The 265,818-nt window shown below is 44.2% G+C and overlaps 4 protein-coding genes across 8 annotated transcripts; 1 reads left to right on the forward strand and 3 right to left on the reverse strand.

The window, feature by feature from the left end:
* Positions 1–11,406: 11,406 nt before the first annotated feature.
* On the reverse strand, positions 11,407–24,438 carry MSMO1 (methylsterol monooxygenase 1). The gene is made up of 6 exons (XM_074991873.1): positions 24,341–24,438; positions 20,930–21,228; positions 18,807–18,955; positions 17,354–17,480; positions 14,776–14,930; positions 11,407–12,563 (listed from the first exon to the last, which is right to left on the reverse strand). Exons 2-6 carry the CDS (start codon positions 21,182–21,184, stop codon positions 12,362–12,364), a joined length of 888 nt encoding a protein of 295 aa, XP_074847974.1. The 5' UTR covers positions 21,185–21,228; positions 24,341–24,438; the 3' UTR covers positions 11,407–12,361.
* Positions 24,439–34,580: 10,142 nt separating this feature from the next.
* KLHL2 (kelch like family member 2) lies at positions 34,581–175,441 on the reverse strand. Of its 5 annotated transcripts, none has more exons than XM_074993068.1 (15): positions 175,269–175,441; positions 169,775–169,900; positions 161,322–161,428; positions 146,469–146,590; positions 101,893–102,055; positions 58,848–58,957; positions 57,128–57,244; positions 55,476–55,610; positions 52,912–53,029; positions 52,083–52,280; positions 51,249–51,350; positions 49,446–49,574; positions 42,520–42,660; positions 42,167–42,310; positions 34,581–35,640 (listed from the first exon to the last, which is right to left on the reverse strand). In XM_074993068.1, the coding sequence occupies exons 1-15, from the start codon at positions 175,289–175,291 to the stop codon at positions 35,612–35,614; spliced, it is 1,764 nt and encodes a 587-aa protein (XP_074849169.1). In that variant the 5' UTR covers positions 175,292–175,441; the 3' UTR covers positions 34,581–35,611. The 5 variants fall into 5 exon arrangements, with proteins under 5 accessions (XP_074849169.1, XP_074849168.1, XP_074849170.1 ...); XM_074993067.1 differs by having other exon boundaries at positions 55,461–55,610; XM_074993069.1 differs by lacking the exon at positions 49,446–49,574 and having other exon boundaries at positions 55,461–55,610.
* Positions 175,442–189,411: 13,970 nt separating this feature from the next.
* On the reverse strand, positions 189,412–190,229 carry LOC142012914 (endosome-associated-trafficking regulator 1-like). The gene is given in 2 exon segments (XM_074993963.1): positions 189,412–189,904; positions 190,144–190,229. Coding segments are annotated over 2 exon segments (579 nt in total).
* Positions 190,230–218,440: 28,211 nt separating this feature from the next.
* Positions 218,441–261,994, forward strand: TMEM192 (transmembrane protein 192). The gene is made up of 6 exons (XM_074991874.1): positions 218,441–218,537; positions 234,230–234,376; positions 239,537–239,801; positions 242,767–242,901; positions 251,699–251,801; positions 260,270–261,994. The coding sequence occupies exons 1-6, from the start codon at positions 218,505–218,507 to the stop codon at positions 260,391–260,393; spliced, it is 807 nt and encodes a 268-aa protein (XP_074847975.1). The 5' UTR covers positions 218,441–218,504; the 3' UTR covers positions 260,394–261,994.
* The last annotated feature ends 3,824 nt before the right edge of the window (positions 261,995–265,818 follow it).

Raw genomic sequence — 265,818 nt, forward strand, 5'->3', positions numbered from 1 at the left:
GTTAGTCTTTAAAGTGCTACTTGACTGCTTTTTTGTTTTGATAGAATACAGACTGACACAGCTATCTCTCTATCACTATTTAAGAAAAGGAGGTTTTTCTTCATGGCAGGCCTGCGGAATTCCTTGCTAGGAGATGTTGTGAAGACCAGGACTTTAACAGGGTTCAAGAAAGAACTAAATCATTGCATGGAGGATAGGTCCCTTGCCTCTGTTTGTCAGAGGTTGGAAATGGATGACAGGCGAGGGATCGCTTTGGTGATTTCATTATTACCTATCAAGTATAGCCTCATGGAGGATGTTCCAAATCTGGCCATGATGTCGCTGAGGCTATGTCTACACTAGGCAAAGAAAGTCAAGTGCATATACGCAATCCCAGCTATGGCAGTTGCTTAGGTAAAATTGATGTATCTGTGCTCAGCTAACTTGGCTGTCTATAGTCAGGAAGGTCGACCTCCCTTTGTGTCTCCTCAGAAGTATAACGATTGATTTCTCATGTCTCTGCTAGACGCATGAAACTGAACCCTGGAAGTTTGACCTTGAGCTGTTCTATCTTCCAGAATAGGGTAGATCTGCCCTAAGTGACACTCCTTGGGAGAGCTGCATTGACAGCGTAAGGCCAGTCAGGTACCAAGTGACAGAGGTTTACAATGCCTTGATTGAACTGGCACTGTCGAGTAAAGCCAAAACTGGAATTGGATCCAAAAGCATGAAGCCTGACAAACCAGTTAACTGACCGCAACTTTCTCATCTCTGTTGTGTTTGGCACAATATCCCATTCCAAGAGACCACCATAAACAAAGTATTACAAACTCAGGCAATGGACATTGCAACTGCTCCTGTTTTGATGAGAAGCTGCTGTGGTTTCATTGTGGCCTATAGTGATAATGGATTTGAAGAAGTCATCATTCTGTCCAAAGATGTGACAGAAAACTGAGGAGTTGAGCCTATCCTCAGGGAATCTCATATTCAATGGCAGAAGAGACAGTTTGTTTATGGGGGCAAACATCAGATATATGAGACATAGGACGCTCTGAAGAAAAGTGCAAGAGGAGGGCATTTTGCCTGCTTGTGTCTATCAAAGAAAGATTTGGACAAACAAAGGTCTATGAAAAAAACGTTGGGGCTTTTTGTATGACCTTAGTAAGCTGCTAGAGGACAGCAAGACACTTGAACAATTATATGGACATTCACTGGACTCGCTCCTGGAATATAATTATACATCAATGATAAAGATGTCAAACAGGAGAACAGCCATCACATTTTGTCATACAGGAAGCACTCTCCACTCTAAGTTCTCCAGGTCATTCATGATGCAGAGCCAAAGGACACTTTTGCCTAATTTCTGTGAATAGCTTTGAAGATTCTGTTCATTCTGCCCATCGCGGTCATGAGTGGTAAGTTCATGTTTTCAAAGCTCAGGCTCATTAAAACATATCTTTGATGAACAAGGGCTGAAGAGATACTGTCATCACTTGCTAGTTTATTGCTTGAAATGGCAATTGTCCAGTTTTTGGATTCTCTGACTCCGTGCTTTCATTTGAGAGGAAAAAGGGTAGAAAAGCAATCTATAAGAACTGAAGGACTAGATTTAACATGTGAAGAGTGTCACCTACTGTAACACTATTTAATACTGGTCTATCCAACATTGGTACACAGTTCAATTTATTGATGTTAGTACACTTCAGTTATTCTTAAAAAGTTTCTATAAGGTTAGAGAAAATTAATTTTATTTGCTTACAGTTGGTATGAATAAATGCAGATTTATAGATCCTAGTGTGCCAATTTATCATCTTACATGACAGAGGTGAATCATGCATGCAAATTGTGCATCAAAATGGTGAAATAAACAGAGTGTTCAAAAGTTTAACGAAATGGGAAGGGTAACAGAAGACACTCCTCACCTGGGTTGCCTTTTGTCTAAGGCCAACCCAGGGGACATCCTGGCTCAATTATTCTGCTCCACAGTTAAGGTTTACAATTTCATTATAAAAATTTATTTGAGATCAAATTTTTCCATACAATATTTTGACGTTGAAATCGACGTTAGGCGGCGAGACGTCGAAGTCACTATTCCCATCCTCAGATGGGAATAGCACCCTACATCGATGTTCAACGTCGATGTAGGGTGTGTGTAGACGATCCGCGTCTGGTTACTTCGAAATTGCGGGGTCCTCCATGGCGGCCATCAGCTGAGGGGCTGAGAGACGCTCTCTCCAGCCCCTGCGGGGCTCCATGGTCGCCACGCAGCAGCCTTAAAGGCACCAAGGACCTGGATTTCCTGTGGCAGGAAGCTGAGAGCATGTAGGCAGCAGCACAGGCACGTGCTAGCCCTGCACGCTTCTCAGAGGCCCCAATCCCCGCTGCCTTCATCCATGGCCTCAAGGCAGCCCCCCGAGCACCTCCAGGGCTCCCCTCCTGAGGGGACCCAGGCACCCCCAGCAGCCAGGCGGGAGGCCAAAAGGACGCAGGGCCCCTTCTGGTCGGAGGCCGAGCTCTGAGGCCTGCTGGGGCTTTGGGGCGAGGAGGGGGTGCTCCACGTGATGGGGAGCAAGCGGCGAAACGCAGAAGTGTTCGCCCGACTGGCTGAGGGCCTGGCCACCCAGGGTCACCCTGCCCGCACTCTGGATCATGTCCAGAGTAAAGTGAAGGAGCTGCGGCAGGGGTACACCCGGGCCCGGGACTCGGCCAGCCGGTCTGCGGTTGCCCCCCGCCACTTACCCCTATTACATGGAGCTCAGGGCCATCCTGGGCCCCTGGGACACCTCCTCCCCCCCGACCCCCGGCCACCCTTGACACCATGGCCAACGAGCCCCAGCAGGCCTTGGAGCCAGAGTCCAGCCCGGAGGCAAGCCCTGCACCCCAGGGCCCACCCGAGGAGCCCCCCTCCTCAGGACAGCAGAGGAGGGGGTCCAGCAGTGAGGGGGGGGGGGGCTCCTCATCAACCTCCCCTCCCAGAGCACCAGCCGGGCATCCACCCACCGGGCTTCCCCCGACTGCGGCAACGGACGGTCAGGTACGTACCCCACAGAGCACACACCCATGGGCCACAGAGCGGGGGCACCAGCCACAACTGGGAGCCTCACACAACCCCAGCGGACCCCAGCCTGTGAATGCCCAGACACAGTACAGTCCCAGGACGGCGGCACGGCCATCAGCGCCCGTCAGCACCCGTACCCATGGACAGAACTCAGTCCTGATCCCAGGGGCGAGGGGGACAATGCCATGGCGACAGCCAACAGGGACATAAACCCACTGACGGGGATGGAGACCCAGCACCCAAGAGGGGGTGGGGAGAACGGGCCACGGGCCAGGGCACTGTACTAACAGCCTTCCCCTCCTTCTTTCCCTCTCTCCAGCTGCAGCATGCGACACCCCAGCCAGCCAGGCACCCTCTGTTGTCCCCGACAGCCCGCTGGAGGCCAGCCACCGCCAGCACCCAGAGACACCCCCAAGGCCAGCGGGATGGTCCCGCCACTGCCAGACTCTGGGGATGGCCCCAGTGGACCCTCAGCTCCTGGCAGCTCTCTGGCAGCAGACGGAGGTGGTGGAGGAAAGGCTGCATTTTGAGCAGGAGTCCACCTGGCGGTGGGCAGCATGGGAGGACTTTATGGGGGTTTTCAGGGACATAGCCAGGTCGATTTGGGAGGCCGTCGCCCGGCTCCCACCCCCCGCTGCCCCACAGGCCACCCTCCCCGCCGTTCCACCCGCCTCACCGCCAGCTGCTCCACCTACCGCTCTACCTGCCTCGCTGCCTGCTGCCCCACCTGCCGCCCCACCCGCCTCACCACCGCCAAGCTCCACAGAGCCCACTGGGGCTGAAGACCAGCCAGCGGAGGCATCTTGTCCCTACCTGCCGGTCCTCCCAGCCCCCAGCCGGCCACACTGGGGACCACGGACACGGGGGGCGGGGGCGGTGTGAGCTGTACCCGCCAGGGCTCACGCCCCTCTACCCCCACCCCAGACTGATGGGGGCCTGGCAGACGGCTTGGCTGTTGGCCCCCTTTTTGTATATAGTTGGCCCCCTTTTTTATATATAGTTGTCCCCCGTTTTGTAGATTAGTTGTAGTTTCTTTGTTGATTCACACAAGTTATCCAGTTTAAAAAAAAAAGGTTTTATTTCCAAAAAGCTGGAGGCGTGTGCTTGTTGGGGGGGTGGTGTGCAGGTGTTGGGGGCGGTGTGCAGGCACTGCAGGCTGTGTGTGGGGGGGTCTTCTGGGGAAGGCCAGGGAGGTGCTCGGGGGTCTCCCTGATCGAAGGGGGCCCGCAGGGCCTTAGAGACCCGTACCCCCTCATGGTGGCCCTGGCAGCTGGGTGCGGTGGCCAGCTGGGGGAAGCCCGTGCTGGCGTCGAACGCCCACCCCTGGACGAAAGCCTCCCCCTTGCTCTCAACAATGTTGTGGAGCGTGCAGCATGCACCCACAAGCTGGGGGATGTTTTGGAGGCTGACGTCCAGTCGGGCAAGGAGGCACCTCCAGCGGCCCTTCAGACGGCCAAATGTTCTCTCCACCACCTGGCGGGCATTGAACCGCTCCTGTCTGGCGTTGAGGTGGCCGGTGTATGGGCGCATGAGCCAGGGCTGAAGGGGGTAGGCCGTGTCCGCCATGAGGCAGAGGGCATGGTGGTGTCCCACAGAGGGAGATGTAAGTCCCCGCCTCCAGCCAGTGGCACAGGCCTGAGTTCCTAAAAACATGGGCATAGTGTGTGCAGCCGGGACAGCCCACATACATGTCCTGGAAGCAGCCCCGACTGTCCACCATGGCCTGCAGGACCACGGAGTGGTAGCCCCTGCGGTTTATGTATCTTCGCTGTGGTCCAGGGCACGGATGGGGATATGGGTCCCATGCAGGGCCCTGCAGCAGTTGGGGAACCCCATGGAGGCGAATCCGGCGACGGCTGCGTCCAGGTCCCCGAGTCAGATGACCCTCTGAAGCAACATGGCGTTAAGCGCACGGACCACTTGTTGGGAGGGAACACAGGTGCCTGTGAGGCTGTGCAGGGTGCCCCGCGGCCCTTCCCCTAGGCCCCCCTCCCAGACACCTCCCCTGGTACCCCACTTGCCCAGCCCATCCCTCCCCGGTACCCATCCCTTTCCAGCCCCACACCCGGCCCCTCCCTCCCTTCCTCCCTCCCCAAGCCCACAGCCGGCCCCCTTGCCCCACAGTGGGTGCGTGCCTGGGCCTCCTTACCTCCATGACGACGATCCCGACCGTGGCCTTTCCCACTCCAAACTGGTGTCCCACGGAGCGATAGCTGTCTGGAGTGGCCAGCTTCCAGACAGCTATTGCGACCCTCCTCTCGATGGGGAGGGCGCACCACATCCGGGTGTCCTGGTGCCTCAGTGCTGGGGTGAGCCACTGGCAGAGCTCGAGAAAGGTCTGCCAGCGCATGCGGAAGTTCCAGAGCCACATATCGTCGTCCCACTCCCGCATGACGAGCTGCTCCCACCACTCGGAGCTGGTGGGGTAGCTCCAGAGGCGGGGGAGCAGCCGGTGAGGGAGGAAGAGGGGAGCCCAGTGGTCAGGGGTGTCCCCGTCTGCCTCCGGGGTGGGCTCCTCTGGCAGGAGCCACTGGGCGGCCTCCCGGGCAGCACCTAGCAGGGCGCTTGCCCCCTGGATGACTACCTGGAGGGCCTCTGCTTCCTGCTGCTGCTGCTGGGCGTCCATATCTGCTGTGACTTGGTCTGCAACAGAATGGCTACTGCTCTGCAGACCTTGTGCTGTGCAGGCTCGGTGTGTCTGAGAGGGGCCCTTTAAAGGAGCGGCTTGCAGCTGCCCTGGAAGGGCTAGTGTGCTCTGTGACCCAGTCCGCAGTCTGTCCTGGCCCCTTATTTTGAAAGAGGGTGCTTGTGTGTGTGGACGCTCTGCATTTCCTTCCAGGGCGGCTCCTTTCGACGTTCCCCGTCGCTACTTTGACGTTGAACGTTGACGTTGCCAGCCCTGGGGGACGTGTAGACGATATTTGTCGAAGTAGCCTATTTTGATGTTCTTACTTCGAAATAGGCTACTTCGACATAATGTGCTAGTGTAGATGTAGCCTTAGTGACCTGCAGGCAGTCTGTGGCAAAGCCATGAATGATATCCAGGTCTCTTACTCCCATTCTTGTGCATTATGCACTAAACCAGTATTTCTTGAACTTTTTGAGACCACAGAACACCAAACAATAATGAGGAATACCTGTGAAAATTTTCTTAAAAAAATTGTAAGACCAAAAGCAAAAACAAACACATATATACAGCAAAACCAAAATGAAGTAACTTAATTAGGTATCATAGCAACGATGTAGTAACCTTGTATTTGGTTTTAATAACAGCAGACATACACCAGAAGTGCATGATATCAAAAAAGTGTCAGATGCTTGCAGCACACCTGTGAGTTGTTCAGGGAACGCCAGTGTTCCCTGGAATATAGTTTAAGAAACATTGCTCTAAACCATGGGTGTGCAACCTTTTGGCTTGCCTGGGCCACATTGAGTGAAGATAGTCTTGGGCCGCGTACAAAATATATAATATAGTTAATGTATATAAATCACATAATAATGTTAAAAGTTTACAATCTTGTGGGGCCGCATTACTATCTGTCCAGGGCCGCATGCAGCCTGCAGGTTGGACACGCCTGCTCTAAACTATACTTCCTTTGTGTCCATTTTCTTTATGTCAAATATAGATACCATTGCTGAATATTTTATTTTAGCTGAAAAGATCGCCAATAATAAAAAGCGGAATCAGTGGCCACCGTGCCTACTCATGGATTAGGACTTCTAGGCAGACAAAAATGAAGGTCAGACTTTAAACTTAAACACTAATCCTTAACTCCTATTGCAGTACACATTGCAGGAGACTCTAAATAGTTTATTTTACATAACCACATTGTATGTGCAGTAGCAACTAGTTCCACAGGGTGAGCTAAAGCATTTCATCCCTGTGATGCTGAATTTCCATATATTGTGGGTTTGTCTGACCCATAATGTTCTTTAAACATACACAGTAGTTTGTGGCTTAATATGTTAGAACTGCAATTATGTAAGTGATCACACACCCATCTTGATTTCAGATTAGAACTATCCAGCACCAAGTCTCTCTCAGAACTGTACTGTATTTGCTTTACTAGCATCTAGCACTCAGCACAGTGTAAACGTCTAGCTTTACACTTAAGAAGCAAGCATTAAAAAATGTAAAGAAAGATTTCTTAACTTATTTGCATGTATAAATTTACATTGGGGGTGTATTTTAATCTCTCCTGTAAAATGCAAAGCTCTTAGGATAGCAAAAACACACAGCCTCCTTCCCTTATCCTGAGAACATACTATTAAGGCAATGTCCCAAGAACATGTAATATGGCAATGTTAGTATGTGATGACAGCCATATTTGTTTCTTATAGAAAAAAGTCATTTAAAGGATCTCAGAGTACTTTACACTCATTAAACTTCCTGGGATCCAGTGCAATAAGAACATGTGCTTATCCTCATTTAACACAATTATCACTATATTTAGTACCGTTAGTGTGGCGTAATACACTTTCGTAGTTCGAAGGACACCTGCTTTCCTTTATCCAAAGAACAGAGTAGGTCATTGAACACTTACAATCCTAATAGCATGTTACATTACAGTTTAAAATAGCTTACTTTTTTCCATTTTTTAAAAGTATTCACTATGTTTCTTAGTGTTAATTATGGCACAGGTACCTTGCCTGGCCAAGAGGATGAACTGATTTTTTTCCTCCCTCTCAAGGGGATTTGTTATTTGCTACATATACCAAAATTGCATGAGATTTTAGCTCCCACGCCAAGGCTTTATTGAAGAAGGCCTGTAACAAAAAGGCTTGGGCCACGGGCCGTGTCCACACATGCCCCTGCCTTTTGGAAAGGGCATTTAAATGACATGGATTGCAGCTGGTTAATGAAGTGCTGAAATGAATATTCAGTGCCTCGTTAGCATAATAGCAGCCAGCCGTGCGTCAAAAGTGCTGCTTTTGAAACGGAAACTGGCCATGTAGACACGGGCACTTCAAAATTAACTCCAGACATCAAAATTCCCTTATTCCAAATCCATTTTGGGAATAAGGGAATTTCAAAGTCTGGGGTTTATTTCAAAGCGCTTGAGTCTACACAGCCAGTTTGCATTTCGAAAGCAGCACTTTGGAAGCACAGCTAGCTGCCATCATGCTAATGAGGCACTGAATATCAGCACCTCATTAACCAGTTCCAATCTGTGTCATTTAAATGCCCCTCCCGAAAGGGGCACAGCCAGGAAGAACTGTGAATCTTGGGGAAAGAGGTGGGGCAACATTCTGCCTAGATCCCATTCACGTGCGGCAGGTGTAAGCAGCAAGGAAAGGCAATGCATCCCCTGTGTAATAGTGCTCAGGTGCACCTTTCTTCACCCCTCTTCCTCTCCCTGCATGCTCCAACACCGAGCTGTTGCAGCCTGGTGAGTCTTCCTCCAGGTGGAATCTCACAACTGAAAGGTGAAAAGGCTTCCCGTTTGCAAGACCTATTAGCATAATGCTGAAGCCCTGAAAGAGCCATTATGCGGTAATGAAGCTGTTTAACAGGCATGTGCCAACCCAGAAGTATATATTTCTGAATTTACTAATAAAAACAACTGTGCATTACTGTAATATATATACAGGAACTTAGTTTAAAATTTGCTTTAAGTATTGAATTAATTTGTTGCCAAAGATAATAAAAATCACATCTAAAATAATCCTTGAATACATTTTAGATGCACAATCTGCATATTCATTTTTAGCTTTAAACTCTTGGATCTTCACACCTAGTTTTTTAAATGAATTCATCAGAAGACTGCCCCTATCTAAAATACTGTAGGCTGGAAAACTAGTTTCTGAAGTCTTCCTGTCTTTTGTCCATCTCTGACACAATTTCTCCCTTCATACCCCGTTGAAGAGAGCCCTTAAAAGGATAACATTCCTTTTCTTGCAGATAAATGGACAAATGAGTTTCCCTTTCTTTATTTCTATTTGAGGAATTAATTTTAAGAAAACCCTCCACCAAAATCAGTACGTTAGTAAGATATAAAATTTTTGCAAATATATTTCAAACACACACGGGCTGCATCTATATTAGCAAGCTCTTTTGAAAGAGTTTTCGAAAGAAGGGGGCTCTTTCAAAATATCCTGTGGAGTGTCCACACCCAAAAAGTGTTCTTTTGAAAGTAAATTGAAAGAACATGGTACTCCTTTTGAAATCGCTCTTTCTTTCCCATTTCAGGAAGAGTGCCTCTTTTTGATAGCTTCCTTTGAAAGAAAATGTGTGTAGATGCTACACAGCCCCCCTCCTTTTTTTTTTTTGTTGTTGAAAGAGCAGTTCTCATAGTACCTGCTTTTTTGATCCCTGCCTCATTCTTTCGAAAGAGCAGAGGGCTGTGTGGATAGTCTTTCAAAAGTGCAGATCCCACTCTTTTGATCCACTTTTTTGTGTATGGATGCTCTCTTTCGAAAGAAGTGACTTCTGAAGAGATCTTCCAGAAGGGCTTCTTTTGAAAGATCTCTGTAGCATAGAAGTAGCCATGGTAAAATTTCATAAATATATCTATTGTTGTACAGACCACACAAAATAAGTTAGTGCTCACTTTTTCTAAAAGCAATGAACTTTATGAACACATTAAAGTGATCTGACTGATTAATAATGTCTTTGTTTCAGTGTTAAATACATAATCCAGAATTACTACTTTATGAAGGCTTAACAGAATATTTAAAATATAGCATCAGTGTAGAAATACCGATTAAGAAAACGTAAAACAAAGCAAAGCTGTATCCTGAATTCCATAATATTTAATGTTGAATTCAGCAGGACAGCTCACTCGCCCTTACTACAAACCTTTTGCAAATCTCTGACAAAGGTCAGAGTAGATATGTAAAAAAAAACATGATGTTTTTATTCCCAGATTCAGTGCTTATAATTAGGTACATTGTGCATGTTCTTTTTTCACAATCTGGCATACAATTGGCAACAGACCGCTCAATCATCCCCAAAGGGTCCTGCACTTCCAAGTGGCTCCTTGTGGGCCTCAGATATTCAGGGAGCCCCCCGCCCCCGCCATTGTCCTGGGACTTTCCAAAGGCAAGTCTCCCATCTTTATCATACACCAGGCCAAATTTGGGGTGGAGGGAACCTCCTCCTCCTGCCTCAAGCCGTTCCAGTCCTACCCCAGTTGGTCAGCCCTACCAGGGAGAGTGGTTTGGGGGAGTCCACTGCCACCTACTGCCCTGGACTCCAGGACCCTAGGCAGGGAGGTAAGTGGAGCTTTTTGCCCGTGCCCCATGACAGCTGTCTTTCCCTTGGCCTTTTCACCCCACCACTACCTTCTGTGATCTTTCCCCAGTACCGGGCTGCTGTGCTGAGGTCTGGTCTCCACATCTCCAGCCTTATTCTCACTGGGCACCATGCCTCCCTCCCCTCCTGCTGCGAGGGGGGAAAACCTTTTTTAGAAAGCCAGAAGGACTTCATTGGTCCCAGGCGCTTCCACTACAGCCTGATGCTGGCTGACCCTTGATGAGCCCCAGCTGCCTATGCAGCCTGCAGGACTGATGAAGTGAGGCTGTGCTCACGAAAGCTCATGCTCAAAACTTTTCTGTTAGTCTGTAAGGTGCCACAGGACCCTTCGTTGCTGTTACAGATCCAGACTAACACGGCTACCCCTCCGATACTTGAAACTCAGGACAAAACATTATGATTTTTCTTTCAAATATTTACATCTGAATATTGACTTATACAGCTCCAAAACTAAGTAGTTTACATTTAATTAAAAAAAGCAAATACAGTCAAGTCTCTTGATGTAAACCCGTGTACTCCAAGTGGAGCATAGATCATCTACAAGTCTCCTCCACTTTGGTCTCTGTTGCTGCTCAATTGTGCACTTCCAGTTCCAAACGATGAGAGTGGTTGGCCCGTCAGTTTGTAGCTCTGGGTGTTCTGAACTGAGAGGTTTAACGGCAGATTTAACCATGTTCTGTTCCTGAATCAAGTAACAGCCTCAGCTTGCCAAAAGTTGTAGCTTCATTTGTCAAAGTGTAATGAAGTGTGGTTTAAACTATGTTGGGGGACAATAATATTGAGCAAGTCCCAAGTTCCCCAGTTGTTATATATGGACAGTTCCTCAGATGTATTGTAGAAATGCTACTTTATACTCCAGGTTGAACCGCTCTAATGCGGCACCCTTGGGACCTGATAAGTGCCAAATGTGAAGATTTGCTGAACCACAAGAGGTCAATATTGTCTAGCAGCACTATCAAAACTTCCACTGCTTACTGGGCTCTTGGGGGTAAATTAGAGCTAAACAAACAGCACAGAACACAGAGCCAGGACAGGTGGCTGGAAACAAACTTTATGGAACCATGGGAAACTTGGCCACATCCATGATAAGTGCCTATCCAGCTAACTAAAATGATGTCACTAGACAAAAAAGAGTTCCAGACTAGCGAAGTTCAACTTTACTTGAATTAAGTAATTTAACAATAATTCTCCTCATATTAAAAAAGTGCATGGAAATCCCCATTGGAGATGGAAATTTCTCATTTGCTTTACATTAAAGATGGAAGACATGACACACATTATCTCAAATCTACACATTTATTGTAGTTTGTAATCCACAAGTGCAAACCTAGCAACCAGTCAGTTTAGCAAATTACAACACACAGAAGGAAATGTAATGTAAAACACTAAGAACACTGACAAAGTAACTTGAAAAGCAGCAAGAGAAAAGTTCCTCAAAAACAAAAATCCATTTCTAACTTTCTCTAAAGTGATATATTCACTCATGTCAGGAATGTTTCTGAACGTATATCCAGCTCTTATGGAATTAATAGCTTGCATTATTTAGTGTGCAAATGGCCGATCCAAACTTCTTTTCAATTTGAGGTCAATTTTGGTTTCAAAAAATCAAATTCTTTCCATTTGCCTAAGGCTTAAATATAGGGTCAGTACCACAGTTTTAATGGGGATACTGTATATATATTCTTAAATTTGAAATACATATATACAGTTAAAAACCAAGTCCAATTTCAGCATATTCTAATGTACATAATTCTACCTGAATCCAAACAGGACAGCACTGTACTTTTTAAAAAGTTTTATTAAACTCTTGAAAGATTTTTTCTCATCTACTGCAAGTCACCAATGTAATTTTTACACTCATCTTACAGTACCCTAGATACTTATGCATAAACGTAGAAAAGTATTCCATTAGAAAGATACTGCAATGGAATTAAGGAAGTAGCTAAAAGACAAGCTTAATTTGTGCTTCACTTAGACACAAAACATAGCTATAATTTTTATCAGGAGTTCATTACCAGTTTGAGCCCAAATGAAAGATGGAAGCATGTTGTGGGAGGCTAAATGGAAAATTATTTGGACTTCTTGTCTGTCAACAGTTCTCGATTCTTCTCTTGATATGAAATATACTGAGAATCTGTACCAAAGATTCTGTCCCACCATGTGAAGGTTGAAGCATAGTTGCCAATGAAGTTCATGTGATGGAAATCATGAAAACGACTGCCGGCATAGAAGGGCACTAAATGCAGGGGGTTCAGAGGAATATCATAGCCACTAGAAGGGGGGGAAAAAAAAAAAAAAAAGAAAACAAAATTAAAATACTGAGCCAAAAAGTGCTTTTAACATTTTGTTTAGAAACAATGCTAAGCACTATAGGATTACCTTTTGGTCTTCAGTGGAGTGCTGAAATTAAAATATTGACTGTCAATGGCAGATTAATTTCTTCATTTAACTGCTTGAGCAAGTTTATTCCACAACACCCCAGAGACACCCCTCTATAGAGCCAGAAACTGTAGAATACCTGTGGACGTGGAATGCTTAAGAGTCTGTATTGTTGGATGCTATCATCTGCCTATACTATTTCCAAAATCAATGCTAATATAAAAAGACACTAAAAGGGAAGGGAAAAAAAAAAAAACCCTAGAAAACTAACATTACACTAAGCATACAAGCAAGTCTTGTGTGCCATCCCAGTACTGGGATGAAAAACAAAATGTTATATGTAGCTAAAATATGAACATTCAAGAAAGGGAAATGACAAGAAAGCAACAAGTTCTTAGGTTGTCAGTGCTAGAATGCATCTTACACCACCTAGTGGCAAAACAAAAAGGTGTCATGTAGCACTTTAAAGACAGACAATAATTTGTGAAGTGATGAAGCTTTCGGGAGGCTGACCCACTTCTTCAGATTTGGAAATAGTAAACTGGCACTATTTTGGTTTTTTTGTGAGGTTTATTTTTTGTTTGTTGTCTATCTTTGCTATATATTTGTAGTGCCAGTTTGCTGACCCATGAAAATTCACCATCTCAGATTATTTTGTTAGTCTTCAAAGTGCTACACGACTGCTTTGTGTTTTGTGAAGATACAGAAACACAGCTACCTCTCTGTGACCTAGTGGCAAGATCAAATCTAGATACGGTGATCCCATACCTCTGGTAGCATGACCACTTTGGGGTAAGTATCCACTGACATTTAAGGTTTCTATCTGCTATTCGCATTCGAGTATACTACTTAGACATTTTTAATTTTATTTACACTGCTGGAGTTTTGCTCCCCTCAGTTCATAAGATGTGGAACAGCTACCTCAAACATAATTGACGTAAAAGGAGAGGAAATGTTAAAATTGGTACCATGAAGCTGTTTGAGCCCCCAAGAATGGGAGCTCACCTGTTCTAAACCAACAGTATTTTATACCATTCTTAATCTTTTAGTTTCTTGCCCATAAATATGTTATTACTACCCTGAGATTAGTATAAAAAACAAACACACACACAGACTGTCATTACGGAACATCACATATATGCAGTTTTTTCTTGGGAGCGGACCTGGGCCCCCTTAAGATGAGTGAGCATTGGCTCCTTAAGACAATCCTTCTTGCACAGGAAAGCCTATTGACAGAGAAGATTAAGATACCTTACCTGAAGGTCCTTCCGTTTTAGTAAAATAAAACCCCACTTTTTGCTTATGCTAAGTAATTCGTGCCATGAATATCCAATATTGACTCTTGGGCTTTAAGTTCACCAAACTGACATGTAAGAGCTTGACTGGTATCAAGAGATACCTTTCTTAAAAACTGAGCTCACAAAACATGTAGTCTCGCCACTGATACCATAAGCTGTGTCTCTAGAAGATACATTATGAATTTATTTTAGTGCATGCCCCATTCTCGGAAGTTTGCTAATAACATTGCCAAAACAGAACAGCTGTTATTGTGAAAGATATAAATTGCCAACCAAAATACAGTAGACCCTAACTTATGCATAGATTGCACTCCTGGGCAAGCACATGGATATCAAATTCTGCACAACTTGAGACTTGAGCGGGGGAGGAGCCCTGCCACTTTTGGGTACCCCCGTCCTGGCTGCACCTAGCTCCCGAGTTGCGGTGAGCCAGGAACCAGGCTGGCTCCTGGCTTCCCTCTGCTTGCAGGAGCTGGGAAACTGTGCTGTGCTGGTCAGTTTCAAGGGGTGCCTGGTTCCCAGATCCCTGTCACTCCCAGGAGCCAGAAGCCAGACTGACACTTGGTTCCCAGCTGCCTGCCACTCATGTTTTCAACTCGTGTTATTACAAAAAAAATCACGTAGGAGTCAAAATGGTGTAAGTTGGGGGTCTAATGTACTGAAATGAAAGAAGTACCACAATCTCTCTCTGGTTGGCCTGCACTACATGTAGACTTCTATCTGTAGCATAGGGAAGAGTCTTCCAACATCATATGTATTAGCACAAACCTAGAACAAGGTACGAGGGGGAGGGGGAAGTACTTTACCTGTGTACATCAATGGTTTCCATTAATCGACATATTACCCAGGCCCACAGAAGAATCACATGGTTACAGAAAACCATAATGCCAATGAAAAAACCAGCTCCAAGGATAAGCGTTTCCAGAGGATGTGCATACTCTGCTTGCATTCCAAATGGAGACTAGGAGGAAAACAAAAAGCAAATATGCACAGTAAACATGTTTCTGTAGTACATCTAAATACCACAAGAGTCAGATGAGTCTACAACAGTGTAAACAGAAGGATCTCAAGAGACCTGGGTTCAACTTCTGCTTCATCCACTGGCTTTAAGTGACTTACCCAAGGAGGAACGTGATCTTAAGTTCCCCAGGAATGCTCCCTGATGACAAAGGCTGTGGCCACACTAACCCCTTACTTCCAGAGGGGGCATGGTAATGAGCCACTTCGATAGATGCTAATGAGGTGCTGCCATGAATATGCAGCACCTCATTAGCATACTGGCCATACCATGCATGCATGCTTTGAAAGTACTGCTTTCTAAACACACACCCCTCCCCTGCACTCCCCAGTGTAGCCAGGTGCCTTTCAAAACAACCCCCTGATTTCAAAAGCCCCTTGTTCCTATTTGATCTTGGGATGCAGAACCTGGTCTGGCTATGGTCTGAAGAAGTGGGTCTGTCCCACGAAAGCTCACCTAATAAACTATTTTGCTAGTCTTTAAAGCGCTACTTGACTGCTTTTTGTTTTGATAGTGTATAGACTAGCACGGCTTACTCTGTGTTACTATGCAGTATAACTCATGTTATCCAGCACCCTCATAACTGGAAAGCTTGGTTAACTGGCATCTGCCAGGGCCAGTGGTTGTGGGCCCAGTAGCCTGAGCAAGACAGGTGAGCGGCAGCTAGGAGCCAACCAGAGCCAGAAGATGAGGGGCTGACAGCCTGGCCAGGACTGGGAGCAGCATAGCTAGCAGCCTGAGCTCAAGTGACCAGTGAATTTGGTTAACCAGCAACTCCCATTCCCTCTGCATGCCAGATAAAGCTTGTACTGTAATATGCATACAAAAGTACAAGCTGGATAGGATTGTTTTTTGTTCTGTGTTTGTGGTGGTGGATGTGGGCCGAGCAGAGAAGTTAAGCTTGTCTTAAGACACAGGGACAATGTATAGGAAAGGATAGAAACAGCATAGAAAGAGTGGACTGGAAAGAAAAAGAGGAGACGTTAGTCAAAAAGCACATAGCTTCCTTTATTCCACCACACCTATCTCAAAGAAAAAAATCTGTCATCGCTGGGTCATGTCTGGGTGCAAGACAGACCCAATCTGGGAATATTTTGAAGAAATCCGTTACTTGGGTTTAAAAAAAAGGAAAACATGTCAGCTACATCTACACTAGCTCCCTCCTTTCTGAAGGGGCATGGTAATGAGGCAGTTTGGAAGATGCTAATGAGGTGTTGACATGAATATGCAGCCCTTCATTAGCATAATGGCAGCCACTCGCAATTCAGAAGTGCCACTTTCTGAACCCACGCTACCCATGTAGACGAGGGCTTTTGAAAGGACCCCCCTGGACTTCGAAAGCCCCTTCTTCCTAAAACCAAATGCTACATCAATTATTTAAATCACCTTGATTAAAATCAATCCACCCTTCAACTAAGTCATTGGCCTGTCATCCCAAATTGGTCACAGGTACAGAATGTCCTGCCCAATGCCGAAATAAACCCGTTTCTTGAATCTGAACCTGGAGTTCAGAAATGGTGGTTGTATCCTACATCAAGTAGTGTTTGTTAGTTTGCTAGACTCACAAGGTGACTATGGACCTGCTTGTCTGCTTCCCCTAAATCATCCTTACACAAGGATAATATATAAAATATCCTAGCTCACTGCATCTAACTTCAGGAAACTGTTTTAAAGAGGAACACTGAACTTGAATTCAAGACTACTTTTGGGATTTCAACTTTTGTCCTGATTTTTTAACTCCTCAGAGCATATATGGTCTTTGCTGCCATACTATTGCTTATTATAAAAGGGTCTTTTCAAGACTACTCAAGACCAGCTATTTCAGTGACCACACTTAGAAACTTACTTGTCCAAACCAACCTTGCAGCTACAGTAATCTTATCTGAAAGTTTATAATAATCCAAGTTTAATAAAGATTACATGGTGAGTATGATGACTACTGTAAGCTTTGTAGATAAAAATCTTCCAACAAACGTGACTGTCAAATTAACAGTGAGCCATTAAATACAAACAAATGAATAAATTAAGTAGATACCACCCAGACCATCTGATATTAAGGTGGTCCCATGATGTGGCTATCTTTGAGTGAAAGAGAGGCAAGAGACAGTTATTGCAAGACAATTTCTTTTATATCTATGATATTTGGGTTGTCTGAAACACTGCTACGAGCTATCAAGACTGTTACAAACATTGATGTAATTAACACAAAAAAAAGCAAGGTGTAAAAATATTTTGCAAGATTGGCTGTTCTTATTTCCAAATGGAAGTAAAATCTATTTAACTATGCAGTATTCATGCAGAATTTCTTGTTAGCATCCTGGTTATATTAAAACACGTAAGGCTGAAATCGTTAAAATAGTACATACTATGAACTCATGATGAACTTTATGGATATACTTGTATATTCTCTTGTGATGCAAGAGTCTATGTAGGAAATAGTGCCAGGCATCCTCAATCACTGCACATCCAAAACATTGGGCAAGCAGCATGTACCTTTAAGAAAATAAAACAGTTAGCTACAGCAAGATTACAATATATGAAAGAATGTAAGTTTGTTTGTTTTTTGCTAACAGGTCAAATCCAGAAACTGTAATAAGTAACACATTCTTTCACCAGTATATTTGTGCACAGGGAGGTCCTGGAAACTTGGGATATACATTTACCTTTACACAGTTTTATTAACCAGACAGCAGCACATGCATTTGTTCACACTGCACAGTAATAAATACCATTGAATGTAGTACAGTACTTACTACTGAACAGACATCTTTGCTAACAAAAAGTTATATAACACACACCCACACAAATTTTAAGTACTATACTCAGTGGTATTTGTAAGAGCCAAGAAAGTAATACAACAAGCTTATTAGTTTGGCCCTTGATGCACACTCGCTTGGTGTCTCACACACAAAATACTGTATACCAATACAATACAGGAAGACAGATAAAGCAGCATTAGCACTAGAGACAACTTAGTACTTGACAACAATTTGGCTACACTGATGGTTGTTAAATGTATAAAATTGCTGTGTGCGATATTTCTTCCCAATACTAAAACTAGGAAAAAGGCATTTAAATAGCATACAGGTTGAGATTTTAAAATGTATTGGTTTGCAGACATATGGGTAACACTTCATGTTGTTTCTGGACATGAGCCAGATGGCTCAAAAACGTTGGATTCTTGAATCTAAAATGTGCTCATGAGCCCATAGATGGTGTATTAACTTCCAGCCACACTGTACCTCCTTCTGGACTAGCAAAAACAGCTTCTTAAAGACTAAAAATTTTATTGTGGCATTAGCTTTCATGAGCCACAACTCACTTCATCAGATGCATAAAATGAAATACAAAGGAAACAGTCATCTCTGTATCACTTATCTGTCTCCTTAATATTTCACTTCATGCAGCTGATAAGCTGTCCTGAGCCACAGCTCACTTCATGCCATAATAAAATTGTTAGTCTTTAAAGTATCACTAGACTCCTTGTTTTTGCTAAAACAGACTAACATGGCTACCTCTCTGAAACCTGTTCCTGGATTTAGCTTTTCAAATCCTGCTCCTCTGGGACTTGAACAATTTTGCAGGCATTAGGCACCATATTAAATACGGATATCCAGACTGGTTTCATTGCTGCAACTGGATGAACTTCAGTAAGAACAGGAGCAAGTCTATGAACTGCCTTCATTCAAAAGAATCACATGACCGTGCAGCATTCAAGGCCCCGGCAGCTGGAAACATTTCACAGACATGGTCATCTGCTTTTCCACTAGGCCACTAAAGCAGAACTACACACACAATATTTCAGTGGTTTTTACCCACCATCTCGGCATCCTTTCCCAATCATAAGGGATATTGAAGAACTCTGTGAAATAGTATGTGCCACATATCAAAGGCAACTGAATACAGAATTGATTGAAGATAAGTGTTTTTAAACACTTCCACTGCTTCTCCCATGTTTCTGGTTTATCCTAGGGAAAAAAAGAGTTCCAATAATTAGTCTTAGTATGCAATTTAGTTTCAGAAATATTAAAGTAAAAAGTAATTCTGAAGTGAGGCACACAAGTAATCCTTAAATGCCTCTCTTACAGTTCTTCACAGCACATATTAAATGTTATTAGCCAGTCAGGATGATTTTACTATAAACCAATTAAGTTATCAACTTGAACTAAATATTTTCTCTCATACCATTTAAATCTATGAACACTAACACTATAGCAAATGAAAATCAATTTATGCTATTACAGCTCTTTTGGTTAACGCTGACTGCTGTTTTGGCTCCTGAATCATTGAGGTCCGAGTATCACTGTGCTACAGGATTCAGATGTATATTTAGCTAAGATCCCAAATCAGGAAAACAGTGGCTGCATAGAGACAAGGCTCTTCACCATGCTTTGAGAGGTAGATACCCCTCTACCCCAACCTGTCCTGGTGCTAGGCCACAGAATCACATGGGGGGAGCCCTGCTGCCCCTGTACAACTCCCCCCCAAAAATTAGCACCCCCTGAGAAGTTGTGGACACAAGCCCTGGACCTACCCCCCCACTCCAGCTCATGCTGGGGCCAGGCAAACTGACCCAGCCCCAGGCCTGTCCCCACCCATGCTCCCCAGGGCCAGGGAAACCTCCATGGCCCTGCCCCCAAGCTGCCTCTGTGTCAGGGCTGTGGCTCTTTCCCAAGAAAAAACACTACAGCCCTGGCTTCATTGCCGGCACAGAAGCTGGCCCGGCACAGCCCAGTCCTCCCACTTCCCCCTGGATATTTTGGGGCCAGGAACTATGACCTGGCCCTCCGTGAAGAAATGCTAGGGATGGGCAGTACAGCCCCTCCCCTCCCCCCACAGACCAGCTTCACCTTCACCGCTGTGGCCACCCCAGGGAAGACCAGAAACTTTCTAACTGCTGTGTGTAAGTCCCCTGCGCTGCAGTTCCCCACCTCCTACACTGATCCCTGCAAACACACACCCAGCTTTCTGCCCTCCTGCCCACTGCCCTGACTCGATTACCATCCACCTCCTGCCCTGACCCCACCCCCAAAACTCCTACTTGGAGGTCTGCACCCCAACCTGTGCCCTGCTCCTTGCATACACCAAACCCTCTGCGCTCACCCTCAACACCTACCCCTCACCACGCTAACTTCATTTCTTCCACTAAGCCCCCACCATCCCAGTCCCTGCACTCCTCAACCCACAGCCCATCGCCAGGCCCCACCACTGCTTCTAAGCCTCCCACCCCCAACAAACCCTCAGCATTTAGTCCCCGGTCCCTGCCCTCATTCTACCACACTCCAGTCCTGCTCTAAGCAGCTTCCACACCAAAACCCCACCTGTGGCATCTACAACCCCATCCCCAACCCAGGCTGCCCCCCACTCCCACCAAACACTGTTCTTCAAGTCCCTACCACTCTGAACTCGCCCCAGCACCCTCTGACTCCCTGTCTTGAGCCCCCCCAAACCCAACCCCACCCTTATCCCACCACCCTCATCCCATACCCTCTGCTCCACCACATAATCTCTCTGCCCTTACCCCCATCCTCACTGCAGTACCCTCCACCCACTGACCTGCCACCCCAATTCTCCCAGCCCTATGCTACCATCCCTACCGCCAGCCTTCCCACACCCCAAACATTCTCCTATCCCTCTATTCGAGCAAAAGCTGTCTGCCAACAAGCTCTAAGTAATCTCTGAATCACTCTCAGACTTCCAGTAATACACATTTTTTTTTCTTTCCTTCATTTTCCAAAAACACGATCATGGGCAAAAACCATATACGTTGTCCTTTTGTTTTCTAAAGGGAAGGAAAGGAGAAAAAAAAAAAAAAGCACACACACACACACACCACACCTCTTTACTTCACCTCAATGCCCAAACAACATCAGGTCAATTGCTCATGCTTACATCAAACAAAGCAACCAGCAACTTGTGCAATTCACAATTCTTGGTCTTACCTGCTGAATTTTATACTTTTGCATATAAGGTATAAACTGAAATAGAAATCCAGGTAGACAGAGCAAAAAGTATGCAAGTTCATGAACTAGAAGTGACCCCCAGGTTGCAATCTGGAACTTGGTGTAATTGTCCAGCATGTAGTTCCAAGCATTTTTAAATGGTTGCTGCAGTGGATTTTCAGGCAAGAAAGAGTCAATGTATTCCACAGCCAGGTAAGCTGAGCTCAGGATGTCAACACTCTCATTCGCTGCCATTATTCAAATATGAAACTTCACAATTGTAGTTTTGCTGCAGAATTCTAAAAAACAGCCCATACGTATTAAAAGGTAAAACTAAATTAGTCACTGGAAAATTGATGCTAAACAAACAGCCATCTGCTTAAACTTTTTTTTTATTGAGGTTTAAATTCAAGGTTTAAAGAGGACACAGTAAAAGTATCTTATGCTTCAGAAAATGCACAAAGCTAGGATATGAACTGAACCACTGTCCTACAGTTAATTTGAAATCACTGCAAGTGAACAGATAGCTGGAGGATAAAGCCAAATGGGAGCACACAAGAGAGGACAAGCAGGGCCACAGGGCCAATAATTCGCAGGATGATAGAGCTCTGCCACATTCTCCAAAAGTGGTCACATTTTAATTCCTGCACACACCCATGAATCCAAATGTTTCTAATAACTGGTTTATTTGCAGTCCACTTCAGAGAATCTGTACCTAAACTGTTATCATCATGAACTCTTAATTCCTTTAGAGCAGGGGTGGCCAATAAGTTTTGATGCAGGGGGGACACCAAGAATTTGAAAAGTGGTCAAGGGCCACACTCCATGATATTAATGGAGAAGGTGTGGGGTCTGGGAGGGAGCCTGAGTGCAGAAGGGAGCCTGGAGTAAGAGATTATGGTACAGGGCAGAGTGTGGAATCTGGGACGGAATTTGGGTGCAGGAGGTGGTTGTGACCTGGGGCAGAAGTCTTGGGTGCTGGGTTTGGGAAGGTGTATGGTTGCAGGAGGAGGGGCAGAAGCTTGGGGATAGGGAGGAGCTGGGTGCCATAGGCAGGTGCTGGCTGGGAGACTTACCTGGGTGACTCCCAGCCAGCAGCCCAGTAAGTTTCTTAGGGAGTGGCCATGTGCTCTCTGAATAGCCATGGGCTTCAGGCAAACAGGAGGGGTGCTTTGTGAGATGCCTTTTCTTCAAACAGGAAGCGCCCCCCAACCTCCCATTGTCTGGTTTCTGGCCAGATGGGATTATGCTGGGGGATAGAAGTAGCACATGAAAAACTTCCATACCCACCCCACAACTACTGCAAAACAAGAAGGGTCTCATGATCATTTTTCTGAGGGTTGTGCAATGTTGTGGCAGACAAGTAGCCAGTTTGAGGCTCGCTGCTCCGTTCACAGGCCAGATCTGGTAGCTTAGCAGACTGGATTTGGTCCGTGGGCATATTTTTGCCTAGCACTGTTTTAGAAGCATAATACTGATCAGCATCATAAAACTATATTCATTCACTGATCAAGGAGGCTTCTTTTCAAATGTCGAGTAAGGCAACTCTGATTATGTCAGCCTTTAATTCCTTCTAAACATCCCACTAAATAAAATGGCAGTTAGGGTTGTGGATATTTAAAAAAAAAAAAAAGTTCAATAGCCACCCTTTTTTTTGGGCTAAGTAGAGGTGAATTTCTTCAAACTATTCAGCTGAGTTGTTCAACAATGTTCCACCATATCACCTGACTCTCCACCAGGCTTTGCTTCTTCTGCCCTGGTTTGCTGCTGAGCTGGAATTCTTGCAGGGGTTGGAGCCTGAATAAAATAGGGGTTTCTCCTCCCCTCAACAGGCTCCAGTGCTCGAGGTTCCCAGCTGTGTGGCTCTAGCAGTTATCAAAGGTGTCTCAAAAATCATTAAAGATTTTACAGATTGGGGAAATGGAGGCAGAAAAGTGGAACTGCCTCAGTTACTTGCTAGTAATGGGATTTGCACATAACTTCACCCACTCAGCCATGCTGTCACCATCGCCACTAGAACCAAAAGGGTCCTACTAATGAAGTCCAGTCTCAGCAACATCTACATGGCTCAGTTCTACACCTGAATGCAGCTGGTGCTGTGCTGTATTCAAGGTCACACTCAGTGCATAAGCTCAGTTGAATAAAGTGGGAGCAGAGGAAGAAAGTTGCCAGAAAAGTGCCTTCTAATGGAATGGGTGATAGTGGCTGGATCACTTGATGATTACCTGCTCTGTTCATTACCTCTGGGGCACCGGGCAGTGGCTGCTGTTGGAAGACAGGCTACTGGGCTACATGGACCTTTGCACCAAATCAGTATGGCTATTCTTACATGTATTATTGGGGGGGGGGGGGGGGAAAACCAAAGAGGGAGTGGATTAAATGAGAATTTTCATAAGCTTCATCAAGAGTGCTTCAATTTTGTCGAAAAACTTTCTCCTTCCCTGATTTTTGGCCAAACATTAATAACAATTGTGTATTTTAAACTAAGAAAAGTAATGGCAAAAATCTCACCCAGCTCCAGCAGCAGGAGAAACATTGCTTAAATTTAAGTATAGCTTGTAATGGAATATTTACACATTTGAATCTGTAATTATTTAGGCTTCTACAGACAAGGATCTTAATGTTTTACTGCAAACTGGTCATTGCCACACAGCAGACCAAAACGATTCAAACTTCAAGATTATTTGCGAACTATAGGTCTAAGAACAGACACAGTTTAGAACCCAAAAGCAAAACAAGCCTTATATTAAGTTAGGCTACACTCACTAGATCCCAAGGCATAACTGCTTTTGCAGTTGAAGAACAGAATAGTATAGGGCTGGTACTTGAACTTCAGTAGTTCAAGAACCAAATTAACTATCCACATGCCCCGAGAGAGTGTGGCTCAGTCACTCATTGCCATTATCTACTTTTAGAGTAAGTGACCAGGGAAACATCTAGTGAGGTTATTCTCACAGCAAAATGACTAGCCAAGTATTATTGCAATTTTAGTTAAGTACATGGCAAAGACACCCTGAGTGATTCGCAGCGAAAGTCACCGCGTTTTCACATCATGGCTGGACAGTGCCTTGCACCGGGGGGACACGGGGGCTGATGCCGGGGTTACTTGTAAGAAGACGCGTCTCTCGCTCGTTCTCTCCCCGCAGTGCCGCTCCAGTGCCAGCCGGCCGGAGCGGGAGGCGGCACTAGCACTCGCTGTGTTCGCAATGACGCCTGTTCCGACTCTTGGGGGCCAGAGACAAACCCCTGCCAGGTGCAGGGCAGGGCAGCCCCGCCGGGCTGCGACCAGCGACCAGCCCCGGGAAAGGGGGGCTGGGCAGAGCAGACTCCTGCAGGGCGGTACTGCCAGGAAGCCGAGGCAGAGATTCCTCCCCAGCCGAAACCTCCAACCGCCCCCGGCCCCTCACTCACCTGCACCCGCTCCTCGCCCAGCGGCGGCGGCAGCGACAGCTGGCAACTAACATACCAGGCGTACTGTGGCCTATTAGCCGCCCAATGGCGCTGCGCCGCTTTGATTGGCTAGCGGGCGAGAGCAGACCCCGGTAAGGCGTGGTGGGTGCGCTGAACAGAGCGGTCCCACCCCGGGCTGATTGGCTGAAGGGATGGAGTGAGCCTAGTGAGATCGCGGGGCGCAGCCAATGGTGGCGAGCGAGGCCGGCTGACGCAGCAGACACGCGGCGTGTGGTTGCTGCAGGTGGGGCCGTTGCTGCGGGGAGTGGCTGGGTCCCGGCCGCGAGCGGAGACTGCCGCATAGCCGCTGCGCGCGCGGAGGAGGACTGAGGAGGGGAGCGCAGAAACAAAGATAAACGGGCGTGCTCCGCCCACCCCTTCCAGCGCTTGGCGTCGCTGTCAGCTACGCGGGCTGGAGGGGGCTGGGCTCGTGCGATGGTGCTGCGCTGCTTGGGCTGGGGCTCGGAGAAGCTCCGGGTAATCAGCGTCCGGTCCCTCGAAGCGATTCCCAGCGAGGGCCCGCTCCCAGGGGAGTCAGTGCTCCCCGCAGGCAGAGAGCGCTCAGGGGTGTGCGCGTTGGCCTGCTAAAACCCAGGGCTGTCAGCTCAGTCCTTGAGGAGGCCACTTAGGGATCTGGGGCCAATAGATCTTTTTTAAAAAAAACCACCCTGTGCGGGATGGCGCTGGGTCTTGCGAAGAGGGCAGGGCACTGGACTCGATGACCTCCCAGGGTTCCTTCCCGTTCTATGAGATGTAGACCTACCCCGGTGGTGGGGTGGGTGCAGCAGAGGTGACGCGGGGGAGATGTAGGTTGCTGTTTTGTGGGCTGGTAGCATGAGGGGGACCTGCCCTGCTCTGGCCTATCACATTTCTGACTTGGGTAGCTAATTCCATTCACAGGGTGAATCCATTTGGATTTCCTGCCTGTGAGGGTGGAGGGTTGTTGCTCCTGCTTTAAATCATATGCCATGGGTCACAGCATGAGTAGGTGGAAAACAGGCCAGCTGCCTTTGGATTACCTTGCAGATGGTTGCCAGTGTGGGAAGTTGTACTAGGTGTTGTTTATTCTTGGCATTTGCCATAAACAAGGATAATATACAAAATAAGTTTTCCTCTTCCTATGGTAGAGATTGGCAATTAATCCTAACTATCCACAGGGTCTAAGGTAAATTAACAAAGGAAATACTACAAAGAATTGAGGACTGGCTGGGCCATGCCCTGGGTCTGGGGCATGACAGGGTGCTTGTCTGGCCCATAGTGACATGGCTATGTGGATGCCTCTGCTCAAGCATAAGAGCTACAGGGGCACCAAGAATGGAATATAGGAAGAAAAACCACACCAGCATTTGAACTGTGTTCTCCAAGTTAAATAATGCAGTTTAAATCATGCTACGTCTGTTGCGGTGTGCAAAGTGTGGGCATTCCACTTTGGAAGGCATGAAATTTCATAAGGTGGGGGGGTGCAGTACCTGACTACTGGGTCTAAGGCTCATCCATCTCATTAAATATGTTGAAATGAAAGTTTTTATATATGTGTTTTCACATATAGTGAAAGCTATTACATTTTACATGCTTACAGTAACCCCTTCATTTAACAGAGCATGATATAAGAGGTTTGGAAATAATGGACACTGTCTGCTAGCTCCCCTCTGCCTCAGCAGCCTTCCCAAATAAATGCAGGAGACTCACCAGAGCCGCTGCTGGGGCTGCAGAGGCCACCACAGCAGCTGAGGCCACCAGGGACCAGAAGAACTGGTGGGGGGAAGGCCACAGTGGGGGCCCAGGAGCTCCCCTTCCTGTGTGTGGAGCATGTTGGCACCCAGCCGCCTCTGCCTTCATGGGCTCTGGGCAGCAGCCATGGTGTCAGAGGTGGCCATGCTCTACCATTGTGCAGGTGGCTCAGAGCTGGGGGCTGGAGGAGCCACAGCACTGAGAGCAGCAGGAGGTGGAAAGAGCCAGGCCGGCATTCAGCTCCTCTCCTGGTAATTGGAAGAAAGTGATGGAGGTGTGAGGGGAAGAACAGGGGTAGAGGACAGGAGTGGGAAGGTCAGTGCATCATCATACAGTATAACCATTTGGATATAACAGACTTTTGGCACTAATAGACACCCCTTCCCCTCACCCCATTAGTCCATTAAATTGAGGGCTTGCTGTACTTTCTTACCTGTGCCAGAAGGGATATTTCTTCCTTCCTAAGAACTTAACCAGCATTTCCTAAGAACGTAACCAGTTTGACAGGTTGGGGTGGGAGCGCTGCTAATTGAAAGGATGAGTAGTAGGGTCCAGTGTAAAAAGCTTGCTCACCCTTAACTAAGAGCACTGAGACACAATACAGACAAAGACAGGTTACTCGCTGTAGTAACGGTGGTTCTTCGAGATGTGTCCCCGTGGGTGCTCCACAATAGGTGTCGGGCTCGCCCGGCGCCACAGATCGGATCTTCCAAGCAGTTTCTGCCGGACCGCGCATGTGCCGGCGCACGACGCTCCCTTGCGCGCTCCTGGCCACGTGCGCGATCCGGTCCCCGCCAGTTCCTTGACCAACCGCCTCGGATGCTCCTGCAAAACACTAACAGAGATCCGAAGCGGGGAGGATGGGCGAGTAGTGGAGCACCCACGGGGACACATCTCGAAGAACCACCGTTACTACGGTGAGTAACCTGTCTTTCTTCTTCGAGTGTCCCCGTGGGTGCTCCACAATAGGTGACTATCCAGCAGTAACCCAAGATAGGAGGTGGGTAATCGGATTATGTGCAGCTTGTCCCCAAGAGGACCGCTGTCGAGAGACGGGTATCCTCTTGGAATACTGTGAAGGGCGTAATGTTTGGCGAAGGTGTCATAGGATGACCAGGTCGCCGCTCTGCAAATGTCTTTTAGCGCAACGCCCTTGAAAAAGGCTGTTGATGCCGCCACCGCCCTAGTGGAATGAGCCCTGCGAGTGGCCAGTAAAGGAGTCTTTTTGAGTTCGTAGCACATTTTTATGCAGGATACGATGTGCTTCGAGATTCTCTGCGAAGAGAGACCTTCTCCTTTCGATTTGGGAGTGAGAGAGACTAGGAGTCTATCCGTTTTCCGGAAGGACTTGGTCCTGTCTATATAGAAGGCTAGCGCCCTCCTCACGTCCAGGAGGTGTAGGCGCGCCTCTTTGTTAGAGTTATGAGGCTTTGGATAAAACGAGGGTAAAACAATAGGTTCGTTAATGTGAAACTCGGAAGAAACTTTGGGAACAAAGGCTGGATGCAGCCGTATGGTTACCGCCTCCTTGGAAAAAACAACGAAGGGTCCTGTGGCACCTTATAGACTAACAGAAAAGTTTAGAGCATGAGCTTTCGTGAGTTAACTCACTTCTTCAGATGCTGCACTCATGAAAGCTCATGCTCTAAACTTTTCTGTTAGTCTATAAGGTGCCACAGGACCCTTCGTTGCTCTACAGATCCAGACTAACACGGCTACCCCTCTGATACTTGGAAAAAACAGTGCAGGGTGGCATTGCCATGACTGCTGCAAGCTCACTCACCCTGCGAGCTGACGTGATTGCGAGAAGAAAGGTCGTCTTTACCGTAAGGAGGCAGAGGGAAACCGTGGCCAAGGGCTCGAACAGTGGTCCCGTTAGCACATTAAGCACCAGGTCCAAGTTCCACGAAGGTGGAAGCGGTTTCCGAGGGGGGTATAGGTTTACCAACCCTTTGAGGAACCTGGTAACCATGGGATGGGCGAACACCGTGTGCCCTTCCTCTTCGTGTCTGAGCGCCGAAATGGCGGCAAGGTGGACCTTAAACAAGGATAGTGAGAGTCCTCCTCTCTTGAGGTCCAGTAAATACTCTAATATCACAGGTATAGGCACCGAAAGGGGGGCTAGCCGTTTGTTAGAACACCATGCCGTGAAGCGAGTCCATTTCTGCTTGTAGGTCTTCCTGGTGGAAGTCCTCCTGCTACTTTCTAGGACTTGCTGCACTTCCTCCGTACATGTGCTCTCTAGGGAGCTGAGCCATGGATTAACCACGCTTGTAGTCGCAGGCCTTGGGGGTGCGGATGCACTATGGACCCCTGGGCTTGCGTGAGCAGATCCGGCGCCACCGGAAGGGGCATCGGTGGACGGTCCGACATGCGCAGGAGTAGGGGGAACCATTGCTGTCGATCCCACGTTGGGACTATCAGGATCATTCGGGCTCCTTCCCTCCTGGCTTTCTGCAAGACTTTGTGGATCAGCACTGTCAGAGGAAAAGCGTAAAGCAGGGGGCCCCTCCACGAGATCGCGAACACGTCCCTCAGGGACCCCCGTCCCAGTCCTGCCCTGGAGCAGAATCGTGGGCACTTCTTGTTGTGTTGAGTGGCAAACAGGTCTATCTGGGGAAAACCCCATGCGTGGAAAATCGGTCGTAGCAGATCGGGATGGATCTGCCACTCGTGCTTGAGTGCAAAACGCCTGCTCAGCTGGTCTGCCTTCACATTGTGAGCGCCTGGTAAGTACGAGGCTTTCAAGATTATATTGTTGGCGATGCACGAGTTCCATAACCGGACTGCTTCCGCACATAAGGCACGGGACCGAGCTCCTCCTTGCCGATTTATATAAAACATGGTGGAGGTATTGTCTGTACTGATCCCGACAACTTTGCCTTGTATATGGTCTCGAAAGTGTCTGCAGGCGTTGAACACTGCTCTGAGCTCCAGTATATTTATGTACAGTGACTGCTCCGTGGAGGACCACAGCCCTTGAGTCACCTCTTCGCCCATGTGTGCTCCCCACCCTATGAGGGAGGCATCTGTAGTGAGAAAAACCGATATTTGTGGTTGGTGGAAGGGTACCCCTGTTAGCAAGTTCTTGGGGTTTACCCACCATTGCAGGGATTTGCGCACCTCTGCTGTGGGCGACACCACCCTGCAAACGGTGTGTGCTGCCGGTTTGTAAACGCTTGCCAGCCAGTGCTGCATGCTGCACATGTGTAACCTGGCGTGCTGTACTACGAACGTCGCCGCTGCCATGTGGCCCAGCAGCTGTAAGCACGTCAGGACCGGCACCGTAGGGCTGAAGGTGATGACCTGCACGAGGGAGCCGATGGCCCGAAAGCGAGTCTCTGGTAGATACACTCTCACTGTAATAGAATTTATGCGTGCCCCTATGAACTCTGTGTCCTGTGTGGGGTCTATCTTTGATTTTGCCAGATTGATAACCAGGCCGAGCGAAGAGAACGTGCCTGCTGTGACGCGTATCATGCGTAGTACCTCCTCCTTCGAGGCCCCTTTGAGTCGGCAGTCGTCCAGATACGGGAATATAAATACCCCGTCTGTGCAGGTAGGCTGACACCACTGCCAAGGTCTTGGTGAAGACTCTGGGGGCCGAGGAAAGGCCAAACGGTAGGACCTTGTATTGAAAATGTTCTTTGCCTACCATGAACCAGAGGAAATCGCCGGTGAGCCGGATGGATAGTTATGTGAAAATACGCGTCTTGTAAATCGAGGGCTGCGAACCAATCTCCATCGTCCAGTGCCGTAAGGATGGAGGCGATTGTGATCATCCGAAAGCGTTGCTTGCACAGGTACCAGTTGAGGCCTCGAAGATCTAAGATGGGCCTCCAGCCTCCTGTCTTTTTCTCCGTGAGGAAGTACCTCGAGTAGAACCCTTTTCCTTACAGTTGCTCTGGCACTCTTTCCACTGCCCCTATGAGCATGAGATGGTCTACCTCCTGCTTGAGCCTCGCTACATGGGAGGCCTCCTGGAGGTGGGGCCTGGGTGGAGGTCGTGGTGGTGGGAGCGACTGGAAGGGGATGGCGTACCCCGTGGCTATGATCTCCAGCACCCATTTGTCTGTGGTGATCCTTTGCCACTGGTCGTAGAATGGTCGGAGGCGATGGTGGAATAGCCGGTTCGGATGACCTTGTGCGATGGTAGTGATGGCGCAGCCCTGGATCTGTGTGTCAAACTTGTGGCCTTTGGCCCCGCCCCGAGGACGCACGGCTCTGTTGGGAACGTCGCCTGGGAGTTCTGTACTGCTGGTGCTGTTGATGTTGCCCTTGCTCGTAACCCCAGTGGTACTGGGGACGCTGTTGCTGGTACTGGTACCGTCTTTGTTGAGGGTAGTACTTTTTCTTTCTGTATGGAGGGGTGTAAATCCCCAGGGTCCTAAGTGTGGCTCTTGAATCTTTACTGGAATGAAGGACCGAGTCAGTTGATTCAGCAAACAGCTTCTGTGAGTCGAAGGGAAGATCGACTATCTTTGCTTGCAGATCCCTCGGTATACCCGAAGTCTGGAGCCAGGACTCCCTTCGCATCACCACTGCTGTAGCTGTGGAACGTGCTGCTGTGTCCGCAACATCCAGGGCGATCTGAACTCCCGTCCTCGAGGCCGCGTAGCCGCCTTGCACGATGGCCTTGAGCACCGGTTTCTTGTCCTCTGGAAGCGAGTCCATGAGGGAGGTTAACCTAGTGTAGTTGTCGAAATTATGGTTCGCTAAATGCGCTGCGTAATTTGCCATTCGCAACAGTAGAGTGGAGGAGGAGTAGACCTTTCTGCCGAACATCTCTAGCTTCTTGGCATCTTTGTCTGTTCCCCCTGTCTTGAATTGAGATGTCTTTGATCTTTGTTGCGACGACTCCACCACCAAGGAATTTGGTTGTGGGTGGCTGAACAGGAACTCCATGCCCTTCGCCGGCACGAAGTATTTCTTATCCGCTCTCTTGTGGACAGGCGGAATAGTTGCAGGGGTCTGCCATATCACAGTGGCGGACTCCAAGATTGCTTCGTCAAGCGGTATTGCTATTTTGGAGGAGGCCGGAGGTCTCAGATTTTTGAGGAGCTTATGGTGTTTCTCTTGCACCTCTGCTGTCTGGATGCCTTGCGTGAAGGCCACCCTCTTAAACAGCTCTTGAAACTGTTTGAGATCGTCCGGAGGATGGACGTCCCCCGGGGCCGTAGCCTCGTCCAGGGAAGAGAGTGAGGAACCACTAGGATACGCCTCTCTGGACCCTTCGGGTTCCTGTTGGTGATGGTACATCCTCTCACTGGAAGCTTGCAAGGGAAAATCTCGGGGTTGCATAACCAGTTCCCCCTGAGATACTTGAGTCTCTGTCCCCGTTCGCGATTGCCCTCGGGGATACGGGACCGTCTGTGGGGATCTTTCCGTGGTAGATTGCCAGTGGTGTCTATGCCCCGCGTGATAGGGGCGACCATGGCAGTATAGACACTGTTCTTGGGAAGGTGACCTAGACCACTCCCTTGGTGCATACCCTCTGCTTCTGGGGGAGCGAGATCGTCAAGAGATCTGGGACACTGGAGAGAGCGATTTGTGATAGTACTCCAGCGGCTCAAACCCCAGGAAGGGTGAAGGTGGTCCCAGCCAGGGCGAGGCTGGTTGTAAAAATGGAGACGGGGGCTCCGGGTAGGCTAGGGGGGACCCCTGCCTTCTGGTTGGAGTCTGCAGCATAAGCAGAGGGCTGAGAGAAAGCAACTCTGCAGCCCTGTCTGGAGAGGGGCTGCGGTGCCTCGTTTTGTGTGCAGCCTTCCCCCTCCCTTGAGGAGGAAACTCCGCCCCCTGACATGTAGGGGATCTCGGCCCCGTCCGCGCCGTGCTTGGCACACTCATGGGCGGTGCCGCACGGGCGGTGTCCTCCGGTGCCTGCAGGCTGCGTGCCTGCGCGCTCTGCACCACCGGTTCCCCAGGGGTCGGTGCCGCTGCTTGCGGTGCTGCCGGTACCGGCGCTTGTTTAGCCGCCGCCCTGCCTGCGGTGTGGGGCGGCTGTTTGATTATCGGAGGCTGAGCCGCCTCCACGTGGCTCTCCGTGCCGCCGCCGATCAGCTGTTGCTGCGGCTGCGGGCTGCGCGCTCCTCCCGTCCCCCTCACTGTTGCTGCCGGCAGGGATCGGGCTGGGGAGGCTTTCCTCCGTTTTTGCGCTGATGGGGTGAGGGAGGCAGCTTTCCTCTTATTGGCCCCGGAGAGTCACTCCTGCTGTGGCTGCTCCGGCACGTCTGGCTGGAGGGCCTTGTCGAAGAGCAGCATTTTAAGTCGCATCTCCCTGTCCTTCCTTGCTCTGGCTGTTAATTTTGCACAGAAGGAGCATTTCTGCGTGACATGGGACTCCCCCAGGCACCTTATGCAGAGTCTGTGCCCATCAGACGCTGGCACTGCCTCTCGGCAGGACTCACATTTCCTAAATCCTGAAGAGGACATTGTTGGTGAGTCTTTCAGTTGTTAATGGGTACTTAGCACCTTCTCTGTGCTGTTTTCCCCTTCTCCGATGGCCTGCCACGGCAGGAGGGCTAATGGCCCTAGGCTCCTGGCCTCCGGTGTTCCGCTTGTTACTAGGACTGGACTGAATGCCGTCCCGCTTGTTGTATTTTTTTTTTTTTGAAAATAACAACTGGCTAACTTAATAGTAGCCTAAGAACTTGAAAACTTTAAAGAAAAACAGTTAAAACCATTGAATACGCTAACTTGGCTGCAGCTGACGGCGGTTAAGAGGAACTGGCGGGGACCGGATTGCGCACGTGGCCAGGAGCGCACAAGGGAGCGGCGCGCGCCGGCGCATGCGCGGTCCAGCAGAAACTGCTTGGAAGTTCCGATCTGCGGCGCCGGGCGAGCCCGACACCTATTGTGGAGCACCCACGGGGACACTCGAAGAAGAAGCATTTTTATCAGGGGCAGAGGTGAATTAACAGCAGACAAGGTCCTCAGAGAAACAAATTGGAGGGTTGGTGAGAATCAGAGCAGCAATAACTGATGCCAGAGTTAGATGCATTAGCAGTTGGAAGACTCCTGACTGCAGTCAAGGAGGAACCAGCTGTAAGATTTTAAGTGCTGAGTTTGTGGTAGTTGGTAGCACCTGCTGAATGGAAATGTAGGTCTTACATTCTGGCTGCCACTAGAACTGATTTAAAAGTTCTTTCAGCTAGCTGGATTTAAATCTGCCTGAAGATTAGTGAGAACTTTGCTAGTTTCAATGAAGAAGTCATTTTGCAGGTAAAAGTAGTATCCCATTGTATCAGGTTATTCCTTAAATTGCTTTTATTGTATTATGAGATGCTTCTATTCTATTATAAAAAAGGAAAATATTTAAACATTTAAAGTGAAGGAAATTTGAGTGTGGTGAAGACTGAAATCCTCAACTTCTATAACACATACAGCACAGAAAGCAGCTTTTTTCCATGACTTCACTAGTGTGTCTCAACTATAATAATAAAACAAAAAAGCAGCAAAGTAGCACTTTAAAGACTAACAAAATAATTTATTAGGTGAGCTTTCGTGGGACAGACCCACTTCTTCAGACCATAGCCATGAAGAAGTGGGTCTGTCCCACGAAAGCTCACCTAATAAATTATTTTGTTAGTCTTTAAAGTGCTCCTTGACTGCTTTTTTGTTTTGATAGTACATAGACTACCATGGCTTTCTCTCTCTTACTATAATAATAACTTGTAGCTCTTAGGAGGCCTAGTTATTGACCTGGAAAAAACACTGTGCAGACACAAAGAATATGGACTTGACTCCCAAGATTATTTAGGTCCCAGTTATAAGGCATTTCTCAGAATGAAAGGGTGAAATTCTCTCCATAGTGGGTTAAATCTTTGGCACCTCTGACCTTACCAAAAAGCAGACTAACTACTTCCAACTTTGGCTGTGGTTTTGTAACATGGGTACTCCTTCACTAAGAACTGGACAGAGACTAGGGCTTGTCTACATGGATAGTCAGTTCACAGTAAGATGGTATGTAACTGTGATTGACACCAGCTTGCCTTGGACTGTGCTGATGTGTGTTAAACAGTTAATCGGTTCACTTTGATCTACTCTTTGATATTGGACTAGATCAATCCCTGTTACCCAACTGTTAATACATGTCTTCAAAAACCACAAGTAAAATATACAGGAGGCTAATATAAGGTAGATTTGCAACCCAGCTTGCTGCAAACAAATTGTTTAGAAAAGCCTTTAGATGATTTATTGGCCCATAATAGATCTATCAAATGGTAATTTTCACTTACTTACCTTGGCTAGATTTGAATTGGTAATCTAGGAATGACAGGTTCTGTATTCCAGTACCTGTCTCCTGAACCTGGACTCCCTTCTTCAAATCACTTACATTTTATCTTTGCATCTATTGAGGTTAATGCATTTTTCCAATCAACTTTTAACTGTTGATCACAAGGAAGTATCTGTTATGTAGCTTGTGTTTCTCAAAATAAGTTTAACCAATCTATTATAATTATGAAACAAATATACAAACTTTTATTATTTAAAGAAAATAGATCAAAGATTACAATAATTTTAGTCATTTAAAAGGTTGTCCATGAATAAAAATGGTAGTTGCTCTACAAATATGGCCACATAAAGTTTTCGTACTTGTTAATAGTAGCTAAGTTACGCACACAGTTCTTCACATGCAAGCTCACTTGAGTTCCATACATTCATTATGCACTTGAAGTTATGTTCATGCCAAATAATTACCTTTTGATTAAAAAGGTATTGAGAAATACACCTAAAGATGACAAAGATTAAACAGAAAAAATACAGGCAACTAAACTTTAATAAAAGATTTTGGCATTACACCATTCAAGAAATGCTGTACCTTCTCCATTCTCTTCAAGTGGCATTTGGTAACATTAAGCATAGTTATAAAAATACAATTCTGTTTTACAACATAGTACTGGCATAATTCAAAATACTTTGCCAATTATAAATAATAAAATTCTGAGGAATGTCAATGGAAAGCAATTTACATACACACATGCACACTGTATTTATGTAATGATAACTGTTACAAAAACAAACATGGTCACTCCCATGCCAGCTTGTACTACTGGGGTGGGATTCAATACCCATCCTAAAGAATTACAGTTCATGGATAAACAGTTTCTGGAAAAAAATAAGACAAAAATTTACTTTCACCAGAATACACATCACTTTCTTCACTGGATAATCCATTTGTCAGTCACAACTGACATGAACTGGTCCTTTTGAATGTGTGTGTCAGGTTTTTTTTTCCGGAAGGCCTTTCAAATAAAAGTTGCGTTTTACCAGCCTTTATAAAAATCAGTCAGCTGCTGCTCAGTGCAGAATAATCTTACACATTTCTTCTACCTAGAGTAATCTTCATTATCTGTCATATGTAATTGCAGACTGTCACATCTTGCACTGTGACTCATTGTGCAGCTACAAGTAGAGAAGTGCTTTGATTCTCAGTCACTTCAAAAACACTTGTTGAAGCTGGCCCTCAGTACATAAGTAAGTTGAAAACTTTTTCACTATTCATAATGGTTTGTCAATAACGGTAACACCTGCAGAATAAGAGAATCACAAGATTAAAGTGCTACTTATTTGACAATCTCTTTTCAAAACAAGAAATACTCCATACAATAATTTGCAGCTATTAAAAATGTTATCTATGTGTGCATCAATTTAAGCCAAATGACCAAAAATGTTCAAATCTGTGTTACTTTACACAAAATTCTGGAAATTCCAAGGTCTGATTAACCAAAAACATGTGACAAGATCTTTAAAGGCGTCTGATTTTCAGTGGGTGGATACCCAGCGCATCTAAAGATCAAGCTAATTTGAGTGTCTTCTTCCCTGCAAAGTCAGATCATAGAGTGTGTTTCCAGCTGCTTTAACATAAACTGTACTTTTTAGTGAATACTGAGGAGAAAATCATAGAATCATAGAAGACTAGGACTGGAAGGGACCTCGAGAGGCCATTGAGTCCAGCCCCCTGCCCTCATGGCAGGACCAAGCACTTTCTAGACCATCCCTGAAAGCCATCTATCTAACCTCTTCTTAAATATCTCCAGTGATGGAGATTCTGCCACCTCCCTTGGCAATTCGTTCCAGTGTTTGATCACCCTGACAGGAACTTTTTCCTAATGTCCAACCTGAACCTCCCCTGCTGCAATTTAAGTCCATTGCCTCTTGTTCTATCCTCAGAGGCAAGGAAGAGCAAGATCCCTCCCTCTGCCTTATGACACCCTTTTAGATACCTGAAAACTGCTATCATGTCCCCCCTCAGTCTTCTCTTTTCCAAACTAAACCAGCCCAATTCTTTCAGCCTTTCTTCACAGGTCAATTTCTCTAGACCTTTGATCATTCTCTTTGCTCTCCTCTGGACCCTCTCCAATTTCTCCACATCCTTCGTGAACTGCGGTGCCCAGAACTGGACACAATACTCCAGCTGAGGCCTAACCAGCACAGAGTAGAGCGGGAGAATGACTTATTGTGTCTTGTTCACAACATACCTGTTAATGCATCCTAGAATCATGTTTGCTTTTTTTGCAACAGCATCACACTGTGGACTCATATTTAGCTTGTGGTCCACTATAACCCCTAGATCCCTTTCTGCTGTACTCATTTGCAGGCAGTCCTTTCCCATTCTGTATGTGTGACACTGATTGTTCCTTCCTAAGTGGAGCACTTTGCATTTGTCCTTATTAAACTTCATCTTGTTTACCTCAGCCCATTTCTCCAGTTTATCCAGATCCTTTTGAATTATGACCCTATCCTCCAAAGTAGTTGCAACCCCTCCCAGCTTCGTGTCATCTGCAAACTTAATAAGTGTACTTTCTATGTCAATATCTAAATCGTTAATGAAGATATTGAACAGAACCGGTCCTAAAACAGACCCCTGCAGAACCCCACTAGTTATACTTTTCCAGCAGGATTGAAAACCATTAATAACTACTCTCTGGGTACAGTTATCCAGCCAGTTGTTCACCCACCTTATAGTAGCCCCATCTAAGTTGTATTTGCGTAGTTTATTGATAAGTATATTATGTGAGACCGTGTCAAATGCTTTACTGAAGTCTAGGTATACCACATCCACCGCTTCTCCCTTATCCACAAGGCTTGTTATTCTATCAAAGAAAGCTATTAGATTGGTTTGACATGATCTGTTTTTAACAAAACCATGCTGGCTGTTCCCTATCACCTTACCACCTTCCAAATGCTTGCAGATGATTTCTTTAATTACCTGCTCCGTTATCTTTCCTGACACAGAAGTTAAGCTGACTGGCCCGTAGTTTCCCGGGTTATTCTTGTTCCCCTTTTTATAAATGGGTACTATATTTGCCCTTTTCCAGTCTTCTGGAATCTCTCCCGTCTCCCATGATTTTCCAAAAATGATTGCTAAAGGCTCAGATACCTCTTCTATCAGCTCCTTGAGGATTCTAGAATGCATTTCATCAGGCCCTGGTGATTTGCCGACATCTAATTTTTCTAAGTAAATTTTAATTTGTTCTTTTCTTATTTCAACTTCTAAACCTACCCCTTTTTCACTAGCATTCTCTATGTCAGGCATTCCTTCAGATTTCTGAGTGAAGACTGAAACAAAGAAATCATTAAACATCTCTGCCATTTCCAAATTCCATGTTACTGTTCCTCCCTCCTCACTGACCAATGGCCCTACCCTCTCCTTGGTCTTTCTCTTGTTACCAATGTATTTGTAAAAAGCCTTCTTGTTTCCCTTTATGCTTGTAGCTAGTTTGAGCTCATTTTGTGCCTTAGCCTTTCTAATCTTCCTCCTGCATGCTCGTGTTGTTTGCCTACATTCGTCCTTTGTAATTTGTCCTAGTTTCCATTTCTTATACGACTCCTTTTTTAGTTTGAGATCATGCAAGATCTCCTGGTTAAACCAAGGCAGTCTTTTGCCATGTTTTCTGTCTTTCCTATGCAGCGGGATAGCTTGCTTTTGGGCCCTTAATAATGTCCCTTTGAAAAACTGCCAACTCTCCTCAGCTGTTTTCCCCCTCAGTTTAGCTTCCCATGGGACCTCACCTACCAGCTGTCTGAGTTTACCAAAATCTGCCTTCCTGAAATCCATTATCTCTATTGTACTGTTTTCCCTTCTACCCTTCCTTAGAATTGTGAATTCTATGATTTCATGATCACTTTCACCCAAGCATCCTTCCACTTTCAAAATCTCAATAATTTCCTCCCTATTTGTTAAAATTAAGTCTAGAACAGCTTCCCCCCGGTAGCTTTTTCAAACTTTTGGAATACAAAGTTGTCTGCAATGCAATCCAAGAATTTATTGGACAGTCTGTCCCCTGCTGTATTAGTTTCCCAACATATACCTGGATAGTTGAAGTCCCCCATCACCACCAAATTCTGGGGCCTGGATGATTTTGTTAGCTGTTTAAAGAAAGCCTCACCCACCTCTTGCACCTGGCTAGGGCGCCTGTAGTAGACTCCTAGTAGGACCTCATCCTTGTTTTTTACTCCTCTGAGTCTAACCCAGAGACTTTCAACCTGTCCATCTCCACCTCTGTCCAAGTGTGTACATTTTTAATATACAAGGCAACACCTCCTCCCTTCTTTCCCTGTCTGTCCTTCCTAAGCAGGCTGTACCCTTCAATACCAACATTCCAATCATGAGTATTATCCCACCAAGTTTCTGTGATGCCAACGATATCATAGTTGTATTCATTTATTAGTACTTCCAATTCTTCTTGTTTGTTTCCCATACTTCTTGCATTTGTATATAGGCATCTCAGACATTGATTTGGTCTTCCCTCCCAGTTTTGTCCTGGCCCTCTTTTTACTCTCCCAGTGTAGCCCATACTCCCTCCTATTTCAAGTTCATCTCCCAGGTATCCATGCTCTCCACTTACCTGCAGGCTTTGCTCCCGTGCCCCCGTCAAACCTAGTTTAAAGCCCTCCTCACTAGGTTAGCCAGCCTGTGTCCGAATATGGTCTTCCCCCTCCTCGAAAGGTGAACGCCATCTCTGCCTAGCAGTCCTTCCCGGAAAAGGATCCCGTGTGTCAGGGATTTGTTACCCCTTTGGGCATTATCATCCCCGTGGGCCAGGGGAAACAAGCCTTTGGCCTATTTAATATCATTGCAGGGGCAGGTAGACTCTAAAGATACATAGGCTGCCATTTAGCAGCCCCCTGTAACGGTCACTCTGTGTCGGTTGGTTTCCCCGGTAACCCAAACTCACAAACACCTCAGAACCATGGATTTGAAATCCAGGCTCCTCATTGGGCGCAGGTGAGCAGCTTCTAGAAGCTTCCCTGGCCCGGAGGACCTGTTTGAAAACATATGCTTAGAACCTTCATATGGAAATTAGCTTATGAATCATGTATGAACTCTACCTATATAAGCCAGGCTGGTCTGGGCATTCGGGGCCGTTGGGTACTGCAGGCAAGGATCCTGCTGACCTTACATGGAACAGCGAGGCCACTAGGCGACCGCTGAGAGTTCCAAGGCCAGGCTTAAAAGCCGAAGAGAGCTGAATCACAGCCACGTTTGTGGCTTAGAGCTAAAATCACCTCAGCACTCACCTTTGAGCGGTGCTGAACAGAGCTAAATCACTGCCTGGCTAGTTACACCTAGCCACCTCAGCCATTGCTGACAGGACTCTGAGCCGCCCTGCGGCCTGAAGCGGCATCTTCGTGCCATCGCGCCTCACCGCTCTCTAGCGTCGAGGAGCAGCAAGCAGCCCTGAGGTGGATTGGGCGGGTGGCAACCTGGCCTCACCACTAGGGTGAGGTACTGCGTGCTCGCCTGCTGAAACCCAGGGCCTGCCATCACACAGCGGCACCATCGCTCCCGCCGCCAGCCATCTTGCTGCATCGACGCTTCACCACCACCGGACTGGACTCTTACTGGACTAGACCTTATCTAACCGGACTGGACACGTAAAATTGCCTTAACATAGCTATATACATATACTATATTCACTCCCACCTGGGAAATCGGGACCCTCTGAGAGGGAACAGGGGGCTGCTCCTCTGTTGTTCCTTCTTCTGACGAGGGGAGGGAAGCGGCCGGGCCTGGACACCCCAGGCAGGGTTCACTATATTAACTAGACCTCAGCACATTTAATTAATAATTAACGTTTGTTAGTAAGTTTAAGTGATTATAGTTTGGCTAGCTCTTAACGGTTTAACAATAAGGCAAAAGTTCTAACTTCCCTTTTCCCTTCTATCCTTTTCCCCTATCCTTACTCACCTGCTCTAAATAGATTGCAGGAGAAGGCATTGCCCCCCTGCCTCCCTCAGTTGTCAAGTCCTACCACAGTGACCTGAGGAAGAGCATAAGCCTCCCAGGTACACTTAGTTGGACCCACTAAGTGAGTACCATGGGCCCCCCAAAAAAAAGGGACAGCCCAGACTGGCTCTCGGGTACCAACCCCTTGGGTCAGGCTAGCAACCTGACCCTGCACGGAGGTGGGGCTTAGCACCCCACCCCGGCTTTGGAAGGAGACAGTGGGGATTTCTCAAACTCCCAACACCCCTCATTCCTAAACTCCTCTGTCCTTTACCTTTTGTTCCTATAACCAAGTCATTTGCCTTGCGGTACAATAAAACCAGCTCAAGGTCCAAAAGAAAGCCACCAAATGGATACAATTTCAAACATAAGTGTACCTATCATTAGAGCATAAATAAGTTTACATCTTAGAACTGCTACTTGTTATAAGTCAACCTTGTTGTGTCCTTTAATAAAATCCTAGTTACTTTGTTGTTTTTTAACCTTATAACCCTTGTCCTTGTCTCATTGTTCCTGCCAGCCTCTCCTTTCCAGGAGGCTCTAGTGGAGACCCAAAAGATTCACCTGGGTGGTGTCAACCGGTTTGGGGTTTGTAGCGGGGATTTGATCTGGGTTCCGACATCAAAGAAACAGGGGGTTCACGTACTCTCTTATTCAGGGACTCATTTCAATATTTTAATTACCTGTCCATCCAGAGAGTCCCGTCACCGTGGTCAAAGAAACCAAAGCCTTCCTGGCGACACCATCTATGCAACCAAGCATTCACCTCCAGGATACACCTGTCTCTGCCTGGGCCCCCACCTCTGACAGGCAGGATTGAAGAGAATACCACCTGCGCCCCAAACTCCCTGACCCATGCCCCCAGAGCCCTGAAGTCACTCGACCTGCTCAGCGTCACACCTTGCAGTATCATTAGTGCCCACATGGATGAGAAGCATTGGATAGTAGTCAGAGGGCCGGATAATCCTCGACAATGCCTGCATAACGTCTCGGGTACGGGCCCCCGGCAGGCAGCACACCTCCCGAGAGGATATGTCAGGGCGACAGATGGGCGCCTCTGTCCCCCTCAGAAGAGAGTCTCCAACCACCACTACTCTCTGTTTCCTTCTTGCAGGGCTGGAAGTAGACTTCCCAGCCTTGGGGGAACGAGGCTTCTCCTCTTCTGTACGGGGTAATTCTTGGTCTCCTGTATCGAGTACAGCATAACGGTTTTCCAGTACCACGGTGGGAGGGTTCTGAGCAGGGGTGGGACACTGCCCGCTGCGAGAAGTAACCAGCTGCCAGTGTCCACCCTGGTCCACCTCCTCCAGTGGTTTATCAGCCGTCCTGTGCACTGGGACAGTTACCTCCACAGTCTCCACCTGAATACTATCCAGGAACTGCTCATGGACTAGGATACTCCTCAGCCTGGCAACCTCCTCCTGTAGCTCCCCCACCTGCCGCCTGAGAGATTCCACCAGCAGGCACCTTTCACACTGAATATTCCCCTCAGCCTGGGTCTCAGTAAGTGGGAATGGCATGCTATCCAAAACAAATAAAATAAAGCATGCTATCCAAAACAACCAGATTTTTTTCATATAACTTTTGTAAAAGATTTTGCTTTTTAATTCATTTAAGAAAATATTTATTATTTCTACTATGTTTTTGCCTAGGACTCCTAATCCTTGACTCAAACCAGGCACTGTACAAAAATAAAGTTTAAAAAAAATAGGTCTCCGAGTACCATAGATTTTACACCTTGGAAATTTTACTCTATCACTCACCTCACTTGAGGTGCTACTTTCAAATCAATTTGAGTAGTTTAAAAATCATTTACCCATTACCTGCATAGCTCCTTCCAGTACTCATACAAGACGATATAACTGTCCATTTATCAGTTGTTGGGTTATAATACTCCACTGTTGACAAATTACAGGAACCATCGTCCCCTCCAACTACATACAACAGACCATTTACAGCACAGACACCTATTAAAAATGAAAATAGCTGCAATAAGACTAAAGTTTACAGCAAGTGCACATCTATCTGCTTCCTTACACAGGGAAGTCATGCCAGCCACTTTGAGGCTTTACTAAAGAAGCAGAAATATTAAAGAGAGACAGAAGCCTTTATATTAAGATACCAAGCCAAATTCTTAGTATTTTCAAGAATGGTATTTCAAAACTACAGTATATACCTGCATTCCTTCTGCACATGTTCATATCTGCAACCTGCTTCCATGTACTGGTGGCAGGATCATATACTTCAACACTTTTTCTAACCAAAGGACCATCATGACCACCTACTGCATACAATAAATTGTTTAACACACCAACCCCTGCAAAAATACAAAAACACTCAAAATTAGATGGAAGAATGTCTATAAGTGGATACCAGGGAGAGCCAGTACATTGTGTATATAATTGCAAAAATATAAAACCTTATTTCACAATTGGAGTTTAAAACCCTCAAAAGAAATTTGGACCAGAACCAGTGTTCCCTGCAAGTCGTAAGCTTGTACAGCTGCTCAGGAGAGATTCAGATGCCACCCATCTGATTAGCAGAGCACCCACTGCTCAGGGGAAATTCAGATGCCTCCCATCTGCTTAGCAGAGCACCCACAGCCAGGTTTTTTGTTTCTACTGGTGGTGCACATTCACACATGCCTCAGTGGATAAAACAATTTATTCTGCACATGAATGGAAAAGATTAAAGGGAACATTGGTCCAAATACATTAAGCTAAAGAAATTGTCACATATCGCTAGAAAGCAAGACATTGGCCTTGAATGACTGCATATATCAAAGCATACAGAGATGAGAGTTATTCTGCAACAGAAGATTTAGAATAAGCAAGGAATAAATATACTGAACATCTATGCAAATGAAGAGTACTGGAAGTAAGCACCAGTTACAATTTGTACTAAATCATGGGCTATAATCCAGTGGGCAAAATGGCAACATGTGCCACATCACCAGGCAAGATGTTCTATATAAATGAATATAACAAGAACTGGGTACAATCTTTACAGCAGGGGAAAAATAAAAAGATGGAAGAGTGACACAACATACTTATCAGAAGTATGTCGAAACAAACTAACAATGAAGTTACGGAATACTTTACTTGGCATGAACATATAACAAATGGAAAAAAAAACCTCAGTAAACTATAGTGGGTATTGCTACAAACCATCAGGACTGGTGGATAACACTGAAAATTCTTCAAAACAACCCCAGAATATGCTCAGAAACACATAAGGTTCAGAACCTAAACATCTTAGTGTCTATTTAGTTTATGTTAAGAACAACTTGATCAATCTATAAGGAGGGAATCAAGCACCAGGTAAAGCCAGACTGGATCTACTTCTTACTGGTAAGTATAAAAGCTGAAAACGTGAGAATCCTAGGAAAGCCTGGAACCAGTGACAACCACTGTTCATTCACCAATACATTAAGAAATGGGATAACAGAATGCACCAGTACTAGCTTAGGAGATTTCAGAAAGGTATTTCGGAGGCACCATCCTAGTGAGTAATGTATGATGAACAGAAACATTAAAATTTACCAGTATGGAAGTAGGCTGGGGAATCCCAGAAGACAAATATGACAGACTGCTAAACAAAAGACTGCTACGAAATAAGATTTGGCCAAATGTAGTTTCATAAAGGGCTTCACAAAATATTGAAGTTTAAAATAAAACTTATTTTGGAGATATAAACACGGAGGGAGTACATAGGATAAATTATGGCATTTAGAGAAATATATGGTTAGAAAAAGTTAATGCTAGCCAAAAGAGTGAGGTGACTACCAAGGACTTTCAAAAATATATTTTTGGGGAAAATACATAATAAGACCATCAATATAGGAGGAGGAACATGACTTCTGAAATACACTTGAACCTCCATAGTCTGAGTGTCCCTATTCTGGGAATACCCGTGGTACGGAGGAGGCTGCAGCTCTGCATGCTGCAGCTTCCCCTCTCTCCAGCTGGGGGAATGGCAGCACGGCAATATGCTTCCCCTGCATCTTTTCACAGACACTCCCATAGTAACGGAGAGCGATAACAGGGGGTGGCGGTAGGCACTGAGCCATGTGTTCCTAGGAGCAGGGTACCAAATTAGAACCTCACACCCACCCCTTTTACAATCAGACCCCATAGCACCCTCCCTGGCCTAGCAAGAGCTTTAATCTGGCACACCCCATTTCCTAGGGTTGCTGGATTAAAGAGGTTCAAGTGTACTTAAGTTTTCAAGTTTATATTCAAAACTAAAACTAAAATATAGAGGGCAACTAGAGTAATAAGGAAGTAATGAAAGTCACTATACCACATTATAAAATCATGTTATCTGTTGCTTTATCATTAATAATCAGTATGGAATATCATTCAGTACGGCTAATGGGATTGTGGTTGCTATTGCTTATGATTTTAACATTGATCATAATGCAGTGTAGTGTCACTTTTCTTTCTTTGTCGTGTGATCTCATTTTACAGTATCATTTGTACCATTACATGGCTTTCATTATGAGGGGGCTTGCAGAAAGACTTTTTTTAGCACAAATTTGCGGTGCAGTCATGTGTCCAAACAAAAAGACAGAGTTTGCCATTTTGTTCCATCTCTCCTCCCTATCTCCATTCAGCTGCAGGCACTCATCTTTTCTGTTTTGTAGACGAATTTCTCAAAATTTAACATATAATTTTCAAATAATGACTCCCACTCCCCTTTGATTTATCCGTTATGACCCCTTTCCACCACCCCATTTCCAAGTCGTACCTCATTTCTTGGTCCTTCCACGTGTATCTTCTTGTTGTCCTCTTGCCTTTTCTGTTCTTTTGTTTTCTTCTCCTGCCCATTTTCCTGGTCCTTGTCTTACCCTTTACCCTGCCCCTTCCCTGCCTCCACCAAAAAAAAAAAAAAAAAATGGCCTGGAGGAATTGGGGTTTAAGATACATGGCCCTGAATGGTGCAGCACACTCCTCAGCTTTAGCCAGGAGCAGGTTTGACTTCTGTCTCTGTGCTGATCAGCTGAGAGGCATTGGCTCTAAAGGGGCCAGGCAGGGCAGCTGAAAGTCCACCTTTGTGTGAAATCATCGCAAATATACAGTGGGAATGAATTAAATGGGCAGAAGTGCTTAGGAGTGAGCATATATCCAGGAGGCTTAACTAAAACAAGAACAACCTCCTACTTTAATACTGTGACAATAGGACAAAGTCCAAAATGGAAACTTTCTGGTAAGTTAGGGTATCAGGTCAGTGTTATCACATTAAAATACAGCACAATAATGCAACCAAAATACTGATATACTTTTACATGTATGTAACACTTCGGCTACATCTACACTAGCCCCAAACTTCGAAATGGCCACGCAAATGGCCATTTCGAAGTTTACTAATGAAGCGCTGAAATGCATATTCAGCGCTTCATTAGCATGCGGGCGGCCGCAGCACTTCGAAATTGACGCGGCTCGTCCCAACAGGGCTCCTTTTCGAAAGGACCCCGCCTACTTCGAAGTCCCCTTATTCCTATCTGCTCATGGGAATAAGGGGACTTCGAAGTAGGCGGGGTCCTTTTGAAAAGGAGCCCTGTTGGGATGAGCTGCGCGGCAGCGAGCCGCATCAATTTCGAAGCGCTGCGGCCGCCCGCATGCTAATGAAGCACTGAATATGCATTTCAGTGCTTCATTAGTAAACTTCGAAATGGCCATTTGCATGGCCATTTTGAAGTTTGGGGCTAGTGTAGACACGGTCTTCTTTATATACAACCCACTGAATTATGTTTGTGAAGTTTTACTTGAAGGGAACTAAGTAAAACCCTGAACTCCTGACTATTTCTAGAAGTCACGGAGAACCCAAAAGGAAAGAGGAGATCAGTAAAAAAGACAAACTAAGATAAAACTGATCCTGGCAATTACCATCTGGTAAACCTTGAATTTCAGTCCTTGGCAAAATAACGTGTCATAAGAAGAAAAATGAAAATTGCTAGTGCTAGATTCACAAAAGAATTCTGGTATCTAGCTAAACTTTAGGTGCCTAAATCTTAGAACCCAGGTCCCCCTGGGATTCACAAAACCCGAACTCCACAGCTGCCAATTTGTGCACATGTCTAAACTAGCTCAGCAACTGAATATTTGCAGTAAAAGTTTCCCAGGTCCCTTATGCATCTGCCTCTGCACATGAACAATGCAAGTCACTCTGGACATCTGGATACCTAGCTCCCAGAGCAAATGCATTAATCAGAGAAGAGATCTGATAGCTCCAAGCCTGTCTGCCAAATGGGGCTCCTATAAATGAGCTTCCTCACAACAGCTGGGGAGAGCAAGGAAGAAGGAACACTGTCATAACTTCTACTCTAGTGGTTAGGATACTCAACTGGGAAGTAGCAGGCTCCTTGGTTCAAGTCCCCCCGCAACGCCTGAAGGGAAGAAGGGATTTGCCACACTCAATTAAGTGCCCTAACTGATGGACACTGGGATATTTTGATGTGAGCTCACAGTCTCTCCTGTTGAATAAATAATTTAAAAAAGTAATTGGAACAAGGGTCTCCTACATCACGAGAGTGCTCTATCCACCAGGCTACAGCATCACTCTCAGACATGCTCACTCACTCACTCAGGCTTAATTTCTTTATGTGTTTATCCACAGCAGACATGTTTCAACAGAAGACATTCAGGAAACAGTCCTCTTCTCCATATCACCCATTGGGTAGCACAGAAAATTCAACTGCCTTTTGGAAATCCCATTCGGAGGTGCCTCTATCCATTCATTGTAAATGGCGCTGAATTCAGGCTTTTGTGAATCCCAGTAACTTTCCAAGCACCTAATAAAGTTTGGAGTGACAACGCTCACTGTCAGCGTGCCTTAGGATTCAAGCAATGTTAGTCTGTAAAAACAAACTCAGACTCCTCTTTGTACCACAGGATAAAAGAGATACGGCAGCAGACAGAAAGATGAAGTTTTGCTGCAATTAATTATGACTATTCTTGGTAGTGACTCAAATAATTAGCCAGTTTATATTTTCAGTCATAAAATTTGGTCATAAACTAATGTTAAATATAACTAATACTTATTAGTCCCTTTTTATAACCCTTTGACTTGTTTTAAATCTACTTCTAACCTCAAAGCTAACAGAAGTTCAGTTAGTAGTACTTTGTGACGCCAGCAAATGCTTCACTAAGAATAGTGATTCCTTAATGCACTAATTTTGTAATTTTAGATAAAAAGGAATGTAGTTACTTTTTGTTTTGTTTTGTTTTGTTTTTAGCTAGAATTACAACATAGATGTGTGAACTCTGTAGATGACATATTTGGATTTTAGTAAATATTTTAATACAGTGTCATTAATTACTACTCAAAAATAATTCTTTTGGACTGGATTTATCTACTTCTACATAGACTAAAAACTTGATAAAAGTTCAATAACTAAAGATAAAATAAACAATAGAGAAGAGAGCAAGGTGGGGAAGTGTTGGAAAATTTACTGGGCTGGACCTGGAATCCAAGTTCTGTTAGGCATTATTTACAACAATATTTCGACTGAGCGTCAGGAGGAAAGGAGAAAGTAGGACATTAAAGGAACTCGTACTGTGTACAATACTGGGAATGTCTAGGAACACCATAGAAGATATCCACAGTGAAGAGGCTAGAAATATAGGCAGAAAAATACCAAAATTAAACTTGATTTGGAAAAGTCCAATTAAAAGTATCTGGAGAAATAATCTACTGTTCAATGAGTTGGGAAAGCCTAGAATACCAAAAGACCAAATGGTCAGCAAACTAGACTTCAATTCCCAATATAACAAGACCTTAGGAAATACTTCTCCAGCCCCCAGAATGGCTTTAGTATCATCTCAATGAAGAAGTGGGATCTCACACTGCCAATTGCAAATTGTATTTAAAAACAAAAATGCATACATAGCCCTCAGTGAAATTACATAAAGGCTGTATCTACACTAGAGAGTTTTGTCGACAAAATTTGCATTACAAATGTGTTCTGTTGACAGTATACTGACAGAATGCAGCACTTTTCTCAACAGCGTTCTGCCATTCCCGCAGGAGGCACAACACCGCTGTTGACAGAAACCAAGTGTGGACACTCTGAGAGACTCTCTGTTGACAGACAGATGAATGGGAAGCCCTGTCCACTGTGCTTCCTGTGGGCCGTTCTGTCGACAGAGCAGCTGGGCAGTCCAGCTGCTCTGTGTTGACAGAGTGGATCACTATTTTGATCCACTTTGCTGTCTGGCCGCAATCTGCTGACAGAAGTTTAGCTGGAAGATAACCTCTGACAGTAACTTCTGTTGACAGATCGCTGTAGTGTAGACATAACCTTAGATTACTGTTTTAGATTCTGGGAACTTCAATACCAGAAAGAAAAAAAATGAATGGAGTTCAAAGACAGACAGAAGAGATTTACTTATGAAGACACCCTAGAGGAAATAAGTGTGTACAGCTTGACTAAAGGATAGGAGGTGGCAGCACATGATAGCCTTTACATATTTGAAGAGCGTAAACAACAGTAATTAAGGGATCATTCAAGATGAAATAAAGGTTGCATAAATAGAAGTAACGGGATTAAACTAAGGAATGGACACTTAGGGACAAACAGAAGAACACTTTCTAACAGCGCGATCAGTTAGACTGCAGAACAGATCGTCCAGAGGAGGTGGTGGAAGCCCAGACTCTTGCACAGTTCAAGTTAGACTGAAATCCCATGTATATAAAAGCAATCCTCAACCAGCAAAGGGATGACTTAGATGACGTAGGTTGGTCTCTCATCTGATTTCTGTGAATCAGTGAGCGGCTTAATGGAGTTTAACTGAAAATGAAAAAGCACGGATGTGATGTTCCATGTATATTACTCTATATGATACCAAGAAGCCCATACTGTCTTGTAGCTAAGTAAGAAAAGGTGCAAAAAGGGGGAAGAACCCCTCTCCCCCTGCATATTTAACATCCTTCTAATCTTACTGTACAGGAGAGTTTTGCATTTGTAATGAGTGTGCCTGTCACGCAAACCATACAATAAAAGGAATACATGTCAGACTCTGTTTTATATTTTAAGGAATAAAGTTTCTATGGTTGTAATACAATAATTTGCTTTCATTTTGTTAATTCTTGTTCACTCACCTGCTCCACTCCGTCTAGTGCTCATTTCTGCCACATAGGTCCACTCATTTGTACTAGAATTATAGCATTCTACCGTACTAAGGCACTGACGTGACGCCCCATCATAGCCGCCAACAGCGTACAGCATACCTAGAAGGGCAATCACCAACACCCCCCAACACAGTATATGCAGATTAATTTAAATATTTTGACACACACACGCGCTGGTATGTAGGTTCTGATGTTCTATAAATGCACACAGGGAAAACATCAACTCAGTTACACACACTCCCCTGTTTTTCACAGTCTGATTTAGAGAGCTATGGGGAGGTTCTACGCAAACACACAAAACTAGTCTCTGGTCCCTTTTATTAGTGATTCTGCAACCCTGATTTTAACATAAAATTGCACACAGACCAATCGTTTCAGGCATGCACAGCCCTAAAAGCTAGCCAATTCCTTTCTTGGAAAATTACATGGTGGAGAATGCTTTTAAAGCTTACATTTTCATAACAGAGACTGCAGGTGGCTCCCATACCAATAAAATCACACCTCTAACTGTAGCTCAAAGTGCTACGTTACAACAGCAAAGATTTATCAGAGAGAGATGACTATCTTTTTGCATCAAAATTTGCTACCTTTATTTGTAAGCATCTAAACATAAACTTACAGAAGTTTTTCAGTTTGCCTTAGGTTTACCAGACTAACTATACGATACATGACTTCCTCATTACTTTGTGCACAGTTCTGCAGGCTTGCTTAAGTACAATCACTTGTGAACACAATCATGGTTTGTGTATTCATTTTTCTACTGACGTCCAAATGTGACTGCTTGAAGAAGCTGGTGTGTGTGAACAGAACTAGAGTTGAGTTAAATTCCCTTAGAAAATATGGTCTACAGTCTACTTTTTTATCAGCTTCAATGCATAGAGCTTCTGGATGGCTCGCTGCTTCTGACTTGTAGCCCTGCTAATTCCTCAATAGACAGGGTATAAATCTGAGTTCATCTCAGGCCTCGTCAACACTATTTTTAAAATAATTAGAAAGGTATCCATGTTAGTTTGTATCTTCACAAAACAAACAGTCCTGAAGCACTTTAAAGACTAACAAAATAACTTATTATCAGAAGAAAAAAATTATTTATTTATCTGAAGAAGAAGAAGAAGAAGGTGGTATTTATCAGAAGAAGTGGGTCTGTCCCATGAAAGCACATCAAGCAGTTTCTGCTAACAGTCTGCTAGTGATAGCGGATGGATACAATTATTTACATGTTTTTTACATGCTTTTAAAGTGAGTTAATAAACTAATCTCCATGTTTAATGACCCAAGTATTTCCCTGTTCTCACATGGGTTTTCAAAACATTCAGAACACTTATGTCCTATCCGCACAAGCTGAAGAATAATGTCCACAGAGGAGTTTTGAAAAAAAAATTAAAGTTTAAAGTCCGCTCCCCAATGTGGCAGAAAATAGCATAGCTGGGCTGTGCTAAATTTTCCCTATTTGGAGACATCACCTTTTTCTCTACTTTGCCACTGACGGATCATGCCACTAATCCATTCTTTTAGTTGACAATGTCCTATTCTCTATCCCAATTTTTGAACACCAGCAAATAGAAAAGGCAGACTTTCAGAACTGTACTCGTCTCATCCCCAGTTAACAAAAGGACATTTGGATGTTTGAAATCAGTACGCATCTGCTTTGCAAAAATTCTTCCATTTTACATATTTGATATACATGTAGGATTTGATCATGAAAAAAATCTCACAAATGTACCAACAATGACAGACGGAGAGCTAAGATTATCAGTTAACACAAAAACTTACCTCCAACAACACCTACACCAACGCTACTCCTTCTCGTGTTCATTGGAGCTACATGAAACCATTCATTTGTCTTCATATTATAAGCTTCTACAGATGATAAGCCTGTTAAAATAGAACAAAATCTGTGACTGGCATCTTCATAGTATCCAGTCTTCAGTAATTCTCCGTTAAGATTTCCAGTCAGATTTTTTTCCGAAAACAATTCACTGATATATATGTGGCCTTAACGTCATTTGGATACTCTGTAACATACTGTTGTATTTGACGAAAGTCTAGTCACAGTCTTTGTAGGGAATCAAAACATTTTCTCCTCTTATTTGAATTATAAGCTATCTGGTACAGTCTTCCACTCACCATCGTGTACGTACACACACATGGACACATGCTCATGCACACACATGCATGCTTGAACAGTCACTAACAGGAATACGTGTGCGTATTTACACTACAGAAAACATACAGAGATTCTATGCTACATGCACACAGAAAGGGGGCTCCTTGCCTATTCTTGTCATATCTTTCACGAGGGAGTTTTGCAAGTACTGTAGCAGGACACTACGGTAGGGATTTGGCTCTGCAGTTGCTCAGGTGCTAAGTTCTTTTGGACCTGCAGTCTTGCAAGTGGGAATGCAGATCACTGCCCCACCTCAATACATGGTTTGTGCTACACCATGCAGAGAATGTTCAGCTACGCAAAAGGATACTAAACTTTCCTGACTTTTTAATTTGAAATGCCAGGAATAATATCAAGATATATGAGTAAATCTGACAGGATAATTTCAACAGTAGCTAAAACTCTAATAACCAACAAAGTAGTATTTAAAGATAAAATACCTGTACTCCCATCAAATCCTCCTACGGCATATAAGAGCCCATTTAATACAGCAGCTCCTAAGGTGCTTCTCCTATCTTGCATATTAGCAACACTGGTCCATTGGTCCTTCACTGGATCATAGGAATCTACTGTGCGAACTCTCAAGGAGCCATTGAAACCACCAACAGCAAAAACCAGTCCACCCATGTACACCATGCCTGAAAAAACAATAATTTACTTTCACTTACCACTGACTTTTCTTTCATACTATGCTCCTCCATCAGTGTTTAGTAAGTAATAATTTATAATATAGATTACTTTAGTTTTTTAAATTTTTAGTGACACTTTATTCAGTATCAGTGTTAACTTTTACGTAACATTGACAATCATAAAACGTTGTGCAAGCCAGACTTGTGCTTACAGTATCTCACGCCTATTACATTAAATGCCATCTCAAAAAAATATTTTTACATAAGGTTTCTCTTCATATTCTTGAACTTACTTAAACATAAAACAATGATGCTCATCACTATATCTCAACATCTCATATACATTAATGTATTTATCCTCAGTATCACTGCAAATTCTGTTTTACAAGATTGGGAACTGAAGCACAAAGAGACAAAAAACAAATTTTCAAACTTGAGTGATGCAAAGTTAGGCACCTAAATCCATATTTGAAAATAATTTAAGTAAGTGATCTGAATTTTAGGGGTGATGAGCACTTACAGCTCCCACTGAAGTCTACGAGCAGCACTTCTCAGGGCATGAAGAATAAATGGTAAAGAAAAATTAAGCCCAGTTTTAAATATTGCTATAGCCAGAATCTTTAGGTTACACATCACATACCTGCTCTACATCTTCTGGAAGGCAGTTCAGCTACCTGATGCCAACGCTCTTCTTTAAAGTCATAGCATTCCACACTGCGGATGGCCTTTGGCGCCTGTCCTCCAACCACCATCATCAACTGCAAAGGAATCAACAACATTCATTACTTATTTGAACATATGGAAGAACATGTGAAAGGCTTTAAAGCGCTAAAGAAAAAAAATCTCTGTATTGTCCATAATCAAAAGATATTTCATCCAAACAGATGCCTAATATCTTAGAAATTCAGAAAAAAGACAAAGACTTCTCGAACAAACAGTTTGTGATCTTTCAGCAAAGGCAGTGTTTGAGGTCAGATCACAAAGGAATTTGGGCCTTTTAATACTTTCTGTATGTGAAAGATTCAGAGTCTCCTGGCCACACAGGAATAAAGACAAGATGCAATGGATGTAGTTAATTAGGTCACAGCTTTAGTCAATTAATATATCTTCAAATAAATCACACAGTGCAGGTCATCATTCTTTCCTTAATAATTCCACCTCTTTGTGAGGTCTGCTATCAACCCTTCTACTTTCCAAGTTGTTTCCAAATTCATTGCTGAGACTCTGCCACGTCCACCTCAGATGATGGTTCAGCCAATGTGAGAGGGTCGAAAAAGGTAGAGTTGTCTCCCCATTACACCTGGTATTAGGAGGCCCCATTTTCTTTTTCCCAGTTTCCCTGGGCGATGCCTTCTTCTAAATCCACTGTCAACTCATACTTATCAGTGAATAAGAATGGCCATACTGGGTCAGATCAAAGGTCCATCTAACCCAATATCCTGTCTTCTGCTGATGGGCAATGCCAGGTGCCAGAGGGAATGAACAGAACAGATGATCATCAGTTGAGCCATCCCCTGTCACCATTCCCAGCTTTTGGCAAATAGATGTTTGGGTCACCATCCCTGCCCATTCTAGCTAATAGCCACTGATGGACTATCCTTTATTAATTTATCTAACCGTTTTATGAGCCCTCTGTTACTAAACCTGCACAGGACTCCTGCCACATCTGCTAGTATGAAATTCCAACAGCCTGACCCTTCCTTACCTATCCCACCCAGTCCCTGACATGCTGCAGGGAAACTGATAAAAATCCACCCCGTATCTTCCCATCTGGAAGCGAGGGCAAAATTCCTTACCAATCCCCCCCAAAAAAACTTCATTAAAGCAATGCTGATGATAAAAATCTGGTTAGAATCTGAGCTCATGGGTCAGAGGGTGAATGATGTGAATTGGTGACATGTGAGAGGAGTTCCTTCCAGAATGCGTGGGATATACATACCTATTCTCCCTCCACTGCACAGGGAAGGCTACCTGATGCCAGTGGTCTTCTTTAAAATCATAGGACTCCACACTGCGGATGGCCTTTGGTGCTCCTACTTGGTCTGGCCACTTCCCATTTCTTCCCATGGCTCTGCTTAAGGATGGCCCCTTTCTCCCTCCCTCATAAGCCAAATGGAGTCCATACTATGAAACGACCCATGTCTCCTTTTCTTCCTCCCAGCCAGCCACCACATTCAGTTGTGGTAAGCACATTCTGCAGGAAGCTCAAGATATAGATACTCTGGGAACTTCTGGGGACTGATTCTGTCCCAGGTGTGAGAATCCAGCTGCTAGATCAAGTCAATGAGGATTGTGAATGTGCACCTGACAACAGAATTGAGCCTTCAGTTTGGTCCTCTGGAAGGAACACTAGTTCTAAAGCTTCAATGAATGGGCAAAACTCAGAGGAATGGCGTTGATAGCTAGCTCCTATTCTGCCACGACAAAGTTGGAATACCGGTACTGTGATCAAACGTTTATGTTTGGGTGAAAAAGGAGAGGAGGCTAGGTATTTAACAAACGTATTGTTAGTTGAAAGCAAATGAGTATCTAAAATACTCCAGACCTAGACATGACCATACAATTTTAACCAGGCTTACACTCCCTACCCTAACCCCAGGCCCAGAACTTCAGTTCCTATAATGCTAAAGCAGCATCATAATGTCTATGGGCTCAAAATGGTATTCCATAATAAGACTGTCAGTCAGTCTAGGACAGGGGTGGGCAATAAGCAGCCCACAGGATGGACACAGTTTGCCAGGTTTAGCCCCTGGTGGGCCGCCGGACAATTTATTAACCTAAGAGTCTGCAGACACAGCTGCTTTCAAGTCCCATTTGCTGAAGTTCACCATTCCCAGCCAATGGGAGCTGCAGGAAGAGGTGGTCCAGCCTGAGCCGCTTCTCACAGCTACCACTGGCTGGGCATAGAGAACCACAGCCACGGGAGCTGCAAGCTATTGTACCTGCACACACTCAGGCAAAGAAAGGGTTTGGCAACACTACAGGTGCTAATCCTGGAGAACGGCGTCTGGCCTGCAGGACACCTGTTACCCACCCCTGGTTTAGGACCTAAGCAGCTGCTATGTTGCACACTTTTTAATGTAAAGAGTTCCAACAGGAAGACTGTATAATCAAAAACATCAGTTACAGCCCAGTCCAGTGTTACACCTTCATCCCAGACTTCAGGAAAACAGAACACAGAGATTTTACCTTTGGGAGGCTTACAGGTGTTCTGAGTCTGGTTCGAGTACTTTTCATTAACGCTCGTTGCTCAGTTGGCAGTAAATGATACTTCATAGCTTCAATGAGATAATCTTTACATGCACTGCTATTCTTTACCAGTGTCTCCTCTTCAACCCTCTGTGCATTAATGAAAGTTTGACAAGGTCTCAGCACTTTAAAGTAAAACACAAATCACAATCTGAAGTGAAATAGATCTCCATTACAGGAAAAATTAAAGCACTGAATTAGCAACTCATGCTCCAGCCTTTCACTGGCTGGGAACATCCTGATTTTGATATGCCATGTTCCCGGAGAAAATATGGAAGTTATAGACCCTTCTAATATTAAAAGATATATTTTGGGGCAATGACAAGTGCTTTTAGTCATTTTCCTGATGGTCAAGCAGATTTCTAGCTTTTCCAAATCACAGTGTGAGATGTTCAGTTAAAATGAGCTATTTCAACAAGAAAATCCTATCAAACAAACTTACTACAGAAAAATAGCAAGAAACAGTGAAGAAATTTAGCCCATATTTCCAACATAAGCAACTTTTAATTTACCAAGACGTCAATTAACTGTGATAAGCATACTGACACTAATCAGCCCTTATTGAAAAAGTGGTCACCTTACAAAATTTGCAAAACTATGGATTATCTAATACAGTGTTTCTTAAACTAAATTCTGTGGAACACTGGTGTTCCACGAACAACCCTCAGTTGTGCTGCAAGTGTTTGGAAAAATAATTCAAAGTTTTACAATAAATAACTATTTCATGATGACAAAAGTAATGGAAAATACTAAAACATAATTTTATTTCGACATCTCACAAGAGTGGTATTAGTCCAGCAACACAGCAAAGTTGACTAATACTGTACTAGCCTCCCCTCTCCTCTAATCTTCTTCACCTACCTATATGGCATCATAGCAATTATCAACAATGAACGATGCATGTGCTATGCTGCCATGGCGGCTACACTGTCAGTCAGCTGCTTGATCTCAGCTAACACATGCGTATGGCATTTGATGAATTATTGAATTTATTATTTGTACTGATATGAGTAAAAAGAGTAAGTTACATTTCTTTTTAAAAAAGGCAGAAGTGTGTGATAATACTACTGCTGAGGACCATCAACAAGTGAAGTAAATTTTCATAGGGGGTCCACATAAAAATATTATTGTTTGGTGTTCTGTGGTCTCAAAAAGTTTAAGAAACACTTATCTTAAACCAGGCTCCTTTTGACACTGTATTCTACATATTTAAAAATGATAGCACATTAGATATCATGTATTAAAATGTAAACATAACTTTTATCCATTAGAATCATGAAAAGAATCACTAACAAAAGATATGCTATATAAGAGATTACATTAGGAAAGGGAGCCCAAACCTAAACTCAGATTAATAATCACATAGTTACAATGTGTTAAGAAAGCATTTGTTTGAAATTATTACAATTAGACTAAAACACAATTATATTACTCTGATATGTCAAATTTTGCTATCCTTCATTTGATTCAGTGACAGTTTATTTCTAATTATTTGTTGATTGCATAATTACACAGTCTTCATAATTTAGAACAAGGCTTCTTGCAGACAGGATCAAAGTAAAACCAGCATGTAAATTCTTGCAAGAATTTCTATTCCTTTTGCTTACCTGCACTAAATATTCTCGGGAAAGCAAAGGCAGCCGAACGTGTTCCATCAAGCGTGCCATTAGCTCCTGCCTCACATCTTTGTCGTGGTTTACCCATGCAATTACTGCTTCAAAAACCTTCCAGAAAACATATGTATGCCTTGAGTATCTACATGTTTTACAAATTCATCAGTATGAAAATAAAAGCATGTCTCCAAAGCCAATTTTTAATTGAACTAAAGTTCCTGAGGCATAACAATAGGCGCTCACATAAACTTTCCATTCCAATCCTTTCAGCATATTTATCCTAGATAATATTTCCTAGATATGTGTGCCTTTTTGAATACATACTCTACTGCTCCTCAGTGAGAGGCCCTGAGTGGATTATGACAGTGTCAAATAACTATTAGAAAAGTTGTCAACAAATTTAATCTAACCCCTTCCTGTAGGAACAAGTTTAGTTAGTGCTGTAAGCTCAATAAAAGTCTGCATCTAAGTAGACCTATTTCCCCACCCTGCCTTTTCTTAGTGTGCTGAAGTCCAGAACGACCATCTGTAGTTAATTCCTCTGCATCTTTGTTGATGTTACCAAACTAGACTCTCACTAAAGTCTAGAAGCAACAAACAAGGACAAGGCAAATGTGACTTATCCCCCACTGCACAATACTTTACAGTATAAAATCAAAGAATTAAACTTAAAGTCTCTTCCTAGAAACAGATATTTATGTATTAAAGTCAAGCACTTCTGTGTTGTGGAGAACTAGATTCACTGCTGTGGGAACAGCAGCATGGCTTCAGGTCTAGAAGGTGGTTGTGCCGCCGATGCTCAGCAGAGCTTTTATTTATTTATTTATTTATTTATTTAAAAACTTTATGTATGTGTGGCCACTCGGCCATGCATCTTGCGTTCTGATATGCTCGTGTGTATTAAATGCATCTGAACATAGGGATTCAGCCGCTTCATGCAACAAATTTTATGGCTCTCCTATGAAAGATCAGCACATTTTAATGGGGCACTGTATATATGTTCAAAATGAAAATATCTACAAATCAAATTAGTTAGGTGTTCAAGGGCCAGTGTTGTTTCCATAGAAATTAGGGGGAGGTCTGCCTTTGACTCCACGGGGATCAAGATCTGGCTGCAGGGAAACATACAAAGGTGATTTAAAATTGTTTTGGTTGTATGCAGCTATCGAGCAATCTCTTTTGCAGCCCCTCCCCACTTTTTTTTTTTAAATGGGGACAATTATACCTTATATCTAATGACAATAGCTTGACAGCTGTTCAGTTTGGTACCTTGTGCTTTAAACGTATCAGGTATACACAGACTCTTCAAAACTACTATTTTGAACAGCTAAATTAAAGCAAATTCCAATTTTATATGTCCCTTGTTAGCCAATTACTATGTAAACACTCCTGAATTAACAGTACACCTGCACTGATTTGTTTATCCCAACACTGAAAGCTTTAACTTTTTAATTGTGAGTCAACCAGTTATAAATGCATTCTCAGAATCCTTAAAAGCTCAAATCTGTCAAGGGATTAATTTAAAGGTTTAATACGTTGACAGCATTTCTGTAAAACCTCCATAAGCGCAAAGATCATCATATTTGTGTAAACTAGTGAATCATTTTATTGAGGGATTAACAAAACAATCCAACCAAAAAAATTATGTGAGATCTGTGAAGAACGGACTCTTTTTTGTCTAGCCAAAGGAAGAAATTGAATAGATTTCTCTTACCTTCTCCTCTGATGCAATTGTAAGTTTGTCACTGGATATTAAACTGCACACTTGTTCTACCCCAAGGTTGAGGAATTCTTCACTAAGTACGACATCAGAAAAATGCTGTTCTATTTAGGAAAAAAAAATTCTTTTAGCACACACTCTTGAGTACTCTTGAGCACAGTTTATAATTAGAGATAAAACAATAGTATGAAAAACAATACTGATTTAGCATATCATACATGAATTTGGTTAAGTCCATAAACAATACGTTATTTTACAATATTTTCTAGAAGTTCAAGATTTGATCACTGCCTTTATGCAAGTAGAGCAGGCAATTTTTATTATATTTTCAAACAGGCTAAAGTTAAGTTTAAAAGTTTCATAAAAACCACTTTACACATTTGCCATAATGAAACTAAAAACCTGAATTAAAAGAAATTTTTATGGAAATTAAACAGGGTTTTTTCAGTATCACTTTAAGGCATTCTTTGGAAGTCAGTAGTCTCAGTAGACTACTGTTAGTTTGTAATGTCACAAAACCAAGCAGTCCTTTAGCACCTTAAAAAACAAATTTATTTATTAGGTAACAAGCTCTAATAGGTAAGACCCACTTCAGATTCAAGTAGAAGATAAGAATGCAGAGGGTGGGAGGAAAAGGGGGTGCGGGAGGAAGTCTCCTGTCATTATTTGGATCAATGGAAGAAGTAAATCAAGTTATTTTAAAACACATCCCATTTAATTTACTTATTCCATTGGTCTTATTAATGACAGATGATTTCCCCGCACCCTTTTCTTCCTCCTTCCTTGCCCTCACTCCCTGCTACTTAAACCCTGGATTCTTATTATCTACTCCAATCTGAAGAAAACACAAAAGCAGCCATGTAGCACTTTAAGAACTAACAAAATAATTTATTAGGTAATGACCTTTTGGGGGACAGACCCACTTCTTCTGATCAGAGCCATACTAGAACAGACTCAATGTATATAGCATATAGGCCCAAAAATTGCTGTCGAGGATGACAAATCAGAAAAATTGTTATCCAGGTTGGCAAATCAGAAGAGCAGAGGGGAGGAAGGAGGGGGGTGTGGGATGGGGAAGCTAAGAGTTAGATAAAACAAAATATGTAAGAGTCCTTATAATGGACCAGGTAATTGCTGTCCCCATTCAAACCACATGTTAATGTGTCAAATTTGAATATAAATGACAGTTCTGACCACTCCCTCTGTAAACGATTGTTAAAGTTCCTTTTCAGTAAAACACAACTTTCAGGTCATGAACAGAATGGCCCATGCCATTGAAGTGCTGACTGACAGGTGTGCGTGTTTGGAGTTTTTGGATGTCTGTTTTGTGTCCATTAATTCTGTCATGAATCAGTCTGAAGAAGTGAGTCTTACCCATGAAAGCTCATTACCTAGTATTCAATATTTCTTCGTCCTTAAGGTGCTACAAGACTGCTTGTTTTTTTTGGAAAATCAAGTTAGTGCACACTTGCTCATGGGGAATGCCTTATTTTAAGATCCCTTGTTCATATTTTACTTATTTTATATTGGAAGGTGTACACCAATACACCTTGGCTGTGTCTACACTACCTCTCTACTTCAAAGGGAGGAAGGTAAGCAGGGTGCTGGAAGTTTATTAATGAAGTGCTGTGGTGCATATGCAGCACTTCATTAAGCAAATCCCCGCCCCCCACCCACAGCAACTTCGAAGTGCCGGCTCATGTCTAGCCGTGGCTAACCTGCTGGTACTTCGAAGTGCTAGGGCAACTTTGAAGTCCTTTTACTCCTCAAAGGAGTAAAGGGACTAGACACAAGCTGGCACTTCGAAGTTTAACACTTCAAAGTTGCCACCGGGGGGGGGGGCGGGGGGGAATTTGCTTAAAAGTGCTGCAAATGCACCGCAGCACTCATTAATAAACTCCCAACACCCTACTTGCCATGCTCCCTTCGAAGTAGGGAGGTAGCTTAGACGAGCCCCTTGACGATGCACCTTAAAATACAACATGACTGTGCATTTATAGATGGTTCAGAGAAAGGTGCAAGAAACCACACACACTTAGCAGATGTCTGCTTTTCCATTCTCTCCCCGACCTCCGCCACTCGCCACTTTTGAAGGGGTCATCTAATCCCCTATGGTTAGAGACTGGTTTAAATCCAGAAGCATGAGATTTTATTTCCCTTCTATACTCTTAACATTAACTGTAACAAGACTATCTAGAGTTAACATCAACGCAGTAAGAGAATCCCTCTTGGAACTTTCCTACATTCGTCTCATCAGTGACATCCTGGAAAATGAATTCTGCAGCTTACGAGTTGAGTAAAAAGTATTATCTTTCATCATTTCTGAATTTGCCATCGCTCCATGTCATTGACTGTCACCTAGTTCTCGTGGTATGAGACAAGGACAATGGACATTCATTATTTTATGTATGTTTTTCATACACATCTCATAGAGCTAGCAGGTACCTCCAGAGGTCATCAAGTCCACTCTACTGCTTTCTTGGCAGGACCAAGAACCATCCCTGACAGATTCCCCCCACCCCCCTGTTTGTTTGCAGCAGACCTCTAATGGCTCCCTGAAGGGCTGAACTCACATCTTTGGGTTTAGCAGGTCAATGCTCAAACCACTGAGCTATCCCTCTCCCTGTCTCCTTTTATTTTTTCCCTGTTCCAGGTAACCAATCTAGTCTTCTCAAAGGCTACAACTACATTACTAGATAAATTCAAATTCATTCATATCAATTTTGTAATGCTGGATTACATAAATACAAATTTGACTCTCTTTACCTCACTACATACTCCTCACAAAGTCGACTTATTGCTGCCACACTCAATTGGCAAACAGTAACTGTTGCAGTAGTGCATTGTGGAACCTATCCCACAGTTCCCTCATTCCCGTAGCATTCTAGGTATTTTTGCTGGTATTTGACATTATCTTCCCACATTGCATTGCCCTCATTCCCCTCCTCTGGTAAGAAAACATCCATTTTTTCCAGTCTGAAGAAAGGAAAAGCAGGACATCAACAAACATGGCAAAATTAACAGAAATCATTTTCTTCTGCAACTGAATTATTGAGGATTTTATAAAAATCAGCAAGTGTGTGTCTTCTCAACTGGCCATCCACTAACTGCTCCCCCTCCCTTGATTGCATCTGATCCCTGAAAATAACCCAGGGACAATAAAAAGCATGAAGAAAGAGTAGATAGTACAGGTTTGGAAAACAGAATGTTGCTGAAGAGAGGGTATTTGGCTTCCCGGTTCATTGTACACCTTCTGTGCACAGTCTGTATTCTCAACTGGCCCCCCACCCACTCTCCCATTTGTGAAGGGTACAAAGTTAGAAGAAAGAGGATAGAGAAGTTTAGGAAAAAAGAATTTTGTCTTTCCTCTTCACTACACAGAAATTGCTAACACAGAGGATGGCAGCAATGCCCTGAAAATCTTAGCCACCAAGGAAGACTTCCCCCTGGTGGCAGCTAGCCCCCTGGGTCCTTGTTGGAGTGGGGGGGGGGGGGTTGCAGTGGGGGAACAGTTAAAGTACACCCCCTGTGCAGCAGCAAGCCAATAAAAATCTTGGCCACTGGGGAAGACTTCCTCCCGGTGGCAGAAGGGCCCAGAAAATATTTTTGATGGGGGCCAGCTGAAGTAGTCCCCGTGTAGTAGCAAGCCCCAGAAAATCTTGGCCACTGGGGGAGACTTCCCTCTGGTGACAGGAAGGCCCCAAAAATATTTTGGTGGGGGACCAGTAGAAGTGATCTCCCTGTGAGACATAAAGGTCCCGAATATCTTAGCCACTGGAGGAGACTTCTCTCGGTGACTGCAAGACCTGGAAATTCTTTCCTGCCCTTGAAGCCCTAACTACACGCAAGCCAGGACATGGTACTGCCTGACAGCATGGTCAGCACCGAACAGCAGGCACGTTCTTGTATCATATCTGGGACTACCCATGTGATGTGTCTGAGTGCGGGAAAGGCCCCGACTGTGTGGTGCTTCCGTGGGAAGGAGGGGGGCACACACAAATGTAAATCACTGAGAAGTTTCTCCACCTCTTATGCAAGCATGACCCCCACAACAGCCTTGTTGCCACATGGTGCAGTGGCTGGAGCCAGGCAGCACAGAAAATAAAGAGCAAGTGCACAGACAGAATCACAAACTCCATGATGGGGCTATTTGCAATGGGTAGATGCACTCACAGAGTTAATAGCAAAGAAGGGAAGACATTTCACAGGCTCTCATACAAACACGACCCCACAGCCAAAGCCATTGCTGCTCCCGCTTTGAAATTCACGGCCTTCTTGTTACCTAATTCCTGTGCCATGGAGAGCAGTGGCCACAGCAGAGCACTGAGGGGCACTGTAGGTTACGTACAGGACACACTGGAGGCTAACACATTTGATTTTAAGATGTAGTGCTTCCACACTGGCCTTTAATCGAACTTTTAAATGCGAACTTGACACTACACCCAGCAGGTTCTGACAATTATATGATACCGATGTAAGTGCCCCCTAAATCAAGCTAATAGTATTTACAAGTGAAGACAGTCATGGTAATATTGAGCTAACTGCCTTTAATTTGAATTTTTCTCATAGTGTAGACGTAGCCAATGTCTCATCATGCAAGTGTTTACATTCCCTTCATCATTCTTGCCCCCCTCCTCTGAACTGAACTGCCTCTAATTCTGGAATATATTTCTGAGATCGGATGATCAGTCACATAATATAGCTCTACAAAGGGCAGTAACATCAATTTATATCAATTTACAGTGTTAACTCTATTATTCTCCATTCTATATTCGATTAGCCTAACACTGTTTGCTTTGTTGATGGCACCCATATTTCGAGCAGAAGTTTTTCTTGAGGTGCCCAAAATGATGCCCAAATCCCTTTTCTGAGTTGATACAGTCAATTCAGAATCCTGTAAGATGAATGAGTACTGAAATAAGTGCCTGTTGTCTACATACAACTACTAAATAAGATGAATCAAAATAATTCCATGAGTTACCCTGTATAAACAATACCTGTGTCATTTAAAGCAAAAAGAATGAGTAGGCTATTTGAGATGGATTCTTTGCTTGCATAATATTTTTCTGCTGCCCCCAAAAAAATCTAGCATACAAAACCAGGAGTAGATTCAAAAGCAAATTGACAGATTTAACTTCAAAGTAAAATCAGGGAATGAAAGAATCCTCTTTTAACCCATGTAGGGATATGCACAAAGTTTACAGAATATTAAGACTTCCTAGAGAGTGAGAAGGGTTGGCAGCCAAGGCCTATGGAATGAACTGCTGCATAGGCCAGTCATAGAGATGTCCATTTAAAAAGGTAGATGAGAGGCACTGGGGTGTCAAGGAAGAGGAAGGAAGCAGAACAAGAGAAGCGACTCTCTTTAAATGAATCTAGTCCAACACAGACTCGCCAACTGTCAGTAAATTTATGGACAGACCGTAAAAAATTAGCCAAAATTGGATGTGTCCAGAAAGTCTATAAAAAATGTAGGTGTCTAAATTTCATAGAAGCACAACAAAATTTCAAAAAACAGCAATTATAATGTAGCAATGAAATTTCTTTTGTGCTACTTCCGCCATTTTACTGCAGAGAAGCAGAAATTGCATGTTTTAGTTGTTTGTTTAGCTCAATGGTTAAGGTGACGTAACCTGAATCAAGTGATCCACGTGATGTTATCATCTACATTATCCCGCTGAGTTAGCGTAAGCACATTGGAAACATGACTGACTAAAAGCAAGTTAAACAGCATATTGTTATTGTGATGTATGAACGATAACGATTACTTTTTGCTTTTGGCCATTTACGTCATCTTAATAGAATATAAAAATTATGTAAAAAAAATTATCTGTTTGTAAATGTTTCCCATGTTGTCTGTAAATGAAATTTCTGTGGGTTGGCAACCCTGGTCCAACACTTAAAGAAAGCTTAGGTACAGAATTCAGGAAATGTTACCTATGAAAAAATCAATGTAGGAAGGAAGACACAGATTTTTAAAAGGAGCTGGACAAAAAGTAAGCAGGTGTTTGAAGAAGTAGAAGACTGTTGTAAGCAAAGGGACATACAGTAATGAACAGAACAAAACTAAACTAAACTAAAAATGAGCAGATGAAAGATATAGTAACAAAGGAGAAGAAAGATAGTCAATAGCTACAAGGATTTGGGTATTTTAGTGCTACTGGTACCAGAGAAAACTTAAGAACCTGCAGCCTGACCCACTAACAACGAAGGAGAATTTCAGCACAGCAGATGGATGTTTGAATAATTCTAGTTACCAAAAAAGGCTAAGATGTTACCTGCTGCCACTTTAGACTTAGATGGTTACCAAGGAGATCCTAACTGTTTGATACATATACTGTTAGCAGATGCTAAGTGAAATTGTAGCTAAACGAATTATTGTAGTGAAGAAATCAAAATAGAGTAGGTGAACAGGTTCACTATTAATAGCTAAAGGTGGTATACTATTTAAGGTAGAAGACTTAATTGGCTGCATACATTATATAATACTTGAGAAATCTCTTGGGTACTACTACAGCCAGTTGGTATGTTTCATATAAACAGAACCACACAAAGGAGAGCAGAATCTTAATTTCCAATCAAGTGGACATGTAATTCCAACCCCCTTCATTAGAAAAAGTAAAATATGATTGGATTAAATTTGTGATTTTTTAAAAAAACGTTAAAGATTGGGGTCTTTTGATTTGCACTCTGGCCTTTGAGCCTCTATGGCTCACATTTTCAAACTTCTCTCTGCAGCCATGAGAGTTAGAAAAGCACTTTGTTAACATTTAAAAAACAGGTTCTCACCTGACCATATAATTCTACATCTCTTTTTAAACACCCAATATCAAAAAGCAGGCAATGCAACTGCAAGGGTCAGCATCCCTACAGCCCTACTCTGACTTCAAAATGATATTCTATGTTACTTGTACCTCTATTGCATGCAACTACAATTTGGATTGGTTTTAACTGTTTGCTATTTTGCTGTCTAGTTTATCTCAATTTTCCTCTTATTCTAGATAGAATGGCAGATATGAATGGCCAGAAATTTTCCAATGGAATGTGGCTTCATTTGAAAATGCTGATTGGCTGAAATTTATATGCTCCATAGAGATGCACTGATCTCAATGAATTTCCATTCAAAAATGGCTCTAGTTTCCTTCCAGCTTCCCAAATTACCTGCCAGCTGGATGGGAGTTGATGGGCCAAGCTCCTCAGCAGCCTGTTTGGTGGCCTGCCAAAGAGCCAGAGCTGTTAGCTGTCAGGCAGAATTTTGTCTTCAAGCTATTACAATTAAATGTTTCCCCTTTTAAAATGAAGTTTCTTCAAATGTATGGTTGAGAATTTTGAAATTTTTGGTTTTCAGTCCAAAGCAGAGCAAAACCAAAATCTAAAATCTGCAAAATGGAATTGTTATCCTCCATCCAGCTCCAGTGGTAGGTATTCTAGCGATATTCAAAAGAGCCCAGCCTTCTTCCAAGTATTCCTCTTAAGTGGGACTCTTTAGCTATGCCTACACAGAAGTGTTATTTCTCAATAAGCTATTTTGGAAGAGATTTTCTTGAATACCTTATTTCGAAGTAATGCTGCTACACACAAAATGCATTTTGAAATAGCCCTCGTCTGTTTTGAAATATGCACTATTGTGTGTAGATGCTCTATTTCGAATAGAGTCACTGGATGCACGATGGCTTATTTTGAAATAGGTTCTATTCCCTGTCTACACAGTCCCTAATTTCAAATAGCTATGGAATGAGGTTTACCTATTTTGAAATAAACCAACCACTATTTCAAAATAAATTCAAAATAGCAGTTGCATTGAAAACGGTAGTTATTTCAGAATAACTTTGTTGTGTAGACATACCCTTCAAGAGCTGCCTAAGAATCAAGGAAGACTTGAAGCTGACCAGGTTCAGGGAGGCACCAAGAGGAAGGGGAAGAACAAGGAGTTTCTGTGACAGAATGCGGGGGAGGCAGGTAACAGCTTAATGACAGAAGTATAGAAGCTGAGGCTAGAGGAACTAGAGTGATGAACTAGGATAAGAAAAGCAAAGATACAGAGGACGGGAAGCTGCTACTAGGCTTCCCCATCTTCCTCACATTATCTGCTAGAGATACCACCATTTGCCCTGCATATTTCACATCCAAAGGCAGCCAACAATCGTCATGTTCCTTGTTCCAGCCAAAAGCCAGGTGGCAATGTCTGGGCTGCTGGCCTTAGGAATATGGATAGCAGCAGTCCAATTTCCCATGAGAAACTATGCATTTAAAATCTAAACAAGAAACAGACTACACTACAAATATCTGTATGCATTCACTGAGTATTAATAATGTATTCAGTGTAAATATAAAATCTTGATTTTGTCATACCTGGATATGTTTGTTTTTGTTATGATTTTACCAGTTACTTCTGTGTGTGTATATTTCATTTAGTAAAGAATTACTGAAGGTCTCTTGGATGAAAACTGATTTGCAGAATTTCTGTGGGAAGAGGAGTTTGGAGGCTATCATAGCCCATCTGCTGCTAGTTTATGACAATTGTTTGTCCCCTAAATCTGTCTGTGTGTGAGATCTGCTGTTCAGGACAGCATAGCTACATGTTCTGCCATTAATAGAGCAAACCTCTTATCGGTATTTTATATAAATCTGTAGTTGTGTCATGAAAATCTCTGTCAGAAATTGAAAGGATCAAGTTTATTTAAAATTTCCAAATACCTCACACAATGGTTCTTCCTTCAACTCCCATCCCACACCCTCAGAAACTTCTCAAAAGAGGACTCCTCATGTAGCTCGTCGATATCACTACACACAGAATGTCTGAGGAACCCCTTACGGTTTCTCCCTACCCCCTATAGCATTGTATACCCTCAGTCCCCTGTTGGCCTGTGGAGCAAGACACAGCAACCAAAATCTGAACCTCACATATTTTTGACCATTTTTGTATAGTATTTCCGATCAAGCAGAAAGAGAAGTTAGTCACCTGTAGTAACGATGGTTCTTCGAGATGTGTCCCCGTGGGTGCTCCACAATAGGTGTCGGGCTCGCCCGGCGCCGCAGATCGGAAATCTTCCAGCAGTTTCTCCTGGATCACACATGCGCCGGCGCACGCCGCCCCCCTGCGCGCCCCTGGCCGCGTGCCCGACCCGGTCCCCGCCAGTTCCTTGACCAACCGCCTCGGATGCTCCTGAAAAACACTAGACAGAGATCCAAAGCGGGGAGGATGGGCGGGTGGTGGAGCACCCACGGAGACACATCTCAAAGAACCATCGTTACCACAGGTGAGTAACTTCTTTTTCTTCTTCGAGTGGTCCCCGTGGGTGCTCCACAATAGGTGACCACCCAGCAGTAACCCAAGTAAGGAGGTGGGTAATCAGTTTATGTGCAGCTTGCCCCCGAGAGGACTGCTGTCGACAGACGGGTATCCTCTCAGAATACCCGAGGCAGAGCATAATGCTTGGCGAAGGTGTCATAGGATGACCAGGTCGCCGTTCTACAGATGTCTGTTAACGCGATGCCCTTGAAGAAGGCTGTTGACGCCGCCACCGCCCTGGTGGAGTGAGCCCTGGGCGGGGCCAGCAAAGGAGTCTTTCGAAGTTCAAAGCACATTTTTATACAGGACACAATGTGCTTTGAGATTCTCCAGGAAGAGAGACCTTCTCTTTTTGACCCAGGAGCGAGAGAGACTAGAAGCCTGTCCATTTTCCAGAAGGACTTAGTTCTGTCTGTGTAGAAGGCCAACGCCCTCCTCACATCTAGGAGATGCAGGCGTGCCTCCTTGCCGGAGCTGTGAGGCTTCGGGTAAAAACGAGGGTAAAACTATTGGCTCGTTAAGATTGGACTCCGGAGAGACTTTTGGAACAAAGGCTGGGTGCAGCCTTAAGGTTACCGCCTCCTTTGAGAATACTGTGCAGTGCGGCTTTGCCATCACTGCCGCGAGCTCGCTCACCTTGCGGGCTGACGGAGTTGCAAGGAGGAAGGTTGTTTTTATTGTAAGGAGACGTATGGGAACTGTGGCTAATGGTTGAAAGGGTGGAGCCGATAACATGCTGAGCACCAAGTCCAAATTCCACGATGGTGGAAGCGGTTTCCGAGGGGAGGTGCAGGTTTACCAGCCCCTTCAAGAACCTGGTAATGATAGGATGGGCGAATACCGTGGGCCCTTCCTCTGTATGCCGAAAAGGCTGATATAGCAGCGAGGTGGACCTTTAGCGAGGACAGAGAAAAGCCCACATCTCTTGAGGTCCAATAAGTATTCTAGTATTACAGGTATAGGAACGTCAAGGGGAGCTAACTGCTTGGCGGAACACCAGGCTGTGAAACGAGTCCATTTGTGCTTGCAAGTCCTCCTGGTGGAGGTCCTTTGGCTACATTCCAGGACTTGTTGTGCTCCCTCTGTACATGTGCTCTTTAAGGAGCTGAGCCATGGATTAGCCATGCTTGTGGGTGTAGACCTTAAGGGTGCAGGTGCACTATGGACCCTTGAGCCCGCGGGAGTAAGTCCGGCGCCACCGGTAGAGGGAGTGGTGGGTGGTCCGACATGCGCAGAAGCAAGGGAAACCATTGCTGCCGATCCCAAGCAGGACTATGAGTATCATGCGAGCTCTCTCCCTTCTGGCTTTGTGCAAGACCTTGCGGATAAGCACTGCGGGGGAAACGCGTAAAGTAGGGAGCCCTTCCATGAAAAACATGAATGCGTCCCCCAGGGACTCCCGCCCCACTCCTGCCCTGGAGCAGGGCTGGGGACACTTTTTTTTTTTTTTTTGTACTGGGTGGCAAACAGATTGATCTGGGGGAACCCCCATGTACGAAAAATGTGCTGTAGCAGATCGGAGCGGATCTGCCATTCGTGTGTGATTGCGAAGCGCCTGCTCAGCTGATCTGCATTCACGTTGTGAGCGCCCAGCAAGTGTGAGGCTTTCAACGTTATGTTGTTGGCGATGCACCGATTCCACGACCGGAGTGCTTCCGCACATACGGCACAGGATCGTGCTCCTCCTTATCGATTGATGTAGAACATAGTGGAGGTATTGTCGGTATTGAATCCCGACTACTTTGCCATGTAGGTAATCTCGAAAATGTTTGCAGGCGTTGAACGCTGCTCTGAGCTCCAGTATGGATACGTGCAGTGTCTGTTCCGCAGGGAACCATAGCCCTTGCGCTACCTTGTCGCTGATGTGCACTCCCCATCCCATGTGGGAGGCGTCGGTAGCAAGAAAAATAGAAATTTGTGGTTGGTGAAAAGGCACCCCCACTAGCAGATTCTCGGGGTTTTCCCACCACGCCAGGGATCTGCGCACCTCTGTTGTGGGCGACATCACGCTGTGGACAGTGCGGGATGGCAGTTTGTAAACGCTCGCCAGCCAATGCTACAGGCTTGACATGTGCAACCTGGCATTCTGTACCACAAACGTCGCTGCCACCATATGGCCCAGCAGCTGTAGGCACGGTAAGATTGACACCGTGGGGCTGTATGTAATGACTTGCACCAGCGAACTGATTGCGCGGAAGTGGGCGTCGGGTAGGTACACCCTTGCTGTGATAGAGTTTATGCATGCCCCTATGAACTCTATATGTCGTGTGGGTTCGGACTTTGACTTTGCGAGGTTGATGACTAGGCCCAGCGAAGAAACATGTCCACTGTGACGCGTATCATGCGTAAGACCTCTGCCTTCGAGGCCCCTTTCAGCAGGCAGTCGCCCAGATATGGGAGAAATAAACACCCCCTGTCTGTGTAGGTAGGCTGACACCACTGCCAGGGTTTTGGTAAAGACTCTGGGGGCCGAGGAGAGGCCAAACGGAAGAACCCTGTGCTGGAAGCGCTCCTGGCCGACCGTGAAGCGGAGGAAGCGTCTGTGTGCTGGGTGGATTATTGTATGAAAGTAAGCATCTCATAAGTCGAGTGCTGCAACCCCGTCTCCATCGTCCAGTGCCATGAGTATCAAGGCAACTGTGACCATCCGAAACCATTGCTTGCGCAAGTAACAGTTGAGGCCCCGAAGATCTAAGATGGGCCTCCAGTGTCCTGTTTTCTTCTCCGGTAGGAAGTAGTATGAATAACAACCTTCCCCTGGAATTATTCCAGCACTCTTTCCACCGCCCTTGTGAACATAAGGTGAGTCACCTTCTGCTTGAGCCTCGCCTCGTGGCAGCGCCCCTGAGGGGAGGCCTGGTGGGACGCTTCGTCGGTGGAAGCGACTGGGAGGGGATTGCATAACCCGTGGCTATGATCTCCAGCACCCATATGTCTGTGGTGATCTTTTGCCATTGGGAGTGGAACGGTCTGAGGCGATGATGGAACATGAGATGAGAGTGGCATTGAGCGAGGGTATAGATAGTGCAGCCCCTGACATACCCATCAAACTTGTTGCCTTTGAGGCCTGACCCGAGGGCGTACAGCTTTGTTGAGAACGTCGCCTAGGGTTCTGTACTGTTGCTGCTATTGATAGCGCCCGTGGCCGTAGCCCCGTTGATATTGAGCATGCTGTGGTTGTAAACGTAGTGTCTTTGCTGACGATAAAATTTTTCCCTCCTGTATGGGGGAGTATAAATGCCCGAGGTTCTAAGTGTAGCTCTCAAGTCCTTACTGGAGTGAGGGACCGAGTCGGTTGAGTCTGCAAAACAGCTTTTGTGTATCAAAGGGAAGGTCCACGATCTTCGCCTGTAGGTCCCTCGAGATACCCGACGTCTAGGGCCAGGATTCTCTATGCATGACCACTGCTGTAGCCGTTGAACATACCGCCATGTCCGCCACGTCCAGGGCAATCTGGACTCCCGTCTGTGATGCTGCATAGCCCTCTTGAACAATCGCCTTTAACACCGGCTTTTTTTGTCTTCCGGGAGTGAATCCATGAGGGGAGTAAGCCCGGAGTAATTATCAAAATTATGGTTTGCTAGGTGTGCCCATAATTTGCCATTCTCAATAGAGAGGCCCATAGGAGAGGAATATACCTTCCTGCCAAACAGCTCTAGCTTCTTAGCATCTGTGTCCGATCCCCCGATTTGTACTGAGAAGCCTTTGACCTCTGATGGGACGACCCGACCACCAAAGAATTTGGTTGTGGGTGACTGAAGAGGAACTCCATGCTCTTAGCCGGGACAAAGTATTTGTTATCCGCTCTCTTGTTCGTAGGTGGAACAGAGGCCGGAGTCTGCCATATAGTAGTGGCTGACTCCAGAATGGACTCATCCAGTGGAATAGCAATTTTGGATGAAGCCGGGGGTCTCAAATTTTTCAGGAGTTTGTGATGTTTCTCCTGCCCCTCTGCCATTTGAATGTCTTGCGTGAAAGCCACCCTTCTAAACGGCCCCTGAAAGTGTTTAAGGTCATCGGGGGGAGAGACATCCCCGGGGGCCATGGCCTCATCTGGGGAGGATGAGGAGGAACCACTAAGGTAAACCTCCCTCGAACCCTCGGGTTCCTGTGGTCGATGATACACTTGCTCGCCAGAGGACTGTGAAGGAAAGTCTCGGGGTTCTAAAATTAACTCCCCTTGAGACAACTGTGTTTCCGTCCCGATCGGGAGTGCCTGCACGGGTATTGAGTGGCCGGGGGACCTGCCCCTGGGTGTAGGCCTGTGGTTTGTCTGCGTCCAGCATAAGGATGACCATGGCAGCATGGGCAAAGGTCTGGGGATGGAGACCTGGACCACTCACGGGGTGTGTACCCCCGATGTCTGGGAGAGCGAGACCTCCGCGACGACACAGATAGAGGTGAAACTGGCTTGTGATAGTACACCAGGGGATCCAATCCCAGAAATGGTGAGGGTGGCCCAAAGCCATGGTGACATTGGTTGGAGGAACGGAGAAGGAAGTTTTTTGTTTTTTTTTTTTTCCCCCGGATGGGCCGGTGGAGACACAGGCCTTCGGTGCGGCGTGTGTATCACAGGGGGAGGGCTTGGTGCTAACAGCAGTGCAGCCCTGTCCAGCGATGGACTGCGGTGCCGGGTTTTTGATGTTGCCTTGCCCCTCTGCTGCGGGGCTGGCACCGCCCCCTTCCGTGCCGGGGATCTCGGCCCCGCTGTCAGCGCAGCGCTCGGCACCGTTAGCTGCGGTGCCGTGTGTGTATCCCCCTCTGGTGCCTGCAGGCTCCGTGCCTGGCAGCCCTGCACTGCTGGTGCCGCGGGGGTCTGTGCTGCTGGTTCCGGCGCTTGCCTGGCTCACGCTCTAGGCGCCGCGCGTGCCGGCTGTGGTATAACCGGAGGCTCAGCCTCTGCCACGTGCGCTGCCGTGCTGCCGCTTGCCCGAGTATGCGGCTGGTGGCTGAGTGCTCCGCTCGTCCTGCTCGCTGCAAACGCACGGCAAGGATCGAGCCAGGGAGAGTTTCCTCCGTTTCTGCACTGAGGGGGTCAGAGAGCATTTTGCGCCTCATCGCTCTGTCCTTCCTGGCCCTGGCTGTGAGCCTAGCACAGTGAGAACGCGTCTGGGTAAGCTGTAATTTCCCCAGGCGTCGGATGCCTTCGCTATGCCCCACGGAGGCCAGCATAGCTTCACGGCATGACTCCCGCTTTTTAAAACCTGAAGAGGCCATTGCGGTGAGTCCTTTATTGTTAATAGGGTACTTAGCACTTAATCCGTGCCTTTCCACCCCAAATAGTGATCACCGGCCTGCGGCAGCGGGCGGCCTAAATGGCCTTCACATCCGCTCTTCTCTCCTCCGCTCCTCTCTTTTTCCTTTCTTTTTTTTTTTTTGCTGATATTCTCTTTGTCTTTGCCTTCTCTCTCTCTTTTTTTTTTTTTAAATAACCAAAACCAACAAATTGCACGTGGAACAAAACCACTAAGTAATCTGACTCTGGCCTTAGCCTGAGTGGATTCCGTCTGCAGCCAACGGCAGTTGAAAAGGAACTGGTGGGGACTGGATCGTGCACGCGGCTGGGGGCACGCAGGGGGGCGGCGCGCGCCGGTGCATGCGTGATCCAGGAGAAACTGCTGGAAGATTTCCCATCTGCGGCGCCGGGTGAGCCCGACACCCATTGTGGAGCACCCACGGGGACCACTTGAAGAAGAATATTGCAAATCTATCTGTAGTGCTTTTTTCAGAGCCATTGCTCTGAAACGCTAGCATGACATACTTCAGGTCTTCCAGAAGCATCACATCTTACTTCACCAATAACAGTTCACTTTATACAGATTTGCATTAAGAGTTTAAGACAATGCTACATTAATACTTCTCAAACTGTGGGTAGAGATCTAAAAAATTGATCAAGTGTTGATAACTGATATCATGGTGTCTCACTGTGTGTGTAGAGAATGTGAAAAAATTGCTCAGAGGTCTGAATTTTTCATTTCAATAGGTGCTACCTAAGATGCCAGTGATTACAGTTAACAATGTCAATGTTTAAAATATTTAACTGCTTATAGCATGCAGGAAAACACACAAGCGTTGCTGACAGAGCGCACGTATGGGTGAGAGGTGTGCTACTTTCCTATATAGTAAGATTGTACAGGAAGATGCACATTTGTTTCAACTCCCTGATGGAAAACATGATTACCTGATCTATAACAGGTGTTCTCTGGGGTGTGTTGCTCACATCTATTCCACATTAGGTGTGTGTGCTTGCCACAATCATTGCTGCTGGAATTTTTTTCCTCAGCAGTATCTGTCGGGGAGCCGCTCTAGCTAACCCAAGAGTAGCACCTCCAGGGCATAGTATAAAGAATGCTACACGCTCTCCCCCACATCCTCAGTCCCTCTTGCTGAAAACTCCAACAGTGGGGAAGGGTGGTGGCTTTGGACATAAGCAACACATCTTGAAGAACAACAGTTACAGAACAAGTAAAAACCAATTACTCACCTTGTGTAACTGGTGTTCAACATGTGTTGTTAATGCCCATTCCAGCGTGCACACGTGTGTACAGCAGATGGAAGGTTTCTTCCCCTAGTAGGTAGCCGTAGGGTTCCTCTGGGTGTCCCCCGGCATGGTGCTGTCCTGGAAAGCAATATAGGACCCTGCTAACCTGGCCTCTCCTCAGTTCCTTTTTGCCAGCTAATTTGACAGAGGGGAAGAGAGATGGGTGTTGGAATGGAGATGAACACCACATATGGAAGAACAAGAGTTGCAAAACGTAACCGTTTTTTCTTCTTTGAGCACTTGTTCATGTGCAGTTCAATCAGGTTCAGAAAGCCATGTTCAGAAGATGGGGCCAAAGTTCTGTACTGACTGGAGCGCCGTCCACCCAAATGCTTTGACATCTCTTGTCTCATACATAATTGCATAGTGCACAGTCAAAGTGCATATTGAAGACCAGGCTGCAGTTCTACCGATCCCCTGGGAAGAGATCTGAGCCAGGAATGCTGTTGAAGAAGCCTGAGCTCTGGCAGAATATGCGGTGAGAGGAAATAGTGTGATAATATGTAAGGATATAGCGTTCCCCAATACATTATTCCCACCATTCAAGACAAGATGTGTTGAAACAATACGGGCTTGCCTTTCATTCTATCAGCCACCACTATAAAGACTTTTGGGCAACTTCATGAATGGCCTTGTTCTATCAATAATCAAGGCCAGTGCCCTATGCACGCTGTAGTCTTCACTCCTCTCTGGCGCTAAAGGTTTGGGGTAAAACATTGGAAGGAAGATGTGTTGGCACATATGAAAATGAGACTACCTTTGGAAGGAAGACCAGATGCGGACGGAGTTGAACCTTGCCCTTATAGAAAACAGTATAAGAGGTGAGGGCCCTAAGCTTGGACACCTTCCTGGTGGAAATTATTGCAACCAAGAAAGGCAACTTGTAAGAGAGGTAGAGCAGGGAGCAATTAGCCAATTGTTCAAATGCAAGACCCATCAGTTGAAGAAGAACTTAGCTAAGATCCTGAGGTCAGCTGATTGGTGGACCTGAGGGTAAAGCTCTTTCGGACTAGCCAGGGCTCCTTTGGAAGAACACGTGCTTCCATCCACACACAAAAAGCATTCTTTCCAATTCCTCTCAAGCACCTTCTTCCGAAAAAAAATCCTTCAGAAAAAAAAAAAAAGTATGTGTAGATGCTTCGAAAAAGCAGCCCTCCATGGCACTGGCCAGCTGGAGCACGGAGATGCCCCTGCCAGCACCATTGGGGCTCTCTGGTCTCTGCTTCTGGCTTCTCTTCAAGCTGCAAGGACCCAGAAACCCCATGGCAGGAAGCTGAGAGAGTGGATGCAGTGAGCATGTACTCTGCTGCACCGCACACCCTCCAGCCACCCCTGCAGTGTCCAGAGTCACCATGGCTACCACCCAGCAAGGCCTGTGTCCCCCAGGGACCCTCTCAGGAGCCTTTGGAGGGGTTCCAGGAGACTGCCTGGGTCACAAAATGGAGAACCCCCTCGTGGACTGAGCCAGAGCTCCAGGAACTCCTGGGACTCTTGCAACATGAAGAGATCCTAGGGGATACAATGGGCCACCAGCAGAATGCCTAATTGGCCAGCAGCTTGGCCACCGGAGGGCACCCTGCCCAGTCCACCAACCAGGTCTGCTGCAAGGTAAAAGAACTCAGGCAGGCATAAATGCAAGTCTGGGACTGCAACAAATATCCAGGGCAGGCTCTGGCCACCCATCCCATACTACTGGGAGCTGTGGGAGCTCCTCATCGGCAAGGACAGCTCCCCACCCTACAGCACCCTGGACACCATAGTCCCAGGGCCTCCGGCCACACTGGAGGGCAAGCCAGGTCCAGGTGAATACCAGCCAAAACCCACCATCCAGGACAGCGCAACAGTCTCGGAGCTGGAGGTCCCATCCAGGGACAAATCCTTGGACGGGTTGCTGATCATCAAGGTGCCCTCAGCCTCCTCCAGCTGCGCCACCTCAACCCGGGCATCCCCCAACCTCTTTGAGAGACCCTCCAGTGAATGCATGTCATGTCACATACTGTGGAGTGGGGGGACGACCCACCCCCAGGCACGAGGGTGACGGCCCAACCCCAGACATCCTACCCTGGAATGCACCCCTGACAGCACCACAAGCTGCATGTGTGTGGCTGGGGGGGTGGGACTGGAAAGAGCCAAGATGTATCCAGCTCACCCGCCACCAAAGCAGGTAACTCCCCCTTGCCCATTCCCTGGAGGGTAGGACAGGTGGCCCCATCACGGCCAGCACCATTCCCAAGACGTCATGAAGGCCACACATGCAGGGAACACATGCCACTGCTACAGGAACATCTCTGGGGCATGCCCATCTTCCGGATCAGGGGTGGGGGCAGCTGCCCAAGTGGGGGATGGGGGCAGCTGCCCAAGTGGGGGATGGGGGCATGGCAACCAGGGCCAGGATGGGAGACTGACCCCGTCCCATCCCTTACAGCTGCACCATCTGAGGGCTGGCAGAGCTCTGGCACATCCCTGGGGCTGGCTAGTCCTGTCCAGGCCAGCGGCTGCACAGCCCATGAGTGAGGGCCAATAGGGCTGGATCAATGGTGTCCTGGTGGGCCTGATGCCACAGCTTGGACGTTGAGGTCATTGCACACACAGCCACCCTCTGCCACCAGAACACCCTGGTGGAGTGGCAGCTGCCACTGGATGAGGCTGACATGGCCTTGAGGCACAACACGTGGGTGCAGGTGGTGGGCATGCACCACACTGTGTGCAGGGCGCTCTTGGAGCTGCTGGCCCAGCCTCCCACCCCACCAACCTCCCTTGGGCCTGCCCACTCTGAAGCCCATGAGGCCCTCACAATCTAGCTGCTGGCAGACCGCCCACCTGCCACCCTCCAGGGCCTTATGGCCTAGCTCATGGCTAGAGTGGACCCCACCAAGGCAGCCCCCTCAAAAGGCTGAGACAGCAGCCCCCACTTCCACCCCTACCTCCCTGTGCTCCTGGCCCCTCCATACCCAGATAGAGACCCTGCACCCAGGGCGCAATGGGCTTCCACAGCCCTCCACCCCCTCCCTGGAACAGTGCCCCTATTCCTCCCATCCATGTGGAAATGCCTCCCCATCACAGGCCCTCCCCAATGTTTATAGTTACCTCTGTTTACTGATGTATATAACTCAATGCACAGCTTTTATTTTTCTAACGTTCTTATGTTTGAGTAAAGTTTAATAGTTGCAACACCCCCTTGTGACCCATTATTGGGAGGGGGAACAGTGAGGGGTAGATAGGCAGGAGGGGCCTGTGGGGGGTGCTCAGGTAGGGGGTCACTCTGGCCTGAAGGCAAAAGCCTGTCACAGTGGACCTGGCAGTCAGGGGCTATGGCAGGTTGCTCAAACCCAGGGCCAGCCTTGGCCATCCAGCCCTTGGGGAAGATCTCCTCTCTGGCCTCAACCAGGTTGTGGAAGCACAGCATGTCCCCATGACCTGGGGGGTGTTCTCCACCCCGACACTGAGACATGTGAGGAAGTGCCTAAATCTTGCTGTCAAGCGGCCGAAGGCACACTCAGTGAGGTAGCGTGTCCATGTGAGCTAGCTGTTGAAGACCTCCTGGGATGGGGGCGAGGTGACCTATGGAAAACCACATAAACCAAGGCTGCAGGGCGTAGGCCAGGTTGCCCACCATGCAGAGAGGCACGGCAACATCCCCGACAGCACACTCCCACTGGGGGGTATAAGTCCTGGTCTCCTTCCTGTGGTACAAGGCCTAGTTCCTGAAAATGCACATTGTGCACCTGGCCTCGTCAGCCCACATAAATATCTATAAACTGATGCTTGGAGCACAGCAGAGTGGTGTCCTTTCCTGTTAATACAGCCGCTGGCTTTGTGGACCGGGGCCCTGATGGCAATATACTCAATCGCTCCAAACGATGGGGGGAAGCCGAGGGTGGTGAACCCCACAATGGCCATATCCAAGTCTGCAATCCACATTAGCCTCCGGCGCAGCAGCCAGTTGATGGCTCTTATGACCTGCAGGGAAGAGAGAGCAGGCAAGCTCAAGGGTGTACGCACCTCTGTCCCGCCTGCAGCTGACACCCCTTCCCCCAGACTCCTCTACAGCTCCCAGCCCCTGAGGGTGCCCCATGACCGGCAGCCCTCTCCCCACTCCCCAGGCCAGGCCGGTGAGCAGAGCATATATTACCTTGAGGACAACAGCCCCGATGGTGGACTTGCCCATCCCGAACTGCAGCCTGATGGAACGGTAGCTGGCTGGGGTGGCAAACTTCCATATGGTGATGGTTACGCACTTAACATTTAGGAAAATTAGATGTCTGCAAGTCACCAGGGCCTGATGGAATGCATCCTAGAATACTCAAGGAGCTGACAGAGGAAGTATCTGAGCCTTTATCTATCATCTTTGGAAAATCATGGGGGACAGGAGAGATTCCAGAAGACTGGAAAAGGGCAACTATAGTGCCCATCTATAAAAAGGGAAATAAGAATGACCAAGGAAACTACAGGCCAGTCAGCTTAACTTCAGTGCCAGGAAAGATAATGGAGCAGGTAATTAAAGAAATCATCTGCAAGCACTTGGAAGGTGGTGAGGTGATAGGGAACAGCCAGCATGGGTTTGTAAAGAACAAATCATGTCAAACTAACATGACAGCTTTCTTTGATAGGATAATGAGCCTTGTGGATAGGGGAGAAGAGGTAGATGTGATATACCGATACTTTAGTAAAGCATTTGATACAGTCTCACAGGATATTCTTATAAAAAAAACTAGGCAAATACAATTTAGATGAGGCTACTATAAGGTGGATGCACAACTGGCTGGATAACCATACCCAGAGAATAGTTCTTAACGGTTCTCAATCCTGATAGAAAAGCATAACTAGTGGGGTTCCACAGGGGTCTGTGGTAGGACCGGTTCTGTTCAATATCTTCATCAATGACTTACATATTGGCATAGAAAGTACACTTATTAAGTTTGCAGATGATACCAAGCTGGGACAGGTTGCAACTACTTTGGAGGATAGGGTCATAATTCAAAATGATCTGGATAAATTGGAATAATGGTCTGAGGTAAACAGGATGAAGTTTAATGACAAATGCAAAGTGCTCCACTTGGGAAGGAACAATCAGTTTCACACATAGAGAATGGGGAGAGACTGCCTAGGAATGAGTACAGCAGAAAGGGATTTAGGGGTTATAGCGGACCACAAGCTAAATATAAGTCAACAGCGTGGTGCTGTTGCAAAAAAAGCAAACATGATTCTGGGATGCATTAACAGGTGTGTTGTGAATAAGACACAAGAAGTCATTCTTCCGCTCCACTCTGCGCTGGTTAGGCCTCAGCTGGAGTATTGTGTCCAGTTCTGGGCACTGCAGATCAAGAAAGATGTGGAGAAACTAGAGAGGGTCCAGAAAAGAGCAACAAGAATGATTAAAGACAATGTGACCTATGAAGAAAGGCTGAAAGAATTGGGCTTGTTTAGTTTGGGAAAGAGAAGAGTGAGGGGAGACATGATAGCGGTTTTCAGGTATCTAAAAGGGTGTCATAAGGAGAAGGCAGAAAACTTGTTTTTCTTGGCTTCTGAGGATAGAACAAGAGGCAATGGACTTAAACTGCAGCAAGGGAGATTTAGGTTGGACATTAGGAAAAAGTTCCCAACTGTCAGGGCGGTCAAACAGTGGAATAAATTGCCAAGGGAGGTTGTGGAATCTCCATCGCTGGAGATATTTAAGAACAGGTTAGATAGACGTCTATCAGGGATGGTTTAGACAGTAGTTGGTCCTGCCATTGGGGCAGGGGGCTGGACTCGATGGCCTCTCGAGGTCCCTTCCAGTCCTAGTGCTCTATGGTTCTATGATTCTCCATAGACAATCCACAAGACAATCTTCCGGAAGATCTCGACCTCTAGGGAAGGGAGAGCAGGCAAGCTCATGGTTGTGTGCCCCCGCCCTTTCCCTGCCCCCCTCCCCGCATCTTCCTTGCCCCCTCCCAGCCCCTTAGGGTGCCCCATGCTCAGATCTCTTCTGGAGGATCATATGTTGAAAGATCATCTTTCAAAAGATTGTTGTAGTGTAGACGTGGCGCCAAGAGGTTTCCAGAGCTGCTCCCTTACAGATAGCACTGCTGAGGAAAAAAATCTTCCAGTACTGGTGCAAGTGGTGAGCATGAACACCTAATGTAGAATGGACAGGAGCAAGCACTCGGAAAAGAAATGCTACTTTCAGAAGTTTGGGATATAATGAGATTGATGATTTGGGGAAATTAAATTATGCCAGTGCCTCAATCTTAAACCAGCAGAGGATGAGCAGCTCATAAAAGCAGGTACATGAATGCATGGATAAGGAAACAACCTACATCATTCCTTAGCAATTCTGTATATCAGCTCAAGAGCCCTGGGGACGGGCTTTGTTGGAAGTCATATCCAGACCACCTCAACAGCCAGTCAGATACAGAAAGAGGAGAGCTTGCTAAAAAAATAATGGTAATGCTCTGGCTTCTCTATGACCCCAGGAAAGAAAACAGACAATTTTACGTAAGTGCAAGTTTGAAGAATTACATGTGAATGACAATAAGAGAACCAAAGAAATAAAAGGACTCTGAAGAGGTTATCAAGTCCAGCCCCCTACACTCATGGCAGGACCAAACACTATCTAATACCATGATACAGATCATGAATTAAATCAACTGAATCATACTTCTCTTTAGCAAGCATATGATACACCAATGGACTCCTTGAAGTTACAGGACTCATCTTGTAAAGTGTGTGCAATATCATGGTTTTGGCACCTCTGCCTTTTTCGCTGTGATAGAAGACCTTTTTTAAAAAAAATCCATAATTAAAAGATTAAGCAGTATCTTCAGTTCTTAGCATCAGTCATAGCAGATGAAGGCTGCATACCCCTTTGGGAAAAAAATCCCATCTTCGAAAGAAACCTTCTTCCTATTTAGCTTCAGGAAGAAGGGTTCTTTTGAAAGCAGGGCTTTTTTTCTGAAGGAACCCCATCTACATGGCTGTTTTTGCTTTCGGAAAAGTCTCTTCCGGAAATGGGCTTGTGCAAGATTATGCAAATAAGGTGTGAGATTTGTAAATCAGAGCTTCACTTGCAATTTCAATTTCCCTCACTTGCATTCCTCTTCCAAAGGGGAACGTACTGTAGCTGTAGCCGAAGAACGCTAAGGTTGGTGAAATTTAGTCTTTGAAATAATCATCTGAAGGTTAGGCTGTTACCGTAAAGGGAATAATGCCATTACCATTAAGGTCAAAATGATAGCCTACCTGATGGTCATAATGCATCCAACTGATGTAAGGGGTCTTACTCTGCCAACCTGAAAACTCATATGTTAAATACTCCAGGTGAATTAAAAGCAACCTAATTTACTTGATTTTTTATGCTTAAACATGGCATTCTGGAACACATTACAAAACCATAGCAACAAGAACAAAAGAAGCACAGCAATGGAAATTACTGCTCAAAATAGATTAGAAAAATGTTTTTGCTGATGTGTCCTTTTAGCGACCTGTACCAGATTTTTACATGGGAATGCTCTATCCAGAAATACATATTTTCAGGTCTCTTCACAGTGAACACGAGAAATGGCAGATTGAGAGCACCAGAATCTGAAGTGATTTGACCTACAGAACTGGCATCCTATAGCGTTAGTACATGCTGCAACAATACAACCGTCTCACATTGCCCTAACGAACCACTTAATCCACAACCTGGAATAGCCATTCTCTCGGTGAGAAAATCTTTCAATATGAATGCCCATTAACTCCTTGATGTCCACTAGCTTCAGGAGAACATCAACTGAAAGCGCTCATCAGTGACTTTATCTGATTAGCCAATAAGACCACTGAAATACATTCTTCACAAAGAAGAGTTTGAATTGTTTCCACGCTATTTACTCCCTAGTCCAATGATGGTTATGAGAGTCTGAGGAGGAATGTATTTTGGATGTCAAGTGTGGAAGTATAACATTGTATAAGTATAACGTTGTATAAGGGGACATGCTGGATACATTGTATATGAGAGGGCATGCCAGAACATGTTACAAAGTATCTGAGGGAGCACACGTAGGGACAGTTAGCTTTTGAATGGAGAAGCAATTAAGATGGAGCCAGCACGTCTAAGAAGCAGGCATCAGAATGGAAGGTGTGAAGGGCAATTAGTTAAGTTAACTGGAAGCTGTTAAAGGAGATTGTTAAGGGTGGCAGGTAATTGAAGATAGGTGACTGGTCTCAGGGATCTCGAAGGGTGGTGACTAAAATCTTTTTCTTCTTTTGTCTGTAACTTCTCTGTAACTTGTTCTCCAAAAAAACTGTATAAATTAAGAGACACAAGCCCCACTCGGGGGGCTCACTTCTAAATGTATTAGCAGAGCGGCTTTGCTAATAAAACAGAGTGGTCTGATAAATTGTGAGTCTGAGTCAAACTTTGACACAAGCATGGCTGTGGCCAACTGATTCGAGAAACAATTTTGGTGCATGTTAACTTCAAGTGGTTTATATTTATGTCAATTATTTTAAAAAGAGGCCTCACCATATATTTTGTTGTGTGAATAAAGCAATTTCCTGGGGGTTTCACTAATTTTAATCTTATTGTTAATGTTGAAAATTTCTAAAACGGTTCTACTTTTCAACCTCATACCTCCACTGTATTCAATCAGGCAGCATAAAGACATTAAATCTTAGTGTCTGTAAGTTGTAATAGGTTATAAACCATGATAACTATTAAGCATGTTTAGGAGCTTGATATTTCCCACTGCAATAAAGCTCCATTTTACTTTCAATCTGAATACTGGCTCCATTTCCTGTTAGGTGTTTTAAAGAAAGGAATATTAAAAATCTAGAATAGTCAAAGGACATAAAATGAACTGTATTTGCAATTTCACTGCTGCCAGTGCCGAGTTTTTTCAGGCTCATAATACATGAATCTTCATCTGTTAAGACTAAACTTTTGAGTTTTATTAATGTTTATTCTAATGAACAATGAGAGTAAGAATGGAACTATTACAATGCACAGTTCTGCCACAAATACTCAATAGCTAACACAATTAAACATTATTCTGGCATTTAAACAATTGTAAAACCGACAGGCACAGACAGGATTGAACCTGCAACCTTAGGTGTTATGAACCCGCAAACTTAGCTGTTAAAGTCATGTGCCTCTACCACATAAGCTAAAATCCAACTGACTCGCAGCGACGGCTGCAAAGCAAACTTCACTCTCCCTCGTCAGTGATCTCAGTGCCTTTCAGTTACACAATAAGCAACTTTTCTTTCAAAATGGTAAAGGTCTGGACTATCGCAACTCATTGTCAATGACCAGCCCATACATGAAATGGATCATCGCTTCCAAAAGTGACTCTTCACTCTACCTTCCCTATCTAATCCCCACTCCATGCTTCCTTAGAAAAGCGCCACAGACCTGCAATCTCTGTAAGGGTGTAAGAACAGGCAGCATCTTTCAAAACTGCAAATTAGCTCTGTCCCTTGTTTTTGACAAAACCAAGGCAAGTGCACTTTACTTCACTTCATTCTGAATTCTAAGGCTTTTCACTTCAACAGTTAGCCTGTCACAAAAGGAGAACTGAGGGTGGACTCAAGTTTACTGCTAAGCCTGTGCCAAAACACTGTATTATCCATGTCAGGAATAAAATTAGTGTAGGAACATCCAAAGAACTTTTACAGAATTACAATTATTAAGTATAAAGGTACTAAATTTTGAACCACTCGCCATTTTAACAGGGTAGTCTTTTAGCTAATTAGCCTGTTGCTTATTGTTATGTTGTAGTATTACAACCCAATAGTTGTGACCAAGGATGAAGGGCATAAAGTCATCTAAATGCTGCATAGTGGGAGCTTGGATAGACAAAAAAATGAATGACCTACTCCATGTCCTGGGAAGACAAGATACATAAACAGCTCACACCAGTTTTACACATCTGTAATAGTTCAGTAACTTCACTACAAGCTCAAATTATTTTAAGTGCCCTTACCTAGAGAAAGGGTTTTTGGTATCCTGGAAAATTCATTGACCAAGGCTAATTTTATTAATTCCAAAGCCCCATGCTAACGTAAGCACTCCGAAAGCTATGCATGACCAGTTTTCTCAATGTTCTGACATTCATAGAAAGACTAATACAATAAACTGCAATGTGATTAACAATGTGAAATCTCTGCTCACAGCTGGACAAACACGGACAAATATGCTAATTACCCAGGAATAAGTGGATAGATGAAAATGGATGAAAAGAAATTGAAATGCGTGAGGATCATTGACTTATGGTGAAGATGTGTGCAGGCAAAAATGAAATGAGTGGAAATGTAAATTTTAACTAAATCATCATACATATCAAAACCCTGCCATGAAAATTCAAAATATTTCTAGTCTGAAGATACTCTTTCATAGGTCAATACAATAGGATTAAAAATGCTCACTAAAATTTGAACCATTTGAAACAAAGTAATAGACTGCTTAACATATAAAGCACCTAAATATTTTAACCATATTGTTCAACAGCTGGTAGTTCTTCCGGCTGCAGTGCACAAGAGGTGAAAACAGGGCAGAAGAGAGCTTTCAGAAAAAAAAAAATACAAAACTCGTATGCAAGACAAAAACAGATGTAAGTTAATGGGCACTGAACTTTTTGCAAAAAGGCATTCTCGAAGCAATGCTTTTCTTACAGTAACCTCTCTAGGCAACCAGAGCTATAATTTGTTTTCTTCAGTGAAATGCATATGATCAAATCCCAGAACTTTTTGGAAGACAACCCCAAATACTGTGGAGTGGAGCCAGAGTCCATTCTTTTAAAGGCTATATACAAATATATGAGTGTGTGATATGACGATAAAAACAAAAAATACTATTTTAATGAAATAAAATTAGTTTTAAATTTTAATATTAAAGAGTAGTAGCTAGGAGCTACAATTTTGCTAAGCCTAAAAACCTAGTGGTAGAAGCTGGATTCTCCCCTGCTCCACCCCCAATTTTTTGGATGAATTATAATAATTGGTAAGAGAATTACACTGCTTTGATAATGAAGGAGTGATATTTATCTGAGAAACAGGGTCAACTTCATTTCTGCTTATTAATGAATTAAAATTAAATATATCAACAGCTTCTTTTGAGGATGTCTCATGAGAGAAAGTGCGGTGCTAGTCTCTGAGCAATTTGTTTACTAGAGGTGGAAAATACAGGTATGTGTACATCTGGCTCAGGCACTTATAGTGCTCACCATTTTAGTAAATTCTCCACTTCACACACTGCCTGGATCATGCATGTGTCTCTGTACATTCTAATCAAGTCATGACAAGTGATAAAATGTTGTTTGAGATCAATTTTTGTCTGATGCTGAGTCCGCCTGGCAGAATTCCAAGGGCAGAACACATACACAAAAACCAGAATGAAGTAGCTCTGTTGTCAGTTCCATGTCCTTCAGTCCATTTCTAGTTGAGCTGAAGAATAAAATAAAGACATAACAATCATTTAGAGTAGGCCTCAGAGCTAGTGGAAGAGCTCCAAGAGATTCCAAGAATGAGATGCCAAAAAGGAATCTGAGCCTTTAGCAATCATTTTTGGAAAATCGTGGGAGACGGGAGAGATTCCAGAAGACTGGAAAAGGGCAAATATAGTACCCATTTATAAAAAGGGAAACAAGAATAACCCGGGAACTACAGGCCAGTCAGCTTAACTTCTGTGTCAGGAAAGATAACGGAGCAGGTAATTAAAGAAATCATCTGCAAACATTTGGAAGGTGGTAAGGTGATAGGGAACAGCCAGCATGGTTTTGTTAAAAACAGATCATGTCAAACCAATCTAATAGCTTTCTTTGATAGAATAACAAGCCTTGTGGATAAGGGAGAAGCGGTGGATGTGGTATACCTAGACTTCAGTAAAGCATTTGACACGGTCTCACATAATACACTTATCAATAAACTACGCAAATACAACTTAGATGGGGCTACTATAAGGTGGGTGAACAACTGGCTGGATAACCGTACCCAGAGAGTAGTTATTAATGGTTTTCAATCCTGCTGGAAAAGTATAACTAGTGGGGTTCTGCAGGGGTCTGTTTTAGGACTGGTTCTGTTCAATATCATCATTAACGATTTAGATATTGACATAGAAAGTACACTTATTAAGTTTGCACATGATACCAAGCTGGGAGGTGTTGCAACTTCTTTGGAGGATAGGGTCATAATTCAAAAGGATCTGGATAAACTGGAGAAATGGGCTGAGGTAAACAGGATGAAGTTTAATAAGGACAAATGCAAAATGCTCCACTTAGGAAGGAACAATCAGTGTCACACATACAGAATGGAAAAGGACTGCCTAGGAATGAGTACAGCAGAAAGGGATCTAGGGGTTATAGCGGACCACAAGCTAAATATGAGTCCACAGTGTGATGCTGTTGCAAAAAAAGCAAACACGATTCTAGGATGCATTAACAGGTGTGTTGTGAACAAGACACAAGAAGTCATTCTCCTGCTCTACTCTGTGCTGGTTAGGCCTCAGCTGGAGTATTGTGTCCAGTTCTGGGCACCGCAGTTCAGGAAGGATGTGGAGAAATTGGAGAGGGTCCAGAGGAGAGCAATGAGAATGATCAAAGGTCTAGAGAACATGACCTATGAAGAAAGGCTGAAAGAATTGGGCTTGTTTAGTTCGGAAAAGAGAAGATTGAGGGGGGACATGATAAAAGTTTTCAGGTATCTAAAAGGGTGTCATAAGGCAGAGGGAGGGATCTTGCTCTTCCTTGCCTCTGAGGATAGAACAAGAGGCAATGGACTGAAATTGCAGCAGGGGAGGTTCAGGTTGGACCTTAGGAAAAAGTTCCTAACTGTCAGGGTGATCAAACACTGGAACGAATTGCCAAGGGAGGTGGTAGAATCTCCATCACTGGAGATATTTAAGAAGAGGTTAGATAGATGGCTTTCAGGGATGGTCTAGAAAGTGCTTGGTCCTGCCATTGGGGCAGGGGGCTGGACTCGATGGCCTCTCGAGGTCCCTTCCAGTCCTAGTGTTCTATGATTCTATGATTTACGAAATAAGTGGATTTTAACAAGAAACTGAAAGGAAATGGAGATGTTTGGATTAGGAAGAATGGGAGGATGTTCCAAGCACAAAACCAAGACGAAAAGCGTAATTAGAGAGGATATGAAAGAAAAGATGAGGCCAGAGGTTTTCTGAACCTTAAAGGTAAGGGTGAGATGACTGAACTCGATTCAGAAGGAGAAGACAGTGAAAGCAGTGATGTGATCTGAGCAGTAAGAGTTTCAATACAACAGACAAGTGACATAAGAGGAGCAGAGAAGGGGAAGACATCAGGGAGAGAAAAAAGTCAATTTATAATAAAAAGCAACAAAAAAAAAATCAACAAGGTCTTGTAAGTGTGGGGTGGGGAAAAAGAACGAAATTAAAGACAAGTTTGTGCATTGAATGACACGGACGATAGTGAAATCACCAGCAGTGACAGAAGAGGAAGGGAAAGTGCTGTGGGAAATGGAGGGGTGAAATGAACGGAAAGCAACTCAGCTCTGGACACACTGAGCCTGAAATGGAAGCAACACAAACATTGGAAAGGAAAAGATTTCTGATGGGATAGATGATGAAAGTTCCAGGTAAAAAGGTACATTTGGGACAGCTTTGAAATTCATGACAACTGTAATAAATATAAATACCTAAAAAACAGCATATGTCATGATATTTGTCTTATCTTTGGCTACACTATTTATCCATGCATACTGATATAACATCACATTAGCCTGCTCACAGGTGAACTGGAAAATAGCCAGAGATATTTTGCTAGTTTAATCAAATTATTTAGCAACTTTTCATTGATTTCAGCACCATCCTCAACCCCCAGATGAAGTCTCACCACCTTATTGTGCAATGACAGAGTACAAATCAAGACGTAACTATTTCTTCCTAGCTAGACAGAAATGTTAGTTTTACTAAAATCTGTCTGTTGCATAAATGCATTGTTTTAAAGCAAGCAAAATTTGGGCAATGAATCTGAAAAATGACAGATTTTAACACACTCAGAGAACTGGTAGGTTAGGTCCCATGAGAAGTGGCAGTTTCTTAAGGACACAATATTGAAGGCATAACTGAAGTATATTGATGCAAAGGAAAGAGAGAGAGAATAATAAAAGGCCAATATGGCTCAATCAGGAGCTCGTTAAAGGACCTGAAAAATTAAAAAGGAACCCTATAAAAAGTGGAAATATAGATAAACTGCTAAGGAGGAACACAGAAGACTAGCAAGAACACATAGGGACAAAGTCAGAAAAACTAAGGCACGGAATGAATTACACCTAGCAAGGGGCACAAAAAGCAATATGAAGATGATCTTTATGTCCGTTAAAAGCAAAAGAAAGATTAAGGAAAATGTAGGTCACCTGTTTAGCAACAATGAAGAGTTACTAACTGGCAAGAGGGCTGCTTGATGTCCATTTTGTGTCAGTCTTCACAAAAAGAACCAAAAGTGTTCATGATGAATAGATACACAGCAATAAATACTAACAACAAGAGGGAAAGAACAAGTTAAAAAATATTTTGAAAGTTAGATGTGTTAAAAGCAGCACGTCCTCATGAAATTCATCCAAGGATTCTGAAGTTGGGGATAACTTCTTGAAACAAGTGCTGAAGGAACCGACCAGGGAACATGCGCAACTTGACCTGTTGCTCACAAAGAGGGAAGACCTAGTAGGAGAAATAGAAGTGGGTGGAAACCTGGGCTGCAGCGACCATCAGATCGTAGATTTCAGGATCCAGACAAAAGGAAGAAGGGTGAGAAGTAACATACAGATCCTTGATTTCAAAAGAGCAGACCTTCAACACCCTGAGAGAACTGATGAGCAGGATCCCTTGGGAAACTAAGATGAAGGGGAAAAATGTTCAAGAGGACTGGCAGTATTTTAAAGAAATCCTATTGAAGGCACAGGCACAAACCATCCCACTGCATAGTAAGAAATGCATACATGGTAGGCAACCAGCTTGGCTTAATAGGGAAACCCTTAGTCAGCTTAAACTCAGAAAGGATTCATACAAGAAATGGAAACGTGGACAGTTGACTAAGGAGGAGTATAAACACATGGCTGGAAAATGCTAGGGAGTAATCAGGAAAGTGAAAGCACAACTGGAACTGCAGCTGGCAAGGGATGTGAAGAGTAACAAGAAGGGTTTCTACAGGCATATTAACAATAAACAGGTTATCAGAGAAGGTGTGGGGACATTACTGGATGAGAGAGGTAACGTAGTGATGGAAGATGTAAGAATAGCTGAAGTACTCAATGCTTTTTTTGCCTCAGTCTTCATAGACAAAGTCAACTCCCACATGACGGTCCTACACAATGCAGTATGGGAAGGTGGACGGCAGCCATCTGAACTATCTAGAAAAACTAAATGTACACAAATCAATGGATCTGGATTTAATGCACCCGAGGGTACTGAGGGAATTGGCAGATGTCATTGCTGAACCTTTGGTCATTATCTTTGAAGACACTTGGAGATCAGGAGAGATCCTGGATGACTGAAAAAAGGCAAACGTAGTGCTCATTTTTAAAAAAAGGAAAGAAGGACAATCCACGGCACCATAGACTGGTCAGACTTACCTCAATCTCTGGGAAAATAATGGAGGGGTTCCTCAAGGAATCCATTTTGGAGAACCTGGAGGAGGGGAAAGTGATCAAAAGTAGCCAACATGGATTCACCAGGGGCAAGTCCTGTCTGATCAATCTGATGTGGAAGTCAGTGAACGTGATATACCTTGACTTCACCAAGGCTTTTGATATGGTCTCCCAGAATACTCTTGTCCATAAGTTAAGGAAATATGGATTGGATCCTTGGACTATAAGATGGACAGAAAGCTGGCTTGACGGTCGGGCCCAAAAGGTAGAGGTCAATGGCTCAATATCTGGATGGCGGTCGGTTTCAAGCGGAGTGCCACAGGGCTCAGTTCTGGGGCTGGTGTTGTTCAACATCTTTATTAATGACCTGCATAAGGGACTGGATTGCACCCTCAGAAAGTTTGCGGATGACACAAAACTCGGGGTAAAGGTAAATACATTGGAGGGTAGAGAGAGAATTCACAGTGACTTGGATAAATTGGAGGATTGGACCAAAAGAAATCTGATGTGGTTCAGCAAGGGGAAGTGTAGAGTCCTGCACCTGGAGCGGAAGAAGCCCAATCACTGTTATAGGCTAGGGAGCGACTAGCTCAGCAGCAGTACAATGGAAAGGGATCTAGGGGTTATGGTGGATGAAAGGCTGGATATGAGTAAACAGTGTTCCCTTGTAGCCAAGAAGGCCAATGGCATACTAGGGTGCATTTGGAGGAGCACTGTGAGCAGATCTAGAGAAGTGGTTGTTCCCCTTTATTGAGCACTGGTGAGGCCACATCTTGAATACTGTGTCCAGTTTCACCCCCCCACCCTCACCAGTATCAAAAGGATGTGGATGTACTGGGGCAGGATCAGCAGAGGGCAACAAAAATGATTAAGGGTCTGGAGCGCAAGACCTGTGAGGATAGGCTGAGGGATTGGGGCTTGTTTAGTTTACAAAAGAGAAGACTGAGGGGTGATTTAATAGCAGCCTTCAACTTCCTGAAGGGGAGCTCTAAAAAGAAGGGTGAGACACTGTTCTCCGTGGTGTCAGATGGCAGAACAAGGAGTAATGGTCTGAAGTTGAAGAGGGAGAGTTGTAGATTAGATATTAGGAAAAACTACTTCACCAGGAGGGTGGTGAAGCATTGGAATGTGTTGCCTAGGAAGAAGGTGGATTCTCCATCCCTCAAGGTTAAGTCCTGGCTTGACAAGGTCCTTGCTGGGATGACTTAGTGGGGGTTGATCCTGCTTGAAGGAGGGGGCTGGACTAGGTGACCTCCTGAGGTCCCTTCCCTATGATTCTAAGTAATCTTGCAACTGTAAGAATTATCTTTAAGAACTAAAGAAGACACAGAAAACTATAGACCAATCAGCCTAATTTTGGTATACCATGGAACAAATTATTAAACAATCACTTCTGTGAGCACTTAAAGGATCATAGGATTATAACAAAAGCCAGCATGAATTTGTCAAGAATAAAACATGCCAAACCAACCTAATTTCCTTGATTGAGTTGCTGACCTACTGCATTGGGGGAGGAGGGAGAAGTAGACTTTACATATCTTCATTTTAGCAAGGCTTCTGACACTCCCAGTCCTCCATGTATGCACAGTGTGCCCCACCGTCTGATAGCATCATCATCAGCCAGGTGAAGAGAGCCAATAGCCTGCTGTTAAAGTAAGTCAGAAGGAATTTGTTGAGGATACGTGGCAGAGCCTGAAGTTAACCACCTCTGTATTGTGGGCCATTTGAGAAACTCTGTTGGAAGAGATTAGTCACACAACCCCCTATCCTGTTTACAACTAATTTAGGGAGGACCGCAGGTACCTTGGCAGGTCAAAATTTGGTTGTAAAGATGGAGGAGCAAGTGATAAGCCACCGATACGTGACTATAATTGTTGGTCACTTGTTTCTTGTTACATCAAGAAAATTCCATTGTCATGTCTGTAATGGTGTAAGTGACCATAAAAGTAGCTAGAAGACTGGTGAACTGGTGGGTGATTGCAGAGTTCTGAGTACAAAGGCAAGTTGTTGTTCTCACAGATCAAGGACAGGAGTATGATGGAAGCCCCATCACAGTAAATATGGAGTGATGCTATGTTACAAAGTATTGGCAGTATTTCTCTCTCCCTGCTGCCATGGCAGTGGAGTTCTGGTAATGCTGCCTATAGCTTTGTTAAACTCTACATCCACCAGCCTCATGTGAGATGAGTGACACCAGATAGGACCACAGCAATCTGCTATTAAATAGCAGAGGGCAAGGACTGATCTTCTGAGCCCTCAGACCCAGGCCAAGTGGGACAGTTTTCTGTGTGCTCATTTTGGCTAAGTGGTTGCAGCACTTCAATGAAAGAACTAGCCAGTAAGATTACTAGACTACGTGGAGAGACAGAACTTTGGCTTTGAATTCATTAAGCTTGCTAAATTGGACATTAAGTGCATTTTATCTGTCCTTGTACACAGTGCTGACTCTTTTACCTCATTAGCTGCAATCGCTTAAAATCTTGCTGTAGTTAATACACTTGTTTTATCATTTTATCTAAACCAGAATGTGTTTGCATTGAAGTATTTGAGAAACTTCCCTTGGGGTCATCAGATTTGTGCATATTATTTTCTACTAATAAAATGGCAGATTTTACACGAGCCTGTATTGTCCAAGAGGGACTGTGTAGTATATAACACCCCTTTCTGGGAAAAATCTGGAACTAAGTGTTTGCTGATGTTGCCCTGCAGTGTGAATCATGGCTGTAGCACCCACACAGAATAGATGAGTATGATTTATATGCTGGAGGCTCTGTGTGGGCAGGAGTGGTTGCTCTCACAGCAAAACAATGTAAAAGGGATCCCAGATTTGAGAACTAAGGAGTCACAGCTGTTCATCAGTCCAAACTGTACCTGCTTTTCACAGCTGCTAAAGATGGTCTAGGGATTACTGTGGATCACAAACTGAATATGAGTCAATGTGACTCAGTTGCAAAAATGGCAAATAATCTGAACTGCACTAACAGGAGTGCTGCCTGTGAGATATGGCATATAATTATCCCACTTTATGTGGCACCGGTGAGGCTTCAGGTAGAATTCTGTGATCAATTTTGGGCATCACAATGTAGAAAGATGCAGACAAACTGGAGAGAGCTCAGATAAGAGTAACAAACATGATGAAAAGTTTAGAAAACCTGATTTATGGAGAAAGGTATAAAGAACTGGCCATATTTAGCCTTGAGAAAACTAAACTAAGCGGGGCACCTGATAACAGTTTTCAAATTTGCTAAGGGCCATTACAAAGAAGATTGATTAATTGTTCTACATGTGCACTGAAAAGAGGAAAAGGAGCAAACAGGCTTACCTGAAGCAGACTAGGTTAAGGTTACATATTAGTAAAATCTTTCAAACAATAAGGATAGTTAAGCTCTGGAACAGGTTTCCAAAGGATGTTGTAGAATCTGTTATTCCAACTCCAGCAATGAAAGAACTGAAGCAGACCCAGCATACCCAATCAACCAGTTAAACAGCAAACAGGGAGATAAAGGCTATGTCTACTACACTTACCAGGAAGGTCGACGGCTGCTACGCAATTTTAGGTACACCAATTGCATACCTAAAATTGATTCTGCAGACCTCGACATTGGTCCCTGTCCTCACTCAGAATGTCGACGGGCATGCTCCTCCTGCTGACATTCCTTAATCCTTGCAGCTCACAAGGAGTTCCAGAATCGACATTGATCCCAGAATGCACTGTTTCACACGTGCAAAACGGCGCCCCAGAACATCGAACCTTAGTGTATACCTAGCCTTAGGCTATGTTGTAGAAGAGATGCAGCCATGAAGGAATAGGTGGGGTGGGGAGCAGAGGAGTTCTCTAAACTCAGGAGGCTGTTAATAGTGTAGTGAAACGGCAGGAGGGAAAGTGCAGTCTCTTCTCTTGGGATAAGGGAGAAAGAAGGGGGAGGAATGAGAAACTCTGGGAAAAGGGAAAGGAATCCACAAAGAAGGGCTTACCTAGAAAGCCAAGGGTATCTGATGAGAAAGGCAGGTGAATGAGAAACCTAGAGAAGCATGATAGGAAGTAATCCGTAGAAGAGACCAAGAAGATTTGTAAAGACCCAGTACTTCCTGTAGGGTCCTGGACTGGAACGCAGAGTAGAATGTGTGCCTGTGTTCCCCTACCCACCCAGGCAGAATGGCACTGCTCATGGCACTAAATGCAAAACCTGTGTTGTGTGAAATAATTGACTGCAGGAGTGACATTGCCAAGTTAGTGGCTGTGAAGACTTCCTGATGCTGCTGGAGCAAAATAGATATTAACGGTTCTTCTGGAACAGGAAATTATAGCATGACCTGGTCTGAGTCACAAAGGCATGGCTCTGCAACTCTGAGAATGGGAGGACAGCTGCAATGGCGAAAGAGAAGAAAGGGGGCGCTGAACCAGGTGGAACTGATCCCCAGAATCAGCTACAGGGGCACCACCCAGCAGTGAGTAGAATACTTCATGACATTGTCAACTTAAGTTTTTACAGAAGAGATTAGAAAAACATTTGTCAGAGATGGTTAAGTTTCTTTGGTCCTGCATCAGCACATGGGGCTGGACTTGATGTGTCGTTAATGTACCTTCCGGCCCTGTATTTCTATCATCCTATGCTAACTTCAGAGAATTTTCAAGTTATGTTGTTGTTATTCTAAAGTTTGCAATTCTGAGAAAGTGATAATTTCATAATATCTGGAAAACATGGAATAAAATAAAAAGTACTTTTCTTAGAGCAAAAAGTACATATCCAAATACATTAAAACAAGCTCATTAGATTGCCACTTGCTGATCTGCTGCTGGGTTCTGGAATACCTGTATTTCATCTATGTTAAACCTGTTACATTTACAGTCTATGGCAGTGTAAGCGGTTCCCACTAGTGGCAGGGTGGCCTAGTGGCTACGCCCCTGTGGAGCCTAGGGGCCAGAGGTATAGGCCTTCAGCCCACACCCCAGAGGCTGTAGTGTTAGTCTGTGGTATGGCCCCAAAGTTGAGTTGCCCCTCCTTAGAGGGAAGGTTCTCTGGGATTCTCCCCCTTTTAGCCTGGGGGAGGGTTTGGAGGCTGTGTCCTTCAGTGGCCAATCCAGTGGCAGCTCTGGCTCAGGCCCTGTAAGTGTCAGAGCCAGCTCCTGCCTCTTGGCTGGTCAGCTCTGAACGGGACTAACTTCTCTTCTTTTATCCTGCCTCCAGGCCTGACAGTGGCTGCAGGTGAAAAGGGGTGGGGCTAATTGGGAACAAAGGCTCTGTTTAGCCCCTGTACTGCCAGGCCTTTCTCTCACTCCCTTACATATCCCCCCTCTCCGAGACCCCCATAGGGGTCTACCCCTCCCCCAACTGTGTTCCTTCTTTCCTGGAGAAAAAGTCTGCATTTGCATGATCCTTCCCTGCACGATGCTGGATCTGGAAGGAGAAGGTTGGAGGGAGAGGTACCACTTCACGTTCTGGGGTTCATCTTTCATCGCCTGTAGCCAGCGAAGAGGAGTGTGGTCGGTGATGAAGATAAAGTATCTGACCAAGAGGTAATATCAGAGTGAGTCCACATCCCATTTTACTGCTAGTGCCTCCTTCTCTATTACTGAGTAGACCTTCTCTCTGGGAAATAGCTTCCTCCTGATATACAGAATTGGGTATTCATCCCCTTCCACAACTTGGAAGAGAAGAGCTCCCATTCCAACGTCCCAGGCATCCATATGTACAGGAATTCCTTTGAGAAGTCGATGCTGTACAGGACAGGTTCTCAGCAGAGATGGGTCTTTAGGGCTTGGAAGGCTCCCTCACAAGCTGGGGTCCACTCGATACTGTTTGGACTCTCTTTCTTGAGGAGGTTGGTAAGAGGGCAAGCGTGGAGAAGAATCCCAGTATGAAGCAGTGATAGTATCCTGCTAATCCCAGGAATTGGTGTACCTATCTTTTTGAGGATAGAAGGGCATAATGATGGAGGGCTTGGACCTTCCCCACTCGAGGGGCATAGAGTGCCATTCCCCAAGGTGTAGCCTAGGTAGCTGATCTCATCCCTTCTGAGGCGGCATTTTGCCAGGTTTGCTGCCAGGCCCGCTTCCTTGAGGGACTGCAATATGGTGGCCACATGTTGTAGGTGGGTGGCCAATCGTGGCTATAGATTACTATGTCAACTGAAAAGTTTTGAGCATGAGCTTTCGTGAGCACAGACTCACTTCATCTGCAACTGATGAAGTGAGTCTGTGCTCACGAAAGCTCATGCGCAAAACTTTTCTGTTAGTCTATAAGGTGCCACAGGACCCTTTGTTGCTGTTACAGATCCAGACTAACACGGCTACCCCTCCGATACTATGTCAACTGAATACACAGAGGTGTATTGGCTGTGGGAATGCTGAACATGGTCCATAAGGCACTGGAATGTGGCAGGGGTACCATGCAGCCCAAAAGGCATGGTCCAGAATTGAAAGAGTGCACAAGGAGTGGAGAAAGCCATCTCCTTCTTGGACACAGGCATGAGGGAGATTTGCCAATAGCCCTTTGTTAAGTCGAGGGTAGTAATGTACTCTGCCTCCCCAAGCCAATCGAGCAGCTCATCCACCCGTGGCTTTGGGTAGGCCTCAAATTTAGACACTGCATTCACTTTCCAGAAGCTGATACAAATACAGATGCCCCCATTCAGCTTGGGGACTAGGACTATTGGGTTTTTCCATTCATTAAGGACTCATCAATTGCCCCCAGTGCCAGCATCAACTGAAGTTCTTGCTTCACCACCTCTCTCCATTCCTGAGGAAGGGGCCGGGGGTCTCTCAGACCTTAACCCCAGGTTCGGTCTCGATATGATGAACAGTCAGGGGAGTTTGACTGAGTTTTGCTGAGAACACTGAGGAGAATTTGGCAACTAGCTGTCTGGCCTGAAGTCTCTGTTCTGGGGTCAAGTTGGGCCTAATCTGGACCACCCTGGGTTTGCTGCCTCTTCTGCCTGTGGCCCCAGTTCCAGGTCTGGTGGGTAGGGAGTGATTAATAACCCTTCCTGGGCCTTAAGAGATTTATGTGGTAAATCTGTTGCCTCCTGCACTTATCCGGCTAGTTCACTTCATAGTTCACTGGGCCCACTCGCCAAATTACCTCATAAGGCCCCCACCACTGGTTGAAGAGTTTGGAGTCTGCACTAGGTAATAGCAATAGCACTTGATCCCCTGGTTGAAACTCATCGGGTCTTGCTTGTTTGTTATAAGTCGCCTCCAAGGCCTGCTGGCCTTAGACAAGGTTCTCCTGGGCAAACATACCCAGGGCTTCAAGCCTTTGTCATAGGTTAAGCACATACTGCACCATGTTACTACTTTGGGATGGCTGTTCCTCCCACATCTCCCTCACTAAGCCCAAAATCCCCCCACAGCTGCCTCCCATACAGGAGTTCAAAAGGTGAAAACCCTGTAGAAGCCTGGGGGCACCTCCCAGACTGCAAACATAAGGGGTGGGAAGAGCTGGTCCCAGCAGAATACATCTATCAAAAACAAACATGTGGAGCATTACCTTCAAAGTTTGACTGAAGCACTCTACTTGTCCATCTGTTTGGGGGTGCGTAGCGACTTTGGCCCACGGCAGTCCCCCCTCAAGGTGGCGCGGGCCGACACAGCTCATCCCTCTGTGTCCGGCTGACCCTGGGCCTTGTCCCCTTTACGGGATGGCTGGAGGTGAGCGAACAGCTTGGGAGCAGCCCTCAGTCCAGGGCAGGGCAGCAGTCAGCAGGCAGTTTGGAAGCCCGCCCTTTGTTCAGGGCGGGAAGCAGTCTCACAAACAGTTTGGAAGCCCAGCCCTTGATTCAGGGCAGGGCTGCAGGTAAAAAGGCAGCTGGGGAGCCCAGCCCTCAGTCCAGGGAAATGCAGCAGCTAAACAACAGTTCGGAGACCCCAGCCATCAGGTCAGGGCGGGGCCGCAGACAAATAGCTATCCACTAAACAGGGTGGCTTTCGAGAGGGGAGGGGAGTCACCCCTCCGAGGAGGCGGGGTAGGGGGTTGAAGGCCCTCCCACTCTACTGTGACCTGGCCCAGGGCCCTACTGATCGCTTACACTCTGAGCTTGGTAGTGGGGATCCAGACTGCAACACACCACACATGGGCTCAGGGGGAGTGTTCCCCGGGCCACTGCCTACCTCGACCTCCATCGGCGCTGGGTCCCAGTCGGCTTGGTCCACTGGTCCAGGCTGATAGGTTTCGTCCAGGTAGATTGCCCTCGGTGGCTCTGGCCAGTTGGACATCTCTACACTGTTCGGATAGTCCACCGGTGGCAGGACTGTGGGCTCCAGACAGTTGGAGGCCTTAGCGCTGCAGGCGTCAGGCAGGACTCCAGGACCTTGTTCTTCTGGAGCCCCAGGGTAACTAGCCCTGGGAAGTCTCTCTGGCCCTGGCAGGGCCTTGGAGGAGGGGGCCCTCCACAGGCGTGAGGGCCCTGGTAGATCCGGGAAGTCAGGGTAGTAACCCAACAGCAGGCTTGGGTGCGGCTGCCCAGGCTAGTCTGGGCCGCTAGGAGGCAACTCTTGCTGGTGGGCTGGTTGGCAGTGGGTCTCCCGCTCCTGGCACCCAGAAGCCTGGTCAGGGTCCTCTGCCCCGCTTGGAGGCCCGGCCTTTAATGAGCCTCAAGCTCCACCCCTGGCCCTTTTGGCTCTAGGTGCTGCCCTCTGAGGGGCAGAGCACAGGTGTTCTGGCTCTGGGCCTGCCCACCAGGGTCTCCGAGCAGCCTCCTCCACCTCTGAGTTGGGGGGAGGCCACAGCACCTTGCTACAGGGTGACAGACTGACATCTGGAGTATCTTTATTTTTAACAACTGGCAGAGTTGTTGCACCATTTGGGACATAAAGTTAGGAATTCCTGAGGGACTCCAACACAAGCGAAGATGTTCATGAGCTCAGTCACCACCCTCTTGGCACTCACGGAGTGTAAAGGCACAGCTTCCGGATACTGGGTTGCATAGTCAACGACAACGAGGATGAATCGGTATCCAGCTGCACTCTTCTCCAGTGGGCTGACTATATCGACGCCAGTGAGCTCAAAGGGTATACTCAGGAGCGGGAGGGGAACTAGTGGGGCTTTCCCCATGGACCAGGGTGCTGTGAGCTGGCACCCTGGTAGGAGACACAGAAGTCTGTGAGCTCCCTGTGGATCCCGGACCAAAAGTAGCAGGCCAGGATCCTAGCCAGTGTCTGTTCTCTTCCCAGGTGTCCCACCATGGGGACAGAATGGGCAAGCTGCATGACCTCCTTCTGGTACAGCCAGGAAACCAAGAGCTGATGGTGCACTTCTTTCACCTGTGAGTCCTTCTCTACATGGTATAGATGGTGTCTCTGAATTTCAAAATGGGGAAGATGTCTCACTTGATGGCGTCCAGTGGTCTCCCCATTCCCTACCGTCACCGAATCACAGAATCACAGAGCTGGAAGGGACCTCAATAGGTCACTGAGTCCAGCCCCCTGCTTCAAGCAGGATCAACCCCAACTAAGTCATCCCAGCCATGACTATGTCAAGCTGGGACTTCAAAAGCTCTAGCGATGGAGAATACGCTACCTCTCTAGGCAACGCATTCCAGGGCTTCACCACCCTCCTGGTGAAGCAGTTTTTCCTAATATCCAACGTACTTCTCTCCTGTAACTTCAGACCATTGCTTCTTGTTCTGCTGTCTGTCACCACTGAGAACAGTATCTCTCCATCCTCTGTAGTGCACCCCTTCAGGAAGTTGAAGGCTGCTATTAAATCACCCCTCAAGCCTTCTCTTTTGCAAACTAAATAAGCTCAAATCCCTCAGCCTCACCTCATAGGTCATGTGCTCCAGCCCCTTAATCATTTTTGTTGCCCTCCACTGATCCTGCTCCAGCACATCCACATCCTTTTTATACTGGGGGGCCCAAAACTAGACGCAGTACTCCAGATGTGGCCTCACCAGTGCCAAAGAGAGGGGAACAACAACTTATCTAGATCTGCTCAGTGGCAGCTCTGGCTCAGGTCCTGTAAGTGTCAGAGCCAGCTCCTGCCTCTTTCTTGGCTGGTCAGCCCTGAACTGGGCTAGCTTCTCTCCTTCTATCCTGCCTCCAGGCCTGACACTGGCTACAGGTGAAATGGGGTGGCGCTAGTTGGGCAAAAAGGCTCTGTTTAGAGCCTGCACTGCCAGGCCTTCCTCTGACTCCCTTACAGATCAATTCTGGAACTACTTCTAGCTCAGCTATATTAAACCCGGTCCATTTACAGTCTACAGCAGAAAAAATACTGAATTTATTCACAAACAGGGAGACAATGCTTTCACACTACAGAAACATTTTAAAATGTCAAGACCATTTGCTGCATTTTGTGTTTTTTTATTTCCTTTCATTAGTTATATTAGGATCAACATAAAATATAAGAGAGGAAAAAAAGGGAATGCTAAGAGTTCTCACCCTCCCAGTACCTTCAGGAAGCACCTCTGCTCGTGAGATGGTCCTTCTGGTAATAGTCCTTGGGGTGTTTGCTTGGACAGATAACTTACTACCATAGGAGGCCAGCTATATGATCATATATGAAACGTGGCCCCTTTCCATCTGGGGCTGAGGTGGGAGAGTGGAGCTTCTAATAACATTTCAAACTATGAGTCAGACAAGCAAGATTTTGGGAAGAGAAACAGTCAGTTGGACACCCATTCAGTTCATTCTTTTCTTCACATTACCATCCTTGCACACCATGTGGGCAGCCAGCTAGGTACAGGGCTATGCAGCATGTCCACAGGGTACTTCTAACAATGCTAGTAGAAGTTTTAAAAGAGTTCCACTTGTAGCAGCTAATACAATCACAGTAGCAGCAAGCACACCTGCAATAAGGCAGCTGCTCAAGTGAGCTGCTTTCTCTTTAATATTAATTTCACAGAAGGCCAGCAAAAAGTCTTGCTGTGTCCACCCATGAACATAATGAATTCCTGTCCATTTTTTTCTCCCACACACCACTCTTTACAACCCCTGACTAATAATTCTGGGGAGAGATAGTAAAATCATTCTTTAGGAAACACTCCAAGCTTATTTTGATTTATGACTCATTTTATGTATACAGAGTATGTTTGGTGCACAGGATCTCTGGGTGTCACATAATCTCCTGCAGTAGTAGTACTCATATGTTCTCCTCCCCCCACCGCTCTTTTAGCTTTATCAGTTGGTTTACATTGATTTACACTGATTATGGTGTCAAGATTGTCTCCGCGAGGAACAGAACTAAAAGCTTACTTTTAAAAAAATGAAAGCTGATATCCTTCATGGTGCCCAAGAACTGGCTCAGTTAATTAGGGACCTGGATAAGCCCAATATAGTCCCCACCAATTTATCAATCCAGTGTACAAGATAACTCTGAATGACAAAGGTAACAAGTTAACTGAATCCCTTGCTAGTATCACAAGTTTCTTGGCTTCTGGTCATGACAATTATAGAACAAAGATGTATTTCTCTTTGTGCCCACATACTCAATGTTTTAGTCAGAAGACTTTTTTTCCTGTAATAGACATTATAGATCCCACAGCAACTTTTTTCCAAAAAAAAAACAAAAACTTATCACAAGCATCCTGCATAAATTCCCTTCTGTTAGAGCATATTAGAAACAGCACTTCCTAAGAATATCCCAAACACACTAATAAAGCAGGTTATTTTGTGATCATGTTAGACTTGCCTGCATATGTGTTTGCCTTGTTTAATAGATCCGTACATGCATGCATGTCAGCAAAAGCACGAATGCCTAAGCAGTTGATAGGATGAAGTTGGGATTCCAAAAACTCACAACAAGTCCTCTTCACATCCTGTAACTGTAACAGACCAGCTGCTGGGAGAAGTACCTGTAAGAAGAAAAAGCTAGTTAACATTCCATCTGATTTTACGCTACTGTACTACGACAACATCTGTAAGACAAAAAACAAAAATACAGACATCCAACACTACAACGGAGGATGAAAAAGTATCAGAACACATCAGTTAGCACGAGGAAAACCTATGAGATTATTCTGATTCACTTCCCTGCAAACATATATTTATTAGCATTCTGTGAAGTTTTGTTTTAAAGGTCACAAGCAGGGGGGTTTTGCCACTCTCCTTTGAAAAGTCATTGCATATATTACTCATGGTGAAAGTACACTTCATAGCATTCAACTTATGTTTTTATCTCTTCTTATTCATCTTATTGCTTCTATTTATACTCGTAGCCATTTCCACTATCCCAGACACTACTTTCATACAATACCCATTGAACTATTTGCAGACTTATGCCTCTTAGCATCATTTAGCCGCATTACAGATATCAATCCTTAGTTTTTCTTCATGAGAAAGTTCTCCACGCTTCTAAATAATTGTTCTAGCTCTCCTTCAGAGGAATTACAGCCAAATGTGCCTTATTTATGACGTTCGGATTGCCTAGCTTTCTTCTACAGTGTTGCATATTAATTTCCTCACTGAATATCACTCATGAAGGTCTCCATCTTGGTTTTCCAAAATGTAACACCACTGCATATATATATTGTGAAAAAATTACACTTAACTTATACAACAGGAGCAGCTAACAGAGAGTTTGCCTGGGAGTTCGCCTTCGGGAGAAGCTCCATACCTGTTTTCCCTTCACTTTCTTATACGCTACCAGGGGAGCAAAGCGGACAGGGGGCTGCAGACAGGGGAGTTTAAAAGGGAGAGCAAGCAATCCTGCTGCTGAAGAAACTACCAGGTGAGAGTACTGGCTTTTGGAGTCAGTGAGGGAGTGTGCATGACTGTTTGAATTTTGAATTGTGATTCTGATTTTAGGTGGGTGATTTCAATTTCAGTTTCTGTGGCAGTTGGGACTGAGTTCCTGCCCTTTGTTCCCTTGATTGCCTTTGATCAGACTCAGGATCAGCCTTCCCCATGTGACTAATGAGGGGTAAGGCCTGACCTAGGCCAGCAGGCTTTCATAAGCCAGAGGCAGAGCGACCGGGGAGTGAAGCAGACAGGGGAGTTTAAGAGGGAGTTTAACAGAGGGAGACCTACAATGGTCACGAAGACCCGCAACACCTGTGCCAGCACTGTTTCTGTCTCCTCTGCCTCCGCCTGTAGCCAGACAGACTGCCTGACCCTGGATGCTTCTACCCAGATCCTGGTGTGGCTTTGCAAGGACTGTGACTTGCAATTCCCACTTACTCATATCCAGGCTCAGGGGACCATCCAATGTGAAAGGTGTCTGCTGGTGCAATCTCTCAGGCAGCAGGTGGGAGAGCTGCAGAAGGAGGTGGCTGGGTTGAAGAGTATCCAAATTCATAAACAATTCCTGGACAGTATATATGTGGAGACAGCTGAGGTAACTGTCCCAGTACACAGGACTGCTGACCCACCACTGGTGGAGGGGGAGATGGCTCAGGGTGGACACTGGCAGCTGGTTACTTCTGGCAGCAAGCAGTGCTCCACCCCAGCTCCCAACCCTCCCATCGTGATATTAGGAAACTGTTATGCTGTACTTGGTACAGGAGACAAGGAATCACCCCGTACAGCAGAGGAGAAGCCTCGTACCCCCAAGGCTGGGAGATCAGCTGCCACCTCTGTGAGGAGGAAACAGAGTGGTGGTGGTTGGTGACTCTCTTCTGAGGGGGACAGAGGGGCCCACCTGTCACCCTGACATTTATCTCAGGAGGTGTGCTGCCTGCCAGGGGCCCATATCCAAGATGTTACAGAGGTGTTATCGAGGATTATCTGGCCCTCTGACCTCTACACCCCATGCTACTCATCCATGGGGGCACTAACGATACTGCGAGGTGTGACACTGAGCGGATCAAGAGGGACTACAGGGCTCTGGGAGTACCGGTGAAGGAGTCTGGGGTGCAGGCGGTATTCTCTTCAATCCTTCCTGTCAAAGGTAGGGGCCCAGGGAGAGGCAGGTACATCCTGGAGGAGAATGCCTGGCTGTGTAAATGGTGTTGCCAGGAGGGCTTTGGCTTCCTTGACCACGGGATGCTAGTCCCGGAAGGACTGCTGGGCAGAGATGGTGTTCACCTTTTCAGGAGAGGGAAGACCCTATTTGGACACAGACTGGCTAACCTAGTGAGGAGGGCTTTAAACTAGGCCTGATGGGGACTGGGGAGCACAGCCCACAGGTAACCAGAGAAGATAGAGACCTGGGAAATGGGTCGGAAATGGGAGGGAGCACAGGCTATAATGGCAGAGAAAAAGGAGGGTCAGGGCAAAACTGGGAGGCAAGATCAAATCAATAGCTTAGATGCCCATATACAAATACAAGAAGTGTGGGTAATAAGCAGAAAGAACTGCAAGTGCTAATAAATGAATACAACTATGATGTCATTAGCATCACAGAAACTTGGTGGGATAATACACATGATTGGAATGTTGGTATGGAAGGGTACAGCTTGCTCAGGAAGGATAGACGGGGAAAAAGGGAGGTGGTGTTGCCTTGTATATTAAAAATATACACACTTGAACTGAAGTGGAGATGGACATAGGAAATGGATGTGTTGAGAACCTCTGGATTAAGCTAAAGGGGGTAAAAAACAAGGGTGATGTCCTGCTAGGAGTCTAATACACGCCACCCTCCCAGGTGGAAGAGGTGGATGAGGCTTTTTTTTTTTAAACGACTGACAAAATCATCCAGGGCCCAGGATTTGGTGGTGATGGGGGACTTCAACTATCCAGATATATGTTGGGAAACTAACACAGCAACACACAGACTATCCAATAAGTTCTTGGACTGCATTGGAGACAACTTTTTATTTCAGAAGGTTGAAAAGCTTACCAGGGGCAAAGCTGTCCTAGATTTGATTTTAACAAATAGGGAGGAACTGACTGAGAATCTGGAAGTGGAAGGCAGCTTGGGTGAAAGTGATCATGAAATCACAGAGTTCACAATTTTAAGGAAGGGTAGAAGGGAGAACAGCAAAATAGAGACAATGGATTTCAGCCAGGTGGATTTTGGTAAACTCAGAGAGCTGATACATTTGGTCCCATGGGAAGCAAGACTGAGGGGAAAAACAACAGAGGAGACTTGGCAGTTTTTCAAAGGGACATTATTAAGGGCCCAAAAGCAAGCTATCCCGCTGCATAGGAAAGATAGAAAATATGGCAAAAGACCACGTTGGCTTAACCAGGAGATCTTGCGTGATCTCAAAATAAAAAAGGAATCCATATGAAAAATGGAAACTAGGACAACTTACAAAGGATGAATATAGGCAAACAACACAGGAATGCAGGGGCAAGATTAGAAAGACAAAGGCACAAAATGACTCAAATTAGCTATGGGCATAAAGGGAAAACAAGAAGACTTTTTATAAATACATTAAATGCAAGAGGAAAACCAAGGATAGGGTAGGCCCACTGCTCAATGAGGAGGGAGAAATAGTAACAGGAAACTTTGAAATGGCAGAGATGCTTAATGACTTCCTTGTTTCAGTCTTCACTAAGAAGTCTGAAGAAGGAATGCCTAACATAATGAATGCTAGTGGGAAAGGGGTAGGTTTAGAAGATAAAATAAAAAAAGAACAAGTTAAAAATCACTTAGGAAAGTTAGATGTCTGCAAGTCACCAGGGCCTGAAGAAATGCACCCTAGAATATTCAAGGAGCTGATGGAGGAGGTATCTGAGCCATTAGCTATCATCTTTAGAAAATCATGGGAGACAGGAGAGATTCCAGAAGAATGGAAAAAGGCAAATATAGTGCCCATCTATAAAAAGGGGAATAAGAACAATGCAGGAAACTACAGACCAGTCAGTTAACTTATGTGCCAGGACAGATAATGGAACAAGTAATTAAGGAAATCATCTGCAAACACTTGGAAGGTGGTAAGCTGATAGGGAACAGCCAGCATGGATTTGCAAAGAACAGATCATGTCAAACCAATCAGATAGCTTTCTCTGATATGACAGTGAACCTTGTGGATAAGGGAGAAGCGGTGGATGTGGTATACCTAGATTTTAGTAAGGCATGTGATACGGTCTCAGATGATATTCTTATCAATAAAATAGGTAAATACAACTTCGATAGGGCTACTATAAAGTGGGGGTGCAAAACTGGCTGGATAACTGTACTCAGAGAGTAGTTATTAATGGTTCTCACTCCTGCTGGAAAGGTAGCCCAAGTGGGGCTCCGCAGGGGTCTGTATTGAGACCAGTTCTGTTCAATATCTTCATCAACGAATTAGATATTGGCTTAGACAGTACGCTTATTAAGTTTGCAGATGATACCAAGCTAAGAGGGGTTGCAACTGCTTTGGAGCATAGGGTCAAAATTCAAAATGATCTGGACAAATTGGAGAAATGGTCTGAAGTAAACAGGATGAAGTTTAATAAAGACAAATGTAAAGTGCTCCACTTAGGAAGGAACAATCAGTGTCACACATACAGACTGGGAAGCGACTGTCTAGGAAGATGTACAGCAGAAAGGGATCTAGGGGTTATAGTGGACCACAAGCTAAATATGAGTCAACAGCGTGATGCTGTTGCAAAAAAAGCAAACGTGATTCTGGGATGCATTAACAGGTGTGTTGTGAACAAGACACAAGTAGTCATTCTCCCGCTCTACTCTGCACTAGTTAGGCCTCAGTTGGAGTATTGTGTACAGTTCTGGGCACCGCAGTTCAAGAAAGATGTGGAGAAATTGGAAAGGGTCCAGAAAAGAGCAACAAGAATGATCAAAGGTCTAGAGAACATCACCTATGAAAAAAGGCTGAAAGAACTGGGCTTGTTTAGTTTGGAAAAAAGAAGATTAAGGGAGGACATGATAGCGGTTTTCAGGTATCTAAAAGGGTGTCATAAGGAGGAGGGAGAAAACTTGTTCTTCTTGGCCTCTGAGGATAGAGCAAGAAGCAATGGGCTTAAACTGCAGCAAGGGAGGTTTAGGTTGGACATAACGAAAAAGTTTCTAACTGTCAGGGTGGTCAAACACTGGAATAAATTGCCTCGGGAAATTGTGGAATCTCCATCTCTGGAGATATTTAAGAACAGGTTAGATAAATGTCTATCAGGGATGGACTAGACAGCACTTGGTCCTGCCATGAGGGCAGGGGGCTGGCCCTGATGACATCTCAAGGTCCCTTCCAGTCCTAGCATTCTATGATTCTACAAGACCTGGCTGCTTATTACAAATCAACTTATATCTCTCCTCATCCTCTTGATCAGTACAAGAAGTAGCTGATTCTGGATGGCTTTTCCACTGATTTGAGTTTAAGTTTTGGGCCACAAAACTGTCATCCATTTAATTTTAGGATTTTTTTTATGATGCATGTTTTACTGCATTTATTACTCAGCTAAAATTACCTTACTAATTCTGCATACGGTGGGTTTGGAGCATCTTGTGATATCTTAATACTTGAGATTTCACACTCTCCCAAGGCCCAGTGATCAGATGACCATTGTTATTGCCCGGAATGTTAATCTAAAGACTGTCATACCCATTATAATAGTTAGCATTGTAAATAATACCATAGTGCCATATTTATGTGTCCTTTTTTTTACACAAATAGATGCTGTTACCTCTAAACTGGCCCACTTACAAAGTGCAGCATATAGGATCATATCTGAAGACTCCAGGAATAAATACAAGCATGTTGTTAGCTTACATATACCTTACTATCTTTCTAACTCAAGCTCATTCAGTGACAGTCCTTCAGCAGAGCGTCTATAAGTTCGTTGAGTGAAAGCATACAGGGAGGGCCTAATCCAACTTTTGTTAAAGTCATTGGTGCATATTTTCATACCACTGACCTCAATAAGGACCTTATCCAACTCCCAAAAGAGTTCAGGTGATAGATTTTTTTGGGTAGGACTGTTGTCCAGCTAATTTTAAGTTTGGCCCTTGAAAATGCTCTCTCTTTAAAAATATATTCAGAAAAAAAAAGAAAAAAAAAACTCCTTGAAGACAACAGGAGAAATGTTTCATGCTTTTCAGAGGCACGTCATGGAAGCAATAACATAACACCATTAAGCACTCATTGCTTAATAGTAAAACTCAACCTGAGATAATTCTGTACTGGAATTGTACCTTTAAATGAAGTTATATTCTACCTTCCACCATTTTTTCATTTAAACATTTTTTTTCTGCTTTTGATATTCTAAAATAGAGGTCTCAGTAAAATAAAGGTATGTGAAATGTTTATTCAACCACGTCTGTAAGTGACCAAAGCAGCAACAATTAAATTTTAAGATCTAGAGAGGATTTACAATTATAAAATACATGGAGGAAAATAAGTCAGTGGTATTCTTGTTCAGCCTGTGGATAAGGAAGGTTTCAGTCACACTGTTCAGGTTGTTCCCTCATTACCTTAACAGATTCTGAAAAATGTATACAATGTTTTTGTAGCTGTTTCTGTCCCAGGATATTAAACAAGATAGGTGACATTATTGGACCAACTTCTGTGTGTGAAAGAGACAAACCTTTCAAGCTTTAAGATGATATGGCTATAAAGTGATAGGTAGGCAGAAAGAAAGCTGAAAAGAGCTAAGTCAAAGTGGAGAAAGATTTCAATGAGTAACTAACTCTCACTGTCTGAAGAGTTATAGGAAAAAGGTCCAAAGTGCTTTTGATTTGAAACTTTGTTTGACCAGTGCACCAGGACAATCTACTTTTCAGCTATTCCACAGGTTGCACTGTGCCAACTTTGATTAGAGGAAAATGGGAGCAAATAATAGTTTAATTCACAAAATCTCATTATATTACAATTATCCAGCTGTTCATTGAACTGGGACACTTACTGCAAGAGGCTTAGTCTCAGACATTGAGTGGTTTTGAATCAAGCCACCATAAGAAGCTTAAATGAAATTACGCCTCAAATTAAAAAACACAGTAAGACAACAAAAAAGTTCCCCTATGAGTAAACAACAAGATAAAAATCAGCAGAGACAAATGGCATCTTTTAAAAAGTGAAAGTTCAACCCTAGTGAGGAAAATGGAAAGGGACAAACTCTGGCAAGTGATGTGTAAAAAAAGGCAGTTACCTCTTCTGTAACTGGTGTTCTTGGAGATGTGTTGCTCATGTCCATTCCAACCTGGGTGTGTGCCGGCACATACCCAGTTGCCGGAAGCTTTTTGCCCTAGCCGGTAGCCCTACGGTTGGTGTGGCACCCCCTAGAGTGGCACCAATATATGCACCGCCCGACCCGTCCCCCGCTCACTTCCTTCTTGCCAGCTACTCTGACAGTGGGGAAGGGAGGAGGGTTTTGGAATGGACACGAGCAACACATCTCAAAGAACACCAGTTACAGAACAGGTAACTGTCTTTTATTCTTCGAGTGATTGCTCATGTGCATTCCAATTTGGATGAATGCAAGCCAGTGCCTAGGAGGTGGGGTTGGAGCCCTGGAAGGCGTGCAGGACAGCCCTGCCCACTGCAATGTCTTCTCATGCGTGCTGCATTAATGCATAATGTGCTCAGAATGTGTGAATGGAGGACCAAGTGGCCGCCCTGCAGATGTCCTTGATAGGGACCCTGGCCAACTATGCTGCAGAGGACACCTGTGCCCTGGTGGAGTGAGCCCCAATTGGGGGAAGGGGAATCCCACCACTTTGTAGCACTCCCTGATACAGGCCACTATCCAGGAGGAGATCCGCTAAGAGGAGACTGGGTGCCCCTTCATCCTGTCTGCCACTGCAACAAACAACTGTTGAGACTTTCGGAAGGGTTTAGTCCTGTCTATATAGAAGGCCAGTGACCTTCAGACATCCAAAGCGTGTAAACTCTGTTCCCTGGGGGAGGCATGGGGCTTTGGACAGAACACCGGTAAGGTGATGTCTTGGTTAATGTGGGAGGGGGAGACCACCTTAGGCAGAAACACCGGGTGGGGTCTCAGCCTAACCTTATCTTTGTGGGACACCGTAATAAGTGGGTCTACTGTCAGGGTCCTGAGCTCTGACACCTTTCTGGCCGACTTAATGGCCACCAGGAATGCTGTCTTGTAACTGAGGAATGACATAGAACAGGAGGCGAGGGGTTCAAATCAGGGACCTGTAAGTTTAGACAATACCAAATTAAGGTCCCATGTTGGCAGGAGGGCCCAAACCTGCGGTTTGACCCTTTCCATTCCTTTCATGAACCTTTTCACCACCGGGTCTGAGAAGACCAATGACATCCCGGGCCCTGGGTGAAACGCCGAAATAGCTGCCAAGTGCACTTTCAGGGAGGATAGTGACAGGCCTGGCTGGCTCAAGGCCTGCAAGTAGTCTAGGATACGTGGTACTGGGGCCTCCCCTGGGGATAATCCCCTTTGAGTGGCCCATATAGTAAATCTCTTCCATTTGGCTGCAGATGTTACCCTCGTGGAGGACTTCCTGCTTGATCGGTCTCAGCCATAGAGCCTCCATGCTGTGAGATGTAGTGCCTGAAAATTGGGGTGCCGCAGTCTTCCCTCCTCCTGTGTCAGCAGATCCAAGTGTAGTGGAAGCACCTCTGGGTCGCGAGCAGACATCTCCAAGAGGGTCAAGCACCAGTGTTGTTGAGCTCAAGCTGGGGCCACCAGGATAACTGATGCTCGGTCCAACCGAATTTTCAGCAGTGTTCACTGAATGAGCAGTATCGGTGGGAAGGCATAAAGCAAGGGTCCCGACCAACGAATGACGAAGGCATCTGTCCAAGAGCCCAGGCTTCGGTTCTGGTAAGAGCAGAACGTCCTGCACTTTGCGTTGAGATGGGTGGCGAAGATGTCTACCTGGGGAGGTCCCCACTTCTGCAAAATTGAACTCAGTACTTCTGTGTGTAGTGACCACTCGTGGTCCATGAAGGACCTGCTGAGATGGTCCACTAGAGAGTTGTGAGCCCCACGTAGGTAGAATGCCCTCAGGAGAATCTGGTGCCAGATGCAGAAGTCCCAGAGTGCGAGGGCCTCGAGACACAGGGGTAACGAACGTGTGACCCCTTGTTTGTTTATATAGTACATTGCTGTAGCATTGTCTGCGCTAACTGCGACACACTGCCCCTTCAGGTTGCTCTGAAACACTTTGCATGCCAGCCGAATAGCTCTGAGCTCCCACATGTTTATGTGGAGCTGAGTGTCGGTCTTGCTCCACAGGGTCTGAGTCTCGCGATCCCTCAAGTGAGCTCCCCAGCCCAGGTCCAAGGCATCTGTGACCAGGGAGAGGGAGGGCTAAAGGGGATTGAAGGGCACTCCCACGCAGACTGACCAGGCCTCTAGCCACCAGTGTAATGCCGTTAACAATTGTGGGGTGACTGTCACTAACTCGTCTATATTGTCCCTGACAGGTCTGTATACTGAGGTGAGCCACAACTGGAAGGGGCACATTCGCAACCTGGCATGCTGGACTACGAATGTGCATGCTGCCATGTGGCCCAATAGTCTGAGGCATCCTCTGGCCATTGTGGTTGGGAACCTAATTAGTTCTTGGCTGCAAACCACCATGGCTTGGACCATGCTCTGGGGCAGAAGGCCCTGGCTTGCTCTGCATCTAGTCGGGTGCCCACAAACTCCATGACCTGAGTTGGGGCTAGTATTGACTTTGCCTCATTTACTCGGACGCCCAGTGTGTTGAATGTCTGTCGTATCAACTGCACGTCATGCCACCTGTCGCTGTGACCGACCTCGGATCAGCCAGTTGTCCAGGTGGGGAAAGAGGTGCACCCCCTGCCTGTGTAGGAAAGCCACCACTACTGACATACATTTGGTAAGACTCTTGGGGCTGAGGAGAGGCCAAACGGAAGGACTGTGAACAAGTAATTGTCCTTCCTGAGCACAAACCGGGGAACCTCCTGTGAGGTGGATAGATTGCTATGTGAAAATACATGTTCTGTAAGTCGAGAGTGGCAAACGAGTCCCCTCATTCCAGCATTGGGACAATTATGCCCCGGGATATTATACAAAACTTTATCTTTTTCACAAATTTGTTCAAGTTTTGCAGGTCCAAGGCTGGCCGTAATGCTCCTTTTGCTTTCAGAATTAGGAAATAACGTGAATAAAACCCCTGCCCCCAGAATTCGTGGGGAACTTTCTCTATACCCCCTTTTGTAGCAGGGCCTTCACCTCCTGCCTGAGAAACATCTCATGAGAGGGCTCCATGAAGAGGTGGGAAGAGGGACAGGAAGAAAATTGGGTAGTGTACCCGTTTTCTACCAGGCAGAGGACCCACTGGTCCGACGTTATGCTGCACCATGCATGCTAGAATGGGAGTAGGCAGGATGAAAATAAGTGCTGAGCTGGAACTGCTGGGGTGGCCGGTGTAACACTCCCGACTGCCCCATCAAAACTGATGTTTAGACCCCGGTGGGGGGTTTTGGTGGCTCTGATCCACTATCTGGCAGCCCTGATGTCTCCTATTATGGCGGTTCCTTCTCCTGTTCCCACCTTGGTGTTGTTGTGGGAATTGTCTGAACTGGGGTCTCGGGGTAAAGTGTCTGCTCTGGGCCACCGGGGGTTTGTAGACCCAGCGAGTGTAGGGTGGCCCTTGAGTCCTTCATGCTATGAAGCCTCATCAGTCTTTTCTGAAAATAGGGAGGGGCCCTCAAAAGGGAGGTGCTGTATGGACTGTTGCACTTTGTGCGAGAGTACCAAGGCCTGTAGCTATGGTCCCCTTCTCATGGCTATACCCAAGGCCATGAACCTGGTGGCTGCATCCACTACATCCAGCGCAGCCTGTAGTGCCACTCTAGATATGAGTCTCTGTTCCTCCACCAGGCCTGTAAAGTCCAACTTGGTCTCTGATGGCAGTAGCTCAGCGAAACAGTCAGTCAATGGAGCTGGCTGAATTATACATATCTGCTAACCATGGCTTGCTGGTTAGCAGTTCTCAACTGGAGGCCACCTGTAAAATAGACTTTTCTGCCATACAGATCCAAGCGTTTGGCTTCTTTGTTTTTAGGGGAGGGCCCCTGGACCCCCTGCCTCTCCCTGTTGCTCACAGCATCTATGACCATGGAGTCAGGGGGAGGATGGATGAACAGATGTTCATTGCTCTGGGCTGGGATGAAATACTGGCGCTCGTTCTTTCTAGACATGGGTAAGGCTGAGGCCAGGATCTGCCACACTGTTTTTGCCGTGTTGGCAATTGTCTTTACAATGGGCAGTGCCACCCTGCTAGGTCCAGATAGTGAGAGAATGTTTGTAACAGGGTCTATTTCATCCCTGACCTCTTCCACCTGCACCCCCAGACTCTAGGCCATCCTTCTCAATAATTGCTGGTATGCTCCTCCATCCTCCATTACCAGGGATGCAGAGGATCCAGCCAATGGCTCATCTGGGGAGGACGAGGATAAGGGCATCGTGCCCAACAAGCGCATCGGTGCGGGAGGGTTCAGGTACCTCCATCTGAGTCCCCTTAACCATCGTTCACGGTGCCGTGCTCGGTGCCTGGGGTGAAGGGCCCCCTTGTGGCATATGGTAAGGTGCCGTGACAATGGGGCCACTCGGCACGTGGGAGGGCACCGGTTCTGTCAGTGCTGGTGCCCACTGCACCACAGGTCCTGGTGCCTGCAGGGGTGGTGCCCATGTTTGGGTCGGTGCTGAGTGTGCCAATGTCAGCGCCATCGCCAGTGCCGACGACTCCGCTTACTCTCTTGGGGGGTGGGGGGGACTCCCAATGAAGTGGTCGGTGTCGATCTCGGCACCTGGGGAGTGCCAGGAGCCCTAGCCGGGAGTCCCATAACCCACCCCTGTGCCTTGTGGATTGCCCATGGCGTCCAGAAAGGCCATTGTGGGGCACCCTAGGGAGGCATTTGCCACTCCCTGTCCAAGGGGCATTGGGGACGATGTCGACGCCCACTGCAGGGGGATGATCTTGTACTCCCGCTCCAAGCTGAGCTGGAGTAAAAGGAGTCCAACTCCAATGCCCACTCTGACGCCGACGGTCCTGTGACACCTATCGGCTCTTGCGTGCCCTGCACCGTCTGATGTGAGGCACCAAGGGAGGCGACCATTTGTGGGAGTCTCACCAGTGTCAGGAACCATGCCGGGGCCCCATTGACTGTTCAGACGCCTGTATCTGGGGCTATGAAGGCTCCCGGTGCAGCACCTGCAGCGGCATTGTTATCTGTAGGAAGTCTTGCACTTCGCTAAAGGGCAGTCTGGGAGAGTGCGGGCTCCCGCCTCATGCCAGAGTCGATGCCCACACTTCATGATCCCGGTCATGGTGCATGCTGGTGGACTCTCCTGAGGATTGCCGCCGCTGCTGCCGCTTCTCCTGGGATCAACCCCAGTCCTGCCTCCTCTTCTTGTGAGGCACCGGGGACTGGCTCTTATGGCGCGAGGGGGCACTAGGCACCAAGTCCTGCTCTCATTACCAGGAGCTTTCCAACGGCACCAATGGTGCTAGAGCGCTCTGCACCGATGATGCACTGGTCTGAGCTCCCGCCAGGGAAATGTCCGGGCACAAGGCTCATTACATTAGTAGTACCTTCGGCTGTTGAGCTGTCTTTCAAAGTCCTAGGCTTGAAGGCCTTGCAAATAGAGCAGCGCTCCCAGAGGTGGGCCTCACCGAGGCAGCTCAGGCAAGCCCTACGCAAGTCGCTTTTGGGCATTCATTTGCCACATTTTGAGCAGGTTTTAAACCCTGGGGAGCTGGGTATCACCTGACGTCAAGGAGGGTTAAAGTCCCAGCTTGGCTCCCAAATTGCTAATTGGAACTATTTACAAATGAAAGACAACTATCTAAACTATTGACAATTGTTTTCACCAACTACCAACTAATTTAAAAATAAAGGCTACCAGCGAACACTCAACAATGAGGGAGCTCCATCAACTGACAGCATGGTGAGAAGGAACTGAATGGGGGCGGGGGGAGGGTGGTGCATCTATGGGCGGCCATAAGGGCACCACTCCAGGGGACGCCGCACCGACCCTAGAGCTACCGGCTAGGGCAAAAAGCTTCCAGCAATTGGGCATGCACTGGTGCACACCCAAATTGGAACGCATGTGAACAATCACTCAAAGAAGAATTATAATTAGGAAGGCCAAAGAAGAATGTCTAGCCTAAGACTCAAAAAGTAACAGTGAAAATCCATGAAAAACTAATATAAAGTAAGGGTAATAAAATTATGGTCCTAATGATGATAAACTAAAGCCAGAATGACATTCAAACTCCTTAAACTGCTACCATCTCAATCCTTTGTAGTCTGTCACTCAGGGTGTTATTCCAAGAGATAACCAGTGGAGGACACTAACTTCTCTCCAGATCGCACACGCTGCAACTACACTATGTTCCCCTTTCAGAGGAGGAATACAAATGAAGGAGACCGAGAATGCAAATGAAGTGCTAATTTACAAACCTCATGTTTCATTTGCATAATTTCACACGATCGCACTTCTGGAAGAGGCTTTTCCAAGAAAAAAGACAGCCATGTAGACGGGGTTCCTTTGGAGAAAAACCCTTTTTGGAAAGAACCCTTCTTGGAGGTGGGTAGGGGGGGTTCTTTCGAAAACGGGTTTTTCCCCCCAAGGAATCCCATGTACACAGTGTGGTTGCTTTTGGAAAAGCCTCGTCTGGAAACACGATCTATGAGATTATGCAAATGAAGTTCAAGCTTTGTAAGTCAGCACTTCATTAGCATTTTTGATCTCCCTTATTTGCATTCCTCCTTCGAAAGGAGAATGTAGTGTAAACGCACCTCATGTGTGTGGCTCAAGACTAGGGTTGCCAGATTCTGGTGGTTTCTGTCTGCATAGGGTTTGTTTGTTTGTTTGTTTTTTTAAACTACCAGTATTATTGAAGTGACACATACGTAAAGAAAGGATATGTGAAATTGCATACAAACACTCACAGGGAGAGTTGTGTGCTCCCCTTGCAGCCAATCAAAGCCTGCTACAGTTCAACGGATAGATTCCACAAATTCCACGCATACAAATTTAGTTTGCAAAACTACCCTATCACAGGAAAATGTCTTGGTTACAAAAATCTTGTGGCCCCTGAGATGAAGGAAGACCACTCAGGCGACTCATTCACAAGCCTAGTTTGCTCATTGCTGGTATATATCCTTTAAGATGAAAATGGCTCAGAAATTTACATGAACAATTTAAGAGATTTTATTTAAACAATCCTTGGCATCCTAGTATCTGAACACTGAGCTCCATTACAGATGGTTAAGTAGGAAAAGGCTGAAACTTGAAATTGGCTGGGACATATTTGAATGAGAAAATATCTTGGTTCTCCTTCTTTTAATTCTCCCTCCCAAATGACTCATTTTGAACTAAGAATCCTTCCAGAGTCCTATAGAGGGCGAGAAGTATTTGAAAATTGGACAATGCTTTCCACTTCCAAGTATGGGCAGACTGTTCCTATCCGGCAGTACAGGTATCAAGTTAAGAATCTAAATTCTGTGTTACAAAGCTACCATTAGGTACCCAGTGGCACCCTTCACTAACCCTATATCATCTCATTTTACACCATCGCTAAAGAATTTACACACATACAAAATTACATTAAAATAACTAGTAAGATTGCAAAAATCAGACACTCAGAACCTAAGAAAATTAGGGTAGCCTTTGCAATATTTACTCAACCCTTATGTGTCTATGTATTCATGCAATCTTTAATTACATTTTTTGTACATACTATTTTCCCCCGCCTCATTTAGGTCACTGGATGTATCTGCTCTGAGAAGGAATCAGGGTTATCAATCATAGGTGACTCCTGAATACTAACAGAGAGATAGCCATGCTAGTCTACATACGATAAACCAAAAACCAGTCTAGTAGCACTTTAAAGACTAACAAAATAATTTATTAGGTGATGAGCTTTTGTGGGACAGATCCACTTCTTCAGATCATAGCCATACCAGAAGAGACTCAATATTTAAGCCACAGAGAAACAAAATAGTAATCAAGGTTGACAAATCAGAAAAATTATTATCAAGGTGAGCAAATCAGAGAGTAAAGGGGAGAAGGAGAGGGCGGGGAGTCAAAAATTAGTTAAAGCAAAGTATGTAAAACAATCCTTATAATGAGCCAGATAATTGCCATCCCGGTTCAAACCATGTGTTAATGTGTCAAATTTGAATATAAAAGAGAGTTCAAAGCCTCTCTTTCCAAACAGCTGTGAAAGTTCCTTTTCAGTAAAACACAGACTTTCAGGTCATTAACAGAATGGTCCACTCCATAAAAGTGTTGGCTGACAGGTTTGTGAGTCAGGAGTGTTTTTATGTCTGTTTTATGCCCATTAATTCTTTGTCTAAGAGAGTTTGAAGTCTGCCCAATATACAAAGCATCTGGCCATTGTTGGCACATGATGGCATATATGATGTTAGTTGAGGAACATGAAAATGTGCTTATGATTCTGTGAATAACCTGGTTTGGTCCAGTGACGTTATCTCCAGAATAGATACAGAGACAAAGTTGGCAACAGGGCTTGTTGCAAGGAAAAGTCCCAGGACTGGTATGATTGTGGTATAGTCTGTGGTTGTTGGTGAGAATCCTCATAAGGTTGGGAGGTTGTTTGTAGGAGAGAACAGGCCTGTCACCTAGGGCCTTCTGGAGTGTGGCATCCCTGGGAGGTGCACTGTTCCCATGTGGTGCAACTAAAATGGTATCTACTAAACAAGGTGCCCCTGCTGCCCAATAAATGCTACAGGGGTTTGGGAACAAGATTCTACTGTTTTCATAACTTAAAATTCCTCCCATATCTTAGTACATTTTATCTGCCCAGTTCTTTTACTTAAGATGCATGTTAAAGGGCCTTCCATACAAAATAGAGAATTTTAAATAATAGTTAAAGCCAGGTTTCCCATTTACTTTAAACACACTGACAAATGGATAGCATGATAGGTGCCTAAAAATACAAACAAGCCTTCCTTCCTGTTAGCACTACATGCAGCAGACGTGTCTGCATCACCAACATTGGGTGAAAGTCACTATGCTAAGAAAGTCAACGATACATACACAATTCTAGCTATGGCAATTGACATATCTGCACTCAGCTAACCTGGCTGTCTAAACTGGGGAAAGTCAACTGACCTCCCTTACTCCTCACGTCTGGCAAGGAGTACAAGGGTCGATTGTGACCCAAGAGGTTGATTTTGTGCATCCCAACTAGACACATGAAATTGAACCTAGAAGATCAACCCTGAGTGGGTGAAGACTTGCCGTAATTAAGATGAGTTATCTTATATGAGTCCCAGTGCTCCACAGCTCAGAACATGGGAGCCTTACGCACAGGGTCACATATCTAGCACTCTCCTGGTAAAATACTGTGGTCAGTAAGATTTCACTCACCCTTAAGAAAGATATGGCTTCAATCAGTCAGAGTTCAGATTATCTGTTCAGTGTCTGTATGAACAGTTTGCATCACATTTGAACAATGAATCAATACAGGATTTTCCCACTGATTCCAGCCTTCACCTGAAAATCAATTTAGAAGGAATTTTGACCTTTCCACCTCATTAGGCTGCTAAAAATCTCAGGTATGTGCTTTCACCTCTTACCCTCCAAGAGTCACATGCATTTCAGCTCATAGCAAAGAATTAGAAATGATGAGGGTAATACCATAGTAACAAAACAGAAGTGACTTTTTTGGTCACAATATCTTATGTAAAAATAACTTTGGTTTGATCTTCAGAGTCTCACAAATCCTTATAGATAACAGTTTTATAGCTGTGGATGTCAATGCAGGTAGTCCCATCTCATTTTTGTAGATATGAATTTTGTAACCATGCAGGGTGCTACTGATCTTGAATTTCAAAGGAAAGTCTTCCAAGTTTGAAGTACTACTGGGTTCATGTACTGTTGAAATAAGACCCACTACAGAGAAGAGTAGAGAAGTAAGGCTGATGCACAAAAAGTCTAAAATATTTAGTTCTTAACATATTAAAACTCTGTACTTTCTATGATTAAATAGTCACAAGGCAGCAAACTCAATTTCTTAAACTAAACCTGAAATACAGGTTCGTGTTTCTGAAGAGGGAAAAAAAGAGCTGCATTAAGACCAGGAGGGGCTGTCAAAATTATGAAAAAGTATAGATTAGGCCCGAGTTAGTTAACATACTTAACCTAACTGCAATTTAATGGTACCTTCTAATCCAAATCTAGAGAAACCTGCAGTGAATCTTAATTTTTAGTGAAATCAGTTGTAAATACACATTCACATTTGACACTGCAGTTAAATTACTGCCAAGTATACTGCTGCCAAGTATATTTATGGAAACATTACAAAGTACTTAAAATATTTAAGAGCTGTATCACTGAACACTTCAATTCTCCCTGGACACTCAGTAACAGATTTAAAAGTAGCAATCCTACAACAAAAAATTTTCAAAAATAAAATGCAGAGAGAAATTTCAGAGCTGCAATTCAATTGCAAATCTGACTCCATCAACCAAGGACTGAACAGAGACTGGGAGCGGTTGGACCAATACAAAAGCAGTTTCTCTGCTCTTGATTTTCACACCTCCACATTAGCAACTGACAATGGGCCACATCCCCCTGATTGAACTGCCTTAATTTCTCCTCTCTTGATGTTCAAACTCCACGTTAACTGCCAATAATGGGCCATCTCCACCCTGGCTGAATAGACCCTGTCAGCTCTGGCCCTCCCCTTTACTGAGGCTCCCTCTTTGAATCCTCTCTGAAACCCGCATCAGTCACGCATCTGATGAAGCGGGTCTTTGCCCACAAAACCTTATGTTCCAAAATATCTGTTAGACTATAAGGTGCCACAGGATTCTTGTTGTTTTTGGATTTTCTTGCAGTTTGTGGGCAGGAATCAGTGGGAAGCAGACTTCAGGTGGCCAACAGAAACATGTGCCTATATGATAAGACATTGCAGTTGATTATTGCCAGAGGTCAGTCCCGGACATTATGCAATGTTGGCTGAAGGTGAAAGAACTCTGGAGGTGCATCACAAAGTCCAGGAAGCCAACTGGCAGTCCAGGTCCTCTCCAAACACTTGCTGCTTTTATGAACAGCTGCACGTGCCTCTTGGCGAGGAACCTGACCACTTTGCCCACTCTTCATTTTGTGGATACCCTGGTCTAGAGTCCAGGGTGAGCCCGGAGGAGCTTGGGGGGCAGGAGGAAGATGCCAATGGAGAGAAGGAGGGAGGCAACCAGCAGGGGCCTGAGGAAGGTGTTCCTAACAAACAGGAGCTCTTCCCCACAGACTTGGAACCAGTTCTCTGGGGCCCAGCTGTTCCGGTGATTATATTTTTCTGAATGCTAGGCAGGTTCTGGCTGGGTATAAGTGTAGGTATGGAACTGCACCCCTCAGAACAGCTTAACATTTCTGGGAATGGAGTGCTTATTCCTTTTAGAGATCTCCTCAAAGGCCTCATTCAGGCACTCCTGTACTTTTTGCACAGGTTTTTAGGCAGGCCTGACTTGGTGTGGCTTCCACAGCAGCACACCTTGCCATGCCAGGCAACCATATAGCGATCTGGTATCATGGTGCCACACAGCATTTTTTGCAAATTTTCCAGGCATGTGGTTGCATAGGAAGAGCAACTCTTCTGTCTTATTTTTAGAAGGGCGATGTCTTCTTTGGCAACCTAAAGAAGTATGGGAATTTGGATTGCATTTCTTTGAATTGCTCCCTGCCCTTTTCCATTTACCTGGAGCGCATTGCCACATCATGCGGTTGGCGGGCACTTCGCATCCACCCCTCCACACAGCTGGTAGGCTCTTCAGGCCTTCTCCCCTCTACATCTATCCTCCCCCCGCCCCCGGGCATTTCCTTTCACTTTACAGGGATCCCCTCCCTCCCAGCCATCCCTGCAACTGGAATTGAACCCCCCCTCCACCCTTCCCCCTTGCCATGCAGCTGCAGACCCTGCTACTGCAAATCGGCATGTCCACCACAGGTGGGTGTGCCCTCCTTTTCATGGCCTTTTCTTCCCTGCTTAGGGCTGCTCCTGGGACTGCTGAGAAAGTTTTTTTTCCCCCAGCAGAGGGCTGGAAAACATCCCTCACCCTCAGCACTTCTTTCCACTTTCAGGGATCCCTCCATACCCTGCCATTCAGGCAGCTGGAATCAAACCCCTCTCTACCCTTCCCCCTCACCACGTGGCTGCTGGTCTCTGTGGAACCAGCTCCTTGCAGAGGACTGCTGAAAACAATTTCCCCTGCTTCAGGACACCATCCTGATTCCCCTGCTTTGCCCTCCCCAATTTCCTAAAACAGATAATTGATTAACATATCTACACGTAAATGGGTCTGGATAAATGAGGGCTTGTGCAATGCATGTTTTGAATCCCATCCTTAATAAGCCTTAAGCAGCCTTGCAAAAAGAAAGTTTCACTGATAGTACAGACAGAGACACATTCATTCCATGGGTAAGTGCTCTGTGTGAACTGTATCTAAATTTTGACCTTCACTTTTCAGCAAGCATCCCCAGCATGGGAGACAGGGCCAGGAAACACAAAAGGCCCAAGCAGGCTCTTATTCTGCATCACATAGAGCAGGCTCAAACTGAAATCACTGAAAGCAAAAGGGACACAGCACAGTGGCGGCAGACTATGGCACAGTGGCGGCAGAATATGCTTGAGTTCCAGAGAGAGCAACCAGCACACCTGAGAGAGGATGTGGCAAAAATAATAATGGCGGTGAGCAACTAAATGGAGGTCTTGTGCTCCATGCTGGAGATGCAGAGGGACTCCCAACACAGCACTATGGGTTCCACTCACTGCAGCCCAGACTCCCTTGCATTCAGGTCAGCTACCCGCCATCTTCACAGCCTCTAAATGCAGGGAGGGAGGGCAAGGACAGCCTGCCACACTAGCCCCAATAACTACTTCAAAAGGCTGTTTCACCACCCTTGCTGACGCTTATTCTCTGGGCTGCTTAACCCTCTCCCCCCATCAAATGAACTTATTCTTCTTATGACAACCTCGGTGCAGTTTTTTGGTACCCATGTGTGCTGGGGTGCACTGCGGGGACTTGTGGGGGACAGCTAAGGCCTGCAGAGGACTTGTGGCACAGGGACCTGGGGGGGGATGGAGGGGGTCTGGGCCAACAGCACAGCTACCTGGCCCTATATCAAGGTCTGCAGAGGATTTGCAGGAAAGGGGACTGGGCGGGAGTGATGGGGGCCAGGGCGGATAGCACAGATGCCCGTGCTATTTTGGAAAATAACCCTCCTTCCACCACCACTCTTCTTTCCACCGCTTTCCCCTCCCACCAAGTAACAGCATTCTTTCTGTGAAAGCCATGGTCTGATTCAGTAGTTCACATCTGGTGAAGAGTGCTGACTAGTATTTAACCAGAGTAACACAGCAGTATCATGTGTCTGGCAGATCATTCATGAAGCTATGTTTCAAAGCCTCCCTGACTGCTACAGCATGGTTACTGGAGAGCAGACTTGTAGGTGGCTGCGAATAAGCCCTGCTCATGGCCTCAGCCTCAGAATTCCAGATGTTCACAGAAGTCTCCCTCCTGGATTCACAAAGGTTATGCAAAATACAGCATGCTGTAATCATGGTGGGAACACCAGTTTCTGAAAGGTCAAAACGGGTCAATAGGCACCTGAACCTCACTTTTAAATGGGCAAAGATGCATTCCACCACCATTCTGCACTTGCTGAGCCTGATATTGAAGTAATCCTTGCTGTGGTCAGAGCGCCTTCATGAGGCAAGGAAGCAGAGAGTAAGCAGGGTCACCCAGTATTGCTATAGGCATCTCCACAATGCCAATCTTGATTTTCCAGTCTGGGGAAAAAGTCCCATCTAGGAGCCTTCTGTACAGGCCAGAATTTCTGAAGATGCACGTATTGTAAACCTTCCCCAACCATCCCATGTTGATGTTGGTGAAACATCATTTGTGATCTATCAACAACTGCAACACCATCAAGAAGTGCTCCTTTCTGTTTATATAATCAGAGGCCAAGTGGGCCAGGGCCATGATAGGGATGTGTGTACCATCTGTTGACCCACCGCAGTTTGGAAACCACAGTAGGTCAAAGAGGTTAGAATCCGTGCTTGTACCATACTGCAATACTTGAAAAGTTACAGATTAGTGTAATAAGCCCCTGCGATTACTTTTGAACAATAACTGAGAGATTTAAGACTAAATTCACAGTCTGAATGGAGCCACTTGCTACTAGAGGTTCTCCAAGCAGAGACTGCAATGGTTCTATTAAATCAATTCTAGAAATGCAGGACCTAATATGCTAAAAAAATCTCAAAGATTGAGGGTTAAAAGTGTATTTCATACTGAAAAGATGCTCGTATAAGCCACACTTACAGTATGTATCGCTGTCCTTCTCTAGATGCTGCTGCACAGGAGAGATCTCTGAGTCAATTGAGCCTTTCAACAAATGGGTTTAGTCCAGGGGTCAACAAACTTTCTGAGGCAGAGTGATGAAATTTGACCCACTGACCTCTATGTACCACCTAAGTGCTGGTGAATAGGTTATGAATAGCCTACCTACAACAACTTCATTAATAAATATGCAGAGCTTTACTGTTTATGTGGTGCTTGGTAGCAGTCACTAGTTTTCTGTTAATCCACAGGATTCCAGCTGCATGGAGGAGGAGGGGCAGGGCTGAGCTCCCGTCTCTCATGCCGATAAAAATCGTCTTGCATGGCCACTCTTGGCAGGTGTGCCTGGGGTTGTTGACCCCTAGTTTAGTCATTTAGAAGCTCATGTTTTCAGTCTGCAAGTCCTAGCTTGAAAGCTTATATTAACACTTATTGCTAACATCATATATTTATGAACCCCTAATTATAATGCTTTCTAAGGGTTATAAAATCTGACAAAGCAGTTAAAACATTTATTACCTGTTTATAACAACAGCTACAGTGTGTAAGGTGTTTTGCAGACATTCAGCAACAGTAGTCCTTGCCCCAAGGACCTCACAGTCTAAGGACAAAGATTAAGGGACAGTATCAAACATAAATAAGCATAATTCACTACTGATAGCATGATGGAAATGGGATTTTTTTTTAAAGGATTTAAAATCTGAGTGGCCAAGGGCTTTTTCCCCCCATCAATTTGGGCAAAAAGCCAACACTATACTAGAAGTCCACAACCCTGTCTTAAAGCATGTTTCAAACATGTTAGTTTTTATACTGTAGATAGACTTGGTTATAACTAACAAAGCTTGTTCCACTATTATAACTATATTTAACTATTCTATATGATATATATTAGATATATTACATTTTCTAATTATAATTACAAAAGCAGTTTCTCCTCTCTTGATGTTCACAACTCCATACTAACTGCTGATAATGAACCACGTACTTCGTTACTGTATTGACCTTGTCAGCTCTGGCCCTCCTCTTGACTGGGACTCCTCCCTTTCATGAGCCCATATATTTAAACCCTCCTCTGGAACCCCCCTCTCAAGCATCTGATGAAGCGGGTCTTTGCCCACAACAGCTTATGCTCCAAAATATCTGTTAGTCTATAAGGTGCCACAGGACTGCTTCTTGTTTTTGAAGACACAGGCTAACTCTGCTACCCCTCTGATATTATAACTGGATATTTGCTATAGGTCTTTAAGTAAAAAAGTACCAACTATAGCTAGCAAATCCTAGAGTCTGGACTGAAAACACAGGGTATCATTAATTCATATAATGGAGTACAGCACTGACTACCAGATAAACATTTTCCCCCATCACTCCCACTGGTGCTTGAATTAGTCAATCTCCCATTCTATAGTAATACAGAACACAAAAGTGCTTAAAGCTAAAATACTTTCCATGTATGCTGCTTGTCTTTCAATGCAGAAAGAATGAGTCAAGAGCAACATCTGTAATAGTGGGTGGGTGACATCTGAGCAGGCTAATAATACACATTGAGAAACACAGCACACAAAGCTCAGAGCAATACTTCACATTTCATCCAGGAAGGCTTTTAGTTATCATTCATCTGATCTGCAAGCAGATCATGTCAAATTTTGGGAGGTATCAACTTGAAAAACTTCTAGAAAGAAGATTATTTTTAAAGACACTTCACTGACAACAGAATTGTTTAAAGATCAAGGTATTATTTGTATAACTGTCTGATAACCGAAGCTGGGAATTTCAAAGGCATTTTGCTTTGCAAAGTCTCAAAGAAAGGAAAATGTAAAGTAGCGTAAGGTTATTATAATGGATTTCTAAAGATAGAGACCACCATGGAGAATGGATTGCCTCTTACTACTGAGAGCTTCATCTTTGGCACAGATAAACATTGTAGATTAATACATGTGGTAAGGTTGGGCAGAAATATATATGTGTTCTCTTCGATAAATGTAAACAAAAAAGCAGTAAAGTAGCACTTTAAAGACAAACAAAAAACCCTCTGTCCCACGAAAGCTCAACCTAATAAATTATTTTGTCTGTCTTCTTCCAGGCCAAATTCAAGGTGCTTTGTTAGAATGGTAAACTTACATTTATAGAAACAGAGAGAAAGCTGTGCTAGTCTATATAATATCAAAACAGAAAGGTAGTAAAGTAGCACTTTAAAGACAAAAAATAATTTATTCGGTTGAGCTTTCGTGGGACAGAGGGATTTTTTGTTTGTCTTTAAAGTGCTACTTTACTGCTTTTTTGTTTTGATATTATATAGGACTAGCACAGCTTTCTCTCTCTTTCTATAAATGTAAGTTTACCATTCTAACAAAGAACCTTGAATTTGACCTGGAAGAAGACAATCATTGTAGAGCATGAAATGCAATTTTAATATGCACTCACTAATATGGACAGAGAAGACAGAAAAATGCACTGCACATTGGAAAGTTTCCAAGGGTGGCGCTTCAAGAATGGCCACAAGTAGAATTATTACCAAAACAAGATAAAAAGTTACAGATGCCCAGGGCAAGGTTCACAGATCAGATGAAAAAACAATCTCTCAGCCAGCCACAGGTATGGGCATTTCTGCCCCCCTAAAATGCAACTTGTAAAATATGATTCTTAAGACTGAAGACCACCTGGACAATGGGTGAAGAGACACTCTTATTGAGGAGGCAAATTACTCATACAAGATGTCTTCTTCAGCAATATCTGGTAAAATAGCAACTGGGTAGCTGGAAGGTGGCATGCCTAGTGGATAGGGCATTGAACTAGGATTCAGACTGGTGTTCATATTCCTGGCTCTATTACAGGATTTACAGTCTTGATAGAGATCTCTGTGTCTGTCTCTTCTTTCAACTTTTGTCTGAGTAGTCTGCTTAAGATTGAAAACTCTTTAGGGAAGGACTCTCTCCCCTCAGTGCTTGAAAAGAACATAGGGTCAATAGGGTTCCAATCTTGATCGGGGCCTTTAGGCATTACTGTAATGCAAACAACAGGACAGTTACAAGAAGATTCAGTACGCTATCTTTTAATGTTAGTTTCAGTAAAACATTCTCAGAAGATGATTAAAATGACCCTTTCATCTAACCATCATAGCTGTTCCACCCTGGTAAACTGCCTGATGGAAGAGCATTGTTCTGCTGAGAGGGAAGCTTCTTACGGATGAATTTTGTGGGAAAGCACCCTGTCATGTGATATGGAGCTTCTTTTCACCCAGTATTCCATTTACATGCATCTTTTAAATCACTGCTAGGAGACTGGCATGCTCCTTAGTCTCAATAAAGCCATTATATCAAGATTTTACTAGACAAAACACACAGATAACCATACCTGATCCAACCAATGATCAATTTAATTCAGTATCATGTATCACATGATAAAAGGAAGATGCACACAGCACCAAAGCCTGCCTGTTAAAGAAAAAACAATTCCTAACCCATTGGCTAGAGCGTGGCCTTGAAGCATGAGGTCTCATAACACTTCTAAAAGGGAGGTCATTCTACCTACTGTAACAACATAGCATCAGTATCCATATAGGTATTAGAGTTCTGAATGTCAAGCAACTCTTGGTGTGAATATTAGCAGCAATACATTTCACAGGTTAATCAAATGTAATTTACAAAAAAATCAAGTTTTTAATTTGCTGTCTGTTTTGTTGAGTGAAATATTCTCATTCTCAGAGGGTGAATAGGAGCCCTTGGTTTACCTGTTAAATACTAGACATATGATACCAGATATTTTGTATCAATTCTTATTAATCTCCTCTCTAATTTCAAAAGGTTCTCATCTTAATTTTTTCTTTATTTTGAAGTCTTTGCATGTCTTTAATCATTTTAAATCATCAATCTATGAACCTGCTATATTGCATTTAAGATCCTTTTACCACTGTTGAGCACAATATTCCTGTGCAAAATATCTTGGTGACCCCTAAGTGACCGGCGACGCTTGGGCATGTTAGGGTGAATTGCATGGGCACTTGAACAACGCAGTGAGGTACGTGGCATGGAGGCAGCGTACAGAGACCCTTTTAAAACACTAAAAAGAAATATGCCTCAGCACAAAATGGCTAAAACATTAACCCCAGGACAAGAACTGAGGAACCGAGTAAATTGGGCAAGTCTAAACCAGTTAGCACCGGGATTTACTGGACTGCATACAGCCTGCATTAACAGCAGTATGTAACTTCAGCAGCATCCACATCCTCTCAGCCTAAACTGAAAAACAGGAAAGACCATGGCCTCTGACCCATCAGCCCAGAGGAACCAGCTGTGTACTTTAACAAGGACAAAATAAGTATGAGATATACAGTTGTGTAAAATGGGGAGGGGGACTGAGGGGGGCTGCAAGTGAAGAGAAGCAGAAGCAACCAGGCTGTGATGTGTCAGGCCTTGGGTGGAGCCAGCAAAAGCAGGACTGTAAAGGGGGGGGTGGGGTTCAACGTAAAGAAGAGAAGGAACTCCCCAATCCTGGACAGACCGGATGCTGTCTGTGACAAGGCCTGATCACCCTTTGCCGCTCCTCCCACCTGCTCACGAGTTAGATAGATCAGGGTGTGAATACCTAACGGTGCCACGAAAATCTGTATTAGTAGTATAGCTAGCTGAAGTAACATGATGCAATGGTGCATCTTATTCCTGTATCTGCTTAACTATGTAAGTATATGCTCTCAGTAATTGCTCCCATTAACTCTATTTGTATTCTGTCTGTTTGTATCCTGTCCTGAGGCAAGTCTGTCTATATGGTGATGCGTTTATGTTTTAGATTCATGAGCTTGTAAGTGTCACATGTAAGGCTGAGGCAAAGACGCCCCAGAACCCCCGAAAGGGCTTTGACCCAATGAACGGGAAGTTCTGAACGCAAGCTGCCTCAGCTGGGAAGCATGGTCCGCTGAACCTCCATGTTCCACAGGACAGGGTGTCATTTGTGTCTGTATGTCATACCCTCCTATTAACCCTTAAGTAGTCCCACCCCCTGAAACTCGATACTCACACTTCTTGGTGATAGATAACAGCTCTTAGAAATTGGGATAGATAACAGTCAATGAATTCCACCAACACGTGGGCTGTTTTAGATAACTACTGGGAGTTAGAAAAACCCTGGGGGTGCTTCTCTCTGTTGGGTGTAATCCTATTCCTCCTATTAGTAATGTGGTGTCAGCCACGGCTATAATTACACCAGTTTCATAATAGCAGAATCAATCTCAGTGGCGCGGGTCATCACTGAGGAGCAGCCCCCCTTTTTCCCCAGTTCAACACTCCACTCACCTCCACCTTTATTTAGGACTTGGAGCACAGCTTATTTGCTCCTCAATTCCAAGTGAAGGCATAACACAGATTTACTTAATAAAATTAAGTGTTTTCTATCTTACTTATTTTTTAATCTTTGGGTTTTTTCCAACCACCACTGAACACTGAGGAGAGGTTTTCCTGATATGTCTGCAGTGACACCCAGGCCTTATTCCTTAGTAGAGACAAATATTGCAGAACCCAGCAATTCACCTCTGAATAATTCAAATTATTGCTTCTAACTGTCATTACCTTGAATTTCTCAATATTGAATTTTGTCTGACATCCTATTAACCCTATGCATCTTGCTTTAGAAGTACCACTGAAGTTCCTTCATTTTCTATTTTGACTAACCCTAAATAATTTTGTCATCTGCAACGGTTACCACCCCACATGTACACACACTTTCAAATGCAATATATTTAAAATTAGTTCTACATTAAACCTTCCTGGTACCACATTACCCTTTTGCTACTATTCCTTCTCTCTTTGTTTTAATCAAGTTTTCATCTATGATAATACTTTGCTTCTGACCCTATGACAACTGGAGACAGCGTCAAGTTTCTTATATATGTTCTCCTTCAGGTGGTTCTCTTTCCAGTAGATTTCAGAGATACCATTTTTTGTACAGAAGTTGTTGAAGTTTGCCCCATTATAGCATGTTTGTCTATGTGTTCACAGCTCTATTTTAAATTACTTTCTCTATCAGACTACTTCACACACAGAAGAATTACTTGTCTTTAATTCCCAGGATTATCTGTAATACCTTTGTTAAAGCTAGATTTGTGGGGGGAAGGAGGGAAGGCTACTTTTAGTCCTTTATAGTAGCTGATATTTACAACAGATCACATAATTTTGTTAATATCTCACCCACTTCATTCTTAGAAATTTCTGAAGTAAACCAATGAATTCTCTACAGATTGTTGCATGAAATATGAGAGGTTCACACTGCTCAAGGAACTTTGACTATTTGCCCTAAAGAATAAAGTAGGCCAACATTTCCATTATGCTTATTAGGAAGGCAGCCTAATAAAAGGGGAGAAGAGGAGAAATCCCCTGACAGCATGATAGCTTTCCTCATGTCAGATGTGTATGTGTCACTGGACAGGCCAAAGTAATAAAGGTAATAATACATCCCTTCCCACTAGCCAACTGTGAGTGAAGTGGGGGTTATTTTCAGCATTGGCATTTGCCACCACACTATATATCCCAACCTACTTTAGGAAGACATTACTGACACTCGTGCATAAACAGTAATAGACAAGAGAGTGGAGGTATTAGTTGTAGTAACAAGTGGGTCTATACCTTTATCATATGAAACTGAGTGTGAGAAACTGGATTAAAGGTCCATCAAGTGTCACAATAACCTATAACAAATGTTGATGAGAAAAGGCCAAAAAAGGGGGTTAAAAAGACTGAGGCAGCCCAGCCAAAAAGCTCTACTGTGACTCGAGAACCACACATGATAAATAGGAGACACGCAGAACTGGAAATTAATTAATCAACCAAAACTGCTATGTTGGAAATTAGGCTTAATTGGTGGACACACCATTTTTTTCCCTTTTTTTGGGGGGTGGAAGGGGAGGAGGAGGAGGAGGAACGCTTTAAAATAGAGGTTTTGGGGGCAGGTTACCACAACACTGCATGACTGAATGAAGGGGTGAAGCAGAGGAGCTGGCAGCACTACAGGCCCCAGGGCAAGGTGGGAGGGAAACCCAGCTCTGCACCCCAGAAGGGGCAGGGCCCCGGCTGAAAAGAAGGGGGACTATGGCAGGCAGCCCTTTAGTGGTGCTCAGACTACAGTGCTGGACTCCCCACTTCGTCAGAGCCACACAAAGTGGTGCAGTGTTTGAAAGCGGCCCAGAGTTAGAGCTGTTGTTGCTGCTGCCGCCAAAGCAGCACCAGTGGCAGCCAGAGCTCCAGGCTTCTTTGAAATGCTGATCCCCGGTGCAACTGCCCCTTTATCACCTCTTGCCAGTGCGCTTGGGGAAGAGTGAACTTGTCCATCATGGCTGTTCACCCACCTATCCCATGGGGCCCTGCAGTCCAGTGGGCCCCTTATGTGTGACCCTGCGAGATGTCCTGAACAGACCAGTTCCAGAGCAGGGGCTAGATGACAATATCACCTCCACTATCTCCAGCCGACTCCCAATTACCACCTGACATGTTATTGTTTTAAATCCCACTCCCTTATGTCCTTTTCTTCCACCAGGTTTTATCTTGTATTTCCTCTCTGTCCTTTTGCCTTCTGTTTAACGAAAGTCTGGCTTAGCTGGCCAAGACTGCATATTTCAAGACATTTAAGAAGCCTGGGAGCAAAGAGACAACAAAAAGAAAAGCACAAACCAGCCCAACGATGGTAGAAATTTGCAACATCTCAAAGATGAAGACGATGGGCTGTGCCTGTGGTTTTTCTAGGCAGCAAGATTGCAAATGAGAGTCAGCACCAGAGACAGAAGCTACATTTTCTATTTTCTCTGTTCTCTTCTTTCCCCGTGTGTGGGTTTGCATTGTTTTGCTTTCTAAGAAATAGCAGCAACAATGACAGCTCCAGCCCACCTCAGCTAACTTCTTCTCTTTTCCCCAAAATTATTACCACTGTTATATAAGACCATCAGACAAAGTTTTGTGAGTTTATTTTCCCCTTTCAAAAACCTCCAGCTAAGGAAACAAGAGATGTTTGTAGAACAAAAGCCTTACTTAATACGTTACACAAATACTAATCGGTTCTTCCTCTTTTTTCAGTAACTTTAATAAAAGGCTAACATGTAATGATTTTTGCCATGGTCTAAGAAGAGTGGCCTTTATATTACAAATCCCAAACACAGTTTACTCCTGGACAGTGACTGGGTTATATTAGCACCTTTCACACTCTCTGTGCTCCCATATTTCATGACAATGTAACAATGCCTACAACATATCAGATGCTGTCTACAGGCACAAAATAAGAGAGAGTTTGTAGCTCCAGACAACTTAAAACTTGAGAGAAGAAAAATGTATGAGGTGGAGGAGGATACAGCCAGAATATGTATTTTTAAATTATGTCAACTACACACAACTGCTCCTTGCCCATCTGTTAGTGAATCAATAAACCTATTGCCCCCAAAAGAACTGTATTTTGCAGCAAACCTCCAAAAGCGTAGTTACATTAAGATATAAACCTTGATCATTTAAAGGAGGCATGTCCAACCCATGGCCCGCGGGCCGCATGCGGCCCTGGACAGCTAGTAATGCGGCCCCACAAGATCGTAAACTTTTAACATTATCGTGTGATTTATATACATTAACTATATTATATATTTTATATGCGGCCCAAGACAATTCCTCTTCACTCAATGCGGTCCAGGCAAGCCAAAAGGTTGGACACCCATGATTTAAAGATACTGTGGCTTCAAAAACCAGCATTTCTGTGGCACCTTGAAGACTAACAAACTTATTAGGTCATGGGCTTTCACGGGTAAAACCCACTTCATCAGATAAAAAAAATGGAGAGGAAAAACATAACCCAAGATTTATACAGTGGTGGGGGCAGGGCATGTGGAAGAAGGAAAAGAGGGTTACTTGTCACTAGTAGGATCAGTTAATGAAGTAAATTAAGATAGATATGTTCAATGCCTATAAACATCAAAGGTGAAAATTGACCTGGTAATGCATAAAATAGTTTAAGATCTCTGTTCAAGACAAGGCTAAATGTGTCAAATTTGTAAATGAGTTCTAAATCAGTTGTCTCACTCTATAATCTCGTGGTAAAATTTTTTTGTAAAAGAATAGCTACTTTTAAATCCATTATTGAATGTCCAGGGAGGTTAAAGTGTTCCCGTATAGGTTTATATGTATTCCAATTCCTGATGTTGGATTTATGTTCATTCATCCTTTGATCCAGAGACTGTCCAGTTTGGCCAATGTATATGACAGAAGGACACTGCTGGCACATAATGGCATATATCACATTCGTGCACGTGCAGGTGTATGAGCCACTGATGTGGCTGATCTGGTTAGGTCCTGTGATGGTGTCTCTTGAATAGATATGCGGACAGAGTTGGCAGCGGGAGTTTGTTGCTGGAATAGGTTCCCGGGTCAGTGTTTGTCATATGGTATGTGGCTGCTGTTGGGCATTTTCTTGAGGCTGGGAAGCTGTCTGCAGGACAGGACTGTCACCCACTGTGCTTGTATTTGTAAGGAAACCTGCCCATAATAAGCCCATCACTCTCCAATGACAAGAAGCCACATGTAGCAAATGAGAGGTACAAAACAGCATGCTACAATTTAGTCAGTGGGAAATTAGATTATTTACTAATGAACGACATCTCTTAAAATGCACATCAGTTCTGAAATTGTGCGCCACTGTTTTTCCTCCAACTACGTGGCATATTCAGTTATGCCTTTGTACCCCTTATATTTTTAAAGCTGCTGTCACAACTATCAAGGCCTTTATCACAAGAGGTATCCAGATGATTTCTGGAAGCATAACATATAAAAGGATGTGCGATAGCAAAATACAGTGCCAGCACACAATCAAGCTGTTTAAAAAGGGACAATCTAAGGAAGTTCAGAACCAACATTCAGATATTGGGGGTAGGGATGAGACAAACTTTATAGGCCCTCTTAAATGAGAGCATTTTAATGAAATGTGACATTCAGAAGAAAAGTTGGAATGTCAAAGCACTCAGCAATGTCAGGAACCCAAATATTACACCACTGTAATAGTACTAGAGGAAAAGAATGAGATATGGACATTTAGCAATCTTTGTTCAGTGAGATCTAAAGATAACCTGGCATGAGATTTCTTTTTTAATTCAATTTCAACCACCTAAACTGTCAAAAGTAATGACTTTTTTTTTTGAATTGTTAACTTAAATGACATTTTAAAATAACTGGGTAAGGGGTACGGAAAGAAAAACAAGAACACCAACCACCAATAGGATGTGATTCTTAAGGACTTCATGAATGACTACTACTAGGTTTAATTTAAAATAGACTAATGTCCGAAGTGACATTTTTTCAAATTAGATAAAGATATACTGCAATCATATGTTAGATTTTCAGCTCTGCAGACCTCAAGTTCAATTTCACAGTGATAGCCTTAATGACCTCAGCCTCAATCTCTATGAAAATCCATAGCTGGCAAGTTTTGTACAGCTCTCTGTATGATATTACATATAAATTTCATCTGTTTGCATATAACAAATTTCATCTTTACAAGTTGTTTTGATTTTATACTGGTAAAAGGCACTTGACTGATGTCCTTAGTGAATGAAATTCCCCATTTATATACAGGGTGGCACTAAGGGAACATTGTTCCACCAGCATGCTTCAACCTTGATGACAGGAAGAACAGGGCTCCCTGCAGGTAAGAGGGATATCAGTCCTCCTAGTCCATTCAGTGTTTGTCCTCTACTAAACAATTCAAAGCATGACAATCAGTTTGTCCTGAGAACTGAATCTCCAAACATATTTCACAGGTGACACCAAATATCCATTATAAGGGAACATCTTTTAATCCCTTCAAAGCTGGGTTGCATTCAAAATTGGTAGCCTCAATGTTAAAGACTCTGAAGATCATTGGCAAAGCCCTGAAGCTTTCAGCTTCGTCTTAAAGTATCTTAGGTATACATTTACGCAAAATCATTATGATAAAGGAAGATTTAAGATTGCTAAATCAAACACTTAAGTTAGAAAAGTTATCTAGGCAACCTTAATTTGACTCTCATCTTTAGTTACATGATTACTAACCTTCCCCTCCCCTGCTTAAATAAACTATCAACAGGGTTTGAACCCACTTGGAGTTAAAGGAAAAAAAGAAAGAAATGAGAAAGTAAGATGTTTTATCTACTATGTGGATAAGCCCCTAATGGATAGATTATATATACACTCTGCCAATGGGCAACCACTTGCAAGATAGCAACAGAATGTTCTGAATCACAGCAAGATTCTTGGGTTCTATTCTTGGGCATGAGACTCGAGTGTGATCTCATCATCAGAGCAACGGTTACCCAACAGAATACCAAGAACACAGATCTGGCACATTTATTCCAAGAGGAAGAGTAGCTAAGTGTCAAAACTTGGGTCTGTCATATTAGACACTCCTGTTCTAATCCCAGCACGGCCTGATGTGATCTTGTGCAATGCAATCCCTGTTATTTTAGCTGTCAAATAAGTGAATGATGCCTGCTTACCTCCAATGACAGGCATGAAAGCTTGACCAATATATAAGCATTGCAAATTGCACACAGATATTAACAGCTATAAATGGAAAATGGGAGATCAAAACTCATGTCTCCTTGATACCTACATTAAAGCTTTTTAATTTTAGTGATGGGTGGGGTGGGGGGCAGAAGAATCATTATGCATGATATTTTACCTGATATGTGGGCAGGTATGACAAGGCAGATGTGAGTGTCATGAAGTATGAATAACACTTAGCAGGTTTTAACATCTGCCAAAACACACCAACAGATTCTGTTAATGCTACATCACAGAGAAATGGACTAAGATTACTTTCATAGGTGCTAAAAAATTGGCCAATTCTGGTAACCAAATATCCAAAAGTTATTAAATTTTAAAGATAAAGCTGATTTTTTAGTTTTTTTCTCTTATGTCACTGATGAAAACTTTTCAGATGTCTAAACTGAAAGCAGAATGTTATTTGTGTGTTAGAACTCCCTACAATGCAGATAAATGAGAATGTAACAGCTTGAAACATTCTGTATAGTTTTATGAACATTTGGTCAATTAGTTCATTAAAAATATTACATGCTGTACCACATAATTAGCTGAGAGTTTTTTGGCAAGCTAAACCTAAATCACAGGAAGTAAAAACTAACAAATTAACACAAAAAGATCCTTGTACCTTAATTGCTGTTATTTATGATAGAATTTTAACATATGCCATGTAAACATAGTGTTGTTCAATAAAAGTGATTATCTCACCCACCTTATCTACATAACGTGACAGCCATTTTTATAAATTTCTAGCCAAAACATTAATTAGGAAATCAATGTATACATAAAACATTAAATTGCTTTCATTTGCCAACTTTTCAAAAGGACAGTAAATACAGTAACTAAGTTATTTCACTCCAAGCAGTATTTTCTGGGGGAAAAAAACCAAAAACAAACTGATAAATTCAGCACCTGCAGTAAAGTGTTACGGAGCAACTCACCAAGAAATCTGTGATCAACAATACTCTTGAGTGTTGCTCTCTGATATCACATTATACAAAAAAACTGTGGTAGAATATGCACATCAACTTTGCTCAAAGGAAAAAAAAAGTAATCACTGACCTAAGGACATACTGCACAAACCCAATAGAAGAGAATGATAAACATGGTGTATATTACTTTGAAAAATAACTAGAACTGGCACTATTGAATTTATTGTTTCTCTGTAAGCAGCTGTGATCAGTTTACAAATAGATTTTCCTCTCTTTCTCCCCTTCTCCATTTTACCAACAACTCTGCAAACTCAACCTGGAATATGAAGGTTAATAGTGGATTTTTCCTTTTGCATCACCACCAAATATTGCTGCATGGCCAAATTATGCCTTCCTCCCTTATATCTGAATACCCACCGTCTTCTGTGAACTCATAACTAAAACTGATTAGTCCTGGAAAGGTGACTTATTCCTGTTTCAAAAAGAACTAGATCAAAGCATATTAAACTCTTAATGCATGTCAGCAGGGTCCATGTGAACAATTAGCCTACAGAAGACTAGTGTTGCATGGATTCACACCAAAACTTGACATAAACTAACAGTTCGTAAAAACAACCTGTAGTAAATAATTTTTGATTACGCATAAATTGATCAGAATCCAACTCATTCCTTAGGCATTTTCAGAACTAAAAATTTCCAGTCTTCCCATTAGAGAGCATGGAAATTGTATAAACTTGAAGGGGCACTTTATTAGCAGTGTTCAGCCCACAATCTCTATACATGTGTAAGAGTTCTAAATATTTTATCATCATAACACCTTTTCTGAGAGCTCAAATCCTCAAAACCCCATCATGAGCAATTTGAGCATAAATTTTCAAAATAGTAGCCGGGCCAAATGCAGCACAACAAGACTGAAAAGCACATCTTCCTGAGCCAGCTAAGTCCACTGAGTCAGAGTGGAAGCTAGACCCCAGTAGAGCAACAGTGGGACAGGGTATTAAGCGGGAGGTTTGTTTGTTTGTTTTTTGGGTTTTTTTTTGTTTTGTTTTGTTTTGGGGGCAGTGGGGTAGGGTGTTATAATCTTCTCTAGCTATAGTTTTGTAGGACTCCAGTGTCATGATTTATGTTTTAATCCATTACCACTGATGACAAGTGCAAGGTGATGAGGGTAAAGAAACTGGAGTGGCCTCAGTCCTACCCTCACTTTCACCTCCCATCCCCTCAGCCCTTACTATTAGCTTTTAACCACACGAATTGGACGCTAGGGAGCCTTACTCAGTGCATCTGACCCCAGTGCATAAAATATGCTTAACACCTCACTCAGTGTTGTGAAGATGCAGTGTTAATATTTGTGGAGTATTTCAATACTACCATTCCTTAAGCCTTTATACATTAAAACGTGTTTAAACAACATTAAGATTACGTGAAGTCAGGTACTCAAAAGTTAGGAAATGCCAATTAGGGATGTCCATGAATTTATAACTCAAGTTTCCTTTCACATATGTATTATGTTAGTCTAATTTTGTGATAACGTACTGGTTTTCTTGCCTCATTCAGCATGCAGGACAGACCTGTTCTGGGAATAAATTGCTGCATAGTGAATGAGGCTGTAGTCTGCAGAACCCCAGTCTCCTTTGTTGCATAAGCTGGAAGTTGTATGGTGAATAAGGCAAAAGTTTGCAGAAAGAGAAATTAGTCTCATGATAAAAGATAGCTGAAAGACACCATAAAGAAGTGGATTCTACCACTGAATCTACCACAGAGTTCCCGTGCGATTCGGCGCTTATCATTTATAACCAACATTTTCACAGGGCCACTAATGTGTTTATTTTCTAAATGCCTAATTTCAGATCCCTAGGATCTGTTGCACAGAAATTTTACGCATATAAAACTGGAAATGAAGTGTATGGAAACTACAACTGCATGAAAAAAAATTACAGAAAAATGTTCTTCCCCCAGGGAACACTGATCCTTCAAAATGGACACATTCAATGGGCATATTTATAGACGAGTTGTGCAAGTCCATGGATATCCACAGATGTGGGCATGAGTATTCCTTTTTGCATTTTGAGTATTTATTTTTGCAGATCCAGATGCAGATACAAATTTGGTACCTAGAACCCTGCAAATCTGCAGATGTCCACTTTTTTATCTGCAAATCATTTTTGAAGAGGTGGATACAATTTGCATAGGGCTCTATTTACAGAAATTATTTTAACTAGGTATTAATGAAGGAGCAGATGACAAAATATTCAGATCAAGTGCTGCGAGAGAGATAAATTACATATACCTAATTTCTTTTGTTCATAGACACACAAATTTAACATTGGGAAAAATCCTGTACCAGATGGCAAATTTTTAATTTTATTGCTTTATATTATATAATAAGGGTAATTTCAAATGACCAGTTTGCATAACAACTGAGCAAAAAACTAATTTCCTAATCAAAACCTATTACAAAACCAATTACAATACCAGTTTCAAAATTAGTAACAGAGAGGCAGCTGTGTTAGTCTGTACTCCAACAAAACAAAGCAGCAGAAATGTAGCACTTTAAAGACTAACACGATGATTTATTTGGTGATGAGCTTTCGTGGAACAAGAAGTGGCTCTGTCCCACAAAAGCTCCTCACTGAATAAATCATTGTGTTAGTCTTTAAAGTGCCACATTTCTGCCGCTTAGTTTCAAAATTAGTTACCTATGTAAAAATGTAAAAACTTGTAAAATTACCTCAAATTTCAGGGGAAATTAAATTTAATAGGAAATTGTGAATTGTGTTGTGATTCAAAATTAATGAATTTCAGAATGTCAGAATTTCCTGCAGAACAGAAGTTCTGACTAGTTCTAATGGGAACCACTGAGCTTTGAACAGGTGAAATGCTATGTAAACGTTAAGCACTCCAACAGTATCTCAAAGCACATACCCCAAATTCATAGACACCTGACATTTTGTCTTAGCGCATCTGATCCCCGTGTATACAATGTGCTTAATGCATCACTGAGTGTTGTGAAGATGCCTTTGTTAATATTTGTGAAGTACTTCAACAGTACTATTCTGAGTGCACACAAAAATTATCCGTAGTCAGTGTAGTGTTTGGATCGTATACAGCTAATAATGCATGGGGTCATGCAATGATTAATAAGGCTGAGAAGTTATACTGAATTTCTTCACTTTCAGTGAGCATTGTCCATCTTGTGAACTCAGTGGGGCATCACAGACCCAAAATTACCTGATATGCACGCTTGCAGAATTTCTTCCTCAACATGGTCCATGAAAAGGCAGGGATATTGAGGAGCCATTCTAATATCCACAGCTCTTCCTATGGCTTGGGCAGTGTTTGTTGAATGTTAACACTGTTATGTGATCGGCAATATGTTTGCAAAGTTGCCCATTTTCCTATATGATATTTGAAGCAGCCAGTGATTCCATCATTGTGAGGGATGTTGGTATACAGGGAGGCAAGCTCCCTGATGACAATGATGGTGTTCTGAAGGAGGTTGTTGATGTTGCAGAATTTCTGAAAAGTGTTAGTCATGTCCTGAAGGAAACTGACTCTGGGTGTGGCCTGAAGATGTTTTCGATAAACCCCGATATTCCTTGAGTGCTCCTGCTAGATATGATGTTTGCTCATTGGCATATTGTAGGAATCATTTAGAAGGTTCACAGTGTGGGTTCAATAGGGATAGAAGGGTTTTTTCTGGAATTGTTTGGGGAAGGGTCTGATAACGTGAAATCATTGAATGAATTCTGGTATGAGGTCATCTTTGAATTCTCTCTAGCAAGTGGTGTTAGGCAGTTTTCAGCTGGCTTCACTGATGAAGTTATGAAGGTTGATAACTGAAGGTGCCCCCTTTGCCTGCTGGTTTGATCACTGTCTGCTGGTTGGATTATAGGGACTGTACAGTTGTCCTCTGAGCAGTGGTTGTAATGCCTGTTAAAGATTTCACAAACTATGTTTTTAATTTAAGCAATCAGTATAACATAAAAGTGTGTGGTTTCTTTGCTGTAGAGTGTCCAGTCCCATAATTTTTTCCTTACGACTGCCAGTGGGGAAATGGTAGTTGTGGGTAGTGTTGTCAACTGTGTTGTGAAAGAATTCTTGGGTGCAAGCTGGTGAAGAGTCCTTTTAATTCTTCACAACAGTATAGTGTCAGGTTCTCTCGTGGTGAAGATGAGTCCCTTGGAAAAGTGCAAATAATTCAGCTCCACTTAGAGGTCTTCTTGATGAAGTTGATGATGCTAGAATGTTATGTAGTGGTTTTCAGTTCATAGTTATACACCACACCGAGCAACTGAGGCAGTCAAAAGAGGACAGGTTCCTATTTTGAGCTGAAAGAAAGTGTGATGGTTGCAAAGCAAAAGGTAAAGCTATACTCATTATGCATACACAGTGCTTGTACACATTATTTAAATTATTGTTCACTATACACAACTGCCAGATGTTACAAAGCCTCAGGTGTGTGATTTGTGCAGGCTGTACTTACAGTATCTTCCAATTATCACACTACAGGAACACATCCTTGCAATCATTCAAGTACTTACGATTCTCTCATCTAGCATTGTCTCTGCTGCTTGCAACATGTTCAGAAAGCAGTACAGCATGTTGGACAATTGGTCTGAATGTGTGTGTCCATACACCGTTAACCCCACAGCTCCTTCTTACAAAGTGGCAGATTGAGATTATTTCTAAGGCTTTGGGGGAAAAGCAGAGTTCTGGATGCATCCAACACCACTCCTGTGAGCTCCTTTCCCGATTCTCCTGTGCTCAAGAGGGTATAAAGTACAGGCATGACTAAATATGTACCTAAATGCATGTGCTACAGTGTGGGTGAGCTAATTACTCATAAGCTTCTTATAGTAACTAACTCTCCCACATCACACACTCACTATTTAGACACATATTTAATAAGCTAACTAAGAATTGAAAAGTTGGAAGTGAGCAAGTTAATTTCTTTGGCTGTTTCTACACAGGCCACTTCCTTCAGAACGCTCTTCTGGACTCCAAAACGCCGTGTGGAAGCGCGGCCCCTGGGGTGCTTCCGGAAGGCAGTCCTCCTTCCGGAGAACCCTTCTTCCCAAAAATTTTCAGGAAGAAGGGACCTCCAGAAGAAGGACTTCCTTCCAAAAGCACCCCCCGGGGCCAAGCTTCTACGTGGCATTTTGGAGTCCAGAAGAATGGTCTTCCAGACTCCAAATCACGTGACATTATGCTAATGAGGTGTGGGGAATTTGCATCCGCATCTCATTAGCATCTTTCACTCCGTGTATTAGCATGGTGTAGAAACAGCCTTTGAGAACATTTAAGTTTTGTATTACACGTCTTTAAAACATGTATCCTTAATACTTCATTAGCAGTCTGATATTCAATTTTCTTGTGTTCAGAAAAGACAATGCAGAAAGATGAACATGTGGGGGGAAAAGCTGGTTATGACAGAAGTGCTAAAAACCTGATACATACTGACTGAAATTAGCAGGTGCACAACAAAAGAACAACTTGTTCCAAGCACCGTGCAAGCTGTGTTCTTGATTTCTTTCTATGTATATCCCTCTTACACAACTGTTTTCTTTGCCATGTCCCATCAATTGGTATTAGTGTCTCTTGCTGTTTTTGTCTAAGCATTCTTGTCAAATGCATACTCCCAGCTGGCACCAAACTTTTTCATAACATCCTTCTGCATCTTGAACAATCCTTTCTAGGGCTTCCTCACAATCATTGTGCTGTGAGTGCAAGCTCTGGTACTCTCTGGCCAACATACACTCCAGCTGAGGCCTTAACACAGTGGTGCACATACTGTGGGTTGTGATCGCCTAGGGGCTCACAGATGTCCTCCTGGTGGTTGTGGCTCCACAGCCACATGAGGCTCCTTAAAGACCCACTAGTGACTCCGCAAGCTGCCACCACTGACTCCCCTTGTGGCTCAGGAGACTACCACCACTTAAGCTTTAAGCAACAGCAGCCTCCACAGCTGCAAGTGCAGTCAGTGGTGGCAGGGAGCTGCCTCACAGGCCAGAGAGCTGCACACAGGGGAAGGAGAGCTGGCAGGGAGAAACGGCCAAGCCTGCCCTGCCAGAGCTACACTGAGAAGGTGGCAGGGGAGAGCAGCGGGGGGAGGCGGCAGCCATGGAGGAGGCATGTGCAGAGATCATTGCTTCTTGGGACTGATAAGGGTTAAGCCTTGGGGATGTGGGGGGTTGGGGCTGATGGGATTAAGCCTGGGGGACTGATCCACTAAAATATTCAGGGGGACTAATTCAACTACTTCAACATTTCAACCAGCTCTGCAGCCACAGACCACAGCCCCCATCGCCAAAAATATTTTCAGGGGCCTGCTGTCCATTACAGACACCTGCTGCTTTGCTATTTCTGTTACAAAATCTTTTTCCTAACATTTCCTATTCATCTTCATGCTTTGACAGCCTCCCCCCCCCCCCCAAAAAAAAACGCACATGGTGGGAGCCTGCCAGATTCCTGATTCCATGATAAGTTCAGTATATGAGATTTCACTGCCATCCCCCGGGTTGACAATGTCTGTGTAGTGAAGAGGGAAGACAAAGATCTTTTCTCCTAGACTTTTCTATCTTGTAACTTTGAGAATACAGTCCAGGTCCCTGGATTTATTTTCAGGGATCAGATGCAATCACAGCACAGGGGACATTCAGTGGATGGCCAGTTGAGAACACAGCCTGTGCACAGAAGCCTTATAGTGAACTTGAAAGCCAAAGACCCTGTTCTCTTTTTTCAAAAACTTTCCTATCATCTCTTTCTTCAAGGTTTTCAGGGTCCCTGTATTATTTTCAGGGATTGGATGCAATCATGGGAGGGGGGATGTCAGTGAATGGCCAGTTGCGAATTCAGTTAAAGAAGAAATTTCTGTTAACTTGTTTGCCATCTCTGTGGATGCACTACTTTTCCTTCTGACAAGAAAAATGGACCAGAGAGGGAAATAAGGAAAATGCAGTGTGGGAAGATGACGTCAAAGACCAGTGAACATACCCAGAATGTTACGGGGATAAGGAAACTGTGGGATAGGTTCCCACAATGCACTACTGCAATGGTTGATATTTACCAATTGAGTGTGGCAGCAATGAGTCGACTTTGTGAGGAGCACAAGAAGAGGTGAGGATGGTCAAAACAGAATTTGTAACTCCATAGTTACAAAATTGATGATAAATTTGTTTTTATCTTATAGGGCAGATGTAACCTAAAACTCAGTACATCTGTTTCAAATAGAAAAAACACACTATGTTCATGTAAGAGCTAATGGCAAATCATGGCTATTGCAACTTTTTTCTACATGCCATGTCAAACTAAAGAACCGCAAACTCCTGTTCCTGTGCACAGATGGAGTGACAGGGCAGTCCACTAGCACAGCCAGAGTATATACAGAATGGTCCTCCTTTAAAATATTAATCTGTAATTATTTGCACAAGCACATGGCATAGACACGAGCTAATTACAGCTGCACTACTCTGCATTGGAAGTGCAAAACAACGTGGTTTCTGCATATTTGTGGTTTTAATAGATTTGCTCATTTATTACACTAACTTTCCTAATATGTAATCTGAAGAGACTGAACTTCCACTCCTATTAAATGCATTACATGTACGTATTATAAGAAGCTCCCTCTAAGTGGGAGACTCAAAGGTGCTTAGCAAATCAGCTATATGCACAATATAACAGGATGTACTGCATTGTATCTTAGGTATTTCACAATTGCTATGACCATAATATATTAGCATCTCACAATAAACAGCGTATTTACCATCACAAGGTCTCTGCTATTTGCTCCTTTTTACAGTTGGGGAACTGAAGCACAGCAGCACTAAGACTGCCCCAAGGTTACTCTGGCTTTGTCTACGTTTACAAGTTTAAAATGCATTTAACTGAAAACGTGGCCACAGCACAAAAGCTGAGAGAAAGCTGTATGTAAACCATTTCCATGAGGGGAGTAGCTAACAGTGCAACTCCCAGCACTGTGGCCTGTTTCACACTGGTATTTTACAGTGCTGTAACTTTTTTCCCCACACTCCCTGAGCCAGAATTACAGTTTAGTACAGCACCAGCGTAACTTCATCTGTTTCCCGCTGCCTAGGATTGGGATCTAGCCAGTGGATAATCCTCCCAAGACATACATGGCAGCCTTTGTTATCTCAGCTTTTAAAATATCTGGGGCAGGGGATATGGTGCATTTGGAGAGTACTTAACGTGAATATTATCAGAATATAGATAAATACATATTTAAATAAAATTAAAAGGAAGATAACAGAGGAATGTATTCCCATTTGTAGCCAGTTCCAGGACTCAAAGGCATGTGATTATATTCAAAGTGCAAGTTTTATTTTGGTAGATCTAGTTCAAATCAAAGCTAGGCTGTCTTTTCAAAACACAAGTAACTACAAACTGTAAAAATCACTCACCAGGTCACATTATATAAATTACCAACCCCAACATCATTAGATACATCTTCAAACAGCCAGGTAATCTGGAGCTGTGAAAATGAAATCTGCATCAGACTCAGAAGCATTAAATCTGTGGATTCCTGGCCTGTAAACATCCATCACACTACTTTTAAGAAACAGAAATTTTATGCCCAGTGTCAACCTCAGACTAAAATATGTCATTTCAGACAGTTCTAGCATCCAAAACACACAAGCTGCTTGAAGAGTCAAAGACAGAAAAAGCTCTACATAAAAGTCATTATAAGAAGAAGTTTGGCTATCTATCCTGGTGTTATGTACAGAAGGTTAGAAAGATACAGGCTTATAGACACACAGGGTTGGAAGGGACCTTGAGAAGTGGACCAACTCGAGTCTCTTGCATTAAGGTGTATATAGAGAAGTTTGCCCCTCAGGAATGAAACTTTTCCTGAATGGGCAAAAAGGAGCAGTCATGAACACATGGGAAATTATTAATGAAACCTTTGTCTTTGTTGATATTGTGGAGAGGTCTCCACAATGAGATTAAAGAGGTCTGTACCATTGCCAGTTGGGAAGGTTGCAGCAAAGCATTACCAAAGATTTATTATGTGTCTGACAAAGCTCTCAGACAGTAACACCACAAGGTCAACAATATACAAAGAGAACTAGTAAGTAAGATGAGAAGTTGTCATTTCCGAATGGAAACACATGTGGCTGAGACTGCTGCAGGAGCTGGCAATGGAACATTTATTTTGATTTGCAAAATGGCAATCTAAATCCTATCATTTCTTGGTCACTGATTTAAATACGGCTAAGGTCAGTAGTGACCCCCGACTGATGGCTATTCTGTAGCCAGGACAGAGATGATCATTTCATTCCAATGCCCCAGTAATAAAATTGTTTATTTCGGGACTGACACGCAACTATGTGGTACCGACAACAATGCAAGATTCCCCCCCTGCCAGTGTACACTGTGTGTCAGTGAGTAGTAATCTAATGCTCAGAGCAAGAAAAAGAGGAGTGAAGAGGCAAAGTGTGACAACTTCAAATGGAGAACAAAATAATACAGCGTACCAAACAGCACCTCTTATTAAGCAACCACATTAACTCTCCAGACAAGCAACTTCAGATATTAAAGCAACAGAAGCAAAGAAGGAAGGGTTTAATATGATGACACATGGGAAGGAATATAACAGGAGGAGGGATAACGATTTTTATCTGTGTTTTTCGCTGAGGAGACTCTTTCACTGCAACCCTTTCTCAGGCTCCAAAATTTGTCTGCCATGAATAAGTCAGAGAAGACCAGCTGATTGAGTGAGTGGGAGGGGCAAAGTCCTACTCATGCTAAATATTGACAGATAAAAATACAGAGCTAACTAGAAAAAGTCAGACTTAGTAGGCCACTGACAGAGTGAAAACAGGAGCTTGGACGAAGTTGCAGGAGGTGATTCAGTAAGCTTATGTAAAGGAAGAGTTCAATAAACTAAACTTAAATTCAAAAGGAAAAGTTTATTTTTTTTGTTTGTTTCAAGACAAAAATCAATGCAAACTAGCACCGTCAGAGTAAAAATTCCAAGTTAGCTTTGCAGGTGGAAGACAAGGAGCAAACCAGTAAGTGTGGGGTCTACCCACTAGTCCAGCATGGAAGATGTGTGACTACTTGCCTTGTGAGCATTAACTACCCTTCCACCACAAAAGTGGGGAATTTTTCCACATCAGAGTTGACGACCATTAATCGGCAGAGATCTTTAATGGTTATTACATTTATGCAATAATGGTACTTTTCTCAAGCAGGAAACAGCCAAATTTCAGAACACACACACACACGCACACACACACACTTGATCTGCACTAGAAAAGTTAGATGATTTTAGGAAAAAAAAACCTTTTGTTTATTTATTTAAGGGCTTGCTGATACATCCTCTACAAAACAGCAAGATTACTGTCGATACATCATTTGTGAGACACTATAAACTAGTGATTAGTGTTTTCTTTGCAGCACATGCAGTATTGAATAACTGAATGCAAGTAATCAATATCTTGGAGACACTGACTTTGCACTTAGAAAAAAGAATTCTGTCATTACACAATTACTAATATTTTTACCTCCTTCAAGCTAAGATTCTAACAGTAAATCCTATTATCTTTGCAAATAGAAGAAAAAGAATCACCTTATTTTGCAAGTGCAAAAATATCAGACAAGAAAATCATCTATAAGAAGTCCTTACTCTCTTACCTGTACATTTTCTTCTGTAACCTGAATTTCAGCAGTGTAAACATAATCAATAAGCATTCTCAGCGTCCAGCCATCCACTTCCTTTATCCGAACTCTCTTTGCACGACTCTCGCTCATTTCACCTGCAACACAATTTTGTAGTCTGATTAATATACACAAAGCTCCATCACAAGTTATACCAATGGGATAGTATTCAGCGTTCCCATTAACATAAAAAACAAGCAGTCCTGTAGCACCTTAAAAACTAAGAAATATATTTATTATTTTTGTGAAGTTACAATATAATATGGCTACCCCTCTGAGAGCTATTTACCATTAACATAAACATAACAAAAAACTTCAGGCCTGATCAGTTAAGACTTCATCACTTATTGCATGTAGATACAATTATTCGAGCCCATTATTCCCTCCAGGAAAAAAAAAAAGGAGAGAGAATAAGCATTCCATTCCCATTAAATATAAAACCTAATGATTTAACCTCAGTAAAGTGGGCTTTTTACCTTGTGAGTATATACGGCAAACACACACACATAAAAAAACCTTTCACAAATAAGGAAAACGATTAAGATACTCTTGCTTTGTTCATTAATTCCTTAGCCTAAGAAGTGTTTCAAATACTAGCAGTGGAAAGTCTGCTGAAAGAATTAAGCCTTCCCATAAGGATTAACAAGAGCAACATTTCTTTGATTACCATCTCGCCATTTCCCTAAGCATCTTCACCTCTCTTCCTCCAACAGAGCTCAAATGGAAATACAATGGGAAGAGAGGAGAAACTTGTCTCGGGTGGCATCTACACTATGAGATAAAGTCAATATGTAATAAATACGAATATTTAATCTTGATTTTATGAATTCAAATAAAGTGCCCACAAAGCTTCTTGAAATTCAACCCACCTTTTCTCCGTGTCAAATCTCCGTGTCCCTATTCTTCTGTGCAAGTTCGACAGCATGAGAACTGCATTGTGGGTACCTATCCCACTCTGCCTTAGCCCTGACTGCTTGTGGGTGTTTCATGTTGGAATCCCAGCCTTCCAAGCACCGCCCCAGAACTCACTGCATCACTAACCACACAAAAAAAGAACCAAAGATTGTGCCATTTTCTGCTGCAGAATTACAGCACAAGCTTGGATCCACAAATACACCAACTCATAGCACAGATCGTTCCAGCAACCACAGTGGCTGTCATGCAATTTTTCCTTCAATCCCCAAGCTCAATGATGCTTGGCTATCTTACTGGTGGTGTCTCTGCTGCTGCGGACAATGACGATGGTTTGGAAGAACAAATCTCCCAGCTGTGGTCCAGGAACTCAGAGCTGCTGCCTGCCGTGACTGCATTGCTGGCAGTGGAGTGGCAGTTTTGGACTCAAGAGACCAGAACACACGGGTGGGACCACGTAGTTTTGGAGTCCTGGTATGACCAGCAGTGGGTGCAGAACTATTGCACACACAAGTCCACCTTTAAGGAACTTTGTGGTGTGCTGGACCCCGCCCTGAAGTGCAGCAACACCAAACTGAGGCAGCCTTTAAAGATTCAGAAGCCAGTGGCAACCACACTGTGGGAGTTTGCAACCCCCGACAGTTATCGGTCAGTGGAAAATCAGTTCGAGGTGGGCAGATCTACAGTGGGGTCCGTGGTGATGGAGGTGGCCCGGGCAATCTGTCTGCATCTCCTCAGGAAGACTGTGACCCTGGGAGACGTACAGACCATAGTGAATGGCTTTGCTGCCCAGGGATTTCCCAACTGCCGTGGGGCAATATATGGAACGCACATCCCTGTCATGGCCCCGGCACACTTGGCCTTGGAGTATATTAATCAGAAGTGGTATTTCTCCATGGTCATGCAGGGGTTGGTAGGTTACAAAGCTCATTTTACTGACATCAATGTTGGCTGGTCAGGGAGGGTTCACGATGTGCGCATATCCCAAAACTCGGGACGATACCAAAAGCTCTTGGATGGGATTCTTTTCCCTGATTGGAAAATCAAGACAGGAGATCCCCACTGTCATAATGGGCAACCGTGCTTACCCTCTGCTTCCCTGCCTGATGAAACCCTAACACAGGAGCCCTGGACCCCAGCAAAGAAAACATTAATCACAGACTGAGCAGGTGCAGAATGATTCTGCAATGCACCTTTGGATGTTTAAAAGCGAGTTCCAGATCTTACTGACGTGTTTGGAGGTTTCTGAAGCTGATGTCCCCACCTTTATTACAGCATGAACTATTTTGCACAACATACGTGAACCAAGGCGCAAGACTTTCCCATCTACCTGGAATTCTGAAGCAAAGGAAATAGGCAGGGCTTACTCACAGCTGTCTATACTGCCATCCACAAGTAGCCAAGCTCAGGCTACAGAAATAAGGGATGCTTTAAAAAACAACTTTAGAACTGATCTGTAATGCACGTGCTATCTATTAAAACAAAAAAGCAGTCAAGTAACACTTTAAAGACTAGCAAAATAATTTATTAGGTCAGCTTTTGTGGGGCAGACCCACTTCTTCAGACCATAGCCATACCAGAACAGACTCAATATTTAAGGCACAGAGAACCAAACACAGTAATCAAGCCTGACAAATCAGAAAAAAAATTATCAAGGTGAGCAAATCAGAGAGTAGAGGGGTGGGGAGGGAGGAGTCAATAATTACATTAAGCCAAGTTTGCAAAAGAGCCCCTATAATGACCCAGAATATTCACCACGACCTCGGTAAGCTTTGCCACATCCTCACTCATCTTTGACAATTGCTGCTGCTGGAGGTCAAGCATTCTCTAATTAAATTACTTGACTCTGACGCCACTCAGCTGTACTGAGAGGCCACTGAGCAGCATCTTTTCTCAGGTCCTTGTATTCAGCATATTTTCCATATGCTAGAGGATCAAATCTTATTTGCATTTCTTAAATCTTCTGGTTTTCTCTGGAACACTGGGCACTGGGTCTGGAAAATGAAGGTCAAAATTTAGATACTATTCATCTAATGTCTTCTGAAGTACAATGAATGGGTCTCTGTGTGTACCATCACTGAAAGTATACTTTTGAAGGACTCATGGATTATTAAGGATGTGACAGTAACTGTGCATTTCACAATACCTCAGTTGTCATCACTTATCCAGCACATTGCTTTGCGGACTTGGTAAATTAGAAGCAATTGTCCTCTTATGGTGGGAATGGGAAGGTCAGCAAAGCAGGGAAAGCCGCCAGGTGTCCTGTGGCAGTGAAAAATGGATGGCTGCATGTGGAGGTTTGATGTACAATAAAAATAATGTATAGAGAAAAAAAAATAATCCAAAGAAAGGCTGGATGTAATGGGACATGGGGGGAAAAAGCACAGCAGAGCCCGGCAGCCGCATGGCGCCAGGGAGTTATGAAAAATGAACACAAATGCTGGTTGGAAAGGGACATGGCGGGGACCCCTAAGAGCCTACCAACCACATTGTGGGATGGGGAACAGAGCACCTGCCAGCTGCTGCAGGCAAATGTAAAGTGGCAGAAAGCGTGTTCATAAAAACCACAAAAACCCTAATCCCCACATTTCTAAAGTTGCCAAAGAAGACATCACCGTCCTAAAACTAACAGATATGGAGAAAGAACAGCTATTTGTGCTACGTGACCAAAAGCCTTGAAAATTTGCTAAAATGCTGTGTGACGCCATGACAGCAGATTTCTGTCTGGTTGCCTGGTGTGGCAAGGTGTGCTACCGTGGAAGCCGCAACAAGTCAGGCCTGTCCAAGAACCTCATGAAAAAATACAGGAGTGACTGGATGAGGCCTTTGAGGAGATCTCCCGAAAGGAGAGGTGCTCCATCCCAAGAAACATTAACATGCTGTTCTGAGGGGCACAGAAGCACGGCTAGCAAACTCATACCTACACACAGCCTTAGAGCTGTACCCACTCCCAGCCCACTTCTAGCATGTGGAATAAATACTCACCCAAACTGCTTGCTCCAGGTGGTTCTGGGACTGGCATGGAGGTGACTGGCTGGTAGGGGACTGCTGTGGAGGGTCCTGGGGTGGAGGGGAACCCTCTGGAGAGGCCTGCCATGGAGGGAACCAGTTCTAGTTCAATGGTGAAGAGATCCGGGATGTCTGGAACAACTTCCTCGGTCCCCTGCTCATTGTCCCCTTCCTCCCCTCCATTGCCCTCTTCCTCCGGGCCACGCTGCTCCTCCAGGCTCACCCTGAATTCCACACCAGGGCGTCCACAAGTGTTGTAATTCTGTCCAGGCTCCGTGGTGGGGTTGCGCCCCATAAGCATGCGGAGCTGTTGATAATAGTGGCAGGTCCATGGAGCCGCTGCTGACTGCTGGTTGATTTCCCAGACTTTTTGCCAGGCCTGTCCGAGTTCTTTAACCATCACCCAGCATTGCACAGAGTCCTGGGAATAACCTTGGGCAGTCATCTCATGCGCCATCTGATCATAGATGGCCGCGTTTCTCTTGGCCACCTGAAGTCTTTTCACCACCACTTGGTCTCCCCAAATGTCAATGAGATCAATAATTTCCTGGTGGGTCCAAGGTGGGGCTCTCTTGTGAGCCTGACAAGTGCTAGTCAGATCACTACTCTGAGTGCTCATGATTGTAGTACAGGGTTACCGATGCAGTATGATGATCACCGATGTGGTGCAATGTGATGGGAAAAGGGATTTTTTCATAATGAAATGCTGGGCTGCTAAATTCCAATTTAAATTTTAATTCAAATTCAATCAAAACTTTGCAGGCTTATTTTGACCTTCTTTCTGCATAGCTGACAGCACTGCAAAACAAAGCTGCCATACTTGGAGGGTCACCGCATAGCTTTGTGGGATACATACGGGACACTTCTGCAGGCTAACAAGTTTGAATGAAGAACATGGTGCTTGCCTTGATTCAAGATTTTAAATTCAAAATTGACTCTATACCCATCCCATAATATCAATATTTTGTAATCGGTACTACAGCTTAATAAATCAAGATAACAGTATTATGTGTGAAGACAGCCATGTTTTAATATTGAGCTAACGCCTTGAAATTCAAATGTATCTTGTAGTATAGATGCAGCCTCAGTAATACTGTTAACTCAGTTTACAAAGGCTGTACTACTGATAACAAAAACTGTCTGTTGAGCCAGTACAAATCCTCTTGGAAGAGTTCAGGGCAACCTGTAGAAAACTGGCTTCTTTCACAACAGAAGGGAGCGTTTTGTGGACAAAACACCATACTGCAGACAAATTAGCATTCTGGGAATCAGACAACTCCAAATAAGCCCATAGGGAGGTTTGTGACAAAACAACTGAGTATTTAAGTTGCCTCAACTCTCTTGATCTGAGTCAAGCTAGTGAGACCTGAGGATGGAACTGAAAGGGCATTGCTTACTCTACCCAAAGTATCTCCTCTTAAAAATGGATAAAGGTCAGGTATCCACACTCATACTATTAGCTCTGTTAGCTGTCTTCAACACTATTGACTATGGGATGACATTAAGCTTGCCTGCAGACTGCGAGAGCAGATGATGTTGCTTTCAGATAGTTCCATTTGTTTCCTGGTTGAACACCTCTCCACAAACTACTGTTGGGAAGTCACTTTTGTTGCTCTCTCTCTCTCTCGATGCATTAAGTGCAATTCATCATCTAACCCAGTACCCAAGTGGCAATGTGCTACAGATGAAAGCCAGATGCCTTACTATAAGCCTGATAAGACTGCAGTGATGCTGGTAGGCTCAGAGTTGACCCCAGATGACATTTCAAGACAGACATGCTCCCATCTGAGCGTACATTTCTACCATGCTTCACGGGTGTTTCCTGGGGTTTGCATTAGACCCTCAGCAGCTGTTGTTTAGTCACATAAAACAACAGTGTTCAGGAAGCCATTTTCCCTCTCTGGCTGGCCAGGAGACTGAGACTTTCAGAGGCGTATTTTACTACTCTGATCCAGGCCTCTGTCACCTCAAAAGTGGCTTACTGAAATGGGCTCTACATGGAGTCTTCATGTTTCATTGGTGTTCCATAACTGGCTCAGCCATCAAATTAAATTTAAGGTCTATAAAGCACTAAAGGGGTTGGATCTTCTTTCTTAAAAGAATGAATATTTCTTTTTGCTATATTGAAATAGCTGGGACTGGTATACTGAGCTTTAAAGCGGACGGCCATGGAGGTGGTCCCTTTGAGAGAAATAGACATGGGAGACCAGGGAGTTTGGCAATCTGATTTTGTTTTCAGTATTTATGGCAGGCATTCCTCAAGTTTTGGCTAGGCACCTCCTCCCCTTTCCATGTTAGTATAATCTCAATAAAAATAGAAATCAGGACTTTCAGCTTCAAAACCATACTTCCACTTTAAGCTAAATGAGAATCTTTAGCTGTCAGTAGTATTGAGGCCTAGTACATAATACAGAGTTGGGTTGATGGGTCAATGTAAGTCACCTTATGTCAACCCAACTGTGAAAGTTTCTACACTGAAATGTATCCCTCACCTATGTAACTCACCCATTACCTCGGCTTAACTCCACCTCCATAAGACTTACGACATGTAGTGCTTAAACTGATATAATTAGGTCAACACAATGTTAATGTAGACATTGTGTTGCTTATATAGACTATTGCTGCATTTCAAATGCCTTACACTGCTAATTAAATCAGTGCAAATGGTCCTGCTGAAGATGCATGCTGCCAACACAAGAAACATAGCATGGATGCATAAAAATGATTAAATTACTGAGGTCTCTATGTATCAATGTAACTCAGGTTAGCTTAATTTTTGTAGGGTAGATTTGCTCTAAGAATCTTCTCTAATGTGGCCCAGTCAGCAGGATGGAGACACAATCATATGCTTGACCATCAATGACACACTGCTAAGGAAACATACCCTATGATACTATCAAAACAGCTAACATCATATATGCCATCATGTGCCAACAATGCCCAGATGCTTTGTATATTGGACAGACTTCAAACTCTCTCAGACAAAGAGCTAATGGGCACAAAACAGACATCAAAACGCTCCTGATCCACAAACCAGTTAGTCTACATTTTAATAGAGTGGGCCATACTGTTAATGACTTTAGAGTTTCCGTCTTATTGAAGAGGAATTTTCACTCTGCTTTGGAAAGAGAGACTGCTGAACTCTCTTTCATATTCAAATTCAACACATTACCACGTGGTTTGAACCAGGATGCAAATTTTCTGGGACGCTATAGGGGCTCTTTGGCATATTTGGCTTAATCTAATTCTTGACTCCCCCCGCAATCCCCGGCCCCTCTGCTCTCTGATTTGCTCCCCTTCATTATTTTTTTCTGATTTGTCAACCTTGATTACTGTTTTTGGTTCTCTATGCTTTAAATGTTGAGTCTGTTCTGGTCTGGCTATGGTCTGAAGAAGTGGGTCTATCCCACGAAAGCTCACCTAATAAATTATTTTGTTAGTCTTTAAAGTGCTACTTTACTGCTTTTTTGTTTTGATAGTATATAGACTAGCACGGCTTTATCTCTGTTACTAATCAATACCCTAAGATGGTACAGATGTAGCATCACCGAAGGGTAGAGCATTTTAGATGATCTGAAGTTATTAAAAGCTTTCTGTCTTTGGATGGGAGTGGAGTATACAGAGCAAGGCTAGGAAAACTGAACTTTTTCCCTTCCTGCCTCTTTTCTTGAGTTCCTCTGTCAGGATTTAGGCTCTAGAGCAGCATTTCTCAAACTGGGATTCACAGACACCCACTCCCCAGGGTCACAAAGGGTGCCCTCAGGGGGCCACAGACCCTGTTGATCAACTTCTCCCACTCAACTCCTCCCCTTCCTCCCAGTATCTCCTGCATGTTAACAGTCCTGCAGCAGAGCAGAACTAGGGCAGGCTTCTTACCTGCCCTGGTGCTGTGCCACTCTCAGACATGGCCAGCAAGTCCCTGAGGCCCCCAAGTGTAGTGGGATGTTGCCATACACTGCCCTGCCCCAAGTGATGAGACCAAAGCTCCCATTGGTCAGAAACTGCAGCAAATGGGAGCTGTGGGGTGGGTGCTACAGGCAGAGGCAGCATGTAAAGATTTCCGTCTCCCTCGCCCACCCCAGAAGTCACTGCCAGAGGGATGTGCCAGTCACTTTCGGGACCAGACCCTATCAGAGCCACACCCCTAAGCTCCTCCTGTACTTCAACCCACTGTCCCTGCCCAGTCAAAATGAGTGAAGATGGTGGAGAGCAAGTGACAAAAGGAGATGGAATGGAGTGAGTGAAAGGAAGGCCTCAGAGAAGGGGCAGGGCTGTGGCATGGCCTCAGGGAAGAGGGGAGAGCAAGGACTGAGCAGGAGGGCTTTGGGAGGTGGGGTGGGGGGGCTGAAAAGTTTGAAGTCAAAATAAGGGTCCTTGAATTGCCTAAGTTTAAAAACCTCTGCTCAAGAGGAAACACAGGAAATCCCAGACTGGATGATAGCTATAGTGCATCTAGCTCAGTATTAGAGAGGTAGCGGTGTTAGTCTGTATCTTCAAGAACAACATCTGATGAAGCGGGTCTTTGCCCACAAAAGCTTATGCTCCAAAATATCTGTTAGTCTATAAGGCGCCACAGGACTTCTAGCTCAGAATTGTTTCTCTGACTGTGGCCAGTGCCATTTGTATCAGAGGACACTATATGCAGCCTCACATTATGAAATGTGGATTAATGTGTCCTCAACAGTCTATCACCTTCCAGTCCCTAGTATTAGAGATTGGTGTAAACCCTAACCTGTAATGTTAGCATCTAGGATTATAACTCTGGATGGAGAAAGAACAGATAAAGGTCTTCCATTCTGCCCTTTGATTGTAACCAGTGAAGTGAGTGAAACTTGCAGGTCAAAAGGTGTAAGTATGGGCTATTTGAAGTGTAACATAAATAGGAATTAAAGATTAAATTTGGACTCTGTGGAAAAACAGCCGTGTAGCAAAGGAAGGAAGCATTTGAACCAGTACCACACAGTCCTTCAATCTCTGAAGCAACACACATGTTGAGTTTAAAAATCTCACCAGATAAATGCACTGAATAAAAGGTTAGTCTGTTTACATTAAGATATTGTGAATGTGTGAGATGAAAACAGTCAGTATTTAATTTAACTAACTTGAAAGACTTGCATTTCTGCATTACAAATCAAATGGAAAAGGCATAACAGAAAAAGTTGCTTTCATTTAAAGTTATACAGACAACCAAGAATATTTTTTTAAATCTGATAAGAAGATCACTGATAATTTGTGCACACTTAAGAATTAGTAACTGGAGAATTCTTTGCATGTCATTTCTACACTGCATTAAGTGGGTACTCAGCCAAAAATGGGAGGAGGAAGGGAAGAGAACACAGAAAATGAGTCACCCCAAGCAGAAAGAACACATTAATAGATGTCAGTCAATTCCATATCATAAATAAATCAAGCCTATCCTAAATTTACAGTTTAATCTCAGTAAAATTATTCCTGTTTCCCAACACACAGAAGTATGTACAATTATAACTTCTGACCCTATTTTGAAACTTAGTTGACAAAATTTTATTTTTACATTTTACTTGCATGCCTCATCTCAGGAATGGAAATAAAGTTGTAAAAAGTACACCATAATGTTTATTACTGGTGTCCCATGTTATCAGGAATAATAAGGAAACAATAAGAACCAGACTATCACACAGGATGGGAGGCAATAGACAAGCAATTTCAAAATAAAATTATAAGCGCACATTTAATAATAAATTTCATTTTGACGGCATCTTTCATGAGAGGGTTCCAAAGTAATTTACAACCAATGTAAAAGTAAATCTGCAACACTGAAAATCACCAGGAGGCCTCAAACATCTAAGCCCACTTTAGCTCCACAAATCCTCTAACATTCCTGCTATATCTACACTACAAAATTTATTGACTTTACTCTGACACTATGAATTTCTTGAATTCAACTTTTTCCAGCTAGATTTTGTATAGATGTCTCCATTGCCTTACGCACATTCAACTGCAGCAGCAATGCATTGTGGGTACCTATCCCACATTGCCTATTGCCCTATTCTATTGTGGGTTTTTGTGCAGTGGCTTACAGGAAAAAATGGGCTGCAAGTGCTTGTGGGTGTCTGATAACATCATCCCAGAACGTAAAGCACTTACCCACCCACTTCGCTGTCCCTGGAAAACAAAGGGCTGGCCCAAGGAATTTCACACCATTTTTTAGGCTGTCTTCCCAAAACCTGCCCTTGCCTCACACTACTGCACAGCACTGGCATGGATCCTGAACGGCTTATAACCATTGCAGTGTGTTATGGCCACTTCCCAAAGTGTTGTGCAGTATTTTATTGGACCAAGATACACCTATCGATCTCACAGAGCTGGAAGAGACCTTGAGAGGCCATCGAGTCCAGTCCCCTGCCCTCACAGCAGGACCTATCACCATCACTGACAGAATTTTTTTTTAAAATCTATTTGACCCAGATCCCAAATGGCCCCGTGAAGGAGTGAACTCACAACCCTGGGTTTACAAGGTCAATGCTCTATTCCCCAGTGGGAAGATGAGATAGATGATTCGGATGATGATACTGAAGAACTGGAGAATAGGATGCAGAGCTGCTGTCATGGATGCACTGCTTACAGTGGAGCGCTGGTTCTAGAGATGTGAAACCAGCATACACTGGTGGGACCTGCATTGTTTTGGTGATCTGGGATGACCAGCAGTGGCTGCAGAACTTCTGCATCTCCAAGGCCACTTCCATGGAACTTTGTGATTTGCTGTCCCCAGCCCTGAAGCGTAGCAATGCCAGAATGAGATCTGCTTTGAGTTCACAAGCAAGTGGCAATTGATCTGTGGAAGTCTGCAATGCCCGACTGCTACTGGTTAGTGGGAAATCAATTGGGGGTGGGCAGATCTGTGGTGCTGGCCGCGGTGATTCAGGTAACCAAGGCAATCCGTGTCCATGTGATGTGGAACACTGTGACACTGGGAAATGTGCAGCACAGAGTGGACAGCTTTGCTGCCATGGAGTTACTTAACCATGGTGGGGCAAGAGATGGAAAGCACATCCCCGTGATGGCCCCAGACCACTCGGCCTTAGAGTACATAAGCCACAAGGGGCACTTCTCCATGATGTTGCAGGCTTTGGTGGATCACAAATGTTGTTTCACAGATGGGATGGTCACTAGTGGGATGGTCAGAAAAGGTGCATGACACACACATCTTTAGAAATTCAGGTCTGTACAGAAAGCTCCAAGATGGGACTTTCTTCCCAGACCAGAAAAATCAAGATTAGTGACATGGAGGTGGCCACAGTGATACTGGGTGACCCTGCTTACCCTCTGCTGCCTTGGCTCATGAAGCCATACACAGGCACCCTGGACTGCAGCCAGGAGCACTGCAACTACAGGCTTAGCAAACATAGAATGGTTGTGGAATGAATGTGCCTTTGGCAAAAGCCAGATTCAAGTGTCTTTCTGACCTTTTTGGACTTTTGCCAAACCAACATCCCCACCGTGGCTGCAGCATGCTGCGTTCTTCATAACATTTGTGAAGCAAAGCGGGAAAATTTCATGCCAGCCTGGGTTTCAAAGGCAGATGCCCTGCACAGTGCTTACGCACAGCCAGACAACAAGGGCATTCAGCAATGCACATGCAGAAGCAACAGCAATCAGGGAGGCTCTGAAAAATAGCTCCAATGCAGGAACAAGGACTCAGCAGAGTTCCTGATGGCTTTCAAGGAGCAAACTGACATCTTGCATTCCATGTTGGAGCTGCAGAGGGACACCCACCACAGGACTCATTTTGTGGCCTCTACACCCTGTTGCCTGACCTCTCCTTGATATGGCTCAACCCCCACACCCCAGTTGGGGTCCCTGAACGCAGGGGGTGGGAAGGAAAGGAGGTCAAGGACAGTCTCATGCATCACCCCCAGGACCACTCTATATTGCAAAAGGCTCACATTCCATCACACGTAATGCCAGGATTCCCCTTTTCCCCCCTACTCCTTAACCCTCTACTCTTTTAATAAAAAGACTTTTTGTGAAAACCTCAGTGTCATCTGTCACCACTACTGGGTCCACTTTCCGTCAGCCACAGCTTTGGCACACTCCCTGTCTGTGTCTTCAAGCTGCCGCAGGATGAAGTCCAATTTAGATCTTTTCTTTTGCCTCAATGCAGCAACCTTCTGTGATCATGTTAAGGGGACAAACGCTAATGAAATTTCCCATGCTGGTTCTAGGTTGCAAAGAGAATCATGCTAAGAATAACAGAGAGTGAAAAGGAAAATATGCTCATACTATGTGAGCACAAGGCTGGAAAATTTGCCAGAATGCTGTGCAGTGCCATGATACCAGACTACTTACTGGTTGCCTGGTGTGGCAAGGTGTGCTATTGTGGAAGCCACAGTAAAACAGGCCTCCCTAAAAACCTTGTGCAAAAAATAAGAGTACTTGGATGAGATCTTTATGGAGATCTCCAAAAGGGTAAGTGCTCCATCCCCAGAAACATGAACAAGCTGTTCTAAGGGGGCTGAACCACAATCCATGTATAGTAATTTAAAAAATACACTCAGCAGAACTAAATCTATACCCCAATCCAAAATCAACCTGCTTGTAGTATTCTAAAAAATATCCTCACCAGAAGAGCCCTCTCCAGCATTGCTGGACCCCAGAGCATCAGGCATCGATGAGGGGACTCGCTTCAAGGTGATCAAGAGTTCTGGGCTGTCAGGATCAGCTCCCTCAGGCACCTAATCTCAGCTTCCTCCTTTTCATTAGCCTCTGCCTCCTGCACCCCATCTCAGCTCTCAGAGTCCTGAGGATGGGTCTCCTGAAGAGTCCCTGCTAGCCTCAGAAGCATCGTTGGGTACCCCCACAAGAAAGGCGTGGCACTGCTCATAGTAGTGAGACATCTTGGGAGATGACCCAGATCGCCCAAGTGGCTTCTCTCACTTTCTGATAATTCTGCTTAAGCTCCTTTATTTTGACCCACTGTTGCTGAGCATCCCAGACATACCCTTTATCGATCATGTCCTTCAAAATCATCTCAAATGTCCACATTTTATTTGCTGGTTTGCAGTTTGCTCAGCACCGATTCTTCCCCCTACCCTGAAATAAGAACCAGGATCTCATTATGACTCCATGCTGGAACTCTTTGGCAACTTTGAGAATTCAGATCAGAAGAACCCTGAATAGTCATGATGGCTAGATGCGATGGATGGCTCCTGAGATTTGATATCCATACTGATCAGAAAGAAAATGAATTCAAATTCCTGGACTTCCAGTTACCAACTTCCTGCACACCTGGAAAACAGTGGAGGTCAAAGCAGCCAGAATGGACATCTGTGGGGCATTGTGTAATACCTCTGGAGACCAATAAAGCTGATTTAAAGTAATGCTGTTTTCACACTGTACGGTAGAAGTTCCTATACAAGCCATGATATTCTGCTAAGAATCACTGCCTTTAACGTGAGTCTGGAAACAAGGCCTAAACCCATATGCATGAGTCTCTGTCCATTTCTCCCCACCCCTGCTCAGCCCATTTGAGGAAAGTCATCCCAGCCTGGACAGAGACAGAGATAGTTACCCTGGCAATCACATTCCAGGAAGGGACCCTTCCAGGTGAGAATTAGGATGTATCAAAAGAGTGCAAGAACAAATGCTTCATTGTCACATACCTTCTTCACTACCCACTGCTTTGATTCTTTAGATATAACATGAATGGTTATATCCATATGAAGACAATATCATGACGCCAACATATACATCACTGCTTTACACATTGTCAATCTTTGTTCCAAGAACTTCTTGAACCATAGTTTCTATAGATAAAAATGTTCTGTAAAACTATCAGCGGAGAACCCTATGTAATCTTTATAGATTATCACCTTATTGGGCTAATTTTCCTTGCTGCTAGCCTCTATACAGGGGATCCAGGGTCTCTCCCCCACACCCCCGTTGCTTCATTCTCTGCCCATCAGCATCCTATATAATCAATTGTAACCCACTGTGTGGCAGCGTTCACTGAGTCTAACAAGCGAAGTGAAACTCCACCAGCGCTGTATGTAATAAACCCCCCATTTGCTTCATACACGGCGTTCCAACAATAGCATTAATTCAACCTTTTAAATTTAACCTTGGAGTTACACCACATCGGAAGGTTGGGATGAGTAAGCTGACCTTAGCGCCCCTTAAAATCAACCTAATGGTACTTGAAGTGAGGACAGCCACATTGTAAAGTAGAGCTACGTGCCTTAAAAATCAACTTTGTGCTGTAGTGTAGACATAGCCTCCTGCTGCTGCAGCATAACAGCAATTTAATAGCCCGGAGTGAGAAGATGCAGAATCCTTCCTGCACAGATAAGTTATGGTAACAATCACAGTGTACCTGTCACTTAGTTATTCAAAGACTATCAAAATACTCACTTCAGCTGCCAAAGCCCCTGAAAGCTTGGATGGAAGAATGTACTTCAGGGAAAGATGAGATGGTAATAGATTATAAAGTCCAGAAAAAGTGATTTAACCTCCTATTACACAAGATTATGACTGCTAAAAGCATTAGAGAATCTTCTTCCTTTACTTTGAATAGGTGACAGCAATTTTGATAATTGTTTTCTACTGCTTCCCCTGTTTGTGAGCATCTTTCATGCAGAAAAAAGGAAGAAAAATAAATAAGTAAAAAGAGACAAATACAATCTATTGTCAGGAGGACTTAAAGGAAAGAGAATCACCAAAACTACTTTTTCTCTCTTTTTATATTAAAAGACTGGATTTCAGGTTGGCAATTCCCTTTAAAGTTAAAACATATGAAATATACAGACTTCCCATCATTTTAATGTATTATTTATGGATAAATAAAATATAACAAAACAAATATGTATATCTGTGCATTTCAGCATAGTCTGCTAACAGTTAAATATAACAAGTGTTAAAAATATTTAGTACCTGTAAACATGGCATGGAAGTAAGGGCTGCAAGCTGCTAGCACGACTCTGTGAGCTGCAATTTCCATGTCTTCAGCTACTATGGTCACATCACATAATAAGTTTTGACTGTTTTGAAAACAAAACAAAAAAACAAAAGAAAACAAAAATCAAAGAGCAGTTTTATAAAAGCAAATCCATAGCAGGAAAGCACATAACATCTCCATCCTGGAGACATTTAAGAACAGGTTAGATAGATGACTATCAGAGATGGTTTAGACAGTACTTGGTCCTGCCATTAGGGCAGGGGGCTGGACTCGATGGCCTCTCTAGGTCCCTTCCAGTCCTAGTATTCTATGATAATACCTACCGCCTAGAAAACATGTTTTCTCCAACAAAAGCCTCCTTTTGCCAGTGACTGCAAAAGTGTTAATTGCCACTTCGTCTTGAGTGGTCTCTCAAAACAACTGCTAATTTATGCTTAATATGAGGAACATGGTCTTACCCATGGTATTACCCATGAAAGCTAATAAATAAATTCCTTAGTCTTTAAGAAAACAAAAAGTAGTCAAGTAGGACTTTAAAGACTAGCAAAATGGTTTATTAGGTGAGCTTTTGTGGGACAGACCCACGAAAGCTCACCTAATAAACCATTTTGCTAGTCTTTAAAGTGCTACTTGACTGCTTTTTGTTTTGATAGTGTATAGACTAGCACGGCTTCCTCTTTGTTATTAGTCTTTAAGGTGTTAGAGAACTGCTTACTACTTATTATATTTAATCTGTTCCTCCTGATACTTGGCTGTGACACCCTGATGACCTTTCCCATATCTGAAAAGCTCTGTGTTGCTCAAAAAGTTTCTTTCAGCAACACAAGTTTCATACAATCATAGAATTCTACAGCTGGAAGGGCCCTCAGGAGGTCACTTGTCCAATAAAAGATATTACTTCACCCACTTTATAACTTATTCTAAATGCCTCTGTCCATTTTGATCCATTGCAATTTATGATTTCTCTATATGGCCAAACTTCTCAAGATGCAAGTTAAAATTCTAGCTATTCTCAAAAGTTCTGATAGGCTGGAGTGATCAATTGCATAGTTTACTTATTGCTGCTCTCACTGGCCAGTTCAACACTCCCCTTACTGCACTGGTTCCCAAACTTTTCGGCATCATGCCCCCTTTTTGATTTTTGAGAAACCCTCACACCCGCCCCACCTCTTCTTTACCATCATCCAATCCCCATTTTAACAAAAAATTAAATTTGTAATCTAAAATTTAAAATGAACACAAAAACTTGGCATAAAAAATTATTTAAAATTAAAAATAAGCACAAAGTTTTTCATGACCCAAAAATTTAATGAAAATGTAATTTAATAGCAGAAACAGCAGAAACAAAATTAATTTATTGTGAGGATGATGATGCATTCTCTTCACGAGTTGGGAAACCCTAGGTTTGAAAGATGAAAGTGTGCAATGCTAATCGTTTTCAAAATCCAGTTGATTTCTAAATTTGACTAAACTTGAAAAGCTTTTTTCATAGAGGTATGTTCACAAAAAGGAGAATAATACGTAGCATTTCTTCTCCAATTTTCAAGCACATTGGGAAATATTTTATCCAAAATTCCTCCAAGCTTGAGTTTTGAAATTATCTTTCACACTTGAATCACATTTTTTTTCTAGTGCTTGTTCTTCCAATACTTCTGGCAATGAATCTACATCAACATTGAATGGACTGCGTACTAATTTATAGAAGGTGTTGCCAGAAAAGTTGTCTGGAAAATAGCGGAGGAATACGTTAGCAAGGCAGGCTAGACGAAACATAGCTTTGTTCTTCACATCCTCATTACAAAGTTCTTGGAAACCTTCATTTTCAGTGCGTGATGAAAATGTCAGAGAAGATAAAAAGTTAGGCAACTGAGCTTGTGTTTGATGTTTCCAAAGCTGGATTTTTTTTCCATAAATGCTTTGATGGCACCATGGTGTGCTATAATGTTTGCAGCATTGTTTCCCTGCAGCTTCAAACTGAGGTTGTTCAAAAATGTCCGCAGGGTATGCCAGTGAAAGTTGAAATGTTTCGTCCATATAACCCTTCTTTCTTCTGATGTTTGAGGAAAATTTCCACTTTGTCTTTCAGTTCAAATAACCTCAAAAGCATGGTACCTTTGGAAAGCCATCACACTTCCATGTGAAACAAAAGAGTTTTATGATCTGCTCCCAAATCCATACAAAGAGCAGCAAAGTCTTGTATTTAAAACACTGTTCTTCACAAAATTGACAACTTTGATGGCCAAATTCATCAAGTCACATAGCTCATCTGGAAGGATTTTAGCAGGCAACGCTTGTCTGTGTATGACGCAGTGAACTGTGGTTTGTCTGGATTTTTTTCTTTCACCAATGCCACAAATCCAGAGCAAGAGCCAAGCATCACTGCAGCACCCACAGAAAAATAAGTCAGGGCCCACACAAGAAAGATGTTAAAAAAAACAAAACAAAAAAACCTCCAAGTCCCATGGATGTGGCCTCAACTGAGACACCTCCTTCCCCTAGTACTCCAACCCCAAGGGGGTGAGGTTAGGCAGGACTGAGGTTCAAGGCCTCAGGCCAGATTAATTCTTCTGGGGTTCCAGGGTTAGTGGAATTTGTGGGCCCCTCTACACACTGAGCTGGGACCAAAAATGAGCGATCCAATGCATGGGACAGGACTGTCAGTGAATGGGATAAGGATGTGAGAATACTCTGGGCGGAAAATATGCTACAGGAGCAAGCTGGGGTAGATGTCTGGCTGGGTGGTAAGGGGCAGGAGCAGGGTGCTAGTGAGACCCCAAGCAGGGAGCTGGTGGGGCCCTGGGCAGGGTACTTGTGGGGTTGGGGCAGGAAGGCAGCAGGTGGAAGGGAGATGCCAGCAGGCAATGGACCCAGCTTTTCAGGAAACATGCGGGCTCTTTCTTGGGGTGCAGGGGATAGACTGAGGGGCTGGGTTGCCTCCTGCCCCCCTGGAATTTCTTCACACACCCCACACAGAAGTATGTCCCCTCTCCCCGTTTGGAAACCTATGCCTTACAGCAATATCTTGGCCCAAAGGCTACAGAATGCAGCAAACTAATCAAAAAAAAAGACAGAGATGTTTGGTTTGGGTATGGGGATGTGGAGATCTGACGACCAACACATACCAGGACAGAGGGCATTACAATAAGGCATGGAGACAGATTATATTTCGCTAAGGCAACTTCACAGAAGATAACTACAGATAGTCCCCAACTTACGAATGGGTTATGATCCGAACACCTGGTCATAACTCCATTTGGTCATAAGTCGGAAATACCCTTATACTGTGATCCCTCGAGGTACACGAGGGTTGTGTTCCACAAGACCCTCACGTACCTTGAATTTTGCGTAAGTTGGGGAGGGCTTGGGTTGGGGCTCCGGAAGGGGGAGGGGGATTAAGCCTGGGGTGGGTTAGGGCAGCAGGGGTAGCAGAAGGGTGCAGTTGAGTGGGGGCTTACAGGGGTTGGACCCAGGCAGCAGGGGGTTGGGATGAGGGTTGAGCCCAGCCAGGGGTTGGAGCTGGGGCTGCGGGGATGGTGGTTGTGGGGTTGAAGCCGGAGCCCCGCGTGCTGGGGATTGTGAGCTGGGGCTGAGAAGAATTTGGGGGGGTTGACCAGGGTGAAGCGGGGCAGGGGTGGGTTAAGCTGGAAGTGGGCATACAGCCTCTGCACACACTGGAAGCGGCTGACAGCCAGAAACGCAAGAGTGGGGTGGGGGGCAAGGCCATGGGAGGGAGGAGTTGAGCTGGGCGGGCAGGGGACAGAAGAGGAAGTGCATCAGGGCAGGGTGGTTGAGTGGAGGGGGGTTTTAGCCCCTCCAGGCGCTGGGAGCTGGAGCCCCATGAAAGTGGGGGTGGGGGTTGAGCCAGGTGGGGGAGGGGTTGAACAGGGGTGCAATGGGGCGGGGTGCAGGTGGGAGCCCCGTGCATGCTGAGCCAGCCACACAGGGGGGTGATCTGGGGCCACACAAGGGTTGTGGGAGTTGGGTCCCAGTCCACAGGTGTTGGGTAGAGGCCTGGGTGTGCGGTGGGTGCTCAGAAAGAGATTGACAATAAATGTAAATTTGTTATGTATAAGAGCCTGTACAGCAAACCACCAGAAAAGGACCATCACACACCATGCCCAGTTTTGTTAAGAGATACTTGGCCTGGGAGTCAAAGAACAGCAGGCCTCACATTTTGGTGCTAATAAAAAAAACTGAGTAAGTGAAGTTTTAAACACATGCCTCATGCACACTGAAACAAACCGGAGATAAGCTCTTCAGCAAGACTGGCCTGCTTCCACAGCAGCACAGCAGACATGTTAGTTGCCACACAGGGTAATGGATAAGGTGGGTTTTTTGGTAGTTTAGTAGGCGATAACTGGGGTTTTGGGGACCTCAAAGATAGTTGAGAATGCAGAATAAGTACAGAAATAGAAGGCATCTGCTACTCGGCAATGAACAGTCAAAATCTGCCAATCTTTAGGTTTCAGAATTAACAACCTACAATTTACCCCCCTGTAGAATTACTGTTTCAGGAAGTTTAAAAATATCAGTGTATTGGTTTATTTTCAGCTTATCTTTAGGAAGGCCATATAATGGTCACAAAGGCTAGGAACTTTATTTAAAAGCGAAAGCAATTTTGTGATGAGTTGCTCAGCTGAAGAATCAGCGTCTGACAATAACAGAGTAGTACAGGGAATATGGTCGACAAGTATAGGTTTTGTAGCATTAACCATTTTCCAGTTAGAATGCTTTTGAAAGTCCTTGTCTCTCAGCTATTATAGCTGTTTGGAAAGCATAATGAATATTAACAAGAGAAGTAGCCATGTTCGCCTATATTCTAACAAAACAAACAAGCAGTCACGTAGCACCTTAAAGACTAAAGATCTGAAGAAAGCTCATCCCCTAACAAATTATGTTGTTAGTCTTTAAAGTGTTACATGACTGATTCCTTGTTGTGGGAAGCATGAGTAAAAGAAGCTTCATCAGCATAAAATGAGATTATGAAGCATAAAGATAGGGACTAAATGGACAACTCTCAATTTTGGGAGGGAGTCCTTACATAGTTACACGTCTCTGAGATGTAAAAATCCACATCCTTGAGAAATGCAGCTGTGACATTCTAACGTCCAGGGTATACAGTGCTTGGTCAACAAAACAAACCTTCCACTGACTGCCTCTTAAGGTGGTGAATTAAGAACCCCTTTCCATCAGCATTGGTAGGGTTCCACAGGTCTGCATCCTGCAGCTCTTTAAGGACTTCTTTGTGTAGCCCAATGCTATAATTGCGAAGTGTAAAAAAGTAAACAAAATAAAAGGTCCTCATGATTACTTTCGATAAACAGTGAGAGTCTAAAAGCCCAAAAACAACCACCACATCTAAACAGCAAATGATATGTGATCTCAAAGCATTGGCTAACTCCCCCTACTATCTCCAGAGAGAGAGAAGGCTCGAGAGTGAAAGTCACGAAGCCAGTGGTACAAACACACACACAAAGTGTGAGGAAACAGAATACATGAAAAGTTTGTGAAAGTTCTCAGTAAACATGCATTGCATTACAAATCATTGTGTGTGTTCTGTTCTTAAAATAGGGGTTACAAAATGGTTTGACGATATTTATTCAGGACCACATGTATTTGCATGCACTGTGGCTCTTTTATGAGTTTTTTACTAAATTAGAAAAAAAGGCTTTTCTTGCTATTTTGGTTGCTAACTACTGGTTTACACCAAAGCACCACTGCAGCAGTGCTGCTGTGGCATTTTCAGTGCCAACATACCCATGGTTTGTAAGAATTAGCAGCTGGGCATTCCAGTGATCAATACTACAGTCCACGTTAAGTCATTTGACATCTAATTAGAGGATACTTATCTATCAATTTACCAAGCACGAAATTATTCAGATTAGTCAAGACCTGTCAGGATTGTGAAAATATATTTGATATGATGTGACAAAACCAAGTAAACAGACAATCTGACAGCAGACAAGATTTAAGGTAGGAAAGTGGAAGGTTATATACATTAGACAGAATTTAAGTGCTCATGCTGAGAGATTCTTAAATAGTTTAATTTTATAGGTGCACCTATCTCAAAGGTATTTGCTTAGATTGCTGAACCAATGAAAGGAAGTGAAGAGCGAGACAGTGTTACAAAAAAAACACAATACAAAAATAGCTGCTTAAAGATACTGTCTAATTTTGAACAAGGTAATCTCTTCTAGTCAACTCATTCTCAAAGAGAATACACAAGACCACTGAAGGACACTAACAGTAGTCAGAAGCATGAAGAAGGATCCCATAGAAATATTAAAACATTTAAGATAATTTAATTTGGAAGACATGCAAGGGAAAACTAGACATATAGCAAACAACAATGAATACTTTCAAAGGGAATCATACACCTAATAATATAATATAATAATATACAGAGATACACATCGCACAGAACTGGAAGGGACCTTGGGAGGTCAAGTCCAGTTCTCTGCCTTCTTGGCAGGACCAAGCACCATCCTTTTTTTTTTTTTTTTTTTTCCCCCAAAAGTCTATTTGGCCCCAGGCCCCTAAATGGCCCCCTCAAGGACTGAACTCACAACCCTAGGTTTAGCAGGCCAATACTCAAATCACTGAGCTATCCCTCACCATAGTTTAAAAACACACCTTCAGCTGAAAGGTAACAAGTTTAAAACTGGAGGAAAGTCATTATGCATCACATAATCAAACTAAGATACTAATTAATATAGAATTTTAATACCTTCTGGTCTAGAGGAAACAGTCAAATAAATCTGATTAAGTCAAGTTTAAAGTAATTCTGTTGATTGTTTCAAATCCAAAAGCAATGAAAATATAATTATAGCATGACCTGACAAAGTCCTAACATTTTGACTTAAGTTACTCAAACTGAAGCCACTATTAAACGCAACTATAGTTGAGGTTTGCACGGTGCCATTCCCACTTAAGCTTCTCAATGTTTTATACATACAAAACAAAAAACATTTATACTCTGTTGACAACAGCCCTAACTTTAATAAGTCTTGGAAACTGAAGTATTTTTTTTAAAACAACACCAAGGCTTTCAACAACAAACTCCACTGGGAAGTTACATCACTTTATCTGTAATGCAACAACAAAACTGAGATCCATTATTTTTTTAACTTCTGAGCACAATACAATCTTCAATTATTTCTTAGATATGACCTCTACTTCTACTCTCTCCCTCATCTCCAAAAACAAAAAATCAGTCACTTGGCGCTTTAACTATGTCACATTTCTTGAGGTTGTGAATCTAGTTACTATAATCCTTGGAAGAGTAAGAAATGTGGTGTAATCTGACAGCCATTCAATTTGATTAGTAATGTAAGGATGGACAGGAACACTTGAGACAGGGCTTAACTATTCTCAAACTATGTATGGTATCTTTAACTACACTGCCAGGGTGATGGAGAATGCAATCTCCATGCTTGCCTGGTGTGGCACTGGGCTGTCAAAGCACAATAAATAAAGTCTGGCCACAGCAGCTGCAAGAAGACAAGCCACATGCAACAAAAGAAGATGATCAAAATAGGGGCAAACTACCACATCACTTCATCCCCTTACTAAAAAAGAGTCATTGACATTACATTAAGAAAAATGACAACACAAACCTTTCACTATTAAAATAATATGCAACCTGATAGAAAACTTCCTAGTGTGTAACACATATGTGAAAAGTGACCTCTTAACTGCACCTATATGGAAAATACCATGCAACAGACATTGTCACTAAAACACAAACAAAATTTTCCATAGGTTTTTCATTCCCCATAAGCAGGCTTAGAAGGATTAATTTTTTTACCAGTAAACATTGGTAAACATCAATTTAATTACACACACACAAATTGATAATATCTCCATTGACAATAACTGAAAGGCACAAATAGGCAAAGTTAAGAAAAATAATGTTTGAGAACTTTAAACCCGATTTAAAGATTTTATGTTACACGTTTCAATGTGATACTCACAATTTGCATTTTAATTGTTACAAACTAACTTTTAAATCTCTGTATCATTAAATAATTACCTGAGCCCCCTTTTCCCGCAACCATGAAAATTTAAATTTGTAAAAATAAATGCTTAAAATCCATAATGCTGTGCAACTGTATGTTCAGAAAAACAGAAAAAAAGATTTAAAATAAACACTGATATCTGTTGAAATTATTTTAAAAACTATCATATAAGTAATAGCTTTGGCTAGCTTATAATGGGTGATATGAATACATAGAACAGATTCCATCAAAATTACCTTATACCTCCCAAAAATTATCAGTTTTTAGTTTTATAATACATTGTAATGTTTTACCTAGAAAGCTACATTCACAAGATCACCCATCCTATTCATGGTAGGAACACACAGACACGTTTTACACAACTGAAGATAGATGGCCCCATACAAGTGCACAGAATAAAAACCACATACCTTCTTAATTCATTCATAACTTTGAAAGCTTTCTTCATATGCCAAGGATTCACTGTAACAGGGCAGTGTTTTTCAGTATTATCATCTTTCAAATCCACAGGCTTCTGATGGCAAAGTTTTGTACATCTGTAAACAGTGAGGACAACCAAATTTAGTTCACACTTCTGTTTACTTGAAAATCATGGTCCCAAGTCTTTTTGCCATTCTGCCAGAGATGTATTTACACTCAGAGTGATTTCAAATTTCACATTATCAACACCCCACACCAGTACTGGAAAACATGACAAGCACCTAGTAGCATTATCTAGCTCGACTGATGCTAAAAAAGAATGTTAGCCTAGTAAACACCAAGGGCAGTCAGGAGCCCAGCGTCCTCATCAATCCGCAGCTTCTGGGAAAGGAATGGGCACTGGAATTTTTACTTTGGTGCTGTCCTGAGTCCTGCTGAGGCAAGGTGGAACCTCTGTCATGTTCCCTGATCATAGTTGAGGCCTGGCCTGATATGGGTACTTAACAGATGAGGGAGGCCTCCTTTCTTAGGGGATAGAATTAAGGAGGTAAATTAGCTAAAAAACAGAAATTGTGTGCTACGTAAGTCAATAGGTCGGTTAGCTAAAAAGGCAATGTCTGAACCCACTAAGGGGAGAGGTTAAAAACCACGGGCACCATTTACTAACAAAGGGTAAGAATAATTGGAGATGAAGAGATGAAGTTGAGCATGGATAGACATTGCATGTACAGCTGATGATGCTCACGGACTGGTTCCTGCAAAGTAGCCAAGACAATCCAAAACCCTGTGACGCAACATAATGTGTAAGTATATACAATTAAAAGAAGAGGTCTTCCTTGTAATTTTGGATGTCTGGTATTCCTTATACCCGTACACCCTTGAGTCTGGTCAGCTCAGAATAGCTTTGCTTTGCGCCAAATAAAAGAATCGGAGTGAAAAAATCTGGAGTGAAACTGAGAACTAGATAAAGTGATCTCCCAGAACACGGCATGATGTTCTAAATGAGCGGAAAATACCTCAGATGTAATCAGTATTGGTCATTTTTAATCGCCCATATATACACCTGTCTATTGGAAGAGAACCAGTTGCTTCCTCTCCCGCAAACTTAGGCTGCTGCAACAATAATTTCCCGGTCACCCCATCTTTGAAAATTCTGGTATCTGCCACTGTTCAGTTTTCCCACAAAAAACCTGAAACTAACATGATTGCAGGCAATTTCACAACTTGGCAGGACTCCTCTGAAGAGAAAGAGTGAAACTGACAGGACTTTTCTTAATGCTTCTCTAGTGCTTGAAAGTCTCAAAGTAGCAGCAGAGGCAACAAAGCTGTCAGAAGAACAGCAACACATCTGCTTATACTTGGCAAGCCATCTCACAAACAGAAAGGTAAAAAACTCAACTTTTTAAAAGCATACTTAAATTCTACAATTGTTAATAGCCCCTTTCTTTAGCTGAACTAGCTAGTAATGAGTAAGCAAATAGATTTTCAAGCTATGTTGTCATCTACAATGCCTGCAGTGTGCTGCTATTCCCACAAAAGAAATAAATTACAGTTTAACTGTTATACAATAGTTATTAGTTCTCATGTGTTCATCTGCCTAACTTTATTCCCTAACCTCAAAATTGCACTCGAGCATGAGTATCTGGCATTCAAATCACTTGGCAGGGGCAGTTCACTCTGACACAAATTTCTGACTCAGAAATTTTACAGTGTGTTTTAGTGAAGATTAAATCGTTGCTTATATTTTATCATGCTTAGGTTTCTGGCCAACTGTGCAGAGTCAAATTTAACATAAGATTTAGGGCCAGAAATTTCTTATGTTATTTTCCCCACTGCATGGGTTAGGCAATGTTCTGAGCGTGCCTGAAACAGCTTTACCAAATATAGATATAGATATAATAGATATTTTCACATAAAAATAAAAAAGCAAATCAGCATTCACATGAGGATAACAACTACCTGAATTTAAGATTTAAACCTGTAATTCTAAATCCACTACATGCCCACAAATAGGAAAGCAAAGCAACCTTTCTGTAACATTAAGGATTTTGGGTCTACTAAGATAACATTTTGGAACAACATTTATATATATTAAGTCTGTTCTGGTAAGGCTATTGATCTGAATAAGTAGGTCTTTCCCACGAAAGCTTGTCACCTTATAAATTATTTTGTTAGGCTTTAAAGTGCCACAAGACTGATTTTTTTGTTTTGGAACAAAGTGCAAGAAAGACAAAGCACTGATCTACAAGTAACTAGAGAATCATTGATAGAAGAGAGCGGTCAGCAGAATATAGTTTTTTACTTCCAACTGCTAGCAGCTTTAACACTTCCTATATTCCTGAATTTAAAAGCTTGTTTTACAGGAAACTTCTTGGAAGTGTCCTAAACAAATAAAAGTGAAAAAAAAAAATGATTCAAGGGGTAATTAGTAGATAGAAAATTTTTGCATCAATGTCCAAAAAACATTAGGAAGTATTAATATACCACAAAAGACCCAAATGCAACCTCTGTCATACATTTCTTTTAGATTAAACTTTAATCTTCCAATGTATATGCCGTATATAGGGATCAAACAGAAAGAAAAGCAAGAAACCAAAATGATACACTGAAACTACAGGGATTAGGCAACATGTATTGCACCACACAATAACTAACTCTGAGGTAAACATTTACCCCTTTACTTCTTTACTTGCTTACAACACACATCCAAGTCAGCAATATCTCTTTTTCCATAACTTCTCATATTCCAGTGCAATAGAGTATGTTCTAAAAACCTGACTGTGCCATGTGCTGTCTTGGAGGGATTTCCAAACATACTAGCTAAGCAGAGGGGCCGATTACATATGAACCATATATTTGTAAGAGGTGATAAAACCTGTAAAATTGTAAGTTACAAAATAGCAATGCCCTAAATTGGCAATAACACTACCTAAGGGACTGTTTTATGTATTTAAAATTGCTTTGGATTTATACAGGGATATCTCCAGCAGAACTACCATTGTTTGCAAAAGCAATGCTACGTTAGTTGTTTCTAGTGCTCTCATATCTGTGGCATCTGAAAACAGAGGTTTTAGGGACGGTATGATGTGCTTACATTAGACCACAGCATATGCAGACAATTGCACCTAAGCACAGTAGAAGCATGTGGTTTGACTCTACACACAGTGATGCTATAGAAGATCTTCTAATAGTCCTGCATTAATTAAATAAGGTGGGAAAAAATGCGGTTGGCTGAAAGGAAAGGTCAAACAACCTTTACTCTGCTTATCATATTCATGCAACCCTCCCCATTTGACTTTGACTATCCTTGCTACTCCTGAAATTCCACAACTACAATTGTTAAACTTTAGCTCTCCTGAGGAGTAGATAAAGATTTAGCATACAAAGGCAATATGTAACTTCACTTCCATGTCAGATTACAATGCAGGGAAAAGATATAATGCAGGATCTCTCATAACATCCAGTGCCTGGATTGATATTAAAGAAATGGGAATCTAGATCTATATCTAGGCATGCAACACATTTAGCGAATGCCAGAAAACAACAGATTGGACCCAGGCATCATTTCTAACTTCACATCACAAAGTCTTGATCTGTCTTGAAAGAGCAGAAAGTTTTGCCGTGTACACCGCATAAAATTTTCATACGTATACTCCCTACCTCTATGGCATGCACACAGTCCCATCCCGATTAATTCCTTCTGTCCTCAGCCCCCTCCTAACTCCTCTAAAATCTCAAGTTGAACAAGCAGCAAAAGGCTGCAAGATTTGTTACAGACAGGCCTCCCTTTGTAGGCCAGCTTGGGAAAGCACAATTTTACCATAAGATATAAAGAAAGGAGCAGTAGGTGGTATACCTTCCTGTTTATGCACAAGTAAACTGGAGAGAAGGTGCCCGTAGCAATATTTTCATCAGCTGCCTAGTTAACTAATACTCTGGGTATTAGAGAGAAAGAGGGAGCAGTAATACACTCCAAATCTTGGGCATAACGTGGCTTACACAGAAAAGAGGTAATATGCTGCTTATCTTTAGTATAAAGAAATCACAAAAGTAAAATTACTGTACCAGCGAGGAAAAATTCCCACAGGCAGGGAAGTACATCTGTACACCATACCTATACATAATATGGCTCACTTTCATGCCTCGAATCTGAAGAAGTCTGGAGCTATGGTAGTGGAAACGTTAGGTAAAATAATGAAAAGCAGAAAATACACATACCTACATAAACATTTCATGTAACTGCTATTGCTTAGCAACCCTGATATTTTACATCCACATACCCTGAACACTCCAGAAATCTCTAAATGTAGTGCAGTCAAGTAGCACTTTAAAGACTAACAAAATACTTTATTAGATGATGAGCTTTCATGGCACAGACCCACTCCTTCAAATCATTGAATAAATTACTTTGTTAATCGTTAAAGTGCTAATTGACTGCTTTTTATTTTCTGAATATACAGTCTAACACGACTGTGACTAAACTCTCCGTGACTGAAGGCAATACAGTTCATGCTCTAACAAGTATACATGCATATGTGCTCATACACAAAGCTAGCATGCAGATTTCCAACGAGCATGGGGGGCATCTTAAATGTTTCATTAAATTGCACACCAAAAACATTCTTCAGCAAATATATGCCATAAAAACGTCTACAGATGATGCAGAAATGAGAGAATATCCATCAAAAAGAGACAACACAATAAGGAGGTTACACATTTGCCTTGAAGGCTTCCTTAAGGAGGGTGCTATTGCTCCCCTTGGGGGCAGGTTTTGATGGCATTCCATTGCATCTTTTTTCCTGGTCTTGTGAGGTGGTCATGCATTGTACCATTTTGGGCTGACCACATATCTTGCTCACTTTTTGTAATCTCCCTCATTTACCTTCCCTGGTTTGTGTCAGCCCTCAAGAGCTATTTGTGAGACATAGCCATGCCTGGCACTGTACAAGGTACAACGAGGCAATCCACCCCCTGAAGCCTTTGCGGTACTAGTGCAAAGGAAGAAGTATTCTTAAAACCCTGCCAGTACCTTGGCAACTACCACGTTGCATCTGTTGGGTGCTCCGGTTTTCAGATCCAGCCCACTAAGCCAGGCGGGGAAGCCGGTAGCAGCAGCATTAACACGAGGAAGCGGGGAGGGCTGTCACTGTGGCAGGCTTCACCGTGTTCTCACGCCACCAGGGCAGATGGGACCCAGCGCCAGGTGGATGAGGCGCATTCTGCCAGCCTCGGCAGCGGCGGCGGGGGCTCCCCGGCGAGCACCACGCAGACACAAGCCGCAAGGAGGGGGACGAGCCCGAGCAAAGGGTACACGGGAGGAGGACCCCCAGGCGCAGGGGCCGCTGGAGAGCGTGACTCGAGGCCAGCGGAGCTCCCCCACCCGCAGGCGACAGAGGAGGACACGCTGCCGGGGATTCCCGCGCCACCAGCCAGGCGCGCCCAGGGAACCCCGTAGCCCCCGCCGCCCTGTCTCCCCTTACTCACACCGGCGGCAGCAGCATCTCCATCGCGGCTCGGCGCAGGCTTCCCCCTCAGAACGCCGCCGCCTGCACCATTCCAGCCGCGCGTGCCGGGACCTCCAGCTTCGTGTCGCGCCGCGCCCGGGTCTCCGCTACCACCGCCCATCCATCCGCCGGCCGGAGCCGGGCTGCACCGCCCCTGCCGCCGGGCGCACGAGCTCCGCCCACTTCCGGGTTCCAGCCACGGGTGGGGCGTCGTGACGTCAGCACGCAGCCTCGAAGTGAGCGGAGCGCCTCGCCGGAACCTGCGGGGAGAGGCTGCGGCTGGCGTAGCTGTCCGCCGTGGGGAGTCCCGGGTAGGGGTTCGCTGTGCTACAGCGGGAGAGACCGGGCTGCAGCCAAGGGAGCTGCACCGAAGCGCGCCGGTCTCCTCTGGCCAGAGCGGCCCCGGCTGCAGGCGCCGGGCACGGGACGGAGGCAGTTCCGCGCAGGGTGCAGATGGCGCAAAGTGCGCAGCTCGTGACGGGGCAGCGCGCAGCCGTTGCCGGGAGCGCGGAGACAGGCCGGCCGTAGGAGCCGCCCGCGGCAGCCGCGGGATTGCAGTTGAAACAGCTCATCTTTCAGCCTGCGTAGCGGGTGTAAATGTTCAGTGTGGAACTGCTTAGCAAAGGCCGCGGCGGACATCGGGCAGGTTTTTAAAAGAAGATGAGGATTTTTTCCCTACACCTCGGGTTACCTTAGAAGAAGAGGATACCCCAAAGAGGGAGGGTATCAGTATCTATCAGCTCAGGTTGTATGACTATGTTACCTCTGGTTCCTTAAAACAGTGTGAGTTGAGCGATACTGATACAGATACACTCCCCCTTGGGGTTGCCCTCTTTTTTGAAAGGTCAAATGCGCATTAGAAACTCTTTTGGGGAACCTTTCTGGGTTAGGTCAGACTACATTGATTACGAAGAGTCCCTCTGGCCTTGGAAATGACAAATCCTTCTGCGGTTTTTAGAGCACTCATTGGGGTTGGGTCAATAAGTTGGCTACGGAAAATTACAACTAACACACACGCTATCAGTTGGAACATGGACTGTCCAAAAACTGTGGGCTACTGGAAGGTTAGAGCTGCTTCAGAAAGAGATGGAGAGATACCGATGTGATATACTTGGACTGGCAGAGATGCACTGGACAGCATCGGGAGAGATGCGCAGTTGCAAAATCATTTGGTCAGGGAACGAAACGAAGCATGAAGTTGAATTCTTTCTTAGCAGAAGAGCTAAAGGAGCATTATTAGGATACAAACCCATGAGTGCAAGACTCATGGTAGTGAGATTCAAAGCAAAACTGTTCAGCATCTCGGTCATTGAGGTGTATGCACCCATGTCACATGCTATGGAGGAGGAGATTGAGCTATTATATAAGGGCATGACAAAGAAGCTGGAGGAGATACTGAAGAGGGAGAGGGATGTGTTGATCATTGGAGGAGATTGGAACGTGAACCTTGGCACAGATAACGAAGTTTGGGAGAGAGTCATGGGAAGGTTTGGATATGGAGAAAGAAACAAACGAGGTGAGAAACTATTAGAGTTTTCTGTGGAGCATGGGATATAATCTGCAACATGAGATTCCAACAAAAGGAAAGTAGGAAGTGGACATGGTGATTGAATAATGGGAAGTCCAAGAACATGATAGGTATTATTTTGATAAGAAAAAGATGGGTAACATCAGTGCCGAACTTTCTAAGGAGTGGATATAGATGTGGACCACAGTCTAGTGATTGTAAGCATCAAGATAAAAAGAGAAAGTGTAAGACATAAGAACAGAAGAGATGTGGCAAAGCTAGGTGAGGAAGAAATAGGGAGTGGGTACAGAGTAGCGATCAAAGAGAAGATTAGGAATGTGGCCATGGAGAAAGACCTAGACAAGGAAGCCAAAGGCATGGCCACGGTGGCAGAAGATGTAATTGAGCAGACTGTTCTGGAAGAAGGGAAGATAAATAAGAAGTGGATTATGCAGGAGACACTGAAGTTGGTCCAAGAGAAGAGAGAGTTGAAGATCAGAAGGGAGGTTTTTGAGAGGGTGGAACAGCAATATAGGGTGAAATGCAATGATCTAGGGAAAGTGGCTAGAAGGGAAAAGGTGAAATGGTTAGAGGAGCAGTGTGACTATTTAGAGAACTATTATGGTGAATGTAAGACCATGGAAGTGCATAAAATGATTAGGCATATTAATAGGAAGTGGCAGCCGAAGCAGATGGTGATTGAAGATGATAACAAAGAGGTGCTCATGAACAAGGAGAAGATTGGTGCAATATCTCATCCATTGTTGCACAAGCTATACAATGCAAAGTTGGACCTGAGTGTCTCAGAGAGACTTATCGAAGAACTGAAAGCAATATCTACACTGAGGAGTGAGTGACACACATATTTTGAAGGAGGAAGTAGAAAGAGCAGTGAAACAACTAAGGAACAACAAGATCTCAGGAAATGGTAAGATCACGGGAGAGATGATCAAATACAACGGAGAAAGTATGGTTCAGGAAATACACCAACTATGTAATATAGCATGGAAAGAAGGAAAGGCACCTAAGGAGTGGACAAGATCGATGCCCGTGACAATACACGAGGAAGGGAGTACATTGGAGTGCAAGAGCTACAAGATGATTGCCCTAATGAGTCATCTAGGCAACATACTGATGATGACACTGATGGAGACACTAAGATCGCAGATAGAAGAACATCTAGTGGACAAGCAAATGGGGTACAAAAAAGATAGAAGTACTATACAGCAGATATTGGCAGTAAGTGATAGCAGAGAAAGCTCAATAAAAGAACAAGAACATATACGGTTGCTTCCGCGATTTTCAGAAGGCATTTGACTATAGATCAGAAAGTGACTTGGATGGTGTTGGAGTCATACAGAGAGGATAGCAGACTGATATGGTTTTTGAAGGATATCAGTGACAATGTGGCGGCAGCGGTGAGAATGTGCAGGGAGTTGGGAAGTTGGTTTAGAAGGAGTACGAGACAAGGAGATTCAATATCGCCAAGTATCTTCATTCTGCATCTAGAGAGAGTGATGGACAAGATCAAGAAAGAGGTAGATAGGATATCTGTGCATGGGATAAGAATTAACAACTTGAGGTTCTTGGATGATATAGTTATCACTGAGGAAGATAAGGAGAAGCTAGCAAAAACTGCAGGTGCTAAATGAGGAAGGGAAGCCGTACGGACTGATTATGAACAGTGATAAAACAAAAACAATGATATTTGGAGATAAGGAAGTAGAAAGGAAGATCAGTGTAGATGGGTTTGAACTAGAGAATGTGGAGAAGTTCACATACCTGGGGAGCAACAAAGTGTGATCAAGACTATAAGGAGGAAATAGTGAAAGCAAGAGCAAGTTTGAAGGTGATGGATAAGATCTGAAAAAGCAAAGTGATTAGCTTAGGAATGAAGCTGTGCGTGTTTGAAAACCTGTGTATTCAGCAGTATGTTGTATGGATGTGAGACATGGGTGATAATGAAATATTTGAAGAGAAGAACATTGGCGTTCAAGACTTGCTATAGAAAGATCCTGAGAATAGGATGGATGCAGATGGTCACCAATGAGGAATTATTTTGGAAGATACAGCTGAAAGCAACCCACTGCAGAAGGTTATACAATGGAAGTTACAGGTATTCAGGCATATTTGCAGAATGAAGGATGAACAAAAAAATCAAGATCCTGGTATTCAGCATAATGGATGGTTTAAATAGGAGAGGCAGACCCCACAGAGAATGGGTAGATGATACAGTAGATTGGTGCAGAGCTAGTCTACAGAAACAAAGCCACTCCATACTGGACAGGGAAAGATGGAAGGAAGTAGCAAGAGAGGCATCAGACACCAACTGGCGCTGAGCCCATGGTTGATGATGATGATGATGATGAAGAAAAAAGGTGGGTGTTATCCCCCTTTAAAAATACTTATGACTTTCAAGTTGTATAATCCTGTTCTGCCCAAAGCATGTTCCAGGAGAACATAAATCAAGAGGACAAGAGAAGAAAGTGGAAATGGCTAGGCCACAGTTTCAGAAAACCATCATCCAGCATAGTCCGTCAAGCTCTCACACGGAACCTGCAAAGACAATGCAAAAGATGACAACTTTGGACAACGTGGAGAAGGCCTACTGAGACTGAAGGACAGCAACTGGGGTACTCTGGAGCCAGCTAGAAGTTTTGTCCCAAGACAGAGTGATGTGGAGGAGACTTGTAGATGACCTATGTTCCACATGGAGTACAAGAGATAAGCAATAGTAGTACAACAAATTTATATCAGCAATTGCATATAATAATCCTAACAAACTAACCAACAACAATTAAGGCCAGTGAGGATTTTGAGGGAGACATCTCACAGAATTTTAAATGAAGAATTTAATTTTAAAGTATTTTAAAGTAAGACAGCATCATTAACCATGTTTTAATACAACAAGACTAACTTATGTAGTTAAGAATGCAGTGGAGTTCACATTCTCTTGGAATTTTTTTGCATGTCCTTTTGTAAACAGGGTTTGAGTCATACCCATCCTCACATGCAGAGCACTCACATCCTGGTGCTTTTGTGAGCTGTCATGTTGTTTAGCTTTTGTTTCACTCTGTCCCCCAGGAGTTTGAGACATAGATTTTATATTTGGGGATATCAGCCTGTCCCCGCTTTTGCCAGATATTGTTGATTCCTGAGAATGTTGATGACTTTCTTCAGTCTGATGTGTTCCACCCCATCAAAAGTTGGGGTGCATCCACCTTCATAATAGTTAAGGAATTTGGCCTTCTTCTACAGTGTCAGTTGTTGGCATTTGCTCATTGAACAGGACCCTTTATCAGGTACAGTTAGATGCAAAGCTCATGCCGTCATGGATGACCACTTCCTGAACAGCAGCACCTTATGCCACTACTATCCATTGCTGTAGAAGGAGCAACCTTGCATCCAAAGTAAACTCAAAGTGTGGGACATACCATTAGACAACTTGCATGGACTTTGGCAAAAGTAAACCCTTATCCTCTAGATTTACTTTATGCTTAGCTCCAATATCATTGTGGATACTTTTGTTGTTTCCCATGTGCCCAAGTGTGGAAAAGGACCCATTTTAGCACCAGCTCATTTCAAAATTCCAGTAACTCTGCCACCTGACACACTGTCAGTACTTGGTGATTTTTAAGGCTGTGACTGAGTGCAGTTGAACTAAGTATGAAACCCAGAAACCTATAATAGGTCCTTTTGGCTTGGGTTCTCAAAGAAAGGTGGGACATGGGTTTTGCTATCTACCACAAAAGGCTTGTCTGCCGATCTTTGGTGGCTCAGGCAAACTCAGACCACAGACTTTCACTGTATCTTCCAACTTCTTGCAAGCCAGATGTTCTCTACCAGCACCATGTCCAGAGTCTTTGGCTGGACTACACTAGGAGATAAAGCCAAAATTTGGGCTCTCTCGGCGATTTTATAAACTCTCCATCTACACCCCACCGGTCAGTAAATCGCTTCTAAAAGGCTGTAACACTGACTTCTGTAGTGCTGATTTCTCAACGAAGTTACTCAAAAAATTGAATTTGCAATGTTGAGCTAAACCAGTGTAGATTAACCAGGTTTACAGTTGGTTTTATTAGCCCCAGAAACTGTCTCACAATGCTCACAAGGTGTCATTTCACATCATTACTCCAGTTGAGCAGCAAGAAGTTGGAAACAGGAAGCCTGTCACTTTTTTTTAACATCAGTGTGTGGATTGCATGTAACTACTTTACAGAGCTCCAGCATGGAGCCATCAGGAGAGCCAGGGACTCATTTCGTCTTGTGGGCTGGTCCCCACCCCAACACAGCAGGTGGCAATTTGACTGTGGGGGTCATGCTTATATGTGAGGCCAAAAAATTTTTGTGGGTCACATTTGTACAGGGGCAGCCCCTGTCCCTTACAGATGCCGTATAGTCAGGGGTTTATTTGCCACCCAACCACACCACATGGCTAGTCTGCCACCCAATAAAAGCATGAGCCTGCTGTACACTGCAGTCCATGTTTCCAGACAGCAGCATGTTCTGGCTTGTGTGCAGTAAAGACTTCAAAGGCAGGAAAGATTTGGAGGTTTGATATAGCTGGGGGGGGAGTCTCCCCCTGCACCAGATTTTTGGGGCCTGGCTGTCACTGGAGTGGGACATCTCCCCCCACAACAAAGATTTTCAGGGCCTGGCTGTTGCTGGGAGAAGCCTACCCTGACACTAGCAAAGATTTTCATGGGCTGGCCCTCTCTAGACCTGGCACCTGTACCATGATAACAAGAGCTTCAGAAGGGCCCTGGATTGCTGAAGTTTAGGTGGCTGGTCCCCCACCACTTCACAAAGTGTGTGCCTTCGTGTAGCAGCACACTCTGCAGTGTCCTGGCTGCTGCATTTTCACCGGGGAGAAAACAGCTCCCTGACCTCCTGCACTGCCCTGTGAAATGTGTTCTTTCTCCCAGGAGAACTGAGGTATATGTTAGCATGTCACAATCAGAATTAGGAAAGGCTCATAAATTACTGGAGCATAAGCACGTTTGCCAGTCCACTTGGTGGCCAACCTGAATTCAAGGTGGCTATTCAACACATTGGTGTTTTTTGTACAGGGGACCAGTGAGGTTCCTGTTAGCATGGCAAAGAACAGGGAAAGACCCCATTGCTATTCCCAGGCAAAAATATTCCTTGTGGGGGAAACAAGTGCACAGCCATGCTGAACACAGAAAATTTACAGGTGTGCTTTCACCAGAAGGGACCACTGAGGTTCCCGATAGCATGGCACAGATACCTGGGATTGACAGCTCCCTCACTTGTTTTGAGGGCAATGCAGTGTGGGAATGTAACCCATGCACCTAATAGGGAGCGCTCTCTTTAACGGACCCCAGTAGGGGAGGTAAGAGTGAGTTGAGTGTTACTTTTGCTGGGCCGATTTACCACTCCACCCAGAATTTTCTCTAGTTGGGTCCAGCAGATTGTGGTCAGAATTCTTGAGCAAGCCGGCAAGGCAGATGCTTCCCTATGGCTTTTGTGAACTGGGAGAATATAAGCCAGGAGCAGAGAGCAAACAATTGCTCTTCACTCTGCAGCACTTTGCAGCAGATAGCTATGTTGTTAACTCTCTACCAGGAATCATGGGCAATGCTACTTAGAGCAAGGAGAACCAGGGAGGGAAAACACCTTCTTCCATGTTAATTGTCTGCTATAAACATTTTTTTGACTTTAGCCAAACTTTTAGTTACTTTTCTCAGTATGATTCTTCGTGTCTCTGTAAATGTAGTAACAGGGAGAGTCCTTTCTACTTTTTTATTCTCACGGTTTTGTGTTTTCTCGTAATAGGGTTTCTGTAAGCCTGCTCACTTGTGAGTTAAGTGACTAGTTTAATCAGTGAGCTGGCTGCCTAGCAGTGATGCACAGCAGAGGAAGAGGCTGCCTGGACTTCAGCTGAGAATTCCCTACAAGCAAGTGGAGCAATGGTTCACACTCAGTATATGGTGCTGATTTGATGCTCAGAGGCACAAACTGAGGCTTTAGTGAACTAATTCTAAGCTTTTGGGACCTCTCAGTCTCTTCTTACTGTGTTTGTGTGGTCTGAACTGTTCAAATTTAAATAGTTTTCTTTTTACTTATGATTACTGTAACTGTGGTCATTATCTCTGAGTTATGAAATAACTGTTGTGTTGTAAGAATTAGATTATTTGTTTCTTAAGATTTTATAATAATTCCATTAAATTTATTTCTTTATTTTCTTTTGGCGCTTGAATGTAGGAAGGCTGATGTGGAGCAATCCTTGCTGAAATTCCTTACATGCTGAACTCTGGGTCTCTGGTACAGTATGGCTGTGGGCGTGTGGGGGTTTTGGCATTGGAGAAGGGCAGTGAAGTCTAGCCCACACATGGTTACAGGAAGATGACATCATACTGTCACAACCAGTCACAGGGATTTTTTCCCATAATGCAGCAGAGAAAAAACCCCAGAATGCAACAGGGCTCATTGAACTGTAAGATAGGTTCCCACAATGCACTGCTGTAACAGTCAAACTCTGGTGATTAGTAGGGACACCCTAAGGTGACTGTGGGCAGACACAGACATTCAACTTCAACTTTATAAAACCCAGTGTTACAAATTTGACTTTGATAAATTCGAATTTATTTCGCAGTGTAGACATACCCTTTCTGAGGAGCTTGTGAAAATTGTGAAATACACACAGGCCATAATGGATCACATATGTAACCTGGGTATCCCTGGGGGCAACGTGGAGAGCACACAGAATAATATACTAAACACTGTATCCACTGCTGGAGCAATCAGCTTCAGATGCTTAACCAATATCCCCTGGCTTTCTGAAGAGGTTTTTGTTATGCTATTGAAAAAGGTTAAAAAAAAAAAAAAGAACATGAATCAACAGACGTCCAAGACTATAAACTGCTGGAAGACATTTTTTGTACCATGGCAAAATGTGACTTTGAGAGCAAGGTCAATTCCCAGGCCACCAAGGAAGAGGACAGCCTAAAGAACAACAATCTGTATCCTGCTTACTGAGCTATCACATACCTGGCTGGCAGCCATAAACAGTCCTTAACATCCCTATTATAAAACCAGATGGCTCTCCCTCCTCATTGACAGAGGAGTTGTTAAACAGAGGGAAAACACATTAAAGCATACTGAAGCACAGACACTGAGGACTGTCTAGACTAGAGCTACAAGACCTGGCAAGCCTCACAGTTGTAGACACAGGAACAAATGCCAATCGTTGGTAATTCAAGGAAGTAGATAAAGGGTTACACAGTGGACATGATGCTGGATTTCATGGTATTCCACTGCTATTGTTCGAAAAGACCTTGGAACCAGTAAGCAGCAGTCTCCATAAACTTCTTAAAATCTGTGTGCGTGAAGCAAAGTACCAATAGACGAGAAGAAAGCATGACAGTGTTTCTGTACAAGGGCAATGAAGCTAGCCACACTCAGTGCAAATCTCATTGATCCCTAGAAAGGACTTTGCTCAAATTCTGCTTTGTGGGATGCAGTCACTCCTTAACAGACATCATCGTCCCCAGCAGTCAGGTTTCACTGCAGGGCAGACATTGATACATGCTGGGCTTACTCTGGTCTCTGGCTGAGCTGCATTGAGAATTCAAACTGTGTCCTTCATGTGGCATTTTGATTCAATGGACAGCACTTTGGCTGGCACTAAAAGGAGTTGGTGTTCTGCTTAAAATTAACCCAAAATGAATCAGTCTCCCACCAAATGACCAATTTACTAATCTTTTTTAAAAGTGAAAAAAAAGCAATGGGGTGTCTTGAAAAAACAGTCTAGGAAAAAATAGTGGAAAATATTAGCTGTCACTAGAGCAGGGGCAGGCAAAATTCAGCCAGCCTGCCAAGCCCTGGGATCTGGCCTGCAGTCCTCCAGTAGGCTTCCTGCCTGTGCATTATCAGGCCCTCAAAGCGGCTGGCTGCCGGGGGCTGTATGCCTTTAGGCACCATGAGCTCCTTTCAAGGGAGACTTTGCACATTGCCCCTGCAGCTCCCATTGGCCAGACTGATAGTTAATTTACCAGCAATGTAATGGAGCATTTGAAGGAGGGAGGATTAATAAATTTCCATTGCCTTTTTTTAATAAAAATTAAACGTCTATTAAGATAATTTTTAGTCTAAAATTTGAGCACTGTACAGTTTGACACTCCCCATGCTCAGAAGGTGCCTGTAAGTGTACAGACTGCTTGCTACAGATTTAAAAGAGCTGTTGCAAAATCTGTTTGCTAGGCAATCTGTAGCACGTGGATTAGCAAGTAGTAATGCTTTCTGAAATGCAGATGATTTAATCAAGTTCCATTCTGTTCAGTACAGCATACACACACAGCACTATATGCAGGTGTTATATAAGCCACTCTTGCTTCTATACAGTGGTACGACTCCCTATCACCTCATACACCTTCAGGTTTCCCCATGCAGAAGGAATTTGAAACACCTTTACTGATTGGGATGCAATTAGGTCACGTGATCCAGTGAGAGTATGAACGCTCTGTGGCGGCAGAGTGAGTTGTGTTCCAAATTCCTTCTGCATGGGGAAACCTGAAGATGTATAAGGTAACTACTGAGCTCAGTAGTTAAAGGGCTACATCACTGACTCTGTGGAAGCTTATTCTGTTGTCTACTCCTAAACCAGAGGTGAGCCCTTCACGTTGATCATTGCTACATGTACACACTATAGGTGGCACCTCCCTGGTCTGGTACCCTCAAGACCTCAGTGGTCCCAAGGAAGGGACTGCTGGACCAGGGGAGGTTCATGGCCCCCAACAGGCCTCTGATTGCACCTCACCACCACAGGTGGCACCTCCTCCTCAGCCCTGCACAGCTGCTGGGGGATGCCAGTGCTGAAGCTCTGATCCCAGCCCTGTGTGGCTGTCTGGGGGGATAGTGGCCCCTCCAGCCCTAAGGGCAGCAGCTTTTGTCTCTGGGCCACTCACTTTCACTGGGCAACTGCAGGAAGCCCAGCCTACTGCAGGCTTTTCCTCACAGATCTTTCCTCCTTCCAGCTCTTATCCCTTCTCACCTTCCTCCTGCCTTACCTGAGGGAAGCCTTTTAAAGGGTTTGGCAGGCTTTAATTTGCCACCGGCTGGATTAGCCTGCTGCTGCATGCTGACCCTTGATAAGCCTCAGTCCCTAGGAAACATAAAAGAACAGACCCAATTGCCTGCATGTCTATTTTCCATGTAGCTACTGTAGTTGGCATGGTGGGCTGCTGCTGGGGGGAATGGTTCTGTTTGCCCCACTGCTGGCCAGTTTTCCCCTTTCCTTCTCTTTTGCAGGCTGCTTTCACCCTCCCCCATCCCTCTAGCTAGCTCTCAGAGCTGCTGTAAGGGTAGGGTGGGGTGGGGGACTTGTGCTGACCTGCCCTTGGTCAGGGGAGGGGACAGACTTGCCCCTCCACCTTCTTGGGGCTTTGCTGGCCCCTTCGTTCTCCTTGCAAGCCTAGAGCTCCATTTTTACAGCTGCTGCTTCTCTTTGGTGTAGAGGCGGTAAGGGGCTGCTTCGAGGCAGTGGCTGGGCTTCCTTGTACAGCTAGCTGTGGAGCAGGAGGGAGTTTATGCAGAGCCCTTTCCACCAGGACTCCCAGAGGGTGGCTGTGCAGTTGAGGTGTAGCCTTATAGTGCACAATAAATAGTTATAATCAATATGAACAATGTAACCTTATAGTTTTGTAGGCAATAAGTTATAATGAATGCATGTTGTGATACTAATTACCTATGTGATGTAGGCCGTAGCTCCAGGCAGCTTTGTTAACTTAGCTCCAGCTCTGTGTAATGCTGGTGTATTCTGATGTTAAATTGTACTGCATAATGATGATAGTATTAGAAAGAAACTTTGTTACTTTTAATTCCACACTACAATTATGTAAATGTGGTGTCCATGTGAAGGAAAGAAAGAATGCTTTTAGCAAGATAGGCTGAAAGACCACTGCATACCCAGATGACCAGGAGTGTGGTTGAAGACTCAGGGGGGGAGGGGACACCAAAAAACGACAAAGACTGGACAGAGAAGACTAGACCTGGCAGATTGATAAGCCTCAAAGTTAGGAACAAGCACCCCTTGACAGGGAACTGATAATGACTTTTCCAGAGAACAACACCCGGGAGAAGTCATTCATATACAGGACAACGCCCCGAAGGGGTCATCATCATACTGATTATAATGCTAAGTGACTGGTTAATGCCTGGTAGAGCAAAATGAATAGACTTGAAGAGAGGAAAAACCCTACAAAGAATGGGTGTGTCTTGTATTATTCTTTCACTTCTGTCCTGCTAAGACTTGGAGTGCCAGTCCAGACTGGAAGATCCCTATTCCTCCCTCTCGCACCTGAATTATCTGATCAACACTGGGGCAAGCAACAGACTGGTAATTATAATATCTGCCGGGCTTGCATGTGTGTGTAAAAGCATATGCTATTTTGTTATGTTATAAATGTGGTGTGTTGGTTTATCCCCCTGAAAAAGATCCCGTGTGCTGCTTTTAAACGTAACATTTCAATGGAGAATTGCGAAAGGGGGAGACATAATACCAAATGTATTAAGTAATACGCAAAGAACAAGGAAAAACTGCAGTAGGAAAGACTGATCAATCAATATGTAACCTCATTTATTCAATCTATGTGCATTCATCCCTGGGGGTAGAGTCCTGGGTCAAGGAGGCAGGATTAGAGGCCTTGCCTCCCCCTCACGAGGGTGAGGATATTGTGAATTTAAAGTTTTTTGCGTTTTTTTGTTTTTGTTTTTGTTTTTTTTGTAATAAAAAATTTGGTTACAAACTCCAATACAATAAAAAAAACATTTTAATGTATTTAGGAAGTACTGAAAGGGTTAAAGCATTATGTATTGTGTAGTCTCATTCATATTTAATTACATAAGAGTTCATAAAATATTTTCACCCACCTCATTCCTCATGGCACTAAAAAGACCTATACAAAAGATTTGCTCCAGGCGTTTATAAAATACTTTGACACAGAATTACTAGAGGGAATGAGGAAAAAAAGACAGGGAGCACAGTGTTCTGAATCCAATGCTGCATTTCATTTTAATGGGAAACTGTAATGGACAGAGTGAAGGCTGGGTGTTGAGGTTCCAATCTAGCAAAATATAAAGTGTATGCTTTGCTGAAGCAGGTTTCAGAGACCTAGTGGCTGCCATTGTGTTGTTGATACAAAGTACGGAAGAGTAATACTTCATCAGTGCATCACAGTTCTTCCACACTAAAAACATTAAGGAAAAAGAGACTTCTACAATCTGCACCCCACCATCAACTTATGCCTCAATTACTCCACGCGAGAGAGACATTTCCTGGACACTACAGTACAAATCAAGGATGGCCTGATCGGAATCACACTCTACCGGAAACCCACTGATCGCTATACTTACCTACATGCTTCTAGCTTCCATCCTGCACATACAACTAGATCCATTGTTTACAGTAAAGCCCTCAGGTACAATCGCATTTGCTCTGATCCTACTGACAGAGACCAAAAACTACAAGATCTTTACCAAATATCCATAAACCTGAATTACCCACGAGGAGAAATAAAAAAACAAATCGACAGGGCCAGATGAATACCCAGAGACTAGCCACTCCAAGATAGGCCCAAAAAAGCCAAGAACAGAACACCACTGGTGATTACCTACAGCCCCCAACTCAAACCACTGCAATGCATTATTAAAGACTTACAACCTATCCTTAATCAGGATGCCACACTCGAGAATGCCCTAGGTGACATGCCTGTTCTCTCCTACAGACAAGCTCCCAACCTTATGAGGAATCTCACCAACAACCACAGTCTACACCGCAGGAACACCAGTCCTGGAACTTTTCCTTCCAACAAGCCCATTGCCAACATTGTCCACATATCTATTCTGGAGATACCATCATTGGACCTAACCAGGTTATTCACAGAATCACAGGTACATTCTCATGTTCCTCCACTAATATCATACATGCCATCATGAGCCAACAATGCCCAGATGCTTTGTATATTGGACAGACTTCAAACTCTCTTGGACAAAGAGTTAGTGGGCATAAAACAGACATAAAAACACTCCTGATTCACAAACCCACCAGTCAGCACTTTAATGGAGTGGGCCATTCTGTTAATGAACTAAAAATTTGCGTCTTACTGAAGAGGAATTTTCACAACAGCTTGGAAAGAGACACTGCTGAACTCTCTCTTATATTCAGATTCGACACATTAACACGTGGTTTGAACCGGGATGGAAATTTTCTGGGTCATTATAGGGGCCCTTATGCACACTTGGCTTTATCTAATTCTTGACACCCCCACTTCTGCCCCTCTACTCTCTGATTTGCTCACCTTGATAATATTTTCTGATTTGTCAACCGTAATCACTGTTTTGGGTTCTCGGTGCCTTAAATATTGAGTCTGTTCTGGTGCGGCTATGGTCTGAAGAAGTGGGTCTGTCCCACGAAAGTTCATCACCTAATAAATTATTTTGTTAGTCTTTAAAGTGCTACTGGACTACTTTTTTGTTTTTATTAAGGATAAAGGCTGCATATTTTAAAGACATGACATTTTTAAATATTAAACAATCTTTAAATAGTGATTTCTATATGTAAACAAAACTTGAGGTAGTGTTCCTTTTAGTGTTTCTTTCACGGTCCATTATCTGAAATTTTAGAAATTCTGTCTAACGATTTAAGGAGTTCAGCAACAACCTACAATGATTCTGCTCCAGAAACTAACTGCTTTATTGAAGAGTGTGAATTTGTAATTATGCTGAGAAGATTCTGTAAGACGAAATCTGCATTTTGTTTCACTACAGCCAAACTAGCAGACTGGCCAGTCTTCAAGGCTTCATTCTCTGTTTTGTAATTCTTCAGCTGAACCTGAAGAAGTGCATTTTCTTGTTTCAGTTTTGAAACGTTATTTTCTGCTTTCATGGCCTGTTCTGTCATCAACTGGAGATTCTGTTCTACATGCTGCACCATTGCTTCTAGATCCCAGGCCTCTTTTTGCTCTTTAATCTTATTCTCTTCCAGTTTTCTTTCAAGCTTTCTTACCTTATCTGCTTGAGTTTCAGAGAGGAAGAGAAGCTGGTTAATCTTGTTTCTGAATCTGGCATTTTCTTTTTGTAGTTCTGCCGTGCTGAATTCAAAGATAATAGGTATTTACACCCTCCACCGTAGAGTCCCAAGTCAATAGGAAAGGTTTAGGATCACTTTCCTGGCCCATTCAGGAACAGGTGAAACACAATGGTTTGTGCGATGTATTGGTGTAGTACCCTGGGCCATACAGTCCTGAGAACTAGGAATAGAAGCTTAGCATCTTCTATTCCCCCTGCGAGGTAGGGTCTGAGGAATTTTAGTTATTGAATTTAGGCATACCTTCGGTTACTGAGATTAGGATAATGAGTAAAGATGTTTAGGAGGAAAAGATACAAAGGTGAGAAAGGAGACGAAGAAACTGACATTTGTAAAAAAATGTTACACCTTTTAAAAAACTTTGCAAAATTTGGACATAGCCGCTGGTCTGATCAAGTGCTAGCTGATGTCCATGCAATTTCAGACCTGATGAAAAAATTGGCTAAATATTTATTGGTTTACAAACCTTCAACCCCAATGAAAAAAAGATACAGCTGCAGTCTGGTTGTTATGGAAAGCCCGTAATGAGGTGTTGAAAAGCATTAGCTGACTGCAAAAATAAAAATTCAAATGTACAGAAGGAAAGGAACCAGGAAATGTGGCGGCTAATTAGAAAGCCACCTTCCTTGCTAAATTGATACTGGAGCGAAGCCGGTATCCATGGGAAGGGACAATTCAGCTAGGAAACAGATTGGACCCTCAGCAACTTTGCAGATAACACTAAGCTAGGGGGAGAGGTAGGATCCAGAGTGACCTGGATAAATTGGAGGATTGGGCCTAAAGAAATCTGATGTGGTTCAAAAAGGATAAGTGTAGAGTCCTGCACTTGGGACAGAAGAATCCCAAGCATAGTTATTGGCTGGGGACTGACTGGCTAAGCAGCAGTATAGTGGAAAGGGATCTAGGGGTTACGGTGAATGAAAGGCTGGATATGAGTAAACAGTGTACTCTTGTAGCCAAGAAGACTAACAGCATATTAGGGTGCATTAGGAGGAGCACTGTGAGCAGATCTAAAGAAGTGGTTGTTCCCCTCTATTCAGCACTGGTGAGGCCACATCTGGAGTACTGTATCCAGTTTTGGGCTCCCCAGTATAAAAAGGATGTTGATGTGCTGGAGCAGGTTCAGCAGAGGGCAACAAAAATGATTAAGGGGCTGGAGCACAAGACCTATGAGGAAAGGCTGAGGGATTTGGGCTTATTCAGTTTACAGAAGAGAGGACTGAGGGGTGATTTAATACTGAGGGGTGATATAATAGCAGCCTTCAACTTCCTGAAGGGGAGAACTAAAGAGGATGGAGAGAAACTCTTCTCAGTGGTGACAGATGGCAGAACAAAGAGCAATGGTCTGAAGTTACAGAGGGAGAGGTGTAGGTTGGATATTAGGAAAAACTAATTCACCAGGAGGGTGGTGAAGCACTGGAATGTGTTACCTAGAGACGTGGTGGATTCTCCATCCCTAGAGGTTCTTAAGTACCGGCTTGCAAGGTCCTAGCTGGGATGACTTAGGTGGGGTTGATCCTGTTTGAAACGGGGCTGGACTAGATGACTGCCTAAGGTCACTTCCAGCCCTATGATTCTATGAATGCAGGATCAGGCTCAGACAAGCAGGCAGGCAACAAATAAAAAAGTGAACTGTCTGCTGGAAGTCCAGAGCAGGAGCATGGTGATAGGAGAAAGAGAGTGGGTCTAAGCATGGGAAATTCAAATCCCTGGAATAATACTTAAAATAGTAATATCTAACAAAGAGGTATTTTGGGGAAATAAGAGTGAGAAATTAACTCTGGTAATTGTTAATTGTTCCTTTAAAGACAGAGGCTCTGAGTTGCTAACAGTTTGGATCTAAAAGAAAACCAGAAATGGTCTGTAACTACAGACTACCAAACTAAGGGGAAAAGGTGAGAACTGCCCATAAGCAGCACAACAAAGGATTGCAAATAAGGAATATCCCTGGTCAGCAAAAGTCAAACCTAAGAATAGCCCTAAGGTAGAAAAAATTATGTATGCACAGTGCTGAAATCTAAAAAAGGTACCAAAAGGGGTCTGCTTGTATGCATGACACCCCTACTTTTTTAATTCATCCCCAAAGTCACAGGACATGATTAAAACAAAAAAGAAGTCCAGTAGCACTTTAAAGAGGAACAAAATAATTTATTAGGTGATGAGCTTTCGTGGGACAGACCCACTTCTCCAGATCATAGCCACACCAGAACAGACTCAATATTTAAGGCACAGAGAACCAAAAATAGTAATCAAGGTTGATGAATCAGAAAAATAATTATCAAGGTGAGCAAATCAGAGAGCAGAGGAGCAGGGGGAGTCAAGAATTAGATAAAGCCAAGTATGCAAAAGGGCCTCTATAATGACCTCGAAAATTCCCATCCCAGTTCAAACCACATGTTAATGTATCGAATCTGAATATAAAAGAGAGGTTCAGCAGCCTCTCTTTCCAAATTGTTGTGAAAATTCCTCTTCAGTAAAACGTAAAATTTCAGGTCATTAACAGAATGGCCCACTCCATTAAAGTGCTGACTGATGGGTTTGTGAATCAGGAGTGTTTTTATGTCTGTTTTATGCACATTAACTCTTTGAGAGAGTTTGAAGCCTGTCCAATATACAAAGCATCTGGGCATTGTTGGCACATGATGGCATACGTGATATCAGCTGAGGAACATGAGAATGTGCCCGTGATCCTGTAAATAACCTGGTTAGGTCCAATGATGGTAACTCCAGAATAGATATGTGGACAAATTTGGGAACAGGCCTTGTTGGAAGGAAAAGTTCCAGGACTGGTGTTCCTGCGGTGTAGACTGTGGTTGTTGGTGAGAATCTTTAAAGTGCTACTGGACTGCTTTTTTGTTTTGATAGTATGTGGACTAGCACGGCTATCTTTCTGTATCTATTCAACATGCATGACATGAATAAATTTAAGCTTATGCAAATTTTTCAAGAGCATGTTGAACACAATGGCCTCAATAATAAATCATCTAAATAACAGTCATGGTATAGCAAAATATTTATAAACACCCACTTGCAAAGGATCTAACATTACTCTTTAACACTGGAATAGATTTAATGTTCCTTAGTAACCCTGTAACAAAGTGCAATGTAAATTTTCTTTTGGTAAAAGAAAAGCCTTTAAGCATGTTGAAAATGGTAACTGGAAACAACACACAGGATAAAAGTATGGGTGGTGCTAATTATCATGTATCTGTAAATAAACAAAGATTATGAAGCAAGGGCCTCCTCTTATCCAGACCACAATTGAAACAAAAAAAAGCAGTCCAGTAGCACTTTAAAGACTAACAAAATAATTATTAGGTGTTGAGCTTTCATGGGATAGACCCACTTCGTGTGGGCGAGTTTCTTCATGTAGTTGATGGTTCTCCATTCCAAATGGCTGAATGTAGTGCCTTGCATGTTGAATAGTAAAAGACAGATAGTATATAGAATAATATAGCTATCAAAACAAAAAAGCAGCCCAGTAGCACATTGAAGATGAACAAAATAATTTATCAGGTGGTGGGCTTTCGTGGGATAGACCCCATGAAACACTTCAAGAAGCAGGTCTGTCCCACAAAAGCTCACCACCGAATAAATTGTTTTGTTGGTCTTTAAAGTGCTACATAACAGCTTTTTTGTTTTGATAGTATATAGATTAGCACGGCTATCTCTCTGTTACTAGACCACAGTTGAGGTTAGTCTCTTTGGTCTTCCCAGTCTCTCAGCTCCTTTCTCCCCCATGGCTGGGGCTTGCAATAGGTCTCTAAGGGTGCAGCTACACTAGCCAGCTTCTTCAAAGGGGGTATGCTAAGCTGGCAGGTCAGAGGAGGCTAATGAGGTGCTGTGATGAATATGCAGCATCTTATTAGCATAACAACTGCCACAGGAGCTTCGAAGCTGCTAACTTTGAAGCCCTGACAGACAGTGTAGCTGCAGGTGCTTCAAAGTATGTGCCAAACTTCAAAGCTCCTTTACTCTCAAAAAATTTTGGGAAGCTCAGTGCGTACTTAGAAGCACCCATCACTACAATGCCTGTCGCTACTTTGAAATTAGCAGCTTCGAAGCTCCTGTGGCAGCCATTATGCTAATGAGGTAATGCATATGCATTCTAGCACCTCATTAGCCTTCTCTGACCTGTCTGCTTAGCATGACTCCTTCAAAGAAGGGGGCTAGTGTAGAGGCACCCAAGGGCAGGCAGCCTGGCCACTACTCCAGGGGTTCCATCCTCTGCTGTCCTTGCCACAAACCGGGTTCACCTTGCTATCAATTTAGGCTCTTTAACATGTTTTCTTATGGCTCTTCTCCAGTCCTCTCCCCCTCCCTCCCCTCCATCCCACTGTGGAGAGTTTTTAAAGGCCTCTTATCAAGCCAGTAGTGGCATCAGCTGGCCCCAACTTGGCTGAGCCAGTTCCCACCCAGCTCTTTGTAATTGCCCTGCCTGTATTTAGCAGGCCTTTCTGCCTGTTTGGGTTCTCTCCCTCTCACTCTCACTCAAAAGGAGCTCTCTCACCTGGTCCTGCCACAATCATCACAACAGAAAAACTATTACACACCTAGTCTACTGTATAAAAAGGAAACTAAAGCACACAACCTCATAAATGTCAATGAATGACCAGAAGGATAATTTGCCCTAGCCTAAACCAACATAAAGGGTAAAGACATTTAAAACCTTCCCCCAAACCAGCAAAAATATTTATGGTATCAAGGGAGTATTTTAAAATATAATCTTCCACCCCCAAAGGGACAGAAAAATGTCTCTTTTGTCTTTCAGAAAATCAAAAGAAGCTAGTGTAAGCTGAAGAGCAATCCAAAATACCATGGATCTACTGTTGCAACAAAACTTGTTTTCTTTGTTTAATGTTTTGTATGTCTTCTGGTGTTTGTCTTATTGCTAGCATTGTTCGTGTATTGTGTCTAATATATGTTCTTTGTTAATTAGCATAACTAAGGTATATTCTGATAAAAGTCATTTGTGTTGTCAAATTATTAGCCATTGTTAATACTGGCTAATAATATTAATTTTGGTTTACTTTTAGAAGTTAATGTAACAAAGCTATATAATTAGATTTACAAAATTAAGTTATCCAACTAATGTCACTGTACAAATTCAACCACAGTTTGGTAATTTTAAAAAAGCATTAATCACTGATATATGTTTAAAGAATGGTCTCCTGCTTATAAAAGGCATATTGTCTATTGTTTTTCATCCACATTGTATTGATATTATCCTGGCATTCTAAAAGTTGATTTTTGTCAGATTCTGCCTGATCAGAGTGTCCGCATATGGGCTCAGATTTGGAACCTTTTAGGAAACAACTTGATTTCCTGAAAACATTTATTATAAAGGGAGTTAACAAATTTACTTTTCTGTAAATATATTTAACAGAATTTTCTCTAGAAACTCCCTCCCTTCTGAAGAGAGAATCAGCTCAAATGACTGGAATTTATTGATGAGACTCAGTACTGCACTTAAGCCTGCACCAAAACTCCCCTTTGTTCACCTGTAAGTGGGCCGGGTAGCTCCAAAAGAGTGCTGGTCACGCTAAACTCGAAAGGCCTCTTAACTGTTGCACAGCACTTAGACACCTTAGCAATATCTCTAATATAAGATTATGAAGACATCTTCAAATGGAACAAAGAGAATGATGTGGAAGTTATATTTAATGTGTTATTGTTGTCAGTTGAGCTGTTAAAAGTCCCAGCTATTTATATTATTCTGCAAGGCCTCTGCAAGAGAAAACAACGTACGATGTTCCTGGTGGAAAGCTGAGTGAGTGAAAGAGGCTGCACAGCTGATGATTAAAAATATAGCCTCACAATGCCTTGCCAGCTGTTATATTTTTTCTGATTATTGCTTCATTCATTTACTAGATTTTGCTTTGGAAATTTTACATAATCCTGTGTGTTCATTATAGTTTTGTTTTGGATGATTCTTCTGGATAGAAATATTTCTGCTTTTTGACAAAAAAAAATTCAGGGCTTCTTTATCCATGCTAAGGTAGCAATAAGGGGTCAAGCCCACTTTTTATTACTGCACCAGTCCTTCAATAAGCTCTGCATAGGCAGGCAGACTCCTGCATAAGAACTGAGCCCTGGAGATCTGCACACAGAATTAACTGCAGGATCAGTACTGACATTACTAAATGCTGCCCCTTTTATTTACCATCTTATCGTTGTATGGGTGGGTATCTGGCCAGCACTAGCTAAACTCCCAGTGTCTTGTTCCAGAATACACTGGATCCAGCGTACAACCTGAAATAGTAGCTTTGCAGAGGATGGAAAACCAGTCAGACAACAACATGGACAGGGCTGAGGAGGACCTTCCAGTAGGAGAATGTGCAAGGGGAAGGAAGGAAAATGTGTGTAGCAGACAAGGAGAAGGGCAGTAGACTAGTGAAACTCACACAGAGGAGCCGGCAGAGAGAGACAGGACAGATGAGAAAGAGGTATGAACCAGAGGAATGGGAGTAAGTATTGTCAAGGCAATTATATAAAAATGTTAAATTGGTAGCTGAATTGAATGCCTCGAGTACTGTTCTAGGGGAGCAGGCTCGGCTAACTTAGGCCCGGCCTGAATAGCCCGGATATAACGTACAGGTAAGTCCAGACAAACACTGATTCAATTTCAAAACAAAAAGCAGTCAAGGAGCACTTTAAAGACTAGCAAAATAGTTTATTAGGTGAGCTTTCGTGGGACAGACCCACTTCTTCAGACCATATCCAGACCAGAACAGACTCAATATTTAAGACACAGAGAACCAAAAACAACAAGCAAGGAGGACAAATCAGAAAAAGATAATCAAGGTGAGCAAATCAGAGAGTGGAGGGGTGGGGGGGGAAGATCAAGAATTAGACTGAGTCAAGTATGCAGACGAGCCCCTATAGTGACTCAGAAAGTTCCCATCACGATTTAAACCATGTGTTAATGTTCCGAATTTGAATATAAATGTCAGTTCATCCACTTCTCTTTCTAAAACGGAGCGATAATTTCTCTTCAGTAACACACATGCCTTGAGGTCTTTGACAGAATGCCCCATTCCATTAACTCCCTTAGACAAAGGGTCAATGGGCACAAAACAGACATCAAAACACTCCAGATCCACAAACCAGTTAGTCAACATTTTAATGGAATGGGGCATTCTGTCAATGACCTCAAGGCATATGTGTTACTGAAGAGAAATTATCGCTCCGTTTTAGAAAGAGAAGTGGACGAACTGATATTTATATTCAAATTCGGAACATTAACACATGGTTTAAATCGTGATGGGAACTTTCTGAGTCACTATAGGGGCTCGTCTGCATACTTGACTCAATCTAATTCTTGATCTTCCCCCCCACCCCTCCACTCTCTGATTTGCTCACCTTGATTATCTTTTTCTGATTTGTCCTCCTTGCTTACTGTTTTTGGTTCTCTGTGTCTTAAATATTGAGTCTGTTCTGGTCTGGATATGGTCTGAAGAAGTGGGTCTGTCCCACGAAAGCTCACCTAATCAACTATTTTGCTAGTCTTTAAAGTGCTACTTGACTGCTTTCTGTTTTGATAGTGTATAGACTAGCACGGCTTACTCTGTTACTGATTCAATTTGTACCTGTGCCCAGGGGATTGAGATATAATGAGGACTGCGGGGACAATGTTTAATTGGAACGAATCAAAAATGGTTTATTGTTTCACATACAACAGCAAAATACAAACACACAGCAACAACAGTAACAAATACAAGATATGAAACTCATTGTTTTAACTTACTGTCAGTAACATACAGAAAAGTTTTGAGCATGAGCTTTCGTGAGCAAAGACTCACTTCACCAGAAAGCTCATGCTGAAAACTTTTCTGTTAGTCTATAAGGTGCCACAGGACCCTTCATTGCTGTTACAGATCCAGACTAACACAGCTACCCCTTTGATACTTCTCAGTAACATAGTAGATAATTTGGTTGTCACAGGTCACAGTACTCTGCTGTCAGGAATAACTGAAAGGTTGGTTAGTGTGCATCTGGTTAGGATTGTCTGGAGCACCTTGTACCCACCAGAAATATGTAGGCTAAAAGCCTTTAAGATATTGGGCTGAGGTGCCCTAAAGCTCGGTTTGAGCCATATTTAGGCTTTCGTGGCTGGTTTGGCCAGGGCCTATTTGTCCAGTCAGTGGGTTGCTAGGCCACTGCTGGGTAATGTAGTGCAGGCTTTCCCTGTCACTAGGTAGTTATCCTGACATAGATAATAATTAGATTATATAAGCGCTATTTTCTATATGTATCTATACCTATATTAAGATTAACTAGCTTACCTACATTAATATTATGTAAACAATCATAATAAACAATTATGACAAGCAATGATAACAAGCAATAACAATTATAAATAACAGTTTAAAGGATATGGTCTTCGGCTTCTAGAGAGCCTGAAAAGCAGGGCACGAGGCCTTTATTGTACAGGAAGTGGCTGAGAGGCCTGCCGCACTGGCACAGGGCACCGCGTCAAACAAGGCCCTCTGTGGAAGCAGCAGTTGATGGCAGCAGGTCGAGGCAACACCAGCCAGGAGAAGATGGTCAGCGCCGGGGGGGCGGGGGCGTGCACTGAGGTGTTTAGCGTGCCAAAACGGCAGTTGCTGACTTCGCAGTTCCTCCTCGAATGCTGGCTCTCAGGTGGTGAATAGTGCAGCAGCAGACGAGGCTCCCCCTATAGGGAAGTGCTGTCTAGTAGCAGCTGCAGCTCAAAAGGCCAACAGTGCAAGTGATTTCAGCTCTGTGTTCAGCTCAGGTCAGGTCAGGTCCGGTCAGTCACACACACACGCTTCCTTCGAGAGATCCTAAGATTTCCAATGCTGCTGAAGTGTGTCCTTATATAGGCCATCCTCATTAGTATTCAGAGAGTTCTGGAAGGATGCCCATATTTGGTAAGGGCCAGTCCCCTCAGGTATGATGGACCTGATTGAGGACTGCACCAGGTTTGAATTTTTGAATGTAGAATGTCAGTTATGGCAGTTGGTAATAGAGTCTTATAGGGAAGTGATTACCCACAATTTTAAGATAATTTCTGAGGTAAAATTTCAGTGATTTCTGTCCCCCATGCCCACACAAAATTAGTAACCCTTTAATTTAACCATATAGATGAGGTAAGCACACAATACGCCTAAAGATTATGAGCGTGGTCGCACCTGAGCAGCACACACCCTGTTCACAATCTCTACAAGTATGACTATATTTTCCACACCAAAGCCGCGTCTACACTAGCCGGCTATTTCGAAGTAGCCGGGCCAACTTCGAAATAGCAGCCGCTGCGTCTATACGTGCCAAGCGCTATTTCGAAGTTGAAATCGACGTAAGGCGGCGAGACGTCGAAATCGCGATCCTCATCAGGAGATGGGAATAGTGCCCTACTTCGACGTTCAACGTCGAAGTAGGGCACGTGTAGACGATCCGCGTTCCGCAACATCAAAATAGCAGGGTCCTCCATGGCAGCCATCAGCTGAGGGGTTGAGAGACGCTCTCTCCAGCCCCTGAGCTCTATGGTCACCGCGTGCAGCAGCCCCTAAAAGCTCCCCACCCCCTTATTTCCTGTGCAGGAAGCTGAGAGCGCATGCAGGCGGCAGCAGCACACACACATGCCCAACCTGCATGTTCTCCACAAGCCCCAACCCACCACCCAGCACCCACGGCAGCCAGCCAGCCCCCCAAGCACCCACAGGGCATCCCCCTCAAGGGGACCCAGGGCTCCCAGCCAGCCAGCCAGCCAGCGGGGGAGGAGGCAGTGGGGCCCCTCCTGGTCAGAGGCCGAGATCCTGGAGACCTGCTGGGGCTCTGGGGTGAGGAGGAGGTGCTCCAGGTAATGGGGAGCAAGCAGCAGAATGCAGATGCGTCCGCTCAGCTGGCCAAGGGCCTGGCTGCCTGGGGTCACCCAGTCTGCTCTCCTGACCATGTCAGGAGTAAGGTGAAGGAGCTGCGGCAGGCTTACGCACAGGCCCAGGACACGGCCAGCCGATCTGGGGCTGCACCTGCTACTTGCTCCTTTTACAGGGAACTCAGGGAAATCCTGGGCCCCTGGTACACCACCTCCCCCCGGCCATCCTTGACACCTCAGCCGACGAGCCCCAGCAGGCCCCGGAGACGGAGTCCGGCCCGGACGCCAGCCCTGCACCCCAGGGCCCCCACAGGAGCCCACCCCTGGGACAACACAGGAGGAGGAGGAGGCCTCCAGCAACGGGGGGCTGCTCATAGACCTCCCCTCCCGCAGCTCCAGCAGGGCACCCGCCCAATGGGTGTCCCCTGACCGTGGGAGTGGACCGTCAGGTATGTACCCCAGTGCACACCCCCGGGGTTAAGGGGTGGGGACAAGGGACATGACCAGGGCCCTCCACACACCCAGATGACCATGGCCCCGAGGACAGCAGTGGCATGTCCCTCAGAAGAGTCCATCAGACCCTGCCCCCCAGCAGGACAGCACCATGCCCCATTCCTGGGGATGGGGGGAGCGGAACCTAGAGGTCCCCCCTGGGGGGGGGGATAGCACACCCATCATCATCATCAGCATCTCTGGGGGACGGGGATGGGGAACCAGCAGCAGAAGGGTGGGGGGACATGGGCCATGGGTCAGGGCCCAGACTAACGGCTGTCTCCACTTTTCCCCCCTCTGTTCCGCAGCTGCACCATCTGAGGGTCCTGAGAGCACAGGCGCTGTGTCCGTTGTGCTGGACAGCCCACCGGGGCCATCGCAGCAGGCCAGCCCAGCAGCAGAGCAGGGACCGGCCCCAGGACGAGCCTGACAGCACCAGAGCCATCCCCGGGCGTCCGCTGACCCCCAGCTCCTCGCCACCCTCCGGCGTCAGCTGGAGGTCTCGGAGCGCCACCTACATGTGGAGGAGCGGCGCCTCCACCTGCAGGAGCGAGCGCTGGCCTGACACCAGGAGGCTTGCGGGGCTTTCATGCAAACCTTTGAGCAGATCACGGAGCAGTTGCCCCCCCCCCCGCCGCTCCACCTGCCGTCCCTCCAAGCCGCCCTCCACCAGCAGCTGTCCTGGAGCCTGCCGCTGAGGGGGACCACAGGCCTCAGGACCCGGCCCAGCTGTATCTGCTGGTTCTCAATAGCTGTTAAGCTATTTCGATGTAGCGAAATCGAAATAAGCTATTTGGACGACTAGCTTCTACACATCCTCCAGGGCTGGTGCCGCCGACGTTCAACGTCGATGTAGGACAGCACTACATCGAATTAGGCGTTTCAGGGGAGCATCCACACACAAAAGCGGCCCAAATCGAAATAAGGTGCCAGGAAAAGCTGTGGACAGGGTCACAGGGCGGACTAGCACTTCTGGGGCAACAGCAAGCTATTTCGATGTACCATCCCAGTGTAGACGTAGCACAAAATTATAATATGCCTATTTTGATAAAAACACAATTTAAATCCATTGACCCACAGTTAAAAACATTACCATACAGTCCTAGTATATCTCATAAACAATTGTTGTCCTATAAAGGGGTAGTCTGTGATTGAAAATAGTGGGCGAGGCAGAGCACAAAACAATGTCTTAATTAAGATGTGATTTATTCTGTGAGAAAGTTCATGGACCCCTGTAATAAAGAAGATGAATAGGCCTGAGCTGGGTTGTCAGTGAACACTGGCAGCTGAGCCCACATAGTCACCACAAAAGTTCACATGACATGCGGTGAGCCTGACAGACAAATTTTCTCACCACACTGTTATCCTAGTGATGGTAAGGTGAGGATGTTTTTAAAAAAAGATGGAACGCGGCACCTGGACGCCCTGCAGTGCATTTGCAAGTAAGATAAAGTATGTTATAAAAAGAGGCAGGTAATTGTACTCGAGAACTGTAACCTGAGCAGTGCTACTTAAATACACTATCATATCCATTGTTGATCCCTCCCAAGTTCATTGCATCTGCAGAAAAAAAAATTCAGTTCAAGTAAACACAATGTTAACCGGGCAGTGGAGGACCATAGCTGTATGTTAATGAGAAGATGGTTCTGACAGAATGACCAGAATGAGGCAATTACTGAGTGATCCAGTGCCTGTCATCCTCTCCCTGCTTTTGCTCTGTACAGGCTTAGGATACCCTGATAATGGGATTTTATCTCTGATTATCTTAGGTCTGTCAATGGGTAATAGCTATCTTCCACAAATTTATTTGTCCTTTTTAGAACCCATTTATAATTCCCACCTTCACCACAATCCTGGCAACGAGTTCCATATGTTGGCTGTTCATTGTGTGAAGTACTTCCTCTTGTTTTAAACCCTCTGCCTGTTAATTGTATTGGGTAAACGACTGTTGTTCTCTGTGAATGGGTAGACAACTCCTCCTTGCTCCTTGTTCACTTTCTCCATATCAGTCATGAATTTATAGCTCTTTGTCATATCCCACCTTAGTTGTCTCTTTTCCAAGCTCAAAAGTTCCAGTCTTTTTAATTATACCTCATATGTTCCTACCCCAATCATTTTTGTTGTTCTTCCTAGTACCTTTTCCAATTCTAACATACCATTTTTGAGACAGGGAATCAGAACAGCACTCAGTACTTGAGGTGTGAGTGTATCATGGATATACAGAAGAAAATATTTACTGCCCTATCATCTATCCCTTTCCTAGTAGCTCCTAACATTGTTTGCTTTTTTGATTGCCACTGCACGTTGAGTTTGTGTTCAGAGAACTATCCTCAATGACTCTAAGATCTTGTTTCAGTGGTAACAGGTAATGTAGATCTTCTCATTTTTTTAATATATATCACTGGGGTTATGTTTTTGAAAGTGCATAGCTTTGCATCAATACTGAATTTGTTACCCAGACGTCCAGTTTTGTGAGATCCTTTTATAGTTCTTCGCAGTGTGCTTTGGACTTTGCTATATTGAATAGTTTTGTGTCATCTGCAGATTTTCCCGCCTTGTTGTTTACCCACTTTTTCAGATCATTTATGAATATTCTGAAATAGTACTAGTCTCAACACAGGCTGCTGGGGGACAGCACAATTCACCTCCATTAATGTTTATAGTCCCCGTCTTGAACTGGGAAAAGAAACAGCCTATTCTTCATATCGAAAACCCCCTCTTCTCCCTGTTTTAGCCATCCTTTTGCAAAATTGTTGCAAAACTGGAGAAAAGGTGGGAAGGCAGTGATCTTGACATGTGGGAATCTGTCTGGTAGCTGCCAGTGTATATGAGGGATGGCCCGCTCTCTTAGCTTGGCTTCATGCTAAGCATTCTGTTCTGCTCTGTCTCCGGAAGTGTCTAGTGTCTTAGGCCAGTCCAGTCTGATATTCCACTGAGACACAGAAGCCCTTACCTTAAAAAAGCAGTCTGCTTCTGATAGGAGCATATTAACTGAGGTTTAATCCATCTAACAGGATAATGTGCCATCAGTAGGAAAGTGTTCACATTGCTCTGCTTAGGACACTGAGGTTAAGTAGAGAAGGCAGAAGGCATTAGTAAACAGTCACCTACTTGTTTCAGGGTTCTTGAGGATCCACATCCTTGGCACCCAGACACAGCAGACAATTCACCATGTGGTTCTCCTATTCATCACAATCCCAGCGATCTGTATTTCTAATGATCCAATCACCCATTACTACTACCTGTTTCTTCCTAGTAACTGGGCTTCCCATCCCAAAAAGAGGTATTCTCTCACAAGGGGATAACTTGACATCACACAGAAGGTTCACAACTATGGCATTGTTTTCTAATGCTCCAGTCTGATGTTCTCCTACCCTGAGACTTTCATCCTCAAGAGTGCAGAGGCTCTCAGACTGGGATGGGACCACTCTACCGCACCGCAGAAAACTTGATCTATATTCTTCTGTCTACTGTAGCTCCTCCAGTTCAGCCACTCTGGTCTCCAGAGCTCATACTTGGTCTCTGAGGGCCATGAATAGAGCCCTATGTGGACAAAAAATGTCTACCTGTGCATATGGATCTCTGAGGATAGTCATGAGAATCTGCAGATCCAGAGAGCTCTATTCACAAGAGCCAGTGCAGTCAACAGAGACAAGTGTGGTCCTGTTACGTCAGGGAGCCAGCACCCCATGCCAGCAGCTCCTCCTGGCATCGCAGCTGCATTGTCCCCAGTCCCACTGCCAGCGGGGCTGTCTGACCATGGATAGGAGATGCCAGGGCAAGGTGCAGTACATCTGCACTGCTGGGAGGAGCTGTTGGCATGGGACACTGGCTCCTGGATGCAACAGGACCATTCTCCTCTCTGTTGGCCACAGTGGCTCTTGGGAGGAAAGCTCTGAGGATCCCAATACCTGTCCACATCCTTGGGTAGACATTGGTATCTGTGCAGGACGCTAGCCAAGAGCATCTTCTGCTGAATGCACTTAGCAAGTCCATGTTGCATTTAGTGCAATAAACTGGATTGCCCCCACTACACTTTAGCTCTGTCTACATGCTTTTTACTCCTGCAGTGTTTCTGGGAGGACTGGGTTAAGTGACTTACCTTCAAAGAATGTTAAGCATGGGTACCTGGCTCTCACACGCTTGCTAGAGGTCCCTTGGAAAACTGCCTTACTATCTGCTCCTATTCCCTAACTTCTCTGGAGTTTTGTTAAGATAAGTAATATTTTGTTACCACTGTTTTAATCATATTTGTTTGCAATGCTGAAAATAAATATAAATATAACTTCCTGTACCATAGTGAAGATAAAAGTATATTTTATATGTCTGTGTGTGTATTTAAACTCAGTAAGAAGTGTAGTTCAATTAAAATGACTCTTTTCACCAATCATTACAGTGCCATCTAGAGGTCATTGAATAAATATTTTAAAGGAAAAATGGTTTAATTATAATAGTGCTCTTGCTATGAACAATAAAGGCATTAGCAGTATGGATTTGGATAGGTAAAGAACTCTAATGAACATAAAAAAAAACCCAAAGTGGCAACCACAAAAATTATGAAAAAAATATGTGGAGTACAGAAAGGATCAGTACACTAAGGCTAATTTTGTTCTAGTCACATAAAACTTGGAATTCAGGTGATACCATTTGCAGATGATACTATATTTGGGGATCCATTGACAGAGGAAAGACAGGCAGCCACCAAATTTAGAAAGCTCCTGTGGGTCACTAGCAGTTACTGGCATGAGGCATATACAATTTAATGTATGAAGAGCAACAAGAAACAATGAGATTAGGGACAAAAATAGGAAAAGAATATAGATAAATGATGTTGGGGTGAACATTCAACTGTGCACTTACAATTTAGGAGTCTATGCATGGAGGTAGTGAACATGAAATGAACAGTAGATATAAAGTAAACAGACATTGGGTAAATGCAAGTTTGGAATAACCTGTCAATTTTTAGTCATATAAAAAAGATGTATCTCAGGATTACAGAGAAATCATAGTGAAGGTTAACAAGGTGGCTCATGGGCTTAGGAAGCTTAATTATGCAGCAAGTCCAGAAAAACTAGACTTTTATTCAAAAGTGAAAAATAGAGGAGATCAAGCAGAAAATTGAGATACATAAAATTCTGAACGGAATAGCAGCAGCACAGCTGTGCTTCAGCATATGCCAACTAACATGAAAATTAACAGAGAGATAGCCGTGCTAGTATATATACTATGAAAACCAAAAGCAATCCAGGAGCACTATAAGAACTAACAAAATAATTTATTAGGTGATGAGCTTTTGTGGGACAGACCCACTTCTTCAGATCATAGCCACACCAGAACAGACTCAATATTTAAGGCACAGAGAACCAAAAATAGTAATCAAGGTTGACAAATTAGAAAACTTATTAGCAAGGTAAGCAAATCACAGAGCAGAAGGACAGAAGGAGCCGTGGGTGGGGGGAGTCAATAATTAGATAAAGCAAAGTATGTAAAAGAGCCCCTATAATGAGCTAGAAAATTGTCATCTGGGTTCAAACCATGTTAATGTGTCGAATTAGAATAAAAAGAGAGTTCAGCAGCCTCTCTCTCCAAAGGGCTGTGAAAATTCCTTTTCAGCTGTCCCACGAAAGCTCTTCACCTAACATGAAAATTCTGTAGCTCTCCTGGAGTAACACTTTCACCAGCCGCCGAGGCAGCTTCTTCCAGCATAACTCCACTGAAGTCAATATTACATTTACAGCATGCATTGTAAAATTCCTTAAACCGATTTCTGAAAGTTAGTCCATATCTTGTTCATTTGATACCTTCTGAACAAATCATTTAGAAATAAGGAAGAGGATCCAGTTTGCTGTTGGATTCCCATTACCTAATTTCTGCCAGTTATTTCTCAGGCAAGGTGTCCCCAGTACTTATTATCTTCTTGTGTGTATACAATATAAACTATATTTAATTATTTCCAAAGGAAGGCTTATGTTTTCAAGCCATCATATAGTTTTTACCCAATGGTGATTCCCTTTTAAATGCAGTACGCTCAGAAAACCAATTACAGAAAAAAATGGCACATTCTAACTCTACACATAAGTTCTCCATGTGTTAGCAAATTATATCTGCACACATTCCAGACAATGTATGCCATCAGAAAACACAGCTGAGTGAGCTGTATTTGTACAGCCTCATAACAGCATCAGTAGAATTATTCACTACATTTTGAGGTGCAAAAAGAGCTCACCTTCATCATCATATCTCAAGCTGCCTTTATAGGATATGCAAAGAGAAAACTCTTCTTTTTGTCAATTGAGCAAAGCTGGTTTAGTAATCACTGAAAGATAAAGTAATCCCCCGTATGTGCGATTTCGATTTGCGCTTAACTTGCATAAGTGCTCCAGCCCCCCAGATGGGGAGAAGCTGCACTGCCTGCCCAGGTCCCTCCCCCAGCTCCCTGCCCTCTCAGCAGGACCAAGCACCATCTAGATACCTCAATAGGTATCTATCTAACCTGCTCAGATTGTTTAATATTGCATGTCATGGCATAATAATAGTAATAGATCTGTAGGGAATGTGGCAGAAGGAATGCAGTGCTGCTGAAGGCTGGGAGGAATGAGCCTCCCAGAGGTCATCTGCATGAGAATGCAAAAGGTGTGCATGTGTGATACCTTTTCAGGCAAAGCCTAATGGGGAGCAAGTAAGCCATGAGATTTGGTCTATTATAAATACGTAGTTATAAAATCACAATTTAAGCTGACATTTAATGCGGGAGTTGTGAGATCTCACCAATGCTCTGGGTTGTTGTGGGGGACAGGGCAGTCGCCTTAGCTGTGTAAGACATTGATTACACAGGGCTCCCTGGTTTAAAGCATTGTGAGAGAGCAGGGGAGGGGTACTGGTTGAGCCAGCTTGCTGAGTGCCTTGGCCCTGCCTATGCCTTGACCATATAACTATAAGCCTGGCTTGACTAACTCTCCCCACCTGTTAAAAGATAGAGCTGGATACTAGGGTGTTTGGGAAACCCCACACTAGAGATACCAAGAGCTGAAATCACAGAGTGGCAGCTGAGGCCACACAGAGCTGAAATCACTGGGTTAGGACTGCTGTCCTAATAGTTGGGTTAGGACTGCTGGACAACAGTAGGAGTGGTGGCTGGTAGGAATGGCGGTGGTGGTAGATGACGGCGGCTGGTAGGAGCGGCGGCGGACAATGGTGACTGGCAGACGGCTGGTGGCAGCAAGGGGAGGCTACAGACAAGTGGACAGCTAGTATTGCCCTGGTGATGTATCTGTGGGTTTTGAGTTTGGGACTGCACCGCAGAGGGTACACCCTGTAACTGTGTGTGGAAAAGGGCCAAGAGCCCCAGCAAGAGACTGGCTTCTACTGCATATGGGGATGGTATCTGGGTAAAAGGGGTTTTGTCTCTTCTGTGCTGAGATATACTGCATCTGTTGCTGTAACCTTGGGGTAGGTTACGGTCATTAAACAAGCCATTTCTATCTCAGACTCTGTGCTTGCGAGTGGGGGGGAGAACAGCCTTACAGGCACCCAGCACGTGGGTGAACTTGTCCCAGGCCACTGGGTGGGGGCTCGAGCCGGTTGGTTGTATCCTTGATAGGAAAACCCCACAAGAGTTGAACCCGGCCCTTCTGGCAGGCATCTGGCGTTAACAGAAGGGTTACAGCTCTGTAACATCCAAGTGAATCTGTACAATTAGTTAACTGCAAGATTATAGGTAGCAATGTGTGACATACAAGGGTATAAGCCAGACTAATGAGTAGCTGCATCATCTCTGCCCTGTAACCATGGGTGCCCTTTACATTGCCTCACTCTTGTAGCCATCAACCAACACTGCAATATGATGAATAAACAGTCATAGATGTGGGGTGAGCTGTTGTACGTCCTGGCTTGACGTGGACTCCATTACGCAGGGCTTATACTTTGGTTCAGTGGCTTACAGCAGTCCCACCATAAAAACTGTTCCAGCACCTGTGTAAATTGTAGTAGTAGCAGTAGCTATACACCTGAAGTCTTTAAATCATGATTGAAGACTTTCAAAATAAGCCAGAGGTTATAGGTCTCAGGGTCAGGAATGAGTGGGCAATGGAGTTCCCTGTAACCTGGGTGTTTGTGCAGCCACTCAGGAAAAATTTAAATGCTGCCCTGCTGATGCATGTTTTTTGTTTTTCCTGGTAGTGCAAAGTCATATTCACATGTCCCTCAAGAGACAAAAAATTTATTCTGTACATCGATGGAAAAGATTAGAGGGAACATTAATGGGTGAGGTTCTGTGACTTACAATGTGCAAGAGGTCAGAGTATTAGGAAATGTTTATGTGGTCCCCTCTGGCCTTAAAGTATATGAGCGTATTTCAGACTGATATAAAAGAGCCTATGGCCCAGTTCTGCTCCACAGAAGTCAAAGGGAACTTCTCTGGGAGTACAAAGGGAACCTCACAAGGAGTAAGAGCGAGCCCTGTGCAGGAAAGAATTCTTTGCCAAGTGGCAATTATAAAATTTTGTCCCTAACTATTAGAATTGTTGGCTATTTAGAAGAGGCAGTGGCTTGCGACAGGGCAGACCCTGGGGATCCTCTTATCTTTGCCAGTTGACAGTCATTCTTCTGTCAAATGAACGTAGCCATAGCACAATACACTCAGGGCACCTCTCTGTTCTGCCTACCTTCAACAGACCTTTCACTGTTACCAATATGCTCTGCGCAGCAAAGGCTGCAGAGGAGGTGGGTACAAGAGATGGTTACACTACCAGCTGTGTCCCAAACACTGGGACTATGTCTCCACTCCAAAGATCTTTCGAAAGAAGCTCTTCCAGAAGATCTCTTCGGAAAGAACTTCTTTCGAAAGAGTGTATCCACCCACACACAAAGGCGGTGTCCACACTTACAAAAAACTTCAAAATGACCATGCTAGTGGCCAAATCGAAGAATACTAATCAGGTGCTGCCATGCTTGCTGCCAGCCGCAAAGTGCCATGGTTTGCTCGCCTGTGGATCGTTTACACAGGGCTCCTTTTCGAAAGTACCCTGCAAACATCGAAATCTCCTTATTCCTCTCAGCTGATAGGAATAAGGGGATTTCTATGTTTGCTGGGTCCTTTCGAACAGGAGCCCCATGTAGACAAGCCGCAGGTGAGTGAACCATGGCACTTTCGAAGTGCCATGGCTGGAGGCATGCTAATGAGGTGCTGAATATTCATTTCAGTGCCTCATTAGTATTCTTCAATTTGGCCATTAGCACGGCCATTTCAATGTTTTTTGTAAGTGTAGACGTAGCCAAAAAAGCAGAGGAAAAGAGTGATCTGCTCTTTCAAAAGTGAGCGTACACACAGCCCCCGCTCTTTCAAAAGAATGAGCCAGGGACTGAAAAATCAGACCCCATGAGGACTGATTTTTCGCAAAAAGGGCCTGCATCTACACATTTTGTTTTGAAAGAAGCTTTCAAAAGGGGGCACTGTTCCTGAAATGGGAAAGGAAGAGCGATTTCAAAAGGAGCACCACATTCTTTCAATTTACTTTTGAAATAATGCTTTTTGTGTGTACATGCTCCATGGGATCTTTCAAAAGAGTTCCCTTCTTTTGAAAAATCTTTTGAAAGAACTTGCTAGTGCAGACGCAGCCTGGGTCAACCCCTTCAAGGGAAACTAGGCAGCTGGCATTCAGGTGAGAACATTTGCAGGAATTTGCCAGAATGTTACAAAGGGATAGAGTTGAAGAGAAAATCGACCTTGTTTATATCACCGTAGGCTGTCTCAATGTAATTATCTATAAGGCTGGTAAATCAGTATTTACCCCTAGATACAACAGTGATGGGTGTGGTACAAGAACCAGAATACAATAGGATAGATACTACAAAGACTGGTGCTATGTAAATATAGATAAACTGATTGAAACAAACCATCCAATCTTGATGTGCTCTTAACAATTGCAGTTTTTGGAACACAAGATAATGTGTTACACATACAAAACTATTTACTTTTGTGTAAAATGTAAAATGTTTACACTACCCACACACAAAGGCCTTGTAAAATATTTACACCAAACATGGGTGAGGTTCTGTGGCTTACAATGTGCAAGCGGTCAGACTACTAATAAATGTTTATGTGTAAAATATTTTCACTAAACTTTTAATTCTACCTCCAGAAAAGTACCTCCAATAACTCATTGAAAGCACTACATTTGATTTTACATTCAGTGAAAACATACTCGTCATACCATGTAATTTGTGCATACTCAAGGCAGTATTCATAGATGCACAGTCACTAGGTTTTTAGGACATCTTTTTTTATCTTATTCAGTGTAACGGTGTGTCTACAATTCTGTGTTGCAGCAATGCTGCTCTAATTCACAGTGTAGATGCTGTCTGCAACAATGGAAAGGACTTGATCAGGTAACTCACGTCCCTGAGCAATTGTCAACAGAAGAATTCTTCCCTTAACTGCACCATGTCTACCCCAGGGGTTAGGTTAGCTTAACTATAGTACTCCAGAGCGCAATTTTTTTCACAAGCTTGAATAACTACATCAATCTAAATTTTAACCATAGATCAGGTAGCAGGTAGGCAACTGCATAGTAGTCTACACTATGTCAATTCTCTGGTGTATATCTTTGCAATATCCTGAGTAGATTCTTCAGCAGTGTACATTAGTAGATTAGGAGCAGACTCAAATTCCAAATATTTGGCTGTCTGGGGCTAGTATCACATAATTTACACTGAACTGGCACAGGAAAACAGACAGCTACTTCATATATTTTGGTCTGCAGCTGACATGAATCATCACAAAAGAACTGTAAGTAACAGAGAGGGAGCCGTGCTCGTCTATATACGCTGCCAGGTTCGTCCACATGTCTACTCTGGTGATATCATCACTGGACCTAACCAGGTGATTCACAGAATCACAGGCACATTTTCATGTTCCTCAACTAACATTATATATGCCATCATGTGCCAACAATGCCCAGATGCTGTGTATATTGGACAGACTTCAAACTCTCTCAGACAAAGAGTTAATGGGCGCAAAACAAACATCAAAACATTCCTGATCCACAAACCAGTTAGTCTACATTTTAAAGGAGTGGGCCATTCTGTTAATGACTTAAGAGCTTGCATCTTATTGAAGAAGAATTTTCAGTCTGCTTTAGAAAAAGAAACTGCTGAACTCTCTTTCATCTTCAAATTCGACACATTAACACGTGGTTTGAACCAAGATGCTAATTTTCTGGGACATTATAGGGGCTCTTTGGCATACTTGGCTTAATATAATTCTTGACTTCTCCCCTCCCCCCCACTCCTCTGCTCTCTGATTTGCTCACTTTGATAATTTTTTTCTGATTTGTCAACATTGATTACTGTTTTTGGTTCTCTATGCCTTAAATATTGAGTCTGTTCTGGTATGGCTATGGTCTGAATCATAGAATCATAGAACACTAGGACCGGAAGGGGCCTCGAGAGGCCATCGAGTCCAGTCCCCTGCCCCGACGGCAGGACCGACCACTATCTACACCATCCCTGATGGACCTCTATCTAATCTGTTCTTAACTATCTCCAGCGAGGGAGATTCCACAACCTCCCTTGGCAACTTATTCCAGTACTTGACCACCCTGACAGTTAGGAACTTTTTCCTAATGTCCAACCTAAACTTCCCTTGCTGCACCTTAAGTCCATTGCCTCTTGTTCTCTCCTCAGAGGCCAAGAAGAACAAGTTTTCTCCCTCCTCCTTATGACACCCTTTAAGATATCTGAAAACCGCTATCGTGTCCACCCTCAATCTTCTTTTTTCCAAGCTAAACAAGCCCAATTCTTTCAGCCTTTCTTCATAAGTCATGTTCTCCAGACCTTTTATCATTCTAGTTGCTCTTCTCTGGACCTTCTCTAATTTCTCCACATCTTTCTTGAATTGGGGTGCCCAGAACTGGACACAATATTCCAGCTGAGGCCTAACCAGCGCAGAGTAGAGCGGTAGAATGATTTCTCGTGTCTTGTTCACAACACACCTGCTCATGCAAAAAAAGCAAACATGATTCTGGGATGCAACAGCATCACACTGTTGACTCATATTTAACTTGTGATCTACTAGAACCCTTAGATCCCTTTCTGCTGTACTCCTTCCTAGACAGTCTTTTCCCATTTTGTATGTGTGACACAGATTATTCCTTCCTAAGTGCAGCACCTTACATTTATCTTTATTAAACTTCATCCTGTTTACTTCAGACCATTTCTCCAATTTATCTAGATCATTCTGAATTATGACCCTATCCTCCAAGGTAGTTGCAACCCCTCTCAGCTTGGTATCATCTGCAAACTTAATGAGCATACTTTCTATACCAATATCCAAATCATTAATGAAGATATTGAACAGAACTGGTCCCAAAACAGACCCCTGCGGAACCCCACTTGTTATGCTTTTCCAGCAGGATTGAGCACCATTAACAACTACTCTCTGGGTACGATTAGCCAGCCAGTTATGCACCCACCTTATTGCAGCCCCATTTAAGTTGGACTTGCCTAGTTTGTCGATAAGAATATTATGCGAGACCGTATCAAATGCTTTACTAAAGTCTACGTATACCACATCCACTGCTTCTCCCTTATCTGCGAGTCTCGTTATCGTGTCAAAAAAAGCTATCAGGTTGGTTTGACATGATTTGTTTTTTACAAAACCATGCTGGCTGTTCCCTATCACTTTACTACCTTCCAAGTGCTTGCAGATGACTTCCTTAACTACCTGCTCCATTACCTTTCCTGGCACAGAAGTTAAGCTGACTGGCCTGTAATTTCCTGGGTTGTTCTTATTCCCCGTTTTGTAGATGGGCACTATGTTTGCCCTCTTCCAGTCTTCTGGAATCTCTCCTGTCTCCCATGACTTTCCAAAAATGAGAGCTAACGGCTCAGCTACCTCTTCTATCAGCTCCTTGAGGATTCTAGGATGCATTTCATGAGGCCCTGGTGACTTGCAGACATCTAATTTTTCCAAATGGTTTTTAACTTGTTCTTTTTTTATTTCAAAAACTAACTCTACCCCTTTTCCACCAGCATTCACTATGTCAGGCATTCCTTCAGACTTCTCTGTGAAGACCGAAACAAAGAAGTCATTAAGCATCTCTGCCATTTCCAAGTTCCCTGTTACTGTTTCTCCCTCCTCACTGAGCAATGGCCCTACCCTGTCCTTGGTCTTCCTCTTGTTTCTAATATATGTGTAAAAGGCCTTCTTGTTACCCTTTATGCCTGTAGCTAGTTGGAGCTCATTTTGTGCCTGAGCCTTTCTAATTTTACTCCTGCATTTCTGTGTTATTTGCCTATGTTCATTCTTTGTAATTTGTCCTAGTTTCCATTTTTATAGGATTCCTTTTTTAGTTTGAGATCATGCAGGATCTCCTTGTTAAGCCAAGGTGGTCTTTGCCCATATTTACTATCTTTCCTACATAGGGGAATAGCTTGTTTTTGGGCCCTTAATAATGTCTCTTTGAAAAACTGCCAACTCTCCTCAGTTGTTTTTCCCCTCAGTTTTTCCTCCCATGGGATCTTACCTACCAGCTCTCTGAGTTTACCAAAAGCTGCCTTCCTGAAATCCATCATCTCTGTTTTGCTATTTTCCCTCCTACCAGTCCTTAGAATTGTGAATTCTATGATTTCATGATCACTTTCACCCAAGCAGCCTCCCACATTCAAATTCTCGACCAAGTCCTCCTTATTTATTAAAATCAAATCCAGAACAGTTTCTCCCCTGGTGGCTTTTTCAACTTTTTGGAATAAAAAATTGTCTCCAATGCAGTCTAAGAACTTATTGGATAGTCTGTGCCCCGCTGTACCAGTGTCCCAGCATATATCTGGATAGTTGAAGTCCCCCATCACCACCAAATCCTGGGCTCTGGATGATTTTGTTAGTTGTTTAAAAAAAGCATCATCCACCTCTTCCACCTGGTTAGGTGGCCTGTAGTAGACTCCTAACAGGACATCACCCTTGTTTTTTATCCCTCTTAAACTAACCCACAGACTCTCAACACGTCCATCTCCTATGTCCATCTCCACCTCAGTACAAGTGTGTACATTTTTTATATATAAGGCAACACCTCCCCACTTTTTTCCCTGTCTATCTTTCCTAACCAGGCTGTAGCCTTCAATACCAACATTCCAATCATGTGTATTATCCCACCAAGTGTCTGTGATGCCAATGATATCATAGTTGTATTTATTTATTAGCACTTCCAGTTCTTCCTGCTTATTACCCATACTTCTTGCATTGGTACATAGGCATCTTAGATATTGATTTGAATTTTCCCCCCAGTTTTTTCCTGGCCCTCTTTTTACTCTGACATTGTTGCCCATGCTCCCTCCTACTTCCAACCCATCTCCCAGGTTTCCATGTTCTCCACTTACCTGCGGGCTTTGCTCCCCTGTCCCCGGCAAACCTAGTTTAAAGCCCTCCTCACCCGGTTAGCAAGTGAAGAAGTGGGTCTGTCCCACGAAAGCTCACCTAGTAAATTATAAGTGCTACTTGACTGCTTTTTTGTTTTGAAAAGAATTGTAAGTGTATTCTCATCTTAAAGCATTGTAAAAGATACATGCAAATACTTACATTTGGGATCAGATTATATTAAATAAAGAGCAATTTTTATTGAAGCAGATAATCATGAAATGAAGTGCCTCTATAAATATTATTTTAATTCTAATAAAATTGGGCTTACATAGGGATAAAATTTATGTAATCTAGTGATGAATCAGGCCCCAGGTTTTCATCCTCTTTGTTCATAACTTTTAGAAAAGCTGTGCTAAACCACCTAATCTCTGATTATATCTCATCTTTCTTCACTGGCATCAGCTCAAACAACATCTATGCAAAATTCGGAATTCAAACTCAAGGTTGTTCTGTGCTTTCATAAAACAGGTCCAAAATTTTTCGTAGGCATAGAAACCACAAAAGTCATCTAAAGTGGCACCAGTTTCCTGTTCACTATCTCATAACTGCTTTCTCAAACCCCACCCCGGCCTGGAGGAGAAACGGTGTGGGGGCTTACCTGTTCCCAGAAGCCCTCGTCTGCTCAGGGGAATGTGCTCCGCCTATTGTCACATAACAGAAGAGATGTATTTGCCATGAATTAAAATCAAATCTCTGTTCCTGTGAAGAAAAGTGACTCAGGGTTATTTTCTTGGTTTATTTATCGCAGACCTGCCCAGCACCTGCCTCCTTTCAGCAGGTAAACAAAGAGTAGTTATTAATGGTTCTCAATCCTTCTAGAAAGGTATAACAAGTGGAGTTCCGCAGAGGTCTGCTTTGGGACCAATTCTGTTCAATATCTTCAGCAATGGTTTAGATACTGGCATAGAGAGTATGCTTATTAAGTTTGCAGATGATACCAAGCTGGGACAGGTTGCATCTGCTATGGAGGATAGGGTCATTATTCAAAATGATCTGGACAAATTGGAGAAATGGCCTGAGGTAAACAGGATGAAATTTAATGAAGACAAATGTAAAGTGCTCCACTTAGGAAGGAACAATCAGCTTCACACATACAGAATGGGAAGTGACTGTCTTGGAAGGAGTATGGCAGAAAGGGATCTAGGGGTTATAGTGGACCACAAGCTAAACATGAGTCAACAGTGTGATGCTCTTGTAAAAAAAGCAAACATGATTCTGGGATGCATTAACAGGTATGTTGTGAGCAAGATATGAGAAGTCATTCTTCCACTCTGCTCTGCACTGGTTAGGCCTCAGTTGGAGTATTGTGTCCACTTCTGGGAACCGCATTTCAAGAAAGATGTGGAGAAATTGGAAAGGGTCAAGAAAAGAGCAACAAGAATGATAAAAGGTCTAGAGAACATGACCTGTGAAGGAAGGCTGAAAGAACTGGGCTTGTTTAGTTTGGAAAAGAGAAGATTGAGGGTGGGGACACGATAGCAGTGTTCGGGTATCTAAAAGGGTGTCATAAGGAGGAGGGAGAAAACTTGTTTTTCTTGGCCTCTGAGGATAGAGCAAGAAGCAATGGGCTTAAACTGCAGCAAGGGAAGTTTAGGTTGGACATTAGGAAAAAGTTGCTAACTGTCAGGGTGGTCAAACACTGGAATAAATTGCCTAGGGAGGCTGTAGAATCTCCATATCTGGAGATATTTAAGAACAGGTTAGATAAATGTCTATCAGGGATGGTCCAGACAGTACTTGGTCCTGTCATGAGGGCAGGGGGCTGAACTCAATGACCTCTCACGGTTCCTTCCAGTCCTAGTATTCTATGATAGTTGTTCACACCAATTATCGCTGAACCGATGGTAGCAACAGTGAAATTTTTTGACAAAAAAGCCTGTTATAGGCACCTGCAAATTCTGGTGTAAACAAGTGATTCTGAAATAGTGATAGATCACTTTCTTAATGCAATAATAGTTTTTGTACCTCTCTACAGTGTGTCTGCACATGTAAATCCCAGTGCACTTTACCAATGTTTATTAAGACACACTTTGGTTCTCACCTTTTGGCTAAGACCAGGTATTGAGAGCAGCAGGAAATGGAGTACCGTTCTGTACTGCCTTTCGTTGCTCCGACTGGCCACGAACAGAGATTTGCAGCCAATGAGAGCTGGGGTTGCCCCTTACACACAGCCATGCCCTGCAGCCACTCCAAACCAATGACAGTAGCCTGGCCCACCAGGGAGCAGGGAAAGGAGCTCCAAGACTCACCCCAGCCAGGGGAAGACATGCCTCATTCTGGACAGACCCCGAGGTCCGAGACCTCATCAGCCTGTGGGAAGAGGAGCCAGTGCTGCTGGAGCCAGCAGCCAAGAGGCAGAATGCCCCAGGCTACAGCTAGGTTGTAAGAGCCCAGGCAGATTGGGGACACCCCGCCTAGACCATGGAGCTGGTCCAGGCAAAAATTAAACAACTCTGGCAGGACGATACCAGGCTCGGGACAACGCCCACTACTCTGGGGCGTGACTGCCCAGCTGCTCCTATTATAGGGAGCTCTGTGAGCTCCTTCAGGTGGAGGACACTTCCCACATCACGAGCTTCCTGGACACCTCTGGGGAGCCCCCTCCATGCAGCCAGAGTCTCATCCGGGATAGCTGTAGCCTGAGGGTGACCCTGCCTATCAGTGTGGAGCTGGGCCCCTTCTCCAGCCAGGACACCTGCAGGGCCTCACCAGACCTTTTTGAGGTCCTTGCTGTGAGTAGCCCACAGGGCACATATGCCGGGGCCCAGGGAAGGGGTGAGGGTGAGGCATTCCACAGTCCCCACCAGGCTGGCTCTGGGAGGATCCCACCCTGCACACCCAGCACCTGCACATGTGCTCAAGGCACCATGGTCTACCTGGTCCCACCATGCTGTTGCAGGGCACAGCATCACCTGCTGCCACCCCCAGGGGGGTCCTGCCTGCCCTGACACGGGTGCGGATGTGACAGCCACACAGCCAAGGGCCCACCCCAGACACACGGCCATGGACCACAACCCTCCACTTGCAAGCATGTCTGAAGGACACTGGCAGGACCCAACCCCATGGAGCGTGCCCCAAGCTGCATCCGTGTGGGGCAAGGGGGATGGGAGGGTCCCAGGGGCCACGTGGAGGGAAGGACTTACCATCTTGCCTCCTTACGGCATGGTGGGGGCAGGGCTTGCCCAACCCCACCATGGTCCTGAGTGCCCATATCCACATGTTCAGCAAAAAGGGGGATTTGCACCTATGATGACCATGCCACCCATAGATTGTGATGAGCAGGCCAGAAGTGAGAAAGCAGATCACTCCTGTGGGAGACTGAACTGGGAAAGGATGGGTGTAGCCTCCTGATTCAATGTATGCATTCCACTGTAGTAAAGCAGGGAGGACACAGAAAATCACCTGCCCCCAAAATCCCCAATGGCAGCCTGCTGCAGAGGCAGACAGAGGCGGGACGTGCACCACCAGGCCGCTACTGCAGGGCAGAACTGGGCGCCGGCTCTAGGTTTGGTCGCTGGCCGGCAGGCTCAGCTCATCGCCCGGGTTTGGCCAGGCCCGCCTCCCCCCGGGACAGCAGGTAGCCCCAGGGCCTCTACACCAGTACAAAGCGATCCCGAACAATAACCTCCTGCGGGCGGCACCTCCCCACCACAGCCGCTTCCCCAGCCAGACCACGTGCGCAGAGCCGGGGAAACTCCCCACCCCACAGCCGGGGAGGCCCCAGCTCCCGGGCGCGCGCTAGGCGGGAGCGCGTGGGGGGCGGAGCTCAAGATCGGTAGAGGCGGGCCGAGGCCTGGGCCAGTGCGCAGGGGCGCTGCTGCTGGGGCAGCTCGGACTGGCTGGGTTCGGCAGCGCGCGGAGATGGCGGCGGGACCGCAGCGCGAGCTGGAGAACGTGAGCGGCGGGGCCCTAAGGGCTGTGGCTAGTGGTCGTATGGGGGAGGGGGCCCTCGGGAGCCCTGCGGCGGGCGGGACATGCCGGGCGCTCCCGGGCTCTGGCGGGGAGGCTCGCAGTGTGGAGCCCGGTTGTCATGTGCCGAGCGGGAGCCGGGGCGGGCCCTCCTCTGGTCCTGTTGGAGCTGGGGCTTCCCTGAGGCCGCCCGCCTTGCATGCTCTACGCCGAGAAGAGCAACCGCTCCGTGCCTCAGTTTCCCCCTGCACTCTGAGGCCCCGTTCTGCCCTTGCACAGTGGGCTGGTTGGGTTCGCTAAAGCGGTCTGCGCGTGCCTCGGATAACAGAGTGGCGTTAGGAGGGCCCTTTCCGGGCCCTTTCCTGGCCCTGGTGTTAGAGAAATCTTATAAACACCAAACAGTCCTGTGGCACCTTAGGACGGGGTGAGCCAAAGGCGGGGGGGCTGCCCGTAAGCGGGAATGAACTTCACTAAGGGGGGGCGTGCAGCACAATGGGCTCATTCATCTTCTCAGAAAGGTTGAAGTAGGTTACTGTTTTTATGAAGTCACATCCCGATTGATAAACTTTTCCCGTACTTTTCTCACATGTGCCGAAAGGTGTGTTTTTTTTTTCACGCCAACTAAGCAGAATTTCTATCTTTGGATTACAGCAGGAAGATTGGGGTGCTGGGGGTGGGGTGGGGGAGAAGGCTGTGAATTGCAGAGACAAAAAGTGGGGCCCTGACATGAAAAGTTTGCTCACCTCTGCCTTACAGACTAACTAATTTATTAGTTTTTTCTGGACTGAACCCACTTCCTCAGAGAAACCGTAGCTAAAATGTGGGCCCTTGGGAGCAGAAGAAAAGCTGGTGTGTTGGAAAACAAGAGGCAGGCTGAAACTGTTTATTACACAACCAAATAGGTTTATTATATATACTAATGATACTAAAATGTGTTCAACAGTGAATTCTCTTTTGGTAGTTTTGTGTTTGCTTCTGAGTTTTCAGAATGCTGTTCAAGAGGCTTGTGTGGATGGATGGGAGAGGAAACTCCTGAAGTGAACTGAAATACATGAAGTGAGCCAACAGAATTGGGTACAGCTAAAAAAAAACTTTAGGGGGATAAAACAGGTTTGCACAGAGAAGTTGTGGTTATGTTTATAATAATATATGAAGATAAACATCTCTCAGAGCTGGAAGGGACCTCAAGAGGTCATTGAATCCCATCTGCTGCCCTCTTGGCAGGGCCAAGCACCATCCCCGCCTTAATTTTTAATCTATTGGCCCCCTATGCCTAAATGGCCCCCTCCAGGACTGGACTTGCAACCCTGTGTTTAGTAGGTGCATGCTCAAGCCACTGAACTATCTGTCCTCTGTCTTAATCTCCAAAACTTTGTCTGTTGGCTTTTTAGGACATAAGGGTTTTATTTATGTTCCTACATAATATTTTCTTGTCTCTGGGCTTTAATAAGGAGCACTATTTTTTTGGTTTTGAAACACTGACTAGTATTTTTGTCATAGGATTGGTTTTTTTCTTCCCCATATAACATCACTCATGGCAACAACCCTGTGGTTAGATATAGTTATATGTATGGGAAAGGCCTCAGTAAATCAGAAACAACTTAGTTGCATACATGTAAGCAACAACCCACACTTGCACACTCAAATTGGAGGTGATCATATGCACCAAATTGGTTCCTGCTGCTTCTTTAAGAAGGACTTGCAGTAGTGCCATGGCCAGGGAACCTAAGTTCTGTATTGCGTACACAAGGGACACTTGACCTTAAAAATGCAAGGTATCTGTGCCTTTGGCTATTGAGATGCAGAATCTTTCTACAAATAACATGTAGATAGTGTCTGGTTCTGGCATGGAAATGTGGCTGGAGGGTTTTTGGAAGCTGGGGATCTGTGGTTTATGAGCAACTTCAGTTAGTATAAAGAGATGCTTTTATACTCTTGAAAGTATGACTTCAGTAGCAAGCTACAAATGTGATTTACTTACATCTTTCTATTCCTTTGCTCTTCTTGTCCCCGCTCACCCCTGCTTTGACCTAGGTCTGTTGTGCAAGTGCCTTTAGCTTGTAGGAATGGGCAGCTAGGAAACAGTGTGATAAGCTGGAGAAATCTAAAGAAGTGTGTTGGTGACTTGCAGTATAGTTTAGCCAGTCCTTTTTGTTCTTAGTTTTTGCTAATGCAGATTCAGAGAAGCATAACTATTTGTTGTTAACCTGCTTTCACCAGCAAGGAGATGAGGCTCTAATACATTTCCTTTCATCACCACCTCTCAGGCTCTGCCACCTGCTTCTTTAGCTTCAGTATATGTTAGGGGCCAAATTCTATTCAGAATGCTGGAATAGATAAAAAATGCCATTCTTACCAGATTATATTATCCCAGTTAACTCCATATATACTTAGCTGACCTTATCAATGAGGTATGTTGACTTCTCCTCTCAAGTGGTTGATGTTTGAGTACAGGTTGGCTTAGTAACTTGATCAAGCAAAATAGTTCCATTTAGTCATTCTGCTGTATTGATTGCAGAAGCTCGTTTTGTCTCCTTTATGGCTGTGATGCAGTCATGTACACTTCTGCACTACTGGCAAAAGAATTCAGAGTTTTGTGTGATGGGCAACCTGCAGTCTGTGGCCCCCATGGCTGCCCCCTTCTCCCACGCTCCTCCTGCACTGGAGCCCTGCTGTTCCTGGTTTCTCCCCTTCCCTCCCACCACTTTCGGAGCACAGAAATCACCTGATCTGCCTTCTGCCCCCCTCCCTCCCAGACCTGGGGTGCCTGGAATCAGCTGTTTTTGTGACTGTTCCAGCTGTGGGAGGAGAGAGACAGTGTGGATCCTTTCAGTGGTGGTGTTGGTCTAGATCCTACTGCTAGTGTAACCCATACACCTTAACTCTCCCCTGTAGTGATACCTAGACCACTTCACAGAGAAAGAATGTGTCCTCTACAGCCTAAACTGAGAGCCACTTGGCCTTAGCTCAAGCTGTAGAGATGCCTGCACTAAGCTCCAGAGGTCCCAAATTTGAGTCTGCCTGTGGGGAGTTACACTAGGACTTGAGGATCTGTGTTGTCTTATGGTCCAGCAGACCTGTATAGTGGCCCTTGGACAGACACAACCACTGTAGGATTATATTAGAGGAATAGACTCAGGGTGGAGGACTTCTTTAAAAAAAATCATCTTCATCTGCTACTGGCAATTCTACTTCCCATTCCTGCAAGGGTAGCTGCTGTTGGGATGCTGTGGAGTTAAAGGCCAGATGGCAGTAAGAGTGGGGAGTCAGAAGGAGGGGATATGCCCTTGAAACAGTCCAGATCAATAGTGGGTAATCTGTGGGCTGCACGTGATACATTCGGGTTCTATGTGTGGCGCATCAGTCATTTTGTTTGTTGTTGTCCACCTGCAAAGTTGCCATATTCTGCTGGCTTCCCTCCATGTAGTGTGTTTTTCCTACTGGCACTTCTAATGTGATATTCGCATAAAGCAAGGGCACGTGAAGTGAGGTGCATGGTGATTGCACACAATATTGCCTGTGAGATCTGTGCACTCCCTCTGCAGCCAATCAAAGCACTGTTACAGTTTAGTTGGCACACCTTGCAAATTTTGCATGCACATGCACAAACATCAAAACTACCCATCTCAGGAGACCATTTTAGTTATGACAGTCTTGTGGTGCACTGATATGAAGGAGGGCTACTTATACAGCCCTCTCACTAGACCAGGTTACCAATCACTGCTTTAGATGCTGTGCATCTGTGTGATCATAAAACTATGGCCACATATAAGTAATAGTCATGGTCTGTTTTGTGACTTTGCTGACTAGTAGGCTTGGCATATCTGGGGGATGGGGAGAGTGGTGGTAATGTCACATGCTTTAAATTATCATCAATTAGTTAAGTTGGAGGAAACATTGGGGATGATGAAGTTGAGACAACCTCTGTTAGGTAATTGAATTATGAGTAGACAAAGGTTTATAATTAACAAAATATACATAGTAAATGTCTTTACTGCCTTTTTCTTTCTTTGCCTATCTAAAAACTGTCATTATCAATGGAAACATTTTGTGTACAACGAAACCAGCATTTACTGATAAACATCTAATTCTTTGTATTTGATTTATTCAGAACTCTTCTATAGGCACCTGCAGTGGCTTAACCAAAGGGGTCCATGAGCCCTGTTCACTTCTCTTTTCAATAGTTTTAGTTCAGTTCTAACATATCTGTACCAGTCTGAAGAGGAAATACACACAAAAAGGGAAGAAAAGGGGAAAAAAATAGCCCAGTATAAGCCAAAATAAGCATGCATAGTGACTTATGTTTTGGTTTTTATATTTAAAGTAGAACTTTAAACAGTGCAACTGTGTGTGTGTGTGTGTGTGTGTAAAAAAACACTAAAATTATTGTAAAAACTCAAATTAATCTGACTTTTTTGATCTTTCAAAACTGAAGCAGTGGACAAAACTTAGTGACTTATGGAGGTTCCTTAAAACAAATAGTATGTAAATCCTCCTAAATGTATGTACAATGTAAGACCACTAGTTTTAGGTGATCTAGAAAACAGTTAATGAAATCAAGAATTAACCTAATTAATTTAATATACTTCCAATAACCTTTTAATTGGTGTAAGGAAATCTTAACTTTTCTCCAACAGTGAAAACACATGGTTGCATGTGCATGGCCAGTGACTTCCACCAGTTCAGTGATTTGACTTTCTTGAAATGTTGGCAGCAAACATTTTAAGTTGTTGGGATGGTGTAAATTAAATAAAGTATAAAAGCGAAATGTAGTGTCATAATTTCAAAAATAGATTTTTTTAACACTAAACCAACTTATTTTTATATTACTTTTTATCTATACTGTTAAAATTTTAAACTTAAAAGTACTGCAGGAGAACCTTTCACTGCTGATCAGCACATGCGCAGATGTACTTAAGTTATAACCTCTGTATTAGAAATTCTAAAACCAGTATGGAGCAGGAGTGTAATACTTTTGTGTGTGGCCAGTGAAGTAGGAAACGGTCCCTGGCAAAGGGAAGAACTGAATCGTAGCCTTTTGAGACTTTGTGGCCGATTATACAGTAGGGTTGACTGGTGTATGATGCTTCCATTTCACACAAGCCCTAATGCAGAGACAGATGTAACAGCATAAAAGTGCATCTTTCTTTGTGTAGGCACCTGGTGTTTGCCAGTCTAAGCTGTGTAAAGACTATTGTTGCCAGTATAAACTGCTTCTGTATGAATAGGAAAAGACCTGGCCTCAGTGATGATTTATTCTTGATGCATGTTGACTGCTACATATTTAAGTGCATTTGTAGTTAGTCAAGTCAAGACTGAAGAAAGGGCTCTTCTTGCAGAGGGTCTTTTTGGGCTCAGACCCATTTTGGAAACCTTGATGTCCTCTGCCTGGTCTCCTGCCCCCCCGGGGACCTGAAATAGGAGTGGGATGCAAAATTAAGATACCAGCCAGATGTTAATGGGTGGTGAGTGCTCTCTGCTGGCAAGTGGGTCTGGGTGGTAAGCTGAGACATTCCACAAAATACACAGCTACTGCATCCCATGGGGGAGGGAGGGGGGAAAAAAGGAGTGGCAGGAAAGGCTGAAGACCCAGAAGCTGGGAGTCACCAAGGTCTGTGTGTGCATGTGTGTATTGGGCCATTTTTGAGTGGGGGTATCACATAGCTAAAGGGGGCTGGGGTTATGGTACCTCAGGGAGGCTCATTTTTACCAGGTAGTGTTACTTGCAAGCCAAAATGGGGGGGCACTCTTCCCCATACCAGTGGACAAGAGCAGGCTTAAGAGGAACCCCAAGAATTCCAGACCTACTACCTTAATCTGAGCTGCCACATCTAATTAAATAAATATCAGTCCCACTTCTCCGTTGGCTCCTGTCCCAGTGCTTCCCGCTTTGGGACCTCTGGAGTTGCAGCACCAACTGCCTGCTACTATGACAGCAGGGGCTAGCCAAGCCAAATATGTGTGAGTGGTATTGCAACTTGGTGCATTGGGTTCCGGTGCTACTCATGGGGAGTTGTCCTTGCTGGCCCAGTCCCACAATTGTCGTAATGGAGAAACAGCCAGGCCACACTTAAGCAGTGCTGCAACCCTTTGCAACCAGTTATAGTGCTTGCAGCAGTCCTGAACCCAGTCAGCCCCAACACCTTTTGGCTAATTCTGATGATGCAACTTTGTGTAGAAATTAAGCTGTCAGCTCTAATGAGCCATAAAATCCTTTTGCAGGTTGGGACAGAATTCCCCTTGCAAACCCTTGAGCAAGGGTCAAGAAGGAAGTCTTCTGTTGAATGTCATGGGCCCTCCTCTTCTATCCTTTTTTTAGAAAACTGGCTTATGAATACAAATAATTCAGACACTAAGTAAAATGCATCATGTGACATTTTTAAAGCTACAATCTACTGAATGGTACATGCACAGAAATAGGTTACACATTCTTGTGTGTGAAGTGAAAAACGTGGAGTTTGAATCTGTTTACACAGAGTGTAGGTATAAGGGTAAGTCTAAGTGCTAATGGGGGCTATTACTGATACTTCAGAAACAGTGTCTCTGTACTCAAGGTAACAATCTGAATGGTTTTGTTTTCCTGTACAGTAGACCCCTGACTTAAACAACTTTGACTTATGCATTACTTGCAATAACGTGAATCAAAATTGTGGTGGAGTGGTAAGGAGCTGAGAACCTGGCGGCAGCCTGGCTCCTGCCTGATTCCTGGCTTCTTACCATTCCTGGGAGCCAGGAAACTGGCCAGAAGTGCTGAAAGCAATGGGAAGCTGGGAGCCAAGCGCAGTCAAGACTGGGGGACCTAAAGGCAGCAGGGCCCCTCCCCCACCTGTCCCAACATGGGCAAAATTTGACTTACATGTGGTTGCCCAGGAGTGCAACCCACTGGTGAGTAGGGGACTTACTGGAAGACCAAATGGTGCCTGGTCCGGAATCCATCTTGAATTAGGTGTTTTTCCATGGGCATGGGGAACTAAAACAAAAGATTGTCACCCTGCGGAAAGTCCATTTAAGGAATGGAAAGCAATCAGTGTTGTCTTCAGCTGGCCTTTGAAATGCCCTCCCTACCCTGAGAGGATACACATGCAGGAACCTGAAAATAAAGAACTTGAAGGATACAAAGAGCTTGAGACCCAAGCTAGGGCGAAAAGATCATGTCTGTCTTGAAAGATTTTACCTGCAGTAAGGACTAGGGTTAGAATTACATTCTGTAACAATCTCTCTTAGGGTGCGTCAACACTGGCTGGCTACTTCGAAGTAGCTGGCACAATGTTGAAATAGTACGCATCATGTCTACACGCATCATGCGCTATTTCGACGTTGAAATCAATGTTGGGTGGCGAGATGTCGAAATCGCTGTTCCTTTCGGAAGATGGGAATAGCTCCCTAGTTCAATGTTCAAGTCGAAGTAGGGCATGTGTAGACGATCCGCAGCCTGCTACATTGAAATAGCGGGGTCCTCCATGACAGCCATCAGCTGAGGGGTTGAGAGATGCTCTGTCCAGCCTGTGCAGGACTCTGTGGTGGCCATGTGCAGCAGCCCTTAGCCCAGGGCTTCTAGCTGCTGCAGCTGGGGGTCCATGCTGTGTGAGCAGGGTCTGCAACTGGCTGTCAGCTTTGCGGACCTTGTGCTGTGCAGGCCAAGTGTGTCTGGGAAGGGCCCTTTAAGGCAGCTGCTTGCTCTTGCCCCAGAAGGGCTAGTCCAGCCTGTGACCCCATCTGCCGGTTTTGCTGGCCCCTTATTTTGACGGGGAGCGCTTGTGTGTGTGGATGCTCCACATTTCCTTCTGGGGCAGCTCCTTTCGACGTTCCCTGTTGCTACTTCAACGTTGAACATTGATGGCACCAGCCCTGGAGGATGTGTAGATGATGTGTTGAAGTAGCCTATTTCAATGCTCTTACATTGAGGCTACGTCTACACTAGTATCAGGATTAGCTGGCAAATGCTGTTTATTTCAGTTTAGTAACTTACTTTAATCTGTTCTCACTTGAAAGCATTTAAATCCTACTACTTTTTTACTTCGTATCCAGTCCAATGTATATACTTCTCAGGGTGGAGGGGCAGCAACCACTGTGTATCTTTCTTTGTTAGAGAGCTAACTTTATGAAGTTTGTCCATGTAAAACTTTCTTGCCCTGTAAAATAGATTTACTTGAGGATTTGGCCCCTTTTGGAGAACTGGGTTCCTGGTGGCTATGAGCATCCTTAGAGTTGAGCCCTCACAGAATCTGTATTGCTTTGCTGGGGTGCTGTTAGCCCAACTCTTTGGGCTATCCTTGGCCAACTCTTCACCAGTCAAGCTGAGCTTTTGGCACAGCAGAACAGCAGGTAGGGTACCCCAGCAGACAACAGGGTAGGTGGGCTCAGTGGCATGATAAGCGCACAGGGTAACAGCCCTAGGGGATCTCTGTGGTCAAACTCATCACAGTAGGCTTGGCCAGAATCAATTTTAAATAGTCATCTCAGGCTCATTTCACCTGGCACGCTGAAACTGATTAGGAGAAAGTGAGGATGTCTTGGTAATAGTTGGCCAAGGATAGCCTCTCTCCCCCCACACCTCATCCTGTTTTTGCAGGTATCCAGTGTCATTAGCTATCTAGGGAGCAGTGTTTTCTGTAAGCCAAACACTTCGGTGGCCAACCAGGAGAGAAGCAGGTGCTGCCCAGCTGATTAACAGAGTGCCACATCCACCCATAGTAGGCAGAATGTTTCTGTTGGTGGTGCGTGTAACAGAATTGAGTCTCCCCATGGGTGGGGAAGAAAATAAATGGGACCCTGGTAGGGAGCCCTCCACAGCCTTCTGTCTTGTCACTGCTGCACTTACAGGCCTGTTGTGCAAGGACCAGGAGCTTTTTCAGTAGTGAAGTGATCTCTCCCTCGTGGGAATTTACCATGCTTTTGGTTCTGGCTGGGGGATCTTTTCTGTCCTGCTGAAAATGCCGCCCTTTCTTGTGCCTGCAGGGGTCTGGCATCACTGATTGTCCAGAGAGCTCCATGCAGCAATGCTGCAAAAAATCACTGAAACAGACAAAAAAAAAAATCAGGAGTGAGGGAAGGCTGAAAATGAAAATTGATAACCATCATATTGGCAAAAAGCAAAAATGGATTTGTATATGGTATAACGTACTTATTCAGATTTCTGGGTTTTACTTTTTAATGTTGAATGGTGAATGACAACTTTTATTTACTGGATTTTTTTTAATGTTGAATTTCAGTCTACATTTTGAATGCAATCAGAATTCTGCAAAATGCACAATAGGATCATTTAATTTTTTTCAAAATGTAGGACACAAGAACAATCACACTGGGTCCAAGACAAGTGGCCTCGCTAGCCCAGTATTTTGTTTGACAATGGCTAGTGCTACATACTTTAGAGAACATGAACAGGGCAACCTTGAATGATCAGTCTGTGATGGCCAAGAACAGCTTCTGTCACTTGGAGGTTTAGGGATGATTGGAGTTGAATCCTTGACCTTATTGACTAATAACTGCTGTTGGAATTGTCCTCCATGAACTTACTTCCTTTTTGAACCTAGTTAGTCTTGGCTTTCACCACTTCTCAGGGCATCAAGTCCCACAGGTTGACCATATGCTGTGAGAAGTACATCCTTAGGTTTGTCTTAAACCTGCTTCCTAGTAATGTCAGCGGGTGACTGTTGGTTCTTGTGTCAAGTGAAGGGGTAAATAATACTTCTCATGGTTAGACATCTGTCCTAGTCTGCCTCACCCCATAGTTCTCCTTTGCTAAACTAAAAAGTCCTAGTCTTTTTACTCTCTTATATGGAAGGTGTTCTGTATCCCTAGTGACTTGTGGTGTTTCACAGCGCCACTTCAAAGTCTAATGCGTCTTTTTTGAGACAGAGCAACCAAAACTGCTTGCAGCATTCAAGGTGAGTGTCCCAGAGATTTACATAGTAGCAATTATGATACTGTTAAACTAACTTTGTTTCAAGACATATTAGGTGCTCTTATTTAATGAACAAACTGCTTAAACAAATCAGCTATTGACTGTCGCTAGTAAATTGATTTGTTTCTGGTCACCATGGGCAGGATTTTCAAGGAATGCTTTAACATCTGTACTCTGGGAGTTCCCAATGTAGGAACACCTGTGACAGGGACCCTGGCAGGTGGAAGTGGAAGCAGTTTTACATGCTGCTGTTTCTCTTCCCCACCTTCCATTTGGGAGAACAGCAGTGCAGGGATCTGGTCTACTGGAGACTTTTCCCTGCCACTCCCATATGGGGGAGGAGGGAGGGTTGGGAGCAGTGTGGGACTCCAGGCAAGTGCCCTACTCCCATTCCCGTAACTGGCCCTGGGGAAAATCTTTAATCCTACACAACCTGTTTTCCTGGGTTTGCTGATTTAAAGAAGTTTGGGTGTACTTGTGCCTAGAGCAATATGTGAAAGAACATATCTGCTTGTTTAGACATCCAAATATCCCTTAACTAGCAGCCAAGTGTCAAGGGTTTTCAGGGGTGTAAGATCCTTCTCTCCCACCAGACTGCCCTTCATAGGTTGGAAGAGAACAACTCTGACAGATCTCAGTTCTTGCTTGGCTTTTCTGCTTCAAATGACCTCGGGAAGGAGAAGTCTCTCTGCCCCTGCTAGTTAAACTGAAGTTAAAAGTTCTTGCACAGCACAAATGGAGTACAGCTTCCTTTTGGAAAATAGCAATGGAGCAAATGCTGACATTTACCAAACTGAAAACAATATAGACACTGCAGTAGGACATTGTGACTTATTTATAAAGCTTGAATTGACCTCAAAATGAAGTTGTTTCCCCCTGCTTCTGCATATAACTAAAGCTCAGTTTGAGGGCTCATGAATTCTGCATATTTATAAAATGATTTTAATTAAACCATTACTTGGGTTATCAATTTTAAAAGGCATAATCTTTCAGAATGTGGCAAATGAAAAATACTGGATCCCTGAGGCTTGTGTGGGTGAGGTTTTTTTTGTCATTCTTGCTTAAAATTTACAGGTCTTCTAGAGGTTTCAGATTATCTTCAGTTTCTTCTTTCCATATAACAGCCAGTCTGCTTCTGGTATGGAACAGTTGTTTGACATCACTAATGTGCCATGAAGTGTAACAAGTTATTAAAGGTTCTACTGTACTTAAGGGGTTTTGGAATAAAGCCTGTCACAGCCCACACAATATTTGAAAATGGGTTCTAAAATCCAAAGGTGAGGGGTTGCTGACAGCAAAATGGCTTCTGTGTTCCCTGTGTAATTAACTAGTGATGGCTCCTAGAAGCCTAGTAAGAGACTGCATAAAACCAATCTAGCTGACCTCCTGCTTTGTGTAAAGATAAACTGGTTCAGCACAATATAAGCGTGGTGATGAAGACTGCTTGTTGCCGAGTATGATTGTGGATAGGATGACCACCCATCCCATATTTGGCATGATGGTTCTGTATTTGGGACACAAAAAAGCCATCCTTACTTATTTTTTTTAAAAGAGACTAATTTTTCCCATATTTAGGCCCTCCCCCCACTGACCTTGTCCACCAGCAGCTGTGCAGGCACAGCTGCAGGCTGGAGAGCACTAGGTCACTTCCCTGAGGCTCAGGGAAGTGGGGAGAGCGTGGGTGGCTGCTTCCCCAGGACTCCCTGAGAGCACCTGTGGCTTCCACCTCTTTCCTGGCTCCCTGGGGCATGGTGGGGCTGCCTCTCCCTGTCTCATATTTGGGACAGGGAGATATGGTCTCCCTACTCCAGGGAGTTGTAGTTGCTCAGGTGGCTGATAAGGTCTATAATTGTGATTCCTGTTTGCCCCACAGTTGTGATTCTTGTTTGCCCCACATCTGTACTACCTCTGGCCTATGCATTTCAAGGAACTCAGACAAGCTGCTGGTGCCATGTGAAATGGTAGTTGGAAGACTAGTGGAAACTATTCAACAAACCTATGTCCTCCCGGGGACTAGAATAGGTGCAACTGAAATGGTTCAGACTGGCAGTATTTGCCCTAATGAAGCACAAATGTATTGAGGATGGTGCGATTTGGGAAGTGTCTGTACAAAGCAGGCATTGTGGATGAGATGAACTCAGTATGTATCTTTAACAGACTGTAGACTCAATTTTGGATATGGAGCTCAAGCTATTTGGAGTGGCTCATTAGTGTGAATATCATCCTTGTGGCACACAGCCAGAAGCAGGATATGAACACGAAGCCAGTTTTGAGTTCTGCACTTGATACGTGGTTAGTGAAATTCAGGTGTGAATTCTTTACTTGTGACTTCATTGTTCAAGTTGTTTTAATCTCCCTGTCTGTCTATCTTGCCACCCCCACAAGCCTATCATAGTGATAGATAGGTCCCTCACATGAAAATTCTTGGGTTTACTCCTAGTCCCATAGGACCGGTTGCTTACCTCAGATCAAGCCCACGTAGTCTCTGTCCAAAGACAATGCTTGTAGCCAATCCTATAAGAATTTTTTCATAGTTAATAAGCATTTTTACAAGGTTAAAGGAAGTGAAAACGCACGCACAGAGAGAGAGAGAGGTTAGTGCTAGCTTTCAAAAGATGCTGCTGTGGTCTCCAGGACTAATCCTATATAAAAAGTCTGGGGTCACTTGTGCTAAGAAGTCTTGGACTTCTGGGAGAGGGCAAGCAGCATACAGATGTTTCTTTTTGGGATTGTCTACACTGGGGTTTTTCTTCCATAAAAACACTTTTCTTCCGTAAGAGAATACCTTGTGATTGCACAGCTGAGCCTCTTAATCAGAAATAACAGGTTTTTTAACTCAATAGTAACTTCACAAAAACAAATTACTTTCACTGACTTCCCTTCCTCTCAGTTCCACAGTTGGGTCAGTATATACAAAGCAGAGCTAATTACAACTTAACTGGCCTCCTAGGAGGCATCCCATCAAGCTCAGGTGGGTATCTACGCTAGGCAAGGCTGAAAACTCTGCTACTTTTTTCCTCAGGTCTCCCAAATTGTTGGGCTCCCTGCTGTTCTGGCCATGCTGCTGCAGAGCTTCTGGGGCTCTGGCACTTGGCTGCTGGGGAGCTCTGGTACTGATTCGGCAGAGCTCCAGCTCCTAGAGCTCTGGTTTGCCCCACGGGCTCCAGCCTGGTCATGGCTCTGCGGGGGCTGCAACAGGTCTCCCCACCACCCTGTGCAAGGAGCTTCAGTCCCAGTCTGGGTTTAAGTGGGGCAGCAGTGGGGCTTTCTACCAGCCCCACACCATTCCTTGAGGTGCCACACCACGGGGCACTGTACAAAGCAAAGGTGCACAGGCTCTGGCTTCCACCCTGAGTTGTGGGGCTTGGGGCCCCAGGCTTTCTTCTTGAAGAGAACGTGAGCTTTCTGCCCTGGGCCACAGTGACTCTAGTGCCAGCCTTGCTGGCAGGATCACATCCTAAGGTCCTGGACTGCAGGTAGAGAACTGCTGATTTAGGACACCTCTCAAAACTAGCTCTCAAATCATTGTCTTGCTCTGTAATTTCTTCAGTTTTTGCTGCATTTCAGTTTGGGGAAATGGAAACTGAAGGAAAGTGCCCCCTCAAAAGGTTCTTTCCTCCCTAAGAAGGGCTTCTAATTTTCATTCTCTTCAGCTTTTGAAACTTTCCCATTAGAATGTTTTATCAGTGGATGCTGACAAGGGCTGCCTCTGCTTTTCCTAATCCAGTCTCCTAGAAATGTTGCCTCCATCCCCCCCAAAAAAAGAATCCTGGTGGACAGTGTTCCCTGTCTTTCTCTTATCAGAAGAAAAATTCCATAATACACCAGAGAAATCTTTCATCTGTGATTTGGCATGTTCTGTATTCTTCACATGTGAAATCATGGAGGGGATCCTCAAAGAATCCATTCTGAAGCATGTGGCAGAGGGTTAGGTGAAAGTGATCAAGAGTAGTCAACCTGGGTTCCCCAAGGGCAAGTGGTTCCTGACCAATCTGATTAACCTCTATGATGAGGTAACAGGGTCTGTGGACATGGGGAAGTCAATGGATGCAATATACCTTGACTTTAGCAAAGCTTTTGATACAGTTTCCCACAACATTTTTGCCCATAAGGTAAGGAAGTATGGATTGGCTACATGGACTGTAAGATGCACAGAAAGCTGGCTAGATGGTCAGGCCCAGCGGGTAGTGCACAATAGCTCAATATCTGGTTGATTGGTTGGTTTCAAGTAGAGTGCCCCAAGGGTCAGTTCTAGGGCTCATACTGCTCAGCATCTTAACATGGATGAGGGGATGGATTGCATCTCCAGCAAATTTGCAGATGACTCTAAGCTAGGGGGATGGTAGATAAATTGGAGGAGAGGGATACAGTCCAGAGTGAGCTAGACAAATTGGAGGATTGAGCCAAAAGAAATCTGATGAGGTTCAACAAAGGACAAATGCAGAGTCCTACACTTGGAACAGAAGAATCCCAAGTATTGTTACAAACTGGGGACTGACTGGCTAAGTAGCAGTGCAGCAGAAAAGTCCCTGGGGTCAGTGTGTGAGAAGCTGGATATGAGTCAACAGTGTGCCCTTGTAGCCTAGAAGGCTAATGGCATATTTGTGTGCATTAGGAGAAGCATTTCCAGCAGATCTAGAGAAGTTTTTTCCTCTCTTCTGCACTGGTGAGGCCACATCTGGAGTACTGTGTCCAGTTCTGGGTCCCTGAGTATAGAAAGCATGTGCATGCACTGCAGGAAGTCCAGCAAAGGGCAATGAAAATGATTAGAGGGTGGAGCACATAACCTGTGAAGAGACTGAGAGATCTCAGCTTGTTTAGTGGAGGGGCAATTTGATAGCAACTTACCCCTTCCTGAAGGGAGTGGGGCGGGGGGTGGGGGGGTGTTCCTAGAGAGGCTGTTCTCTGTAGTGGTGAATGGTACAATAAAAGAATGTTCCTCTGTTCAGCGTGGACCGTGCTGGTAGGCAGCACCATGTTCAGCGTTGCTCATGGTGAGGGTTCCAAGGGTGGCAAAGATTTTCAGGGGCTTGCCACTGCCAGGAGGAAGCCTCCCACTACAGCACATATTTCAGGGGCTTGCTGTTGCCAGGGGGAAGTCTACCCTGGCAGCAAAGATTTCAGGGACTTACCACTCCTGCCTGAGCAACACTGAAGGGACCATTCCAACAACCCCACACCCCATGACATCCCCCTAATTCAGTTATAAAAGCAAGAGTTGTTAGTTAATTTGGGAAGAAAGTATCAACATAGATCACCAATCTTTTTTTCTTTCATGTTATACTGTGGTTTCAAAGCAGGGAAAGTAGCTGAGGGACCAGATGACATGGCATAGTCATCTGGGTGATCCCAGAGCACATAGATGTTGATTCCAGCTTTTTCTTCTTTTCTTCTGAAAAAATGTCCGTTTGCTTCCAATGGGATGGGAATGAGGGCAGTGCAATGTAATGTGGGACAATGACATCACATGATTGTGGCAGCAATAAGTCAACTTTGTCGGGAGTTTGTGGGAAGGTGAGGATAGTCAAATTTGAATTTATAAATCTCTGTTACAAAATCAGTTTGAATTTATCTTGTAGTGTATATGTAGTGTTAATGACCTAATGGTTAATTTGTTAAATAACTTACTCAGGGTTCTCACTGAAGTTAAAGCTGCTTGAGATTTGTGTGGTACAAGAAGTTGGCCTGTCTCAATCACCCATTGAAAGAGTATATGGCAAAAAACTGTGGTGGGGAAAATTTTAATCTGAAATTTATGGTGTTTAAATTTCAGGGTTCCCTGGAGATAACACAAAGCACAGAAGATGATCCTCTACTTGATGCACCACTTCTTTCACCTCATGCATTACATTCCCACCTGAGACCAAAATTCCATGCTATTCCGACAGTTTTAATTGCCAATTTTCTGTTGCTTATACAAGTAAGTGGTGTTTTTTTGGAAAAGTACCCTCAAATTCTAATTGAGTATGAGGCTATAACAGGAAATTCTGCTTCTCCAGCTATGATGCCCTGGATCCAAATCAGGGATTATGGGTAAGGACAGAGGTAACCTGTGCTGCATGTTCCTTTACCTTGTACTTCCAATATTCTATTCCAACATTGCAAGCTTCCAGTCTATGTATACATGACAGGTAAGCTTTAACCTCATCAGCTAGGAAGGAAATTGACTTGAATGTGTTGAATGTTGAGTGCTCTAAAATGACAAATTGGAGTGTAGCCTCAGGCCCAAGCAAAGTATACAAAGGTATACTTAAACTTTTTAGTATACTTAAACTTTTTAGTCTGAAGTTGACTTTTAAAAGATTTAATAGTACTTTAGCTTTAAACACTAAACCAATCTGAATATTTGATTTTACTACTACTGTGAATGTAGCCTTCTCTGTACTCAGCTAGTTCCAATGCTTGGTAAAGGTTCCTGAGGTGTTGCCCTAGCCCACCTTCCGTTTTCTCATGTTAGAAAAAAGTCTTTAGCTCCCCTTTGTAAGGGAACTTGCACTGATGTAACCGCATCAGCATACTTAACAGCATTTGGATAGGTCTGATCTGGCCAATGCACTAATGTTACATTGCAGCACTGCTTTTCACTCAGGAATACTGAGGGCTTTAATGTTTTAAAGTCTCAGTCTGCATACAAACTATCTTAACAAAACTTGTCTTAAAATCAACTTGGTTACATCTGAGCAGCTGCTTTCTGTGATGACTCTTAAACCAATTTAAGAGTGCATAATGTTAACTTAGTTGGTGTAAATTCCATATGTAGGCAAGTCTTACACTTGTGTCAGGTTGGTAACAAGAAACATTGAACTATGGCTTCTCTCTGACCTGATCAACTTTAACTGGTGTTCACAACTGCGAGTCCATCCACATTTTTTTTTCCCCCCCACCATCTTTCTCCCACCAGTCACACCACACACTTCTTAGGAGAGACAAAACTTCTTAAGCTGGTGGGCAAGGGCAGGAGCCTATCTAGCATGGTGAAGGTTTGGGGAGAAATGGTGGCAACCAAATGAGTGTCATGAGGATCGTGTCATTGGAGCAGGGAATGGGGATCATTTCAGTCATCAGTAACTTGTACATCTGATGAGGTGAGTCTGTGCTCACGAAAGCTCATGCTCAAAACTTTTGTTAGTCTATAAGGTGCCACAGGACCCTTCGTTGCTGTTACAGATCCAGACTAACATGGCTACCCCTCCGATACTTAACTTGTACATGTAGCTGTTAAACTGCTAAGCAGCTGTTTGGGGTGTAGAAAAGACAGGGAGGTAGAGGAGAGAGGGGGGGAAAAGGAAGGAGCACTCGATCTCCTAGCTGTCTGAGGGAATCCTGTAATCTAAAACAGATGACGAGAGTTTTACCTCCTGTCAAAATCCTGTTGAAATCAGTCTTCAAAATTGTGCATGCTTAAAACTTCAAACTTACTCCTCTTGCAACCTTATTTTTGCTTTCCGGAGAATCCAGCTCCATTCTGGCCTAGGCATTGATAAACATTTAACTTTCCATACTTACTGAACTTTTTAAACCATCCACATCCTTGTTGTTGAGTGTGTCAGCTTGATAGGTTGATCTTCTGGAATAGTGATTGGTTTTACTCTATTACCATATTAGTCAAACTCTTCACAATTTTCCATGTATTTCTCCTTGCAGCACTCCAGTGGAAAAGTGCTCTAATCCCCTTCTCACGTATGGGCAACTGAGCCACAGAAGGACTAAGTGACTTTCCAAAGGTCAGACATAGTTTGTGGCAGAGTATGGCATTAAATACAAATCTCCCAAGTCATAACACTACAAACATTAGGCAATTCATCCCTGTGTCCAGTCTGTCCTAAGGATGTAAACATGAGGGATATTAAAAGTTAACCAGTAAACTTCATCCTAAACAGTTAGTCAGTATGGACTAGAACAGCGCCCTAACCTAGCTCTTCAGGGCCACCATGAGTGGGGACTTTTCTGGCTACTCTGGAGCAACCCCCATCTGTTGCAGCACCAGAGGCAGGATGCCTGGATGGAGCTACTCCCTCAGCCTGTGTAATTGGTTAACAGGTTAAACCTATCATGTAACCAGTTAACCAATTAAACAGGATTTTTACATCCCTGGTACTCAGTTTCCATCCTGATTCCAGGAATTTTAAAATACACATGCTTATAGTCCTGTGCTGGAGTATCTGAGAAACTGTAAAGGTATTAAAAATACTGGACAAAATAAAAATGATTGCAGCCTTCTCAATTACATGACTTGTGGACAAGACCCTGGAATGGGAGATGTGGAAAATCTGAAGTTTATTCTGAACTTTGTTACTGAATAGCTGTGTGACCTTAGGTCAAATACTTAATCTTTCTATGTGCTTCTTAAAAATGTGTAAAATGGCAGTGAACCTTTCTAGCACTCTGAAGTATGCGGATGAATCTGGTAATGGAAGGATGAAGAGCCATGAGTATAGGAAGGTAATTTATTATACCAGTAGTTGCTTAGCATAACTATCTTACTTAAATAGATACAGGGAGAGAAGTCACATTTACTCTCCAGACACAAACAGTTTTTTGACTGAACTCTATTACGTAAGGGTACTTTTAATGAGTGGATCCAGGTCAAGTATTGCATAAAACCAAATATTGCACTTGTCCAGAATTCCTTATAGGGATTAAGGTAGCAGATATGTAGCTCTTGGATATGATTAGCTATCCCAGGAAAAAATTAGCTAGTGTCTCTATCTCATGGTCTCTATCTGAAATCATTTGGATTATAACCTTGAAATTAGCTCCTGTTACCATCTTTTTAGAAGAATGGGATTCTTTAACTGAGGTCTTCGGAGAAGAGAGACGACAAACCACATGTTAAATCCACATGCTTTTAAACATTTCAAATTGGTAGAAGTCTGTCATAGTAGTTCTCTGTATAGTATTGTAACAGGATGTACTCTATTAGTTAAATAAATGGAAGATCTAAATCATAGGAGAAGAAAATCTGAGGCATTTACTTTCTTCTCCAAAAACTTAAGATCACTCTCAAATGAACCTGCTACTATATATCAGCTTACTATTGTAAGATCTGTGGATGAAAACTTGCAGAGGTTGGAGTCCAGTTATGTATTTTGGCCTCCTCAGAAGTTGAAAGACTCTTAATCAGCATGTTAGAGGACCAGGAGGCTTAGAATCAAAACTTATGCCCTTTTAGGTGGTGGTGGGGGGTGTTATTTGTGTAGATAGGTTTATACAGTAAAAACTAAAACCAAACAACTGTATTCTCACACAGTAATTCTATTTGAGCACTCTTACAAGATTGTCATCCCTTCTGCTATAGCTAGTTTACTGTTGACTGCATTGACAATCCCATGAGAGGATAAGGCAGTAGAATAATAACTTAGACAACTTAAGAGAACAAGAAGAAGTCCTGTGGCACCTTATAGACTAACAGATATTTTGAAGCATAAGCTTTTGTGGGCAAAGACCCACTTCATCAGATGCATGATGCCTCCTATAATCTGTTAAGTGAGTAGATTTATTTTCTTCAGCTGTCTGAAAAACCAGATGCACCAATGTAGGCTATGTCTACACTATGAGATAAATTGGAATTTATTAATATAGAGTTTGTAATACACTCATAATTTCAAATTTGAGTATCCTAACCTCCTCACAGGCTCCCTACAAAGTTGACTTATTCCTGCCACACTCAGTTGCCAAACAGTAACTGCTGCAGCAGTGCATTGTGGGAACTTATACCACATTTCCCTCAGCCCTGTAGCATTCTGTGTGTCACTGGTGCAGCATGCGGGGGGAAAAGTCCTGCAAGTGGCTGTGGGTATGTGATGTCATCTTCCCACATTGTTGCCCTCACTGCTGTCCTGTGGAAATCAGGTGGTGCTGGGGGCAGGGAAGGGGGCAGTAGGGGCTGGCACCAGCGCAGGAGGAAAAAAATGGTGCTCAGTTTGTGACAGTAGAGACAGAACCATGAGCTCCTGTGTAAGGGCTCTTTTGAAGAGGTGGATGCGCTTACCTCTTGTACAAGCATGACCCCACAGCCATGGGCTTCCTGGTCCCAAATTAAACTTTTAAATTCCAACTTGACGCTACACTTACCCAATTTCAATGATGGTATGATATGGATATTGCTCCCTAAATTGAGCTAATGGTCTTGTCAGTGAAGACAGTCATGTTGTAATGTTGAGCTAACTGTCTTAAATTTGAATTTCTCTAAGTGTAGATGTAGCCTAAATCTTCAGTAAACATCTTGTAGAGCATATGAACAAGGATGTTTGATTTTTCCTTAGTACCCTTGACTAAATAGCTGTGTCCTCTTACTTCAGTCTGCAGCCCCTGAGCACCTTGCATCACTGAGCTGCTTTTCTGGTGGCTATTTGTGCCATATTTAAAAAGCAAAAAGACTTCAAGTTGATGGTTACTCATAGCTCAGTTCACTTGACCTGATCATGTTCAGTGTGAGCAACCAGCAGACAGTCCCAAACAGTTTGAAGCTTGGTGCTTCAAAAGGGGTAGTACCACAAAGCTGAAGAAAACTATGCGCAACAGTGATTTGGGAGGAAAAACTTAGAAAAATGGAAGACTCCTAAGGTTTTACCAAGAGGCAACAAAAGCCAAAGCTTCACAAAGAGGACAGCTTCAGCTAAAAGTGCATCCTGGTACAGTGAAGGCAGAAATTATAAATTAATGCACCAAAAGAAATAAATGACAATGGACATAAATTAGAAATTATGAAGTGTATAAAATAGGGGAAGCTAAAGGCACGTAAAAAATCCATCACTGGTAGGGTTAAGGACAATAAGCAGCCTTAGTACTATAAGCTAGGAACAAAAAATCCTAACAATGATATTGGCCCATGAGTAGAGGGAGGTGGTAAAATAAGTAATGGTGCAGACAAGGCAGAAAATTTCTCTTTATTTTGGAAGAAGCAGTATGATGTACTTATTGTACAAAGATGAAATATCTTCTAGAAAACTGCTTCAGGGATTTTTTTCCATTTGAACCAATCCAGAAAATAAGGCGTAGTAAATAGACTGATGTAACATTGCTAATATTGTAATTATTAATCTTAAGGTCTTTCTTCTGTCCTTCCCTTCTTTCACAGGTTGCTTTTGTTGTCTTAGCATTCTTAGCAGGGGTATATTGTTCTTCTGTAAACCCAAGAAAGGATGAATGCCCTGGAAACTACACCAACCCACTTAAAGTGCAAAGTGCCATAATCATTGCAAAGGTAATTCTGTGGATTCTGCACGTTCTCTTTGAACGATATGTTCAGCATCATCACAGTAAAGTCAGAAGTAGAGGATACCTCATAATCTATCGATCAACAAGACATCTTAAAAGGTTGCCACTCTTTATACATTCTGCAGGTGAGATGAACCTATTCAAATTGTTATCTTCATGGATATGTGTCTCAGATATTGTTAACTGAACCACTTCCCATCTGTGCTTTTATAAATTCATAATCTAGGGTGTGGCACGCTAGTTTGAGAGTGCTGTGCTTAACAGTTAAATACCAGCCTCCAATCTCTCTTGTTTCTGTGACTGGAGCAGCAGGCCAGAACTCCTGAGTTGAAACAGATTCAGAAATAGTAGCCACTGACTGGGCGGCTTGTCTGTCAACTAAATTCGGTGATGACATCCTGAGAACACACACATGCTACAGTTGGCTGCTAGTAAGTTTCCTCTGTTTCTGACAAACTTAGCTGTTAAGATGCAGATGTGAATAAAACCATGAGGCCCCAGAAATGCTCTTAGCTGACTTGACTTTCTGTAGCCACTGTATGCTTCATATAATAAGAATCTGCACTACTTAGGCAGAGTGTAGGCTTCTGATTTTGACCCTGCAGTCAAGCTTTGGAACTTAAGAGCAAACGGTTTCAAGCTTGAAGAAACAGTCATGTGACAGGCCTCACTTTATAAACAGGGCAGGGGTGGGAACAATTGGGTGATATACATGGTGTCATTATGAAACAACACAGACTTTGTCATTTGTACATCTGTGTCTGCATGTGTGAAAATGAGCCACCAGTACTGTAGTACTCTGCTTATTTGAATGTGTAGAGAGATCCTTTCTGAGGGACACATTCCATCGCTGCAAAATGAAGGAGGCGTATAAGAAGTTCTCATCCCCTTCACCGTTCTCCAGATACTCCCAACTTCTAATATGACTCAAGCCATATGTATACTACAGTGACACAGCTCTTACACTGCTAATGTAGCATAGGTGCTTCCTATATTGGTGGGAAGGGTTTCCTTTCATTCTTTCAGAGATGAGTGAGAGCAGCTATCAATCTAGCTGTTGATACACCGGGATTAGGTTGACATAACCATGGTACAAAGGGCATGTTGTTGTTTTTCACAATCCTGAGTGTGTGTGCGTGCGTGTGTGTGTGTTGGGTTTATTAATTTTCATTCAGGCCAGACCTGTTTTGGCTTGAAACTTCAGAATCATACAACTTAGAACTCCCTGATTTGGAGCATGATTAATGTTGGGGATAAAGTATCATTCAACTACCTTTCCTGGGGAAAAAGAGGAATTTTGGTAGCTGCCTAAAATCATAAGACCATGATTCTTTTTGAGTAAGAAGGCAGTGATGGTTTTATTCTTCACAAAGTCAAATAGTGCTCTGGATGACTGAATTGAAAACTTCTGTCAATTATTTTGATGTGTGTAGTCTTGCCATGTGGTGCTTCTCTTTTTTTTTTTTTTTTAATCTGTTTTAACAATGTCTCTCATAAGCATAAGGCTTCCAGTATAAGCAACAGTTCATGCATTCAGAATTTTAATTCCCAAACCAATTCACTGTTGGGATGGGAGTTAGCTTTCCTCAAATATTCCTGAGACCAAAGGTGGAAATTAAATATAGTGCCACATGTAATAAAGTAGCAATTTGGCCCCAACAGTTCAGTTATTCAATGTAGTGTCCTGCTCATTCTCTGCTTTAAATCAGTAAATGAATTCTATACTTACCTTACATCTGACAGATGTCTTATGTTGCCTAGAATGTTGTAAGAATTCTACTGCACAAAAGGAGGACATGAGCCCTACTGCAAAGAACTTTAATTTCAATTTTAAATATAAGTGGGGGTGGGGAGGTAGAGGTGGTGGTAAAACTGAGAGGGGTATGGGAATTCAAATGTCATCTTCTGTGCCTGATTTGGAACAGGGATTGGATCTTGGTGTTCCATGTCTTCGGTGAATAGCCTAAGCACTAGGTTACCGGCTGTTTTGGGGTTGGTCTTTGTTTTTTGTGGTTTTTAAAACTATTCCACTTTGTATAAGAATTTGAAATAAATGAAGCTAGTGCCCTGATGGACTAAAATTGAGAAGTATCTTCAAGCATCATTCAAGTCAATCTTATTTAGTTAATGGGCTCTGGTGCGTACAGTTGTTACTCCCTATGAGTGAGTATATGTATGTAGAACATCTGCTCTATATGTATAAAAATGAGCAGAGGTGCTTGCCTGACAGCTAAATTCTCTTATACTAGCAATTCGTCTACCCTAAAATTAAACTGAAGTGGCATGTTTTGTAGGGGTAGGCAGGGTTTGATACTGTATTTGTAGGACTAGATTGCTGCAGTGAAAGGTCAAATATTGGACAATACTTCTAACCTTAACAAATATGACTGACTACATCATAGCTGTTGTTGAATTTCATGGCTTCCCTTGGAGACTTCAGGAAGTATGGAACAAAGTGTTCTCAAAGAAACACTAAGGCTGGGTCTACACTTGCCCCCAACTTCGAAGGGGGCATGTTAATCAGAGCAATGGGTGATTACTAATGAAGTACTGCAGTGAATACACAGCACTTCCTTACGCTCATTCTCCCCTTGGCAACTAAAGTGCCTGCAGCTAGATGCATGCCAGCACTTCGACGTTTGACACTTTGAAGTTGCTGCAGGGGAGAATTAGCCTAACGAAGTGCTGCGTATTCACCCTAGCACTTCATTAGTAATCTCCCTTTGCCCTGATGAAATGCCCCCTTCGAAGTTGGGGGCAAGGGTAGACAATCCCTAATTGTTCTGTAGGAGCTAAACTTAAGCTTCAAAAATACAAGTACATATGCAATGGAAAAAACACAACTGATTGTTCAGATTCCTTAAGTGTAAGAGATGCATAACTATAACCCATCTAGCCTAACGTGTGTGTGTGTGTGTGTGTATGTATGTATATATATATATATATATATATATATATATATATATATATATATATATATATATATATATATAGGACGAGAGAGATAACGGTGCAGTGTCTTTTTGAGCCACTTTCAGTTATTAGCTAGACTAAAACATGTACACGTGTTTATTTTTTTCGCCCTTTAAGGAAATGCAGCTCTGCTTCTGATACTGTCAGTTCACCATTCCTTTCCTGACTACAGTAAAACATATCTTTACCTTATCCTGGGAGTCCTGTGTCTGGAGCTGATTTGTTCTCTGATATGTATTGTCATTTACACAGGTGAGAAGTGCAGTTTATTACCTTGCCCTGTGACTGTCTTACAAAAGCTACTGAACTTCCTATTTTCTCTGCCCTGAGTGTAGAACAATAGCTTTTGCCATCAGGAGACTTCTGCAGATATTACTGTAAAACTAGCTTCTCAGTATTTGTACCTGTTGCAGATAAATCAAATGTACCTTTTTAAAGTAAATTGAAAGTAGTTGATGTGCTTGAACTCTAAATGTTGCTAAATCCAAAAATAGGTGAGGTTTTTAGTTTTACAGCACTTTCCTGTGACATTACTGATGGGGTGAAACTGCATGTAGTAGTAAAATGTCTAGCACAGATTACTAGCATACTTTCACGTCTGTCAGTTTTGTCAAACAGGCGGATGTGCTCAAGGTGTATTTTGTACCGGGACTCGGAGAGCCAATATTTTTCTTGCCCAGTCAAAATTACTTTGCTTGGGCATGTGGAACTTTAAGTTGGTACATGGAATGCCTCAATCTTTCTTTCAGCTTGCAATTTCTTTCTAGTTCTTCTCCCCCCGCCCCCCACTTGCCCAAATCTAACCTAGTATTGAAACTTAGTAATTGTAAAGTGTCATTCAGACTCTTGGAGTCTCTACTTAAATAAAGCTACACACATTAACCTTAACAGTTAGTGTAAAATTTAATGTAGAAGACTGTATTGGATTACTGGCTTAATAGGTTTGGTCTAATCCTTCAAGACTGTTTTGTTCGTTCTGTCTTCTTTTCATTCTGTTCAAGTATCATAGCAGACTTACAGGTCCAAGTACTTTCAAATTATGTAGTTAAAATAATCCATTCAGACTTCTGAACACTTGTAATTCAAATCTAGATGACTTGTATGAGGCTGAAAGATCATAGGAATGACTTATGCAATATGAAAACACACTTCTGGCTACCCAGACTATAAGGAAAATTTTAAAAAGTAGTAAAAGCACAACAAATCAAACTGTTTAGTTTCCAAAACCATAAATTCAGTCTCTGTTCCTAAATAGGAGTATGCACTGGTCTTAAATTTCCCCTCTTGAGCTGTTGCACTTAGATTCTTTATTGCTACAGTGAAATACAGAGGACTATTACAGAGTTGTATAACTTTTTTGTATTTTTTTAAAATGCCATGTAAACATCATTATCCTTCAACTCCTGGCAATCCTGTTTCTTAAAAAAATGAGGAGGGGGTCCTGTTTGGAATTTTAAATAAAACCAGTATATTTTATCATTGGCACTTACTAATGAAGTGATATAGACCGATCAGAGTAATATGAAGCCAGTCCACTTCTGGAGGAGTTGAGCTGACTCTTATGTCTCCTATACATCAAAATGAATGCTGACTGAAATATCGGGTGGATAGTAGAAGTTGAGCAAAACTTATATGGGAGTGGAGTTCAAGTGCTGGAATTGTTCTCAGGAGTTACAAAGGATACAAATTACAAAATTAAATATGGTGTTGACAAAAGAGGGGAAGAATGAGAGCAGGTTGTATTGAAAAGGGATACAAAGTACAGTAAGGGCTCAGAGTACACAAGGGTTCTGTTGCACAAAATCCAGGTTGTGAGGGTGCGTGGAAGTTGGGGGTCTGGCTTTTTCTCTGGCAGAACACATGTTCTGCAGCCAGGGAAGCAGCAGAAAGGTAAGCCCTGGGGTGGGGGACCAGTTGGGGAGGGTTAAGCCTGGCAGTGGGTTGGGGCTGTGGGAGGTGGGTGGGGGGGATAAGGCTGGGGTGGGTTAGGGCTGCAGAGGGAGAGGGGTGGAGTTAAGCTTGAGCTGTGTGTGGGGTGGTGAGTCAGAGCCCTTCTCAGGCAGTGAGCCAGGACGTGGCCAGAGATTGAACTGGAGCCAGAGCCAGGTGCAAGTGGTGAGACAGTGGGGAGGTTTGAATTGGAGCCAGTGTGGGAGTTTAAACCGGAGTGGGGGAGTGGAGAGTGAACCGGAGCCACACGTGAGGAGTGGTGAGCCAAAGCCAGAGGTGAGGGTGGCAGGTGAGCTGGGCCGTGGTGGTGGGTTGAGCTGGGCATGGGTGATGAGCTGGCAGGGGGGTTGAACTGGGGCTGTGCATGGGGTGTAGAACTGGGGCTGCGTGTGGGGGATTTAAACCAGGGCAGGAGGATGGAAACAGGGCCTGCATACGAGGGGTTTGAATTGGAGCCATGCATGGCGGGTTTAAACTGGGGTGGAGGGTGAATGGGAGCCACACGTGAGGGGTGGTGAGCCAGAGGTGGGGTGGCAGGTGAGCCAGAGCCACAGGTGGGCAGTGAGCTGGCAGAGGGTATTGAACAGAGACCAGGGAGGTTGAGTCAGAGTTGCACCTGAGGGGTGGGGAGCTAGACCCAGAGGCAGGGGTGGGGGGTGAGCAGGAGCTCTGTGAGTGGTGATCGGAGCTGGGGGGGGTGTGGTGCAGAGCCAGGGCAGTGCAGAGCCAGTGGGGTTGAGCCAGGGCAGGGGGAGTGAGTTAAGCACAACTGGAAATCACAATACAGGGTTTACAATAGGAATCGGGGGGGCAGTCATGTAAAAGTGAGATTGCCTTAAAAAAGGAATCCCCCAATATGCCAGTCTCAGTATTATTACAAGCACAAGTTAAAAAGAAAACAGGCAAGTTGGATCTTATAGTATGTTCAACACTTTTATAGAAAGCAATAGTTTGCCAGTATACTAGGAATAACTACACTCTCCAACTTTATAGCACTAACCTAGGTTTTTCTCAGTCATGAAATTTCTCCAATTGTGGAGTTCAAATACTATCTAGAATTCACATTGACTTTTGTTATTGTCCCATGAGATTCAGTAACATGTCACAATGTTTCCTCTGTGCTCCCCAACACTACAGTAAGGTCTCAGAGTAGGCAATCTACATCCGTTATGTATATAACAGGGGCTCTGATGCTAGGGTTTGATCAACATAGCTATAACAGAGTACGTATTACTTTAGTTATGGTGGTATAACTCCATCTCATGAGTGGAGTACTTCTGGAACTCCTTGTTCTGCCATCTGTCACCACCATGAACAGTCTCCATCTTTAGAGCCCCCTTTCAGGAAGTTGAAGGCTGCTATCAAATCACTCCTCAGTCGTCTCTTCTGCAAATTAAGTAAACCCAAATCCCTCAGCCTCTCCTCAGAGGCCATGTACTTCAGGTCCTTTAATCATTTTCATTGCCCTCCGTTGAACCCTCTCCAATGCATCCATGCCCTTTCTATACTGGGGGGCCCGAACTGTATGCAATACTCCAGATGTGGTTACACCAGTGCTCCGTCAAGGAGAATAATAATGCTTCTAATGCACCCCAATAGGCTGTAAGCATTCTTGGCAACAAGGAGACACTGACTCATCCAGCCTCTCATCCACCTTTAATTCCCACGTCCTTTGCTGCTGCACTGCTACTTAGCCAGTCAGTACCCAACCTGTAACAATGCTTGGGGTTCTTCCATCCCAAATGCAGGACTCTGTACCTGTCCTTGTTGAACCTCATCAGATTTCTTTTGGCCCAATCCTCCAATTTGTCTAGGTCACTCTGGACCCTATCCCTCCCCACCAATGTATCTGTGACCCCCAGCTTAGTGTCATCTGCACATTTCCTGAGGGTGCAGTCCATCCCCTCATCAAGGTCATTAATAAAGATACTGAACAGTACTGCCCCCAGAATTGATCCTTGGGGTACTCCACGTGGAACCAACTGCCAACCAGTCCATGTATACAGTCTGTTCTTCCTTAACTTATGGGCAAGAATGTTGTGGGATCCTGTATCAAAAGCTTTGCTAAAATCTAGGTATATTGTTTCCATTGACTTCCCCACGTCCACAGAGCCAGTTATCTCAACATAGAAGCCAATCAGATTGATCAGGCACGCCTTACCCTTGGTGAATCCATGTTGACTACTCTTGATCACTTCCCCTCTTCCAAGTGCTCCCAAATGGATTCCTTGAGGATCCCCTCCATGATTTTTCCAAGGGCAGGTGAGGCTGACTGGTCTATCATTCCCTGGATTGTCCTTTCTTTTTTTTTTTTTTTTAAAAGATGGGCATGATATTTTCCTTTTTCCAATAATCTGGGATCTTTCCTGATCTCCATGGCTGTCTACGCTAGCCAAAAACTTTGAAATGGCCATGCAAGTGGCCATTTTGAAGTTTACTAATGAAGCGCTGAAATACATATGCAGTGCCTCATTAGCATGTGGGCAGCAGTGGCACTTTGAAATTGACGTGGCTTGTCCAGATGGGGCTCCTTTCCGAAAGGACCCCGCCTACTTCGAAGTCCCCTTCTTCCTATGAGCAGATGGGAATAAGGGGACTTCAAAGTAGGCGGGGTCCTTTTGAAAAGGAGCCCCGTCTGGACGAGTTGCGTTAATTTTGAAGTGCTGCAGCCACCCGCATGCTAATGAGGTGCTGAATATGTGTTTCAGCACTTCATTAGTAAACTTCGAAATGGCCATTTGCATGGCCATTTTGAAGTTTTTGGCTAGCGTAGACACAGCCCGTGAGTTTTCAAATATAATGGCCAAAGACTCTGCAATGACATCTGCCAATTCCCTCAGTACCCTTGAATGATTTGAATCCAGACCCATGGATTTGTGTTCCTCTAACTTCTCTTTGTAGCTCTTAACTTGTCCTTTCCCCACCATGGGCTGCCCACCTCCTTCCTATACTGCATTGCCTAAGGCCATAATTTGAGAATTGATCTTATCCATAAAGACTGAGGTGAAAAAAGCATTAAGTACTTCAGCTTTACTTTCATTATCTGTCACTAGGTTACCTCCCTCATCCAGTAACGGACACACACTCTCCCTGATCAACCTCCTATTGTTAACATGCTTGTAGTAAACCTTGTTACCCTTCACATTACTTGCTAGCTATAATTCAGTTGTGCTTTCATTTCCTGATTACTCCCTGGCATTCTCCAGCCATATTTATGCACCTCCTTAGTCATCTGTTCACGTTTCCACTTCTTATATGCATCCTTCTTGAGCTTAAGCTCGTCAAGGATTTCACTGTTGAGCCAGGCTGGTTGCTTGGCATGTTTTGCTTTTCTTATTGTGCATCAGGATATTTTGTTCCTGTGCCTTCAATAAGACTTCTTTTAAAATACTGCCAGTTCTCCTGAACTCCTTTCCTCTTCATCTTCATTTCCGAAGGGATCCTGTCCATCATTTCTCTGAGGGAGTCAAAGTCTGCTCTTCTGAAATTGAGTCTGTATTTTACTGCTCACCTCTTCTTTTTGTCAGGATCCTGAAATCTACCATCTCGTGGTTGCTGCAGCCCACGTTAACACTCATTTCTCTTTCTCCTACTAGCTCTTCCCTGTTTGTGAGCAGCAGGTCAAACTGTGCACGGCTCCTGCTCAGTTCCAGCATTTGCACAAGGAAGTTTATCCCCAACATTCTCCAAAAACTTCCTGGATTGTCTGTGCGGTGCTGTATTGGTCTCCCAACAACTGCCTGCATGATTAAAGTCTCCCATGTGAACCAGGGCCTATGATTGCTTCTCTTAGCTGTCTGAAGAATTCCTTATCTATTTTGCCTGACCACCCAACGTAAATGTTCATGGTGGCCAACCAGGGTCTGCAGCACCATGGGGAAGTAGTCCTTCCTGTTGATGAACTTGGCTGTGTGATGCTCTGGTGCATGGGTCAGGATGTGGGTCCAATCAATAGGAACCTCAAGGCAGTGAATGTGGCTACAACCTGGTCAAGGTCTCCCGGACAGGTGACCCTCTGAAACAGGAGTGAGTTGATGGCCTTATCAACCCTCAGAGGGAGGTGACTGAACACCTATGACAGGAACAGAGGGTAGAACCCGAGCCCTTGGTACCTGGTGACTGTCCCCTTCTTGTGTCCTCCCCCAGCTCTGAAAGGGAGCCCCTGTGAGGCTGCCACCCCAACAGCAGGGCCTTGTGAGGGTGGGACAGCATGATCTCACGCATGCGTGTGCACACAGGGGACAGGTCTTCCCTCCACATCTCCCAACCCCTCTTCCTAAAGGTCCCCCTTTGGCAAGACACTTCTGCCCCTGTGTGGGGACTGCAGCCTGAGAGTGCGCTACCTCCATGAGGAGGGCCCCAACAGTGGACTTCCCCATGCCAAACTGGTTGCCCACTGACTGGTAGCTGTTGGGGGTGGTGAGCTTCCAGAGGGTGATTGCGGCCTGCTTGTCCACAAAGATATGGAAGAAGGCAGCTTTGTGTCTTGTCTCTGGAGGGCAGGGGCAAGCTGGGCACAGAGCTCCAAGATGGTGGCCTCCCACATGTGGAAGTTTTGGAGCCACTGTTGTGCTTCCCGAGTTGCCCGTCCACTGTGGGGTGTGGTTGCAAGTGTGTAGCTTCTGCAGCCAGGATGACTGTCCCAAAGGTGATCTTGGGGTCAGTCTCACTGAAGAACAGGGAGGCAGCTGCCGGAACATTCGGCACAAGCTGTAGCATGTCTGTGTGAGGTCATCACAAGCTGTGGGGCAGCTCTGGCTGTATGGCACCCAGGGACCAGCTGTCTCGCCTGCAAACGCAGGGTAAGCACAGCAGGCCTTGTGAGGCTTTGCTGTTCCTCACAGGGGTAGGCAAGCCTGCAGCAGGGGCAGGGAATGGCTGTCTGGAGGGGTACCTTTAGGTGTGTGTGTCTGTGGGACAGAATCACCGAATCACAGGGCTGAAGGGACCTCAGGAGGTCATCTAGTCCCGCCCCCTGCTTCAAGCAGGATCAACCCCCGCTAAATCATCCCAGGCAGGACCTTGTCCAGCTGGGACTACCTCAAGAGATGGAGAATCCACCATCTCTCTAGGCAACGCATTCCAATGCTTCACCACCCACCTGGTGAAGAAGTTTTTCCTAATATCTGACCTACACCTTTCCCTCTTGAACTTCAGACCATTACTCCTTGTTCTGCCATCTGACACCACTGAGAACACTTTCTCGCTCCCCTTCAGGGAGTTAGAGGTGATTTAATAGCAGCCTTCAAGTCTTCTCTTCTGTAAACTAAATAAGCCCAAATCCCTCAGCCTATCCTCAGAGGTCTTGTGCTCCAGACCCTTAATCATTTTTGTTGCCCTTCGCTGAACCTGCTCCAGCAAATCCACGTCCTTTTTTATACTGGGGGTGCCAAAACTGGACTCAGTATTCCAGATGTGGCCTCATCAGTGCCGAATAAAGAGGAATAACTACTTCTCTAGATCTGCTTGTAATTCTCCTCCTAAGGCACCCCAGTATGCCGTTAGCCTTCTTGGCTACAAGGATACACTGTTTACTCATATCCAGCCTTCCATGCACCATAACCCCTAGGTCCGTTTCCATCATACTGCTGCTGAGCCAGTCGGTCCCCAGCCTGTAACAATGCTTGGGATTCTTCTGCCCCAGGTGCAGGACTTTACACTTCTCCTTATTGAACTGCATCAGATTTCTTTTGGCCCAGTCCTCCAATTTACTCGGGTCCCTCTGGATTCTCTCTCTACCCTCCAACATATCTACCTCCTCCCCTAGTTTTGTGTCATCTGCAGACTTGCTAAGGGTGCAATCCAGTCCCTCATCCAGGTCACTAAGAAAGATGTTGAATAACACCGAGCCTTGTGGCACTCTGCTTGAAACAGACTGCCATCCAGATATTGAGCCATTGACCACTACCCGTTGGGCCCAACCATCAAGCCAGCTTTCTGTCCATCTTATAGTCCAAGGATCCAATCCATATTTCCTTAACTTATGGATAAGAATGTTGTGGGAGACTGTATCAAAAGCCTTGCTGAAGTCAAGGTAGATCACACTGGCTTTCGAAGGGAACTGGTGACCTGCAGTCTTGGCTGATGTGATTTCAGGTGGCCATTTTGCTGAGAGAGTGCCCATGTTGTCTGTCTGCTCTCCCGACAGAGAGCAGCCAGACTGCTCTTTTGATGCACTTTGCTCTCTGGATGAGCTCTGTCAACAGAGGTTTTGTCGGCAAATATCTTCCAATTCAAACCATGCAGTCTAGATATAGCCTAAAAAGCCAAGCATCCTGCCAGTGTCTCTTACCACTGAGCTTAAAGTATTTTCCTTTCAGATATTTGAATTCCCCCTCCTAAAATAAAATAAAGCCTTGTGTTCTTTCTATTACACATCTGTCTGCTAAACTATATGGTTCTAGAATGAAACAAGTGTTGATAGACATGTCAAGTCAGTAATCTGAGGACAGTCAACACTAGAAAATTCTGGCAATATAGTAGCATTGGCTGCAGACGTGATTTTCTTAGGAGTGGTATATACCAGCAACTCCTCCGAGTAGAGATGAAATTCATATTTCAATAAAATATTTTTACCAGTATAGCTTTGCCCTTGAACAAGCATAAGCTAGTGTAAACTGCTTGTGTACAATGAATGGTTGGGACAAGATTATACCATTGCTGTATCTTTAAGTGTAGACTAAGGAGCTCAGGAGCCTCTCTCAAGTCAGGTAGCTCTTATAGTAAACTACACTGGGTAACCTCTTCTGCCCTCCAGAAATGTTTACTGATTGCATGAGGAATAAATTAAGTTAAAAAGAAAATAATAGAGGCTGTCTTTTCAGTCACTCACATTGCACTAACTCAGCTGAAGGTTATAAACAATGTTAGTGTAGTGCAAGCTCCACAAGTCTCAGACATACCCTTACACAATTTTAAGTAACAGCATGAAAGAAAATGTCAATTTTCTAATATGTAATCTGACACTCGTATTGGGTTCCCTCTTTACTCTCCCTACTGTTAATCTTGAGGCAGGTTGAAACCCTGTGTAGAACTCAGAGTTGAGGGGCCAGCTCATGTTGTTGCAAACAGTGTGCATAATCAACTTTCTCCATTTCAGTGAAAATAAGTAATTTCAATGAGGCAAAGCCGAGGCCTGATGTAATTGAAGAGGAAAAGATGTATGCTTACCCCAGTCACATCACTTCAGAGATTGGATTCAGGTAACCTCTTCTGTTAATCTGGGTAACTGTATAAACATTTGACATGCCTTTCTCTACAGAATGGCATCTGGAACATTAAAGCTGTCGGGAAGAATAGAAATGTGACATTAAAGTTTTAGTGGACTTCAGCAGCATTGTGGTTGTTACAATATATGCAGTAACACGCACAACTATAAGGCAGGGTATGTTGTTGCTTTCATAAATATCTAAGATTTATATGACAATTAGTCATATAAAGACTTCGCTAATATCTACTATAATATGCTACACCAAACTAGCTGCTCTTAGTAACTGAGAGGTAGGTGTGTTCGTCTGTACTCCAGCAAAACCAAAGCAGCAGAAGTGTAGCACTTTAAAGAACAAAATGATTTATTCAGTGATGAGCTTTTGTGGGACAGACCCACTTCTTCAGATCCATAGTTGCTTTTAAGCAGTCTGTGGGGAAAATACTGGCCTTAGATCATGTTATTAAAATGTGCCTTTCCTAGAAGAAGGGTTGAGATTTGGGAGGGAAACAAATGGGGTGCTCCTTGCCAGTTGGTAAGAAGGACTTCTTCAGCTTGAAGTCAGGGATTTCTCTCTTGGGCTGGGGTCATGAGTATCTGGCAGCTAGTATAGAATTAAAAGTGTATTTCCACTTTGGAGAGGAATTCTACGGACATGTCACATTTTGCGTGTTTTTGTGTGTGGGGTAGCAGAGTAAGGTCCAGAAGCAAGTCATTCAGCTGGCTTATGTTAACTTGACAGACCTTCTGACCCTTGCAGTTTTTGACTAGTACAGGTTGCACCTCCATCTGCCACTGTTGGGGCCTAAGCACTCCTGACCACAGTAGGTCGATGCTGGCCCTCCAGGGCTCCACTGAGGCGGCAAAAGAGGGGCTGACGTTGACTGAATGAGTGGGGACTGGCAGGAGGCATGCTCGGGGAAAGAGGCAAGCTGGCTGTAGAGCTCTGTGGTCAGGGTCCAGGAGCGCAGCCTGGCAGCCATGGGGCTAGGTGTGCTCCTGCAGGGTTGCATTCCTGGCCTCCAGCTGCAGGGTCCCTCAGCCCCTCTGCCTTTTACCCTGAGCACCTCCTACTCCACCATCCCTCTTTGAGCTTGAGTACCACAAATGAACAATATTGACCATTCCAGAAGCTCTGGGAGGGGAGGAGTTGCTGAGCATGGGGCCTGTCTCCTTACCACGAGTGCTCCAGCCTGTCAGCACCCACAGGGATGCCAGACCACAGATGTTGCCAGACTTGACCCGTCCCATCCATATGATGAGGTGGGGTAGCCACCCGAGACCCTGCACTTCTGGGTGTCCTGAGGTGGCTGCCTTAGCTGCCCTATATGTGGGCAAGGGGGGGAAGAAGACAGGGAGAGAATTCCATAGGCAGGGTACATGTGGTGGGCAGGGGGCTAGCCAGCAACAGTAGCAGGGAGTTGCCTTGCCTTGTCTTGCCTTGCCTCCCCCTTCGCTCATTATGCAGCACGTGCGGCAGCCTCCTCCACTGCACTGTGGCGTCCTGGGCTGCTAAGCCCCACTTCTCCACAGGGCTCAGCAGGCTGGGAGGCCGTGGCACAGGCTGCCATTTGTGCCATGTGATCGGTGAGGGGCCGGGGAGGGGAGGCAACCCCTTACTGCTGCGCCCTGCCCCAGAGAATCCCAGAGGCTGGGTGGGGAGGTGTCAGGGGCAAGGTGGGGGCAAAGCAGGGAAGGGGTGGGGCCTGAAGTGCAGTGGGAGGAGGGGCATTGCCTGGGGCATGAAGAAGGTGGTTTTCCCTCATCCCCCTGCTGTCCCCCATTGGGGTGGCCCTGGTCCAGACTAGAGAGGTCCAACATGTACATTTTTGGACACCTTCCATTGGCTGAAATATTTGTATTTAAACAATTAGGGTACTGGTTGTGGAGCTCCTCCTCCACATCCTCCTCCTTGCATCTGAACTGAATTGCACTTGTAGATCAAATCTGAGACAAAGTACCCCATAGTGCATGGTGTGTTCTCAAGGAAACAATTTACAGGTGAGGTTCTGGGAACGCAGCAGAAAGCTCTCATAGTTCTGCTCGTCTCTTCTGAACCTTGGTGTTCCCAGCTTCAAACTTCTGTGCACTTTTTCCAGAAACTCTGGCTCACCTCCCACACATCCCGCCCCCCCTCCCCCCTGCCCAAGAGTGTCAGAAACCCAGGATGTAGGGGAGGTCTTCAGCAGTGTTGTCCCAATGTGTGCATATCTGGGTATAAAGCACAGCAAAGGAAGTGGTGTGGGGAGGGGGGTAGGGTGCAGCCTGTAAAAGGGATCATGACCCTTATTGATCCAGCTTCCCTCTTGATTCATTCTCAAACATTTGAGACCATTTCTGCATCGCTTTTTGGTAAGATCACCTGTGCTGAGCAGGAGCCATATTAGTGCCTGACAGTTTTAAAGAGCAGGACTGTTGTGAAAAGATCTCTAAAAAATAGGTAGAGATAGTAGAGAATTTCATGCCACCTTGTTGTCTGGAACAAATGTCTGCTTGACAAGAACTTTGTAGGGTGGACAACCCAAGTTGGCGTCTAAGAGCTGTTTCCTTCTCATCCTTACCCAGGAGCCATATTTTGCCCTCAGTAGCACTTGCGCAACTCTCTTGGGCTATGTCTGCACTACGAGATTTTTTTTCTTTTTAAGGCATTCAGCCCGATTGTACCAAGTGCCTGTCTTCACCATAAATTCCATTAGCTCGATTTATGGTGCACTAATATTGACATGATATCAAGATCATAATATAATAGTATAGTAACCCTAATGGATGTCACGTTCAGTTCGAATTTAAAATTCCAAATGAAGGGTAGTTAGGAAGTGCCATGTTTTTAAATCAAATTCATTAGACTCCAGAGATGTCCCACATGTGACCCACAGTTCTCCACAACAGGAAGACCGTTTCAATTCAGCACCTGGATGTCTGGGGCTGGAGGGTCATGTTTGTGTGAAGAGGCTGGAAAATCTTTCTTTCCTATTAGTGCAGTTTTGGGGTTTGTGGTTTTTGTCTACCTCTGTTTAGCTGTCTATTTTTCCTGCACTAACTTGTGCCAGTCACTGCCCCCACACCACGTGTCAGCTAGGCTGTGGGTGGGGGTTGTGCTTGGATGAGAAACTTCTTTTCAGCCATTTACATGTTATCCTGACCTACACATCCCTTGGAGGCACCATGTAGTCTGGAACTTTCTTGCACCTATCTGAATCTCATGTCTTGACCCTGAACCAATAAAAGGACACGCTGTGCAAGGTGCCAGGCAGCTTGCATGTGGTGAGGGTCCTGTAGCTGCCTGGGGAAGTCTCCCGCAGTGGGTAGTATATTGTGGGGCTGGCAGCTGCTTGAGGGCCTTGCAGCCACCTGGGGGGAAGTCTCCCTCGGCATACACCATTTTCAGTCAACAGAAGAAAATACTTTGTGACCAGAGTGTCTGTCATTTTTGGAGCAAATTTTTTGTATGAGCTTTATCCAAAGGCCTGAGGGCTGGCTATAGTCAGAGGTCTTTTAGCTGTCTTGGGGAAATCTCTCTCAGTGGACATGATTTTCAGGGCTGGCTATTTTTGGGGGTCTTGTAGCCATCGGGGGAAGGCACTCTTGAGGACATGATTTTTGGACATTGGTTTAACACGGTAGGGGAAGGAGGGAAATTTAAATGTAGGAAATGAAACGTGGGAAGATGTCAGCTACCAAAAGCCACTTACCGCACTTTTTTTTTTTTTTTTTTTTTTAAACCTATGCTTCACCAGTGAAAATAGCCAGAATGCTTTTACCCATGCTGTAGGTGCAGACTTGGCTAGTCCAGCACAAACCCACTTATGGCCCCTGGAACTGTAAATGTTAAACAACTCTGATGTACAAGAAGAGAATGCAACTCTGTTCTCTGGGCTGTGCTGGCTCTGTAGGTTTAACAAGGATACAAAATAGTTAAGTTCCTTAAACATAGGAAAAAAGGGCCCCTTCTGTGCCAAGTTATTCTTCAAAGTAGAGCTGTACTCTAGGACGCGCATTGTACTCTGAAGTCTACAAATGTATTTGTATCTATGTGGACAAGACTCTATGTACAATCATCTGTTCAAGCTTTACAAAAGTCTTAAATTTATTAGTGCACAGATTCTAGCATTTAATTGTGAAGTGCCCTATTATGTTCTAAATTTTAAAATTCTCTGGAAATCCGAAGAAGTCCACTGTAGGACAACAAGAATAAAACTTCAACTGACTTGACTGTTAAGTGTCTTGGAAAAAAGGCCACTGGGTGGCACTATTAACACCAATTATAGTTATGGTGGCACAAGATTCTCCATTAAATACCCTGTTTTGAGTTGTATAACTCCATCAGAATTTCCAGATCTGAACTGATCTGTCCCATGAAAGCTCATTACCTAATAAATCATTTTGTTAGCCTCTAAAGTATTACAGGACTGCTTTTTTGTTTTCGTGAAGACTTTTTCTATTTGGGCTGAAATATTCCAGTTCATCATCTGCCTTTTGAACTTTTGTAACACTTTCAACAAACATGGCTCAACTGCCTAAGAGAGAATGCGACAGTCCTCTTATTCGTCACTCTTTAATTGTAGGAGTTATTGGAATTTTGTTTAATTGCATGGCTGACAAGCCATAGCATCTCCGTATTCTGAAAGGACTCAATTTAGCATTTTACTATAAAGAGGTTTCTCTTGGAGGAGAGAGCCCATAAGGGGGAAAATACATAATGCATATGCACAAGTGGAAATGGGATGCTTGCTAATTCTAGAGTGCTCAACTTTGTAATTTTGATGTTTAAGTACACTTTGTTTGGATTTAATAATTAGTATACTGGTGTTTGGTGCTAACTTGCAAAGGGGAAAAAACATTCCAAGTAATCATTTGGTATAGAGGACGCTGCTTCCTGTGAAGTCTTTGCCACTGAATCATCCAAACAAGTGCTCTTAATTATTAGTTTAGCTGTAAATTAGAATGCCTTTTTTTCCTCTGTGGCCTAGGTGAAGCTAACGATTTCTGGTAATGAATATCAAATTATAAACTGTCTATCTGTTCTTGATTTTTTTTTTATGGTAAATAACTTCTTAATTCAGGGTATTAGAAGAGGCCATTAGATCATTCTAAGGCTTTTTCTACACTACAAGATAAGTTCAGATTTATTAATATTGACTTTGTAATTCAGGAATTTAGAAGTTCAGATTTGACCATCCTCACCTTCCCATGTGCTCCTCACAAAGTCGACTTATTGCTTCCATACTCAATTGGCAAACATCAACTGTTGCAGTAGTGCATTTTGGGAACTTATCCCACAGTTCCCTCATCCCTGTAGCATTCTGGGTATGCTCTCTGGTCTTTGACATCATCTTCCCACATTGCATTTTTCTCATTCTCCTCCTATGGTAAGCAAATGTCCATTTTTCCCTTTGGAAGGAAGGAAAAGTAGGGCATCCACAGAGATGGCGCAAAAAAAAAAAAAAAAAAAAAAAAAAAGCTTATAGAAATGTCTTAACTGGCCATCCACTGAGTGTACCCCTCCGACCCTCACTCAGTGATTGCATCTAATCTCTGAAAATAATACAGGGATTCTGAAGAGCTCGAAGAAAGAAGATAGGAAAGTTTTTTTCAAAGAAGAATGTTGCTGAGGAGAGAGTATTCTGACTTTCCAGTGCACTATAAGGCTTCTGTACACAGGCTGTTTTCTCAACTGGCCATCCACTGACTGTCCCCCCACTCCCATGATTGCATCCAATCCCCGAAAATACCACAGGGACCCAGATTATATTCTCAAAGTTAGAAGTTCTCACTACACAGATATTGCCAGCGTGGGTAATGTCAGTGAAACATCATATACTGAATTTCTAACAGAAATAGGAATCTCAGCTGCCCCCCCACCCGCCACCAGTGTTTCTGAGGGGGTCAAAGCATGAAGACAGATAGGAGATAATTAACAAAAAGATTTTATAACAAATATCAAAGCAGCAGGTGGACAGCAAGCCCCCGAAAGTACTTCTGGCAGGGTGTGGGGGGTGCTGTGGTCTGTGACTGCAGAGCTGCTTGGAATGTTATAGTACCTCCCCCCCCCCCGCATATCATTAGTCTCCAGGGGAGAGTTCCTCCTACTGGCAGCAAGCCCCCGAAATTCTTTCCTGCCCATGGAGCCCTGAATGTGCGCAAGCCAGGACATGATGCTGTCTGGCAGCATGGTCAGCACTGAACATCAGACACAGCCTTTTATTGGACCAGGGCTAGCCACATCATGTGGCTGAGTGCGGGAAAGAGCCCAACTGTGTGGCACCTGTGGCAGAGGGAGTGGAGGTTGCGCACAAATGTAAACAACTGAGAAGTTTCTCAGCATCTTATGCAAGCGTGACCCCCACAACAGCCTTGTTTCCACGTAGTGTGCCGGGGCAGCGGCTGGCACCAGGCAGTGCAGGGGGCGGGAAAGTGTAGAGAGAGAACCACGAACTCCCTTCAGGAGCTATTTGTAACGTGTAGATGCTCTCACAGCGCTAATAGCAAAGAGAGAGACACATTTTTCAGGCTCTGATACAAACACGAGCCCACAGCCACAAGCTTCCTGGTCCTGATTTGAAATTCAGTCTTCCTTGTACCTAATTCTGGTCCACCTGGCGAACAGCGGCCAGAGCAGAGCAATGTGGCACTTCCACACTAGCTTTTAATTGAACTTTTGAATTCAAGCTTGACTCTATACCCATCAGGTAGCAGTGATATTGTAATCTCAATATTAGTGCTCCCAAAATCAAGTTAATGGAATTTACAGTGAAGACAGCCGCATAGTAATATTGAGCTAACTGCCTTAAATTCAAATTTATCTCATAGCGTAGATGCAGCCACTAGAAATGAAGAATTTTCTAAGTAATACAAGGAAAAATGGCAGAAAATTCTAGCTGACAACTAAGCACTTTGAATTTGATATTTTTGCTTTTTTTCATAGAACCATTCCGTAACATCAAGCCATGTAGTATATTTGTACACACAGTTTTTGAAATGCATCCACGTGTTGCTTGTATTTAGAACAGAGTATTTCAGTGTAAATATACTATATGGGTTGGAGCTTAAGAAGCTCTGTGCAAGGCAGAGCACGCAGTAGTAAGCTAGCTACAACAAAATGAAACAAACTGGTTTATGTACACTATTGAGGCACCAAATGTGTCTTTTAATGCAACTCTAATATAATTTTTCAACTTACAGCTTTCGCCGAAACTCTAATTTGTGTACTTTTGTCATGTTGTTGCATAACCATGTTGTGTGGCAGATGTTGTTTAACACTAAAGTTACACTATTTCTCTCTACAGACCAGGGCCTAGAAGAGGGCCTGTTTTTGGTGGCTAAGTGTTAGCTAAGTATTAGGCTTTGATTGCCCGGGGCCAATTTAGTGGGCCTACTGGGGGACGCTAAATCTACAGCTTATCACTCTACAGTCAACCCCAGCATTCCATGGGTCACAAAGAGTGAGAGAAGTTGAAGGAGTTGTTCCTGTGGACCTCATGTTCCGGAGACACTGAAGAAATTGAGCTTAAGGCATGTTGACTCCAGCTATGCTGTTCCTGTAGCTGAAGTTGCTTATCTTAACCTGACTTTCTCCCTAAGACCTGTCCTAAATCCCTACCCTTCCTCTCAGGCCCTTCCACCTTAGGACTATTCAGTTAAATTTCGGAGACCAGGTGAATGTTTAACCACTTTTTAAAAACTACACTAGGATCCAAAAGAATGCTTGCTTTACTTACTGTATGGCACCCTGGGATGAATTTCAGTCGCTGCTGGGAGCACGGGTAAGCAGTGTTCCCTCTAATTTTTTCAATCATGGGTGGAATAAATTTTGGTAGGTGCACTGAGGCATATGTGGATGTGTGCCACAAGTGGAAACACATGCTGCTGGCTTTGGAGCTTCGCTCATCAGTCAGGCAGGATCTGAATCTCTCTCATGGGTGGTTGCCCAAGTGCTCACCTTACAGGAAACACCGCTGGTGAGGCATACTGGTTGTGGGCAGATGAACCTTCCTCTCTGTTCAGACTTTGTCTCCTTTGCACAAGTAGAAGCCCTTCATCCCACTGTCTTGCTATTCATGTGCCTTATAATGGTCACATGAATAGACTGGCCCAACTGCGGCTTCCCCTACCACCAAAAATATGGAATCTAAACATGTACTGTAACATTTAAAAAAGGTACATGTTAAAACAGTGATTATATGGGTATTAAAACTAAATAGCCAAGGGGCTTGGCCCCAGGGACCCTGGAACATCAAGTGTTCTTTCTGTATGGGGCCTTTCCAATTCCCAAACACACAGTGTTACTAAAGGCTCAGATATTTCTCTTGCAACCCAAACTGTTGCCTCCCTGCAGGACAGAAGCCAACAGGAACTAAACCAAAGTCATATAAAAAGGGGGTTTGAAGAAGTATCCAGTCCCCTTTTGTAGTGTGTTTCCTTTAGCATGCCTTTGTTAATGACTTCTTCTCTTGTGCCTTCAAGGGAAAACTCAAGTTTGGAAGAAATAGTTGAAAAGCAAGGAGATGTGATACACTATCTCCAGCAACACAATGCACTGCTCAGCAAGAGACTACTGGAACTAACATCACAGCAAATGAGAGTTTAAAAATATCCAGGAAGCTACTTCTGCATTTCAAGAGGGCATTTCAAGAGGAATCCAAAGCAATGGAATTCGATTTGGAGGACAGACAAATCCATTTGATTGCCTTTAATAGAAGTAGTATAGATCTGTCAAGCTGGAAGTAACGAATTACATTAGTGTAAACTTTGCAGCTGGAGGTACTGTATATTTTGAACAGATAATGTTCAGAGTTGGACCTGAATTCCCTGACTAAACTGTTTTTAATTTTGAGCAGTTAAGATTTTGTTGCACTTCTGTAACAAACTACAAAGTCTTCTGTGCTTCTAGAACTCAAAACTTATTTTCCAAAATGAAATGTTGCAAGGTATAGACCCTCTTGACTTGCTAGGTCTCTTTATGGTTGAGGTTGAGATGAAATCAAATATTGTAACATGCTAAAACAGCGGTGTAGGTGTTCGGTGTCTGCCATGGTGCTTTAAAAGTATTTTGTTGCAATATTCCTTAAACACTCTTCTGCTACACCAATGGGGAAATGAAGCACTGCTGAAGAATTGGATGTCTGGTCCGGAGCACATCAGTGTCTCTCCTTTGTATGCAGGAAAAGCAGGATTTAATTTCACTAAAGGTAATATGTAAAGACAGGCTTGCAGAAAAATGATGAAACTTCTGTGTAAGATAGCTAAATCAGATCAGTTCCAGTGTTTTATTCTGAACTTTTTTTCCAAAAAGCTATAAATAGAAAATATTTTGCATACCAAACAGCCTCATTAAATATATGTGGGGAGAGCTTTTTTCTGTGAACTACTCTCTAAATTTAGCTCAATACATGAGAATTTACAGTAGTCTTTTTTTTGTTAGATTGGTGCATTATCTGGTTACATTCTATAAAAGGTGCTATTATTCCATTTGCAACAATAGCAGCTAATGCCATTTTACTGCTGTTCTCTGAAGTGTTTTCTTTTTGACTCTGAAGCCAATGGTGTCACATGATGAATGGGAACTGAAAATTCTAATCTAATCTCGGCTCTCAAAATGTCTGTAAACTTCCATCTCTGAACTTGAAGTGAATTTTCCAGAGAAGTTAGTTCTTAAGCCCAAACACCTGCCTGCAAGTAGTGTATATACACAACACTCCCTGAAACTTTTTTTAATATTAAAAGACGGAGAACCTTCTCTTGGGTTTCTGCCCCACTTCTTTTCCCAAACCGTACCTATCCATTGTGTATCCTACTTGATATTCGGTGAGCGGGGTGGTGGGGAGGACAGGGTCACCTCTGAGCAAAGTAGGAAGCATCTCAGTATAATGATGAGAGGGGTGGTCTTTTCAGAACACCAAAAGAAAATTATCCCATCCTGAGTTTTGGTTCTGGGATGCAACTTGGTATATAATACTATTGTAACTGCTCAGTAATAGCATAGAAAACTTGCTGCTATCTACTCCTTTTTATTCCCTGGCTGTATTTTTCAAGAAAATGCAGCTGACCTTCATACAAATATTTGAGGGATATATGAATACCTTTGTTTTTAGAACACTCAGGTTTTGATGTAACTGCATATATACATTTGTACATGTGTGTAAAAAGTTGAATGTGACTGAAGTTTGTGCACAATAAAAGCAATGGAGGATGATTGTAATGAAAGGTTTTATACTTTTCATCTACTCTTCAGATATTTAAAATAGGATCCCTTAATTAAGGTCTCTTGATCAGTATGGAAAAACAAGAGCGTGGATATTGCCATTTAATCTTAATACCTGACAGTGGCATTAGATGGGGGAAGCCCTTTGCCAAACAACTGCTGATCACATTAAAACCCTGTAAAGAGGAGGAACAGGATCTACTTGCAAATACTCCAGGTGCCTATGTTCTAAAGGCACATTTGAGGGTGAGTAAAAACCTTTTAGGATGTCACTCTCTAGCAAGGTCCTACAAAGGTGGTGGCAGGTAGTCTTATCATTCATGGATAAGGTCTACATTCCTGCTACCTGGAAAACAGCAAGTTGGCTTGATGCTCTTGGTTCCAGTTGGAGCCATCCCATCCATTTGGACAAACTGGAGCCTTGCCCCAGGCCTTGCACTTCTGGGCAACCCCATGGTGGCTGCCCCAACTGTCATATGGACAAGAGACACGGAGGTTACGGGGGGCCAAGGGTTGCAGAAGCCAGGTGCAGCAAGCTAGGATAGTGGCACAGCGCAGCAGGGCTGCTGCTGCCCACTTGGTGAGTGAAGTGGAGCTAACCTCCACTGGTTCTACAGCATGACTGTCAGCCCCAGTTAACCTCTGAGCCCTGTTGCCTGGCAGGAGGGAGAATAGGTGCCTCAGGCCTAGTATCTAGGGAGGCAGGGAATGGGTTGCCCTGGGCCCTCCTTCTCCCCCTCCCTGCTCGCTAGAATGGCGCTTGTAGCAAAGCAGTAAGTAATAGCATCCTCACTTACGTGGTGTCATTAAAGCAAACTTTCTTCCACTGCATCCATGGCAGAAGCTTATAGGCTGAGTGGAACAGGGTATTACTTGGCACTAAGTCAGGTTTCCTGCCTGGCTAAGGTGAGAGGATAGCGTGAGCAGAGCATCTGATGGCTTGGCTTAGGGTGAATCCTCTGCCTCCACTCCAGTGAAGACATGTTCAGATCGGAATGAAAAGCTTGCAGATGAAAATCTAGTGCTGGTTCAGAATCTCACTGTAACTAAGCATTGGTCTACTCTTGGAATTTGTGTCAGTATGTTTACATTGCTTTGGGGGTGTAGGAGAGCCAAAATCCTGGGCACTGTAATTACTCGATTATAGACGATGCTATGTTAATGGGAGGGCTTCTGCAGTAGAGCTCCAATTCCCATTGGCACAGATACCCTTTTTACTAAGCTATAATGATGAAGCTGCAGCACTGCAAGTATGGTCAAGTCTGTGACAAAGATAGTAAATTCAGATTTGGTTGAGCTGTATCTTCCTTCTGTGACCTACCCTGAGGACCCTAGGGAAACTACAGCTATCCTCCTTAAGCTCAGTGGAGATAGCCTTGGGGATCTTGATGTTTTCACACCTGTTCAGGGTGCTCCTGATGCCCTTCAACAGGTCCATGGCTAGCTGCTGGCACGTCTCCTCGATCTCTGTGATGAGGCTGGTGCCATGTCAGCAAACCTGTCAGTGTCCTTACTCAGTCTCTGTGGGAGCTCCTGCTGCATCTGAAGCACGCAGCCTCCCAAACTCAAAGGTAATTTTCTGCTGCCAGTTCTCAACTTTGTCTTCTGCTCCTGGGGAAAGAAATTACTATTGTTTTCCACCTGCCTCTTCTGGGGCCCCAGTTAGGTGCACAGCTTGTTTGTTTTACAGGCCAGGGCAGCCCTGTCAAGGGGACCCACAGCACGGTCAGAGTGGTGGCAGGAGACACATCAGGTAAGGTTGAGGACAAGCTGGTGCTTTTGGCTAAGAGCCCGGGTGGCATAGGGTCAGGGCATGGGTGATGCCAATCTCATCCAGGGTGGAGCTGCCTGGGATCTCAGCCACACTGTTCAGTTGATGGATGGTGCAGAAGCAGTGGAGGTGGCAGTGTCTGTGACAGGTGGGGCAAGGCAACTAGCCTTCCAGCTCCTCCTGGAGATGGGCAATACAGTTGCTGGGGACAGGGTCACTTTACTAGATGGAGCAGCTGGCCCCCACCTAGGGTTCCCAGATGCTGGTATTCGATGGCAAGGCCTGTGTCCCGCTCTTAAGCAAAAATGTCCCAGTGGGCATTGTGTAAATGGGAGGTATGGGACTTATCATGAAAAATACCCCTGGCCAGGGTTCCTGTGGCTGGGGCTGCTGATGGGGGCTCAGCACCCCAGCTGGCTCCCAGATGTGGGGCTGTAGGGCTCCTCTGCCGCCTCAGCCTAGAACTCTTGGTGCCATGGGGCCACTCCCCTAGCAGTGAAGGGGTGGGGCCGGACCTCTGTGGGAAGGGCTTCTGCTGCACAGGCCTCTGTGGCGGGGCTGGAGCTGGAGCCCCCCCAGAATCCCTGCTGCAGGGCTGAGGCTGGAGCCCTGCGTGGTGTGGGACTGGGACCAGAGGCCCCTTGAAGTCTGCAGTATGAAGCCCTGAAGAACCTGCAGCAGGTTTTGTTTTTCTCTCCCACCCCAGCAGGGTGGGGGTGGCGGGTTCAGGCTGGGAGAGAGGGTGCAAGGGTGGGTTGGGGTGGGTGTTTGGGGGTCTAGCTGGAGGGAAGATGCAGGAATGAGCTGAGGTTTGGGGATTTGAGTGAGAAGTAAAGTGCAGCAGTGGGGGGGTGTCAGGAGAGGGCTAGAAAAACACTCTGGCTATGTCTACAGTACAAAAATAACTTTGAAGTTGCCTACTTCAAAGTAGAGCATCTAGACACACCCTACTTCAAAGTTGAACTTCGAAGTAGGAGACTACAGTCATACCCCGAGATACACCCATTCGAGTTATGAGAATTCGACTCTACAAGGAGTTTCATTTAATACCCCTACTTCAGCTCATGAGGCATTTCTTCGCAGTTACGAGGACCGATTTGGAGGCTGGCGGCTCTGGTAGGCAAGCACTGAGGGGCTGGAGTCGGCCGCGTTGGTCTTGATGAAGAGGCTGTGCAGGGGGGCGTCGGTGCCCTGCGAGAGGGCGGCAGTCTGGTGCCAGGAGGTAGACTCGTCCAAGTCCCGGCAGTAGATCACACCGCTCTGTGAGATGTGGATGATGGGTGCGCAGCCCATCCTGGCCCCGCTGCTGCTGCTCACCCCCTTGGCGGCTAGGAGGCTGCCGCCACCCGTCCTGTGCAGCTGTGCCTCAAGTGCCGCTTGCCATCTGTGGCACTCCCTCCCTCCCTGGCTCACCTGCCGCTGCTGCCTTGGCTGCCGCTGGCGGGGCCTCTCCACCGTGCAGCCCTGCACAAGCGAGGCATCGCCCCTCGCCAGCCAGGGGCTCCCTGTGCCTGCCTAGCTCCCTGCGCGGCCAGCCCCTGGTAGCGCCCCCTCCCCACTTTAACTTAAGCTGCATTCAAGCCAGGCTGCCCTGCCCGCCTCCTTCCACTGGATTTAATGGGATTTGATGGTGTTTTAGTATAAATGGGTGTAAATCTTGGGGCTCAGGAACTCACAAAATTTTTCCCATTGAAATTAATGGTAATTACATTTTCGACTTATGAGAATTCGCCCTCAGAGGGGTTTTTCAGGAACGAATTACCCTCCATAAGGTGGGGGAAGACTGTACTCCATTCCTGGGAATGGAGTACGGACTTCGAAGTTGGGTTCCCTACTTCAAAGTTAACTTCAAAGTAAGAGAAATGTGCGTGGACTGTCTAATGGCTACTTTGATGTAGTGCTTAGCTTCGAAGTTAGTGCGTAGTGTAGATGCACCCACAGAGAAATAGAATATACACGTTCAGTAGGTTGAAACTTTAAAAATGTCACATGATGTAATTTGCCTAAAGTATCTTTGAGTTATGGATATTCATATTGATA

The sequence above is a fragment of the Carettochelys insculpta genome, chromosome 4 (assembly GCF_033958435.1).
Source record: "Carettochelys insculpta isolate YL-2023 chromosome 4, ASM3395843v1, whole genome shotgun sequence".
Lineage (NCBI taxonomy): Eukaryota > Metazoa > Chordata > Testudines > Carettochelyidae > Carettochelys > Carettochelys insculpta.

Excerpts from the sequence above, each read along its gene's own strand:
- KLHL2 (XM_074993067.1), bottom strand. The coding sequence starts at position 175,291 with ATGGAGATGCTGCTGCCGCCGGT. Across the intron at positions 102,056-146,468 it reads TTACAGAAGAAAATGTACAG|GTACTTCTCCCAGCAGCTGG; the intron begins GTAAGAGAGTAA and ends TTCTTCTTACAG. Across the intron at positions 58,958-101,892 it reads CAAGGCAAACACATATGCAG|AACAGCATTTTTCTGATGTC; the intron begins GCAAGTCTAACA and ends TTTCCTAAATAG.
- TMEM192 (XM_074991874.1), top strand. The coding sequence starts at position 218,505 with ATGGCGGCGGGACCGCAGCGCGAGCTGGAGAAC. Across the intron at positions 234,377-239,536 it reads ATTTTCTGTTGCTTATACAA|GTTGCTTTTGTTGTCTTAGC; the intron begins GTAAGTGGTGTT and ends CTTCTTTCACAG. Across the intron at positions 242,902-251,698 it reads ATGTATTGTCATTTACACAG|TGAAAATAAGTAATTTCAAT; the intron begins GTGAGAAGTGCA and ends TCTCCATTTCAG.
- MSMO1 (XM_074991873.1), bottom strand. The coding sequence starts at position 21,184 with ATGGCAGCGAATGAGAGTGTTGACATCCTGAGCTCAGCTTACCTGGCT. Across the intron at positions 14,931-17,353 it reads AAGTTCATCATGAGTTCATA|TCTCCATTTGGAATGCAAGC; the intron begins GTATGTACTATT and ends TTTTCCTCCTAG. Across the intron at positions 12,564-14,775 it reads GAAACCATTGATGTACACAG|TGGCTATGATATTCCTCTGA; the intron begins GTAAAGTACTTC and ends CCCCCCTTCTAG.